The sequence below is a fragment of the Macaca mulatta genome, chromosome 5 (genome assembly GCF_049350105.2).
Source record: "Macaca mulatta isolate MMU2019108-1 chromosome 5, T2T-MMU8v2.0, whole genome shotgun sequence".
Classification (NCBI taxonomy): domain Eukaryota; kingdom Metazoa; phylum Chordata; class Mammalia; order Primates; family Cercopithecidae; genus Macaca; species Macaca mulatta.
In genome coordinates this window covers 12,340,845-12,629,202 of record NC_133410.1, presented here as the reverse complement: position 1 = coordinate 12,629,202, position 288,358 = coordinate 12,340,845, and the positions used below count along the sequence as shown (strand labels likewise).

The 288,358-nt window shown below is 39.5% G+C and overlaps 2 protein-coding genes, 2 long non-coding RNA genes and 1 pseudogene across 5 annotated transcripts; 4 read left to right on the top strand and 1 right to left on the bottom strand.

Annotated features, from left to right (window-relative positions):
* The first annotated feature begins 9,688 nt into the window (after positions 1-9,688).
* NKX3-2 (NK3 homeobox 2) lies at positions 9,689-13,498 on the top strand. The gene is given in 2 exon segments (NM_001194111.1): positions 9,689-10,375; positions 11,799-13,498. Coding segments are annotated over 2 exon segments (1,002 nt in total). The 5' UTR covers positions 9,689-9,909; the 3' UTR covers positions 12,335-13,498.
* A 9,533-nt stretch (positions 13,499-23,031) lies between these two features.
* On the top strand, positions 23,032-28,150 carry LOC106998253 (uncharacterized). Its single transcript, XR_013417438.1, has 4 exons — positions 23,032-23,298; positions 25,381-25,561; positions 26,223-26,316; positions 26,565-28,150. It is a non-coding gene; the product is annotated as an uncharacterized LOC106998253 (long non-coding RNA).
* A 42,887-nt stretch (positions 28,151-71,037) lies between these two features.
* RAB28 (RAB28, member RAS oncogene family) lies at positions 71,038-187,445 on the top strand. 2 transcript variants are annotated; one of them, NM_001265724.1, is made up of 8 exons: positions 71,121-71,327; positions 75,846-75,942; positions 80,976-81,064; positions 98,252-98,381; positions 173,571-173,674; positions 178,566-178,643; positions 185,183-185,277; positions 186,510-187,441. In NM_001265724.1, exons 1-7 carry the CDS (start codon positions 71,253-71,255, stop codon positions 185,270-185,272), a joined length of 663 nt encoding a protein of 220 aa, NP_001252653.1. In that variant the 5' UTR covers positions 71,121-71,252; the 3' UTR covers positions 185,273-185,277; positions 186,510-187,441.
* Positions 187,446-216,591: 29,146 nt separating this feature from the next.
* Positions 216,592-218,767, bottom strand: LOC713507 (heat shock protein HSP 90-beta pseudogene; annotated as a pseudogene).
* Positions 218,768-255,230: 36,463 nt separating this feature from the next.
* Positions 255,231-286,195, top strand: LOC144340966 (uncharacterized). The gene is made up of 3 exons (XR_013417501.1): positions 255,231-255,422; positions 259,967-260,074; positions 285,955-286,195. It is a non-coding gene; the product is annotated as an uncharacterized LOC144340966 (long non-coding RNA).
* The last annotated feature ends 2,163 nt before the right edge of the window (positions 286,196-288,358 follow it).

Below are 288,358 nucleotides of genomic sequence, written 5' to 3'. Positions count from 1 at the left end.
TGATCAAGCAATTGCATTTCTGGGTATATACACACACACAGATGAAAGCAGGGTCTCAAAGGGTATCTGTACACCTGTGTTCATTGCAGCATTATGTACACCAGCTGAAATGTGAAAGCCACACATGCCCATTGACAGATGACTGGGTAAACAAAATGTGGCATACATAGAGAATGGAATATTATTCAGCTCTAAAATGGAAGGAAATTCTGACACATGCTACAACATGGATGAACCTTGAAAACATCATGATAAATGAAATGAGCCAATCACAATAGGACAAATATTCTGTGATTCTATTCATATGAAGTACTTAGAGTAGTCAAATTCATAGAGACATAGTGGTTGCCAGGGTCTGGGGAGAGGGGGAAATGGGCAGTTAGTGTTTAATAGGGAAAGAATTTTGGTTTTGTAAGATGAAAACGTTATGCGGATGGATGGCAGTGATGGTTGCACAACAATGTACTTAATGTTTCTGATCTGCACACTTAAAAATGGTTAAAATGATAAATTTTTTATATGTGTTTTTTTTTTTTGTTTTTTGTTTTTTTGTTTTTACTTTCAGAGTATTTTAAAAAGAATACTGCCAAACTAGGTGGCAATTCTGGCCATTCCCTCCATCTCCAGTACTACTTAATCCAAGCCACCGTAATCTCTTGTTTGGACTCTTGTACTAGCTTCTAGTTTGTCTTCCTGATTTTCCTTTATTTCACCCCACAATCATCTTGTCATAGAAAAGCCAATGTAATTTTTAAAAATGTAAATCATAGTCTGGTTCCCTTTTGCGTACAATTTTCCATGGTCTCCCATATACTTAGAATAAAGTTCATGCCCTTCACCGAGGCTTAAAAACCCTGCTTGATCTTGGACTCCAACTCTCATCACTCTGCCTCTCTCCCACTGTCCTCTGGCCACAGGAGCAAGCTGTTATGTCTGTGAGCACACTATGACTGCATCTTAGTCAGCTAGGGTTGCTATAATAAGCACACCATAGACTGGAGTCTTAACATTTATTTCTCGCAGTTCTGGAGGCTGGGAAGTCCAAGATCAAGGTGCTGGTAGATCCAGTGTTTGGAGACAGACACTTTCTTATTGTATACTCACAAGGCAGAGAAAAGGAGAGAGACAGAGACAGAGAGAAACAGATAGATGGGGGAGAGAGGGAGGAAGCAAGATCTCTCTTGTCTCTTCTGGTGAGGGCACTAATCCCATTCATGAGAGCTTCACCTTTATGACCTGATTATATCCTGAAAGCCTTATATCCTAATCCCATCACACTGGGGATTAAGATCTCAATCTATCACTTTAAGGAGAACACTTTCAGCCCATAATGGAAATTCCTACCTAATGTTTATTGCACTATTTCTTCCTCTCTCTGAAAATCTTTCTCAGTCTTCACAAAGTATCTCTTTCAGATTTGAATCTCACCCATGAAAAGTAGCCTCAAGTCACCCTCTATCATATCACTCTGTTTTTTGTTTCTATTTTCATTTTTAACTTTTCTTTTACACACAGGGGTACATGTGCAGGTCTGTTATATAGGTAAATTCATGTCACAGGAGTTTGTACACAAATCCATCACCCACATATTAAGCCTAGTACCCCATAGGTATTCTTCCTGATCCTCTCTCTCCTCCCACCCTCCACCATCAAGTAGGCCACAGTATCTATTGTTCCCCTCTTTGTGCACATGTGTTCTCATCATTTAGCACTCACTTATAAGTAAGAACATGCAATATTTGGTTTTCTATTCCTGTATTAGTTTGCTAAGGATAATGGCCTCCAGCTCCATCTATGTTCCCACAAAGCACATAACCTTGTTCTTTTTCATGGCTGTGTAGTATTCCATGGTGTATATGTATTATTTTCTTGTCCATTCTATAATTGATGGGCATTTAGGTTGATTTCATGTCTATTCCTGCCTATATTCATGTCCATATTCATACTATTGTGAGTAGTGCAACAATGAACTAGTGTTTAATAGGGAAAGAATTAGTGTTTAATAAGGAAAGAACATATAGGTCCATGTGCCTTTATGTCAGAACAATTTCTATATTTCTTTGGGTATATACCCAGTAATGGGATTGCTGGGTCGAATGGTAAATCTCTTTTTAGCTCTTTGAAGAATCCCCACACTGCTTTCCACAGTGGTTGAACTAATTTACACTCCCACCAACAGCATATAAGTCTCCAGCTTCTGTTATTTTTTGACTAATAATAGCCATTATGACTGGCGTGAGATGTTATCTCATTGTGAGTTTGATTTGCATTTCTCTAATGATAAGTGATACTGAGCTTTTCTTCATACACTTGTTGGTTGCATGTATGTCTTCTTTTGAAAAGTGTCTGTTCATGTCCTTTGCCCACTTTTCAATGGAGTTGTTTGTTTTTTGCTTGTAAATTTGTCTAATTTCCTTATATATGCTGGATATTAGACTTTTGTCAGATGCATACTTTCCAAATATTCTCTCCCATTCTGTAGGATTTACTCTGTTGTTTCTTTACTCTGTTGTTTTATTTATTCTGTTGATGTTTCTTTTGCTGCACATAAGCTCTTAAGTTTAATTAGATCCCATTTGTTAATTTTTGCTTGTAATTGCTTTTGGCATCTTCATCATGAAATCTTTGACCATTCCTATGTCCAAAACTGTATTGCCTAGTTTTCTTCCAGGGCTTTTATATTTTGGGTTTTACATTTAAGTCTTTAATCCATATTGAGTTGATGTTTGTATGTGGTGTAAGGGAGGGGTCCAATTTTAATTCTCTGTATATGGCTAGCCAGTTATCCCAGCACTACTTATTGAATAGGGCGTTCTTTCCCCATTGCTCATTTTTATCTGCTTTATTGATGATCAGATGATTGTAGGTGTGTGGCCTTATTACTGGGCTCTCTATTCTGTTCCATTGGTCTATATGTCTTGTTTTTGTACCACCACCACACTGTTTTGGTTACTGTAGCCCTGTAGGATAGCTTCAAGTCAGTTAGTATGATGCCTCCAGTTTTGTTCTTTTTGCCTAGGATCGCCTTGGCTATTCAGGCTCTTTTTTGGTTCTATATGAATTTTAAAATAGTTTTTTCTAGTTCTGTGAAGAATCTCATGATAGTTTAATTGGAATAGCATTGAATCTAGAAATTGCTTTTGGCAGTATAACCATTTTAATGCTATTGATTCTTCCTATCCACGAGCATGGAATGTTTTTCCATTTGTTTGTGTCCTCTCTCATTTCTTTGAGCAGTGTTTTGTGGTTCTCATCATAGAGATCTTTCAGCTACCTAGTTAGCTGTATTCCTAGGTATTTTATTCTTTTGTGGCAACTGTGAGTGGGATTACATTCCTGATTTGGCTCTCGGCTTGGCTGTTGTTGGCGTATAGGAATGCTAGTGATTTTGGTACATTAATTTTGTATCCTGAGACTTTGCCAAAGTTGTTTATCAGCTGAAAGAATTTTGGGCAGAGATTACGGGGTTTTCTAAATATGGAATCATGTTGTCCGCAAACAGGGATAGTTTGACTTCCTCCCTTCCTATTTGGATGCCCTCTCTTTCTATTGCCTGATCACCCTGGCCAGGACTTCCAATACTATGTTAAATAGGAGAGGTGAGAGAGGGCATCCTTGTCTTATGCTGATTTTCAAGTAGAATGCTTCCAGCATTTGCCCATTCAGTATGATGTCAGCTGACATCACTCTTTTTAAATTTTCTTCACAGTATTTATTACTGCCTGATGTTTTTTTCATTGTTTTGTTTAGGCATTTGTCTATTTATAGGTGTTCTTCCAACAGAATGTAGCCTGTTGAGAGTAGGAGTTTACAAGACCTTGAACTACAGATCCTAGAATAATGCCTGACACAAAATAAGAACTAGCTGGAAATTTCCCAAGGAGAACTTGGCTTAGCACAGCAGGGGCTTTCAGAATAGTATCTTAGAGAAAAAAAATATATAATAAATCCAGAAGACTTTCGTTTTGTTTCACAAGCATCTGAAACTCAGCACAAGCAATTGACCATAGCATGTTTCTCTTTATCTACTGAAGCTGGCTCCTGCCCCTGCTCTCCTCCTCAAGCCTCCAAATACAACTGCCATCCACCCACTGTCAAACAGACAACCTAAATAAGAAAACAAAACCCTTCCAGGTGTGGTGGCTGTAATCCCAGCACTTTGGGAGGCTGAGGCGGGCAGATCACTTGAGGTCAGGAGTCCGAGACCAGTCTGGCCAACGTAGTAAAACCCCTTCTCTACTAAAAATACAAAAATTAGCCGGGCATAGTGGTGCATGCCGTGGTCCCAGATACTCAGGAGTCTGAGGCAGGAGAATCGCTTGAACCCAGGAGGCAGAGGTTGCAGTGAGTCGAGATTGTGCCACTTCACTCCAGCTTGGGCGAGAGAGTGAAACTGAGGTTTGTTTTCAGTGCCTGAAATTTCTGATCTTTAGGGTGAAATACCTCAGTTTGTATCATGAATAAGTTAGTTTCTAAAAAAACACTCCTAGCCGGGCGCAGGGGCTCATGCCTGTAATCTCAACATTTTGGGAGGCTGAGGTGGGCGGATCACCTGAGGTCAGGAGTTTGAGACTAGCCTGGCAAACATGGTGAAACCCCATCTCTGCTAAAAATACAAAAATTAGCCGAGCGTGGTGGCGGGCACCTGTAATCCCAGTTACTCGGGAGGCTGAGGCAGGAGAATCGCTTGCACCCAGGAGACGGAGGTTGCAGTGAGCCGAGATTGCGCCATTGCACTCCATCCTGGGTGACAAGAGCGAGACTCCATCTCAAAAACAAAAAACAAACAAAACAAACCAAAAAAATTTCTATGGCGCCAATAAAACACACAGGGATGCCTGTGCCCTAAATGATCATCCAGCGAGAGCTTTGGTTATACACTCACAGCAAGCAGCCTGCAGACCAGCAAGGTGGAATGCAGGATAGCGTAGGAGGTGGGCCAGGGCTTCCTGCAGCCTCCGTTCTAAAATTGATCCCAACACACCTGCGTCCTGCTCCAGTCCCTCCCCCTTGGCCCTGGAGCGAGGTGAGTCTTCAGTGGAGGTGCTGACCATGCCTGGGTGAGTTTTTAAAAATAAAACATCTCCGCTATTAGATCCCTGGCAGCGCAAGACTGTGTACACGAAACTAGAAGCAAGACAGTCCGTTTTGTATACTGCTTATTCCAGTACCTCCCTATAAAAGGTACGTACAACCCCAGAGGGATTCCCGCTAGGTGGCGCTCGTTCTCCATTGTACCCAGGCGGGTTCGAAGCTGGCACATGTCCTTTTAACACCCTGAGAGGTGATCTTCAACCCTGGTTTTTTAGGTAAGAAAACTAAGCCCCAAAGAGGGTCTTGCGTGAGGTCGCTTGGCTGTCTCTCAGAACCGCGTGCACAATCTGGTTTCTGAACCTAATGAGTTTCCATCACCTGGCTGTCTCTCTCTACACACGGTTTAGTTTGTTGATTATAATAAAATAGTGTGTTTCCTTCTTTCTACACAACGAGGTTTAAGATCCTCAGGCCTTGGTGTGATTTGTTTTCAAATGCGTGGAACAGAAAAAAAGTCATTAGATTTGGCTGACTGAATTTTTTCTTTGATTACCTTAAATCCGAACGAAGCTCCCTTTCCAATGAATAAGCAATTAAAAATGGGTAAGGTCTATGATGGGAAACGTTAAGTCTGAAGTTTAATGAGAAAAACCGATTAGAGTAGAAAATCCAACTGGATTTGATATCAGACAAAGCCTGATTTAAATTCTGACTTAGCCACTTACTGATAGTCAAGAGTCTCAGTTTCTCCATCTGTAAAACAGGAATAACAATGTTTTCTACTCATTCCAGTCCCAAGGGTGTGTACATTCAATGAAACAATAGGCTTTGGTTCCGGGCACACTGTCAGTGAGCAATATTTGTTAAATATAAAACTACCTTTTATATTATTATTTAGAGTATTATAAGCTGGCCAGTTACAATACAGCCTCTCTCTGCAGTCTGATATATTCGGACCATGTGCATGAAAAACGCTGCAGGGCGCTGGATGACTCAGGAACGCAGGCGCGGGTGCTCGACTCGGGATGCTTAGGCGGTTTGGATCGCCCTCGGGAGTCTGCGGATTGGGACCGACCGTCAGTGCTGGGCGCGACCTCTGCCTGGACCTGGCTCTGGAGAGCCTGCAACACCGCCCCTCCCTCCTCCCGCCCCCACCCCCCGCCCCCCCCACCCCCCACACACACCCCCCCTTCACTTGCTTACTCAGTGAAGCACCGGCTTCAGAAGGCACCGGGTCCAAACCCTCGTTTTAAAGGACTGGAAGCTAGAGAAGGCAGGTGACTTCAGTCAAGGTCACCGGCATCTGAGGGACGAGCCCCGCATGGCCTTTGGTTGCTGGGCAGCACCCAGCACGCGCGCCCACGGGCCGCTGGCGTCAGGGAAGGCGGCCCAGGGCACAGGTGGCGGGCGTTGGGGGCGAGGCGCGCGGTGGCGCCGCCAGGAAATCCCGAGCCCACTGGGCACCTCCCCCACAACCACGGGAGCACGGGCACGTGCGCAGCAGCTTACCGCGCCCGCGAGGGCGGGGGCTTCCCCTTCCCCGCCCCCTTGGCTTTCGCAGTCTAGTCCCGCTCTCCGCCCGCCGCCCGCGGAAGTCTCACCGCGCAGCAGCACCCCCAGCCCGGGCGGTTCCGGGGACCCAAGGGCGCGGCGCATAGGGGGCCCGTAGGATCCAAACTGCGACAGAGGAACAGGAGGCGGAAGAAGAGAAAGATGTGGAGGAGGAGGGGAGAGAGGGAAAAGGAAGAGAGGCAGAAGACTAGTAAAAAATGGGCTCGGGGGCGCAGAGGGGTTGCGGTGGGGTAGAGAGGCGCGGACGCCGAGCGAGTCCGGTGCCTCTCGAAAGCCTCGCCGGCCGCCCCGCCGGGCCGCGCAGCTCCGCCAACTCCCGGGCGGGCCCAGGCCGGAGCGTGGCGCCTGTCGGGAGGTTGCAGAGTTCCTGGAGCTCACAGCTGAGCCCGAAGGAAGTCGCCCTCAATGGGCACGAAGCGGGACGCAGGCACGCCCGCGCGGTCACGTCCAGATCTGCGGTCCTCCGACAGGCGCAGGCCTGCTGCGCCTTCGCCACACACCCCCACTTGTGGGCCTGGACTCCGACTCCGTAGTTAACGCCGGGATATCTCTGGGCATCCAACCACCTCCCCTCCCCCATGCTCTTTTCCTCTCCACCCGACCCCTTACTAGGAGCAGCTTCTAGTTGCAGCTCAACACTCGTGAGTTCACCCTCCGCGCCAAGCACCCAACTCCTGGCCTTGCCTACAGTCACCCACAGACCTAATGATCGACTGAGCGCCGCCGCAATGGCCCGAGATGACACCAGGAGACTCCCTTGCTTTGCGCCTCCGGAAGACGCAGAACGTAGCCCCTTCTCTCACACTTCTAGGACACAAAAATACCCGACAACTCAAAATCGCCGAATCACATCTTTTCATGCTTTGAAAACTTCTGCCCAAGCCTGTGGCAGGAGCATGTCCAACTGTGATTTGGGTTTCTTTTTAAACATCTAATCAAAGGGAAGAGGGGAGGGATTCGCAACTAAATGGTAGATGTTTTCAAGCAAGTCTTTACGTAGCCCCAAACCTACTATAGTATTCGGCCATTCAACCCCCAGACATCTCTGCCTGCCTTTATGTTCGGATCTCACTCCATTATTTGTCAGCACAAAGTCCTAAACCTGCAAAGCGATAGCTGTGAGGGACACCAAACCCATACCTGCCCGTCCCCTACCTTCCAGGCAACCGGTGTCAATCTCCTCACTATTTATAATTCCCAACATCCCTGCCTGAAGTGAGGAGAACGGTAATTTAAATAATACAGCGGGAGCAGAGAGGACACACTGTTTTTGAAAGACTGTAAGCATTCTGCTCTGTTCCACTCTGCGTCCTTACACTTGCTGAGCACTGACACCAAATTTAAACGGCGTTCCTTCAAAACTGATGTAATTATAAAGAGCTATAAAGGGCAATGACCTCAAGTGGATGTTTTTTCCCAGGTACCCTACAAGGTTTGCACAAAGCAAGAAAGCATCGTGTAACCGAAATGTTGGAAAGTATAGATGCTGCAAAACCTCGTTCTGAGGCTGAAAACTATGAATTGTGGGTGTATTTCCTTCTGCGGTGCAGAAAAAGAACAACCAAAAAGCAAGCAACAAGGGGAAATGTTATTTATTTTAATGACACCAAAACTACCAATCCTAGCAATGTATTAAATTAAAATCATAGTCCTTTAAGTGTATTTAATGGTTCAAGTTTGTGTATTTGGTGTTAACTCTCTGTGAAAAAGTTTATGGAAAACAGTGAAGTACGTTAATTGAGCAAATTTTATATTAAAAAAGGAATAACACATTTAAAAATATTCTTATATACCCACAACATCTGTGTTTCTTAGCTTGGTTCCTACTATTACATAATACAATGCATTTTTTATTTTTTAAAGAGCAAAAAGTGTTGTCACTTCTGGATCATTTTATGGTAATTCCCAGGTATAATTTTACAAACAAACATATCTATTTATAATTTCATTCAACTCACAAGAGATATTTTTTAAAAACTGAAAGTTTTTTTTTCTTCCTGATGCAAAACTTAACCAACTCCAGTTAAATTCAATATTGATCTGCCAGGGAAACGACCATAAAATTTACAGAAATTCTCCCAAAGATGCCTTTCAATTCTTCTCCTGACTTTAGTTCTAATTATACCATTTTTTTCTAATTCCTCTATAAAAATCGAATCAAATCAAAGACGACGAGGAAAGAAAAATATTTCTAGAGTGATCTTAATTAACTGATCATTTCAGCAAAGAACGTTAGCAGTGAGGAAGCGGCGAAACTGTAGGGAGAAAAAAAAGATGCATTTTGTTCTTCGTGTTTATAATCCTTCCTAGAGAACAGAAACTACGAGCATGATTTATGGAACTGCATTATCTTGGATTTTCTCCGCAGATTTGACTCAACTTAGTATCAGGGTTCTATTAAAGCGCTGGAATAGGTGGATACATCTGCAGAGGTAAGAAACGTGGTTTGGGGTGGATGAGCCTCCTTGTTGCTGGAGGGTGCTTCGAGGACCAGGCTTAGGAGAGAAGGGGTTAAGTTAGACCCTGTCTTTAGCGGCGCAACGTGCCCAGTTTTGTCTGTTAAAGTCAACGTCGCCCAAATGGAGCCAGCCAATGGACGGCCAGGAGCACCCGGGACAGCCCGGGGGGGGTGTGGCCTGAGGCTGTCACTCAGCAGTGAGGAATGACACCCGGGCGGGAGGGGGTGGTACAGTGGAACGCAAGGGAAGGAAAGAGAAAAGAAACAGATAAAACCAGGGCAGGGGGTAAAAAGGTGCCCCGCGCCTCTCGGAATCCAGCGGCCGCGGCCGCCGCCGCCGCCGCCGGGGGTGGGCTCCGGAAGAGCCTGCCCAGCAGGGAAGGGGAGGACGGGCCAGGAGCGAAATCCTGCAGGCGAGGAAGGGACAGACGCGCAAAGAAAAAGTGACTCGGGCTGTGCGCCCCGGCGGCGCTCGGGAGGGGACTGCTGCCACGGAGGGGCCCCCGCCAATCCTCCTTCACGTCCCCCGAGGGGGCAGACCCCGGCCCGCCCCTAAGGGCGAGAAGCGATGAGATAATCCAGCTGAGCTGCGAAAGGAGAGCGTCTGGCTCTGGATTCGGGGGGAGGGGGTCTCCGGGCGGGGTGGGCCTCTAAGGTGGGGGTGAGGGTCGGCGCAGATCCTGGGACGGAGTGGGGCGGGGGCTGCTGGGCCGCGCAGGAGTGGGCGGCGGCGGCCTCGTACACCCGGCTCACTCGCGCTGCGGCCGCCGGCTCTCTCTGTCCCGCTCGGAGCTGCTCGGCGCCCCAGCTGCCCGCCCCGGCGGCCGCTCCGGCCCGCGGCGCAGATGGCTGTGCGCGGCGCCAACACCTTGACGCCCTTCTCCATCCAGGCGATCCTCAACAAAAAAGAGGAGCGCGGCGGGCTGGTCGCGCCAGAGGGGCGCCCGGCGTCCGGGGGCACAACGGTGTCGGTGGCCCCGGCGCCCGCTGTCTGCTGTTGGCGGCTCTTTGGGGAGAGGGACGCGGGCGCGCTGGGGGGCGCCGAGGACTCTCTGCTGGCGTCTCCTGCCGGTACCAGAACAGCTGCGGGGCGGACTGCGGAGAGCCCGGAAGGCTGGGACTCGGACTCCGCGCTCAGCGAGGAGAACGAGAGCAGGCGGCGCTGCGCTGACGCGCCAGGGGCCAGCGGGGCCGGCCTCGCGGGGGGATCCTTGAGCCTCGGCCAGCCGGTCTGTGAGCTGGCCGCTTCCAAAGACCTAGAGGAGGAAGCCGCGGGCCGGAGCGACAGCGAGATGTCCGCCAGCGTCTCAGGTCTGCTGCGGCTTCGCGGGGATGGGGGCCGGGCTGAGGGGATGGACGCGGAGGGCAACCACGCCGAGTGGGGTGGTCGGCTGTGAGCACCCTGCGCCCTGGGGCTCGGAGGCTGGCCAAGTCCTGAAGTTCTGCACTCTGGCGCGAGCTGCTCTGCCACTTCGGGAACTGAGCCCGCGAGAGACCGGAGTAGCTCCTCAGAACCCGGCGTCCTGGGGCGAGGCCTGAGACGTCCTGGGTCAATGTGCATTAGACTGGGTTGGGAGAACCGCTGCCTCTTGCGGTCGGGAGTCTTTGAGTTCATCGCCAGTGCTTTCTGCCATGTCTGTCCCCAAATGCCCAAAATCAGGGAAGCGGAGAAGTGAGGGCTGCAGAGACCTCAAGTAGCCAGTGCCCTAGCTCTGGACAAGAGACCTTTGCTAGTTCGAGGTCCCGGGGCCGGGCCCCACAGTAGGTGGATAGGTGGTGAAGAATACCTCCGAGTGGGCCAGAGCTGAGAATCTGCAGAACTAGAGCTTTGGGGAAACGGCTGGTTTGGCTTTCTCAGACCCCAGGTCTGGGAGAGCAGCCCTAGGCCGAGGATCCCGGAGTGGGACTATAGTTCATCACGGAGGCAGGAGAGAGGCCTCCTCAGCCGTGGCCTGGCCTGTCCTGTGGTCTGGAAGACCTGGGTGCCCGCCCTAGTTGGGTACAAGTTTCTGTAGGCCTCCAGCACAGGGGAGAGCTGGACCTTTCTGCTGGAGTTCTTCGGAGGGGCGGGTACGAGACCGAGAAGCTGGTGTGGGATCAGGGTCCAAAAACTCTAGGCAGTGGCAATCCTCTCTCTTTACTCTCCAGTCCATCCTCTCATCTAAGGCCTTGGCTCAGCCTGTTTCCATGTCCCTCACAGCAATTCCAGGCGGCTGAGGGTGAAAGATTCTAAATACCTTTGGCCCCAGTATCCGCCTCCACCTTCCCTTACCTGCACTAGACAATTGTGTGCTGCGATGATGTGCGCGTGTGTGCGTGTGAACTGAGTGTGGAGAGGCTCGTGAACCCAAGCAGAGAGACGGAAATGCAGTCTAGAACCCCAATGCTCAGCACTGAGAGCCGGGAGGGCTTTCGCGGATGCTCGGGTCTAGTGCCCCAAGTTACTGCGGGGAGCCTAGGACCCAGAGAGGGTGGGGAGCAGGTCTCGACAACACAGCATTGACACAGCGACTGAGTCCGCCGCCCTCCCCAGAAGAGGCCTAGATGGGATACCCAGTGGGGCAAGATTCTAAGACTGGTCTCCCGGGCGCAGGGCCTCCCAGACCTCGGCTCCGCTTGAGTGGGATCAAAGTGTATTTCCGCCCCACCCCCGTGACCCCTGCAGTTCAGGCCTGGCCTCGCCTCGTCTGTGGCGCTGACAGTTTCTTGTTTCTGTTCCCACCGGGGTCCGCAGGCGACCGCAGCCCAAGGACCGAGGACGACGGTGTTGGCCCCAGAGGTGCACACATGTCCGCGCTGTGCAGCGGGGCCGGCGGCAGGGGCGGCAGCGGGCCGGCAGGCGTCGCGGAGGAGGAGGAGGAGCCGGCGGCGCCCAAGCCACGCAAGAAGCGGTCGCGGGCCGCCTTCTCCCACGCGCAGGTCTTCGAGCTGGAGCGCCGCTTTAACCACCAGCGCTACCTCTCCGGGCCGGAGCGCGCCGACCTGGCCGCGTCGCTGAAGCTCACCGAGACGCAGGTGAAAATCTGGTTCCAGAACCGTCGCTACAAGACCAAGCGCCGGCAGATGGCCGCCGACCTGCTGGCCTCGGCGCCCGCCGCCAAGAAGGTGGCGGTAAAGGTGCTGGTGCGCGACGACCAGAGACAATACCTGCCCGGCGAAGTTCTGCGGCCACCCTCGCTTCTGCCACTGCAGCCCTCCTACTATTACCCCTACTACTGCCTCCCAGGCTGGGCGCTCTCCACCTGCGCGGCCGCCGCAGGCACCCAGTGAACCGGCCTGGGCTGAGGCAGCGAGTGATTCCCGCGCCCCGGCTCCGGACCGCCGCTGACAGCTGTAGGCTGTAGCCTGCACGGGGCGCCCCGCCAAGGAGGCACCTGGAGGTGAAACTCAGCTCCAGCTCCCGTTAGCCAGGACTTGTCCCCTGGCAGCTGGGCTGAGTCTGCCCCGAGGGGGCGCCTTTTACTAATTTGAACAGAGGCACCCTATGGCCTAGGGGCCCTGATAGCCCACCTGCCTGGAAGCCCCTGGGCTCTATTTATTATCACGACAATGTTGGAGTTGAATTTGGATTCGAATTATGTCTGCCTGGGGGTGGGGTTTTCCCTAAGCGGGAACTCCTGGAGACCACATAGCCTGAATCCTCAGAATTTCCGGCCTGCTGGGAGCTTTCTGCACTAGGCCACACTAGTTCATGGTATCCATGCTACCAATCTATGTGTATCTACATATCTTTTATTTTTGGAAATTGCATTTGTAACCAAGGGGTGCGAAACCCTGGCAGTCCCAGGCAGCACCAGGCCAGGGGTTGATTTGAAAAGTGAAGGACTGGGTTTTCAGGCCCTCTACTCCACCCCTCCCTTGTGTCAGAGCTAGGGTGGGGGCGCCCGATTGGGGTGCTGAATGTAATGAAGGGGGCCTCCGAGTGTGGTGCAAGCCGTGGGTCTCCACATCTTCCCTCTCTGAAGTCCAGGTACCTGCACAAGCAGGAAACGCCTAGGAGCCCCGGAAGGAGGAGAGGGCACACCCGGGCAGCCCTCTGCGGAAACTTTCCTTCATTTCTTTTTATTTGTTTAAAGGAGGTTAAGACGTGTAGCACTTTTCAGTTGTTTGTATTCAAATGACGATTATTTTTGTACTCAATGTGAATATCCCTGGCCAGCCTTTCCAGGGCGCCCACCGCAGTGCCGCTGCCTGGCCCTCAGTCTCTACCTTCCGCCCTCTGCGACTCCTGCGCTCTGGCCCGGGACTCCCCTATCCGCCCCTCACTTACCCTTAAACAGGAGATCCCACCTGTCTTGTCAACCTCGCCGCTTTTCGCCTCCTTAATGGCACTGTGCACTCAACTAGAGTATTAACTGTAAAAAGATTTGTGAAGTTTGGAAGCTCTATTCGCTGTATTTTTTCTTTAATTTATAAACTTTTAGTTTAACATGCCCTCCTGGACGCCGTGTTTTCTCTGAAACTGTCTCTTTCCGACTTTGGGGGAACCAGTATTACGGCAGGCTGGAAATAGCTGGGGCTTTTCCAACCTCTTTTCGGTCTTGGACAAGGATGCTTAGTCCCTCCTGGGAGCAGCCCTGCTGCCCACCCACTCCTCAGGCAGGGTATAAACCTGGGCAGCTCAGAGAAATCATGGCTTCGGGGACTTTGTAGGAGTGATGGAGGAATCCCACTGAAACCGGGAACAAATTCCTAGGATTTCTCCCCAACCGCCCCGTGACCATTGGTTTCAGAGCCTAGTAAGAGTCCGTGGTTGAACCCCCAGCCAATGTCCATCCCCCATCCCAATGTACCAACCCTTTCACCTCTCCTCAGCCCACCCCACCCTGTTGTTCTCTCTCTGCTTTCGATTTTAGGAGCGTTTCTCTACGTTATCTAGTCTTTAGTTTCAAGAGTGGTTTAGTGAAAAATCCTGCTAAAATTCTGAAGCCATTAGTTGCAAACCAGGCGTGAATAACCTGTCTCTCGGAGAAGGGTCACCTGAGTGTTTTCCTCGGACGGGTGCAATTGGGGCTCTACAAGGTTTCAGAGCGCATCCCCGCACTAAACAAAAGGGCGTCATTTGATCCGCACCAAGCCTACCCTGGGAGCAGAGAATGGGCAGGGCACCATTATATATTACCCCGTTTTACAGATGATAATACGCAGCTGGCGCTCCCAGACTCCCCGGAATGCTACGGATTCACTGGAGCTAAATGCTCACCTTCACTAGCAGCTCAAGCCGAGTTCCCGGCGAGCAAGGAAGAGTTAATGCCACACTGCCGGCGTTGAGGCCTCCAGTCCGCGGGACCCGAGCCGGGAAACACCAAAACCCAGGCCGAGGCTTCTTTCAATTTCACCTGAAGCCGAAAGGTCCATTCGCTCTCCAGGGCAGCTGCGACTTTTCCCAGCCCTCGGGCCTCCAAGCTCTGATACCCTAAAGACCTTGGCCTGGGGTCCCGCAAGCCCTCGATCCGGCCCGGGCGCAGCTTGGTGACAAGCGTTGTACAAAATTATCCCCGCTTCCGGAAACAGCCAAATGTAAAGGAAGAGGCAAAGGCCCTTGTGATATGCACACTCCCACCCGGTCCCGCACTCGAGTCCAACTACCTTCCATATGGTTCTTGCAATCATCTCGTTTCTTTAATACTTTACAATTCTATTTTAATTGTACAATTCATCATGACTGTGTTTTTCTTGTAGAGAGTTGGAACATTTCCGATAATGCTAGAATCTCCTCCATTCTTGTCCCCAGGGATCACTACTTACTGAGGGGTTTTTTTAGGAGGAGGGATTTTCTCCCTTTCCGAAAAGGCAGTTGCTTGTTGCTGCGTCTTAACAGGGTAGTTTGTTCTCCATCTTTGCCGATTGGGCGGTGAAAGAACCAGGGAGTTTATTTCGAGTAGGAAAAGGCACTGAGGTCCGGGTCGCACCCCTGGGGGCTCCATCTTCCACCGCAGACTCCACCTACCCTGCGGACCTGGGCGCCCCTTCCCTTTCTCTCCCACTCTCCGGCCCCCTGCCTGGGCCAGCTCCGCGGGCTGCCTCCGGCTGCCCGGGGAAAATGACTCAAATGAATTCAGTTTGATCCTGATTATGGCAGTTTCCCTTCAAGCTGTCCCGCGGTTTGCCTTGGCGAGAATGCCCTGAGGTCTGATTCTGGGAGCTGGAGGCGGCCTCTGGGTCCAGCCTGTCCTCCAAGGAGTTCTCGCCGCATTTTGCGACCCGGACCAATGCTTTACTTGGGTCTTCTGCCGCAGACGCGGCTCACGTTGAAAATTTGCAGTATTACTTTCTTCCTTTTCCTCTATGCTCTCTCCGCCTTTCTCTCTTTTTTCTTTTTCTTTTCTTTTCTTCTTCTTCTTTTTTTTTTTTTTTTTTTTTTTTTTTTTTTTTTTTTTTTTTTTTGTTGGAAAGATGAAGAACAGTCCCGCTCCCTACTCGAGGGTATCTCTGTTCACCCACTGCCTGCATCCCTGCGCTGCGCTGAACCCTCTCTGCCTTCTCTGGGCCTGGTTACCGGAGCAGTAGCAACTGCCGCCTGGGCCCAATGAACTTTCGGCCTCTTCATCACTCTCAGTCCCTTTGGCGCTTAGCGAATCTTAAAACTGGCCTTGGGGATTTTCGAATTAGATCCACCCACTCTACGGATGGGTAAACCACGGTGAGGGGAATGGCTGGTAAGGGGGCAGAACACCATGTGACTTGCACTGAAATTGGTCCCAAGGATTCGGGCCGAGCCCACAAATCTTACTGTCAGCAGCAAATTTGGGATCAACCAGCTACTAAATGTGGCTGGTGGGTCTGAGTGTGTGTATGTGTGTGCGCGTACGTGTGTGAGAGATAAGAAAGAAAGAAAGAAAGGAAGAAAGAAAGAAAGAAAGAAAGAAAGAAAGAAAGAAAGAAAGAAAGAAAGAGAGAGAGAAAAAGAAAGAAAGAAAGAAAGAAAGAAAGAAAGAAAGAAAGAAAGAAAGAAAGAAAGAAAGAAAGAAAGAAAGAAAGAAAGAAAGGAAGGAAGGAAGGAAGGAAGGAAGGAAGGAAGGAAGGAAGGAAGGAAGGAAGGAAGGAAGGGAGAGAGAGAGACCTGGCTGGTCCCAAACCGCGTCTCATTTCAAGAGATTAGGTGTGAGAGGAGCTTGGATCCCCAGAGAGGATCTTAGATGAGCAGGGTGAGTTGAGACTGGATTCCATTTTAGAAAATAAATGGCTTCCAGGCTGCTCCGAATCCCAGCACCCTCACTGCTCCCCCACACTAGGAAAGGGGACAGGGGGACAGTGAAACATCATTCAAGAAGGTTGTAATCGGGCTCAAACACGAGTACCTGCTCTCTGAACTGGGGCTCAGCCATGTCAGTACCCAGAAACCTGAGACACTGGGACCGTGGAAGGGTGACATCTGGGGGCTTTTGAGGAGTGGGGAGTGTTCTGAATGCAGGCTCCTGGTTTCCTCTCAGGGAAGCGCTCTGGAGCAGACCCTGGCAATGGCACACTGAGCATCCTATGGAGGCAGAACCTCATTCCGGGTCTTCAGAAGTCCTGCCAAGCGGCGGTTCTGGCGCTCTGACTCCCTAACCGGCAGCTGGAGCTCAGCACCAGCCAGGCCAACAATCCACTCTTCTCTAGAAACATTTCAGTACTTGTTTGGGAAGAAAATGTGGAATCTGGCTTTCTCAACGCAAAGTTCACGAAGTTTAACTCGCTTTACAGAAAGGCTCCTGCGCTGCAGAGGGAACATGAACAATAGAGAGAATCAGACAGTTCTCCTAAACCAGGGAACTGTCGAAGGAGCTCCTGGACCCAAGGGAGGAACAAGGGGCGTTTGGGCAGCACTCTTTCTCAGAAGTGAGGCAGATCCACGCAAGGGCCCAGACAGCTGCCCGGTTACTGCAGGGCTTCAACCTTGCAGGCCACCCACTTCAGCATGCCAGCCCCCTTACTTGGCAACCGCACAGACCTTCATGGGGACTCCAAGAGACTCCAAATGCTTGATGGCACTTTGTAAGTGGGAAAACGCTCAAGGCGGGTAGCTGCGAGGCTGGTTGTACCCGTTCTGGGCCCACAGCTGCTGCAGAAGCCACCGCGATGGGTGAAGCCCGGACCATAGCCTCGAAGGAAGCAGCAGCAGAGGCTTCTAATCCGAGGCAGGGCCGAAGGAGCAACCAAACAATATTTAACAGTAAGAAGAACAACAAAAACAACTCCATTCGTTTGTCTGAAATGTTACAGGTGATGCGTTTCCCAATCCTGTTCAGATCCGGTTCTCAGAGGCTCCCTATAGCCTGGTACACATGACATCCATTTTACAAATAGGGAAACGGAGGCTTAACGAGGTGATGTAACTTATCCATTGCCACAGGTCATTTTGAAGCCAAGTCATGGTCGTCCAAAGCCCAGAAGCATATTTTAGGATTTCAGGTGGCAGGGTAGATTGTCCTTTCGTGCTGGCATCTGCCAGCTTTGGTTCTGTAGTGGCCAGATCACAAAAGCATGCAAACGTTTTGAAAACCGTCAAACACCGTACATTGCGCTCATTGTTATTATTGCCGTTATTATTATTGTGAACTTCTGGGCAGTGCTGGATTGGCTGACCTAAAGCAATCTGCCTCGAACTCCTGCGTCCTTCAGGGGATTGCAAGTGTCCTGTAGGTTGCTATGCTTAGGGTCTCTCAATGGTCTAGAGACTCTAGCCTCTACCAGTTTTTGCTCTCTCGATACGTTTTAGGAATGAAGAAATGCCAAAGTAGGGTTGCAGAAAAATTGTGTTGTGTTATAAATGTTTACATCACCTAATAAATTGGGGGTTTTGTAGTCACATACAGGAGTTATTCAACACAAATTGGGTCGTTCAAATTATTAAAGCATTTATAAAAGATTGATTCCCAGGACCCTGCAGGCAGGGGTGGTCTAGTGTAGGGTATAGGTTGAACCATACATTTCTTTTCAACATGTTGAGTGTATATCTGAGGTTGTGCCTCCTATGAAGAAAACGTCAAAAGTCTGAATGTGGGGCAATTTGGGAATGTAAGAACTGGGCCAAGGGTCCTGCAGCCCCGCGCTCCACCCCGAGTCCTGCCGTTTCTGCTTTTTGCTTGGAGGCGGGCGGGGAAAGTAGGAGCGTGGCTTCTGGCCCACCCAGGGCCGACCCGGAATCCGTGGCCACTGCGAATGGCACCACTGTGTTCCTGTCGGAATGGACGGTTTAAAGGGAACACATGGTAGCTGTGGGGGTGAGAGTGTCACCCTCCCTCGAACCTCCCGCGAGGTAAGCTCGCTCCTGAGCTCACATGTTTCCTCCAAGCTTGCGTGAACGTGCGTGACGAGTTCTCCAGGCTCAAAGCCCGCTCTCATCAGCTTTCCCTCCCACTCCATGCCCCTGCTCGCAGTCCCCGATGCCGCCATCCGTCGCGGTTTGTGCGCCCGCGGAGCCGAGAGCACCTAGTCTCTGCAGCCCTCTTGGTCCCATGGGAGCGCCTGCATTAATCCGCACTGCTTTTGCAATCGCAGCTTTAAACTCTCGGCATGAGGATCCGGCGCTGGGTCCTGTGCTGCGGACCTGGGGGGCTTTTTGGTGAGTTCTTTCCGTCTCTGTCCCGGTCCCCTTCTGTGGCTACACTCAGCCTCTCTCCTTAGGACCTTGATGTGTGCCCTTGCGCCTAGGGGAGGATGCACAATGTGAAAGCTTCTCCGCTGCCTGCACAAATCGAGGGTGGGAGGTGATCGAATAGGGCTCAAAGACCCCATAGGTACTTAGAGTAAGGCCGCTGGAGGACCTGAGTGGGCTCCTCAGGCCTGAGGCAACTGTACCACTGACTTGGTGAATTTTAGGCAATTAACTTCTCTGGGCCTCCATTAAAAAAAAAAAAAAAGGATGTAAGACTCCTGAGTAACGCTTGGAGTTCAGACTTACCACTGGCTTGTAGTGGAGTAAAGGACAAAAGCTTTCTACTTTAAATATTGAGTCGTGTCTTTCCTGAGCACAATTTTTGTTTGCGCGTGGGGTTCGGGAGGTGGTTATTTTAAAGATTTGAGTCGCCCCAAGTTGCTACCATGCAGGCCTCCCCAGGAAGGTCACTGTGTTTTGGCCTCCGCCATCAGCCTTCCTGGGCCTGAGAGGTCAGCTGTTTTGGAAAGTACAGGTTTTCCTCAGGGAGGACTTCTTCAAACTCACTGTGCTCGGTAGGGAGAAGGCCTGAGGCTAGTTCTCTCCTCTGTGGCCGCACTAGTCTCCGGAGAGCCGGAGAGCCCCCTGTCCTTAGATGAAAAACGCCCTAAGACGAAAAAAAAAAATTCCAAGTGCTTTCTCGCCAGTGGTCCACCAGAAAGAGAGGGTGGGCAGCTGGCTGTAAAAGGAGAGCCAGTAAAGCCGCTCATTTTAATAAGCTCATTAACATTTTTGAATGGCTTTCCTTGTGCGCACCAAGGCCTCCCAGGCAGGCGCGGGAGAACTGGGCAGCGGGGTTATTGCGCACCAACACCCACAAGCACATGCGCGCTGGGGTGCCACTGCTTTCGGCACAGGGGACCTGGCCGGGCAGGGGTGGCTGGGCAATGCCCACAATGCCAACTCGGAACTTCGGCGTCCCCCAGTGGTCCAGCCTCATTGTGCGCCGCACGCTGGACTGTGGCCATCGGATATTACCAGGCTGCGTGGGTTCAGAAGTTGCTAAGGAGCTTGGGTGACCATATAAATGGGCCTGAATTGTCCCCGAAGTTTTGAGGGATCGGCAGGCCCGGGGTTTGTCCCGGTCTACTTCCTTTTGGCTTGTGTTTTTGGAAAGGGCCAATGGATTTGATGCTCTTGAGAATTCAAAAACCAAGTAGTAAACCTGCTCACACCCACGGGTCGAGTGTATTTCTGCCAATGTCAGGCTGCAGCAGGATGTCCTCCGTGCACATCCTGGACGGGGTGCAGAGCTGTCACCAGGGTGACTGGCTTCCAGGAATCCTTCTTTGCGGAGGAGGCCAGGGGCACTGCCCCTCCTCTTTTCCGGGAAGTTGAGCAATGCATTCTTGGACCCTCGGACTGCAAGAAAGGAAGCTAGAGACACACCCACACAGAGGTGGTGAGAAAGAAAAAGATGTCCCGGGGGCAGAGCAGATAAGAGAGAGAGAGCGGGCTGCAGGGAGGACCTCGCTTGGCCAAGTTCTCCACATCCCTTCAGGTCCTGATTTGCAGGTCTTAGGTCTTCACTGAGTCACCCACTCCCCAGGTTTGAACTAAGAGTCCCTCTTGAGTAGGTCCCAAGGTCCTAGCCCTTATCACCTGGGCTCAGTGGGCTCTGGTGCTATCTGGCCTGGGGACCTCTAAGAATACAGAGATGGGACCTCATGCACTTACTACTGCGCCTAGCATGGGGTTTGTTGCTCTTTGGCATCCAAACCATACTGGAAGAACACATAAATAAGGCCGGGATCCTTCAGCTTCATCTATGTCTGTTTCCACCATACCTTTTCCTACCTACCCCTCTAAGGGCCTGGAGACCCTTGCAAAGTTGGTGGGGGGGCGGCAGGACCAGCTGGCAGTCTCCAAGCCTGGCCAAGTTCTCATTCTTGTTCTTCTGGGCTGCTGGAGGCAGGTCCTGGGGGGCAAAGGATCAGCGCAAGAGCCAGACTTATTTCTGGGTCAAATTCTCGGGCCTCAGCCCTCAGAATTTTTCCTGGCACCTAGGCAGTGAGCAAACCCCACATGCCATCATTTCATACTTGACCGCATTAAAATGCACATTAACTTCCCCTGACCAGCTAAGGGCTGAAAAACAAGGTCCCTGAAAACACACTCCCCGTTTCAGGTTCATACTGGAAAATGGTTTTAAAACTAGAAAGACACTGTGGTGCAGTGTCGCAGCTGGGGTGTGTGAAGACACCCTGGGAGAGGTTGTGGCTGGCAGTGGAGTGTGGGGACTGCGCTGGGGTAGAGGACGGGGAGGAGAGGTGGTGCGGGAAGGTATTAGACCTCTTGGGGTCCTGGCAGAGCAGCTTCTCCCAGATGCCTTGTTGAGGTGAGCAGGGCTTAGATCGCCATACCCATTGGGATCATGAGCTTAAGGCAGTGCTGCTTGTTGGGATAGATGTTTTACAGCAATTGCCCTTGCTCTTTGGATTTCCAGCACCGGGTTTGATATGTAGTAAGAACTGAAATGTTTTCAGAGGAAATATTCCTACCTGGAGCATTTTATGTTTCATGAATGGATTCTCCAGGCGGGCACAGTGGCTCATGCCTGTAATGCCAGCACTTTGGGAAGCCTAGGTGGGAGAATCACGAGGTCAAGAAATCGAGACCACCCTGGCCAACATGGTGAAATTGCGTCTCTACTAAAAATACAAAAATTAGCTGGGTGTGGAGGTGTGCGCCTATAGTCCCAGCTACTTCAGGAAGCTGAGACAGGAGAATCACTTGAACCTGGGAGGCAGTGAGGTTGCCGTGAGCTGAGATCGCGCCACTGCACTCTAGCCTGGTGACAGAGCAAGACTCCGGACTCCGTATGAAAAAAACAAAAAACAAAAAAACCTAAAACAAAAACAAAAACAAACAAACACAAAACGGGTTCTCCATTGCCACTTCTTTTGAATCTGAAGGCAGGTAGTATTGATTCCCTGAGAGTCAGAGAAGCAAAAGAAGCTGATGACTCATCCAGGAGCAATCATCTGGAAAAGCTGAACCCAGTGACTCAGCCCTGACATCTTTTTGATACTCCAAAAGGGAAGGCAATGAAAGCTTCCTCCTGAAAAATTCCCATTGAAACAGACGTGGATTTGGAGCCAGGCTTTCCTGAAGACCTAGCTCACAGTACTTTGCTGAAAAATGAATACCCCCATTTAAAAATACAAAGATGGGCTAGTGAAAGAATTACATGCTCCTTGAGTAGTTGGCACCACTAAATACTTGTAGCCTACCTGATAACAAGTTTTGCAAAGTTAAACAAGGACATATACCATTTAAAAAATTTATTTACGAAGATTGTAAGAGGTGGACAGAAAGTGTGGAGTGACTGTAACAACAACCCAAACAGTGAGAAGTCAGCATCCACTGGAAACCTTCTTTGAAGTAATAGGTTATGTGTATCCCATCCGCAACTGCAATTGTGGTTTTAAAATAAATTCAATATATAGGCTTTTAAGGTTTAGAAAAGAAATACATTGAGGGAGAGCTTCATTTTCCAGGGCATTCCCTCTGTCCAAAAGAATCTGCTGAAGAATTTTTAAAAATAATTCTTTCCTAATATGTCTAATATTTGATTTATATTATTAATTGTTTTCCATGAAATACTGCCTGCAGTGAGGCACTTCCTAAATACACTTGTCTCATTAATAAGAGGCTTGAGCCCTGCTGTCAGGGCTCAGGCCTGAGGAGAATTCAAGCCAAGCGCACGTAGGGAAGGTGGCCACAGGATGCAGGAAGGAGAAATGGAGTCCTGTCCTTTCAAAGGTGGCCAGCCAGGGGAAAATCGCAACAATGAGCTCCTAGGAAATGCCTAAACAGAGATTTCTTTAAAGAGAAAAATCTTTGTTGTGAAATCCTTGTCTGTTCTTTCTTTCTTTCTTTGCTCGTTCATTTATTTAGTTGCTCAGATATTCAGCAAAAGTAGCTGAAAGCCTATTCTGTGCCAAGGATGCAGAGAAGAAAGATCGCTGGCTTGGTGGAGTTTACAGTCTAGTGGGATACAAGAAATGGCAGTGCAAAAAGAAAAATAAAATATGCTGCGGATTAGCGCCTGTGAGGCGCAGTATTATTTTGGGAGTTAGTGAAGGAAGGTCACTGGAATATCAAATGTTTGTAAGGGCGCTTTTAGTGGGTGCGGATCCTGAGACCGTGTCACTATCTCTCTGTCTGCCTGACTGATCGTTGCTATTCTGGACTTAGTCTCTGTCCCTCTGTGTCCCTATGTTTCAGTCCTGATTCACTAGTTGCCAAAGGCAGGGCGGTGGGGGCAGAGGCCAGGCCACAGATCTGGGTGCTAGCAGTTCCTCCTTCCCCCACCCCCTTTCTTAACGACCCAGCCTCTTCCGGAGGCCTGGGGGAGGATCGCCTAAGCATTGAATGGACCTAACCCTAGGACCCTGGTGCCCTCGGAAACGGGATCTGAGGTCCGGATCACTAACGCTCAGAGATGTGAGGGAAGCCGAGAAGTTGCCGAAAGGGGCTGAGAGCTGCTACTCCTTTTCCCTGGGCAGCAAACCTCAAGCTTGTGCGGGCCAATCATTGCATTCTGGTAACCAGCGCTTTATTTAGCGCCTAATCGCTTTCCTGCCCTGCAGTAAGTGCTTTCCATGAATTATTTCATTCATTCCTTCCAGCAGCTCAACTTCCATTGCCCCACTTTGGGGATCAACACTACCCTGGCCACAGCTATTTCCGGTGGAGCTAGGGTTCGAACCTAGTCTGTCTGGCTCCAAACTACTCAGCGCTGGCCACACGTGCGTTGGTTTCCCCAGGCAGAGATGAAGGTACCATGTAATTACAGAGGAGAAAAATGAGGCCCGGAGAGAGTAAGTGACTAAATGGGCATCAATATTATGTCAGGCACAGAGCTAAATGTTTTACGTTTAGCGCATTTCATTTTCCCGAGCTCTTTGAGAGGTGGAATTTGAGGTCCTGTAGGAACCACGAAAAAGCCAGATAGAAGAGTTGGTGGGTTGAAGCTTTGCAGCTCCAAATGGCAGAGTGGCGAACAGGCTTTGGAGACAGGGCCAGGCTTATCTTCCACTTTTGCTTCTTCCCAGCTTCCAGGCTCTTGGGCGAGTTCCCTAAATTCGGGCCCTCATTCTCCCCAGGGAATAAGGAGACTCATAGGTTGGCTTGGAGATAAAAGGAGATAACGTAGTTAAAGCCCTCTGGAGTGGGTGCATGGCACAGAGCAAGCTCTCAAAAGATGATCGGGCACACAAGCCTGGATGGAACCTACCTTTCTAGACCCTGCTCAGCCTTTCCTTCCTTTCCTTCCCGTCTGCAAAAGAGGGAGATGATCTTTCCAAAACTACCTGCTGTGAATAGTAAATGGCTTTTTTTTTTTTTCTTTTTTTTTGTCTCCAGTGGAGACCGGGGCAGCAGTCTCAGAGGGAAGGCTTTTAATCCCGGCTTCATTTACCATGTGCCACTCCTTGGTGACAGTGCAGATCTTAGGGTGCAGGTAGCTCTGGTGGGCCTCACAGGCAGGGCAGAGAACTCAGTGCCGTTCTTCCTACGTGGGGTGACAGGAAGGAGGGTACCAAGCCCAGCAAGGCACATCAGTTGCTCTGTGTTCACCCTCCTCAGTTTCAGAGATTCTGGCCTCCTTGCTCAGTGCCTGATTGGCAAGTTTCCCAGTTCTGGGCACTCAACCCCAATGCCTCAGCCCCAGCACACACACACACACACATACGTACACCACACACACACACACACACACACACACACACACACACACACACACTGCAGTCCCCATCACTTCGTCATTGTGAGTCAGAGACTGGAGCTCCAGGAAAGGAAAGAAGGTCGAACAGATTCTGCGGTTTTCACGTGCTTGCACTGACCATACCTTTCAGTGAATCCTGGGGCGAACCCGTGAAGTGTGTGGGATTACACCTTTTTTACAGAGTAGCAAGCAAAGTTCAGGAGGGTCAAGTGACTTGGCCAGGGTCATACAGCTTGGAAGTGGTGAGGCGGGAACTGGCCTGGGGGACATGTGAAACTTCAAAGCCTCCAGTTAATGTTTGCGATGCCTCCGCGCCGCCTCCCACTCCTAGGGTGGGGACTAGGTTGTGGGAAGAGGAGGTTAGAATCCCACAGGGGTGCGGGGAAGGGAGTATTAATTCTCTGGGCAGTTTCCTATTAAGAAAACACTGACTCCAGCCGCCTCCTCCCGAGTGCCGCCGCTTGGCCTCCTGAAGGCGAGGCCTGTATATTTGTAGTTTGATTCTGCCCGTCAAGGCTAATTTCTCCCTACAACTTAATGGACTCGGCTTGACGTGCGTAATGATTCCTAATCACGAACATTATTTTTGCTAGCGCGGAGACATGTTCCAGTTGTTGTGACAGATCGCATTTCAGCCATAATGACGGAAAATTACCATTTCTAATTCTCCGGTTTTTGACACCTAAATCCACAGACCATATGTGGCGGCGGGAACTCTGGGTCCGGCGGTCCTCCCTACCCGCCGCAGCGAAGCTGTGCTGTCGCCAGGGCTTCCACCCTAGAGCCGCGCCCAAACGGGTGGAGTGGGAGGGGCCCAAGGGAAGGACCCGACTTTAGCCTTTGGACCCCTTCCTCCGACCTGAGGGCCCCCTACACCAAGGAGCAAAAACCAGAGCTTGGACGGGGCCTCAGAAACTGTTGTATCTTCCGTGACTCGTTTTATAGATGGAAACTGAGGGGCAAAGGAGAGTGCAGCTTATCCAAGATCTCAGGGCTAGTAACTGGCGAGAAAATTCTGCTCAGAACCATTCCCAGAGGTGAGACTGTTTTGTCCTTCAGTCCGAGAAAGGGAGACCTGGCTCCCTCCTTTTATTTGCAAGCCTCAAAACCATCAAGCCAGGCAAAGGTTTTTTTTTTGTTTGTTTGTTTGTTTGTTTTTGGGGGGGAGGGGGTGGCGGCGGAACATTGACAACGTGCCAGGAAATTTAGGCACAGAGAGGGTAAGTAATTTGCTCAAGATCACAGCGCTAATACGAGATGGTGCAATTCACCTTCCTCTCACTTTCGGCATTCACACAAACCAGGTGTGAATAGTTATGGCCACTTCTGGTGTGGGGAAACTGAGGCTAGTAGACGGAAAGCCGAAACTAAGACTCCCACATCCGTGTCCCTGAGTGTTACCCAATATGGTAGGTCCAGGGGATACAGCGAACCCTACTACATGCCAACATTTTGTAGGTTGTTTTGGGGGTCACTTCCTCTGCTCCCTTCCCCACCCTCTACCCACTTGAAGCTAGACTCTGGGCGAAGCTCTTGAGATACTGAAGTAGAGACGTAACCCGGTCTACCAGGGCCTCACAGTTTAGCTCGAAGTCCTAATATAGATCTATGCAATTTTTTTTCTTGGGGAGTAGGGAGTTCCACGCGGGGGCCAGTGGAGTTAGGTCAGAATTTACTAACCCTGCTTTTAGGAATACATCACAGAACCTTAGATACCTCCTCTGTACAAGGGGTTAAAAATGCCCCACTCCAAAAATGGTTGCATGCTCGATATGGCTCCTTTCCAGGCACTCGAAGGGCGCGGACCTTCGCTGAGACGCCACCCGTGCAAGTGGAAGAAGCCCTTGCGCCACTGCTGAGCGGTTGGAGGGGACACTGCAGGTGCGCCCCAGTCAGGCAAGGAGGCAGGACCAAAGTCCCCAGCTCTCCGGAGGCTGGTGGAGAATTCCCGGAGGTTATCTGTAGTCCCGGCTGACCCCTGAGCGGGTGGGGGTGGGGGCGGGATGCGGGGGGGAGCATTAAGCGTTGAGAGGCTGTTGTGGGCAAGCCGCAGGACCTCCCTACGTAGCCCACCCTGAGTTTGCTGGCACAGCTCGGGTCTGAGAGCGCTTCTCCTTGTGCAAAAGCAGCGATGACCTCCGAGGGTCAACGAGACCAGGTGCCCATTAGGGAAACAGAGATGGAGGAGAAATCATGCGTCAAGGTCTGAAATTCGACGTGGCTCTAACTCGATATCTCCTCATTGTCGCCACACATGCACCCGCCTGCAGCGGCGCACCGGACTCGGTGCTGCATCTTCCTCCTGGCGCCTGCGCCACTGCCCCCGCGCAGGTCCCACCGCGCAGGACGCCCCTTCCCGCTTCCGACGTCTACTGTGGATCACAAGCGGTCACCGCCAAAGCCTCCATTTCGGTTCTGACCCAATGACTTTGGGGACGCCCTGGGAGGAGATGTGGAGAGGATGTGGCCAAGGTGAACCAGCCAGTGTAAGTGCGAATGCTTCTGGCTTCTCGGTAACACCTACCCTGCCCCACCACCCAAATCGGGCCTTGATAAAAAAAAAGAAGCATCTTGACAATATATTTTTAGACGTAAGTAAGTTGAATGTGCCCACGGAGGGAGGTTGAAGACATTTGATTATTAGGACAGAGTAGAAGCCTGTCTGGCTCATCCCCTTGGCCAGCTCTGAAGCAGCAGTGGACACATCTCTGCGATTTTGCAAGGATGTTTGTGAATGCGCTTTGTAACTCCTAGAAAACAGGCAAAAAACCGTGAGTGGATGTAGCTGCACCACTGGCACCTGTAAGAACGTGCCCTAAAGCTGTGGAAAGTCTGGTCTTCCTGTTATTCAGGTTCCAGACACAGTCTCAAGCCTCAAACCTCCAAGAGTTGTCTTGGCTGCTCATTTCACCAATATGAAGAGGGAGGTCAAGCCTGAAGATAGCGGCTCTGCTGTTTTCTTTAGGCTGCTTGAAACTTTGGATAAGCAGGGAAATTCCAAGAAAGAAATCCCTGTATGTAAATTGGGAGAAAAAGATATGATGAATATTAATGCAGAGGCCTCTGAACAAATGGAACCTCCATTTTCACATCCAGCACAGGATCATCTGCAGCCAGGCAACCTGAGAGTTAACCCCAACTCTGCCTTTTACTGATTGCTTGATATTGGGCCTTAGTTTACTCATCTGTAAATTGGGGGCAGTGATAGAATCTATCCCACAGGGTTTTGTTGAATATTAAATGACTTTAAACTTGTAAATGGCTTAGAATAATGCCTGGCATATAACAAGTACTCAATTACTGGTGCCTGGTGTATAGTAAGTACTCGATATACATTAGTTATTTTTCAAAGACACCACAGATCACCTGGGAAGCCCTCTCAGGTATTTGCCTGAGATTCAAGCAAACAAATATGGAAGCTACCAAAGGCCCATGGAGGCTGAAGGATCCTTGCAGAGAGATGTTCTAAATGTTGCCTAGAATGGCAGTTTGGAGGGAGGCCTCTCCAGTCAGAGGTCTGGATGCTAAGTTTAACTCTGCCACATATTAGCAGGTAATTTTGAAGTAATAAACAATCTTTTTGTGCCTCCATTTCTTCTTGTGTAAAATGAGAGGCTGTTGTGAAGATTAAATAAATACAAGTAAAGCTTTTAAAGCCAGATCCAGAAGAAAGGATGCTTTATGTTTGCTTTAAAAATATATATGTAAGACATTTTTCTCTATGCCTGACATTCAGTAAGAGCTCACTATTGTCAGCTCTTATTCCTTCTTGGTAGGTAAGCTGCCTTTACAGACGTTACCAGTTTAGGGAAAGATGAGATAGTTAGTAAATATTCTGGTAATTGTGTGTGATTGCTCAGAGACAAGGACTTTAGGGATACAATCTGAGTTCAAGACTGACAAAACCACTCACTAACTGGGTGGCCTTGCATCAGTCACAGCCTCTGGGAGCTGGCTGCCACCTGTTCAAGGAAGATAACAATTTCCACTTAGCAGAGGAGGCTCGGGAATTTCCCTATAGGAAGCAATCTGGGGTCTGGGGGGTGGTTGGAAGCTTGTCTTCAAGCTCTTCTGGCAGAGAAAACAGGCTCTTGACTTAGATTGATTGTACGCTTGTGAACTACTGGAAAGATTTTGGGCCGTGGAGTAGAGCTTTAGCTGCCCTTTGCTGCCCGGCCTATTCCTAAAGGGCTAATTGCTATGCTAACATTCCTATTGTAATTACTGTAATTCCCTAGATCTCTGGGTGGGGCAGAAAGACTGCCTTAAAGTCAGATTGAGAAATTGAGTGGGACATTTGGTTCTTAGTCCTTCATAAGATGCCAGCGGAAGGGCAGAATTCATTTGGAGTTCACAAATGTCTCTTCTGGGAAGGCAATCCTGATCAGAAATTCTGATTGCTTATTCCATCTTATCAACGACTTACTGTGTGCCTGCCAGGTATTGAAAGATCCACAGGCTTAGTACCTACTTTGTAGACTGAGATTAAAATCAGGTAAAATGGTTGGCAATGTGCTTGGTGCACAGTGCTGGAAAAATGGGAGTTCCTATATTAAGTCAGATCATAAATGCCTGAAAACAGGGCGAGGCGGTCAACAGGACCTTCTGAGACATATTCACAAGAAGACTCAGGTGTATTTTTAAGCCATCCCGGAAAAGCTTTCAAAGCACTTGTGAGGCAGCTTTTGTCCATTTTACTGAATGACGTCCTGAGGCAGAAGGGGCTTTTCTACTGGAATTTCCCTCCCTCTCTGAGGCTACTCTGGAAATTTAAATTTAAAAGCTCCTCTTGGCGCTTGCTCCCCGGCTCCCCAGTGCTCAGCGCCGGTGTCCGGGAAAGCTGGGAAGAGCCATGCGGTTGGAGGCCCCTGCAGCCCCTCCTGGCTCTGTTGCGTTTGCGGAGGTGGTTAGTTCTGGAGCACCTCATGTGCCGAGTGCGGACCTCGCTGACTAATCGCCTCCGCGCGTAGAGGCGACCCAGTGTCTTGGGAGAGCAAAGGGGATCACTGTGCTTTCAGCTTTCCCGGCCTGTTCCGGAGAGCCCAAGGTTGGCTTCCGCGAGAGTACCCAGCGTGCCGACTCGTCCTTCGGTTCTTCACGTCTGCATCTCCTCCCTTTGGTCCTAAGGAAAAGCTGTCAGCAAGACTGGTGAACACATGCGCGGTCTGAAGCCAGGTAACACGACGGCAATTGTTGAGCTTTCCATAGGGCCAGCCCACCATGACAGCTATCTATGCCCATTAGATAATTGGTCCCGTCCATTCTATGGGGATCGTTATATTACCACTCCTATTTAATAGTTGAGCAGCCCAGGGTACCAGGGACTGGATTTCTCCGTGGTCCTACAGCTAACCAAGTGATGGACCCTGAATTTGAACCTCGTGTCTGGCTTGAGAGTTCGCGTCCCTATCCAGGCCTGTCTGCTATCTTCTTCTGTGTTTCAGGGCCCAGGATGGTGCCTGATATCTGGTAGGCTTCTCTGAATATTTGTGGAAAGAGAAGGTATTGTTATCCTACTGTTACAGATGGTGAAGCAACTTGCAAAGAGAACATTTCTTTCTACAGGGCATGAAGCTAGTGAGCGGAATTGCTGAGCTAATCCTGGCCTCTCCAAAGGGAGGAGGCCAGGAAGAGGCCCAAGTCCGCGTTGGTGTGCGTCTTCCCCTCTGCGTCTCGAACGGGAAACGGTGATCATAGTGGCTCAGAGCCTCTAGCCGGACACACCCTGCCTTCAACTCCCGGGTCCTTCTGTCCCAAGCAGAGCACTGCATCTGTGACATCCGCATAGAGACAGGGCTGATTGCGCTAGAGACCCGGCTCCTCGACGCTGAGAGTTCTCGGCCTGGAGGTAGGAACGTGCGGATTTAGTTTTATTTCTATCATGCTCCGATTACTCACCACTGACTTCACACTTTCCATTCCCTAAACGCGGGATGTCCAAGCTGCCGAAGGCCGAGAGCACTAGCCAGGAGTGTAGGATTGCCTGGCGGCGGCAGCACAATGCCATTGATGATTCCAGCAGAAAGGACAAGGCCAGGAATCTGGACGCCCGGGTAGAGATTGCAGTAGCCAGGATCGGTGGAGTGGGTGGGTGAGGGGCATAGCCCCGGCACCCGTGGAGTGGAACCCAGCGGCGGCGAGGGACGGGGGCGCAGTGGGATAAAATGGGCTAGTGGCCGCAGGCGCGGCGTGGTTTGGATGGGATGGGATTGAGAGGCGCGGCGAAGGATCCTGAGACGGCCACTTGGCAGTACCGCGCAGCCAGGCCAGTGTCCCGCGCCCCTCCATCCCGTAGCCCCCACCCCACTTCCCTCTTGGCAGGAGCAGTCCCAGGCGAAGCTGGCTGTAACCAGCTTCTGCTCTCGACACTGGCGCTCCCTTTCCGCCCCGCAACAATCACTCCATTCCCCCGAACGCTGGCAATTAATGGGGGTGGGGACAAGTGCAAGATAAGTTGGTTCAAATACGCGGGAGAGGGGACCATGAATTTCCCAAACCCTAGCAGCGCTTGACCGTGCCAGACGCTGCGTTTGCTGAGAAGCCACCTTCTGCGTGGGCCTTTGAAAAACCCCCAACTTTCTTTCTGCCGCAAGTTCTTCTGTGAAGACTGAGCTGGTAATGTCTACCTCTTGGTGAAGCTAAAGAGGGACGAGGGCGCTTCCAAAATGAAAAAGCCCAGAGCAGTGTTAGGGCCTTGCAAGCCTCAAACTTCAGCGCACGAGAAAATACAGTGGAAAGATTGCTTGGTTTCAGCAGATGAGGGTGAGGCCCAGAGATCTGCACTTTTACTTTTCGGGTGGTCCTGGTGCAGGTGGTTCGGGACTTCACAGCAAAGCCTATCGCTGCAGGGCGAGTAGGGAAGCGAGTGGATGGTGTCTGACCTCTGCTCGATCAGCGTGTCCTGGGAGCCACTATGCCAGGGGCGCTGGGAAAACGGCATATCCAAGGCCTCCTCTCAGGGAGGTGATCGTTTATTTAGCTGGGAGTCAAGCCTGGAGTCAGGACTCTTCATTTAAGCCACTTCCTCCTGCGAGGCCACCGCGGCCGCGAAGTCCGTAGCCTCTAGGTGCCTCCTCGCGCCCCTGCTCCCGGGACCTCTCTCGGCCTCCCAGTAGTTTTCGCATCCTTAAGTCTCATGGCGCACGCTGTGCTAGGCCCCGGCAGCCCTGGCACCCCAGATCTCCCAGAGGAGAGGGAGCTGCCAGGCGCCACCCTTCCCTGGGGCTCTGAGCGCTTTGGCGAGCGTCTTTACAGCTACCCTATCCGGGTGCGGTCTTAGAGGAGGGACAAGGCATCTGCCAGCTTGGGGCGGGGGCGAAACGGGGGTGTGGATGGGTGGACGGCAGGCTGCTGAGTGTGGGGGGTCGAGTTCTGCCTCACTAGGACTTTGTAGAGGTTTGCCCCGGAGCACAGGAGCTTGGCTGCGGCCGACACGCGGAGGCGGCCTTCTTGCAGAGAACCCCGGCGTCGCTTCCTGCCAGCCTTGGCGGGCGGGGGTCAAGTCAGGCTTCCCAAGTCGGCGGGTTTGCGCCTGGCCTCGCTGCCAAGGAGAGCCACCTGCAGAGGCCTGTGGGGAGCGCCGAGCTGAACCCACACCTGGAACGTGCTTCTCCCCAGTTCCCTTCTCAAAGCCCTTTCCTTGCAGGTCTGAAATGGAGCGAGAGGCTCTGCCTCTCCCTCGGGAGGAAGGTAAGGAAGTTGTCAGGGATTCACAAGCAGACAGTGTTTGCCTGCCTTTACCTATCCAGGTGAATTATTTGCGGTGACTTCTCATTTCCTTCCCCAAAGAAAACCATGTCCTCCCATCTTTCCATCCCTTTTCCCTCCTTTAGCTTAAATGCTTATGAAAAATTAATGGAAAAACATCTTCAGTGGCCTTTGGCTTGTCCTAGAAAAACAACCTAAACCCAGACCTCACTAGTAATAACGAAAACTTTAAAATTCAACTCTTTATCCCAGGCTTCCCTAGTTTTCAAACTGACAAAATATCAAACTCGATATCTGGCTGTGGTACAGAGATAACCTGGGTGAGGAATGACAAAATGTGAAATGTTAGTGCCCATAGATTTGGAAAATTCCACAGGGCTTTTTCCTTTTGCTAAGCTATAGACTTGCTGAATGATCATGCTAGAACTGAAAGTTTTGTGTTAATGTATTGGCAGTTTATAGGGGAAAAAAAATGGAATATCGAGCTCATGAAATTCAGTAAGAATACCATTAGAATTTTGCCGTATTTGTCGTTCCCCCTTGGTTTCTTTTACATGAAATTCCATATAAAATATAAACTATTTATGTAAGTTTGCAGTGTTACACTAACCAAAAATATAGGGAATGAAACAATTATGGAGCAAATATAGGTATATTAATTAGCCCACCTTGTACATGCAGCTATATGTTCTACATGGCATTTTTCATTACTACATGAGCTGTTAAATATATAAAGTAGGTACATTTGTGGGCACATTAACACACTATGAGAACTTGAACTTGTTCATTTCCTGACTTTTATGGGCCTGGTTGGGCTGTGTGGGCATGCTTTACACATGCTATGTGCCCTGAACTCCCATTGACTTCTAGAGTCCCACCTCCATGGATGGAGGGAGGCAAATAGAAAATGGCAGCATTGAGTGTAAGCTGACCAAATCTATGTTACCTGCATAGGCATAATAATAACTGCATCCCACAGTGGCCCAGGCCCCAAGACAGAAGGAAGCTCTAGACTCCTCATGAAACTGGGCCAGTGTCCCTTCCTTCACTGAGTGGTCATTTCAGGGACCACATGGCAAGTCCATCATTATACTGGAAAGGTTCTTTTGTTGTTGTTTGTTTGCCATTAGCTCACCTGAGCTATACTCAAAGCTTTGTTATAAATATGAAAACTAAATTGAGGCTGCCCTGCTCCCTTAATGCAAATGAGTTTGAAATAATTTTCACCCCCTCCTCACACAAAGGGCCATTTGTACCTTTTATATTGGATTTCTATACTCCTTTATTCTCAATCATAAAATTGGAAATAACTTTAATAAAATAATTATATCCCTAGAAATGGATTTCTTGGTAAAGAACAGGCCTGACATAGAAATAAATACTCTTGGTTAATGATAGGTGTTGCAATGTACAATAATTTATATTACCTGTATTTTAAAAAATTGCTTATGTGTTCAAGAGAACTGAAAAAAACCATACATACTGTTATCTTCCATACATATTTTTTCACAGATTTTTGTTTTATTTTGTTTTTAGTAAATAGGAATTTAGCAAAAGAGTAGTTTGAATCTGGAATTAAAATAAAAAATAAGCCTTTAGAATTCTACTTAACTGTGGACTATGTAAGAAAAAAATTAAAGTCAGCTTCAAGACGAATCTTGAAATAAATGTTAAAATACCATTTGGTTTACATGCAAGTGGTATAAAAAGAAAAACATTCTTGTTTTTAAGATGGCAAAAGGCTTGGAGAAAACTGAAAAATGCCATTTTTCACTTTTATGTCCTGCTACAGGAACAGATAACCAAATATTTTGGAGGGAAAAAATATTTTTTTGTAGAAGAGTATTTTCTTGCATGATTCGGGTTTCCACATTTTATCTGGTATGTATAGGCAGTGTATGATTAATCAATTAACATCCGAATTAAATATTGATAAGTGAAGTTTAAAAACATGTAAATGGTCATTTAGCTCTAATTATACTATTTAATTTAAAAAAAAAGTCCACTTGAATATGGAGGTAACGCCTGCCATTAACTAGTGCTTGTTTCATGCTAGGTACCATGCTTGGTGTCTTCCACGTATTGTTTCATTTCCTCCTTAAGAAAGTTGTTGCTATCATTCCCACTTAACAGATTAGGAAATTGAGCCTTAGAGAGTGTAAGTGACTTACTTAAGGTCATATAGATAGTAAATAGTAAAACTAGGATCAATTGACTTTATGACCTAAATTTTAGCCACTACTCTAAACTGCATCCTTCCATTGATATGAATAGCCATGTTTCACTGAGCAGGCAAATGAATTCATAGAATCTTGATATTTTATTAAAAATGCTTACTAAATTAAAATGGTTCAAGTTGAAATGGTAGAATTGACTATGAACTTAGACTTTGAGAAAAATGACCTGGCTTTCAAGAAGGTGGTCTTATTTGCTAGGCCTAAAATGTTTTACTTTACAATTCTGTTTTGAAATGTTATTTTTTGGAACAAAACCAGTGGTAAGGTTTAGAAATGGAAATGCCAATATAAAGGACAAAATGCTGGAACTTTTTCAAGCTGTAAACCAGAGGGAGCTCAGCTGGGAAAATTAATATGCATATCAATTTCATGTCAGACAATTCATGAGACTGATAGATTTTGTGTAGTCTCTCTATTGAAAAAATATATTCTAAAAGCATCTGTTTGCTAAGAAGTGTAACTCTAAGGTCCACATTCCCTGGCTTGTGTACTGAAGATATTCAGCATTTGAGTGTTAAGAAGAGCTGCGAAGTAATCCCTGAGAAAAATTCCTTCCATTTCCAAGTCTGCCAATACAGGATTTTCAGAAAGGAGAGCTGACCAAGGAAATTAAACTCCCTTTTACTATGCAGATGTCAAGAAAGAGCATATTCTTCAAAGCGAAGCTATGAAACAGAAGAATTTTTTCTTCGTGTTGAAATATATTTTCCTCTTGACGTTCTTTCAAAGTTTTAGTTTCTTTATTCTTTGTTACTCTGCAATACTGATTATTTATATCTGAAGAACCTAATGTAAAGGCAATTTAAAAATTTGGCGACAATCTCTAATGCTCTACAATTGAAAAAAAAAGTGATTAGAATTAACATATATGTCATTAAAGGGTAAATTTTAAATTTGGTCCTAGCAGTCCCAATATTTAGAAATGGCAGAATTATTTTGCCATTGAAGATTCTTTATTGAATAGTATTTATTGAATGTGATGAATGCCTGTTGAGCAGGTTAGTGTGCTGCCTTTTTAATAGGGAGCTATTTCTACTGGCTTACCTTCCATAGGCATGCACTGGAGTTATTTTTCAGTGCCATGAGAGCTAATGAAAGCCAATTTAGAGCAATTTTCTTGAAGATTGCTGCTCAGCCCTGTCTGACTTGTAATTCCAACACTTATGCCAGGCTGGAAGGAGTAGCAGGAGGTTAGTATATACAATTATATTAATATCGATGTTATTTTAGTTACTTAAAATTCAGTTATCTTGAATGCAACCAGTCAGATTAATAGAGACCATATATACCCAATGCATACATTACACCAATAAACCTAGCATTTAGACAGACATTGAAATCAAGTGTTTGAGAAAAGGTTTCAAAATAACGTTTAGCCTGAGCTCACCCGGAGCTAATGAATGAGGGCAAAAGATCCTCCTCTATTATATGTTTTACTCTAAACTGAATTTTTTACATTTATTAGTCAATGAGTCATTGGTATTTGTTATCTTAGATATGTCACTGCTGTGTTTACCATACTTTTTGAAAAGGTGAAATTATCTTATTCTGTTATAGATATTATTTGTATCCACATTTTCTGAGCAGTGTATACTGTTTCAGAATGGACTTATTAACAGGAAAATCAAGTAACTCAAGTTGTAGAGAATGAACATACATAATTCAAATAGAGGCCAGTTATGTGATGTTGACACCATGAAAACTCAGTAGGGTTCCTTTAGCTCAGTGACTTCATTATTTAGGGGGAAAAAAGAGAGAAAAGATGACTTACGCATTCTTCTGTTATTTTGTAGCCTCTCAGACATTTTCAGATTTCACCTTTCATTTTAAAAACAAAAATTTTCTAGGCCTCTTTCCAAACTATTTAATTCACCTCTGGTAACTACAAATAAAAAATGAGGCATAAATTGCTTTTAAAAACTTAGAAAGGTATTACTAAACATATTATTGCATCGGACTTAATTGGCTATAATATATTTTATGCCTTCAGTTCTTTAGAGACAAAAATGAAAAAAAAATTGTCCTAGAAGCAAAAGATACAAAAGTGATTTCAAAGGCAATGACTACAAGGTAATTTTACAAAATAGGGGTGTTTTTTGGTTGTTGTTCTTCCTTATTTTAAATAATGCCACCTTGTCTAAAAGAGGATAAAAAGTTCCAGGGCAGAAAGTTTAAGGATATCTAATTTGCAATCAAAACTAGTGCTTAGTATTTGTAAATTCCTTTGTAATTTTTGAGCTGTAAAATGGAGATTATTCAGTTTATCAAAGATGTTTTGTGGGACTTAACATATGGAAAAGAAAAAGGACTATGAGTGCCACATAAATTTTGACATGTGAAGAGAATTACTTAACCTGTTTTTCCTCCAAGTTGCAGTTTATATCAGCACATTATAATTTGTCCTTTTATATGAATGCCTCAAGTATAGAGATAATTTAAATAATATTTCAAATGAATCAATTCGAATTTTCAAAGTCACTAATTGGTATTTGGTACAACAATTTAATTTTTCATATTTGAATAATGGCAAGGTAAATCAGCACGAATTTTCTACTTTGGAACTCTTTCCCAGTTTGTATTTTGACTTGAATACAAAACAAATGCATTCTAAAAATTAAAACTTTGAGTCTGGCATTCAAAATTTCTTTGAATATTAAGAAAAAATTAGATATTCTTAAGTGTAGTGAGCATTTTTTTCTGATAACTCATTTGGAAAGAATATTGGATTAAAATTGACAGGAGTTTGAAGACATTTTATTAAAGGTGGTTCTTATAAAGCAGTGAGAACACATCCTGTCAGAGTTTCTCCTTGTCTTTGCATTTACATGGAAAATAAGGAAGCGTGTATAATTTATTACTATTAAGGAACTTTATGAATGGTCCTTCTCATATTTCCCCCTTGGAAGCCATTAGATAATCTGTTTTTGTAATACTGAGTCAAACATTTAGTTTAATATTCTTTTTCAGAACAGACCACATAATCATAGGATTATTAGACATCTCATAATTTTTAGAGGTGTCTAAAACCCATGCAGGTTTATTCCTGTGCTGAGAGTTTCCTAAAGTTACAATCTTTAATTCTTGTTCTCAAAAGCAAACAAACAAAAAAAAATGTTACCCAAGATGCACATAAAACATGCATTAAAGGGGTTTCCTACTCTATGTTTTTTTATTATCCCTCTACCTTACCACCCACCAGTGTTGTGGATTTAAGAGAGTCGACATAATTGAGTAAGTAAATTACCAAAAAACTAGGCAGCTGCTGCAGACACCTAGCAATAGACTGTACCTTGGTTCTAATGTTCTCGTATTAGCACATTACAACAAGCAGAAAGGGGCTCTTAATTATGTCTTGCTTTATAGGAGCACAATAAATTCCTTTTGTTGATCTTACTGCAAACTCAATGGTGTTTTTGTGCAGTGTTGAATTAAGAGATATCAAAAGTCATAGATTGAAGGATTATTCTGAGTATTTAAGGAACGTGTAAGTAGGTAGTAATGAACCCCCTACACAACCAAATCTGCTCTTCTGAATGCAAAAGTACCAGTTATTCAACATTTCAAACTGACAGCTTGTAAATGTAAATTTTATTAAATGCACAGCAATAAAAATTTGTAGGTTTCTGTCACTTTGAATTTTAGTGGCTTAAAATGAGGCCTCTAGCCTTTTAAATCACAGCAGGTAAAAGCAGAGCTCTCTAGCATTCAGCATTTAAAAACTGGAACCTTTTTAGGTTTCATTATGTGCATTTGCTCACATAATATCCTTTGCAGGATTCAAGAATGGATGTGTTATGTCACTAACAGGCCTGCATTTTCCATCACCTTTATATCACAGTTCACAAAATGTTTCTCTTACAATTCTGGGAGAGAGAGAGAGAGGGAGTGAGAGAGAGAGAGAGAAAGAGAAAGAGAGAGAGAGGTGAAGTGGGGGGATATTTCAAATTTAATTATTTAAAATAAATAAGTGAAGAGATAAAAAGAAAAATAAATTTTAAAAGAAATAAGAAACAGTATAGTATTTCACAGCATGGTTCAATTTGTACATTTTTAAAAGCTAGTCAAGCTCATTCTTGTGCAGATTCTGGAAAATATAAAACTGATCGAAGCCATATAAAATAAGCATACAGTAAGAAAATATTGAGGAGGGCAAAATCTTGGTTAAAATTTTATAAAGATTTCTAAAACTTAGAAAGACAATTTAAAATATGTGTATATCAAGGCTCAGTTTAATGGCCAAAATGATAATTGATTTTTTCATTTAAGGAAAGTCCAATGCTAGATTTAAATTACGATTGTTTTCTATGTTCTAAATTTGGTTAATAACAGGAGCATTTCATTTCTATATTTTTTTGTCCTACAGAGAGTCAGTTAAAAAAAAAATTTTTTTAAATGTAAAGACTGGGTCTCGCTATGTTGCCCAGAGAGAAGCAGTTTCAATTGATACCTGACAAATGTCAGAGTTTAAACATAGTAATTGAATATGCAGTTTGTCAAGTGATATTACTTTACCTTGGTGAATACTATTGCTATAAATGACTTTTCTGATGAGACTTATGAGAAAGCATTTGGCCACCTGCAGTTGTTAAATATCCCCCTGGCACTTTTTCTAAGAGTTGAAGTATTACCCTGAGTTTTGGCCACATTCCAGTTTGGGCTAATGGCATTCGTCCTCTCGAAGTTTCCTTTGCAATTTTAATTGGATTTGACCCTTTTCTTCACTGTAAGGAGCCTTCCCCTGAAACAGTCCCATTCTGGCAGAAAGAGAGCAGACAATCATCCTTTCTTTGGCTAAATTTTTGGAGGGTATTATAATGCATTATCAAAGTGAATTTCAACATTGTAAATGAGTATTAGAGGGCTTTAGTAACTAAAGTATGTGTATTATGTGATGTATGCATAGATTCTTCTTTCAAAATATTTACTTTTAGGGTACCTTAAAGGATGATGTAAAGCAACTATTTTAACTTCAGACTCAATGGCTTGTTTTTAAAATGGTCGAAACCAAAAATCACTCATAATAATTTACACATATTTTAAAAATATGATTACCAAGATCGTAATCACGTTTTAGAAGACTAATTCTCTTTTCCATATTAAAAGTTAAAATCCTTTCTCAGAGACCTGTGTGGATCAGCTAACATCTATTTGAAACTATTACAAGTTTAGCACTTCTTGCTGCTACATCTACTGAATCAAAACTAGAGTTCAGTATAAAGGACATATTGAATACGTTCTTAAGGTTTCCTTAGCTAACATGTTTAAATTTGAGGGACAGTCATTCCTGAGAATTTTTTTTTTTTTTTTGAGACAAGGTCTCACTCTGTCACCCAGGGTGGTGAGTGCAGTGGCATGATCACAGCTCACTGCAGCCTTCTAGGGCTCAAACAATCCTTATTCCTCAGCCTCCTGAGTAGCTGGGACTACAGGCATGCACCACCACTGCCAGCTAATTTTTTATCTTCTGCAGAGACAGGGTTTCACTGGTCTTGACTGGTGAGTCTTGACCAGTTGCTCAGACTGGTCTTGAACTCCTAAGCACAAGCAATTGGCCTGACTTAGCCTCCCAAAGTGCTGGGATTACAGGTGTAAGCCACTTCACCTGGCCACATTTGAGAATATTTCTATTTCTGGTTTCTCACCTTCTTCTATCACTTTGGGTTCAATTGGCTGCCAAGGTCAACCCCTCTTCTTGTAAGGGTTACCAATAGTTTGGCGGACCATTGTGGAAGAGAGAGAGGTGGAGTTAAAATAGAGGAATGGTCCTTACAATCATGGAATTTCAGAGCTGAACTTTTGGATTTCACATTTAGTAACCTTACATTAATCTACTTTATATTTATTATTTTTCTCTCAAATTACATAAGTAATATGTGGCGATTAAAAACACATAAGCTATATAAGGTAAAGTAATTCACTTTCTTCTCCCCTGCCCTGCTTTCTTTCCCAATCTTGGATAGGTTTCTTTGTTTTTCGTACGTCCAGACACAAATACATTTTCATACATAGTTTCATGTGATTTACTTTACACATAAATGGAATCATACCATACCTTTTATGTAAGTTGCTTTTTTGTGTGTGTTGCAGTATTGCTTAAAGAGCTTTCTATAATTAATACATAGAGATACATCTAATCCTTTTAAATTGGGGTGTCCATACTATTAAGCACCCAACCCTCAAATTGCTGAATATTTCACTATTGTAACCATGTCTCTCAGATGCCCCTTTTTATGTATATGTGGTATTACTTCTCTGGAATAAATACCTGTAGACCGTGCTGCAGTTATCTTGTGTTGTGACTCAGGCAAACAGTGTCCGTAAAGATAAAGTGGTCTATCTAAGGATACACAGTTTTGGCAAAGCCAGGACCAAAGCCCAGGTCTCTCAACATATAGTTTACTGAACTTTCTGTTTGATATCCCGTATAGTGGCCACTCTGGTTCTTTGTCCATATTCTTCCTCTATTGTAAATATCCTCATCCTCAGAGGTTGGGGCATCAGCTTTCAATAGCTCACAGGTGCACCCCTCACTGAGAATTGTTCATGGCTGCTGGGCACTGTTTCGGCTAAGGTTATGCTTCCTTCCAGAGGTTCTCCCGTGATAAATGATTCACTGCTGCAGGAATAGAAAGACCTGGCTCCCTTGGTTCTATTTGGAACAACTTTGAAGAGCCGCTCCAGCTCAGAGCACTTTGTAGAAGGGCTGAGACCTCAGCTACAACTGTATTTAGGAACAGCTTCTTACTCTGCCCATTTGGAACTTTCTTACAAGAACGCCTCACAGGAGCGCTTGCCAATAAAACTTCTGCAAATGATTCTCTGGCACAGAGTCTATTTCCAGTGTAGAGGAGGAAAAAACTTATTTTTCTACCTTTCTATGTTCTTGGCTGGGCCCTCTATAACAAAAGACAGAGTAACGAGAGAAAAACAAGCAGAAGTATATTAACATGTATATTTCAAATACACATGGGAGAAACTCAGGGATGAGTAACTGAAAGAGGTAGCTAAAATTTGAGCTTATATACTACTATCTTCAGCTAAAACAAAGGAAGAAGGTTTGGGGCGGCAAGTTACGGGAAGGTGACCAGGAAAACTAGAATGTGGTTTGTAATGCCGGTTTAAATCGGTGCCCGAGACTCTTATCCATAAAGAAGGCACCAATTTAAACCTGCATTACAGATTTAACAGAGGAGTACAGAGAGGGAGACACCCTCACAAATCGTAATTTCCTTTACAAAAAGGTAACTTACACTTTGTTTTCAGAGCTTTTCCTGTCTTTGTTCTTGTCAAAATAATCAACTCAAAATAATTATGCTAAAGATGTATGTTTGCGGTGCCATATTTTGGTCTCTTACAGTAGAGAACACAAATCAAGAAACCAGATGGTTTCCCATAGGCCTTTCTCAATGTGAATTGGAAGTGGAGAGACAGAAAAAGAAATGATTTTTAGCACTGGTGATATCAATGGAATGAGTAATTCCTGTAGAGTTTAGAGCCACCATTAAGGCTAAGCATCGACTTAGCCAATACTGGGAGAAAAGGTGCAGAAAGGTAAGAAAGAATGAAAACGATATGTAAAGATGAGGTATGCTGCTTCAAATCACTTTTAAGAAGAGAGAGGATAAACACCAAATATTAATAAGGGAATAGATGAGAAACTTTGTTCACCAGCATACCTTTTAGGTATAGTACTATATTTAGGAATTATATAATAGTAAGTGTGATGCTTTCCCATTCCCCCACCCCCACCCCATACACACATACTCCACCCTAACATGTAGATGTAAGTTGACACCAAAAACACAGAGAGGGAGGATGTTTAGGATACAGACAGAGGAAACTAAAGTTCTAGCAGAAATGAGAAAGAAAGAAAAGGAAGACAGAGTAGTTGGCTGCTACACAGAAGAATAAGACCAAATGGAGAGATCCAGGTTAGGAGGGAAGCTCAAACAACTTTTGAAGGATGGGATACTGTAAAAGAAGATTTGTGGCCGGGTGTGATGGCTCACACCTGTAATCTCAGCACTTTGGGAGGCTGAGGCAGGGGATCACCTGAAGTCAGGAGTTCAAAACCAGCCAGGCCAACGTAGTGAAAGCCCATCCCTACTAAAAATACAAAAATTAGCCAGGTGCAGTGGCGAGTTCCTCTAGTCGCAGCTATTTGGGGGGCTGAGGTAGGAGAATCGCTTGAATCTAAGAGGCGGAGGTTGTAGTGAGCTGAGATCATGCCACTGTACTCTAGCCTGAGTGTCAGAGAGAGACTCTCTCTCTCTCAAAAAAAAAAAAAAAAAAAAAAAAAGATTTGTTCCCAATGGAACGAGCAATTTAAACCATGTTGCCATCACTTCTTCTCAGACTATTGTTCTTCCCTACACAGGACCCTATCTAATAATCCTGCCCCCAGCTCAAGTTGATTTGACCTGGAATGAACCCCTGAGCCAAACTGAGCCAGTCGGATTCTTTCCATCAATACTTTGGAATTGGGATTCACTCAGAGATTCATTCATTGGGATTCATTAAAGCAGCAATTCGAGTTACAGTATTGTAAGTCTGAGAGCTGAGGCATGGCTGTCTTCCAGGATGGGACAAGGAAACAGAGAATACCAGGCTGAATAGAGACAATGGAATAAATTACATGAATGAAGAAAAATTAACATGAGAGGTAAAATACTCTCGGGCTTCCTTTTGGATATCTGGGTCCTGCTTAAAGTCTCTTGTGAGGCTTAGCTGTATGCTTGTCCTTTGGTTTTGTAGGACATTCCTGTAGCCTGGTGACGAATTACTAAGTGTATTTTTTTTTTTTTTTTTTTTTTTTTTACAGACAGGGTATCACTCTGTTGCCCAGGCTATAGTGCAGTTACGTGATAATGACTCACTGTAACCTCAAACTCCTGGGGTCAAGTGATCCTTCCACCTTGGCCTCCTGAGTAGCTGGGACTACAGGTGTGTACTACCATGCATAATTTTTAAATTTTTTGTGGAGATGGGGTGTTGCTATATGCTGGTCTCAAACTCCTGGCCTCAAGTGATCCTCCCACCTTGGTCTCTCCAAAGTGCTGGGATTATAGGTGTAAGCCACTGAGCTGAGCATATACTACTACTTTAAGAAAGATTTCAAACTAAGGGTATTGGTACTAGGGATTGGGTTGCAAACATTAGCCCTTTAAAGAAAATGTAGAATTGGCTTAGTTGAAATGATATGACATAGGAGTGAAAAATGAGGATTTATCCTGAGTGGGCCAGGGAAATAGCTTGATTTTGTTTCACAGATTTCACTAATGATGATCAGAATAGGAAAGAGAAAAATGCCAAGAGAAAACCATTCAGCATACTCCTATAGAGACCAATAGAGAAAATAACTAGATATGGAAACAAAAATCCAGTGTATTTCAGGTCACAAGTGTTCAGAAAATGAGTTGATAGACATATCAATGTCTTCAGATGGAGAAAGTGTAAGAAGTAAAACATGCATTCACTGCAGTGTCTAAAAAAAGAATAAAAAGAAGTAAAGCAAAATTCACATTTTAGTGTAATTAAATATGAGCACATAAAAGTGAAAAAATAAAGTGTAGACCAGTTTCATCATCAACAATATTTATGTTAAAAAGTGAAGGGATGGTGTATTAGTTTCCTTGGGTTGCTGTAACAAAGTACCACAGATTAAGTGACTTAAAACAATGGAAATTTGTTGTCTCACGGGTCTGGAGGTGAAAAATGCAAAATCAAGTTGTTAATAGAGCCATAATCCTTCTGAAGACTGTAGGAGAGAATCTTGCCTTGCCTCTTCCAGGTTCTGATAGCTCCCGGCATTCCTTGGCATGTGGTAGCATAACTCCAAACTCTGTCTATGATTCTAATGACTGTCTTCTTCCTGTGTGCCTGTGTTTTCTTTCACATGGCATTTTTCTCTCTCCTCTTCCTATAAGGACACTGCTTATCTAGAATTAAGGGCCCACCCTCATAACTTCATCTTAACTCCATCATCAGCAACGATCTCATTTCCAAACAGTCACAGGTACTAAAGATTAGGGCATCAACATATCTTTGTGGAGGATGCAATTCAATCTATCAGGAACTGCATGTAAATATATATTTCATTATTAAGTAGACAAATGTTTGTCTTTTTTGTTATTTATTTATTTTAGAGACAGGGTCTTGCTCTGTCTCCCAGGCTGGAATGTAGTGGCCTGATCAGAGCTCACTGCAGCCCCAAATTCCTGGGTTCAAGCAGTCCTCCCACTTTATCCTCCTGCATCAGCCTCTCAAGTAGCTGGGCCTACAGGTATGCACTGGCTAACTTTATTAAATTATTTTTTTAGAGATAGGGGTCTCACTATGTTGTCCAGGCTGGTCTCAAACTCCTGGAGCTGGAGTTGGAGCAGCCAGGATGTAGGGAACAGTGTCTCAAGCCAGAACAGGGCAGGGGGTCCCTAGGCCTGGCCCAGGAAATCATTCAGTCCTCATATGCCTCAGGGCCTGTGATGAGAGGGGCCACTGAGAAGATCGCTGAAATGCTTTCGAGGCCTTTTGCCCATTGTCTTGGCTATTAGCACTTGGCTCCTTTTTAGTCAGGCAAATATTTCTAGCAAATGGTTTCTCCACATCCTGCTTGAATTTCTCTCCCAAGGAAGCTTTTACTTTCTTTGCCACATGGGTAGGCTGCAAGTTCTGCAAACTATTATGCTCTGCTTCCCATTGCATAAGTTCCAACTTTAAGTCATTTCTTTGCTCTTGTATCTGAGCATAGGTTGTTAGAAAGAGCCAGGACATCTTGAATGCTTTTCTACTTTGATTTTTTTTTTTTTTCTGTCAGATACCCTAAATTACCACTCTGACGTTCAAACTTCCACAGAACCTTAGGGGCAGGGCACAATGCAGCCAAGTTCTTTGCTAAGGCATAACATGAGTGACCTTTGCTCCAGTTCCCAATAAGTTTCACATTTCCATTTGAGGCCTCATCAGCCTGTCCTTTACTGTTCATATCACTATCAGCATTTTGGTCACAACCACTTAACCAGTCTCTAAGAAGTTTCAAACTTTCCCTCATCTTCCTGTCTTCTTCTGTGCCCTCCAAGCTCTTCTAGCCTCTACCCATTACTCAGTTTCAAAGCTGCTTCCACATTTTCAGGTATCTTTATAGCAATGCCCCACTCCTGGTACTAATTTCCTGTATTAGGATGTTCTTGTATTGCTATAAAGGAATATGTGCTACTAGGTAATTTATAAGAAAAGTGGTTTAATTGGCTCACAGTTCTGCAGGGTGTACAGGAAGCACAGTCCTGGAATCTGCTTCGGGGGAGGCCTCAGGGAGCTTTTACTCATGGCAGAAGGTGAACAGGAGCTTGCAAATTACATGGCAAGAGCAGGAACAAGAGAGAGTTGTACGGGAGTTACCGCACTTTTTTAAATGACCAGATCTTGTGTGAACTGATTGAGAGCTCACTTATCACCAAGGAGATGGCCCAAGTCATTCATGAGGGATTCACCCCCATTATCCAAACTCCTCCCACCAGGCCCCACTTCCAACATTGGGTATTACAATTCAACATGAGATTTGGATGGGGACAAATATCCAAACTATATCAGGCATTAATCCTTTCATGGGAGTACAGCCCTCATGACCTAAACACTTCCTGTTAAGCTTCACCTCCCAACATTGTTGCATTGGGGATTAACCTTCCTACACATGCTTTTTGGGGACACATTAAAACCCTAGCATTTATATTTTGGGATTTGACATAAAAATATGAATAATGCCAATTTGCTATTTAAAATGATCACACTTAGTCACTGCAATTTAGAAGGCTGTGATTCAGAGATGTAATTGTTTAAATAAAATGGTCAGTAGGAGAGATGTCAAGAGAAGTCTATAAACTTAAGGACAAATGCAAAAAGCGGAATTTTGACAATGAAAGAAAGAGAGAGAAAAATAAGTATTTGTTGTAAGAGCAGATTCCAGTTTGCAAAGCCAGCTGAAAGCTAAGAGAATTTGTTCTTGATAGACTACATACAGGAAAACTGGCCAGAGAGAGTTTAGCAGGGTTGTTAAGGAGGACTCGGAATATAGATAGGACTTGGTTTGAATCTTTGCTCTGCCATTTTTGTCAGGGTAACCTTAGACAAGTCTCATCATCAACCTAAAATTCACCATTCTCATCTATAAAATGGGGATAGTACCTATTTCATAGAGTTGTTAAGACATTAAATAAGCTAATATGCATCACCTAGCAAAGTGTCTAGTCCATAAAATAAGGCCAAATATACATAAATAAACAGTAGAAAACTCAAAACTCCATTTTAATTCTAAACAATTGGGAAAATTAGTGTGAAATTAATTTTTTTTTTTTTTTTTTTTTGAGATGGAGTCTCGCTCTGTCGCCCAGGCTGGAGTGCAGTGGCACAATCTCGGCTCACTGCAAGCTCCGTCTCCCGGGTTCACGCCATTCTCCTAACTCAGCCTCCCGAGTAGCTGGGACTACAGGCGCCCGCCACCATGCCCGGCTAATATTTTTTGTATTTTAGTAGAGACGGGGTTTCACCGTGTTAGCCAGGATGGTCTCGATCTCCTGACATCGTGATCCGCCCATCTTGGCCTCCCAAAGTGCTGGGATTACAGGTGTGAGCCACTGCGCCCGGCCGAAATTAAAATTTTAAGATGGCTCTGGATATCCCCGCACCCTAGTTTACACGCCTTGCATATGACTATGATGAGATAGTCATTCCCAGGATTAGACTCTGTTCTAAGGTACAATTGACTTAAAGAACAGATTATTCTGAACGGACCTAACTTCATCAGCTGAATCCTTAAAAGGGACTGTGCTTTTCCTAGTGAAAGATATTAGAAACATGGGAGGGATTCAACACAAAAAGAGATTTTCTTGTTGCTTTTAAAGATGGAGGGAGCCATAGGGTAAAGGAAGCAGATGGGAAAGTTGCCCCTAGCTGCCAGCCAGCAAGAGAATGAAGATTTCAGTTCTACATCTGCAAGGAACTGAACCTTGCCACAGCCACAGGAACTTGAAAAAGGACACTGGGCTCCAGATGGGAAGGTAGCCTAGCCATCACCTTGATTTTAGCCTTGTGAAACCCTGAATAGAGAACCCAGTTATATCGTGCAAAGACTTCTGGCCAAGAGAACGGTGAGCATAAAAATTGGTGTTATAAGTCACAAAGTTTGTGGTCACATGTTACGCATTGAAAGAAAACCAATACAGTTGTGTTTTATAACTGATAGGATCTTTGGAAAAGAGTGACCATGTTCCTTGGAATTTGTAATTTGGAGATGAATATAACTGTATTTTTAACATTACTATAAAATGCTGAACTATCATCTAAGTTAGTTAAATCAGTTCGCATTTCCATCAGTAGTGTATGATAGTTCCTGTTACTCTACATCCTCTTCATGATTTGGTATTGTTAGACTTCTAAATTTTTTCCCATCTGCTAGTTACAAAGTGATAGCTGCTGTTTTAAATTACATTGTCTTGATTTCTAAGAAGATTAATAAATTTTTATATGTTTATTGACGATTCGAATTTCTCCCGTTTCAAAGTACCCATTCCAAATCTACTGCTCATTTGCTTATGGATATATGTCATATATTCTGGGCACGAGTGAGTCTTTTTTTAGTGTCTTATTTAGATGTAAAAATTCTATCTGCATTATAAATATTCTTCCCCACTCTGGCTTGTCTTTTCACTCTCCTTGTGGTATCTTCTGATAGACAGAAGTTCGTGGTTTAATGTAGCTTTATTTATCACATTTTTATTTATACACAATGCTTATTATCTTTGATTTATAAACTATTTCTTTCTTCTGAGGTAATAAAGAGATTTTTCCTATATTAGCTCCTACAGTTTTATAGTTTTGCTATTTATGTTGAAGTCTTTTACTTGTTATGTGTAGGGTGTTAGGTAAGGGGTTCAGTTTTATTTTTCTTTTATTTGATTAGCCAATTGAACCTCCTCTTAAAAAAGCCTATATTATTTAAACTTTTTGTTATGAAAATTTTCAAGTATATATAAAAGTAGTCTTGTATATCTTTTCTTAGATATATTCTTAAGTGCATGATACTACAGTATTGTGAACGTTATCTTTCCTTTTTATTTAATTTTCTACTTAGTAGCTGGTATATAGCAACTAACTGCATTGATTTTTGAGTATTGATTTTTGTATCCAAGACATTTGCTAAACCCACTTTTTAAAGTTAATAATTCATCTATAATTCTTTTGGATTTTCAGTGCACATAATTGTATCAGCTTTGGATAATGAAAGTTTTATTTCTTCATTATAATTACTTATTTTTCCAAAGTTATGTTACTAGCTAGGATTGCCAGTACATCATCTTAATCTCAATGGGAATACTTCCGACATTTTATCACTAAGTATAATATTTGTTGTAGACTTTTTGTAAATTCTTTTTATCAGATTAGGGGCGTTTCTATTTCTAGTTTGCTAAAAGAATGTTTTAAAAATTATGAATAGATGTTGAATTGTACTGAATTATAACTATTTCGTCCATCTATTGAGATAGTCATAATTTTTATTTTTTAATACATTATTTACTTTTTTAAAATTTTGAGATGGGGTCTCACTCTGTCACCTAGGCCAGAGAACAGTGGCATGATCATAACTCGCTGTAGCCTCTACCTCATGGTCTCAAGTTATTTTCTCACCTCAGCCTCTCTAGTAGTTGGGATTGTAGGCGCCTGTCATTATGCCCAACTAATTTTTAAAATTTTATTTTTATTTTATTTTATTTTTTGAGACTGAGTCTGGCTCTGTCGCCCAGGCTGGAGTGCAGTGGCTGGATGTCAGCTCACTGCAAGCTCCGCCTCCCCGGTTTACGCCATTCTCCTGCCTCAGCCTCCCGAGTAGCTGGGACTACAGGCGCCCGCCGCCTCGCCTGGCTAGTTTTTTGTATTTTTTAGTAGAGACGGGGTTTCACTGTGTTCGCCAGGATGGTCTCGATCTCCTGACCTCGTGATCCGCCCGTCTCGGCCTCCCAAAGTGCTGGGATTACAGGCTTGAGCCACCGCACCTGGCCCCTAAAATTTTATTTTTTATTTTTTACAGATATGAGGTCTTCCTATGTTTCCCAGGGTGGTCTCAGACTCCTAGACTCAAGCAGTTCTTTCACTTTGGGCTCCCAAATCTTTGGGACTATAGTCATGAGCTACCATGCCCGACCACAATATTTAATTTTATAATGTAAATGTAAGCCAATCTTACATTCCTTTCCTTTGTCATGGTCTCACTATGTTGCCCAGGCTGGTTTGGAATTCCTGGGCTCAAGTCGTCCTCCCACCTCAGCCTTCTAAATAGCTAGGACTCCAGGTGCCCACCACTGTGCCCAGCTATGACTTTAAACCACTTTCACTTCACTTACGCCTTTCTTTCTTGAGCTTATATGTTATTATTTTCATGTATTTTAATCCTACCCTTACAAACACCACAGGATATTATTTTATATACTCAATGTTCACTTATTTACCCACATAATTATCACTTTCTTTGTTCTTCACGTGGGATTGGTTTTTCCATCTAAAATCTATCTTGTAAAATTTCCTTTCGAATGAGTCTAATGGTGGTAAATAATTTTTTAGTAGACTGAAAATACCTTTATCTCCACTCTTGCATAACATTTTCTCTGTTTATAGAAATCTAGAATATTCTAGATCCTTTTTCTGAGTCTGAATTTCACTGTGGCTGTTGAGAAGTCAAGGGTTAGTATGCTACATCTATAATGATAATCCAACTTTAAGGCCCTCTCTGACTTTGAGGTTTTGCATTTTCATAGAATGTGCCTGGGTGTGGATTTCTTAATTTTTTTTTTTTTTTAAATTCAGAGACGGGGTCACCCAGTCTGGTGTGCAGTGGTGCAATCATGGCTAACTTCAGCCTCGACCTCCAGGTCTCAAGTGATCATCCTACCCCCTGACTTCAAGGGATCCTCCTGCTTCAGCTTCCCAAAGCGTTTGGTTTACTGACGTGAGCCATGGCGCCATACTCAGATTTTTTAAAATTTCGCTTGTTTGAGATTCATTGTAATTATTGAATAAGTAAATGAATATCTTTCATCAATTTTTGAAAAATTCTCATCCCTTATCACTACAAATGTTGCATCACCTCTATTTTTTCTTTCATTGTATTCTGTAACTAAGAGTGAAATTTGTTAGTCACTTCATTCTACATGTCTTTCAACATTTATTTCATGTTTTTCTTCTCTTTTATTTTTGTGCTCCATTCTGGATACTGTCATAGAGACCATCTTCTAATTCACAAATTCTTTTTACATATGTGTTAATTCTGTTGTGTGTGTGTGTGTTTGCTTTTTTACTTTTTTACTTTTTAATTTTTTTTTAAGAGAAGGTCTCACTCTGTAACCCAGGCTGAAGTGCATTAGTGTGATCATGGTTTACTGTAACTTCAAACTCCTGGGCTTGAGTGATCCTCCCATTTATGCCTCCCGAGTAGCTAAGACTACAGGTGTGTACCACCTCACCTGGATAATTTTCAAATTTTTTGTAGAGATGGTGTCTTGTTTTGTTGCCTAGACTTGCGTTTTTAATCTCAATTATTTTAATTTTCATGTTAAGAAATACTATTTGATTTTTTAAATCTGCTATTTGCTTTTTAATAAATTCTTCCTCATAACTATATTCAAGCTTGTCTTTTATTTCTAAACATAATAAGCATGATTTCTTCATTGCCTGTGTTAATAATTTCATTATATTAGTCATTTTAGATGTTTATGCTGTTTGTGGTTTCAGCTAATTGTCATTTATAGTGATTTATTTCCATGTGTTCAGAGATATCTGTATCTGTGAACTGCCCATTTTTCTTAGAAAATTAACTGTGGATTCTCTGTGGCATAGACTAAAGGTGCCTTCCTCCAGAAATGATTGCTTTTATTTCTTCCGTGTGTCTAGGGGCATTAAGATTGGAGACCCACTTTAAGCTAATTGCCAGCTTGAATTTCATCAGTGATAACGTGTCGCATGTCTCCCCTCCTAGTTTGCCTTTTAACTTTCTTTACAGTGTTTTTAAAAATTGATCTAAAGTGTTTTTTTTTTAATTTTAACATAGGCATTAGCATTTTCTTCATAGTTTGGTTCGTATGTCTTAAGACCTTCTTCTCTACTCCAAGTTATACATTCTTTATTGTCATCTAAAATATTATAAAGTTTTGATTTTTGCATTTGTAAAATATTTTTATTTACACTGTGAGATGGAAAATTTATTGATTTTTCCCTATAGATTTCCATTAGTCCAAGCACCATTTACTAAATACTTAATCCTTTCCTCACTGAATTGAAATACTAAATTATCATGTATGTCTGAGTCTTTCTGGGTTTCTACTCTGCTCTACTGGTGCCTTTACCTCTATGCTGTCTGCAGGCCTTCTTCTTTTTCAAAATTATTTAACAATCAAAATTTAGGATCATCTTTTCAGTACCACATTAAAACAAGATTACAATGTTAATTGCAATTGAATTTATGTGATTTTATATAGAATTGGGACTATTTTACCATAATAATTTTTTTCTTTTTCTTTTTTTTTTTTTGGTGATGAGGTCTTGCCCTGTTGCTCAGGCTGGAGTGCAGTGGTGCAATCATAGTTCACTTCAATCTCTAACTCTTGGGTTCAAATGATCCTCCTGCCTCAGACTCCCAAGTAGCTGGGACTACAGGCATGTGCCACCATGCCCAGCTATGTCCACATGTTTTTGAACATCTTTTGTTTCTCGTTACCTTACAGTTTTTGTGTTTGTGAATGATACCTTTTTTCTTTATACTTTCTTGTTGATTTCGCTGATGTAGCTGGTGTTTAGAAATATCACTAAGTTTTGTATGTTGATCTTGTTGTATCTAGCAAGCTTAATGAACTCTTTTTAGGTCTATGACTTTATTAGGAGATTTGCTTGTCTTTTCTATCTTGGTGATCATATCATCATAGAGATAGTTTTGTCTTTTCCTTTGCAACATTTCTTCCCCATATGGTGGTGAATACAGAAGATAATAGCAAGCAAACTTGCTTATTTATTCCCAATTTAGAAATGCTTCAGAAGTTTTCCCACTTAGTGTGATGTTTACAGAGGCTTCTGCGAGTTCTTTTTAAAAATCAGATTAAGGAAGTTTCCTTCTATTCTTCATTTTCAAGAAGTTACTATTTTTTAAAATCATGAGTGAATACAGACTTTTGTTAATGCACTTTAGGTCTCTGTAATTTTTTTAATGGATAGAATTTATTTCAGAAATTATTAACTCAATGTACTAAACAACATTAATAGGAAAAATCCTCAGTAAAAAAGTTTGATAATATTTAGCATTTATTTAGAACTAGGATTAGAAAGAAAATTTTTTAATGTTGAAAACTTTCCCTCTGATAGTGAGATGATACAAGGATGCCCACCATTTAGACTGCACTGTTCTGTAGTTATTATTGGTCCTGTAATATTGAGTTAAATTCATTTGTCTTTTCAAGAAGACCTCAAGTCATTTACACCCATAGTTTCAGTTTTATTTATTGCTTTTTTTTTTTTTTTTTTCTTGAGACTGAGTCTTGCTCTGTCGCCCAGGCTGGAGTGCAGTGGCGTGATCTCGGCTCACTGCAACCTCCATCTCCCAGGTTCAAGCAATTCTCCTGCCTCAGCTTCCAGAGTAGCTGGGATTACAGGCGCCCACTACCACGCCCGGCTAATTTTTGTGAACTTAGTAGGGACAGGGTTTCACCATGCCGGCCAGACTGGTCTTGAACTCTTCACCTCAGGTAATCCACCCACCTCGGCCTCCCAAAGTGCTGGGATTACAGGCGCGAGCCACCGCGCCCAGCTATTTACTGCTTTAATCTTCTGATTCACTATGATTTGCATCTTGAATTCTTTTTATACTTTCTCTATTTAATCTTATATGTTCATAGTAGAGGAGATTGCCTCAAATCAAAGCTTCTATAAGCTTTTAACTAAAAATCTGGCAGGCGTATCGTGTTGAATTAGGACCCAACCCCACAAAGATATATTCATGTTCTAACCTCTGGAAACTATGAATGTAATCTTATTTGAAAACGCATCTTTGCAGAAGTGATTCAGTTAAGAATCTCAAGATGAGATCATCCTATATTATCTGAGTGGGCTGTAAATGGACAGCAAGTGTGGACAACAAGTGTCCTCCCAAGAGACACACAAAGGCAGAACATATGGGCAGATGGAGGAGAAGGTCAAGGGAAGATGGAGACAGAGATTGGAATTATGTAGACACAAGCCAAGGAGCGCTTTCCCCTAGAGGCTTCAGAGGGAGTGTGGCTCTACTGACAGCTTAATTTTGGACTTACTACTTCCAGAACTGTAAGAGAATTCATTTCTGTTATTTTAAGCCACTCAATTTGTGGTAATTTGTTGTGGCGGCCTTAGGAAAGCCTAGTGAAGTAGGCATTCCTTATTCTGATTATTGATTCTTTTTCTATTTTGTGTGTTGTAAACCTCTTCTACAGTCTCTCATCCTTTTACTTTGCATAGGGTGACTGTCATCTCTTTTCATACAGTAAGAGTCTCATTGCCTTCTAAAACATCTCATTTTTTTTTTTCTGGAACGATTTGAATTATTTTTCTGAAATTAAGGTAAAGGAGGATGCATAGTGATCTCATGGAAGAGTATGTTTAGTTAGAAATACTTAAAGTAGAGAAGTTAACATTGTCTCCGCATAAACACAAATCAACTTCATATTTGACCTAACATTATTGACAGTATTAAATGAGGAAGGACTGAGCCTTCATGTGGAACACGAACAGAACATTTTTTTTATCCTAGCAGAATCAGGGAGGGAAAATAAGTCTGTAAGAATTATGGAAAGGTACCTGAAAATCTATACGATCAGGTAGTGCTCAGGTGAAAAATTCTGTATATGTTCCTCTGTGTGTGTGTGTGTGTGGGTGTGGGTGTGTGTGTGTGTTTGAAAGAGCCGTTTCATTTCTAGTATTTAAGATGTGGCTTTCCTAACTCTTAGTATGATATATAACTTTGTATTTATGAATATTTTCCTTTATACCTTTTGCCTGTGAAATCTCAAATAACGTGACTCCACTGTTAATAGATAACTAGTAACTGAAAAATTAAGTGTATTATTGAATAAATAGAAAATCATTTTCAAGGTTTCTAGGATGGGTTTTAAATTGCCAGTACACTCTGAAGGCATGAATCTCTTCTGCCTGGGTCACCAGTCAAGGACCTGCACGTGCATTCACATCATTAAGTATTTTTCTCATTAACTAACAAGAATATTGATCTTTGGGTGAGGGCTTTGGCGAGGAGAAGCAGGAGTCTTGTAGCTTACTGTGTCATACAGTGGAGCTCTGAGATAGGTATTTTTCCCTTCAGTACTTCAGCTGTGACCTGAACTACTGGAGTTCAGCTTCAACATAATTGCAGCACAGCAAGGAGTCCCTTCTGGAAACCAGCTGCTTGATCAGGGATTCATTTATCAGGGGGATTATGACTCCAAACATTTTTCTAGACTGTTGTGGCCATTTAAAGGGGGAAAAAAAGAGGAGTCTGGGGAACTAATTAGGAAGGAGTGGCTCCCCTCAGAGTCTTGACCTTAACCCTACTGAGAAAGTATGGGATTTACTTTACCTAAGTAAGGAAAGAACATAAATAGTTGGCAAAAATGCTTTGTGGTATGACTTCCAGCAAGTAATGAATCGGCCTGATACAGAGAGAAACATACACACACACACACACACAGACGTGCATGCATGTTCGCACCTACAAGAAAAACAACAAATGCTTTAAAATTGAAATTAAATGTATCATTATGACACATTATTTTGTATTTTCCTGGTTACAAGAAACATAGATTAATTTGTGATTAGCATATAAAGGATTTAATCTGTGATTAGCATATACAGGATATAACCTAAAAAACTTTTTTTTTCACATTTTGGTAGGTTATGGAATGTTAATACAATGAATTCAGGTGTCACTTTCTAATATTCTGCTTAGCACATTGTGTTTTGTTTATGTGCATTTTAATGTCTTTCATTAGTTCTAGAAAATCTTCAGTCTTTACCTTTCAGCATATTACCTCTTCCATATCCTTTCTCTCTTCTCTTTCTTCAACTCTAGTTGTATGTTACACCTCCCCATGTTGTTCTTCGTATTTTTCCATCTCTTTCCCATTTTTAAAAAATATCCTGATACATCTGTGGTACATTCTGGGTAATTTCATCATATTTATCTTCCAGTTACTGAGCTGTTTCAAATGTACTACTTAATCCAGTCACTAATATTTTAATTTCAGTGATTGTAATTTTCATTTCTAAAAGTTTCCTTTAAAAAAACAACCAAGGTTTAATTTAAAAAAGTTTTGGTTTAGTGTTGAGAAGAATTTAGAGTTTGTATACAGTTTGCATAATTGCAAAAACTTCAGAAACTTAGCTTTTTTTTTTTTTTTTTTTTTTTTTTTTTTGAGACGGAGTCTCGCTCTGTCACCCAGGCTGGAGTGCAGTGGCCGGATCTCAGCTCACTGCAAGCTCCGCCTCCCGGGTTTACGCCATTCTCCGGCCTCAGCCTCCCGAGTAGCTGGGACTACAGGCGCCCGCCACCTTGCCCGGCTAGTTTTTTGTATTTCTTAATAGAGACGGGGTTTCACCGTGTTAGCCAGGATGGTCTCGATCTCCTGACCTCGTGATCCGCCCGTCTCGGCCTCCCAAAGTGCTGGGATTACAGGCTTGAGCCACCGCGCCCCGCCCAGAAACTTAGCTTTTATTGACAGCATTGTGCTGTCCTCTCCCTTGCATTTCTTTAAAATACTAGTATTTTGATCTTCATAATACCCTTGTGAGGTGTTTATTCTTATTTCCATTTTATGAGTAACAAAACTGAGGCTAAGAAGCCTAGCCAAGGCATATAAGTTAGTAATAAGTAGAGCTGAAATTAAATTCATGTTTTATTTCTCTCCTTATAGCCATATTTTTTCTTATTTAAGTATACATTGTTAAATAGTTGTTATGAATATACTATGGAGTAGTGGAGGGTCGAGTAATTAGGGAAAGATGTGCTAAATCCATTATAAGAAATTAAGCTTTCTTTTTGGAAAAAGCTAAGTAGGCTTAGTCCAGGATAACTCAAAATATTTCTTGAGTAAATGACAATGAAATTTCAAAGTAATTTCTTTTTCCTACTTATTTTGTTCATGTCTATGAATTTCCTCACTTCCTGCTTTATTTTTTCTATATTTGTATCCCTTCTTTTGGGGTCTTACATTCTGTAAAGTAATTCACAAATTGCAGTTTCTAATATTTTAAGATTTACTTCTTACTTTTGTTGGATCATTATAAAGATGAAGTTAGATAATGCATGTGTAAGTTCCTCATGAGGTGTCTGGTTCATAATGGGTCCTCAAAAAAAAAGAAAAAAGAGGAATTGAAAAATTCTTTTATTTGCAAAGGCAATATAAATACTAATCAAATAAAGTCATAATTCACCTTGGTATCCCTCACAGCATGTATCAATCAGGGTTCTCTAGAGAAACAGAACCACTGTGTGTGTGTGTGTGTGTGTGTGTGTGTGTGTGTGTGTGTGTGTGTGTGTGTATAGTGAGAGAGAGAGAAGAATTTTAAAGAATTGGTTCATAAGATTGTGGGTGCTGGCAAGTCTGAAATTTGCAGGGCAAGCCGCTGGCTGGAAATTCAGGCAGGATTTCTAGACTGTTGCAGTTTTAAGGTAGAATTCCTTCTTCTTCAGGAAACTTGTTTTTCAAAATTAACTATCACACAGCATGTAGTATTAATCTATGGCTTTGTGTGTACAGGGGCTATATCTAGTGTTTTTTATTGAATTCAGTTAAATTTCTTTAGGAAAATGATTCTCCTGTATCACATCAAACTTTATCCATATTTAGTCAGAACACTTACTCTTCCTCCCTTTACTCACGTCGCAAAAAAGATATTTGAAAAAATTAGCATCACAGGCTTAACTGGATAGGCTGCCATCACGAATGCTTTATAGACAAAATTCATTTGAATATTTATGCACTAATGTGCTTACTTAATATGAAAATGAGACACTTTAATAAAAGGTTCTAATATAGATTGTGTTATACTAAGCACTGTATATATATTGATAAGCTTTTTAATAATCCTATGAAGCACTATTACTACAATCTCTATTTTATAGGTGAGAAAACTGAAACTCACAAAATTTAGATTACTTGTCCAATGTCATAAACATGACTACAAATGGATATCAGATCTATTCAAATCTATGCTACTGCTAACCACCACACTTGAGCTTCTCTTCATGTTCTTACGATACTAATTTTAGTAATAATGACTAAAATACTGAGAAAGTTTTAAACACATTCTGAATCAAAACATTTGTATATCATAATACTGAGCTCCCCATCTATTTAAGGAGAAATTGAAACCTTTTGCATATGAGCCCTTCTATAATGGGGATTTCAGTATTAGAACTAAGTTTCTTAACTATGCATACAATTTATTTTTTTTCTGGAGTTTTTAAAAGTACGCTTTCTAAAATAATATTTTATGCAATATTAGTTATATTAGTTCTATATGATATTAGTAAATATTACTTGGAAAATGGGTTCTTTGGTCAAATAAGTTCAGGGAATTTCCAGAAATTTATTTGACTAGATAACCCTTTATCAAGTAATGTTGGGTTTTAAAAGGTCGACAGAGATTATTTATTGCAGTATTTCTCACAATATAGTCTGTTCAAGTGCATTGTCACCTTCCAAAAGTAAAGTAGCTATAGCTGTTTTCAAACTACTTAACAGCAATTCACTGGACTAATGTCCCAAAGAACTCACTTTTGGGAAATGCCCTCTCAAGATTAAGATAAAACTTAATAGCAGTATCTCCCTTGTCTGAATGTCTTAAACTTAAATTTTACAACGTAGATAAACTGCAAACCCAGATGACACAGCTAAGGACCATCATAGATAAAGCAGTTATGCAATGGAGGAGGGCTGTTTAAAAAAGGTTTCAGAAGAGATCAAAGTAAAGGATATTAGGAGTTAGAGAACATTTGCAGCGCTGCATCCCATGGACTCTGGAAATGCCATTTCCCTAGTATCACTGGAATCTTTATGCTGGCTTTTGATGGTGAGGGAAATTCACACCTTCAAAGCTCCCACAATCAAGCTTCCAATAATGGTTTGTGTTTGTACCACAACTCCTATTTTTCAGAACACTTCTACACATATTACCTTATCTAACCATGCCAGCCTTGCTGGTGAGTTGTGATAGGTCTGGTTTTCACAGCTGTAGAGGTGATTTGAGAACTCTTCTGCTCTACAGATTTTTGGTTTTGTCTGGAGCTATGCTTTAGGAATCAATGAAGCACATCCCCATGCAATGAGGCAGAACTGTGGACAGCTGGAAAACAGCAGCTCACAAACCAGTTTGGGGTTCTGTTACAAGCAAGAGTTATTTCTTTTCAAACAAAGGCTTTTAGATGATTATTAAACTAGCAGGTTTTGTATGTATTAGCAGAATATACTAATCACATGACAAAGTTCTCATCTGCCTACTGTGAAAAGGACTGTTGTTTATTATTCGTCTTTTGTTACTGTTGAACTATTTTTATCCTTTCTTTTCCATTTTAAAATCAAATTTATGTTCACTGTAACAAATTTCATACAATATCAAAATGTTTAAATGGAAAGGGATAGTTCTCTATAATCTTTCTACTAATAATAGCTATTCATAGCTTGGTTTGTATTATTCTAGATATTTTATAGGCATTTGCTATCAATTATATATGTATATATTTATAATTATATAAGCAAAACATACAGAAGATTGTACACATCAAGTTCATAGCCAAGTGAATTATAAGAAAGAACACACATCCATGTGACCACCATTCAAGTCAAGAAATAGAATATTATCAGTAATTCAAAAGTACTGGTACCTCACTCATAGGTAACCAGTACTTTACTTCTAATACCATTATATATATATTTTTTGTTTTTACCTTATGAAAACAGAATAACAGAAGATGTTCTCACTTGTGTCTGGCTTCTTTCACTTAACATTATATTGATGATTTTTTTTTCATATTGCAATATATAGCAATTCATTCATTTTCATTGCTGTATAATATTCCACTGTGTGAATATACAACATCCCAATTGTTGATGGACACTTAGACTGGTTCCAGTTTTGGGGTATTATGCATAATACTGCCATGAACATTCTTGTACATACCTTTGGTTGCATTTTGTTTGGGTAGATACTAAGAAATCAAAGTGCCGAACTATAGGTTGTGTATATTCAGCTTTACTAGATGATGATGCCAAACAGGTTTACGAAGTGGTTACAGAAATATATACTCCTATCAGCAGTGCATAGAAAATTTAATGGTTTCACATCTTCTCCAATACTTGGCAATATCAGCCTTTGTAATTTAACCATTCTGGTGTATGTGTAGTGGTAACTTTTAATAGTTTGCATTTGCATTTAACTGATTACTAATGAAGTTAAGAACCTTTTCATGTTATTGGCCATTTCATGCAGTGCCTATTCAAGCTTCATGTCGAACATTCTATTGGATTATTTGTGTCAATTTCTTATGGCTGCAGGTAAATGTTCCAATTCCAGATACAAGCGTCTGAATTATATGTACTGAAAACATTTTCTTCTGTTCTGTGGTTTTCATTTTAATTTGCTTAAATGTATCTTTTGATGAGAAGAATTTTAAAATTTTAATGTAATTCATTTACTCAATGTCTCCTTTAAAGGTTGGTTTCTTCATTTCTTCTTTAAAAAATTTTCACCCACTGCAAGATCGCAAAAATATTTCCCTATGTAATCTTTTACAAAGTTTCTCACCTTCAGACTTAGCTTTATAAAATGGCCAGAACTGATTTTTTAATACGGTACAATTCAAGATTCATTTTTGTTCTGAATGACTATCCAATTGGCTCAAGACAATTTATTGAAAAGAGGGCCCTTATGCTGGGTACGGTGGCTCACACCTATAATCCCAGCACTTTGGAAGGCTGAGGCAGATGGATCACGAGGTCAGGAGTTCGAGACCAGCCTGATCAATATGGTAAAACCCCGTCCCTACTAAAAATACAAAAATTAGCAGGGTGTGGTCGTGCGTGCCTGTAATCCTAGCTACTCGGGAGGCTGAGGCAGGACAATCACTTAAACCCGGGAGGTGGAGGCTGTGGTGAGCTGAGATCGTGCCAGTGCACCCTAGCCTGGATGACAGAGTAAGACTCCACCTCAAACAAACAAACAAACAAAAAACAAAAAAAAGAAAGAAAAGAGGGCCCTTTTTCATTGCTCTGAAATGCCAACTTTGTGATGAATCAAGAAAACAATACATCTCTTGGAACTCCAATTATACAATTTGACCATACTCCATATGTTTCTTATTGCATATTCTGTATTTTCTATTCCATTGTCTTTATGTCTTTTAGTCTGAATATTTTATTGACTTACTTCTACTTTATTATTTCTCTCTTTGGCTATGTGTAACTAGGCATAACATTTATTTATTGGGTTAATTTCAGTTATTATATTTGTATTGCTAATTTCCATTTTTTTTTATAATTTCAACTTCCCAGACCAAATTCTCAATCTTGTCATTTAATCCCATAAATATATTAGTGTTTAAAGTTCATGGTTTATATCTCCATTATTTGGATGCCTGTGCTGTACTTCTTTTATTCACAATTTCTTTTGATTTTCAGTCAGAAAGTCTTGTTCTTTAATGCAAAGTTTTTGATTGAGTGCCAGATATTAATTATGGAAAATTATAGAGATATTTTGATATTATCTTCTTCCAGAAAGAATACACTTTTACTTCTTGCATGTGATTCACTTACGAAAACTAGCAACCCGAGATTATCTTAATGAAAAATTGAGATAACCAAAAATTTGGCTTCACTTCCTATGGAGACTGCCTATTTCTGGTTCACTCACTCTTTCTCCTAAAATGTAGCTTTTCAGGGTCCCAACCCAAAGAATGTGGGCTGGCTTACTAAGGCTCTTTCCTCCTTGACACGGCCTGAACTCCGATGTTTACCCCTTCTCCTCCCAGTTTTATGAGGCTGCTAAAAATGCTACTTCTCCTATGTCTCAATTCTATTTCCTGAATCAGCAGATACTATCTGGGGAGAGTTGCCCCTAAAGCTGGCTCCTGCTCTTTGGGCTTTATTCTTCACCTAAATCTTAGCCCCATAAATTCTCATGCCATAATTTGGTAACTCTTTGATAATTTCAAGCAGATTAAAAAATATTGTGCCTAGATTTTCTAGGTTTCCTCAGCAAGAAGACTGGCACAAATCCTGTCTTTGCTGGAAGTTTATATGATCCTAATAGTGCTTTTGGCCACATGAATATTTAAAATTTTACGTACACACATTATCAGTCTTTAATTCAGTGACTTGACCTCCATGCTATGCTTAGAGGAGTTATTTCCACTTCAGATTATAGAAATCTATGTACTTTTTTCCTAGTTTGCTATGACTTCATTTAAGAAATATGATTTAACTTCATGTGGAATTCATTTTGAAGAAATGAGAAAATACGGTTTTACATATTACCCCCATGTTTTCCCCACTGATTAGAAACATCACCTTTACTAACTGGTTAATTTCTTCGTATATTGAGACGTTTCTAATCTTTTCTGTTGAAAAAAACCCATCTATCTATTTCAATGCCTACTCTACACAGTTTTAGTGGTAGTTTAATAATACTCTAAAAAATATCTGGAAGCTCTCATTTTTTTTTTCAATACTTGAAAACTTTGGGAAGCTTCACTTATTTTTCTTTTAGATATATAGCAAATAATTTAATAAAGTTATGAGTAAGTTACATGGCATAATAATATAATGAATACTTGGGAAATCACCATCTGCTATGGTTTGACTGTGCCCTCCAAAACTTCTTCAAACTTAATCCCCGAGGCAGTATTGAAAGGTGGGGCCTTTAAGAGGTGATTGGATCATGAAGGCTCTGCCTTCATAAATGGACTTATCCATTCATGGATTAATGTGTTAATGGATTAATGGGTTATCATGGGAGAGAACTGGTGGCTTTATAAGAAGAGGAACAGAGCCCTGACCTCACACGTGAGCACACGGACACATGAACACACTCAGCACTTTCTCCATGTGATACTCTGTGCTTCAAGAAGGCTCTTATCAAATTCAGCCCTTTGACCTTGGACTTCCCAGCCTCCATAGCTGTAATAATTATTTTTTTTCTTTATATATTATCCAGTTTCAGGTATTCTGTTATGAGCAACAGAAAATGAACTAAGACAAAACACAACCTAAAAAAAAATTACAAACTGTATCTCTTTTTCTGTTTCTTTCTTCTTTTCCATCTTCTTTTACCTTCCTCTTTATGGACAGTTTTATTAGTCTTACATGTACATGTATAAATGTATATACATTTACTTTTGTGCTCTTGTTTTAGAGTTTGATAAATATGGTATCATACATTAGGTAGTCTTTTTCCCCCCCACTCAATATTGTATTTCTAAGATAAATCTCCATAGCTGGAGTTTATTCATTTTACTCTGCTATATAGTATTTCCTTGTGTGAATATGCCAAAATCTACCCACTTTGTTGTTGAATGGCCTTTGGATTATTTCTTTAATGAAAATGAGCCTATGACAATTTTTGCACGTTTCGCCTGCTGCATTTTCACATGAGATTTCCAGGGTACATACCTAGGAGTGGAATTGCTGGGTCACCAGGCTAGCACATATTTAACTTTACAAAGTTATGACAAATTGCTTTCTTTGTTTGTTTTTTTTGGGAGGAAGTCTTACTCTGTTGTCCAGGCTGGAGTGCAGTGGCACGATCTTGGCTCACTGCAACCTCTGCCTTCCAGGTTCAAGCAATTCTCCCACCTCAGGCTCTGGAGTAGCTGGGATTACAGGCACCCACCATCATGCTTGGCTAATTTTTTGTATTTTTAGTAGAGATGGGGTTTCACCATGTTGGCCAGGCTGCTCTTGAACTCCTGACCTTGAGTGATCCACCCACCTCAGCCTCCCAAAGTGCTGGGATTACAGGCTTGAGCCATGAGCCACCAAGCCTGGCCCAAGACAAATTGTTTTCTAAAGTGGTTTTTCATGTGTTCCCTTTTTTTTTTTTTTTTTGAGATAGTGTCTGGCTCTGGCGCCCAGGTTGGAGTGCAGTGGCATGATCTCGGCTCTCTTCAACCTCCACTTCCCCGGGTTCAAGTGATTCTCCTGCCTCAGCCTCCCCAGTAGCTGGGATTACAGGCATGCGCCACCATGGCCAGCTTATTTTTGCATTTTTATTAGAGACAGGGTTTGCCCATGTTGGCCAGACTGTTCTCGAACTCCTGACTTCAGGGTGATCCGCCCACCTCGGCCTCCCAAAGTGGTGGGATTACAGGTGTGAGCCACCATGCCCAGCTGGTTTCATGTATTCTCTACAAGGAATGTGTCAGAGTTCCCACTGATCCACATTCTCTGCAACAACTGGTATCATGCAGATTGTAAAGGTATGTACTGACTTATTGGTGGAGCTAGTATGCTCAAAACTAAAGTTTTTGTTTGTTTGTTGGTTTGCCAGCTTGCTTCCTTTTGGTTTCTGCTAAGGTTGGGTACATGAGGGAGTTTGGAAAGTAGGAGGAGGCATAAGGGACTTTCTTTTTTGTTTGTTTGGCATTCTTGTCAATGTAATTCCAAATATGGGATCTCACCTTAGCAGCAGCAGTTGGTTATAGCTGTGGTTTTCTAGTTTTCACCTTCCTTCTAACCTCATGGGTCAGCATCATTATCGTGCCCACTTGGAGGCATGAGAAGCAGCTGAGCAATATCCTCTCCTCAGAGGAGAGTTCCAGCTCCGTGTGAACCCTCCTCTGATGTTCTAAAGTATGGCCAGTAGCACCCAATGAAACACCCTCCTCAGAATTCTGCGTCTTGCTCCTTGGGTCCTTCCTCTGTACTCCTGAAAAACAGCAGCAGTAAGGCAAAAGTCTGGGTCCTAACTCTCTAGTTTGTCTCTTTCAGCTTCGAAGTTACGATAACCCCTACCACTTTCTTTTGTTCCTTTAGTCTAAGAGGTAAGAGGTAGTAACTGCTTCCTGCAGTGACTTTGTGCTACCCCCCTGTATTTCCTTTTTGTTTTTTTTGTACTTCAACACCATGTAACAAATTCCCCATATTAATTCTCTCTGTTAACATAACTTTATGTTTTTCATTTTTTTGACTGATATTGTGACTTCTTAGTTTTTGCCAATCTACAGGTATGAAATGGTATCTCATTAAACCCTTTTTGTGCTTTTCTGATTACATTAAGAAGGGTTGAATATTTTTGTATATGTTTATTGACCATACGGTTTCTTCTTCTGTAAAATGTCTTTTCATTTTATTTGCTCATTTTTCTATTTTTTTTTTCTTACTTGTTTGTAGTTCTTTGGAGGTTCTGGATACCAATTGTTAATAAGTTTTATGTGTTGAATGTATTTCCTCCTAGTCTGTGGTTTATACTTTCACTTTATTGTATATTTTGATGAACAGTAGTTTTAAATTTTAATAAAATGTTCTTGATATTCTTTTGTGAAGAACTCTTTGTGTCTTCATTATGAAAGTCTTCTCCATCTAAGAAAAGAAAGGCAATCTTCTCATGGTATTTGAGATTTCTTTCACGTTTAGATTCTTATTCAGCTGGAATTTATTTTTTTGTGTGTATGATGAAATGTAGAGTTCCAATTTCATTTCTTTTCCTATGGGTTTCCAACTGTCACCCCTTTCCTCTTTGATACACTATTCGATACACTTTCTCATATAGAAAGTTTCATGTGTCTGGCAGCCTATTTCTTGGCTCTCCAATGTTATTGTGGTGAATTTGTTTATCTTTCCACCAATAATACACTATATCTTAATTATTATAATTTCATACAAAGTCTTGATATATGGTAAGGAAAGTTCTAGGAACTTCTTCTTCTAGAATATCTTGCCTGTCCTTGGATCTCTACCTTCCATATGTGCCATTTCAAATTCTATGAAAAATCTTATTAGAACTGCATTAACTTTGTAGATCATTTGGTAGAACTGATATATTTTATGGTTTTTCTATCCATGGATATGTCTCTCCATTTATCTAGTTTTTAATGTATTTTATTGTTTTGTAGTTTTTTCCCTCATAAAATACAATATTTGCTTTGAGATTAATTCCAGATATTGCACAATACTGTTGCAATTATAAATAGTTTTAAAAAAATAGTAATGACCCCTTCATTTCTTGCCCCTCCTCTCACTTCTCCTGGTTGTCATGTGTTTATTCTTACATATGAAGTTCAGCATCATTCTGTCAACCAAAAAAAAAAAAAAAAAAAAAAAGTCAGGAAGGTTTTGATAGAAAGTAGGTGCTCTCTCGCTATGTGTGTGTGTGTGTGTGTGTGTGTGTGTGTGTGTATAAATATATTTAGATGGAGTCTTGCTCTGTTGCCCAGGCTGGAGTGCAGTGGCGCAATTGGCTCACTGCAACCTTTGCCTCCCGGGTTCAAGTGATTCTCCTGCCTCAGCCTCCCAAGTAGCTGGAACTATAGGCATGCACCTCCACACCCAGCTAATTTTTGTATTTTTTGTAGAGATGGGGTTTCACCATGTTGGCCCCGATGGTCTCGAACTCCTCACCTCGTGATTCGCCCATCTCAGCCTCCCAAAGTGCTGGGATTACAGGCCTGAGCCACGGCACCTGGCCGGGCTTAATATATTTTTGTGCATGGAAGTCACATTTTTATAATGGTGACAAAAATATGTGAAAATTGAAGTTTGAAGTTTTGAGTAGAGACCATGATATAGTAGATGAGCTACTCCTAGATTAAATCATCAAATGCAGATGTCAAAACTCATATCCAAGAACCAGTTCCATGACTGTTGCATGCCTCACCCATCTCAAGAGTATAAAATGTAGATGGAGGATTTTTTTTTTTTTTTTGAGAGGAGAGTGCTAATTGTGGACAGAGATTTCCTTTGGAAGAGTGGTAGGCTATACTGAGGAGCACTCATCATAGTATTCCCAAATTGTAAACAACCTATATGTCCAACAACAGGAGAGTGGATAAATCGTGATGGATTCATACAATGGAATAGTATGTGGCAATAGAAAATATACACTTCTGATGCACATAACAACATGGATGACTTTATAGAATACTATTGAGTGAAAATAGCTAGATGCCAAAGAGAACATACTACCTGTAATCTATTTGTATGAAGTTCACAAGCTGGTAAAACTAATTTACAGGGCTAGAGATCATAACAGTAATCTTTGAAGAGGTAATAACCAAGAGGTGGCATGAGGGAGTGTGCTGAGATTCTGAATTGTTCTATGTCTTGATTTAGATGGTGGTTACACATACAACATGCACATGTATATCTCTGTAGATGTGCATACAACCCATGGGAGAAGAGAATTTTAGGAAGAAAGCCTTATTTTTTAAAAATTTTGTCCACAAGGAGTTTAACAAACCAATTAATTCTAGGGATCAGTTCTATATTTTTCTTAGTTTTTCAGCAGGCGTATAGAAATACAGAAATACCAAGTGTACAACCTGGGAGCATGGCCACTATTTAGCCTTACTCAGACATTAGTCCTAGGATCTACATCTTCAAAATTGTGAAGTAGTGCAAAAAGATGAAGACAACTCATGGATGACACTGGATTTGTTAAGAAGATGTCAGAGACTGGTAGTTTCTGAAATTAGTTTCTTCCCTGATTCATTTACCATTTTCCCACCTTCATTAGTGATGAATAATAATGTTAAGATATTTTTACTCTATTTCATCTGTCACCTGTTTTACTCTCTTTTTAATGTACCAGAATCTGAAACTGTCTTGATGATTTACTAAATATCTGTGTCATCCTTATATTAGTTATCTATGGCTATTGTAAAAAATTACCATAAACTTGGTAACTTAAAACAACCTAAATTTATTCTCTCACAGATCTTAAGGCCGTAAGTCCAAATCAGTGTCACTGCACTGAAATAAAAGTGTCAGCAGGGCTGGGCTACCTCCAGAAGCTCGAGGATAATTTGTTTTTTTGCCTCCTCTAGCTACTAGTGGCTGCCAGCACTCCTTGGCTAGTGGCTGCATCATTCCAGTCTCTGTCTCTGTGGTTATATTGCCTTCTCCTTTTATGTCTGGGTCAAATCTTTCACTTCTCTCTTATAAGGATACCTGTGATTGCACTGAGGGCCCACCACATAACCCTGGATAATCTTCCCATCTCAAGATCCTTAACTTAATCACATCTGAAAGATGCTTTTCCAAATAAGGTTAACATTTACAGTTTCCAAGGATTAGGATCTGATATCTTTACGTGGCTATTATTCAGTCTACACATCCCTCTACCAGAATGTAAATTCCATGGGAACAGAGCCTTTGTATGTTTTTTTTTTTACTTCTGTGTCTTCAGTGTTTAGAGGAATTGTGAACAAGAATGCCTGGTACATAGTAGGCAGTCACTAAATATTTGTAAATTTAATTACTTTTTTTTTTGAGACAGGGTCTCATTGTGTCATCCATGCTGGAGTGTGGTGACACAATCACTGCTCACTGCAGCCTTGACCTTCCCTGCTCAAGTGATCTTCCTACCTCCGCCTCCGAGTAGCTGGGACCACAGGCACCCACCACTATGCCTGGCTGGGTAATTTTTGTTTTTTAAAGTTTTTTTTAGAGACAGGATCTTCCTATGTTGCCCAGGCAGGTAATGAACTCCTGGGCTCAAATAACCCTCCTGCCTCGGCCTCTCAAAGTGCTGGGATCACAGGTATGAGCCACCATGTCTAGCAGTCACTGAATATTAATGAATCACTTTGATCATCTTCCTGTGGAATGGGGAGTTTTTGTTTTATTGAGAAAGACATACCTATTACCATTAGCTGTAATTTATAGTGATAAGTCTTGGCTTATCATCAGAGATAATATTTTAATAACCAGGCCTATTCACCTACAGGCCAGGTTATTTCATAAAGGAAGAAACTCCTTGAATGTGGATGTATTCAAATAACATTTGAATAATTATCCGTTAGAGATGCTATAAAAGATATTTTATACAATGTCTAGAATTCTTATAAACCTTTTGTCTATTAGTTTTAAAAACATTGAAGACCATTCCTCTAATTTTTGACCCCGTTAAGAGCATTGTACATGACAATCCACAAAGATATATTCTTTTTGGTGGATCAGCTCTATTTTTCTTTAGTATGTCAGAGTATCATACTGGAAGCTCTCAATGCTAACATGGTCCTCCTCACATAGAAAGTTTTTTTTTCTTTTTCTTTACAGAAATGGCTCTAAGTCTTTAAATTATAACTTTTAACCCAGAAACTTTCCATATGTGTAAAATATGATCACTAAAATAATGCAACTTTGTTTTGTATAACATTATCCTATTGATGTACCCATATCCAAATGAATGTCTCTTAATCAAAGCAGTCATCTCAGAAATTGATGAGTGAAAAATGAGAAATTTTCTTCTAGACTTCCCTTCATATAAAACCACATATGAAAACTAGGCCTATGAGTTTAGCTAAATCTAGTTTTTGGCCAAAGTAGTTATGTCGGTTGGAATTTTTTTGTTTGTAAGTAACAAAATACACTACCAAGGTACCTTATTATTATTTTCCATAACAAGAAACCTAGAAGATAGGCTGAAAAAGTGTAGTAGTTCCAAAAATCCTGTTCTTACCCAATAATAACAGCAAAGGAAGGGAGGAGGAGGACTCTTCTGTATCTCTCCTTTTTTCTTTTCCTTTTTTTTTTAAATAGTGGGGGGAGGGTTTTTTTTACAAATGTCTTCCGAAGGACACTGTCTTCTGTCTCATTAGTCAGGTGGATCACATAGCCATCTAAGGAAGACTGGAAAAGAAATTTTCTTGCATTTTAACTGCCCTTATGTACAAGAAGGGGTTAAGTCTGTCCCCAATGGAAGTAGATTCTTCACACTAACAAGTACATATCCTTTCTTCGAATTCTTATGAACAAATCTGGTGAATCGAAAATGGGTGATGGCAATGGTGGTGGGGGACTGGGGAAAGAATTGGGTACTAATACTTAACTGGGTACCTATAATTGTGGGCTAGCCCTACCTGCAGATGAAGAGACTGAGGTTCTACATACAAAACTTGTATAAGGTAAATTGGGTAGAAAGTAGTGACGCTTCCAGCACGGATCGTCATCTAATGATGATGGTGACGATGACGGTGATAATTACACTGGTTAATATTGAGCGCTTACTACACACCAGGCATTGTACTATCTACTTTATGCTGATTATTTCATTTAATTTTCAACCCTACAAAGGCAGTAGTCTGTTTTATAGATGAACAAACTGAGGCTCAACGACACGTATCTAGTAAACCTGTGATTAAACTCCAGTGTTGCCTCCAGGTCTGGGCATTTCTTTACACTGTTCTGCTTCCCTGTTCTAATGCCCATGTGGTCTCCAAGACTACTGCCTCTGGGCTAATCATTTTGTTAACTTAAGATACTTCATCTGCAAAATGGGGATAATTACACTTTATAATTCCTAAGAGTAGTAAAGGTAATAATAAATTTAAAGTGATTAACAATGAAACAAACATAGCAGGACAGCATTATTACCTTTGAATTTATCTCACTATATTATAATTTTCATTTATTGCCGTTTACCTACGCTCCTGGACTGAGATTATCCAGGGCAGCAGTTCTTAAATGTTTTGGACTCAGGGCCTCTCTATAATGTTAAAGAATTACTGTGACCTCCAAAGAGCTTATGTTTATGTGGGTTACACCTATGACTACTGCATTGAAATGAAAACTGAGAAATGTTTAAAAACAACAAACACAAGCTCCCTTAGCTGCCAGTGATGACGTCGTACACAAAGCATATCCTCCAGGAAACGGTATACTTGTCTGTATTATCATGAAAATTGTTCTGAGGTCATCGGGATTTCCTGGGGTCCCTAGACCATACTTTATGAGAACTGCTGCCTTAGGGTAAAGATGGGGTGCCCGGAGGTTGGCGCTCAGTAGCGTTTGATGAACGAACCATGGGAGCCTGGGGTTATTCAGATGAGGAAACCGAGAGTTAAAGGGGCCGAAATAAGCAGCGCCAGAGCTCCACTGTATTCACGGCCGCTACTGCGGCATCCCGGCAGCCTCGGCCCTTAGCAGATGTCCCCTCATCCGCCCCGAGGCACCCTCTTCCCTAGTCTGGTTTTTCAGGGGCCATCTCTGGCGCGCCCCGCCGGGCTGCCGGCGTCCCTGGTGCCCGGAGACAGGCCCCGCCCCGCCGCCGGTCCTCGAACTCCTGGCTGCCAGGCAACCCTGGCGCATAGCCCGGGCGTCACTGCTCCACCCCGTCAGGCTGAACCATTCCCTTCAGAGACTTTCTCAAGAGGGAAGGAGAAAAAGGAACTTGATGGAACGCCTGAAAGCTGTTCTGCTGCCGTTTTCTCTCCTTAATTTGAACGAACACTTCTTTTCTTCTTCTAGCCAACTACCTCCTGAAGGGCAACGCGGCAATTCGCCTCTCCCGCCAGCATGTCCCCCCCACCAGTCCAGGGCCGCGAGTGGTTCGGCTCGTCAGGGAGGCCGGCGGTCGGCGCGGGTTGGCTCTGAAGCGGGGGCGCGCGCCCGACGTGCGCGTAGGGGGCGGGGCCGCGCGCAGAGGGCGGGGAGGTGGGCAAGATGGCGCCTGCGGAGTGATTCTCCTCGGATCCCTCCTGCCGGCGCGGAGACACCGGGGCGGGGGTCCTGCAGCCGCTACCTCCCTTCCTCCTCTCCCCGCCCCCGGAGCCTTCCTCCTTCCCTTCCCCCCTCCACCTCGGGGGGCGGGCCTGGTTCCCGGGACACCATGTCGGACTCTGAGGAGGAGAGCCAGGACCGGCAACTGAAAATCGTCGTGCTGGGGGACGGCGCCTCCGGGAAGGTCAGTCCTCGAGCAGGCCCGCCGTCCCTGGCCTGCAGGAACCCCGGCGCTCCCCGGCCTCCTCCCCGCCGCCCGGCGTCGCCTAGTTACCCCGAGCTCTCGGGCTTCTAGGCCCGGGCCCGTCTGGTTGTGTGGCCTGAGGCCAGACACGAAATGGGCGCTTGGTGAAGGCCGACGCTGTCCAGCTCCCCCTTACAAAAAAGTCACTTCCTAACTCGCCGTCTGGATCGCGAACTCCTGCAAGACTCAGGCCAGCCTTTCAGCTTCCCGCCTCTCAGGACTGGCAGGGATTTGCCAAGGCATCTTAGCTCCTCTTACTTGCAGTCCAGGTCACACTTGCTCCTCCCCTCCCACCCCCTTTACCGTTTCTGATGCTTCCACTGCACCGTGAGCCCCCAGGAGCATGACTCTGGGATCAGTATTTCCCGGATGAGAATAGGGGGCTCCGCCACTTAGTCGTCGAGTCATTGGAGGGCAAATTGCTAATCAGTTTGAGCTTTATCTGTAAGATGGGTATTGAAAAGGGCCGCCGCAAAGGGAGAAATGTGAAAATACATATTAAATGTGAAAACACACATAAAACCTTTAGAGCACAGTGTCCACTCTATACACGTTAGTTGCTGTTTTAATATCATACCTGTTCATCACCTCTGTTTCCAGCTCAGCACTCGGTACAAGCAGTCAGTCAACAAGTGTTTCTGGAGCTCCTGTTATGGGCAGGATGCTGAGGCTAGAGCTGCTTGCGTGACAGAAGGGATCCCTGGTCGAATGAATGAGAGTATCAGGCAGCATCAGTCTTATTATCTCCTAGGCAGCGGCTCCTACCCCAAGGTTGTGAAACTCTTGAAATGGACTGAAAACTGCCCGGTGCTTGCTCTGGGGAGACGGTCCATAAGATCTCAGAGAGGTCTATGATCCCTCCACCAACAAAGTGAAGAGCCTCTACCCGGATGCCTTCTTAGCCATGCTTCTGTCAAAGGCGCCAACACTTTCTGGGATTATTGCTAAAGTTTATCTCCCCTCTACTCCCCTCCCTTATCCCAACCATAGTCTAAAGAAACCCAGGCTCTGTTTCCTGTTTAAGGCTTCACATTTCCCTGTTGCTGGTCGCAGTGTGGACCCTGGTTTCTCTGGTGACGACTTCTCTTTGCATCCTCCCTGGCATAGCTGCTTCTGCCTTTGGTTCTGACATTTGAGTTTCGAGGTCCCCTGGGAAAGATGGAATATTTCATATGCAAAATTTGGAGTATTTTGTTGGTTTTTTTTCTTGTCTTCTTGGATCCTTTGTTACAGATTTTTAAAGCTGAGGAAAACAATATGCTATGATTACATTTAAACTTTGGGGGAAGAAAGGAACTTGGGGTAACTTTTCTTTATAAAGTATATTAATTTTTGTATACTCAGTAAACTTTTCGAATGAATGAATTGCTATAAATAAATCATCATTGTTTCTAACACCTTTATTCAATAAAAAGTTTGTTAGATTTTTATAGTTTCCTCATCATTTAGATTTTCTTTTGAAGGCCGTCTACAGTTTTGGCTCTTAAATTTTACTGTATTCAATTCATAACTGTTCTTATTTCCCTTTTAAAATGATAATGACAACGCATAACATAATACATTTGTAAAAAGACACAAAAATTGCTGGTTATCCTATATGCTATCATAATTCTTTAAACTTTTGTTCATTTTTCTAACAGTATTTATTGTACATATATTACTCAGTGAAATTTGTTCATAATTTTGGGTCTGAGTTTTTTATTTAACCTATCATACACGTTTTCCCTTTGTTGCTAATTTAGTGTGAATAATTACAGTATTTATTTCTGTTTAAAATTTTTTCTGGTATAGGACAGCATAATTTTTTTCACTTCCATGTTTTAGAGTTAGTATTATCATTCTGCTTCAAAGGATAACAGTAATATTTTTTATGGTGCTCTGACTTAATCTTCATCATCTTGCCTAAATAACTTATTTTAAAACTGTAACAGTTTTTTCTAATAGGAACTTCCGGACGCAGACATCTGACACCTAACCTTCTTTCATTATTCTTAAATCAAGAATTTTTTTCTCCATACCCTATTAAGTTCTCAAATACTTGGCAGCCACCAACATTCCCATTCTTTTTCCTTTATTGTTGTTTTCTTTGTGAACTCAGCCTCTCTTTCATTCTTATTTGTATCCTGATTTAACTCTTGGCTCTTTTTTCCTAGCATTTGTTTTTCCTGCTCAATCTAACTCTGAGCATTTTTCAACACACTGACAGATGCAGTAGAGCATTGAGATGATGACTTAACAGTTTCTCCAAGAGAAATTTAGCTCCTCCCTCCAGTATCACGTGTTTCTATTTCTTTCCTTTTCTGATTCATATTTTTTCTTTTATTACATAATCTCTTAAGAGCTTTTTGAGGCAAAATATTCATTTTTTCTGTCTTTCCAGTGTTTGTAAATGTAGTATGGTTAAAAAATGTTCGTAGAAATTTACCAAATCAAAAATGTTAGTAGAAATTTTCCAAATCAAAAAATATAAAGATTCAGATAAAAATATTTCTGATATGGAAGCTAGTTGTTCACTTAATACCTGTAATTAAGAAGGATATTTATAGAGTGACTTGAGAAATTATTGAATGTGTAAGATTGCATGCAGTCTATATAATTGAAGAGAAAGTGACCAACACTGGTTCAGTTGATTCTCTGTTCAATTTTTATCTCAAGATATTAGGAGATGATATAGTAAGAACTTGCTTTAATACTCTGTATGTTCCCAGTAACCTGTATTTTTGACAGTTTATACTCGATTCCAGTTGAAAATCCCAACTTTATATTTGCCTCAAAAGTGTGAAAGCAGGGCTTTCAAAATCTAGAAGTCACTTTTTCAGGAAAAGAAACTTCCTTAGAAGTTTTCTGAATACTCCTTAATATGAAAATATTGAACTCTGCGGTTCTTTAAAATGAAAAATTATCTCAAATGATATTATGTGGATGTTACACATGCCTTCCGTTTCTCTTTGACCTTTAACTATCAGTCTATTAAATATTTTGAATTACCTGTAATAATATAAGTAGTGATAGTTATTTTTTTCTAGAATTCTGAACCTCATCAAAGATGATTTTGTGGTGTAAGTTAGATAAGGTCAGTAGAATAATATAGTGTAAATGAGAAACAAAAGTCTGTAAAAAGAAATACCTATCTTTTCAATTCTGATCTCTCAGTTTTGATATTGTTACATGTGTCAAAAATACAACAACTGTGTTTGTTGCTAGATGTCTAGCAGAATATCCTTCACATGGTAGTGCTCAACAAATACTTGGCCAATTATCTTAGAAATTTATTACAAATGCTGGGTGTTTAAACACAAAAATATTTGGAATTACGGTGTCCAAATTGCCATTTGTGTGAAAAATATTGTTCTGTGTAAAAGGAAATTTAGATGAACTTGCTAAAAGGAATTGAAGTTTGGCCAAATTTTCTTTTGCACTGTTGTACTACTTATGTCATAATGAACTGTAATCAGCTGTCTTAGAAATTTTATCTTAGTTTTCATTATTTTAAGAGTTGACATGTAATTTTAACTTTTAAAATAGAAAACAGCTATTTTCTCTTAACATAGAGAGTCTGTCTTGAAGAGCATAAAAGCTAAGTGAAGTTGCCTTTCTCTTTTTTGGAGGAAGTTTATAAATAAAAATAGTGCATTTAAAACGTTTAAGAATTTGTTAAGTTATTGTTATTTATTTGTTACTAGAAAATTCTTCTTTTGCTTTGATAAGAAATGATACTTTAAAAAGAAAACTCCAGAGTTTTTGACTAAAACTTTGAGTTTCTATTTAAAAAAATGTATATCTGTTCTGGTTATAATAGCTTGTGACTTCTTGGCATTATGGTTCTTGGATGGAAAATATTCATTTTGTCTGCTTTGTATTAATTTTCAAAATACCAACTTCTTTATTTAAAAGATACATATTGTCACAGTCATTCTTTAGGGTCATTTTCAATTAACATCTTTAAAAATAAAGAAAAATTACACATGATACTTTTCCTGTGGGGAAAAGAAAAATTCTGTAAGCAGGTTTCTCCCTCCTTAATTAATGCTTCTTATTATTAGCTGAGGGCTCAGCTACCCTTAGAATATTTAGCCTCAGAAACTGATCTAAGTTAGATAAGATCTTTAATTATGTTTTAAAATAATTCAGATCTTTATTATTATTATTATTATTTTTTTTTTCTGTTGATAACTCTCAAATTCTGATTTTCAGCAAGGAAAAGGATCTTGACAAGCAGGGGATTTAAAGAGATCTAACCCATTAGTTTATTGTCCCTACCGATAGCTGCTGGCAAGTGAAATTTACCTGGTGGTGTTAAGTCTCTCCCGGCCTTGTAACTGATTAGAACTACTTAAAGTTGCTTGTTGGATTAATTGGAGTATACATGTTAAGATTGCTTAATAAGATTTAGTAGTGGTCTTACGATTACATTTCTTTAATGAATTAATTTTGACATTCTGTGCGTCAATTTTTTAGACCTCCTTAGCTACGTGTTTTGCTCAAGAAACTTTTGGGAAACGGTACAAACAAACTATAGGACTGGATTTCTTTTTGAGAAGGATAACATTGCCAGGTAAGAGACTAAAAAGTCTTAACGTAGAAGATTATAAAAAAAATCTTACAATAAATGCCATAAGAAAGAAATGTGTAAAATTTTGGGGCTGCTTCTACATGAAGATGTATAGAATCAGTATATTTATCTTAGGGAGGTTAACTTTCATCACAATCTATCATGAAGGCATATTGTCCACGGGTGTGAGAAAAAGTTTATATACTCTCCCACTCCTTCCCTGTTTTTGGCTACTATACGTTTTTTGAGGATAAACAATGGTTGCTTATAAAATTCTGAAAAGCTTTTAAAAAATTAAGTGCTATACATTTGTCAACAGATATTGTATTAACAGAATGTGAAAAGATTGGGAAGGATTATTTTTTAAAATATTATTTTGATTTGCCTCTACTTTAGTTTTTTTGTTTAAAGTTGGAACAGAAGTATAATGTAGCTATGGAACTTCTGTGCTCTAATATGTGAATGCTGTTTTATGCAAGGCAGCATGAAATTGCTGGCATTTAATAGACCACTAAAATTTAGGGTCCCTAGGCACTCATAAAAATACAGTTTGAGCATTCAAGATGTTTCACTTCACCATGCAAAGAAACTATTTAGATGCCAGTTGCAGCACATTTTGTGGGAAATACGGGGAAATAATAACAAAGAAAGAGTGGTTTATGTTTTAAGTTAGTTTCTGAACAATTGGGGCTTTAAAATGCTGTCCTTTCAATTTCAATGGTTAAATTATATGTTTAAAGTATTTTATTAAAAGCAGTTTATCTTGATTGACTTTATAAACCATCCGTCCCTCTCCTCTGTGAGGAAGCACATTTGGAGAAAACAGTTGCAAGTGTAATGTCAGATTCATGTACTGAAATGTGAGTGATATAGTGGGAAGGGGTTTAATACATTCCAATTATTATTGAAATATGTTAACCTCTCAGACACCCCATCTATCAGACAACTCCCCATGAAAGTTTTAGAGTAGCTAATGAAAACTCTTGGTAATGGAGGTATTCTTCTTATCTCCTTAGTAATATACTTTGTTATATTTTGTGATGGTTTGTATTTGGCTACCAGTGAAAAATAGATTAGGAGATATCCCATGAGAAAAAAAATAATTTCAATTTTTCCATTACTGGGTTATTGTTCAGCAAGAGGTTTAAGGAGAAACATATGCGTACTTTGTTTCATTTGTATTTTCTTTTAATGTATCCAAAACTGAAAACGTCATTTTAATTTTATTATTCTTCGTCTTACCGATAATCTATGCTGCATTCAGAATTCTTAATAGCAGTCACTAGCTGAATACATACACAAATCACATAATAAAGAGGCTGGAAGCTTATTTTTGCAGCAGTTTTTTTCACAGATGCCAGTTGTACGCAGAGAGTCTCAATATAATATTTTGCTATTAGCTATTTTGTTTTGATGCTTAATTTGAAAAACCACCACACCAACTTTTTGTCTCATTACTTTTAATATTTCTCATTTTTTAGTTGAAAAGCTTAAATAAAGAAACAAGTACCTACTCAAATATTAAAAACAAAGACTGGTTTTTAGACGTTTCATACAGGCGATATATGTGATGATTTCTGACCTGTAGCACAGCACTACCAATTTAAAAATTTTGATTACTTTGTAAAAAATATTTGATATTCTTGAAATCTAGATTAATAGTATAATATTTTAGACTTACACAGTACTTAGGTTAAAAAATGAAATTAGGGCATGTATACTCTTAATGAATGTATATTTTAATTTTCCTAGTTAAGTTTTTATTTTGATGGTAAAGTTCCAGAAGAAAAGTTCTATTTTTTTTTAAGGCAGTTGGTTTTATGCTACTTAACAGACTCAAACTTATGGTAGAAATTTCAGTAAGAAAAAAATATTTTAATGTATTTTGTTTTTATATAATTAATAAGTATATTAAGAAATGAGGTGAATAAATTACAAGGTTTATAATTATTCTTTAAATACTTTAAATTCATTATAACTGTCAAATGTAGGATCATTAATATATCATTAGCTGAATAAAACATTACAGGTAGCTTTATTGAATTTATAGCATAGTCAGTGAATCTAATATTTGTTAGTAGTCTAGTAAGTCCTCTGACCAGTTAGATTGTTAGGGGTGTAAACCTCCTGTCCATCTATTTACATTCTCTTCATGCAAGTTTTCAAGATCATTACTTAGCAAATACTCATCCATTTTAGTATATTTCATGATCCGGTATGCTGTATAGTCTGGATGCAACCACTGTGCAGATTTTACTGCTTAAAATAGTGTATCTGTTAGTCAGAGATTCTGCTGATAGAGCTTCTTAAGAGTCTTAGTCAAAATACTTTCAGGAAGCTTGTGGGTACAGTCCAGTAAACAGCGTTCTACTGTGAAAAAGATTTCTAAGTCTTTAGTACAAGAAGTGGGCAGACTTGTGTTTTTAGTTCCATCTTGACTATGCAGCACTTTAAGTAAGGTTAACCAAGGCACCAAGTGTACTTTTACAAGGTCACTGTTGAATCCTCTTGGTGGCTTTAATTCATACCAAAAGCAACTTACCTGTGTTTTGTCACCTCATTTATTTTATTTTTTCTTCTAGTTACATGTCATTTCTTACAGAGGAGCAGGAATTTTGTAGCATTCTGGGTTTGGGATTAGATTTCTGACAATTTCCTTAATGTTCTGTATTGGTTAGAAATTTGTATTAGATAGATTCTTGATTTAAACAAAATTATAATATTATTTGAATATTCTTATATAGCTTTATAGGTGTGTCATCTTGAAAATATACTAGGAGAATTCATATGTTTATGCCTGCAGAAACAAAAATGAATATTGATTTGAATCATATCCTCATGCGATTTTGCTCCTCAAATAAGGAATCTACATTTTATTTTTAGTTTTATGTGTTAATAATCCTAAAATTAAAATGTGGAGTTAAAAATATATTTCTAGATATAAGAAGTAATATGAAGTTAATATCATTTGTTGAAACTGTAAAGATAGTAATTTTTTGTTAGCATTCTATATTAGTGGACTATCAGTAATTCGTAGCTATTTTTATTTCTGAGTCACTGTAATTTATATGTTTAAAAAAACAGGCAAACACTGACAACAGAGTTTATTTGGAAAGGCATGCATTTAAAAAGTATCCTCAACACATGAATATGGGAGACAATTGGATAGATAGATGATTTAGGGTCTTGATATGATTGTAGTCAGAATTTGAAAACATGTAATGAAGATCATGTTCCTGAAATTGTAGTCAAAGTGTTCACAACACCTCATTCAGATAGGATCTGAATATCAGAACTTAAAGAAGAAAGCTTTATATTTTTTGTTGTGAGGTTAAGCAATAAGGACTATTGACTCTGAAAAAATGGGATTAAACACCTTTTAGTGCTTATTTAGTATTGCCTAAAATCTTCCTCTGTAAAAGTTAGTATTGTTAAGCACTGTCTTTTGAAGTAATCAAATAACTCTAAAGAGTTGTGCAAGTAAAATGAATAGCCTACTGCCTGCTTAGGGGTTTCTGAAACTATTATATATACTTCTTAGTGATGGCTAGCCCTTTCTTATCTGCTTAATTTGAGACAGCATTATAGAAGAATTATTTCAGCCTTGAATCTCAAAAAATTTAGATTTTTAAGAAATTCGATTTGTATAAGTTTTTGGACACATCTTAGTCTGTGACGTTTTGGTTTTTGTATTCATAGGGCTTTAAGAACATTTTGGTTATTAGTGTAAGTGTAGAAAGTATGTGTCTGTAGGAATAATGGTGGTGATAAAACATTAGCGCTCATTAATGCTAATGGAAGTTCCTCGTGGAAATCCTCTGCACGGTGGCAGATGGAACAACCTATGTTTAAATAATGGAAAGATTGTAATACAAACTCACCAAAATTTAGAAAACTGTGCTGGTTAATCAAATGTCTTTTTCTTTTCAGTTGCATAGTTAAATGGTATGACTAACTGTCTCAGATTTTAGTGTTTTATGTTGGCGTATAAATTTATATCTTTATAATCTTTTTTTGAAATGAGATCATTTTTCAGTTTCTAACCTTTTATTTTATTTTCTTTTGATTTGCAAATCATTCAGAAAGTGCTAATTGAGACTCTGGAGAAAACTCCATAATCTTATGAGTGATATAGTTTAAAACGTTCAACTAAATAGCATAGTTTGGCTTTTGTAAGCATACTCATCAGTTGCATTGAGAAGAGAGAACAGCTTATCTCATAAATTTTTGTATCAACCAAATATTTTACAAAATGCATGAAAGGATTTTAAAGATTCCCTTTTAGAATGCTTTTATAATGCTCATAGGGGAAGATGATTAGTTACACTATTTTATGAAGGCTTGGAAGTATACATAGTTTGTTTAAATGGAAATGCTTTGAACAAGTTTGAATACGTTGTAATATTTAGTGATATACATGGTATGTATCCTACATTTGTTCTGAATAGGGCTATCAAATGTGTTTCTATTTTATGGGTTAAATTTGAAAACATAATTTTTTGGTTATGTTTGCCATATCCTAGAGTAGCTGACAATCACATTATAAAAAGATTCATTAATTTGAGCTGAAATTATGGGTGCATTTTTATAGTTTGCTATTATTCCATGAGTTTTAGAACCCATAGAGTTTAGAACCTACAACAAAATTCATATATATGATTGGATGGTTGAGTATTCAAAGCTTCAGTTTTTATTTCTAAAGTACATTTCTTGCTCCATGGACGTGTGTTTCATTCTATTCTCTAAGAAAAACGTTTTTCTGAGGCTTAAGTTTATAAATTAAAGCTTACTTTGTTTTGTTTTGAAAGTGGTTGTAAATATGGTTCAATGGAAATGGAGTAAAAGGATAAAACTAGATTCTCCACTATGATTTCTTTTGACATTGTTTTCACAATTCCAAATATCATGTGAGCCTGTACATAAAGGCAAATTGGGCTCAGTTTCTTATTGTGACTTAGTATTCTGTGATACTGTGTCAGCTGTTGTATTGTTACTTAATTTTTTTGATATTTTTATATTCATTTTTTATATTCTAGGAAACTTGAATGTTACCCTTCAAATTTGGGATATAGGAGGGCAGACAATAGGAGGCAAAATGTTGGATAAATATATCTATGGAGCACAGGTATGATATGAATTCTGATTATTCCAGTATTGAAAGTATAGCATTTACAAGCACATATGCAAATCTACACCCAAATGCACATACACACACACATACTTTCTTTCTAACTTTTTATCTGATATGTAGAGAGAATAATTTTATGTTTGTGCTAGTCCTTTGGTTTCATTCTCTCCAAATTATGTTTGGAATGATTTGGGTGAGGGAATAGGAAAACTCTTTAACAGCTTTCGTATGGTATTTATATTACTAGGTGTTATTGTTAGCAGTTCGATAAATGCAGTGATAAATGATATTTTGATATTTATTAGCTGGTTTGGTTATAGTGACTACTTTCAAATAAACTGAATGAAAAATACAGGGATGAAAATTTAACTTCATTTTAAGTTACAAGGACTAAAAGCATATCTATATGTCTATATTTTTGTGTAATGAATATTGATAGCTTTTCAGATTTAATAGACATGTCAATATTTTCTATCAGATAACTAAATATGACAGTGTATATGTGAAACACGTACAATAATTTATGATAATGCTGTATTTTCAGAAGAAAATCCATGTAGAGCAAGAAAAATGAAAGTGAAAAATGAAAAATGACCTGAATAATTACATAAATTTGGCCACATGAGCTTATATTCTCCATGAGCTTATATTGATATAATTTATAAGATTTTAAATAAAGTTATTATACAAATAGAAAATATACAGGGTGGTAATATACTTTAAAAAGTTAATCATTTCTCTCTGAGCATGTTCACTGAAGAATTGTCTTTTTAATATTTGGCAGATTGCTTTTGATTAAATGACACACTTTAGAAATGCAGTAATACTATTGAAAGTAATCATCTGATGAAGTAGAGAATATGGTATATAGCCAAATATTAAGTACGTTGTGCTTACTGAGCTCTGTATGTAATACTTGATGTGCTATTTCTTTATTTTTGCTTTTTTTAATTAGTGTGTATCTTCTACATCATCTGGAGACATAGGGGTAGTAGTAAAAATTTTTAGTTCTTTATTAGAGTTTGGTATTTTAAGTGGGACAAATATAACTTGGTTATGTGGAACCATGTTGCTCATAATAAATGATTCTATAGGGTGGAGATATAGTAGGTTAAGCACTGCTGTACAAAGTTTGGTTCATGTCAAGTACCATTGCCTTGATTGTGGATGAAAAATAGATTCTGATTTATTTTATAAAATATTCAGAGAAGGACAGTATGGTTATAGAGGCTAATATGGTTCTGAATCACATATAAAGGCCCTAGAGTTTTGATTTTTTGCATTGCTGATACAGAGATTTGGCTCTTAATGCTCTTATCTTTTATACATGGTTCTTTGTCTCCTGCAAAATTTTTCTGTTCACATTTATAGCATTTTCATCTGTGGTTAAGTGACTTGATATTTTATGCATGTTCATTTTTCTCTTAAAAAGTACATCTCAGAATTTTGTGTATGGCTTTTTTGTTTTATTTATTTATTTTTCTGTTTTAAACTGATTAAAGTGGATACTAAGCTAGATAAAACTTGCTGGACAGAGATTTGTGGGAAGCCACAGTTCTTGTTTCATTCATGTGGTTGATAACATGGGAAAATAACACTCTTATCTTTGTTCCATAAAATCTGTCTATAAGGCCGGGCGCGGTGGCTCAAGCCTGTAATCCCAGCACTTTGGGAGGCCGAGACGGGCGGATCACGAGGTCAGGAGATCGAGACCATCCTGGCTAACACAGTGAAACCCCGTCTCTACTAAAAAATACAAAAAACTAGCCGGGCGAGGTGGCGGGCGCCTGTAGTCCCAGCTACTCGGGAGGCTGAGGCAGGAGAATGGCGTGAACCCGGGAGACGAGCTGGCAGTGAGCCGAGATCCGGCCACTGCACTCCAGCCTGGGCGACAGAGCGAGACTCCGTCTCCAGGAAAAAAAAAAAAAAAATCTGTCTATAAGGCCACATATAGGATTTTTAAGAAAATGAAGATTCGATCTAACTTCTAATGAAATTTGACTCTTGGTGTCAAATGGAATAGTCTTTTATGATTTATAGGTGCAACCAGAGTTAGTGGAGAACAGGAGGACTTTATGCATTTCAGGGTAAATAATAATATATAATTCAATTAATACATTTTTCTTTCCTTAAAAATTAGGGGAATATTATGCCCATGTGTTGAATTCTATCAATTCTATCTTCAAATCATTTAAAAATTTATTATCTAATTTATTTAAATTATTTAAAATTTATTACTATTATATAAAAATTAATATTGATGTGAAATTTGTGTATTATAAAGTTAACCATTCTGAAGTGTATAATCAGCTATACGCAGTGGCTCATGCCTGTAATCCCAGCTAATTGAGAGGCACAGGTGGGAGGATCACTTGAGCCCAGGATTTTGAGGTTTCAGTGAGCTGTGATCACACTACTGCACTTCAGTCTGGGTGACAAGTGACACTCCATCTTTAAAAAACAAAATAAATAAAAAATAAATTATATAATCAGTATCATTTAGTGTACTCACAGTATTTTGTGACCATTTCCTTAAGTCAGTTTTTGACAGTATATATTTTATGTTATTACAAAGCTGCCTACAATCAGCAGACATTAATGAGAACATTGGTAGACATTTCAAGAATTTCCATCTTTTTTGAAAGTCCATAAATTTAGTAAAATGTCTTCATTATTTTTTAAGGTACTTTATTTCTTGGGAGAAAGTGAATGTTATATTTCTTAGAACTTGTTGTATAAGGTTTCTATCTTGAAGGTACATACTGACTTTTTTCTCTTTTGGTAGTGCGTTTTATTGTTTATACTTTACGGTTGCTGTGACACTTATATTCATGTACTGTGTTTTTATTAAACAACAATGTCCAGTATTTCTGAGAAATTCATGAATCTTTCTATGAAATTGCCTGACAAAACTGGGAATTCTGAGATGATGAAATGAATTGTTAAAAATAGATGATAGGGCATGGGGGCAGGCACTTATAGTCCTTGCTACTTGAGAGACTGATATGGGAGGATCACGTGAGCCCAGGAGTTTGGGGACTGGAGTGAGCTATGATCATGCCATTCTACTCCAGCCTGGGTGAAAGAGCGAGACTCAGTTTATAAAGAAAAAAAAAAAAGGATGATAATATAATAATTTTTTCTGCTTTCCAGAGATTCCAAATAAATGCTGTGTTAAGTACATAAAGTCATTGACCAGTGGTCTATTTTGTTAAACTGTTTTTAAATTCTATATCCAGGCTAGAGAGGCTGTGACTCATTATTTACTACTATAAATTGGAGAAAATGTTACTTTTCAAAACCAGTGATTTCAAAAACATCCTGATAGCATTTTAATAAACTCAATAATTTTATATAATAATATAATTATTCTTCAAAGTAGATCTATATTGCTTCTGGAGTTATAGATACTTTATATTACCTATCTCATGAGTACTTTAGATTTTGGTATACTACAGGACAGAAATCTTCCACAGAAATGTTGAGACAAGCTTTTTCAGGATATCAGTTTAATGTGTTATTTAGGGTTTATTTTAGGTTCTCTAACTTCTGTAACTTCTGTATTGTATATAGAAAGAATTATACATGTCTGGGTCATTAAACTAATCAATCTGTTTCTTTAAAGCATTTCTTAACATCTGCATAGAAGCTTATTTGTAGGCTGGGAGTTAACTTGGACCCAAATAAAACCGATTATTTTACCCTCTTCACTCCCCTTACCCCCAGCAACATTTAAACGTTAGCAGTAGCCTGTTGAAAGTGTTGGTGAAAACTAAATTGAATTGACACCCCAAAAAGAATTAGTGAGGTATTTTGACAAGAACTAGTTCTAAGAATTGAAATATGTCCCAGTTAAATTCCCAGATTTTAAATTAACTTAAAAATTTCTAGGAGTCTTTAGAAAGATGTTATAGGCGATTTTTCATAGTGGTTAAGAGCAAACACACAGTACATAGTGTTTAGTGCCCTGTAACCTGTGGCTAACAGAGGCTAATAACAAACCTCAGAGAAGGACTGGATGTTTCATTTTTGTAGCTCTTTCTGTCCTGGAATCTAAGTGGTTTGCAAACACTGACCCACTGAGCATAAACTCAATGAAAGTGTAGTCACTTGTGAGGTAGAACATAACCACTATTATGTACCAGTGGCCCCACACAGATGAGCCTGCTTTTTAAGTACCAACAAAAGGATTTGGTGCCTACATGACAGCTAGGGAGAGGGTGCATCTTAAAACTGGACTCTGCAAGACCTTCTGCTCTCTTTTGCTGTAAGTTTTTTAGTTGGATATTTGCCAACTTATAACATGTTTGTGCACTTTCTTTGCGTGTTTCTTACAGGTTATACTTATAAAGCAAGATATATGTTGTTAATGGCTATTATATAATCTGTATGATTTAATTCATTTCTATATATAACTAAAAAACTAAAGCAGATTATTTGTCTTGCATATAAGGGAGAAAACAAATAACCTGCATTTTGGGACTGGGAAACCTTTCATTTTTTGAGAATGTTAAACAGTAACAGTGTGTGTACTGTGTTTAGCACATGTTACACTGAAGAACTATATCTATGCAATGCTTTACAAGACTGTTACTTGGTAGGCATCAGTGTTTGTTCTTTCAAAACTTCTATCAAGGCCAGGTCAGTGGGTCATAATCCCAGTGCTTTAGAGGGCCAAGGCAGGATAATTGTTTGAAGTCAGGAGCATGAGACCAGCCTAAGCAACATAGTGAGACCCTTTCTCTACAAAAAATTTAAAAAATTAGCTGGGCACTGTAGTATACGCCTGTAGTCCTAGCTACTAGAGAGGCTGAGATGGGAGGATTATTTGAGCCCAGGAGTTCGAGGCTGCAGTGAGCTATGACTGCATTCCAGCCTGGGGAACAGAGCAAGACCCCATCTCTTAAAAAAAAAAAAATGCTGTCAATTATTACCTTGAAAATGGTATCCATTTGATTTACTCTCTCATCATGCTTATTAGATATGGTGGTGAGTGCAATAGATGAAAACAAACTACCATATAAACTAACATTATATAATATTTACTAAAAATCTTGATGTTTACAAAATACTATGGATGGTAGTATTTTCTTGGAATCGAAGTTGGAGGAAGGCAGTTAAGGCATAAAATGAAGGAAACTGTTGCTGAAGAGGGATTTCTTAAACTTGAAATCTGATTTCCAAAGGGTCATGTAGAAGATTTGGGAAGAAGAGCAGCAGCTGAAAGGTAAATTGGGAAGTGGAAGGAAAGGATGGTATGGGGTTGAAGACATAGGAGAGGGATAAATGTCAGATATGTGGTTGATAACAAAAGTTATCTGGGACATGAGACATGGCGATGGATTTAGATGATCATAAGATTGCCAAGAAAATTAGATCCAGAAGTTCCCAGGTAGGTTGCAAGATGTATTCCATGTTTGAGGGAGTTGTACTTTCTTGTGGCTGAGAAGATTCCGATAGTTTTCTGGAAGGGATCAGAAGAGTTCTGGATTGTTGATGTGGTCAGAGACTTAGGGATTTGAGGGTGCTGGTATTTGAAGGATTTGAGGCTCCTGAAGAGGTGAGTACTTAGAGGTCTGGCTTTGAGGCTGGTGAGTAGAGGCCCTGAGAGTCAATAGTTTTGATAATGTGTGTCTTTTAAAGATTTGGTCCATTATATTTATATTGTCAAATTCGTGGTCACAAAGTTGTTTATATTATTTTTTTAATGTCTGTGGAATAGGTAGTGAAGACCCTTATTAATTAATGTTGTTAATATGTGTCTTCTCTCTCCCTCCCTTTGTTTTTGGTTAGCCTGACTAGGGGTTTGTCAGTTTTACTGATCTTTTTTTAAAAACACAGCTTTTGGCTTTGTTGATTTTTCTCTGTTGTTTTCTTCTTTAATTTCAATTATTTCTTCCCTAATTTTTAATTACTTTCTTCTGCTCGCTTTAGACTGAAATTACTCTTCTTCCTCTAGTTTCCTACAGTGGAAGCTTAGATTATTGATTTTTCTGCTTTTCTAATATATGCATTCAATGCTAAACACTTTCCCTAAGCACTGCTTTTTCTGTATTCCACAAGTTTTGGTAGGTTGCATATATTTTGTTTTTGCTTCAAACTATTTTAAAATTATTTTTGAGACTTCTTTGATGCTTGTGTTATTTAGAATATATTGTTTAATCTTCACATACTTTGAGTTTTTAAAGCTATTTTACTGTTACTGATTTCTAGTTATAGTTTGAGAACATGGTTTTTTTGATTTCTGTTTTTACAAACATGTTAAGGTATATTTTATGGCCCAGAATGTAGTTTGTCTTGGTGAATGTTCCATGAGAGCTAGGGAATAGTGCATATTCTAATGAATACAGTAGTCTATAAATGTCAATTAGATGAAGTTGATTGTTAGTGTTGTTCAGATCAACTATACCCTTACTGATTTTCTGTTTGCTTAATGAAAAAAGTCTTCAACTCTAGGGGGATCTGCAGATTTGGAACTCCTTGCAGTTTTATCAGTTTTGGCCTCATATATTTTGATGCCCTGTTATTAGGTGCATATATAGAGAGGACTGTTATGTCTTCTTGGAGGACTGACTTATCATTATGCCAGTCTTGTCTTTAAACTTGATAATTTTCCTTATTCTGAAGTCTGCTTTGTCTCAAATTATATAGCTACTCCAGCTTTCTTTTTGTTAATGTTTTCATGGTGCTTTTCTATCCCTTTACTGCTAACCTGTCTGTGTCTTTATATGTAAGGTCAATTTTCCGTAGGCAATGTATAGTCGACTCTTCTTTTCTCATCTCCTTTGACAATCTGTCTTTTAACTTGTGTATTAAATTCACATACAAAGTGGTTATTGGGATAGCTGGGTTAACATCTTTCGTGTTCTTTTTCTATTCTTTGTACGTTTTCTTTGTTTATCCCCTCTTTTTTACTTTCTCTGGTTTTATTTGAGTATTTTCTCTCCTGTTTTAGCATATCAATCATACTTCAAAATTTTTTTTAGTGATCATTCTAGAGTTTGCAATATATATTTTAAACTAAGTTTAGTGCTTCATGTGTAGTGCAGGTCCCTCAGAATATTCTCAGTTCATCCTTTTTGTCCCTTATGGCATGGCTGTCATTCATCTCACTTATCTATATGCTGTAATCATCCAGTACATTATTATTACTTTAAACAGTTGTATTTTATACCAATTAACAGTAAGAAAAATAATTGATACTATGTTATCTTCATTTTTTCCTTTTCTGATATTCACTCTTTTTTTTACATTCTGTATAATTTTATTTAAAAAATGTTAACTTTTATTGTGAAGTGGCAGTTTATAATTGGTTATATTTATGGAGTACAGAGTGATGTTATGATTTATGAATACAATGTGGAATAATTAATTCAAGCCAATTAGCATATTCATTATCTCAAGTCCTTATAACTTTTTTATGTTGAGAACATTTGAAATTTACTCTTTTACCAATTTTGAAATGTATGATATGTAATTATTAACTGTTTTAACCACACTGTGCAATAATTCTCAAAAAAACCTTTATATCTCCTGAGATTTTGTACCCTTTGACTATTTCCCCATTTCCCCCAACCCCTAGCCTCTGCAACCACAAGTCTACTCCCTACTTCTGAGTTTGATTACTTCAGATTTCACATAAGTGAGAACATGCAACATTTGTCTTTTTGTGCCTGGCTCATTTCACTTAGCTTAATGTTTTCCAGTTCCATCCATGCTGTTGCAAGTGAGAGACTTTTCTTTTTTTGAGGCTTATAGTATTCCATTATGCATATATACTTCATTTTCTTTATCCATTCATTTGTTAATGGACACTTAGGTTGATTACATGGCTTGGCTATTGTGGCAGTGCTGCAACAAACATGGGAGTGCAAAAACCTCTTTGACAAACTGATTTCAAATCTTTGGGTAAATACACAGAAGTAGGATTGCTGGATCATATTCTTAGTTTTTTTTGAGGAACCTCCACACAGTTTCCCATAATGGCTATTCTTCTTTACATTTTCACTGAGAGTGTACAGAGGTCCCTTTTCTCTATATCCTCGCTGATACTTGTTATCTTTCATCTTTTTGATAATAGCCAATAGCCATTCTGACAGGTGTAAGAGGGTAATTTTTTTGCTTTTAATTTGCATTTCTCTGGTGATGTTCAGTATTTAAAAAAATGTATCTGTTAGTTATTTGTCTTCTGAGTAATGTCTTTACAGGTCTCTTGCCAATTTTTAAATTTAGTTTTTTGTTTTCTTGCTATGGAGTTGTTTGAGTTCCTGGTATATTTTGGATGTTAACCCCTTCTTGGATGTATGACTTGAAAATATTTTAATTTGTAGGTTGTCTCTGCACACTGTTAATTTTTTCCTCCTTTGCTGCACAGAAGCTTTTTAGTTTTCCCGTATTGGCTATTGCTTTTGTTGCCTGTGGTTTTGGAGTGAAATTCAAAAAATTATTGCCCAGACCAATATTTTGTAGTTTTCCCCCCTAAATTTTCTTGTAGTAATTTTGTAGTTTCTGGTCTTTGAAATCTTTACTCAATTTCGAGTTGATTTTTGTATATGTTGTGAGATATTGTTCTGCATGTGGATATCTAGTTTTCTGAAAACCATTTATTGAAGAGGCTGTCCTTTTTCTATTGTGTGTTTCTAGCTCTGTTGTTGAAAATCAATTGACTGTACATGTATGGCTCATTTCTGGACTCTCATGTTATGTTGGTCAGTGTGTCTATTTTTTGCCAGTACCGTGCTGCTATAATTAATATAGCTTTGTAATATAGTTTCAAATCAAGTAGTGGGATGCCTGCAGCTTTGTTTTTCTTATGTGTTTGTGCTCATGATTGCCTTGGTTATTTGAGTTTTTTCCATGCTACTCATTTTTTCCTATGTAGAGTTTAATTTCTGACCCATGTCATTTTCCCTCTCCCTGAAGAACCTCTTTTAATGTTTCCTTCAGAGCAGGTTTGCTGACAATGAATGGTCTATTTTTGTTTTTCTGAGAAGATCTTTATTTCTCCTTTACTTATGATAATTTTGAGGGGTATAGAATTCTAGGCAGTTTTTTTTTTTAATTTTAATTTTCTGCCAGTATTTTTTTTAAAATTATTATGCTTTAAGTTCTAGGGTACATGTGCACAATGTGCAGGTTTGTTACATATGTATACATGTGTGATGTTGGTATGCTGCACCCATTAACTCGTCATTTACATTAGGTATATCTCCTGATGCTATCCCTCCCCACTCCTCCCACCTGACAACAGGCCTCGGTGTGTGATGTTCCTCTTCATGTGTCCAAGCATTCTCATTGTTCAATTCCCACTTATGGGTGAGAACATGCGGTGTTTGGTTTTCTGTCCTTGTGATAGTTTGCTGAGAATGATGGTTTTGAGCTTCATCCATGTCCCTACAAAGAACATGAACTCATCCATTTTATGGCTGCATGGTATTCCATGGTGTATATGTGCCACATTTTCTTAATCCAGTCTATAATTGATGGGCATTTGGGTTGGTTCCAAATCTTTGCTATTGTGAATAGTGCCGCAATAAACGTATGTGTGCATGTGTCTTTATGGCAGGATGATTTATAATACTTTGGGTATATACCCAGTAATGGAATGGCTGGGTCAAATGGTATTTCTAGTTCTAGATCCTTGAGGAATCGCCACACTGTCTTCCACAGTGGTTGAACTAGTTTGCAGTCCACCAACAGTGTAAAAGTGTTCCTGTTTCTCCACATCCTCTCCAGCACCTGTTGTTTCCTGACTTTTTAGTGATCACCATTCTAACTGCTGTGAGATGGTATCTAATTGTGGTTTTGATTTGCATTTCTCTGATGGCTAGTGATGATGAGCATTTTTCCATGTGTCTGTTGGCTGCATAAATGTTTTCTTTTGAGAAGTGTCTGTTCATATCCTTTGCCCACTTTTTGATGGGGTTGTTTGATTTTTTTTTCTTGTAGATTTATTTAAGTTCTTTGTAGATTCTGGATATTAGCCCTTTGTCACATGGGTAGATTGCAAAAGTCTTCTCCCATTCTGTAGGTTGCCTGTTCACTCTGACGGTAGTTTCTTTTGCTGTGCAGAAGCTCTTTAGTTTAATTAGATCCCATTTGTCAATTCTGGCTTTTGTTGCCATTGCTTTTGGCGTTTTAGACATGAAGTCCTTGCCCATGCCTATGTCCTGAATGGTATTGGCTAGGTCTTCTTCTAGGGTTTTTATGGTTTTAGGTCTAACATTTAAGTCTTTAATCCATCTTGAATTAATTTTTGTATAAGGTGTAAGGAAGGGATCCAGTTTCAACTTTCTACATATGTCTAGCCAGTTTCCCCAGCACCATTTATTAAATAGGGAATCCTTTCCCCATTTCTTGTTTTTGTCAGGTATGTCAAAGATCATATGGTTGGTAGATGCATGGTATTATTTCTGAGGGCTCTGTTCTGTTCCATTGGTCTATAACTCTGTTTTGGTACCAGTATCCTGCTGTTTTGGTTACTGTGGCCTTGTAGTATAGTTTGAAGTCAGGTAGTGTGATGCCTCCAGCTTTGTTCTTTTGGCTTGGGATTGTCTTGGCAATGCGGGCTCTTTTTTGGTTCCATATAAACTTTAAAGTAGTGTTTTCCAATTCTGTGAAGAAAGTCCTTGGTAGCTTGATGGGGATTTCATTGAATCTGTAAATTACCTTGGGCAGTATGGCCATTTTCACGATACTGATTCTTCCTATCCATGAGCATGGAATGTTCTTCCATTTGTTTGTGTTCTCTTTTATTTCATTAAGCAGTGGTTTGTAGTTCTCCTTGAAGAATTCCTTCACATCCTTTGTAAGTTGTATTCCTGGGTATTTTATTCTCTTTGAAGCAGTTGTGAATGGGAGTTCACTGATGATTTGGCTCTCTGTTTGTCTGTTGTTAGTGTGTAGGAATGCTTGTGATTTTTGCACATTGATTTTGTCCCCTGAGACTTTGCTGAAGTTGCTTATCAGCTTAAGGAGATTTTGGGCTGAGACAATGGAGTTTTCTAAATATACAATCATGTCATTTGCAAACAGGGACAATTTGACTTCCTCTTCTCCTAATTGAATACCCTTTATTTCTTTCTCCTGTCTGATTTCCCTGGCCAGAACTTCCAACACTATGTTGAATAGAAGTGGTGAGAGAGGGCATCCCTGTCTTGTGCCAGTTTTCAAGGGGAATTTTTCCAGTTTTTGCCCATTCAGTATGATATTGGCTGTGGGTTTGTCAAAAATAGCTCTAATTATTTTGAGATACGTCCCATCAATACCTGATTTATTGTGAGTTTTTAGCATGAAGGGCTGTTGAATTTTGTCAAAGGCCTTTTCTGCATCTATTGAGATAATCATGTGGTTTTTGTCTTTGGTTCTGTTTATATGCTGGATTACGTTTATTGATTTGTGTATGTTGAACCAGCCTTGCATCCCAGAGATGAAGCCCACTTGATCATGGGTCGATAAGCTATTTGATGTGCTGCTGGATTCGGTTTACTAGTATTTTATTTAGGATTTTTGCATCGATGTTCATCAGGGATATTGGTCTAAAATTCTCTTTTTTTGTTGTGTCTCTGCGAAGCTTTGGTGTCAGGATGATGCTGGCCTCATAAAATGAGTTAGGGAGGATTCCCTCTTTTTTATCAATTGGAATAGTTTCAGAAGGAATGGTACCAGCTCCTCCTTGTACCTCTGGTAGAATTCATCTGTGAATCCATCTGGTCCTGAACATTTTTTGTTGGTAGGCTATTTATTATTGCCTCAATTTCAGAGCCTGCTATTGGTCTATTCAGGGATTCAGCTTCTTCCTGGTTTAGTCTTGGGAGGGTGTATGTGTCCAGGAAATTATCCATTTCTTCTAGATTTTCCAGTTTATTTGCGTAGAGGTGTTTATAGTATTCTCTGATGGTAGTTTGTATTTCTGTGGGGTCGGTGGTGATATCCCCTTTATCATTTTTAATTGCGTCGATTTGATTCTTCTCTCTTTTCTTCTTTATTAGTCTTGCTAGTGGTCTGTCAATTTTGTTGATCTTTTCAAAAAACCAGCTCCTGGATTCACTGATGTTTTGAAGGGTTTTTTGTGTCTCTATCTCCTTTAGTTCTGCTCTAATCTTAGTTATTTCTTGGCTTCTGCTAGTTTTTGAATGTGTTTGCTCTTGCTTCTCTAGGTCTTTTAATTGTGATGTTAGGGTGTCAATTTTACATCTTTCCTGCTTTCTCTTGTGGGCATTTAGTGCTATAAATTTCCCTCTGTACACTGCTTTAAATGTGTCCCAGAGATTCTGTTATGTTGTGTCTTTGTTCTCATTGGTTTCAAAGAACGTCTTTATTTCTGCCTTCATTTCGTTACATACCCAATAGTCATTCAGGAGCAGGTTGTTCAGTTTCCATGTAGTTGAGCGGTTTTGAGTGAGTTTCTTAATCCCAAGTTCTAATTTGATTGCACTGTGGTTTGAGAGACAGTTTGTTATAATTTCTGTTCTTTTACATTTGCTGATTTCACTTCGTTCTCTTCTTATTTGCATGGTTTCTGATGAGGTGTTCTCTGTAATTTTTCTGCTTTTTCATTTATGGATATTTTCCCTATTCTTCTAGCTTCTTTCAAGATTTCTCATTTTTTTTTTCTTTTGAGCAATTTGAATATATGCCTAGATATAGAGTTTTTGGTATTTATGCAAATTGGTGTTCTCTGAGATTCTTAAATATGTGGTTTGGTGTCTAATTAATTTTGGCAATTTCTTGGTGACTGTTACTTCAAATACTCCCTAAACTTGATTCTGTCTTCTTCTGATACTTCAGCTGTGTGTGTGATGCACCACTTCGGACTGTCCCACTGTTCTTTGGTGTTCTGTTTTATACATTGTTTTGTTCTTTTTGCATTTCAGTTGTAGAAGTTTCTATTATCCTGTCTTTAAGTTCACTGATTTTTTTTCCTATGCTGTGTCCAACAATGTACCCAACAATGGCATTCTTTATTTCTGTTACAGTGTTTTTGATATCTAGCATTTTGTTTTTATTATCCCTTGTTTTATTATCCCTATCTGTGCTTGCATAATGTTTTCTTTTTCCTTTAGAACCCTCAACACATTAGTCATAGTTACTTAAAATCGCCTGTCTAGTAATTACAAAATCTGTTTCATATCATAGTTTGGTTTTGATGCTTGGTTTCTGTCTTCAAATTACCTTTTGAAATTCCTTGTAATTTTATATTGAAAGCTGGACATGGTATACTGAGTAATAAGATTCAGGTAAATAGACTTGGTGTGAGGTTTTATGTTGTGCTGTATTTCATATTTACTTTAGCTGTGGGTGCCAGAGGCATTGATTCCTCTAGTATCCTTGTTTTTGCCTCACAGTCTTTTTTGGTATCTCCAGAAACTCTTTAGGTGAAATCTGTCTTGCAGCTCTTTCAGATGTTGGTGCCCTGGTGGTGGTGTGGTAAAGTATGAGGGAGGAGAAGCATGCTATATTTTTATGATAAACTTTTAGTCTTTACTGAGCTTGTATTTCGGTACTGTGACCTTCACTCGTGTTTCTTTCTCCTCCGGGTTAGATGAGACAGACTGGCTACGGGAGGCTGGAGTTGGGAACTTCTCTTTCCAGATGGAATACAATGTTCTGATTAAGCCATTTCTTCCGGAGAGTTTGCCTTTTTTGTGGATAATGCTCTGGGCATATTTCACAATGGTTACTTTTCTCCCCTCTTCATGCCAGAGCCTTGAGAGGGTCTTTCTTGTTTCTTTACTGATAATCTGGTGGGATATCTGGAATCTGGTCGTATATCCATGCAAGTGTGGAGGTAGCCCCTAAGACTGAGGGGCCCTCTAGGAGTTGCTCACTCCTAAGCTAGACCTCAGTCAGCCTCCAGCAGTTTGTCAAAATTATCACTACTATTTCTAGAGGCTGCTACTCCAGGTAGGCAGATCTTGGCTGTAACTTTTTGGATTTGTTTGTCTTTCCAGATTTCAGGGTGATGATTTGCCTTGTAATATCAGTTTTCTGATGAATCCAAGAAAAGTCACTGATTTTTTCTGTTTGTTCTGCCTTTTTCTTATTGTAAGGACAGGAGTGATGACTTCCAAGTTTTTTTTTTACATGTCAGAGTTGAAATTGAAGGTCCTATAATTCCTTTTATATTTTAACATTTTTAGTTTTCTCATTTTTTCATTTCAGAATTTCACCACAGTGGTACTAGTTATGATGGCAAGAACAAGGAAAAATAATACTTTTTACATTATAAATGGTACTGAGAATATGAACAAGGAGATGTTTGTGTTGCTAGATAGCTAGGTGAGTGAACAGGAGTTTATCCTTCTATATTTTTTGTGAATCCTGAAAGATTTCTAGGAATCACCAACTGAAAAATGTTGGGACACATTTGTCTAGATCAGAGATTGGCAGATTTTTCCTGAAAAGAGCTAGATAGTAAATATTTTATGCTTTGCAGGCCATGTTGTCTCTGTTGTAGCCACTCAGCTCTGCAGTTGTAGCACAAAAGCAGCCACTGATAATACTTAAACAAATGATTGTGACCATATTTCAGTAAAAGTTTATCTACAGATACACAGTGTGGGCCAGATTTGACCCATGGCCATATTTACCAATTTGTGGTCTAGAAGAACAGTTTTTAATGTTTTTGTTCCATAGCTCTCATCCTGTACTGAATATCAGTAGATGGTGGCCATGTTTTATTTGCATATATTTTACCATATTCAGGTATTGTCCCATGTTTGGATAAAGGTTTTCGTATATTAATCAAAAGGGTTTAAAAGGTCTTAAGAGGCAGAGGTCCAGGCTTTATTTGTGAGTTTAAAACCTACCTCAAAGTTGCCATAAAAATGTGATTCTTCTTCACTTAGTTGATAACAAAAAAAAAATCTGCAATTGCATGTGGTATGTTAATTTTAAAACAAGTACTTTTATCATTTCGCTTTATAATGTAGGCATATCAGGTGTTTTAAAAGTGAGGTAACAAGTGTTGCCCAAGATCAATAGATGGGACCAGGACTGGAATCCAACAGCAACCTGAGTTCCAGTGTAGAGCTCTTTTCAACAAATAATGTATGATATCACCCATGGCAGTTGGAGCCATGTCATGGAGCCAGTAGATTGAAGATTAATCTTCAGATATTAGTTCTGGGGCTTTATTCTTAATAAGAAAAGTGAGATACTGTTTGTTTTAGATAATTCTATGTTGGGCATTATTTCAAACCATCTTGGAAGACAGACAGAAATAGATGTTCAAGTGACCAAAATGAACCCGATGAGTGATTTTGCATATTATAGAATATTTAAAGCGAAAGGGATCTTAGAGACCATCTAACTCAAATATCGAATTTTAGAGATAAGAAACCTGAGACATGGAGAAGCTAGGTAACTTGGGGGCCAATATGGTTTAATAAAAGAGAATAATAATCCTGGAAGGTCATAACAGAAGTATGCTAGGGCTGGCTTGCTCTAGCTTCAGAGAGTTAATTGTTAAATTTTTAGCAGTTTTTGTGAGCCAGTTATTAAAAACTTTTACAATGAAAAATTACATATAAAGTCACACATTGTATTAAAACAAAGGTATTTATATGCCTAATCTCTATCACTAATTATTTTGCTATGTATTTCTGTTATCTGTGTTCTCGAGGTTGTTTACATCTGCTATATCTATATGGTGGAAATGTTTTATATTGGTGACCTCCCCAACTCTGTTCAGTGGGTGTCATATTGATAGCTTAAAAATGACCACAGGCTAGCATTTACACCATGAAAATTGGCAAACATTATGGCAAACTCACCCCTGCTGGGCCCTGAACCCCAAGCCAATTGGTTAATATTTACCAGTGTCTCACTAGTTATGACTTCTGTGTTCTGTACTTATTTATGTGTTTAGTTTTGCTGCCAGACTGTGAGTTCCTTATGGTTTGGAACTTACATCTGTAGAATCCAGCACAATACTTGGAGTTTAGTTGACAGACAAATGTTTTTAATTATTTAGTCTTTGGTTCAAATCCTGGCTCCATCACTTACCTATCAGTATGACGTTGGTTATTTTAACCTCTGTTTATTATTTAAAATGGAAATCATAATACCAGCCTTTCATGATTGGTGTGAGTATTAATGAGAAGACCTTGACGTGTGTCTGGTATACAGTAGGTGCACAGAAGTAGTTGATTACTACTGTTATAACCTAAGAAGTCGACATAAATGCCATTAGGGTTCAGGCTTATACTGTATGTAGAGCTTTGTATTAAGTGTTTGACCACAAACTGGATGAGAATCAGGAATGTGGTACTGTTATTTTTGTGTGCATATATACTTCTCCTTCCCACACAAAATAATGAGATAAATTAAAAGGAATATGATATATAAGAGGCAGGAAGCAATCCTTCTGTTATATTTGGCATTGCTCAGACTCTTATTACAGTATTATGTCAGGTTTTACATTGCTCATTTTAAAGAGGATGTCAAAAAACTATATGTAGTGTGTCCTGGGAAGAATCAGCAGCTATGATTAAAGGGATAGAAAAATAGGCCCTTTGAGGCAAGTTTAAGGAACTGAGTTTGTTTACTCTGGAAAGGAGATGGTAGAGGAGTTACTTAACTATCTTCAAGTATATGAATGGTTAGTTTAAGAAAGATGCTCTCAGGTTCTCCAAATGCACAGTGGACTAAAAGAGGAAATCGACATTTCATTTAAAGAAAATTGTATTAAACACTGAAATTGTCTATCAAGGGATATCATGGAATCTTTGTTTTTGAAAATGTTTAAAAAGAGTAGCAGCAGATGAATATTTATTGAAAAGTTTTAATGTTTGACCTCATGAAAGTGAGAGGTAGGATTGTAGATGTTGTAGCCTTTTCTACTTCTTTGATATGATTTTCTTATATTTACTGTAACTTACCAAGCATATTCCAGATATCTTATTGGAAGACTGCTTACAATTTTGATAAAATTATGTTTTAGCTTGCATTGCATCTTAGTTGCTGGATTTGTCTTGAATGAAAACAGTCACTATTATCAATCTGCTAGTAAGCAATTTAAATGGAAGTTTATATATAAAACACATTTTATATAAGTTTATATATATACACATTTGTATTTTTACATCCATTTTGACATATCTGAAGCATTACTCAAGTATTCATTAAGATTTTTTTCACCAAATAGTACTTTACAGATATTTTGTAACTCTTTTGTGACAGGGAGTCCTCTTGGTATATGATATTACAAATTATCAAAGCTTTGAGAATTTAGAAGATTGGTATACTGTGGTGAAGAAAGTGAGCGAGGAGTCAGAAACTCAGCCACTGGTTGCCTTGGTAGGCAATAAAAGTAAGTTATTACTGCTTATTTATGTATGGTACGGTTTACTTGCTGTTGTGGACAGAATGTTTGTGTCACCCCTCACCCCCAATATATTTGTCGAAGACCTAATCCCCAAAATGATGGTGTCTAAAAGTGGCGTTTTTGGGAGATAATTAGGTCATGAGAGTGGAGCCCTTAAGAATGACATCTGGCAGGGCGCAGTGGCTAATGCTTGTAGTCCCAGCACTTTGGGAGGCCAAGGCAGGGGGATTGCTTGAGGCCAAGAGTTTGGGACAAACCTGGCCAACATGGTGAGACCCTTGTCTCTATTTAATTAAAAAAGAGAATGGGATTAATGCCTTCATAAGAGACACAAGAGAGAGAATAATTCTTTCTGCCATGTGAAGATAGGCAAGAAGCTGACTGCGTACCAGGAAGAATGCCCTCACTGAATCCTGCATCTGTCAGTACCTTGATCTTGGACTTTAGTTACCAGAAGTTTGAGAAATAATGTTTGTGGTTTAGGCCATAGTCTATGTCATTTGTTATGGCAGCCCAAACAGAGGACTTATTGAGACATTTGCCTATCCTGTAGTTTTAATTCCTACAAAGAAAGATTTGATATTTGGAAACAGCTTTTCTAGAGTGAGCAAATTATTTGAGTAGAAAATTCCTAAGAGTGTGTACAATCTTTTCAATAACTGTTTTGCTGCATGGTCTATCATAACGGCTCCACTGCTTTGGTCAATTCCTGTGAAGGTAAGTTTAGGTCTGACAGTGTGTGTTTTGGCTTCCTGTGGTCTAAGAAAGCAACATGGACTATTAAGAACAGCAACACAGCTGCAGATTTTATGATATTGCATTGCAGTTTCAGCTCTGTCCCAGAGGTTTTGAGCAATATATTTCATTAAATGATCCCCTATTTTAGGTAAGAAAGAAGTGTCTACATTGGAATTTTATATGCATTGTTTCTTGCTCCTGTCTCTTATAAACTTCCTCTTCTACATTTTCGGGTTTGTTCTGAAATATAATTTTTTTTTTTTTTTTTGAGGAAGAGTGTATTAGGGAGAAAAGAAGTTCTTGGTAAAAACTACGGGTTTGCTAGTAATTTTGAGACCAGTCTCTTGGGCTATGATAGATAGCAGAGAAAAGTTATAAAACTGAACTCAATACATGACTGTTTTTTGGTTCCTAGTTCTGCAATGCAGTGACTTAGAAAAAGAGACATTAATAAAGGTTTTCAAATATAGTCATGTGTTGTTTAACAACAGGATATGTTCTAAGAAATGTATTGTTAGACAGTTTCATTGTGTGAACATTATAGAGTATATATTAGGGTTCTCTAGAGGGACGGAACTAATAGGATAGATGTATATATGAAAGGGAGTTTATTAAGGAGAATTGACTCACATGATCACAAGGTAAAGTCCCACGATAGGCCATCTGCAAGTTGAAGTGCAAGGAAAGCAGTAGTGGATCAGTCCGAGTCCCAAAACCTCAAAAGTAGGGAAGCCGACAGTGCAGCCTTCAGTCTGGCTGAAGGCTGAGAGCCTCTGGCAAACCACCAGTGTAAGTCCAAAAGTCCAAAAGCCAAAGAACTTGGAGTTTCATGTTCAAGGGCAGGAAGCATCCAGCACAGGAGAAAGATGGAGGCTGGAAGACTCAGCAAATTTGCTTTATTCTAGCCATGCTGGCAGTTGATTAGAGCGCCCACCTAGATTGAGGGTGCGTCTGCCTCTCCCAGTCCACTGACTCGAATGTTAATCTCCTTTGGCAACACCCTTAGTGACAGACCCAGGAACAATACTTTGCATCCTTCACGCCAATCAAGTTGACACTGAATATTTACCATCACATAGAGTGTATTTACACAAACCTATATGGTATGGCCAACTACACACCTAAGCTATATGGCACAGCCTATTGCTCCTAGGCTACAAACTTGTATAGCATGTTACCATACTGTAGGCAGTTATAACACAATAGTGAGTATTTATGTGTGTAAGCATAGAAAAGGTACAGTAAAAATATGGTATAAAAGCTCCATTACAATCTTATGGGACCACCATCATATATGTGGCCCATTGTTGATAGAAACATTGTTATGCAACACATGAATGTATGTGAAATATTGTATGACTCGATGTTTCCCAACTTATTTGAGGTCAGAAAAAGAGAAAATTACTTCAAATTTTACCATGGAGAATTTAGGTTAGGTATTATTTCCTGACTACAAGGGTTGTTAAATCAATACCTACATACATTACCAAGAGAATTATCTTTTCCAAAGGTCTTAAAAAATGTAGTACATTTTTTTTTCTCTGTAATTGTTTAGGAAGCAGTGCTTCCTGAAAGACCAAACCAAGATTTCTGCATTATGTGGCTTTGCACACTGGATGAGCATTTAATAAGTTCAAGCTTAATTTAAAACCATGATGACACAGGTGTGAATGTCATTTCTCTGAGGAGTTAAAAATACAGGCATTATCATATGCTCTGGAAAATAGTGTTACATATCATGAAATGTTATGGCTTGGGTAGAAATTGTAGTTTGCTTTTAAAAACCTTTAGTTAAATTTTGCTCATCTGTTTTGCAAATGATTCTTTTTAATTGAGCGAATCAGATGCTTTTCATTTCATTGAAAATCCCCCTTTGGCAAATCATGTTTTGATGAGCTTAAGTTCTATTTCTGGGTTCAGCTTCTCATTTTAGTTGTCATACAAAGCGTTGGCTTATATTATGGTTAAGTATGTGCTTTATAAAGGAGGCTTCACATTACCTTATGAGAAATTATAGAGTGTCTGTGGGAGAGGGGTTATAATTTGTTTTAATTTTTTTCAGGATATAATCTAACTACCACTTGGGATAATGGTGTAGTGATGCATAATTATATACATTATGTTATGTGTATGCTGTCCTGTGAGGCGTCCACTGTTGGTCACTGTCAAAGACAGGCCGTTAGAGTAGATGGGCTATTGGACTGGACTGGTGGTGGCATGCCCAGGTTTTAAAAACAAATATTTGTACAAGTTATTTGAATTTATGCAAGAAATTGATGCAATGTTATGTTGGAGATTTAATAGCATAAAAGACAAGACTTTTTTTTTTTTTTTTTTTTTTTTTACTTTTGGCATAGCTATAACCCCTTTTTTGTATGTATTTATAATATACTCTTTCAGAATGAGATTATATATCAGTATATGCAGTCACACAGAATGTTATATATGTAAGATAAAGAGATTATAGATAAATATTTTCCTGAATATTATTTACTACATAATCTGTCACTGACCCAATTTCATGTGATCATGTAATGAAAGATCCTTCTGCAGTTAAACCTATTAGGGCTTTAACCCTAAGTCTCCTGAATATATTATGATTTCTATTTCCAAATTAATGTTATGTTGGTATGGTATAGTAGTATGTACTTATTTTCTTTTGTGGGGGATATAATTATATTAAAAAGCAATACAATTAACAAAGATTTTTCACACTGGTTAAAAGCAAAGCAAGAGATGTGATGGGAAGACATGTGAAGCTGGATTATTATCCTCATTACATAAACATAGTCATCTTCTTCCTAAATGTGGTTTTAAAATTTATCATTGTGTACCTTTCTTTACAACTTAGATAGAATGCCTATGTTGAAAAGAAATGTGTAGGCTGTGGAGATACTGGTAGCAGTAGCCAGCTTTTAGTTAGTAGAAGGAGGGAGAGAAAAAGAGAGGGTGAATACACATCTCCATACACGTTACAAGATTATTTGCTTTTTATTAAAATATATTAAACCTTCAGAAATTTGGGCTGAGGATAGAGGATATTCTGATACAAAGATGAATTATGGACTCATTTTTATGAAAAGTTAAATTTTATGGTTAAATATCCAGAGTAACTAGAGTAGGTTAATGAAATGGCAAATAGAGGATGAGGCTTCTTTTAATGAAGTGAAAGAACGATTGGCAACTAGTACATTATGTCAATATATAATTCTTAAAAATTAACATTTATTAAAATGAAGTTTTCTGTGTTCCGTTTTTAAAGGCTATCAGATGCTAATTAGTGTTATTTTGTTTTACTGTTTAAGTATTAAATGAAATATTGAGGTCATAGAGCTTTGGATTTAGACAGACTTTGCTTACAAGCCCATGTTCTTCACAGAAGAGCAGTGTGACATCATACAAGTTACTTTACGTCTTTATGCCTCAGTTTCCCGCATCTGGAAATCAGGGTAATAGTTTATGTTGGATAAAGTTGATTTAAAGATTAAATGAGATAATGTGTGAAAAGCACTGCGCTTGTGGTCTTTTGCATAGTAAGTGCCCAGTAACTATGAATTAGTTTATTAATCATAATGGCCTTTTAAAAGTACTGAGCATAGATAGCTTCAACTTGATTTATCACAAATTGCAAATTAGTAGAGCTAAAATTCATGTTCTGTGAAACTTTCCTGGAGAAAATGTTTATTAGAGAATTTCCTTATTACCATCTTATTTCTGTTCTCCCCTACCCCACCCCACCAGAGATTGATAGTTCTTATATTATGTGTTGGGTAGGGCCATTCTTTCATTGAACATTTTTGAGGGTCTGCTATGTGTATTAAGCTAGCCGTTGTTAATTTGCTGAAAGGTTGAGACAAAGAAAGTCTTTAAGGAGTGATGGGAACCTGCCAACTAGATCTTAATCTTATTCTCTGCCATCTTCAAATTAAAAAAAAATGTCTTTGTTTTGCTCTATCTGGTTGTTGAGATTAATAAATACACTTATGGACTTTAGCAAGAGAGCTTTAGCAAGATGACTGAATAGAGAACCTGGCACTTGGTGAATGGAAGCCCAGAAGGGCAGTGTGGAGACACCCAGCCTCTGCAGCTCCGTCTCCCCTTTCCAGGTCAGATTGGTCCACAAACAGGAGAGACTTCCCCTTGTGGGGAAAAGGTAAGCAGAAGATTCCTACTAGTCCCCGTTGCTACCACAAACATCTACATTCCTTACTACAGGAGAATCCCACAGTTCTTGCAAACCCTGACTCTAATTTGGAGAGCTCCTAGGAATTCACACAACTGCCTTGCTCCAGATTAGGAGTACAAGGTGTGCATTCCTCACTCCCCACCCACCCCTTGTGAGTCAAGCTGCTGCAGCATGGTGCCATCTTGAGACCAGAGCCATCTCTGGAGTGTGCACTCTTCTGGGTATCATTAGCCTTTGGACCTCTCCAGCACTGGGACTCCATCTTCATTCCACCAAGTCCAGATGGGTGGCTGAACACCACAGCTTCAGCTGCTCAGAGCCTGGGCCCATGATTGGCTGTGACTCTGGTCCTGCGCAGCAGGGAAACCAATCTCTACTGCCCACACTCAAACAAGAGGAAAAGTCCGACAGTCCTCCCAGGGCAAACCTGCCCTTGAGCCAGACAAACTGCTGTGTACCCTCCCCTGAGCAGGAGAGATCCTTGAACCACTGAGGGGCTTACACACCCTCAGGCTGGTAGAGTGGCTGTGTGTCTGTGCCCAGGGCCTGAGAAACAGCCCATTGGGTGACTTCTGGCAGACACAGTCCCAGGCTGACCGAACATTTGTGTGTCTGCATCCCCTGTCTGAGAAACAGCCCCATAGGCTGCCCATGGCAAATATATCCCCAGGCTGACCTAGCAGCTGTGCATCCTTGTCTTAGGTCTGAGAAACAGCCCCATAGGCTGCCCCTACCAAATACCCTCCCAGGCTGGCCATCGATATTCTGGGTCTGAGAAACAACCCTGCAGACCACCTCTGGCAGAAATGCCCCTAGGCCAGCCAAGCAGCTGTGTGCACCTGTTCCAGGCCTGAGAAATAGCCCTGTGGGCTGCCTCCAGCAGACACACGCCCAGGCCAGCTGAGAAGCTGTGTAGCCATGTACTAGACGTTAGAAACAGCCCTTGGCAGGCACTCCCCCAGGCTGGCCTAGCAGCTGTGCACCTGTGCCCCCAGCCAGAATAACAGGCTGCAAACCAGACCCTAAATTGGACAAGTTACCATATGCATGCATGCACCCTGACCTGAGAAACAGCCCAGCAAGCCCACCCATGGCAAAGTTGTACCGTCACTGCCACATACTCTCTCAGCCTTGACCACTGAGCCACTCATAAATGTCATGAGTGTGGATTACAACTGAAGAAACTGCATAGACAAACACTACTGTGTCCAACCAGAAACACACCCAGTGCACCTTCACTGAACTGACACCCAGGGCCCATCTTTATAAGTCTCTTATCATACTCCCTAGAATTAGAAGAGGTGATTCTTCTACCAGATGCCTAGAAATCAGCATAGGGACACATTAAACTTGAAAAAGCAAGGAAATGACACCTTTAAAGGAATATAATGATACTCTAGTAACAGACTTTAATCATAAGAAAATATACAAAACACCAGAAGTGGAATTCAGAATAATAATATTAAGGAAAGTCAGTGAGATACAAGAGAATATAGATAGAAAATTCAACAAAATCAGGAAAATAATTCATTAAATGAATGAGGAATTCAACAGAGAGATGGATATAACCAAGAACCAATCAGAAATCTTAGAGCTGAAGAATTTAATTAATGAAATAAAAAATACTATCAGAAGGTCCAACAACAGATTCAGACCAAGGAGAAAAAAGAATTCTGCAACTTGAAGACAAGCTTTTTGAAATAACACAGACAAAAATAAATAAATAAAAAAGGAAAAAAAAATGAGGAAAACCTATAGGGGCAAAATAATATAGGATTATTAAGTGAACAAATAATTATATTATGGAAGTTCCAGAAGGAAAGAGAAGGGAAAAGTTGTAGGAAACTTATTTATTGAAAGAATAGCTGAAATCTTCTTAATCTTGAAAGACAGATGAACATCCACATCTAGGAAACTCAAAGAACCCAAAGTAGATTTAACCCAAAGAGGTCCTCTTCAAGGCGCATTATAGCCAAATTGTCAGAAGTCAAAGAGAATTCTAAAAACAGCAAAGAATAGTGTCAAGTCACATATAAGGGAATTGCTAGTGGACTAACTGTGGATTTTTCAGCAGAAACCTTACAGACCAGGAGAGAATAGAGTTACCTATTGAAAGTTCTGAAAGAAAAAAAAAAAGCCTGTCAGCCAAGAATATTAGAATATTATACCCAGCAAAACTATCCTTTTTAGACAAGCAATAACTGAGAGAATTCATCATCACTGGACTGGCCTTACAAAAAATGTTCAAGGTACTCTTACATCTGAAAGTTCAAAGACAGTAACCACCATCATGAGAATATGTGAAACTATAAAACTTGCTGCTAGAGCCAATACACAGAGGAAAAAGAGAAAGAAAGAAATTTTATTACAACAGAAAATCATTCAACTATAAGAATAAGCCACAAGGAAGTAAGGAACAAAGGGTATACAGAACAACCAGAAAGCAGTCAATAAAATGACAGGTATAAGTCTTCACCTGTAAATAATAACTTTGAATTTAAACTCATTATGTTTCTCATTTAAAAGATAGACTTATTTAATATGTTAAGACAAATAAACAAAACAAGACCCAACTATATGCTGCCTACCAGAAACTTAAAGATACACATAGACTGAAAGTGAAAGGATGGAAAAAGATACTCCATGCAAACAGAAACCAAAAGCAATCAGGAGTAGCTATACATAAATCAGACAAAACAGACTTCAAGTCAAAAGCCGCACAAACAGGCAAAGGAGGACATCATATAGTAATAAAAGGATCAATTCAGCAAGAGAACATAGCAATTGTAAATATATACATACTTGATATCGGAACACTCAAATATATAAAGCAAATATTATTAAATCTAAAGGTAGAGATAGACTCCAATACAGTAATAGTTGTTGACTTCAGCACCCTACTCTCAGCATTGGAAAGATCACCTAAACAGAAAACCAACAAAGAAACATTGGATTTAAACTGCATGATAGACCAAACTGCACCTAACAGACATTTACAGAACATTTCACCTACCCAACAACTACATAATAAACCTTTTCATCAGCACTGGGAACTTTCTCAAGGATTGAGCCATGTATTAGGGTATAAAATAAGTGTCCAAAAATTTAAAAACTTTGAAATCATATCAAGTATCTTATCTGACTATATGGAATAAAACTAGAAATCAATAGTAGATGAACATTCAAAACTATACAAATAACTGGAAATTGAACAGTATTCTGAATGACCAGTGGGTGAAGGAATAAATTAAAAAGGAAATTTAAAAAATTCTTGAAAGAAATGAAAGTAGAAACACAACATACAAAAAGTTATGGGACACAGCAAAAGCAATACTAAGAGGCAAGTGTATATTAATAAATGCCTACATCAAAAAGCTGGAAGGATTTCAAATAAACTGCAGTGAATCTCAAGGAAATAGAATGCAAGGACAAACCAAACCCAAAACTAGTAGAAGGAAAGAAATAATAAAGATCAAAGCAGATGTAAATGAAACTGATACTAAAAAAACAAGAAGTTCAACAAAAGAAAAAGTTTTTTTTTTTAAAGATATAATCAACAAACCATTAGATAGACTAAGATGAAAGGGAAGTCTCAAATAAATAAAATCAGAAATGAAAAAGGAGATGTCACAATAGATACCATAGGACTAAAAAGGATCATTAAAGACTCCAGTGAACAACTATACACAGTTTTGAGCTTAATAAAGAAATCAAGCAAGTAAGCTGAAGATCTGCTGCTAGAGTCGAAAACATACTACAAAGCAGTAGTAAGCAAAGTGGCACAGTACTGGCATTAAAACAGACATATAGACCAACGAAATGGAATAGAGAATACAGAAATAGATTCACATATTCACAGCGAATTGACTTTTAACAAATGTTCAAGAACACTCAGTGGGGAAAGGACACTCTCTTCAATAAATGGTGCTGGGAAAATTGGATATCCATATGTGAAATAACAAGACTAGACCTTCACCCCTCACCCTATACAAACACAATAAATATAAAATCAACTAAAAATGTATCAAAAACCTAAATGCAAGATGTGAAACTAAAACTACTAGAGGAAACAAAGAGAAAACACTTCAGGATATTTGTATGGGAAAAGATTTTATGAGTAAGATCCCACCAGCATAGGCAACAAAAGCAAAAGTAAGCAAGTGGGATTATTGCAAATTTAAAAACTTCTGAATGACAAAGGAAACAACCGAGTGAAAAAGTAATCTACAAATTGGGAAAAAAATTTGTGAACTACTCATCCAACAGGGGATTAATAACCAAATTATACAAGGAATGCAGACATCTCAACAACAAAAAACAAAAACAAAACAAAGACAAACAAAAAAACCACCCCGAAAACCTAATCCAATTTAAAAAAATGGGCAAATGATCTGAACAGACATTTCTTAAAAGAAGACATAGAAATGATCAACAAATACATGAAAAAAAATGTTCCTACATCACTAATCATCAGGGAAATACAAATCAAAACCACAATCAGGTATCATCTAACCCCAGTTAGGATGGCTCTTACCAAAAATACAAAAGAAATAACAAATGCTGATGAGAATGTAAAGGAAAAGAACTCTTTATACGCTGTTAGTGGGAATGTAAGCAGTATGGATGTTCTTCCAAAAACTACAAATAGAACTACTGTATGGTTCCGCAATCCCACTGCTGATTATTTATCCAAAGGAAAGGAAATCAGTGTATCGAAGAGACATCTGTACCCCCATTTTTATTGCAGCACTATTAATAATATGGAATCAACCTAGATTTTCAACAGCAGATGAATGGATAAAGAAATGTGGTATATTTGCAAAATGGAATACTTTTCAGCCATAAAAAAGAATGCAGGCCGGGCGCCGTGGCTCACGCCTGTAATCCCAGCACTTTGGGAGGCCGAGGCGGGCGGATCACAAGGTCAGGAGATCGAGACCACGGTGAAACCCCGTGGTTTTAGTCTCTACTAAAAATACAAAAAATTAGCCGGGCGCGGTAGCGGGCACCTGTAGTCCCAGCTACTCAGGAGGCTGAGGCAGGAGAATGGCGTGAACCCGGGAGGCAGAGCTTGCAGTGAGCCGAGATTGCGCCACTGCCCTCCAGCCTGGGCGACAGAGCTAGACTCTGCCTCAAAAAAAAAAAAAAAAAAAAAAAGAATGCAATCCTGTCATTTGTGGCAACAGGAATGGAGCTGGAGGACATTATGTTAGGTGAAGTAAGTCAGGCACAGAGTGTTAAACACCACATGTTCTCACTTACATATGGAAGCTAAAAATAGTTGATCTTATAGAAGTCACAAATATATCATACTAGAGGCTGGGGAGGGTAGGGGAAAATAAGGGTTAGGAAGAGATTTGTTAAAGGATACAAAATTATAGCTAGATAAGAGTAATAAGCTCTAGTGTTCTAGACCACTGTAGGAAGACTATACTTAACAATAATATATTGTATGATTTCAAGTAGTTAGAAGGAGGATATTGTGGGAGGCCAAGGTGGGCGGATCACAAGGTCAGGAGATCGAGACCATCCTGGCTAACACAGTGAAAGCCCATCTCTACTAAAAAGAAATACAAAAAATTAGCTGGCGTGGTGGCAGGCACCTATAGCCCCAGCTACTCAGGAGGCTGAGGCAGGAGAATGGCGTGAACCTGGGAGGCGGAGCTTGCGGTGAGCTGAGATCGCGCCACTGCACACTCCAGCCTGGGCGACAGAGGGAGACTCTGTCTCAAAAAAAAAAAAAAAGGAAGGGGGATATTGATTGTTTCTAACACAAAGAAATGATAAATGTTTGAGATGATGGATATGCTAATTACACTGATCTGATCAGTATACATTATATATAGAGAGCTACATCACCATTAATATGTACAATTATTATTCCTCAAGTTAAAATATTGGAAAAAAATAAATACTGTTATGTTCAAATCTCCATCGAAGGCCATGATTTTATTTTAGTGAGGTAAAAAGTAAATTTCTGGTAGGTAAATTTCACAATGGGTAAGAGGGTTAGTTATTGATTTATTCTGTGCATATCACAGAAGTTTGGCTGAAATTTAACAATCTCTTGAACTCTATGTGGTGTGAGATGTCTGAAAAGCTACAGATCCAGCCACATAAGCACCCAAAAACAGTTATATTTTCATATTAGACAACTTCTGCAAGGCAGGGAGCCAGATCTACCAGGCCTAATACCAGGCTTGCTGGCTTTGGCCTTCTTGCTCTTCCAGCATTGGGGCACTCTCACTTGATAAGAGCCTACACTGTAGAGCCTAGAGATTTTTTTAATTTATGTCCACCTAAGGGCTTATCGTAGGTAAACCTGGCCATGGCCTAATGTACACTATTACCTCTCATATAAACCACAGTACTAGCTTCCTAAGTGGTCTTCCTGCTCCTAGGTTTGCTTTCCTACAGTTCTGTTCCCAAATTGCAGTTCAAATTATAAGACTTTTCTGCTTAAGACTCTTTGGTTGGATTACATCAAATGAAATCCAAACTCCTTACCCAAATTTACCAATGTTAGGGGATTGAGCCCTTACCTACTACTCAGACTTCATCTTCCACATGCTTCTTTGTCCACTATAAGTGCAAGGCATGTTTATTTCTTTTTTTTCTGTTCCCAAAACATTCCAAGTTCATTTGTATCATACTTAGAATTTCTTATGCTTGAAATGATTTTCCCTGTTGTCTTTGCTTTTGGCTAGCTCAATTTTGTCATTCACATCTCACCTTCAGTATCATTTTTTTAAAGTTTCCTTTTCAAGGAGCCATCCAGTCTTCCTGTTTGTCAAGCCATAAAGTTTCAGTTATCTGCATATTCTTATTGTCATCCGATATATTGCTTCTTGTCTGTATTTCACCACTAAAATCTAAACTCAGAAAGCTAAGGACCTCATCACTTACAACAGTGCTTGAACTAATACCGAATGAATGAATAAAAGCCTTTTCATGAATACTGTTGGAATTATAAGTGTTTATGGCCCTGGATGTGTTATTCAGGGAAAATGATTTTTTTTTTTTAATGAGGAAAAATACATATGTAGATATAGGGAATCCATTAGATGGCCTTCAGGGCCAAGTGGCCTATTGAATTCCACCCTGATGAGTAATGTCAGAGGCAGTGTCTTGGGAAATACGTCATAGTTTTATACTAGATCATCTTTGAAATAAAATTTCACAGATTTTATGTTATAATTTCAGGTTAAATAAATATGAAAGATTTAGGAAGTTTGCTTCTTAAATCCTAACTTGTGGCTTTTACATATATGTTAGGAATCTAAGCTTTTGACTTTTTATTTACAATTTTTTTGTGTTTAATTAAAAAAATCATAATCTGTAATGAATTACAGTTTTAATTTTTCTTTCAGTGTTTCAGGCAAGGGTATAATTGTAATGAAATGGAAATTCAGGAATATTAACTTTTTAAAAAGATTAATTTTAAGTTCAATGTTTTATAACCACATGGCATTTTAATTTGTCATTTTGTTATTTTCTATCTTTAATCCATTATGCCTTTATACTATCTGATCCATCAGCTAGTTTCTCCCCTGACCAGCTAACATTCTCAGTTGGATAGATTATAAACAGAATTAACAGGGGTTGCATAGAAGCTGCCCTCTTCCTGATTTATAGCTTTTTAGTTAGTGGAGGGGTGGTGGTTATCGGTAACTTGTATTAGGGGTGGGAATTATCATGCTCCAGTATAGAGTGGATGGATGAATGATTTCTGCTCTTAAAGATGTTAACCAGATCCTTTTGCAAATAAAGACTAATAACTCAGAATTTTAAACAATCTTCATGACAGATGAGGGCATAGAGAAGAGTGCATCAACACTAATTAAGAATGTTGAGTGTATATTCTTCTTAACAGTGATTGATAGTTCTTGGAGTACTATCTCTGTCTAGGAAGTGATGTTTTACATTGGAAAGTTTAAAGGTTACATTTTAATGTACCCTATAAGTTGTGTTCCCTGAACTCAATGAAAATGTATTAGTAAAATAAGTAAACTTCAAGTTGAAAATTTTACTTATGGTCTCAATACAATTATCAGTAGGCTTTTAAAACAGACTTTTTTCCTCAGTAATAGGGAAGTATAAGAAATGGTTATATGTCCAGTTTGAACACCACTGAAATTTATATAAAATTACTTGCCTATACTGTGACTCTTTTGAGTCTTCAAAAATTCTTTATCTGTAAAACAGACATGTGAAACTATTAAATTGGTAATATTTAATTTATTTTGAAGGATTCATATCAACTTATGTAAAATTTATCACCTACAGTATTCTACCAAAGTGAACAAGTCATTGTTACCAATTTGTTTAAGAGAGCTTCTAATTTATGAAGCATAAACAAAAACTCTTTTGGGGATTTGAGAAGTTCATTCTCTTTACACATTTTAAGCTAAAACATTCTGCCTTTTCACCATTTCTTTTACTACTTTGCTTCTTTTTTGTTCCAGATAATACTAATTCCGAAGTATCAGAACCAAGTGTCTTTTTCAGATGGAGCCAATATTTCTGTCTCTATTGCTGCTGCTACTGCAACTTTTTTTTTTTAACTTGTCTTCACATGAAAATTTTTCAAATAGAACTGTGATCATTTACTTCCTGGAACATACTGAGATCATTCTATGTATTGAAAGAGAAAGTATTTTGTTGTATTTACTTAAAGCTGTTCCCTTACATGATACTTCACACTCCTGTTGTATTTTAAGGACATGTTGATAGCATTTCAAGTTTAATTGGCTGAGTAGTATCTCCAAATCAAATGCATAAGCTTGCCTTCAGACTGTTGTTGTTACTGACAACTATTGGGGAATAAAATATCAAATGAGTGCTGTTTCATAATATCAATCAAAAACTGTTTTTCATCTGACAGTTGTTGTAGTGATTTTATTTTGTTATTTCATAGTTACTTTTTTGGATAGCCTACCCCAAACCATTTGACAGTACTATAATTTACTTTGCCTGAGCAGTATTATGGTTTTTGTGGTTATGTTTTCATTGGTTTTGGAGGAGTTGTATAAGCATTTTGATCATAACAATTTGTTTATATGCTATCACTCCACCTTTTTGTCACAATAGAGAAGATTTATTAAATGCTAATGAAAGCATAATTCATCTTATTTGTTTTCTTTTAGGATGAATCTTTGATTTTAAATTTTAGAAGAAATTATTAAATGTTAATATCAAATAAAGAACACAGAGCTATAGAAACATTTCTTTGTGAAAAAGGAATTTGGAAAATTTTATTAATATAATTTAAACTCCTTTAATAATGTATTTTAGTCTGTATTTGCAGTGGTTGTGGAAAAAAGCCAAAATAGTTTAAAGGAACACTAGACTGGGTATCAGAAAACTTTAGATATTTTTCTAGGTGCTGTAATTTTATCTAGTTACAGGAGCTTGAACAATTTCCTTAACCACTTACGGTCATCCTCTTACATAAAATGAGAGGATAGTACTGAGTAATACCTAAGCATCTTTGACCCCTAAAATTTGATGACCCAAGCTATGTTTAGTTTTAAGGTTGCTTAATTGAACATGGTTATTGCCAGACAGTTTTAAGAGCATTTGATTTTAACTTCATTTGTAGTTTAAACCTTGTCTTCTTAGTTTTTGCATCGCTTCATGTGGGAAGTGCACGGAGCCGGGATCCTCTTCCCCCAGCCTAGGGAAGCGGTGAGGTCCTGTGCTACCTACCCTGGGTGCTACGCTTTTCCCATGGATTTTTACAATCCACAGATCAGGAGATTATCTTGTGAGCCTACACCACCAGGGCCCCGGGTTTTAAGCACAAAACTGGGTGGCTGTTTGGACAGGCACTGAGCTGCAGGAGTTTTTTCATACTCCTGTGGCATCTGGAACTCCAGTGAGACAGGAAAACTGTCCACTCCTCTGGAAAGGGGGTTGAAGCCAGGGAGCCAAGCGATCTTGCTCAGTGGGTCCCACTCCCACAGAGCCCCGCAAACTAAGAACCACTGACTTGAAATTCCCACTGCCAGCACAGCAGTCTGGAGTCTGCCTGGGAGGACCAAGTTTGGTTGAGGGAGGGGCTGTCGCCATTACTGTGGCTTTAGTAGGCGGTTTTCCCGTCAGTGCTAAGGAGACTCGAAGGTTTGGACTGGACAGAATTCACCACAGCCAGCAAAGTGACTGTGGCCAGACTGCTTCTCTTAATTCCTCCTTACTGGGCAAGGCATCACTGCAGGAAATCCAGCAGCTCCATTCAGGGGCTTTCAGATAGAACTCTCATCTCCCTTGGATAGAGCATCTGGGGGGAGGGGCGGCTGCAGACTCAGGTTCAGGGGACTTAATCTTTCCTGCCTGCTGGCCCTGAAGAGAGTGGCTGATCCTGACAAGGGAGATTCTCCCAGCACAGCGCACCAGCTCTGCTAAGGAACAGACTGCTCCCTCAGGCAGGTCCCTGACCCTGTGCCTCCTGACTGGGAGAGACCTCCAAACAGGGGTTGACAAACATACAGGAGCGCTCCAGCTGGAATCAGGTCGGTGTCCCTTTGGGATGAAGCTTCTAGAAGAAGGAATAGGTAGCAACCTGCTGTTCTGCAGCCTCCACTGGTGATACCCAGGCGAACAGGGCCTTGAGTAGACCCTCAGCAAACTGCAGAAGACCTGCAGAAGAGGGGCCTGTTAGAAGAAAAACAAGTGGAAAGCAACAATAACAACAATATCAACAAAAAGCCCCCACAAAAACCTCATCCACGGGTCAACAGCCTCAAAGAGCAAAGGTAGATAAATCCAGGAAGATGAGGCAAAACCAATGCAGAAATGCTGAAATTCCAGAAGCCAGAATGCCTCTTTTCCTCCAAATGATCGCAGTACTTCTCCAGGGCACAGAATGGAACTAAAGCTGAGATGGATGAACTGACAGAAGTAGGGTTCAGAAAATGGGTAATAATGAACTTCGCTGAGCTATAATCCAATGCAAAGAAGCTAAGAACATTGATAAAAGGTTACGGGAGCTGCTGACTAGAATAACCAGTTTAGATAGGAATATAAATGACCTGATAGAGCTGAAAAACACAGCATGAGAACTTCCTGAAGCATACACAAGTATCAATAGCTGAATCGATCAGGCAGAAGAAAGGATATCAGAGTTTGAAGACCATCTTGCAGAAATAAGGCATGCAGACAAGATTACAGAAAAAAGAATGAAAAGGAATGCACAAAACCTGCAAGAAATATGGTACTATGTATAAAGACTGAACCAACGATTGATAGGATTACCTGAAAGAGATGGGGAGAATGGAACCAAATTGGAAAACACACTTCAGGATATTATCCAGGAGACCTTCCCCACCTGGCAAGACAGGCCGACATTCGAATTCAGGAAATACAGAGAACACCACTAAGATACTCCACAAGAAGATCAACCCTAAGACACATAAGTTGTGGTCTAGAGATAAAAGTTGGGAAATCAACAGCAGGTTGATGATATTTAGAGCCAGTGCGACTGGATGACCTTTACCAAAGGAGTGAGTTTAAAAAGAGATGAGGTCTAAAGATTAAGCTTTGAGTTACACCCATGTCTTGTTAAAACCACAATTAAATATCACCACACACTTCTTAGATGGCTGTTATCAAAAAGACAAAAGGTAAGTATTGGCAAGAATGTGAAGGAAAAGGAACCCTTGTATACTGTTGGAAATGTAAGTTAGCACAACCATTATGGGAAATAGTGTGGAGGTTCCTCAAAAAATATGGTCCAGCAATTCTAGTTCTAGTTATATATTTGAAGGAAATGAAATCAGCATGTTGAAGAGAATCTTTACTCCCAAGCTCATTGCCGCGTTATTCACTATAGCCAAGATGTGGAGTCTACCTGTGTGTCCATCATTGGAAAAATAAAGAAAGTGTGGCATATATATATATGTGTACACACATGCACACAAATACTATTCAGCCTTAAAAAAGAAGGAAATCGTGTCATTTTTGACAACTCAGATGAACGTGGAGAACATTATCTAAGTAAAATAAGCCAGGCACAGAAAGACAAACACTGCACGATATGACTTTTATGTGGAATCTAAAAAAGTTGAACTCTTAGAAGCAAAGAATAGAATGGTGGTTGTCAGGGGCTATGCCAGCTGAAGACTGTGGGTAGATGTTGATCAAAGGGTACATACAAAGTATCACTTAGGATGAATAAGTTCTGGGGATCTGTTGTACAGAATGGTAACTATAGTTAATAAAAACATAGACATGAACATTGAGAAGAGAGTAGTTCTTTGTAGATCTTAAGTGTTCTCACCACGAAAAGTAAGTATGATAAGTGAGGTTATAGGTATGTTAATTAGGTTGATTTAATTGTTTACAAGTATACACATGCCAAATATCACATTGTCCAAGGTAAATATATACAATTTTTATGTCGATTATACCATAACAAAGCTGAGGGGAAAATAAGCACCTCACTTAGTGTTTATGATTTAGTAGCACATAAGATTATGTAAAAAGCATTTTGGCCAGGTGCAGTGGCTCACACCTGTAATCCCAGCACTTTGGAAAGCTGAGGCGGGCAGATCATGAGGTTAAGAGATGGAGACCATCCTAGCCAACATGGTGAAATCCTGTCTCTACTAAAAATACAAAAATTAGCTGGGCATGGTGCCGTGCTCCTGTAGTCCTAGTTACTCAGGAGGCTGAGGCAGGAGAATTGCTTGAATCCAGGAGGTGGAGGTTGCAGTGAGCTGAGATCGTGTGACTGCACTCTAGCCTGGTGATAGAAGGAGACTCTGTCTCAAAAAAAAAAAAAAAAAAAAAAAAAAAAATTTAAGAATTTTTTAAATTTAAACTATATAAAGCTTCTAGAACCATATCTGTTATATAATAGTGCTATATGTGTTAGTTGTTATTGTCTTTCCCATTCTTGCTTCAAATCCTGTCTTCTACTTATGGGTAATGGGAGGAGGTCCTGCTAAATATGTATTTTTTTCTAATATAAAGATTTAAAAATCAAAAACTTGATATTGTGAAATATCTATGAAATACATAAACAATGATTAAAATTTTGGTTATAATTAATATTTAGAAGCCAAGCCTTCATTTAAGTTATAGTTTAGAAGTTTTTTTTTGGAAATTTGGTTAAATTCTGCTGATGGAGGTGATATAATTTGATATCTAATCTGAATGGTGAAAGCTCTTGTGCTATTGCCATGAATTTTTATCTCAAGTTTATTTTGCTATGTAGAGATGTGTATAATAAAAAAAAGATGCTGCATAAACCATCATTTGAGTTTGAATGTGCTTCTGTTTTTGGTTGAGGTATAAATGTTATTTCTGGCTGTGTCCTTCATACTTAGCTCTTCTTACAACAAATGGAAAGTCCTTAATTGTACCTGAGGGAATAGTTAATCCATAGTGGACATATGGTGGACAAAAGCTGAGTCTACTAAATGAAATAAAATTATAAATGGTAAATGTGAATGCCTACAAAGCCTGGCAGCCATGTAGGATTGACTATTTGAGAGTACCCTGTTTTGTGTATAACAGTTCTTTTTTGGTGAGTTTGTGTGGTATATGTAGTATAAATTTGATTTTAAAATGTGCTCTCAAGTTATGTATAAAGCATATTTATCTTTTACTGTTCATTGAGTTCATGATGTGACTTTGATGCCAACAATAGAGGACGATGAGCTCACATTTTTGGAAAGTTACTGCTCTTTTGATTGGGGGCAGTTAATTAGCATTAACCCAGAACAGCTCTTGGGCTTTATGGATTTGGGTGTTATGTGGTTGGACTGCTCCAGCTAAAGGTTAAGTATTAATGGAAAATGGTCACAGCCCTTTTACTTAAAGAAAACATGTTACTTGTAAGTTTTCTTTTGATTTTACTTTTACAGTTACATTGAATGTCTTCATTCATTTAGCCATCCATAAAGCAAATATTGTTGCACATGCAATGGATAATAAGTCTTTTTAGGATTACTTGTGTGGTATGTCACAGATCATTAACTGCAAGTAACCACCTGACTTGGGGGAAGCCTGGAAGCATCATTATAGTGAAATAAGCTTTTATTTAGGTATCACTGTAGCACATTGATTTATAGAATTGTCACCAATGGCTACTTTGAAAATATATTGTCATTATCATTTAAGGAATGGTAGAGATTAATTGCTGTAGACTGTAACAAAGTTATGTTGATTACAGTGGAAAATATAAGAAATATTGTGATCTGTATTTAATTACTTTTTAAAGGATTTTTAGGTAATTAGGCTAAATCGAGTGATTCTTTAGGATGCTTTCAACTTTGTGTATGATTGAATATATGTATTAAAGGCATGTTTTCAGTTTTCCCTACTTTGAAATGCCTTTAAATTAAGAAGCATAGCAAGGCAGTAGCAAACTTTATGTAATTATTTAACACAGTTAATGCATATTAACTTTCCTTTGTGAGTACATGGCATTGTGTCCATCTTACTTCCACAACAAGACTTTAAGTCTACAAAAGAAAGACAATATCTAATTTAGTACTTTTGTTTCACAGGGAGGGAAAACATTAAGGATTTTTTTCATTCCTTCCCATTTATGTATTCAGACCCTACCAATTTTGCAAAGCTCCAGTTTGAGTTTCACATTCCTAACCTTAATCCTTATTCCACATTCCTAATTGATTTGTTTCATTCTAAGGCCTTTCTCAGTGGCATGTATGTGGCTGTCTTCTCCTTTTGTCTTCTCATGGTTTTTTTTTTTTTTTTTTCTGTGCATGTCTGTGTCCTTATCTCTTCTTATAACACTAGTCATAGTGAATTAGGGTCCATGCATATGGCCTCATTTTACCTTAATTACCTCTTTAAAGGCCCTGTCTCCAAATGGATTCACATTCTGAGGTACTAGGTATTAGGTTGTCAACATTTAATTCTGGGGTGATACAATTCAGTCCACATCAGAGCCATTGTGATCTGATGTTATAAGTAAATCTCACGTAATCATAGAATGTTGAAGCTAGAAGCATGTAGAAAGGTAATAATTTCTAATCTTGTAATTCTATTTTATTTGCCAATGAGGAAACCAAAAACAGAGCCCTTTGGTTTAAAAAGGGATTTAAATTTTTAGACAGTTTTTACATGTATAAAATATTGATTATTGTGATTAATTACTTAAATTATTTAAATAACTTTTTTGATAACAGTAAAATCAAATACAGATGCTATGCAAATTAAAGAAGAAAACGTAAATGTGAAAGTAAATGGTGCCTCCCCACTTTTTTTTCTATCCTGATACTTCTAATGGATGCCAAAAGAAGAGTGAAAGTGAGTTGATTTCAAAAGCTTGGTTATTTCTCTTCTTTTTGAACTATTGCTTTCTAATGACTTGTGTCAAGCCTAATAAATATGAAGCATATGAAATATCATCTTTAAGTTATTTTTGGAATATGAGGTATAAATTAAGAATCCATTGGACACAATAAATTCATATTGTTGCAATCTTTTACTCTCTATATAAACAAAGATTTTGATGTAGATAGCTTTTTTTCCAAGTGGATTGTCCTGGAGAAAAATTTTAGGTGCAGCAAGATAGTCATGACACATTTAATATGTTATGATTAGTTGTGTTCTGAATTATGAATTATGAATTATAATTTATGAATATATATAAATTATGAATTATAAATTATGAATAATTTACTAATAAGGTAGATGGAAATATATAAATAATACTACTTTGTATTCTGATATAATGTCTAAAGAGAGACATGGATGGAGATAACAGCTAGTGCTTTGGGAATCTTACATATATAATTGTGTTTGAGGGCTTTATAGTACTAGGCTCACTCTTTGGGTGATGTGTTCAACAGAAGCCCAAACCCTAGCATTATGCAATATGCTCATGTAACAAACTTGCATATGTATTCTCTGAATCTAAAGAAGATAAGAACAACAAAAAATGGATCAAAGGCCTAAACGTAAGAGCTAACTCCATAAAAATCTTAGAAGAAAACATAGGTATAAGTAAACATAACCTTGGGCCAAGTGCTCATGCCTGTAATCTCAGCACTTTGGGAGGCCAAGGCAGGTGGATTGCTAGGGGCCAGGAGTTTGAGACCAGCCTGGCCAACATGGTGAAACCCCATCTCTACTAAAGATACAACAATTAGCTGGGCATGGTGGCATATTCCCAGCTACCCATGAGGCGGAGGCATGAGAGTTTTTTGAGCCTGGGAGTTGGAGGTTGCGTTGAGCCGAGATTGTGCCTCTGCACTCCAGCCTGGATGACAGGGCGAGACTTTTTCTCAAAAACAAAAACAAAAATAAAACCAATATGACCTTGGATTAAAGCAACAAGTGCAACAAGTGTCTTGAATACTTAAATATAAAACCCAAAGCAAAGCAACCAAAGAAAAAAACAAATAATATTACATCAAAATTAAAAATTTGTGTGCATCAAAGGACATTAGCGAGAAGATAAAAAGACAGTCTGTAGAGAAAATATTTACAAATCATGTCTGATGAGTATAATATCCTATAGAAAATACTTGAACCTCAACAATATAAAGACAAATAGCTCAATTTAAAAATGGGCAGCAGATTTGAACATACGTTTCGCCAAAGAAGATATACAAATAGCCATGAAGTACATGAAAAGATGCTCATCATTAATCATTGGGAAAATGTCAGTGAAAACCACAATAAGACACCATGTCACACCCAGTAGGATGGCTATAATAAAAAAGAGAATAGAATAACAAGTGCTGGTGAGGCTGTGAATAACTTGGAACCCTCATATATTGTCCAGTGGAAATGTAAAATGGTGCAGCTGCTGTGAGAAACAACTTGGCAGCTCCTGAAGAAATTGCAGTTATGCAGTTCCTCAAAAAGTCAGAGTTACCTTATGACCTAACAGTTCTACTCCTAGGTATCTTCCCAAGAGAAATGAAAATGTATGCCCACACAGAAATTTGTATACAAATATTCAAAACAGCATTATTCATAATAGCCTAAAAGTAATAACAGTCCACATTTCTGTTAACTGAAGAATGGGTAAATTGGAAACAAAAAGTAATATTGTTCAGCCAAAAAAGGAATGACATACTGATACATGCTATAACATGTATGAATCTTGGAAAGATTATTATAAATAAAAGAAGCCAGATAGAAAAGGCCACCCATGTATTTCATGATTCCATTTATAAGAAGTGTTCAAAATAAGTAAATCCATAAAGACAGAAAAAGTAGATTAGGGGCTGGGGAGAAAGCAAGAAGGGGAGGGAAAGGTAATGACTACTAATAACTATAGGGTTTACTTTTGGTGTGATGAAAATGTTCTGGAATTAGATAGTGGTGATGGTTGCACAACCTAGTGAATATGCTAAAAACTATACACTTTAAAATGTTCAATTTTATGATATGTGAATTATGTCTCAATTTTGAAAGATTCTGTAACTATAATCTTAAAACAGTTTTTAAAATAATATGGTTTATAGTCTTATAGGGTGATATAAATTGTTTTGATTTATATTTTACCAATCTGGATTAATACATGGACAACAAAACTTTGAATCATGCATACAAAACTCCAAGATCCTCTCTTAATCTTCAAATTTTTCTCCAATACATTTGACTTAGGGTAATGGCCTCCAGGTGCATCAGTGTTGCTGCAATGACATGACTTTATTCTTTTTTATGGCTGTGTAGTATTCTATGGTGATTATTTACCACATTTTGTTTATCCAGTCCACTTTTGATGGGCACCTAGGTTGATTCCATGACTTCACTATTGTGAATAGTATTGTGATAAACGTAAGAATGCAGGTATCTTTTATCGATGAATTATTTTCCTTTGTGTAGATAGTCAGTAGTGGGATTCCTGTGTTGAATGGTAGTTTTATTTCTAGTTCTTTGAGAAATCTCTGTACAGTTTTCTGTAGAGGTTGAACTAATTTTCATTCCCACAACAGTGGATAAGTATTTCCTTTTTTCTGTAGCCTCTCCAATGTCTGTTATTTTTTTGATTTTAAAATAGCCATTCTGATTGGTGTGAGATGGTATCTCATTGTGGTTTTAATTTGTATTTCTCCAAAGATTAGTGATGTTGAGCATTTTTTCATGTTTGTTGGTTGCTTGCGTGTCCTCTTTTGAGAAGTGTTGTGTGTCATTAGTCCACTTTTTGGTGTGGTTATTTTTTTTTCCTTGATTTAAATTCATTACAGATTCTGGATATTAGTTCTTTGGCAATGCATAGTTTGCAGATATTTTCTCTCATTCTGTAGGTTGCCTGTTTACTCTGTTGATAGTTTATTTACCCTTGCAGAAGCTCTTTAGTTTAATTAAGTCCCATTTGTCAGTTTTTGTTGCATTTGCTTTTTGAGGTCTTAGTTATAAATTTTTTGCCTATGCCAATGTTCAGGAGGGTTTTACCTATAGTTTCTTCTAGGATTTTTATAGTTTGAGGTCTTACATTTCAGTCTTTAATCCATCTTGAGTTGATTTTTGTATGTGGCGAGAGGTAAGGAAGGTTTCAGTTTCATTCTTCTGTATATGGCTAGCTAGCTTTCCCAGCACCATTTATTGAATAGGATATCATTTCCCCATTGTTTATCTGTCTCAATTTGTCGAAGATTAGTTGGTTGTAGGTGTGTGGCTTTAATTCTGGGTTCTGTATTCTGTTCCATTGGTCGGTGTGTCTATTTGTATACCAGTACCATGCTGTTTTGGTTAGCATAGCCTTATACTGTAGTTTGAAGTTGGGTAATGTGATGATTTCGGTGTTCTTTTTGCTTATGATTATTTTGGCTATCCAGGCTGTTTTTTTGGTTCCATATGAATTTTAGAATTGTTTATCTAATTCTATGAAAAATGGCCTTGGTAATTTGATAGGAATTGCTTTGAACTGGTAGACTGCTTTGGGCAGTATGGTCGTGTGGTCATTTTAACAATATTGATTCTTCCAATCTTTGAGCATAGGATGTTTTCCATTTGTGTCGTCTGTGATTTATTTTAGCAGTGTTTTATAATTCTCCTCATAGAGATCTTTCACCTACTTTGTCACATGTATGCCCAGGTATATTATTTTATTTTTTGTTACTATGGCAAATCTGATTTTGTTCTTGATTTCATTCTAAGCTTGAACATTATTGGTGTATAGAAATGCTACTGATTTGTGTACATTGATTTTGTATCCTGAAATTTTACTGAAGTCACTTATTGGGTCCAGGAGTCTTTTGGAGGCATCTTTAGGGTTTTCTAGGTATAGGATTATGTCATTGGTGAACAGTGACAGTTTGACTTCCTCTTTACTGATTTGGATGCCCTTTATTTTTTTCTCTTGTCTGATTGCTCTGGCTAGGAATTCCAGTATTATGTTGAATAGGAGTAATGAGAGTGACTTTCCTTCTCTTGTTCCAGTTCTTATGGGGATTGCTTCCAGTTTAGCCCGTTGAGTGTGATGTTGATTTGGGTTTGTCATAGATGGTTCTTATTATTTTGAGGCATGTTTCTTTGATGTCTAGTTTGTTGAGGGTTTTTATCATTAAGAGATGTTGCATTTTATTGAATTTTCTGCATCTATTGAGATGATCATATGGTTTTTATTTTTAATTCTTTTTATGTGGTGAATCACATTTATTGATTTGTGTATGCTGAGCCATCCTTGAATGCAGGAATAAAGCCCTTTTATTTTAGTGAATTATGTTTTTGATGTGCTGCTTGATTTGCTACTGTTTTTGTAGAGGAATTTTGCTTCTATGTTCATGTTGGCCTGTAATTTTCTTTTTATGTTGTTCTTGCTACCTTTTGTTATCAAGAAGATACTGATTTCATGGGATGAGTTAGGGAGGGTATCCCTCCTTGACTTTTTGGAATAGCTTCAGTAAGATTGGTACCAGCTCTTCTTTGTATGTCTAGTAGGTTTTGGCTGTGAAATCCGTCTGGTCCACTGCAGTATTTGTTTGATATATTTTTTATTGCTGATTGAATTTTGTAACTCGTTTTTTGTCTGTTCAGGATTTTAATTTATTTCTGGTTTAATATTGAAGGTTGTGTGTTTCCAGGAATTTATTCAGTTCCTCTAGGCTTTCTAGTTTGTGCACATGGACGTGTTCATAGTAGTCTTTGGGGAATCTTTTGTATTTCTGTGCTGTCAGTTGTAATGTTCCCTTTGTCATTTCTGATTGTGCTTATTTGGATCTTTTTTCTTCTTGGTTAATTTAGCTGGCAGTCTATCAGTCTTGTTTATTTTTTCAAAGAACCAACTTTCAGTTTCATTTATCCTTTGTATTTTTTTCTTTGTCTCAATTCCATTGAGTTATGCTCTGATCTTAGTTATTTCTTTTCTTCTGCTGCCTTTGTGTTTAGTTTGTTCTTGTTTTTCTGGTTCCTTTAGGTGTGACATTAATTGGTTAATTTGAGAGATATCTGTCTTCTTGATGTAGGCATTTAGTACCATAACTTTACTCTTCACACTACTTTTGCTGTATCCCAGAGGTTTGGGTATATTGTCTGTTTTCATTTATTTTAACTAATTTTTGAAATTTTTTTGCCTTAATTTTGTTTTTTACCCAAAAGTCATTTAGAAGCAAGTTGTTTAGTTTCCATGTATTTGTTTGGTTTTGAGAGTTCCTCTTTGTATTGCTTTCTTTTCTTTTTCTTCTTCTTCTTCTTCTTCTTTTTTTTTTTTTTTGAAATGAAATCTTGCTCTTTGCCAAGGCTGGACTACAGTGGCGTGATCTCGGCTCACTGCAACCTCCACCTCCTGGGTTCAAGTGATTTTCCTGCCTCAGCCTCCTGAGTAGCTGGGATTACAGGCACCCGCCACCATGCCCAGCTAATTTTTGTATTTTTAGTAGAGACAGGGTTTCACCATGTATGCCAGGCTGGTCTCAAACTCCTGACCTCAAATGATCCAGCCAGCTCGTCCTCCCAAAGTGCTGGAATTACAGGAGTGAGCCACTGTACCCGGCCTGTGTTGTTTTCTAATTTTATTCCATTGTATTCTGAGATTTTTCTGAATTTTTTGAGACTTTATGACCAAGCACATGGCAGTCCTAGAGGATGTTCCATGCATAGATGATAACAATGTATATTCTGTGGTGGTTGGGTGAACTGTCTATAAGACTACGCCAAGAGTCCAATTTAATTCCTTTGTTAGTTTCTGCCTTGATCTGTTTAATGCTGTCAGTGGGGTGTTGAAGTTCTTCACTACCATTGTATGGTTTTCCATTACTTCACTTAGTTATGGTAGTATTTGTTTTATAAATCTGTGTGCTTCTGTGTTGGGTAAATATATATTTAGCATAGTTAAATCTTGCAAATTTAACCCTTTATCATGATATAATGCCCTTTTGTTGTCCCAATTTTTATTTTAGATTTGGCGGGGGCACATCTGCAGGTTTCTTAAATGGGCATATTGCATGATGCTTAGGTTTGGGATATGATTGATTCCATCACCCTGGTACTGATTGTGGTACCCAGTAGGTAGTCTTTCAGCCTTTACCCCACCTCCATCTGTCTCCTCTTTAGTAGTCTCTAGTGTCTTTTTCTCCCTTCTTTATGTCCATGTGTACCCAATGTTTGACTCCCACTTATAAGTGAGAACATGTGGCATTTGGTTTTCTGTTTCTATGTTAATTTAGGATAGTGTCTTCCAGTTGTATCCAAGTTGCTGCTAAGGACATGATTTAGTTCTTTTTTATGGCTGCATAGGAGTCCATGGTGTATATGTACACATTTTCTTTATACAGTCCACCATTGATGGGCATCTAGGTTGATTCCATGTTTTTGTTATTGTGAACAGGGCTGCAATGTGCATATGAGCATATATATATATATTTTTTTGTAAAAGGGTTTATTTTCCAGTAGTTATATACCTTCATAATGGGATTGCTGGGTCTAATGGTAGTTCTATTTTTATGTCTTTGAAAAATCTCTAAACTGCTTTTCATAGTGGCTGAATTACTTTCCATTCCCACCAACAGTGTATAAATGTTTCCTTTTGTCTGCAGCCTCTCCAGCATCTATTATTTTTTAACTTTTCAATAATAGCTGACTGGTGTGAGATTATATTTCATTATGGTTTTGATTTGTATTTCTCTGATGATTAGTGATGTTGGGCATTTTTTCATATGTTTGTTGGCTACTCGTCTGTCTTTTGAAGTGTCTGTTCATGTCCTTTGCCTACTTTTTAGTAGTTCTCTTAATTCCTTTCTCTGGGTGTTGACCTCTTTTGCAAGATTAGGGAAATTTTCCTGAATGTTTTCCTTAAGTATGTTTTCTAAGTTTCTTACTTTTTCTTTTTCTCTCTCAGGAATGCCAGTTTGTCATAGGTTTGGCCACTTTATATAATCCCATAGTTCTTGAAGGCTTTGTTTCTTAAAGTTCTTTTTTGTTTATTTTTGTGTGACTGGGTTAATTTGAAAGACTAGTATTCAAGCTCTGAAATTCCTTCTTCTGCTTGGTCTAGTCTATTGTTAAAGCTTCCCATTGTGTTTTGAAAATCCTGTACTTAATTTTTCAATTCCAGAAGTTCCACTTGGTTTTTTCTTAATATAGCTATCTCATCTTTCATATCCTAAATTGTTTTTCTGGTTTCTTTGTATTAGATTTCAGCTTTCTCTGGATCTCAGTGAGTTTCCTTGCAATCCATATTTTGAATTTTTCATCTGTTATTTGAGACATTTCAGTCTGGTTAGGGTCCATTGCTAGAGGGGTAGTACTATCCTTTGGAGGTGTCAAAACACTCTGCCTTTTTGTACTGCTTGAATTCTTCTGCTGATTCCTTCTCATCTGAGGTATTGTCACTTCTTATTTTTGGATTTGCTATTGTTTTGTCGGGGCTTTTTGCTTTTTTAATTCTTTTTTTCCTTGAGGGTATTACTGTGGTGTATATGGTGTATGATTGTTTGGCTTCGTTTCTGGGTGCTTTCGGGGGACCAAGGCTGTTTGGGCTCCTTGGTTGTGGGTAGTTTCTGTGTGGTGGCTTTCTCAGATGCTGCTTGTTGTAGCGATATATTGGATATAAGGGCTGACACACTATCTTCTGTGGGCCTGATGGTGTGGAGGTCTCTGGAATCTTATCTCGTGGACTAACACCAAGCTCTTTTGGTAGTAGGTTTTTAATTTCATGGTGCAGTTCTGGGTATAATCCAGTAGATGGCACTTAAAAATAAGAGCCGGCAGGTAGGCTTTGTGCCATGTGGATGTGCCCACCCTGATGGGGTTGGTGAGAAAATCGTGAGGGGGTGCACTAAGGTCTTGGGAGAAGGGGCAGGGGGTGCATCAGCTCTTCATCTTGAGCCCTTAGGAATGTGATTTGCTTCTTTATCATGCCCTTGTTGCAGGGCTCATAACCTTCAGTTGTCCCTGGATTCAGTGTGGCTGTGGGCCACAGATAAGCCTTTCTGACTACTACTACTAAAATGGGGCTGAGGAGGCAGAGCCTTTATTCCCAGTCCAGGGCAGTCAACTCTGTGTTCTGTCCTCTGTTGCCGGGGTGCTGCCACTTTTTGTAAGAAGGTGGTGGTCAGCTTGCCCTTTGTGAAAGCCTGAGTGGTCTTGGACTGACTTTCTTTGCAATGGAGCTACCATGACAAGCACAAAAGACACTTTCTTTGAGGCATGCCCACTAGCCTGTGGCAGGAAGAACACTGCTGCTTCCACAACAGTGTACTAGGGGAGGCCGGGAGATGACCCTCTCTCCGCGTCTGTTCCTGGGTGTCAGTGCTGGCCCATTCAGTGGTTGGTGCTGCACTCGTTTCCTTTGTCCCAAGTTGGGCTTTGGTGAGTTGTACTTCCCTCCACCTTTAGTGGTGGGACAGGCTTAGGGTTAGATCTTTGGGGTACCACAGCTCCCTGGGGAGCTTCTGGTCCCCTGTGCTTGCCAAAGTCAGAGTGGGTTATGGGTGTATTTGTGGTGCATCTGGTGAGACAGTGGCTCAAGGTTGGAGATACCATTGGCACCATGGGTGGAGATTCCTAGGCAAGGTTGTGGCACCATGGGTACACAACCATCATGGCACCCACTGTCTCAGTTCAGGTTTGAAGGGAATGTAGGCACATCTGTGCAAGCTGGTCACCTGGTTCTCTATTCCTGGTAAGTACTCAAATCGCCACCAATAGTGTTGCCCTGAGTCATGAGGACAAAGAGTCTTCTAAACAGTTTGGTGGTCGGCAGACTGTCACAGAGGTGAGGGGAGTGGAGAAGCACCCCCACCTACCCTTTCCATGGGACTCTGAGTTTCTTGGGTGTCAATTTCTATTATCCTCATTCTGCTTTCCTTTTTTTGCACCCCAGCTTCTTCCTTTAGGCATTCCAACAGATCCTGCTCCCTTCCTTTAGTTTTCCTTTTGGAATGTGTCTATTCACTGATACCTTTGGTCTTGTCTCTGAGGAGAACTGGCATCCAATATCCCTAGACAGCTATTTTCTGCTCTTTGTTCTCTTTGATCCATTTTGAGTAATTTTTTTTTTTTTAAATATGATGCGAGTAGGAGTTCAGTTTTTTTGCGTGCAGATGTCTTGTTGTCTCAGCATTATTTCTGGAAATGACTATGCTTTTCCCACTGAAGTGGTCTTCAGATTCTTGTCAAAAATCAATTGACTACAGATGTTTGGGTTTATTGCTGGACTCTCACTTCTGTTTCATTGATCTATATGTCTATCCGTATACCAGTATAACACTGTCTTGATTACTGTAACTTACTGTAGATTACTGTATCAGTTTTACAGTTTATTAGATTTGTATTGAATAAATTAGATTACTGTAGTAAGTTTGAAATCAGGAAGTATGGTTCTCTCTACTTTTCTTTTTGAGATTGTTTCGACTATTCAGTGTCCCTTACATTTCCATGTGAATTTTAGGATCAGCTTGTTATTTTTCTGTGAATAAGTCAGCTGAGAATTTTATTGGTACTGTGTTGAAACTGTAGATCAAGTGGGGAATATTGCCATCTTTACAATATTTTCTTCCAATCCATTAATGTGGGAAGTCTTTCTGTTCATTTAGTTTTAAAAAAATTTATTTCAATAATGTTTTTTCACTTTTGAAGTATAAAATTGCACTTGTTTTATTTAATTTATTCCTGTGTAATTTATCATTTTTAATGCTGTTGTAAAATTGTTAATGGAAATGCTTTCTTAATTTCATATTTGAATTTTTCATTGATAGTGTATAGAAGCAAACTGACATTTGTATGTGGAACTTGTATTTTACAGTCTTGCTGAACTAGTTTACTTCCCCTAATAGTTTTTTTGTGGATTCTTCAAGATTTTCAATATATAAGACCATCATCTGCAAATAGAGAAAATTTTACTTCTTCCTTTTCAATATGGATGCCTTTTGATTTGTTTCTTGTTTAATTGCCCCAGCTAGAACTTCATTAAATAAAGAGTGAAATTGGCCAGGCGCAGTGGCTCATGCCTGTAATCCCAGCACTTTGGGAGACTGAGGCGAGTGGATCACTTGAGATCAGGAGTTCAAGACCAGCCTGGCCAACATGGTGAAACGCCTGCCTTTGCTAAAAATAAAAAAAATTAGCTGGGCACGGTGGTGGGCGCCTGTAATCCCAGCTACTCGAGAGGCTGAGGCGGGAGAATCACTGAATCTGGGAGGCAGAAGTTGCAGTGACCTGAGACTGTGCCACTGCACTCCAGCCTGGGTAACAGAGCAAGGCTCTGTCTCCAAAAAAAAAAAAAAAAAAAAGTGAAATTACAATATTAGAATTTTTGTCAAATGCTCCTTCAGCACTTATTTAGATGATCATTTACTTTTTCCCACCCTTATTTCAGTGTTATTGTGATATGTATAGGTATAAATCTCTTTGAGTTTATCCTGCTTGGAATTTGCTGAACTTTCTGATGTGTGGATTAATGTTTTTCACTAAATTCGGGAAGTTTTTGGCTGTTATTTCCTCAAATAACCTTTCTGCTTTTTTCTTTCCTCTACTGGAGAGGAATACTTGGTGCTCTCCCTGTTTTTTGAGGCTTTGACAATTTTTGTTCACTTTTTTTCCTTCCGTTCCTTACACCATAATCTCTTTTTTTCTTTTTTTTTTTTTTTAATTTATTTATTATTATTATACTTTAAGTTGTAGGGTACATGTGCATAACGTGCAGGTTTGTTACATATGTATACATGTGCCATGTTGGTGTGCTGCACCCATCAACTCGTCATTTACATCAGGTATATTATCCAGGAAATTATCCATTTCTTCTAGATTTTCCAGTTTATTTGCGTAGAGGTGTTTATAGTATTCTCTGATGGTAGTTTGTATTTCTGTGGGGTCGGTGGTGATATCCCCTTTATCATTTTTAATTGCGTCGATTTGATTCTTCTCTCTTTTCTTCTTTATTAGTCTTGCTAGTGGTCTGTCAATTTTGTTGATCTTTTCAAAAAACCAACTCCTGGATTCATTGATTTTTTGGAGAGTTTTTTGTGTCTCTATCTCCTTCAGTTCTGCTCTGATCTTAGTTATTTCTTGGCTTCTGCTAGCTTTCAAATGTGTTTGCTCTTGCTTCTCTAGTTCTTTTAATTGCGATGTTAGAGTGTCAATTTTAGATCTTTCCTGCTTTCTCTTGTGGGCATTTAGTGCTATAAATTTCCCTCTACACACTGCTTTAAATGTGTCCCAGAGATTCTGGTATGTTGTATCTTTGTTCTCATTGGTTTCAAAGAACATCTTTATTTCTGCCTTCATTTCGTTATGTACCCAGTAGTCATTCAGGAGCAGGTTGTTCAGTTTCCATGTAGTTGAGCGGTTTTGATTGAGTTTCTTAGTCCTGAGTTCTAGTTTGATTGCACTGTGGTCTGAGAGACAGTTTGTTATACTTTCTGTTCTTGTACATTTGCTGAGGAGTGCTTTACTTCCAATTACGTGGTCGATTTTGGAGTAAGTACGATGTGGTGCTGAGAAGAATGTATATTCTGTTGATTTGGGGTGGAGAGTTCTATAGATGTCTATTAGGTCTGCTTGCTGCAGAGATGAGTTCAATTCCTGGATATCCTTGTTAACTTTCTGTCTCGTTGATCTGTCTAATGTTGACAGTGGAGTGTTGAAGTCTCCCATTATTATTGTATGGGAGTCTAAGTCTCTTTGTAAGTCTCTAAGGACTTGCTTTATGAATCTGGGTGCTCCTGTATTGGGTGCATATATATTTAGGATAGTTAGCTCTTCCTGTTGAATTGATCCCTTTACCATTATGTAATGGCCTTCTTTGTCTCTTTTGATCTTTGATGGTTTAAAGTCTGTTTTATCAGAGACTAGTATTGCAACCCCCGCTTTTTTTTGTTCTCCATTTGCTTGGTAAATCTTCCTCCATCCCTTTATTTTGAGCCTATGTATGTCTCTGCGTGTGAGATGGGTCTCCTGAATACAGCAGACTGATGGGTCTTGACTCTTTATCCAGTTTGCCAGTCTGTGTCTTTTAATTGGAGCATTTAGTCCATTTACATTTAAGGTTAAGATTGTTATGTGTGAACTTGATCCTGCCATTATGATATTAACTGGTTATTTTGCTCGTTAGTTGATGCAGTTTCTTCCTAGCCTCGATGGTCTTTACATTTTGGCATGTTTTTGCAATGGCTGGTACCTGTTGTTCCTTTCCATGTTTAGTGCTTCCTTCAGGGTCTCTTGTAAGGCAGGCCTAGTGGTGACAAAATCTCTAAGCATTTGCTTATCTGTAAAGGATTTTATTTCTCCTTCACTTATGAAACTTAGTTTGGCTGGATATGAAATTCTGGGTTTAAAATTCTTTTCTTTAAGAATGTTGAATATTGGCCCCCACTCTCTTCTGGCTTGGAGAGTTTCTGCCGAGAGATCTGCTGTTAGTCTGATGGGCTTCCCTTTGTGGGTAACCAGACCTTTCTCTCTGGCTGCCCTTAAGATTTTTTCCTTCATTTCAACTTTGGTGAATCTGGCAATTATGTGTCTTGGAGTTGCTCTTCTCGAGGAGTATCTTTGTGGCATTCTCTGTATTTCCTGGATTTGAATGTTGGCCTGCCCTGCTAGGTTGGGGAAGTTCTCCTGGATGATATCCTGAAGAGTGTTTTCCAACTTGGTTCCATTTTCCCCCTCACTTTCAGGCACCCCAATCAGACGTAGATTTGGTCTTTTTACATAATCCCATACTTCTTGCAGGCTTTGTTCATTTCTTTTTCTTCTTTTTTCTTTGGTTTCTCTTCTCGCTTCATTTCATTCATTTGATCCTCAATCGCAGATACTCTTTCTTCCAGTTGATCGAGTCGGTTACTGAAGCTTGTGCATTTGTCACGTATTTCTCGTGTCATGGTTTTCATCTCTTTCATTTCGTTTATGACCTTCTCTGCATTAATTACTCTAGCCATCAATTCTTCCACTTTTTTTTCAAGATTTTTAGTTTCTTTGCGCTGGGTACGTAATTCCTCCTTTAGCTCTGAGAAATTTGATGGACTGAAGCCTTCTTCTCTCATCTCGTCAAAGTCATTCTCCGTCCAGCTTTGATCCGTTGCTGGCGATGAGCTGCGCTCCTTTGCCGGGGGAGATGCGCTCTTATTTTTTGAATTTCCAGCTTTTCTGCCCTGCTTTTTCCCCATCTTTGTGGTTTTATCTGCCTCTGGTCTTTGATGATGGTGATGTACTGATGGGGTTTTGGTGTAGGTGTCCTTCCTGTTTGATAGTTTTCCTTCTAACAGTCAGGACCCTCAGCTGTAGGTCTGTTGGAGATTGCTTGAGGTCCACTCCAGACCCTGTTTGCCTGAGTATCAGCAGCAGAGGCTGCAGAAGATAGAATATTTCTGAACAGCGAGTGTACCTGTCTGATTCTTTCTTTGGAAGCTTCCTCTCAGGGGTGTACTCCACCCTGTGAGGTGTGGGGTGTCAGACTGCCCCTAGTGGGGGATGTCTCCCAGTTAGGCTACTCAGGGGTCAGGGACCCACTTGAGCAGGGAGTCTGTCCCTTCTCAGATCTCAGCCTTCGTGTTGGGAGATCCACTGCTCTCTTCAAAGCTGTCAGACAGAGTCGTTTGCGTCTGCAGAGGTTTCGGCTGCGTTTGTTATTGCCCTGTCCCCAGAGGTGGAGTCTACAGAGACAGGCAGGTTTCCTTGAGCTGCTGTGAGCTCCACCCAGTTCGAGCTTCCCAGTAGCTTTGTTTACCTACTTAAGCCTCAGCAATGGCAGGCGCCCCTCCCCCAGCCTCGCTGCTGCCTTGCTGGTAGATCACAGACTGCTGTGCTAGCAATGAGGGAGGCTCCATGGGTGTGGGACCCTCCCGGCCAGGTGTGGGATATGATCTCCTGGTGTGCCTGTTTGCTTAAAGCGCAGTATTGGGGTGGGAGTTACCTGATTTTCCAGGTGTTGTGTGTCTCAGTTCCCCTGGCTAGGAAAACGGATTCCCTTCCCCCTTGCGCTTCTCAGGTGAGGCAATGCCTCGCCCTGCTTCAGCTCTCGCTGGTCGGGCTGCAGCAGCTGACCAGCACCGATCGTCTGGCACTCCCCAGTGAGATAAACCCAGTACCTCAGTTGAAAATGCAGAAATCACTGGTCTTCTGTGTCGCTCGCGCTGGGAGTTGGAGACTGGAGCTGTTCCTATTCGGCCATCTTGCTCCGCCCCCCCAAGACTTGTTTTTTTTTTTTTTTATTTTATTTTTTTATTTTTTTAATTTATTTATTATTATTATACTTTAAGTTGTAGGGTACATGTGCATAACGTGCAGGTTTGTTACATATGTATACTTGTGCCATGTTGGTGTGCTGCACCCATCAACTCGTCATGCTTTGTTAGGGTGCTTATGAGGGAGGAGACCACCCTCATACTGTCTTATGCCCAATTTCTGCCTCCAAAGAAAGAAGAAGTAAAAACTAAAAGACAGAAATGAAATCCATAGGCAGACAGCCCGGTGCCGTGCCCTGGACCTGGTTAAAGAAGATTCCAGACATTGTGTGGAAAAGCATTGTGAAAAATCCCTGTTCTGTTCCGTTCTGATTACCGATGCATCCAGCCCCCAGTCACGTACGCCCTGCTTGCTCAGTCGGTCAGATCGATTGATCATGACCCTCTCACGTGGACCCCTTTAGAGTTGTAAGCCCTGAAAAGGGACAGGAATTGCTTACTTTGGGAGCTCGGTTTTTGGAGACATGAGTCTTGCTGAAGCTCCCAGCCGAATAAAGCCCTTCCTTCTTTAACTCCGTGTCTGAGGGGTTTTGTCTGCAGCTTGTCCTGCTCCACTTACAATCTAGGGTTACTTTAGCCCTATTCCAAAGGTGTTACTCTTCTCTGTTCTCCACTGAATGCCCTGAGCATTCAGTGAGTTTCTTCCTCTCTCCCAGGTCTGTTTGCATTCTGGGAATTTTTCTGATTGCAGCTTCCTGGTTCTTATTTGCTCAGTCTCATGGAGTTCTGCTGTATTCATGTGAATAGTTAGTAGTCAAAAAGATACTGAAGGAAACCCATACAGATTTCTGGACCTTTTTTCTCTGTAGATCTCTCATTTTTGGTAATTTGCGCGGCACAATCCCATGTGTTTCTGCTAATTTTTAATTGTTATCTATTTGCAAGCTCATACTCTCCTTGTTTTCTCCTCTTTAGTAGATCTAGAAAGTACCTATAGGTAGAAGGAGTGACTATAAAGCTCACCTTGTTTGTTTCTTGAGTAAGGGATCACATGTTTGTCTTGTCTGATGTTGATTATGTGAAATCAATTGCATTATATATTTTGTCCAATTTGCCATTTGTTTATTGCAAGAGGAAAATCTTGTCCTAGTTATTGTGTCAAAGCTGGAAGCAGTGGTATTTTAAGAAGGCCCTTAAGTCTTCAAATATTTTATATCTTCAGAATGTTCATATCAAGTACAATATAGATTTCACCTACCCACCTTTTGGGGTAGCTGTTTTAATGAAGAGAGTTTCAGAAATTAGAAACAATGAGAAAAACCTCAATAATGGATAAGTTCACTTTAAAATATCAGGTCTATGGGGAATTCAGATCATTTGGATCATGAAACTGAGCCATTTTCTTACACTATACACGTCCTGATTTCAGGCAAAATAAGGAGGTAGAGGAGGATGTTAATGATGATTAATAACCTACGCAAACCAAAGTTTTATTAGGCAGTTGCCTTGAAAACTCAAACCTCTAAAGTACATGTTATATCCTCGGAATCAAGTTAAGCTAGCTGTACGGGTGAAAATATTCTCATTAGTCATAATCTTGAGAGTAAAGATTACCAACAATAAAACTAATAGTAAAATATTTTGAAGGCCAGCCAAATGTTTTGATTAACCCTGTTGAATAATGTGACTGTAATCTCATCAATATAATAAGGTAATGTATTTATTTAGCAAATACCTGTTGAGGACCTGTTATATCTAGGAATCATGCTAAATACTAGGAATTAAAAATGAATAAGGCATAGCTTCTATTCTTAAGGACCTGATAGTTTTCAAGGTATAGCCATAAAAATATGAGGAAGGTTGGATTTGTAGTATTAAAAATGGACAGTTGCCAGTTTATGGACATGCAAGGGAAGGTGGGATATTAAATATGAATCAAAATAAAGGATCAGTACCATGTAAGTATTTTGGAGCAAAAGTCAAAGCTGTAGACATGGATATAGCATGCTTTGAGGTCTTTTGAAAGCATCTATTTTTTTCCCTCATAATTTTCATTGTTTCAAGTTATTCCTTCATGGTCCCCTCCTCGGAGATTCGTTTCTGATGTTGCATCCTCATTAGTATGTGAATCTTATAAAATTGAATGAGATGAGGTGGTAACCTGAGACTAACAAGAGGATGAATTCCTTTTTGCCCGGCCTTCCTCAGTAAGGCTTTTGCATTGAATCTTTATGAAAATCTCATGAGAATTTTGTCAAAAAGATGAAAATGTCAGAGATGATCTCTAGTTTTAAGTTAAGCAATTAGGTAAAATCTTCATTTTAGAACATTATCTCATGTTTAAATCTCCAGAGATAAATTTGATGGTCATATAGTCATAAAACTTAAAGTTATCAATATGACATTTAAAATCTTATCTTCCTTTTAACTTAACCTTTAATTTATTTTTCTTTTATATTTCACTGCTATAAAACAAGCAGGTGTTGAGCAGGAATGGTTGCAGGAAGTAGTACCTCATAGTGCTAATCCTATGAGGACAATCACATGTATATTGTTTAGAATTGATGCAGTTCCAAACTGTGATTACTGTACTGTCATATTTTTGTTGCCACAGAACTTTGTATACATGTGTTACAACCAAACCAAAACAAACAAACAATACAACTAAAGCAAATACAAGCAGCTAAAACAATAGTACAACTAAAGCAAAACAAAACAAGACTACCAGGGCTTAGAAAAGCCAAGAACTTTACCAGAGGTTAAATTAATCCCCCTATAATGACAGTATCTTCAAGATCTCGAAGAAATGCATATGGACCAAATTTGCCATTTGCTAAGAATTTCTCCTTTTCAGTTGCATGTGTACATATGTATGTGCATGCGTGCACACACCTAGCCACAACTTTAATGTAGGATCTTGAGTCTTTTTCATGATGCTAGAGATTGAATATGCCAGTGTTGGGGTTTCTGAAGCAGAAATATTGTGTTAAATTATTGTGAAGGACTTCTAGGAAATAGTGTTTGTTGAAATAGTTTTACATGAAATTCAGTCCTTAATTTAAGTATTAGTTTAAGGGAACTTCTTTGATCAGAATCAATTGCCTGCTTGCCGATCTTCTTGATAAAATTCATATTGTAACATCAAATAATTTCTTAAAAGTACCATATTTGGTGCACTTCTAAAACATCAAAAAATGTTTCTTGTCTAGTTTTGATACCAGGAGTGTTGGTATCAAAAAACTTTGATACCAAGAGTGTATAACTCTGGAATCCAGATGAAGAAAATATTCCAAGGAGGGAGGAATCAATATGTCAAATGCTGCTGATAGGTACATAAAAGAAGATCAATAATTTACTGTCGGAGTTAGCAACAACTCATTTCTTATCTGTATAAGAGCAATTTTGGTAAAGTGGTGAAAATAAAAGCCAGATTAGAAGCAGTAAGTGTAGGTGATTCTTCTGAGGAGTTTGCTTTAAAGAATTCAGATAAATTGAAGCAGAGGTGGGGGTCAAAAGTTTTTAAATTGTTTTGCTTTCAGTGTTAAGATAGGAGAAATATGTTTGCATGCTGATAGGAAATAGTAGAGAGAGAAATTGATGATGTAGGAGAGAAAGGTTAAAATTGCTGGAGTGATGTCATTAAGTAATTGAGAATAAGGTAGGATCTAGTATACAAAAAGAGGGTTTAACTTTAAGAACATGGATCACTTACTGGTTCATAACATAAGTATAGGCAGTTGCCTGTGTACTGTGTTTGATGTGTAGATCTGGTGACATTTGGAAAGTCTCTTGACTCCAGGTTCTCAGTGAAATAGGAAGCCTAGTCTTTTTGTGTGGGTCGAATTGTCTCCTTCCAAAAGAGATACTGAAGTCCTAGCCAGTAGTACCTGTGGGTGTGATCTTATTTAGAATTAGGGTCTCTGCAGATGTAATCAAGTTAAGATGAGGTAATATTTGATTAGGGTGGACCCTGAATCCAATGACGTATGAGAAGAGAGAAATTTTGACTGAGATCCAGACACACAGGAAGAAAGTTATGTGAAGATGTAGGCAGAGATTGGAGTGATGCAGCTACAAGCCAAGGAATGCCAAAGTTTGTGGGTAACCGCAAATAACTAGGAAGAGGCAAGGAAAAATTCTTCCTTAGAGCCTTCAGACGGCACTTGGCCCTGTCAACATCTTGATTTGAAGTATGAGAAAATAAATTTCTGTTGTTTTAAGCCACCTAATTTGTAGTACTTTCTTATGGTAGCTTTACGAAATGCAATATTCAACTGAAAATGAGGAAAGGATTGATACTTGATTTCTCATAGATACTTAAAAAACTTTTCGTTTTCTCATCCAACACTTTACATAATAGTAAGCTTCCTTGACATTTTTATTGGCCGATGAATAGAATGTTTTTAGCCCATTTTTAATGGACAGAGCATTTGTTATACCTTCCTAGCTTTTTACTAGTCTTTACAGTTGTTTTTTTTTTTTAACCTTTTATACCTCCAAGCTTATGACTTTGTCCAAACAGGTTTTCAAAAAGCTGGTTGCAGCACTTAGAACTGATAGAACTCCCCTTCCCTCCCCAGTAATCCACTGTAGACTCAGCTTATAATTATTGCTTTGATATTTTTCAATATCCTATTAAAAAATATCAAACCTACAGAAATGTTGGAAGACTTTTACAGTGAACACTTACTTGTATTCTCACTATCTAGAGCAGGGGTAGGCAAACTTTATCTGAAAAGGGCCAGAAAACAGATATTTTAGGCTTCAAGGGCCCTATAGTGCCTGTTGGAATTAATCAGCTGTCCCACTGTAGTGTAGAAGCAGCTATGAATACCTAAATGAATATGACTGTGTTCCAACAAAACTTTATTTATTGACACTGACATTTGAATTTTATATTTCACATCATGAATTATTGTTTTAACTTATTCTCACCTTTTTTTTTTTTTCCCCCAAGACGGAGTTTCACTGTTGTTGCCCAGGCTGGAGTGAAATGGCATGATCTCAGCTCACTGCAACCTCCGCCTCCTGGGTTCAAGTGATTCTGCTGCCTCAGCCTCCTGAGTAGCTGGGATTACAGGCACCCGCCACCATGCCAAGCTAATTTTTTGTATTTTTAGTAGAGACGGAGTTTCACTCTGTTGGTCAGGCTGGTCTTGAAGTCCTCATCTCAGGCGATCCACCCACCTTGACCTCCCAAAGTGCTGGAATTACAGGCGTGAGCCATTGCACCTGGCCTCTCACCCTTTTTAAAGGTTAAAACTGTTCTTAGCTCATGGGCCATAACAAAAAGTGGCGGATTTGGCCCACAGACTACGGTTTGCTGCCCCTGACCTAGAGTCCACAATTAAAAGCCTGCTTTGTTTGGTTTTTCATATATGTATCCATCTAAACATCCTTCTGTCAGTCTAGTGGTTCACCCTCTCTTTGGTGCATTTCAAAATAAGTTGCAGACACTATACTTTAAATACTTCCTCGAATGTATCATTACGTAGAGTTTAATTTATTTTGAGGTAAAATTTACATTGAAATGAAATAAAGTTTGTGTACATTTTTTTGATAGGCATTTTTTTTTTCATTTTTAAAAATTATATTTTAAGTCCTAGGGTACATGTGCACAACGTGCAGGTTTGTTACATAGGTATACATGTGCCATGTTGGTTTGCTGAACCCATTAACTCGTAATTTACATTAGGTATTTCTCCTAATGCTATCCCTCCCCCTTCCCCCATCCCATGACAGGCCCCCGTGTATAATGTTCCCTGCCCTATGTCCAAGTGTTGTCATTGTTCACTTCCCACCTATGAGTGAGAACGTGCAGTGTTTGGTTTTCTGTCCTTATGATAGTTTGCTGAGAATGATGGTTTCCAGCTTCATCCATGTCCCTGCAAAGGACATGAACTCATCCTTTTTCGTGATTGCATAGTATTCCACGTTGTATATTTGCCACATTTTCTTAATCTGGTCTATCATTGATGGAGATTTGGGTTGGTTCCAAGTCTTTGCTATTGTGAATAGTGCCACAGTAAACATACGTGTGCACATGTCTTTATAGTAGCATGATTTATAATCCTTTGGGTATATATCCTGTAATGGGATTGCTGGGTCAAATGGTAATTGTAGTTCTAGATCCTTGAGGAATCGCCACACTGTCTTCCACAATGGTTGAACTAGTTTACAGTCCCACCAACAGTATAAAAGCATTTCTATTTCTCCACTTCCTCGCCAGCATCTGTTGTTTCCTGACTTTTTAATGATTGCCATTCTAACTGGCATGAGGTGGTATCTCATTGTGGTTTTGGTTTGCATTTCTCTGATGAACAGTGATGATGAGCCTTTTTTCATGTGTCTGTTGGCTGCATAAATGTCTTCTTTTGAGAAGTGTCTGTTCATATCCTTTGCCCACTTTTTGATGGGGTTGTTTGTTTTTTTCTTGTAAATTTGTTTAAGTTCTTTGTAGATTCTGGATATTAGCCCTTTATCAGATGAGTAGATTGCAAAAATTTTCTCCCATTCTGTAGATTGCCTGTTCACTCTGATGGTAGTTTCTTTTGCTCTGCGGAAGTTCTTTAGTTTAATTATATCCCATTTGTCTATTTTGGCTCTTGTTGCCATTGCTTTTGGTGTTTTAGTCATGAAGTCCTTGCCCATGCCTGTGTCCTGAATGGTATTGCAAAGGTTTTCTTCTAGGGTTTTTATGGTTTTAGGTCTAACATTTAAGTCTTTAATCCATCTTGAGTTAATTTTTGTATAAGGTGTAAGGAAGGGATCCAGTTTCAGCTTTCTACATATGGCTAGCTAGTTTTCCTAGCACCACTTATTAAATAGGGAATCCTTTCCCCATTTCTTGTTTTTGTCAGGTTTGTCAAAGATCAGATGATTGTAGATGTGTGGTGTTATTTCTGAGGGCTCTGTTCTGTTCCATTGGTCTATAACTGTTTTGGTACCAGTACCATGCTGTTTTGGTTACTGTCGTCTTGTAATATAGTTTGAAGTCAGGTGGTGTGATGCCTCCAGCTTTGTTCTTTTGGCTTAGGATTGTCTTGGCAATGCGGGCTCTTTTTTGGTTCCATATGAACTTTAAAGTAGTGTTTTCCAATTCTGTGAAGAAAGTCCTTGGTAGCTTGATGGGGATGGCATTGAATCTGTGAATTATCTTGGGCAGTATGGCCATTTTCACGATACCGATTCTTCCTATCCATGAGCATGGAATGTTCTTCCATTTGTGTTCTCTTTTATTTCGTTGAGCAGTGGTTTTAGTTCTCCTTGAAGAATTCCTTCACATCCCTTGTAAGTTGGATTCCTAGGCATTTTATTCTCTTTGTATCAATTGTGAATGGGAGTTCACTCATGATTTGGCACTCTATTTGTCTGTTATTGGTGTATAGGAATGCTTGTGATTTTTGCATGTTGATTTTGCATCCTGAGACTTTGCTGAAGTTGCTTATCAGCTTAAGTATATTTTGGGCTGATATAATGGGGTTTTGTAAATATACAATCATGTCATCTGCAAACAGGGACAATTTGACTTCCTCTTTTCCTAACTGGATACCCTTTATTTCTTTCTCTTGCCTGATTGCCCTGGCCAGAACTTCCAACACTATGTTGAGTAGGAGTGGTGAGAGAGGGCATTCCTGTCTTGTGGAAGTTTTCAAAGGGAATGCTTCCAGTTTTTGCCCATTCAGTATGATGTTGGCTGTGGGTTTGTCGTAAATAGTTCTTATTATTTTGAAATATGTTCCATCAATACCTAGTTTCTTGAGTTTTTGACATGAAGGGCTGTTGAATTTTGTCGAAGGCTTTTCTGCATCTATTGAGATAATCATGTGGTTTTTGTTATTGGTTCTGTTTATGTGATGGATTATGTTTATTGATTTGCATTTGTTGAACCAGCCTTGCATCCCAGGGATGAAGCGGACTTGATCTTGGTAGATAAGCTTTTTGATGTGCTGCTGGATTCGGTTTGCCAGTATTTTATTGAGGATTTTCACATGGATGTTCATCAGGGATATTGGTGTAAAATTCTCTTTTTTGTGTGTGTCTCTGCCAGGCTTTGGTATCGGGATGATACTGGCCTCATAAAATGAGTTAAGGAGCATTCCCTCTTTTTCTGTTGATTGGAATATTTTCAGAAGGGTTGGTATCAGCTCCTCTTTGTACCTCTGGTAGAATTTGGCTGTGAATCCGACTGGTCCTGGACTTTTTTTGGTTGGTAGGCTATTAATTATTGCCTCAGTTTCAGAGCCTGTTATTGGTCTATGCAGAGATTCAACTTCTTCCTGGTTTAGTCTTGGGAGGGTGTATATTTCCAGGAGTTTATCCATTTCTTGTAGATTTTCTAGTTTATTTGTGTAGAGGTGTTTATAGTATTCTCTGATGGTAATTTGTATTTCTGTGGGATTGGTGGTGATATCCCCTTTATCATTTTTTATTGCATCTATTTGACTCTTCTCTGTTTTCTTGTTTGTTAGTCTTGCTAGCGGTCTATTCATTTTGTGGATCTTTTGTAAAAACCAGCTCCTAGGTTCATTGCTTTTTTTGAAGGGTTTTTTGTGTCTCCATCTCCTTCAGTTCTGCTTTGATCTTAGTTATTTCTTGCCTTCTGCTTGCTTTTGAATTTGTTTGCTCTTACATCTCTCATTCTTTTAATTGTGATGTTAGGGTGTTGATTTTAGATCTTTTCTGCTTTCTCTTGTGCACGTTTAGTGCTATAAATTCCCCTCTACACACTGGTTTAAATGTGTCCCAGAGATTCTGGTACGTTGCATCTTTGTTCTCATTGGTTTCAAAGAACATCTTTATTTCTGCCTTCATTTCATTATTTATCCAGTAGTCATTTAGGAACAGGTTGTTCAGTTTCCATGTAGTTGTGTGGTTTTAGTAAGTTTCTTAATCCTGAGTTCTAATTCGATTGCATTGTGGTCTGAGAGACTGTTTGTTGTGATTTCTGTTCTTTTATATTTGCTGAGGAGTGCTTTACTTCCAACTATGTGATAAGTTTTGTAATAAGAGCGATGTGGTGCTGAGAAGAATGTATATTCTGTTGATTTGGGGTGGAGAGTTCTGTAGATGTCTATTAGGTCTGCTTGGTGCAGGGCTGAGTTCAACTTTTGGATATCCTTGTTAGCCTTCTGTCTTGTTGATCTGTCTCATATTGGCAGTGGGGTGTGAAAGTCTCCCATTATTATTGTGCGGCAGTCGATAAGTCTCTTTGTAAGTCTCTAGGGACTTGCTTTATGAATCTGGGTGTTCCTGTATTGGGTGCGTATATATTTAGGATAGTTAGCTCTTCTTGTTGAATTGATCCCTTTACCATTATGTAATGGCCTTCTTTCTCCCTTTTGATCTTTGTTGTTTTAAAGTCTGTTTAATCAGAGGCTAGGATTGCAGCCCCTGCTTTTTTTTTTTTTACTTTCATTTGCTTGGTAGATCTTCCTCTATCCCTTTATTTTGAGCCTATGTGTGTGTCTGCACGTGAGATGGGTCTCCTGAATACAGCACACTGATGCGTCTTGACTCTATCCAATTTGCCAGTCTGTGTCTTTTGATTGGGGCATTTATCCCATTTACATTTAAGGTTAATATTGTTATATGTGAATTTGATCCTGTCATTATGATGTTAGCTGGTTATTTTGCCCGTTAGTTGATGCAGTTTCTTCCTAGCATTGATGGTCTTTACAATTTGGCATGTTTTTGCAGTGGCTGGTACCAGTTGTTCCTTTCCATGTTTAGTGCTTCTTTCAGGAGCTCTTGTAAGGCAGGCCTGGTGGTGCCAAAATCTCTCAGCATTTGCTTGTCTGTAAAGGATTTTATTTCTCCTTCACTTATGAAGCTTAGTTTGGCTGGATATGAAATTCTGGGTTGAAAATTCTGTCTTTAAGAATGTTTAATATTGGCCCCTAGTCTCTTCTGGCTTGCAGAGTTTTTGCTGAGAGATGCGCTGTTAGTCTGTTGGGCTTCCCTTTGTGGGTAACCCTACCTTTCTCTCTGGCTGCCCTTAACATTTTTTCCTTCATTTCAACTTTGGTGAATCTGACAATTGTGTGTCTTGGGATTGTTCTTCTCGAGAAGTGTCTTTGTGGTGTTCTCTGTATTTCCTGAATTTGAATGTTGGCCTTCCTTGCTGGATTGGGGAAGTTCTCCTGTATAATATCCTGCAGAGTGTTTTCCAACTTGTTTCCATTCTCCCCATCATTTTCAGGTACACCAATCAGACGTAGATTTGGTCTTTTCACATAGTCTCATATTTCTTGGCGCTTTGTTCATTTGTTTTTACTCTTTTTTCTCTAAATTTCCCCTCTTTCTTTATTTCATTAATTTGATCTTCAATCACTGATACCCTTTCTTCCACTTGATCGAGTTGACTATTGAAGCTTGTTCATGCCTCATGTAGTTCTCATGCCCTGGTTTTCAGCTCCATCAGGTCATTTACGATCTTCTCTACACTGTTTCTTCTAGTTAGCCATTCATCTAATCTTTTTTCAAGGTGTTTAGCTTCCTTGCGAGAGGTTCGAACATCCTCCTTAAGTTCAGAGAAGTTTGTTATTACTGACCTTCTGAAGCCTGCTTCTGTCAGCTCATCAAAGTCATTCTCTGTCGAGCTTTGTTCCATTGCTGGCAAGGAGCTGCAATCCTTTGAAGGATAAGAGGTGCTCTAGTCTTTAGAATTTTCAGCTTTTCTCCTCTGGTTTCTCCCCATCTTTGTGGTTTTATCTACCTTTGGCCTTTGATGCTTGTGACCTACAGATGGGGTTTTGGTGTGGATGTCCTTTTTGTTGATGTTGATGCTATTCCTTTCTGTTTGTTAGTTTTCCTTCTAAGAGTCAGGTCCCTCAGCTGTAGGTCGGTTGGAGTTTGCTGGAGGTCCACTCCAGATCCTTTTTGCTTGGGTATCACCAGCATAGGCTGCAGAACAGCAAATATTGCAGAACAGCAAATATTGCTGCCTTATCCTTCCTCTTGTAAGCTTTGTCCCAGAGGGACACCTGTATGAGGTGTCATATGGCACCTACTGGGAGGTGTCTCCCAGTTAGGCTACACAGGTGTCAGGGACCCACTTGAGGATGCAGTCTGTCCATTTTCAGAGTTCAAACACTGTGCTGGGAGGACCACTGCTCTCTTCAGAGCTGTCAGACGGGCGTTTAAGTGTGCAAAAGTTTCCACTGCCTTTTGTTCAGCTATGCCCTGCCCCCAGAGGTGGGGTTTACAGAGGCAGAAGGCCTTGCAGAGCTGCGGTGGGCTTCACCCAGTTCGAGCTTCCCGGCTGCTTTGTTTACCAACTCAAGCCTCAGCAATGGCGGATGCCCCTCCCCTTGCCAGGTGGCTGCCTTGCAAGTCGATCTCAGACTGCTGCACTAGTGAGCAAGGCTCCGTAGGCATGGGACCCACCAAGCCAGGCGCAGGATGTAATCTCCTGGTGTGCCGTTTGCTAAGACCATTGGAAAAGTGCGTATTTCGGTGGGAGTGTCCCGATTTTCCAGGTATAGTCTGTCATGGCTTTGTTGGCTAGGAAAGGGAAATCTCCTGACCCCTTGCATTTCCTGGGTGAGGCAACACCCCGCCCTGCTTCAGCTCGCCATCTGTGGGCTGCATCCATTGTCCAACCAGTCCCAGTGAGATGAACCACGTACCTCAGTTGGAAATGCAGAAATCACTGTCTTCTGCGTCAATCACGCTGGGAGCTACAAACCGGAGGTGTTTCTATTTGGCCATCTTGGAACGGAATCTTTGTTTGTGTACATTTAATGAGTTTTGACAGATCATATACTTATGTAATCTAAGTCCTTATCAAGATATAGAATATTACCATTACTTCAGAAAGTTTGTATTCAATCTTTATCCCCACCCCCATTCTTAATTATTTACTCCATGGATTGGTTTTGCCTGTTCTAGAATTTCATATAAATAGAATCATACATTATATTGTTCTGGCTTTAATTTTTCTCTGTATTTCTATTCTCTTAGAATTTGTCTTTTAAACTTGGCTGTGTTGTTAAACATACTACCTACATATTTTTCAGCATTTATATGTGATTGTGAACTGAGTTGGCATATTTAAAAAAGTCAGTCTCTGGTAGCCTCTGTTGATGATATGATTATATCTGCAATTAATGATGAGTCTTCTTCCTTACCTATAGCTTACCTCTTATTTTTATTTTACTGAATTGTCTAAAATTCTTGAACAGTTTTGAATAACTACCATGATACCAAGCACCTTTAATACTGACTTTATAAGAATTGCCTTTAGTTGGTATTTTATCATGAAGTAGGAATTTTGTTTTTGGCCTCTAATCGATATTCTCTATCAAATTAAGGAAGTTGGTTTTCATCCTGTGCTATTCATCTTCATATTAAGAACGAGTTAAGTTTTATTTAATGAAGGCATATATGATGTTTTCCTCATTTTGCTTATTCATAATGGATTACATAGAAAGATTGAATTTTAAACCAGCCTTGTAATTCCTAAATTAAACTTCTTTTTGGTCACAGCGTATTCTCTTTTATATACTGCTAGATTCAATTTAATGTTTTATGTACAATCTTTGCTTTTAAATGAGATTGGCCTGAAGTTTGTACCAGCCTTGTCTGGTTTTAGTACCGAGATTATGTCAGCTTCATAAATGAATTGGGAAATACCCCATATGTTTCTGTTTACTGTAGTTGGTTGAAATGACATAGGAACTATATTTTTGGAAGGTAGGTCTAACTTATTTGTAAAATCATCAGGATTTTGGTTCCTTTTTTAGAGTTAGATCTTTTACTACCTGTTATAGTTCCTCTTTGATATTAGAATTTGGTGTTTCTTCTTTTATTCCTAGTCAGTTTTGATTATTTATATTTTCATGGATGATTTGATCTAGATTTTTGAATTATGGGTGCATGGCCAAACGACTTTCCCTTACAGCTTAAGTGTCTGATCTTCAATTAAACAATGTAGCTCTGTTCCCATGGTAACCGGATAAGGTAGTATGTGTCAATAACATTATTGCAAAACATTTTTATGATAAAAATGAAACCTGATTAGTAAATAACAGCTGGACTGGGAGGGACCAGAGATGAACTATAAATAGTGATAGAAACCATAGTTTTGGGGCTTTTCTGATTGTGGAGGCTCGTGCATGGCTTGTCACTTGGAGGGGCTCTGGAATCTTTGCTTATGGAATGTTACAAGAGAAATTGGCTCTTGTGGGACAGGGAACTTTTGAGCTAACCCTATACCCATGTGTCAGTCTCATATGCTCATATTTTTGCTGTCACTTGAGGAGAAAATAGCTCCTAGACTGCTGTGTAATCTGTAGTTTCCCTCTGAGAAAGACTAGATGCTGGCCAGCTGGCAAGCTATAGTTCTTGTCTTCTATCTTTTGGAATAGACTTATGCCAAATGTGGCCTGTGGTCATTTTTGTGGGTCTGAACATTTTAGCACAAGTTTATTGGAATAAAGTTATACTTGGCGTTCTCTCTCTTTAAAAATCCCTTCCTCATCTGGGATTATATCCCCTTTTTTCCATTCCTAATTTATAAAAAACTATCTCTTGTTTTCTTATTTATTACTATCTTTTGTTTTTATTCATCATGCATAATTTTTAAAACATTCATTTTCTCTTTTAAAACTTTATGCTTTTTTCTCTACTGGTTCATTAATTTTGGGGGGTACTATTAAAGTGTGACAAGAGCACAGTAAAGAGTAGTCTTCTTTTTACAAAGAAGGGCTGCTAGGATCTTTATTCCTTGAGTTACTGCATGTACAGAAATATTCTTGGTTTTAAGTTGAAATAGCATACTGGCTGGACAGCAAATTAGTTTGCCACACTTTATTTTCTTGAGAAGTGTGTATCACCATGCCGTTTTTCAGTATTGAATGTCAAAAAGTCTAAGGAAAGTTTCATTCCCCAGATCTTCCCTACTTCTCTCTCCTTTTTTGCCCGTGTTTTTTAAGAGGCTCTTAGAATAGAGAGGTCAAGTCCATGTTCTAGGCTAAGAATAATTTTTCTTAAGACACGGGGTTGTTTGTGTGAAAATAAATATTTTAATTGTTTTTCCCCCCAGCCACAGATTGACATTAGATAGTTGCTTGCAGTGTATAGATCCCCACTTCTACTCCCACCCCCAGCTCTCCTGAATATATGAACAGATTGCTTACTAGCAATCTGAGCAATGATGTTTTGGTCTGTTGTGATCTAGGGAAACTTGCTGCCACCTGGATCTCAGAAGTTCTAGATGTTCTGAAGGACAGTTTTCTGTGTTGTGCAGTCTGGATAGCTCTCCTCTGTTAGCTTTTGTGCTCTTAACCATAGGCATCCTTTCTTGATTTTACATGTGTAAACCCTTTTTGTTTACCTTGACTGAATTTACTCCTTTCTTCAACAAATTATGGTATAGGGACTGTAGATGTTTCATAGGTTCAGCAAAGGAGAAATTTTCATTTATCTTTTTTTTTTTTTTTTGACTTTTGAATGGAAAACTAAACTTTCTGACCCTGACACAGTAAAACCCTAAAAACATTTTAGAATCATTTTGTCTCTCATAATTTATACAGATAAAAGCCTTGTCTTTTGTCTTTGCCTGTTAAGTGGGTTATTGAATCATTTCATTAATTAGATCATGGTATATTTGATCTTATTTTTCAGTCTGTTATTTGTCTAATATATTTTTCTTTTTTCTCCTCCCTTGTTTTCATAATCAATTAACATTTTAAAAACTTATTTTTCCCCCTAGAGATTTGGAAATTTTTCTTTTAAATTATATTCTTTATTTTCTAATTATAATTAATCTGATTTTATTTTTAAAATATGTTTTAACAGTAAATTACTCTTAGTTAAATAACATTTAACATTTGTGTTAAATTATTACATTTAACATATAATTTGGAATTTCCCTAGCAACATAAACAATCAGTGTCTATAGACTTCAGCCAAAATAACACAAATATGCTTGTACTTTTGATTTTTACCTTCCTCTTCATATTTAGATTTTTGTTAATCTTAATTTTTCTTGTCAGATTGTTATTAAGTTTACATTAGTTTTACAATATGCTTCATATCATATCATATCATATCATATCATATCATATCATATATCACTGGGTTTCCTTGACTTCTTTTTTCATCAACTTTGCTTGCATTCAATGAACTTTTTGTTTTGCCTGAGTCCATCAGCTATTTATTCACAAAAGTTATATTAATTAATGTTTCTTGTATCTTTGTTGTCTGAAAATTTATTATTTTGCCAACATTTGAACAATAGTTTGGGCCGTTTCTTTTGTTCAAAATCTTTTTCTCCTTATAACCTATAGTCATTATTCTGTTGTGTTTTGATATTTAATATTGAAAATGAAAAGAAATCCGATACTAGTCTTGATTCTTCTGTATTTTTCCCTCTCATTGAGTTTGTAGGATTTTTTTCTCTGTTTCTTTGGAGTATTGGGAAATTTATCATGTTGTTTAGATCTTTTTTAACTTAATGCCTGTGGTACCTGAATGGCTCTTATCAGTCTTTAAAACCTGTGCCTTATATCAGCTCAGGAGAATTTAGGTGCGTTTGTTTTATTATTTCTCCCTTTCTGTTTTTTTTTTTTTCTATTAGACAGGCATTTGATCTGCCACAGACATTCTTTATGGCTCTAATTAACCAGAACAATGCAGAGACCTTTAAGTTCTAAAGACTTTACTCATTCCTATTTAAATATGAAGATAGAACCTTCTTTTCCTTACCTTAGCCTGTTCTTGCCTTATATTTACAATGTTGATTGTAATGCTACCATACACACAGTTTTGTTTTTCTGTTTTTTCTTTTGCATTGTTCTTTATTTTCTTTTTTTTTTTTTAATCTTTTTTTTTATTATTATACTTTAAGTTCCAGGGTACATGTGCATAACGTGCAGGTTTGTTACATATGTATACTTGTGCCATGTTGGTGTGCTGCACCCATCAACTCGTCAGCACCATCAACTCGTAATTTACATCAGGTATAACTCCCAATGCAATCCCTCCCCCCTCCCCCCTCCCCATGATAGGCCCGGGTGTGTGATGTTCCCCTTCCCAAGTATTTTATTGACTGTTTGCTTGAGGGTTAACAGCGCTGTGGCCTCACGTTCGTATTTTTTATTCTTTAAGATCTGATAGGAGCTGATAAGGGTTTTAAAATTTATTACCAAGGTCCCTGTTGAATTTTATTTATTTATTTATTTATTTATTTATTTATTTATTTATTTATTTCTAGTTTTTATCTTGGAAGCAAACTTTCTAAGTTCTTACCTTAGAAGTTTTTTCCTGAATGCTAACTTGTGGGGTTTGCAGTATATTTCTCCCTGATTATAGAGTATTGGTAACATACCGGCAATCAGGCTTCTAATGGATATGTAGGTAGGCAGTAGTAGATTGGCAAACTAAGACCCTTATCCATTGTAGGAGTGAGGAAGGAATTTCCTTGGACTGATTTAGGGGATTTTACTGCTCTGTCCAGCTGTTCTTTCTTTATACCTTTTTATCAGCTTATTGTTTCATGGGGATACTGTATTAGTCCGTTCTTACACTGCTATAAAGAACTACCTGAGACTGGGTAATTTATGAAGAAAAGAGGTTTAATTGACTCAAAGTCCCATAGGCTGTACAGGAAGCATGGCTGGGGAAGTCTCAGGAAACTTAAACAATCATGGTGGAAAGCAAAGGGGAAGCAAGCATGTCTTCACCTGGCAGTGGAGGTAGGGAGAGGTGCTATACACTTTTAAAACAAGCAGATCTCATGAGGATTCCATCACGAGATAGCACTAGGGGGATGGTGCTAAACTGTTAGAAACCACCCCCATGATCCAGTCACCTCCTACCAGGCCCCACCTCCAGCACTCAGGATCACAATTCAGCATGAGATTTGGGTGGGGACACAAAGCCAAATTATAGCAGGCAGGGACCTGTTTCTTTCTGTGGTGGCATTATATTTGGTTAATTTGACTAAAGTGGAAATATGTTTCCAAAATTTCTTCATCTGTATTGTTCTGGTTAGCGTTGGCCACAAGAGACATTTTGCATGATTTATAAGGAGGAAGTGAAGTATTAGGCATACTTTTTGACCCTTTGCGGGTCAGCCCTAAGTAACAGGTATGGTAGTAACTCTCACTCGTAACTGATTTGCTAGCTGACCTTGTAGGTGTGAGAAATCGTGTGGACCAGCAGTTCCTCCAGTTCCTCCAGCTCTTACCAGATCTCTCCCATCAACTTCTCTGAGTACTTGCACTGCTTGTGCAGCTCTCCAGTGATTGGTGCAAGCTTCTCCCATAGGTCACCCTTGGTATCAGCATTAAAGTTGGTGAGATCCAGGTGTGAGTTCTATTGCTAGTTCTTGTTAACTAACATTCAGATGTATTTTTACATTATGCTATAGACATATAATGTATTATGATGTAATCAATTGTAATGTACTGCCTAAGTCTTATCTTTTTGGCAAGTGTAAAGTTTGAGCACCTGTTTCAGTGACAAGTGATTCTTCACTGGAATTGATTTCAATGTCTTGTTTTTTTATGATTATTTACTATCAGAGATAATGTATTTTGCTTTTTGAGGGTGACTTGGATTTGTTGGAAATAGGCAGAATTGTTTGTAGCCATACTGGTTAATTAATGTCACTTTTGACCCCACATGAGATTTTATTATAATGCTTTATTTTCCTCTGATGTGCTTTTGTCTAAAAGACAGTATAATAAAGCAAATGGACAGGTCCAAAAATATTAAATTTTAATTAGAATTACTATTAAATATTTGTGGAATAACTTCATAACTTCTTAGCATGCAAGATATCATTGATATGCTTTTTAATAAACTTATCAACATTTATGTCATTGAAATGTTAGCATGGCAAATTATTCAAAATATATCATTTGTGTAATGTGTTCTAAAACATTGATAGAGTGGGGATTATTCTTCAATTATTTCGTAATATCTTTTTTAGGATTTTAAAGTAGAGAATGATCAGTATATAGTCAATTTAGAAAATTTAGAAAATTCAGAAACTTGTGAAGAAAAAAAATCACTCATACTTGTATCTCATACAACCAATCACTTGTTAATACTTGTATTTTTTTCATTTTTTTGCACATGTAATTTTTTTCCCTCAAGGATTTTAGCCCACATTGTTTTTCTTGTTATACAGAGTTTTAAAAAGCTCTGTTTTGCTATTCCAAACAATAGAAGAAGTGGACTCCTCCCTAACTCATTTTATGAGGCCAGCATCATCCTGATACCAAAACCTGGCAGAGACACAACCAAAAAAAGAAAATTTCAGGACAGTATCCCTGATGAACATCAATGTGAAAATCCTCAGTGAGATACTGGCAAAGCAAATCCAGCAGCACATTAAAGAGCTTATCCACCACAATCAAGTTGGCTTCATCCCTGGGATGCAAGGGTGGTTCAACATACGCAAATCAATAAATATATTCCATCACATAAACAGAACCAATGACAAAAACCACATGATTATCTCAATAGATGCAGAAAAGGCCTTCGATAAAATTCAACACCCCTTCATGCTAAATACTTTCAATAAACAAGGTATTGATGGAATGTATCTCAAAATAATAAGAGCTCTTTGTGACAAACCCACAGCCAATATAAAACTGAATGGGCAAAAGCTAGAAGCATTCCCTTTGAAATCCGGCACAAGACAAGGATGCCTCTCTCATCAGTCCTATTCAACATAGTATTGGAAGTTCTGGCCAGGGCAGCAGGCAAGAGAAATAAATAAAGGGTATTTCAATAGGAAGAGAAGAAGTCAAATTGTCTCCCTTTGCAGAAGACATGATTGTATATTTAGAAAACCCCATCATCTCAGCCCCAAATCTCCTTAAGCTCAGAAGCAACTTCAGCAAAGTTTCAGGACACAAAATCAATGTGCAAAAATTACAAGCATTCCTGTACACCAATAATAGACAAACAGAGAGGCAAATCATGAGTGAACTCCCATTCACAATTGAACTCCCATTCAAAAAGAGAATAAAATGCCTAGGAATACAACTTACAAAGAATGTGAAGGACCTCTTCAAGGAGAACTACAAACCACTGCTTAAGGGAATAAGAGAGGACACAAACAAATGGAAAAACGTTCCATGCTCATTCATAGGAAGAATCAATATCGTGAAAATGGCCATACTGCCCAAAGTGATTTATAGATTCAATGCTATCCCCATCAAGCTACCATTTACTTTCTTCACAGAATTGGAAAAAACTACTTTAAGGTTCATATGGAACTAAAAAAAAGTCCGTATAGGCAAGACAATCCTAAGCAAACAGAACAAAGCTGGAGGCATCACGCTACCTGACTTCAAATCCTGCTACAAGGATGCAGTAACCAAAACAGCATGATACTGGTAGCAAAACAGATATATAGACCAATGGAACAGAACAGAGGCCTCAGAAACAACCCCACACATCTACAACCATCTGATCGTTGACAAACCTGTCAAAAACAAGCAATGGGAAAAGGATTCTCTGTTTAATAAATGGCGTTGGGAAAACTGGCTAGCCATATGCAGAAAACTGAAACTGGGCCCCTTCCCTACACCTTGTACAAAAATTAACTCACGATGGATTAAAGATTTAAACGTAAGACCTAAAACCATAAAAACCCTAGAAGAAAACCTAGGCAGTATCTTTCAGGAAATAGACATGGGCAAAGATTTCATTGCTTCATGACTAAAACACCAAAAGCAATGGCAACAAAAGCCAAAATTGACAAATGTGATCTAATTAAAGAGCTTCTGCACAGCAAAAGAAACTATCATCAGAGTGAACAGGCAACCTATAGAATGGGAGAAAATTTTTGTAAATCTATCCATTTGACAAAGGGCTAATATCCAGAATCTACAAGGAACTTAACCAAGTTTACAAGAAAAAAACAACCCTATCAAAAAGTGGGAAAAGGATATAAACAGACGCTTCTCAAAAGAAGACATTTATGCGGCCAACAAATATATGAAAAAAAGCTCATCATCACTGGTCGTTAGAGAAATGCATATCAAAACCACAATGAGATACCATCTCACGCCAGTTAGAATGGTGATCATTAAAATGTTAGGAAACAACAGATGCTAGAGAGGATGTGGAAAAATAGGAATGCTTTTACATTGTTTGTGGGGGTGTAAATTAGTTCAACCATTGTCGAACTAATTGTGGAACCATTATGGAAGACAGTGTGGATATTTCTCAATGGTCTAGAACCAGAAATACCATTTGACCCAGCAATCCCATTACTGGGTATATATCCAAAGGATTATAAATCATTCTACTGTGAAGACACATGCACACATATGTTTATTGCAGCACTATTCACAATAGTAAAGACTTGGAACCAACCCAAATGCCTATCAGTGATAGACTGGATAAAGAAAATATGTCGAATATATACCATGGAATACTATGCAGCCATGAAAAAGGATGAGCTCATCTCCTTTGCAGGGACATGGATGAAGCTGGAAACCATCATTGTCAGCAAACTAACACAGTAACAGTAAACCAAACATCATGTGTTCTCACTCATAAGTGGGAGTTGAACAATAAGAACACATGGACACAGGACAGGGAACATCACACACTGGGGCCTGTAGTGAGGTGGTGGGCTAGGAAAGGGATAGCATTAGGAGAAATACCTAATGTAGATGATGAGTTGACGGGTGCAGCAAACCACCATGGCACATGTATACCTGTGTAACCTGCATGTTCTGCATGTGTATCCCAAAACTTAAAGTATAATAATAATTTTTTAAAAAGCTGTGTTTTGTAGAGCTACCTAGAATTTCCATTGATTGGATTTCCCATAGTTTTCTCATTTTTCTATTTGTAATTATTTTTGAATTCAAAAAATAACTTTTATAATATATTATAAAGGTGAAAATGAATCAGAAGGCAAACTTAAATGAATAATAGATCTCAGTAAACAAAGAAAGTGAGAGAATTGGCTGCTGAGGAATAGAAAACTCTTGTTAGTGCATTAACCTGAAAAGCTGTAATGTTTATTTGTTCTAAATTCTCACAGTATAATCTTCCTCTGTTCTTCAAATAGTGAATATTCTGAAAAATGGAAATCAGAGTTCAATAGTTCCTCTTCTATTGCTCTCCCATGATTATAATATTTATTAAGAAATTTATGAATTTTATCCATAAATGTTGGTTGTATTTCTGACAAATATTGGAAAGGATGCTTGTCAAGTTATCTGATTTAAAGTTTTTATCTTGTAGTAGTCAGTGAAAGGTGTGTATGTTATGAGTTTCAGTTAGGACCAGATGGTTCATTAACATAAGAACAGTTGCCTATCCAAAGAACTGTAGTTTTCAAGTGTATTATCTTTACTTTCTTTAATTTACTATATATTTCTCAGAGGCTGACAGCTTTCTTTTACTGCTTTTCAGTATAAACTCGTATGTTTATTGTTTCAGCTTCATAGAACATATTGCAACCATGAGATATACTTCTGGGGTTTAATTTTAAATAAGCACAATGTGCTATATGTATTTCAAAGTTAAAGTGTATCATTTAGTAATATACCCCAGTAAAAGAAAGAAAGACTGCTAGTTTTAAATCAGATATTCTTAGATTGGGATTTTGGCTATGTTTTTCTCCTCCCAATTTAGAAAATTTTCAGTTGATCTTCCAGCACAAACCATTTACTTCTCAAGTATGGGTTTAAATTCTCATTAGGAGACAGAGATATTCTACACAAAATGTTGGATCTTTTAAAAATAAATATCTGAATGTGGGGTTTAAAAATCTTTAGGAGTGATTATTAAATTCTATTTTAGAATTTTATGTAATTTGGGAATAACCAAAAAAAAAAAAAAAAAGGTACAGAGTGACCTTTCTTAAAAACAAAGCAAAATGGTGAGTATCTGAAAACCAACAAAAAAGCTGGTTAGTATTGTTAAAACGTATTAACTGAATTTGTCCATTTTAGTTTCTGTAAAAAAAGTATTATTTGGTTTAGAAATGGACATCAAAGTTAATTGGTATAATTTTATTTCCTTCCATATTCCAGCTTCCTCCCTACCACTGCCATTTATATATCCATAAATTATAATTTGATATGCTAATATATTGAGACAATGAACTGAATTCTTTGCAATGGAGATGTTTGAAGCCTAGAATATTTCTAGGTGTGAAATGTGAAATTAAGCTCCTTCTTTCTTCAGGATTTTTTTCCTTTTTATGCAGTATAGTTTACTGATCATTATTCTATATTTTGATAAGAATTTGTGAAAATTGATTAAATTTTGTATTTAATTTTAGATTGAGAAATGGATTGTTCCTCTTTCAAAACTGGTTTTCTGTTAGGATCATCTTTACTTGTAACTTTTCCTTAAGTAGATCCATTTTTTTATTGTCTTGTCTTGTCTTTGCTGTGCTGTGCTGTGCTGTGCTGTGCTATATTGTATTTATTTTCTGAGATAGAGTTTCGCTCTTGTAGCCCATGCTGGAGTGGAATGGCATGATCTCGGCTCACAGCAACCTCTGCCTCCCAGGTTCAAGTGATTCTCCTGCCTCAGCCTCCCAAATAGCTGGGATTACAGGCATGTGCCACCCCACCTGGCTAATTGTGTATTTTTAGTAGAGACGGGGTTTCTCCATGTTGGTCAGGTTGGTCTCAAACTGCTGATCTCAGGTGATCCTCCCGCCTTGGCCTCCCAAAGTGCTGGGATTACAGGCGTGAGGTACTGCGCCCGGCCAAGAAGAGCCATTATTTTTTTAGAGAAAGCATTTTCTTGAACAGTTGTCTTATTATTTATTTATTGGCTTATTGTCATATTGAACTAGCACCATCTTCTGAGAGTTTGTTACATTACAGTTTAATATTAAAATCTAAGGAATGTTTTATAATTGAGACAATGGTTTCATTTTTATGGGAAGTTAAAAACTTTTCTAAAATTAATTTGGCTAAATGCATTTTGATGATTATACATGTATAACTATATGTTGGAATTTGACTTAGTTCTTATGTATTACAAACATTTGCACACATTCAATTTTCTTAGATTTTAAAGTATTCATTCATTTATTTACTCATTTGTGATTGCCTTTTATGTACCAAGCACAATAGTAGGAGAGACAGTATGATAGCATTATCTTAAAATAATGTACTTAGTACGCCGGGGCAGTTTACAGGAAGAAGTGGGCAAGGAAGATTTTACAGCATAGATAATACTGAAACAGAATCTTAAGCAATATGCAGGAATATGTCATAAAGAGAAGGGTGAGAAAGGACAGTCTAAGAAGAAGTAAAAAAAGAATGAATAAAACTACAGAAGTTAGCAAATGGTCTGGAATATAAGGGGACTTTGCAATATTTTGTGACAACTGGAACAGAGTGCAAGGCAGGAAGAGTTGGGAAATAGACCGAATCGTTTAAGGAGTTTGGATTTTCTCACGAGAGCTATAGAAAGCCACTAAAGGTTTTTGAGCCAGAGGTATAGACACAAGTCAGCAAACTATGGCCCACGACCTGTTTTTCTGTGACCTACTATCTAAGAATGCTTTTTACATCTTTTAATCATAGGAAAAATGTAAACAAAAACTGTAATTTATGACACCTGAAAATTATATGAATATCAAAATTAAATGTTCATAAATAGTTTTCTAGGAATAGAGCCACACTTATCTGTTTCTATCTTTCCTAGTACTGCTTTTTCACTACAAAAGCAGAATTCAGTAGTTACTTCAAAGAATATATGAGCCAGAGGCCAGACGCAGTGGCTCACGCCTGTAATCCCAGCACTTTGGCAGGCCGAGGTGGGTGGATCATCAGAGCTCAGGAGTTCGAGACCAGCCAGGGCCACATGCCAAAACCCCTTTTCTACTAAAAAATACAGAAATTATTTGGGTGCAGTGGCATGTGCCTGTGTTCCCAGCTACTTGAGAGGTGAGGCGGGAGGATCACCTGAGACTGGGAGGCAAGGGCTGCAGTGAGCCGTGATCACGCCATTGTACTTCAACCTGGGAGACAGTGTGACGCCCTGTTTCAAACTAATAATAATAATAATAATAATAATAACAATAATAATAATAATATATGATTCAGAAAGCCTAAAATATTTGCTGTCTGGCCCCTTACAGAAAATGTTTGCTGATATCTGGTCTAAATAATCAATTAAAATATAGAAATCATATTGGATGGAAAAGCAAGAGCCAACTACTGTATACAGTCTATAAAAGTCCACTTTAAATATGAAGATTCAGGTAGCTTAGAAGTAGAAGGATGGGAAAAGGTATATTTTGTAAAGACTAATCAAAAGAAAGTTGAAGTAACTCTATTAACGTGAGAAACAAGGAATTTAGTAGAGATAAGGGAGGACATTACATATTGATCAAAGGGTCAATTCACAAAAAGGTAAAGCAATTCTCAATGTATATAAATGCAGCAGAACTTGTACAAAGCAAAAACTGACAGAACAGAAAGGTTAAATAGACAAATCTACCATTGAAGCTGAGATTTCAACAATCCTTAATATCTACATGTTTTGTCAATAACTGGTGGAACATGTAGACTGAGAATCAGTAGGGATATAGAAAGGCATGAACAACATCGGTCAGCTAGACTTAATAGACATTTATAGAACGTTGCATCTGACAACAGAAGAATATGTGCTTTCAAGTGCAAATGAAGTATTTATCATGAGAGACCATATTCTTGCCTATAAAAATATCATTAACAAATTTAAAAGAATTTAATGTGTTCTCTGACAGTAATGGAATTAAACTAGAAATCAGTAACAGAAAAAAAATATTTGTAATATTCCCAAATATTAAGAATTTGAAAAACTCCTAAATAGCCTGTGGGTCAAAGAGGAAATACATTGAATTGCACAAAAATAAAAAGACTACATTTAAAACTTTATGGCATGCTGCCAATGCAGTGTTTAGAGAAATATGTTTAGCATTATTAAATGCTTATACTTGAAAAACAAAGTTTTCACAATCAATGATCTAAGTTTCCACCTTAAGAACGTAGAAAATGAAAGGCAAGTGAGCAGAAAATGAAAAAAGTAAAGGTAAGGGTAGAAATTTAAAAAATAGAGAAATCAATGAAATCAAAAGCTGATTCTTTGAAAAGATTAATAAAACTGATAAACCTTTAGCCAAAATGACAATAAAAAAAGAGAGAAGATACAAATCACACTGTCAGGAATGAAAGAGAAGAAATCACTATAAATTCTCAGGCATTAAAGGGAATATAAGTGAATATTATGAAAATATTTACTTCTGTTAATTGACAATTTAGAATAAATGAACAAATTCCTTAATTTTTAAAAAAATTATTATACTTTTAAGTTCTGGGGTACCTGTGCAGAATGTGCAGTTTTGTTACATAGTTATTATACACATGCCATAGTGGTTTGCTGCACCCATCAACCCGTCACCTACATTAGGTATTTCTCCTAATGCTTTCCCTCCCCTAGCCCCCGCCCCCCAACAGGTCCTGATATGTGATTTTCCCCTCCCTGTGTCAATGTGTTCTCATTAAATGAACAAATTCCTTTAAAGACACAAACTGTGTTCACTCTAGAAATAGATAATCTGAATACTTCTGCATTTATGAAAAAAATTGAATTCATAATTTGGAATGTTTCCACAAAGAATACTACAAAGAATACTATGGATCCAGATGATTTTACTGGTGAATTTTACCAAATATGTATGGAATAAATAATACTAATTGTATGTAAACTTTTCCAGAAAACCAAAGGTATTGGAATACCTCCCAACTTATTTTATGACACCAATATAATAATCTATTAAAATCAGATAAAGACACTATAAGAAAACTACAAACCAATATTCCTCATGAACATAGATACAAAAAATTCCTTTACAAAATATTAACAAATTGAATCAAGCAATACAAAGCGTACTATATTATGACCAAGTGGAGTTTATCCTGGAAATGCAGTGCTGGTGTAATATCTGAAATTATTTTATGTAGCTTACCATATCAGTAGGCTAAATAAGCCATATGGTGATCTCAACAGAAACATAAAAAGCATTTGATACAATTCAGCATCCATTTATAGTTAATAAAAGTCTCAGCAAACTAGGAATGAGAAAATGAGAAGAAACTTCTTCAATTTCATAAATGACATCTGTGAAAACCCTACGATTAATGTCATACTTAATGATGAAATAGTGAATTTGCTTTCCACCTAAGATTAGGTACAAGGTAAGGAAATTCACTTCCACCTCTCCTATTCAACACTATTTTTAAGGTCCTAGCTATTATAAAACTGCAAGAAAAAGGTGTATAAAACATACAAATTGAAGAGGAAGAAATAAAACTACAAAATTCTCGAATGATAAAACAAGACCTAAATAAAAGACAGCAAATACCATTTTCAAGGATACAAAGACTCTCAATATTATAAAGATGTCACTTGTCTTCAGATTGATTTATCCATTCAGCATAATTTCACAAAACTCCAAATGGTATTTGTGTGTGGTATTTAAGCAAACTGTATCTAAAATGTGTAGGGAAGATTAAAAATCCAAGAATAAGAATATGCTTCTGAGAAGCATTTGCCATGCCAGTTATCAAGACTTACTAGCAACAGCTTTTATAAAGACAATAGGGAATTCATCCAAGTAAACAGTATTGAGACACTGGAAACAAATCCTCTCATAAATGGAACTTGGATGTTATAGTGGAGGTGATATAGAAGATCTTTGAGAAAGAAGAGAATGCTTAATAAGTAGTCCTAGGATAGCTGTTATTTTTATAGAGAAAAAGAAAATGCATATTACCATGCACAAAAATCAGTTCCAAATAGATTAAGGGCTACAATGTTAATGGCACAACTATACAGAATAAAAAAAAAAAAAAAAAAAAGAGGATCTTTCCTACTTAGAGTGTGGAAGGGTTTCTTAAACAAGACATAATTGCTAAATTTAAATATTGGCTATATTAACTACAGAAGATAAACATTTGTTTCTATGAAATGATACAGTAAAGAATTAAAGACAAGCCACAAACTGGGAGAAGGTGTGTGTAACACAAAATAACTGAAAAAGACTGGTATATTTTTTCAAATCTACAAGAAAAAGGCCATTCATTAAAAAAAGGACATACAACATAAATAGAAATTTCATGGAAGAAGAAAGACATATAAATATAAGTGCAGTCTCATCACTAATCAAGGAATGCAAAATAAGAACATGAGATTCTTAGGCTTTCTGGATTGGCACAAATCCAGAAGCCTAAGAATAGTAAGTGACAGATAATGTCAGTCTACAGGAACTCATATTCACTACTAGATGGATTATGAATTGGTACAGCTACTTTGAAAACAATTTAACATTCTGCAAAGTTGAACTTTCATAGAGTATGATTCAGCAGTTCTTCTCAGCTGTGTATCTTAGACAGCTAGGCATATTATCAGGTGACATGAACTGAGTAAGAATATTCATGGCTTTGTTGTTAGTATCTAACAGTTGGGAACAACTTGTGTTCATCAGTCGGAGAAAAGATCTATAGATTGTGGTAGATTTATAAAAAGGTATGTTATATGGCAGTAAAAATGAATGAACTATATGTACTTCATTGGGATGACATGGATGAAACAATATGCATGAAAAATGCCAGACACAGATGACTACATATATGAAGAGAAAGCAGTGTGATAGCTAAGAATAGACTCTGGAGCTAAACTGCCTTGGGGGTGAGTTGTGGCTCCACCACTTACTAGCTGTGTACCCATATATAAAGTCTTTTATCCCTTTCTCTGCACCTCAGTTTCTCATTTGTCAAATGATGTTTGTAGTGAGGATTAAATGATTTAATATGTGTAAAGTGCCTACAGAATAGTGTGATGCTGTATAAGTGCAATTCTTACTACTCTGAATTCTGTTGTGATTGGGCAGTTTTCTGTTTACTCTTTACTTCGTTGTTACTTTAAATAATGTTCTATCACTCCCCATCTTCCAATAGGGCTAATAATAATATATGGTCATTGTTGGTAATGGGAAAATATAAAGAAGAATTAAATAACCATAATATAGTTGCCTTATTGAGGCAGTCTTTTGTTTTGTTTTGTTTTGTTTTGAAATGGAGTCTTGCTCTGTCACCCAGGCTGGAGTGCAGTGGCACGATCTCGGCTCACTGCAAACTCCAGCTCCCAGGTTCATGCCATTCTCCTGCCTCAGCCTCCCGAGTAGCTGGGACTACAGGCGCCCACCACCACACCCAGCTAATTTTTTGTATTTTAAGTAGAGATGGGGTTTCACCGTGTTAGCCAGGATGGTCTCGATTTCCTGACCTCATGATCTGCCCACCTCAGCCTCCCAAAGTGCTGGGATTACAGGCATCAGCCACCATGCCTGGCCGGCAGTCTTACTATGGCTGGTGTACTTTGTGAGATGCCAGGGTATGCTAGTGTCTAGGTAAGACAGATACACTTCTTTTTTTTATGCAATTCTATGTATAAATGGTATAAGTGAATTTGGGCCTCATTGTATCTACCTAGTATGTAGAAGTTTGCAAATGAACCTGTATAGCACTGTGCTAGTATGAAATTGTCTAATAGGAATTCCTGTGGTAAATGCCTAAAACATGAATAAAATAAAAAGACAGTTTATTAATTTTTCCAGTGCCTTTAGGCTTTTGATGATATATGCACAAATGTTATATAAGCAACAAAAGTTGTAGATAGCCACAAATATAAAAAGATTTACTAACTAAATAGTGCTTTTAGACCTATTATTTCCTCTAACCTGAGGCAAGAAGAGAAATGGTTATGCATTAGCCATTACTAAAAGGGATTTAGGTAACCTAATTAATGAAATTGAGGAAATAATGTGAATTCTTACTCCCTCCTCTGTCTGCTTGATACTGGCTGCTGCTGATGGTGGTGTTTTGGTGGCTATTTGGAGTTAGGAAGATTCATTATTATCCCCTTAGAATCCTTATAGGTTCGTTTGTGGATATGTATGTGATTGTAGAGTATAAACACAATGCAATTTCAGTAGGAAAATCTTGCAGCAATATGCAAAATCTATAGAAGTGCTGGAGAATTGCTAGAATCAAAGAAATTAACAAATGAAGGTCTGGCAGAGTCAGGTGGTAATAATTGAAGAGAAAATCCACAAGTTTCATGACATGTTTAGATAGGTCACAGGAATATGATTTGAGGATTTAAAGAATTAATCATGGTCCTTGTGAAAAATAATAAAAACCATGTATAAATACTACAACAGTGACCTTTCTTTATGATCATATAAGAAACTAGGTTTGAAGAGAAGAATTTCATATTGTTATAATTTTAGTAAGACTTTTATAATAATTAGTGGTAGGAATATATATTAGTAGATTTAAATTTAAATTTTAATGGAAACTTTTATATATGTTCTTTTGTATTACATATCTTTTTCTTTCTTTTCTGTTTTCATAATATGTGTGTCATCAAATAATGTTGTTTTGCCCTTTAAAATTTTTATATAAATGCAGTTATTTATTCCTTTGTATGTTGCCCTCACCACCTATGTGAGATTCATTCTTATTGTGGTGTGAAACTCTAGTTCATTAATTTTTAGCCCTGTGTAGTATTCCTGTAAAATGCAGGTATACATATTATTTTAGACACCATTGATCATTTGTATTTATTTTAAGAGCCTAAAAATATTTCTCTTCACTCAACACTTTGTGAGTGGTTGTTTTATGATGTACTTTGTTAAATTTGTTTGTTTTTGTTTTTAGCTGCATGTTACAAAACAACAAAACAAGTGTAGGCCAAAAGTAGCAACCTTATTATCTCAGAATATTTGACTTCATAAAGTCTTAATTTCTGTGTATCAAAACCCTCATGAAATGTTTAGAAGGAGAATCCCAACCTAAGGGGAATGTTTGGAATGAATATGGCAGATGTCCTTAATATACAAAGTGCTTACCCAAATTGATAAGGTAAACACTTAAAACCCAATTTAGAAAGTGGGAAAAAAGAGGCATCTTCTAAAGAAATATAACAACTGGTATACAGGAAAATTGTTAAACTGCACTGAGGTCTTTAAATTTATACTAGAAACAAAAGTAGTTTCTTTGATGACACCTTTTTTCTTCATCTGTTTGTGGAACACGTGGATTTTCCAGGCAGTTATATTTGTAAGAAGGTTGGTTTAAGAATCTACACAGTCAAAGTCAAATTCTGCTAATTTTTTATTTTCTTGCATTAGCAGTTCTTCTAATACGGCATGATTTACTATGTCATCATAGAAAGACAGCATTAGAGAGTGTACATGGCAGGGTAAAATTAAACACATGCTCACAATCAAATTAATGTATTTCATCTGTCTTCAACTAATAACAATCTGTCATGTTATCTATCTGAGTAGGGGCATAAACAGTTTATTTTGTGTTTGGAGTAACTTCCTGGAGGTAGTTAATGTGACAAGTAGTTTGTTTGAATTGAGTATAACCAGATCAACACTCAAGATGTTTCCTTGATAACCTAAAAATTACTGTGAAATCTGTACAAGTGCTATATTTATATTTTGCTTTTACTTCTTTTAAGTTAGACAGTGACATTTTTTACAATAATTTCACTGAGAATACTCTGTTCCTGCCATTATGTGTGGACTGAAGAGCAAAAATAGTTTATAATTTTAATGTTTTTTCCATTGACAGCAAGTAGACATTAATAATATAATTAATTGATAATATATTCCCTCTTTAAAATACATGGAATAACATTCTGGTTTGAATGAAAAAGTCTTGTTCATTATAGAATATGTTCTTACAACATGTTGAAAAATAAATACTTGGGAAACTAGGAACATTGTAAAGCCTCAGGCCAGTGTAATATAGATACTCTTATAAAGTGCTTCAGAATTTTAAAATTGTACTTAAAACTTTACAACATTTAGTCTGATCAGTAGCTCTGATCTGTGAAATGTACAGAGCTGATACAAATCTATCAGTAGCTCTGATACATTTGATATGTCTAGTTTAAAAATATTTATTACATTTAATACTGTATCTTTTAAGACTGTCCTCTCCCTTGTTATCAGTAATCATATAGGTGGATGCAGTGGAGATCCTGAGTAAGGAATCTTGAATGCCAGTAAACAAATAGTACCTAAAAAGAAAAGTAATTGTATACTTGGCTATTTGTATTAGCGTGTGTGTTTTAGAAGTCAAAGTGTATACATAATTTTAACCACATGTGAATCAAATTGAATACATTATTAAGGGAATTTTGCTTGTTATGTTTGAGCTACTCATGGGTCATTTTTAAACTTTATGTAATTTCACGTAAAGTTTCAGAACCTGTATGCACAGCTGCAAGTTCTTTGTAAATAACTGTATAATCAAGTGATAAGGCAAAGCATATCTTATGTTCTGTGATGCTTAAGGGATGGTTTTTATGATTTGTTACTAATTAATACTTTTAATGTATTAACAAATATAAAACTAGCTATATCGTAGTGCATATTTTTAAAGAAGTGATTAGTTGAAGTTTGTCTTTATTATTTTAATTAAAAATCTAAATAAAATGTAGACTGTTAAGTGACTGTTAATTCATCCCTAAAGTTGATGTTCAAGAAGAACCTTTGAGAACCTCCAGCCGGATTTGAATTAGATAGCATAGTTGTAGTTCTGGTGCTACTGATGACTAGACTTGAGACTTTGGCTCAGTCATTCTGAACCTCAGTTTTTGTGTCTGTGTGAAATTAGAATAATGCTTACCTGTTCCCCAAGGTTGTTATGAGGCCCCAAAGGGTTTTGTAAATTTTTAAACAGGGTTAGGTTGTTTCTGAAGTCTCTTAAAGTGGTTTCTCTGCTTGTTTTTTTGTCCTCAGGCAGTCTTTCTCCTCATGGTAGCTAGAGTAATTTTTTCAAAATCCAAAATCCTATTGTGCTGTTGGTTACAATCTTACAATGGTTTTCTGTTACTGTATTTGAGTAATATCCTCATTATGCTGTAGGTACCACTCTTGCTTATTATGCTTCTTTGTTTTCCTCAATTGTACTCCATCTTTTTCCTCTTTTAGGTTTTCATCCCTGTCCCAATGACTAAAACAGTGTTTTCCTCCAACTACCTTTTAATTTGTTTGGTTTATTCTTACCATTTAGATCAGGGGTTCCCAAACCTTAGGCCATGGACTGCTACTGTTCCATGGCCTGTTAGGAACCCAGCCACACAGCAGGAGGTGAGCAGTGGGCGGTGAGCATTACTGCCTGACCTCCGCCTCCTGTCAGATCAGCAGCAGCATTAGATTCTCATAGGAGCATGAACCCTATTATGAAGAGCACATGCGAGGGATCTAGGTTGTGTGTTCCTTATGAGAATCTAATGCCTGATGATCTGAGATGAAACAGTTTTATCCCAAAATTATGCCCTCCTACTACTCCCATCTGTGGAAAAATTGTCTTCCATGAAACTAGTCCCTTGTGCCAAAAAGGTGGGGTCCACTGCTTTAGATCTCAAAGAGATCTTCCATGGCTATCCTATGTAAAATTGTCATTGCTGTCCTGATTCCTACTCCTGTCTTTGACTCTCTTATTCTCTTATCTGGTCACCTCCTCCACTTTCAGATTATGATAATTGTAGTAATTGACTCATTTATTTACATGCTTCCTCACTTATTATTCTTTCTACCTCATTAGTGTTAGGATAAAGATAATGTCTATATTGCTCGCTAATTTATCCCTTGTGCTTACTAGCATAGTACTTGACATGTAACAGGTGGTCATATTTATTTAATACATTTGAAGTATTGTTTTACCTCTTTTAAAGAAGTGCATGTACTGTTTTTTTTTTTTTTTTTTTGTAGCCTGTGATTTTATAGCTGTACAGTTAATCGGAATAAACTTTAGGTCGATTAATGTGCAGAACTGAAAAATAATCAGCTACATGTATATAATATTATAAAACTTGCCATCTTCTATTTTTAAAGTTATGATATAGTTAATTATACATACAAGATAGGTAAACAGAAGAAAATGTCTAATCAGAAAACCTATAGGAGGGTAACATTTTTTGTCATTTAAAATTTTCTTTTGAATAGATTCTAAATTTAGAACAAGGAGTTTTCAGTCCATGTAGTCAATGAAAGTAATTTAAATCCAACAAGGGAAAATGTAAGGTTTGCTGATACATGTCACCTGCAAGAATTCCCTTTTTGTGCTTATATATATATTTTTCTCGGGTAGGCTGGAATATGTGAGTAACTGTGTAGATGATCACCTATTCACACATAAACTTCTTAACACATACAAAACCCTTAGGCCTAGGCCCTGGCTGATTTCACTAGCTCTTGGAAGCCAGGTTCTTTCAGACGCTTTTGTACATATTCCTTTTGAAAAGGAGATTTTGGGCTGGGATGATGGGGTTTTCTAAATATATAGTCATGTTATCTACAAACAGGGACAATTTGACTTCCTCTTTTCCAAATTGAATACCCTTTATTTCTTTCTCCTGCTCTGGGTATATACCCAATGGATTATAAATCATGCTGCTATAAAGACACATGCACACGGATGTTTATTGCGGCACTATTCACAATAGCAAAGACTTGGAACCAACCCAAATCTCCATCAATGATAGACTGGATTAAGAAAATGTGGCACATATATACCATGGAATACTATGCAGCCATAAAAAAGGATGAGTTCATGTCCTTTGTAGGGACATGGATGCAGCTGGAAACCAACATTCTCAGCAAACTATCTCAAGAACAGAAAAGCAAACACTGCATGTTCTCACTCATAGGTGGGAATTGAACAATGAGAACACTTTGACACAGGAAGGGGAACATCACATACCAGGGCCTGTCGTGGGGTGGGGGGAGGGGGAGGGACAGCATTAGGAGACATACCTAATGTAAATGATGAGTTAATGGGTGCAGCACACCAACATGGCACATGTATACAGATGTAACAAACCTGCACATGGTGCACATGTACCCTAGAACTTAAAGTATAATAATAAAAATAAATAAATAAATAAATAAAGTAAAAAAAAAAAAAAAAAGGAAAGAATGTACATCCTCTCTATCCTTAAGGCTATCTGACTACTTTTTTCTCCTCCTTCAGTATGTAACTGAAGCATCACTTTCTCTGTGACATGGCTCCTGTCATCCCTAAGCAGTTGTAGAAGTTTCCTGTCTCTGTATTCCTGTTATAGATTGTCTTATACAGATCTTTGTTACTCTCATGATTCAGAATTTCATTATATAGCATCTTGTTATTTGTGTCCCTCTTAGCCTTCCCAGCATTTAGCACTACATAAGTAGTTGGTGAGTAAATGAATGCCTGGAAAAACCACAGTGACACTAGCTAATACTTATTGAGTACATGCCAGTCACATACAAAATGTCTTGCTATATGCTAGTCATTGCTTTTGTGTATTTATTCATCTTATCCATTATAGCAACCTTAGGAGATAGGTACTATTATTGTTCTCATTTTATAGATGAGGAAACTTACTATATTTATTGTTTACAGCATTATGTTTTTAAATATGTATACATTGTGTAATGGCTAAATCAAGCTAATTAACATAGGTATTACCTCACATACTTACCATTTTTTTGTGGTGAGAACACTTAAAATCTATTCTTTTAGCAATGTTCAAGAAAATACTTATCATTTTTTTGTGGTGAGAACACTTAAAATCTATTCTCTTAGCAACTTTCGAGAATACAATACCTTATTATTAACAAGAGATGGCAAATGCTGGCCAGGATGTGGAGGAAAGGGAACCCTTGCACACTGTTGGAGAGTGCGTTCTTTATCACTGTGCACTACTGTCTTTCCAGATGAATCTGTAAATAACTGAAGAACTATAACTGTATTCAGCCCAGATTTCTTCTGTATTTACCTTAATGCAAAGTTGAGAAAAGTTATTTCTTGTATGGGACAAGTTCTTGTATATAATCTATCATCTCTGGATAACAGAGATCATCTCTTGGGATATGAAAATATTTTACTGTTAGGACATTTTCTTTATAAAGATATTTGATATAATTTTAATCAGAATTGTTTACTATTTAATATAATAAACTTTCTGTTACTCATCAAAATCTGTCTCTATATCCTAATATACAGGCCACTTTATCCTGGAAATTCTCCAAGTGAATAAATTCTGAACCTTTAGAGAGTTAGTGTTCCACTAGAATCAGCAGGGACAAATGAAGGATAAAAGTGATAGCTTTAGATTCAGAATTTTTTAAAAAATTATACTTTGAGTTCTAGGGTACATGTGTACAAAGTGTAGGTTTGTTACATAGGTATACATGTGCCAGGTTGGTTTGCTGAACTCATTTCATCGTTTACGTTAGGAATTTCTCCTAATGCTGTCCCTCCCCCAGGCTCCCACCCCCTGACAGGCCCCAGTGTGTGATGTTCTCCACCCTGTGTCCAAGTGTTCTCATTGTTCAGTTCCCACCTATGAGTGAGAACATGCGCTGTTTTGTTTTCTGTCCTTGTGATACTTTGCTGAGAATGATGGTGTCCGTGTCCCTGCAAAGGACAAGAACTCATCCTTTTATATGGCTGCATAGTGTTCCACGTTGTATATGTGCCACATTTTCTTAATCTGATCTATCATTGATGAACATGTTCCCACAAAGGACATGATCTCCTTCTTTTTTATGGCTGTATAGTATTCTATGGTGGATATCTACTGCGTTTTCTTTATACAGTCTATCAATGACAGGCATTTAGGTTGACTCCATGTCTTTGCTATTTTGAATAGTGCTGCAAGGAACATATACTTACAAGTGTCTTTAAGATAGAATGATTTATATTCCTTTGGGCATATACCCAGTAATGGGGTTGCTGTGTTGAATGGTAGTTCTGTTTTAAGTATTTGAGGAATCACCACACTGTTTTCAACAATGGTTGAACTAACTTATACTTCCGCCAACAGTATGTAAGCATTCCCTTTTGTCTGCAATCTTGCCAGCACCTGTTATTTTTTGGATTTTTCCATTCTGACTAGTGTGTGATGTTATCTCATCGTGGTTTTGATTTGCATTTCTCTAATGATCAGTGATGTTGAGCTTTTTTTCATGTTAGTTGGGTGCATGTATGTCTCCTTTTGAGAAGTGTCTGTTCAGGTCCTTTACCCACTTTTTAATTGGGTTAGTTTTTTTTCTTGTAAATTTATTTAAATACCTTACAGATGTTTGATATTAGATGTTTGTCAGATGCATCGTTTGCAAACTTTTCTCCCATTTTGTAGGTTGTCTGTTTACTCTGTTGATAGTTTCTTTTGCTGTGGTGAAGTTCTTTAGTTTAATTAGATCCCATTTGTAAGTTTTTGCTTTGTTGCAGTTGCTTTTGGCATCCTGAAATATCTGTCTATTCCTATGTCCAGAATGGTTTTGCCTAGGTTGTCTTGCAGGGTTTTTTGAGTTCCTTGTGTATTCTTGATATTAATATTTTGTCATAGTTTGTAAATATTTTCTCCCATTCTGCAGGTTATTTCTTTACTCTGTTGATTGTTTCTTTTGCTGTGTAGAAGGTTTTTGTTTGATATAATTCTATTTGTCTACTTTTTGGTTTTGTTGTCTGTGCTTTTGAGGCCTCATCCATAAAAATCTTTGCCCAGACCAATGTCTGTAAGCATTTCTCCTGTTTTCTTCTAGGAGTTTCACAGTTTCTGGTCTTAAATTTAAGCCTTTACTCCATTTTGAGTTGATTTTTGCTTATGGTGAAAGATAAGAGTCTGTTTTTATTCTTTCGCATGTGGATGTCATCATGAGGTTAGCTGGTTATTATGCAGACTTTTTTGTGTGGTTGCTTTATAGTATCACTGGTCTGTGTACTTAAGTGTGTTTTTGTAGTGGTTGGTAGTGGTCTTTCCTTTCCATATTCACTGCTTCCTTTAAGAGCTTTTATAAGCCAGGTCTGCTAAGAATTCCCTGAGCATTTGCTTGTCTGAAAAGGGTCTTATTTCTTTTTTGCTTAGTTTGGCCAGATATGAAATTCTGGATTGGAATTTCTTTTCTTTAAGAACATTGAATATTAACCCCCAATCTCTTCTGGCCTTTAGGGTTTCTGGTAAGAGGTCTGTTAGTCTTATGGGCTTGCCTTTGTATGTGACCTGACCTTCCTCTCTAGCTGCCTTTAACATTTTTCCTTTTATTTCAACCTTGGAGGATCTGATGATTATGTGTCTTGGGGATGATCTTCTTGTGAAGTATCTTACTGGGGTTCTCTGCATTTCCTGAATTTGAATGTTGGCCTCTCTTGCTAGGTTGGGGAGATTCTCGTAGATGATACCTTGAAATATGTGTTCCAGGTTACTTCCAGTCTCCCCATCTGTTTCAGGGACACCAATGAGTAATGGATTTGTTCTCTTTACTTAATCTCATATTTCTCAGAGATTTTGTTCATTCTTTTTCATTCTTTTTCCTTTATTCTTGTCTGACTTACTTCAGGAAGCCAGTTTCCAAGCTCTGGGATTCTTTCCTAAGCTTGATCTATTCTGCTATTAATAGTTGCAGTTGCATTATGAAATTGTTGTAGTGTGTTTTCAGCTCTGTCAGGTCGGCTGCATTCTTTTCTGTACTGGCTATTTTGTCTTTCAGCTCCTGTATCATTTGGATCTTCCTTGGATTGGGTTTCAACATATTCCTGCATCTCAATAACCTTTGTTTCTATCCATATTCTGAATTCTATTTCTGTAATTTCAGCCATCTCAGTCCAGTTCAGAACCCTTGCAGGAGAAGTAGTGCCGTCATTTTGAGGGAAGAAGGTACTCTGGCTTTTTGAGTTGTTAGAGTTCTTGTGCTTATTCTTTCTCATCTTTGTGGGCTTATGTTCCTTCAATCTTTGATATTGCTGATCTTTGGATTTTTTTTTTCTTTTATCCTATTTGTTGACCTTGAGAGTTTAATTGTGGTATAAGGTGGGTTCAGTCAACTGGCTTCATTTCTGGAAGATTTTAGGGGGCCAAACCTCAGCTCCCAACTTCTGGACTTCATGCTCTAAATCTGGGGGACTTGTATCCAGCCCCAACATTGTTCTCTGACTCGTCGAGGGTAGGAACCCACTGTGCTGGTGGGACCTACGTATTCCTGGACCACTGGTCATTACACTTCAGTGGGTGGTACTAGCCAAAGTGTTTCGTAAGGCAGCAGCAGTGGGATTTGTCCTTGTTTGCATGTATTAGCAGCACAGCAGCAGCAGCAGCACGGTGGGGTACGCACTCATCAACTGCAGCAGGGTGCTAGCAGGTGCCTGCATCCCTGCAGGCATTCACAGCGGCAGCAGAGGCATTATTGCTTTGAGGGACACAGGGCCCCTGTTGCTGGCGACTGTGTCCACGGTGATGCTGGTGGTGGTGTTAGCATGGGGGTCTGGTGCTGGCAGGTGCAGGTCTGTGTCTGCCCTCTGTGCATGATCACTCAGGTGGGGGTGGCTGCTCAGGGTAGGGGAGGTTCATTGTTCTCCCTTCCTAGTTTTACTCTTGCAGCAGTGTTGGTGCAGGGATAGGGCTCTGGAGCTGGTGGGGCTGGCAGGGTTCAGTGGGGCGAGGGAGCAGACAGGCTGGTGCTTGGCTGTGAGCACTACTTTCCAACCTGAAATCTCATGAGAACTTATTTACTATCATGAGAACAGCACAGAAAAAGCCGTCCCCATGAGTCAGTTACCTCCCACCAGATCTCTCCCAAGACCTGTGAGGATTATGGGAGCTACATTTCCAGATGAGATTTGGATGGGGACACAGCCACCCAAGATGAGATTTGGGTGGGGACACAGCCAAACCATATCACTACCTACCACAATACCTGGCATATGATAGATGCTCAATAAATGTTTGTTGAATAAATCATTTTTTAAAAAAATTGACCAATGGTAGTGCTAGTCTTTCCATGGTTATATTTGTTAGGAAAAAAAACTTTCGTTTGATTAGTAAGTGATACATGGAGATTTGGAAGGAAGGAGAGAGAAAGAGAAAGAAAAAACAATAAACCATTAGAAAAAACAAATGTACACACACATTAAGTGACACAACTTTTATATTTATTTATTTATTTATTTAATGGATGGTGATTTAAATGGGTGGTGACTTCAATGGGAATTTTTCCTGGCGACAAGATTTGTTCTTACTCTTGTTGAATTAGAAAATTTTTTTAGCTTCAATATTATGATAAATTGGATATGTAAATGTCATTGCTTATAGCTTAGTATTTTAGTCTTACACAAATTGATGCCTGTGGTATCTGGACATTCCTTGGCCTGTTCTTGTAAATAAGGAGATAGTGATGTTTACGGAATAGCACTGTAGCCAGAAAAGCAAAAAACAAACAAACAAACAAACAAAAAAACCAAAAAGACCAGGCGTGGTGTCTTACGCCTGTAATTCTAGTGCTTTGGGAAGCCGAGGTGTGCGGATCATTTGAGGTCAGGAATTCAAGACCAGCCTGGCCAACATAGTGAAACCCCATCTCTACTAAAAATACAAAAAATTAGCTGGGCGTGGTGGCAGGCGCCTGTAATCCCAGCTACTCGGGAGGCCAAGGCAGGAGAATTGCTTGAACCTGGGAGGCGGAGGTTGCAGTGAGCCGAGATCACGCCATTGCACTCCAGCCCGGATGACAGTGCAAGACTCCGTCTCAAAAAAAAAAAAAAATTCTGTATTTTCCAAGGTAAACAATATAAATGGGGCTCAGGAATACCCCATTAGATTAAAAAAAAAATCTCCTAGAGAGAGAACCCTTGAGCCTACAAACTAAAGACTTTCAATATAATTTTAAATAAAGTCTTTTATGTAGTATGAGTGCGTTTTTTAGTTGATAATCAATTGGCACTATTATGTAGGCTTACTAGATTTGCAAATTTACAAGTTTTTACAAGTCAGTTGGGTCCCTTCCTCAGGAAATCAGTTTAAGGTTTTTTTTTCCTATATTGACTCAAAGAGCCTAGTTGTCCTTAAATCCTGTGAATATATTTGCCTTATAATTTGACGGCATTGAATAAACACCCTTATAGGGTCTGTAGTGTTGTAAAAAGAGAAACTGTTAAATAAAGGATCACATTTGGAAAAATAGACTGTGCTGGATAAAACCAGTATTGCATGTGAGTACTGTGGTTTGCTTTAAAGCACCTACAACTATTCAAGGAAATATATCCTTGCCCCTTACTCTCAAAATGGATACTCTAGATGGAAAACAACTGAACTACGTCTTTGTGAAATTAAACTATGGCTATAAATTAATATAAACACCCAATGTAATATTGATCTCTTAAGCAGAAAGTTATGTATTTGTGCTAACATTCAAACTTATAGAGATTACAGAGCTAACTATTAATTATTAAAGTAATTAAACTGTTTCAAGCCAAATATGCTTGGGTAAGTACAACTTGCCTTCAATTAATCACCATGTTTAAATGTACTATATTAAGTAGATCTTTTTTGCGCATCATCAGTGTGCCTGAACTTATACAGATGATAATAATAATGATAGCTCACATTTTTTTTTAGCACTTATTTGCTGGTCATTGTGCATTATACATAGATTAATTATCAAATAACTCTATACAAAATAGGTATATTTATTATTCCCAGTTTATAGATGTGGAAACTCAGTCATAAAGAGGTTTAATAAATTGTCCAAGCTTGCACAGCTAGTGTCTAAACTGGAATATAATATTGGAAAGCAAGTCAAGCATGTTAAAAATGTATTGATAGACTCTAATATTGAATTGTTTTCTCTCTTTAACACCTTTCTAGTTGATTTGGAGCATATGAGAACAATAAAACCTGAAAAACACTTACGGTTTTGCCAGGAAAATGGTTTTAGTAGCCACTTTGTCTCAGCCAAGACAGGAGACTCTGTAAGTAAAATAATGAATACTGCATATTATAGGTGATGTTTTACTTTTATTTACTAACATTCCTAGGAAGTATGCTTCCATTATTTAACCTTTGGAACAAATTAATTCCTATTGAAAACATGAAATTCCTTAGATTAGTTATAACATGTTTATTCTGGTTATATTACTTTTATAATTTATTTAACATAATTTTATGGTTATTTTTAAAAAGGGAATTAAAATGAATATAAACCACCCATAATGTCAGTATCTAGAGGTAACCACTCATAACCTCGTATGATTCCATCTAGTCTCTTTTCCTGATGCTCATACTAGTACTGTTGCCTGTGGCTAGGAGGTGGCATTCATTGAGTGCTTACTTTGTTATAGACATTGTACTACTCTGATTATCTCCGTTTTATAGAGGAGTCTTAGAGAAATTATGTAATGGGGTCCAGATTACACAGCTAATAAGTGGAGGAGAGAGGATTTGTAAAGGCAAATAGTGACACTCTGGGACTCACAGTCTTAACCACAAGCCTGTATTTATTTTTAAAAATTACGATTATAATATAGAAATAATTTTATATTTTACTTTTTACTTCATATTTTTATTGTTTCCATGTCATTTAATAATAGATTGAATAATTCATTTAATAAATGTTCAAAAATTTATTCAGTCTTATTCTTATTGTGGAACATACAGGTTGTTAAGTTTTGAACATAATGTTCTAATATAAAATTTTGTCCGTAAGTTTTTGATGTTTTGGTTATTTTCTTCAGGTAGAAAGATTCCTTGAAAGGGGATTGAAACATTGCCAAATCACCAGCAGAAAGACTAAATTCATACTATCACCAGCATTGTATGATTGCCATAACTACATCCTTTTAACATTCAGGATTTATTTATGTATTTATTTTAAAATCTTTGTCAAATTGGTAGGCCCCCCCAAAAGAAAAAAGATACTTCACTATTTAAATTTGAATTTCTTTGATTATAATTGAGGTTGAAATTTTTAAAGTTTTATTAGTTATTCACTTTGTGCTTTTTACTTGTTATAATTTTCTATTGCATTAGAAATTTTCTATGACCATCTTTATGTTAGTGCTAATAGTCATGTGTCACAGTTTTTTCAAATAATCCTCACCGACCCCCATTTGACTATTTTTCCAGTTGACATTTTTCAACTAAAAGAAGTTTGAAATTTTTCTGTGGTTTAATATTTTTGATGTTTTTCTCTGTAATATCCTTTATAGTTTTATACCTAAAATAAATATTAAATAATATGACTGGGGTTTGATCTTTCTTTTGGTAAGACTCATTAAAAAATTTGGACTCTTGGAATCCTTTCGCCTCAGACAATGTGAATATGGGCACATATACACCTATCTATGCCTTTGAAAAAAATGTAATGTCAATAATTGTAGATAAATTCATCCATGGATTCACTGGGCTTCTGCCCTCACTTAATCTTCCCAGGGGTCTTTTTGCTATTTCAGAATTATTTTAACTTGTAGTATTTTCACTTGTTTTTAACCACTTAGTATTTTTTTTGCCACTTAGTGTTTTTTGTGTGCTTATATTGAACCACTATTAAAAAACTTCATTTTTTTTTAAGTGATACTTTGAAATGGTTTGTTCTTATGAAATTACTTTAAGACTTGTAATCATCTCTAGCTCCAGGTAACTTCCTCTCATTGTTTGAGGAGTTGAGCTCCTGGCTTACTGTTCTTTCTCTGATATTACCTATGTCATAATTCTTAGTGATTTCAGTATCCTTGTTTCTTCCTGACTCCACCTTAGTCACTCTTGCATACCACAGATCACGTCATTACAAATTACTGTGGCTCTTCTATTACCTCAGTATCAGGCATCTTAATCACTAACCACCAACCATCTTCTGTTTCACATCCTTGAATGTCCTAACACAACCATTCTCAACCCTAGCAAGACCTACAAGACATTGATCCTAACACCTTTGCAAAATCTTAACCTCCTTTCATGTCTTCATTTTTCTCTCTTCTGAACTTAAATCTCATGGCCAGTCCAAATCATGCCATGCACATACTCTCAATTCCCTTTTTCCTCTTTCACTTTCTCAGACCTGCTTGGCTAAATCTTAATTCTGGTTTAAACCAAGCCTCTGCTTTTTCATGGGTATGCTCATGAACATGACCAGAGAAAAGCACAGAGGTATGCTGGAGGTTTCACTTGAAGTTCACAATCCCTAATCTCAAGTGGGCCCTTAATACTGCTCAGTAATTATGCCCTATATCCCTAGTCTACCACCTCTTCCCTCAGCTAGGTGACTTTTTTTTTTTTTTTTTTTTTTTTTTTTTTTTTGAGACAGAGTATCACTTTGTCGTCTGGGCTGGAGTGCAGTGGCGTGATCTCAGCTAACTGCAGCCTCCGCCTCCTGGACTCAACCAATTCTCTGCCTCAGCCTTCCAAGTAGCTGGGATTACAGGTGCCCACCACCACGCCCGGCTAATTTTTTGTATTTTTAGTAGAGATGGGGTTTCACCATCCTGGCCAGGCTGATCTTGAACTCCTGACCTCGTGATCCACCTGCCTCAGCCTCCCAAAGTGTTGGGATTACAGGCGTGAGCCACTGTGCCCAGTCAATGACTATTTCATAGCTTCTCTTCTCTCTTCAGAAGTGTTCAAACTATCCTCCTCTATTCTATCAGCTGATGACCTTGTTTCCTATTTTATAAGAAATTTGAAACAAACAGAAGACAACTTCTACATACTGATGCTACCAGGTCTAACCTCATCCTGCTTACTCTATCTGTTCTCATATCTTCTGTCTTCTCTGTGGTTACTATGGGATCTATTCTAGCTAGGGCCAACTTCTCCATTGTGTGCTAGTCCCATTTATCTTTGCTGAATCAAGGATATTGCTTTAGCAGTTCTGTTTCATATGTTTTATTTTTTTTCCATCTACTGGATTATTCTTTCAGCATACAACATATTATGACTTCTTTTATCTTAAAAACAAGAAAGCTCTTGATGCCACATTTTTTCTCTAGCTGTTGCCTCATTTCCTTCCTTCACTTTCCAGTATATGTTTTGAAAGAGTTGTCTCTAGTTCTTCTTTTCCCAATTTCTCTTCTAGTTCCAGCAGACTTTTGCCCTCAGTATTTTACCCAAACTGCTATTATCCAGGTCATCAATGGCCTCCTTTTTGCTGAATCCAATGATCAGTACTCAGCCCTCATCTTACTTGACTAAGTAGCAACATAAATAATTGCTGATCACTCTCTCCTCTTTGAAATACTCTCTGCACTTAGCTTCCAGGATACAATGCCTCCTGTTTTTTTTTTTTTTCTACTTCACTAACTACTCTGTCAGTCCCTTTGACTAATTTTCTTACCTCTCCAACCAACTAAGGTTCAGTCCTTTGATATCTCTTTTTCTACATGTATTCCCATAATGGCTTTATTTAGTCTTCTGGCTTTGCTCAGACTTTTCCCCTGAACTCTAGACTCTTATATCCAACTGCTTGTGCAGCATCTCCACTTAGATGTCTAATAGGCTGCCCAATTTAACATGTTTAGAACTGAGCTCTTGATATTCCCTCCTAAAATCTCTCACAGTCTTCCCCACTTTAATAAATAGCAGATCTACCAGTTGCTCAGGCCAAAAAAATTTTGGAGCCTTTCTTGACTCCTCTTTTTCTCTCATACCCCACATCTGTCACCAGATCCCATTGGCTGTACTTTGAAAATATATCCAGAACCTGGTGACTATTTCTTACTGTGTCCACTCCTACCACTTTGGTTCAGCCTCCATAATCTTTTACATTAGTGTCTTTGCTGATTCTCTTTTTGTACACTTGGTCTCCTATAGTGAATGTTAATACAAACAACCAGACTAATGCTGTTAAAATAAAAGTCACATTGGGCCACCCTCCCATGCTTTCCATTCATTTGGAATAAACATCAAAGGCCTTCCAGTAGCCTACCAGATTCTACATGCTTTGCAGTCCTCATCTCTTTGCTCGTCTTCTTTTAGAACCACTCTTTCTCTCCACTCCACCACAGTACTTTTCCTATTGTTCCTTGAACATTGACCATCAATGAACTAAAATATATTATGCTTCTTAGGGTACAAACGGCATAAGGCTATCAGAAATATGTATCCATTTTTTGTTAGAAATAAAAATTAACAAAGTTTTGATAAATATTCTGTAAGCATGTGATAAGTAGGGATAAGAATATGGTAGGACATTTATGAAGAAAAGATAGTTATACTACACTAAATGTCAGGATTGGAACTCTAGTAATTATAGTAGACCTGACATAAGCTAGCTATGTGTGGAAAGGCTATTTATAGAAAAATATGTGTCTGTTTTTGTTTAATCGTAATGGCATATATTTTTCCTTTGAACTGATAAAATATAGTAAATAGTACCAAGTTGCTTTACTCGAGATACATGGAGAATTTGTCGGAATGATGTGAAAGTCACAGAAAGTATTAAAGTGTTAGAAAGCAAGACCTTTTAAGATAGGCCACAGGCGGCTAAAAGGACCAAGATAAAATTGGCAATGAAAAGTAGGGTGGTAAAGTATAGATTATTTTTATTTTCTTCAGTAAGTATGGGAGTTTTTATACTAGTAAGTAAGATTGTTTTGTTGTTTTTTAAAGCGGTAGCTGTAATCATCATGTTAAATCTTTAATGTGTGTGTTTAGAGAAAATTCATTGAATTGGATGGAGTTTTGAATTATGGCTTAATAATTTAAAAAGTATTATATTTAAAATGTTGCTACATTTGACAAAGGTATTTTTGGAATCACCTGCTATATCATATTTTTGCAATTATTGCTGTTTATCATTTTTAAAAAAATTCTGTTTATTTAAAGATAAGCATGACTCTTATATCATTTAAACCCATTTTTGTTATGTAGGTCTTCCTGTGCTTTCAGAAAGTTGCTGCTGAAATCCTTGGGATCAAATTAAACAAAGCGGAAATAGAACAGTCACAGGTGATTACCTTGAACTTTATGTTTAAAAAATTAATGAATTTCTTACAAGGCATTAATTTTCACCCATAAATTCTTACCCATTTATGCCTTCTGTGTACGTGTCTCTAAAAGCTTTGGGAATAGATTGTATGTATGACTCAGTGTTTATTGCAGAAGATGGAGAATGTTAACTTTTTATGTTAACTTTTTGCCAAATTATGATACCCTTGAAACCTCATTTTGTCTCTTTTGTTGGGAAAAAGATACTGGTATAAAAAAATTATTAGTGGTTAACTAATGAGTTTAGGTGCTGACCACATTGTTTGGTACTTCTTTATTTAAATCCTTATGGAGCGTCTATTCAATTTTAAAACATCCTTGACTGTAATGATATTAGTTTTTGATGTTGTTTTGTTGTCAGTTTAGTTGTGTTATTAATTAGTAAGGATTTCTAAGTTTTTTCACTATTCCTAGATAGTTCTGTTAGACTAAGAAAAAAACATGCATATCAGTAGCCAAGAACTTTAAAGTACCACTATAATTTCCCACTAATTCATATGTCTGATAGAATGAAAAATCAGAGCAAGCGCCTAAAAAGTTATGCTTCAGAAGTGGTTTGGTTAGAAGTAACAAACTAATTACATTTTTCCTCAATTTCTTCCACCCCATTCGCACCTAAAAAAGTCTGTGCAACTAAAAAAGTCTGATTATCTTTTCCCATCCTTAAATTTTTCTTTAATTCTTTTAGAGTTAGTTCTGTATCTTTTTCTCATGGTCCCTCTGTGTGTGTGTGTGTGTGTGTGTGTGTGTGTGTGTGTGTGTTTGTGTGTGTTTTAAAATGATTGAAGCAAATATTTGAAATTGTTATACTGATGTGGATGTTTCTAGGACTTGATTAAAATATTTGAAATGCTAAACGTTTGCTAATTTTAATTCCCATCATTCAAAGACATTTGTTTTATTTAGCACTTGGTATGGCCAGATACAGTGCTAAGATACTTTGTGATGTTTAAATAGCTCCCAGACACATAAAAAGTGGTTACTTGGTTTGGATCTAGGAGAATATAAGAAAGAGAAGTCACCATGATTTGCTTGATCACACAGACCTTGGATCCCAGAGGTCAAGTAATTCCTTTGCTTTTTAGCTTCTCTGTCTAAATAATGTTTGTCTCTGCTTAATTAGACAGTCTGTGATTATCATAAGTGATTTATTCGTCTTATGTTTTATACTCAGTATAGTGGTGGGTCTAAAAAAGAATTAAAAGACTTTAAAATGTCCCTGCTTTCAGTAAAGAAAATTAATAGGTTATGTGCCAGGGGGACTGTGTTATCTCAGTTAATCCTCATAACTCCCTGGATCAGGTAAAATTTTATCATTTTATGATCAGGAAGCTGAGACTGTGGAGAGATTCAGTAACTTGATCACTAACCCTTAGTTGGGCACTGGTGGAGCCAGAATTTGCACCCAGGTCTCTCTGACACCAGTGCCCTTGGTGTTTCCACTCTACTATACTGGGGAAAAGTGTACTGGGCAGTTTGGAGTGGGAAGGGAGAAAATGGCTGAAAGAGGAGCTGATATCAACAATATACCTGGGTAGAAAAGCTTAGGTTGTATTTTAGAAACAGAAGAGCAGTTTGGTTAAAATAAATGACCATTTGTGTCAGAGTATAAAGAGTTTGAGAACAGATTTTGGGGATTTATGAATGCCAAGTTGATTAATTTTATTTGACCTATAATCATTTTGAGGTAGGGCAATAGATGAAAGCAGTTTTTAGATAGAATTAATCAAATGGGATATTTTTGTATGTCATTGGATAGGAGGGAGATTGAAGTAAGGAGACTGAGTTACTGCTACCATGTGAAAATGGCCAAAGTCAAGGTGGAAGGGAAAGAGGGAACTGATAGGACTTGTGGAATTACTGGATAAGAGAGAATAGAAGTCCAAGATAATAACCCTGAGGTTTCTTGCTTGGAGGAATGAAGACAGGGGAAACCAATGATTGTGGTTTTTCTGAAAGAGGGAATGGTGGACTGGTGCTTCACAGGTGAGAGGGCCACACTGAGGAAGAATTCCTTGTACTGCCTGAGCTGTGCAGCGGTGATCAGATACAAGGAGACCTCTGGAGAGATGAAACAACTGGAGGCAAAATTTGGGGAAAGCTTTATTAACATTAGCTCCCTCGTGTTGCAAGATCAACAGAGTTACTATTTTGACTTTGGATATGGGCTTAATATCCTGGCGTATTTTAAATAAAGAGATATTAGATGTGTTAATTACATAATTCTCTACCCTCCCTGCACATCCACCTTGCTTATTATGCTTTGAGATTTAATTCTATCTTCAGTTTGTTGGTGGCATTTACTCTTAATGCATTCATTTGAAAGGGAATTCAAGTTACTGCAGCACTCTTCTATATGTTTGTCAAAATTCTTTGTATATAGCAAGAAGCCTCATTAGTCTTTCTTGATCCTGATGAATTTGGTGTTTTTGCCAATTAAATTATTGATTTTACAATTCATATTTCTTAGTGGAAACATTTTTGCAAGTTCATCTAAAAGACTAGGAAGTGCAGATTATATATACACACACACACACATATATATACACACATATATATACACACACATATATATACACACAGACATACATACATATACACACACACACACACACTGCATGTGGCTTTTGCGACATTTGAAAGATTACTGGGGGGATTCAAGGGAATCTTTGAAAGTACTTTATATTATTCTATAGAGAAGGAGTTAAATGGCAGACTCACCAGTCACATTGATGTTGATGCTCTACTATAATAATTTACTTTGCGACATAAGTGTTTACAATGAGGTTTTAGTCCTAGTTCCATTCACTGATTATTTAAAGAGATTCTGCTAGTTTATTTCTAACCTAGATTGCTCTTATTTGGGAGTTATATAAAATGAGTTATCAACACACTTTGTAAGCTTTGCAAGGAAAAGGAAGAGAGAGAAAAGAAAGTGAATGCAATTTATTAACACAGTAAACATATTTTGAGGGTCTGTGTAATGCCAGGGACCACAGTAGAATCTGGGGATACAGAAATGAATAAGAGAAAGTCCCTATCCTCAAGGAGCTCCCGGAATAAGTGCGGCAGCCAAACATTTAAACAGTGAACACTATAGGTCCTTTTTCCACAATTCCCAATTTGGTTAATAGTTTCATTTGCATCATTTATGTAGTCTTCCCCTTTCTCCCCGACCAACCATTATCCTCTAAGATATTGTAAGAATTGATACTGTTGTTAACAAGTGTTATAGTTTCCCAGATTGTCCAGATTTTTTATTTGCAAAGTGCCTAGACTTTTGGGAGAAAAAATAAATTTACAATTGCTGTTGTTTAGGAAATCCAGCCATCAGCTCTTTAAGAATGCATTAGATAATTGATAAAGAAAAAGCATAGTCCTTTTAGTCCTGTCTTGTGTCCTTCAGACTGAATTGCGAGGAAGTTTTGCCGTATCTACTTGGTGTTAAGAGTTCTTAATACATTTTTAAGCCTCAACATTTTTACTTGCCAATTAATAAACTATGAATATCTACTTGATTTGAATTAGGAATGTATTAGTTTTTAAAATACCAAAAAAAATTTCTATCATGTCTGAGATATTCATTAAACTTGCTAAAAATATATATTCCTTATTGTCCCCTCAAACTATTTTCAGACTGTATCTGAAAGTATCTCACGTAGGGCTTGGCGTGTAATAGACATACTCAAGATTTTAATTATCTTAATTGGCATATTATTGTACAGTACCCTTTTAACCATTAAGAGTCCTTTCTGCTTTTTAGCTTTACCTGAATATTGATCTTCCTCAGATTCTTCTTACCCATGTGTTAATTTTTTATGATTATTTTCTCCAGTATGTTTATGAAAACTGTCCTGGGATTTCTTTCTTATCCTAAAGACCACTTGTTTTCTTGAGGAGCATATTTTCTCATTTTGTGCATACTACTCTAACTCTCAGATATTGAACGTTGCTTAATGGATTTTCATATCACATACTATTTTTTCTCTTTCCTATTCACCTTTTAAATTAATTTTTTAAGTAAAATTTCAAAACCAGATGGGACTTTAGAGATCATGTAGGTTTACTTTTTAACAGGTTGTATCCTGTATCCATGCTTTAAATTGTATTCTGTAATCTTGTTGCACTTTGAATGTATACCAGTCAGAATATTCTGTAATAGTTTAAAATCTGTTTTGTATGCTAGACTCTTATTATCTCAAGAAACAGAGATTGTGCATTATTTACCTAAATGTCTGCAATATCTGGGACAGTGGTTGGCTTTGAATGAATGATAGTGACAAATGTTTTAGCCTTCAGGGTGTGTTTACTCCATATCCTGGGCATGACAAACTATGGCCTTTGCAGTGGTAAATATGTTCCTTATTATCTGGAGTAAGGTGCAATTGCACAGTTGACCAAATTTATCTTTAGTTTAATCTCTCCGAGAGTCCATCTATACTCCTTACACCTTGTGCCCCAACCCATAGGTTGCTTTCTTGCTTATGCCGTCCATTGCTACCGCTTCCATTTCCAGTATCCACTTGGCAAATGCTCTTTGAAAATATCAGGGTTAAGCTTGTGTTCACTTTTCCTCTTAGGGCCACTTCATTATTTTCATTTCATCAACTAATAGCAGAGAATAATTGAGTGTACTTTGTGGCTCTAAAAATAAAGGTTGGTATTTTGTAGGTAACATTTTCTCTAAAAACATCAATAAATGACTTTTAAATAAGCTGACTACAGTGAAACCACCTACCGTGAAGTTTATGACATGGAAATTATGTTTTTCTAATCATAGAAAGTGAAATTTGGAATCTGCAGAGCCTTGGTTATGGGTTACAGTTCGGAAACACTTTACAAAGCTTTATGTCAAAGAGTCAAAGCCCCTGAGAGTGATGCTGCCTTGTTAATTCTTGATTAATTTGATGAAAATTAATAATGAAATCCAAGTCATTTACGTTAGTCAGTTCTTGGACCAAATTGTCTAGAGCACAGGACAGTAATCCGGTTGTGTTTCTAGGATAAGACTTAAACCAACATTTTGTTGGATTAACGAGTTGCTTACTGATTATGAAAATCCCATCTCTTCATTGTAACCCATAGTTTGGCATGAAACAGTTAGGTTTGGGGAGGTTAGATAATGGTATACAATATTTCACTGATGTACCCCCCACTCATACCTCATTTGGCAGTTGGTAATGCTTGTGTTGATAGCATCAGGCTGAGTGCCTAGTAAATCATGAGTCTTGTCCAAAAGTTAATGCTGCTTGTTGCTAGAGAACTTAAGCAGAAGCCACCCAAGGCTAATATGTTCGTATGCCTCAGCATCCTATTCATTTACTCTCAATTGTTTATAGAATCTTTATTTATAAATGTAATCACAGATAGAAGCTCATATTAAGATGCCTTTCTGTCTATCTTAGTAAATTAATAGATGCTATTATGAAGGATGAGTGTCCTGAAATAAGATATTTGCAATCACATGGATAGCGAGGATAGTTTTAAATCTAAAATATTTGGGTAGCATGTTATATCTGTCATGCATATTTGTCACATGTGGTCTTTTTATCCTAAGGTAATAGCAATTACGAATATAACAAGGTAAAAACAAATCGTTTCTTATTTAGTAAAACTCTTAGATATTTGAAAGCAGCAGTTGTTGTACTTAAATATTGTACCTCGTGAATTTTTTTTACATGACCTACAACTGCATTTTGAATTTGTTTGTTTCTGTGTGGAATTTGGAAGTATGGAGGTTAGGATTGGGAGGAATGGGGGAGTGAGCATCACAAGGAAGTCTAGGACAAGTAATAAATAGTATTAAATATAAAAATTGTAAATGGCATATGGCTTCCTCTGATGTCTTCATTCCTCTCCCCACATTCAAAGAAATTAATTACTCCTTCCTCTGTGTTCCCACAGCATATTATAAGTCCACTAGTTAAGTGTTTAACTTGTATGGCAATTAGTTGTATATGTGTTTCTCTTTCCATTGGGTCCTCAGCAACTTGTGAATAGATTCTGTGTAAGTCGCCCATACATTCACAGTATAGAGTGACTGGCACGTAGTATATCTTCAGTAAATCTTGTTAATGGAAATTGAATTAATCCTTTTATTGCACTTTAACATAGAAAAACCTCATAATTCTTCATAGTCTTCTGAAATTCTGGGCATTATATGTGTTATATATGATTGTGTTATCAAAAATGGAACTCACAATTTGGGAAGTTTAGTGGTCATATCTATTTCAGTAATTAAATAGAATTACAAAGAATAATGTTTCTTGGGCCTTTGTTCCTTTCCTTTTCTTTTCTTTTGTATGTGTACATTCTGCTGTTTGTGTGTGTGTGTGTGTGTGTGTGTGTGTGTGTGAGAGAGAGATGTTTACATTTATATGTTAATTTTATGTTTCTGCTTTGGTGTTTCTATATTCAGTCATTGAACATACTTTCCATTTTGTCTTTTTTTTTTTTAATTCTTTATTCTTTGTCTCATTTATGTTGTATGGAATTGACAGCATATTGTCAGGGCAGAAATAGTGAAGTACCCGGAAGAAGATAATCAACATACCAGCTCTGCTCAGAGTAGAATCTGTTCAGTACAGTAGTGCAGGTATTAAGGGATAAATTATTACAGTTTGGGGAGGTGGGAAGGGAAAAACAGTGAATGCTATCTTGTTCTTTATTCCTTATGAATAGGGAAGTTCAGATGATTATTGTACATTATTGGAAATTAATATCGCGTCTAAGTCTTGATTTAGAACTAAAAAATTGGTCCTCTGCCAGGAGACATGAATTAAGAAATTGGGAACAAATTAAAATAACATTGCAGTTACTTTTAAACATATTTGTCTTTATGGTTGTGTTTATTACATGTGCAGTGAAGTGGAGAATTGAGGCAGTTATTTCATTATTCATTCCTTACCATTTTTCCTGAAATAGCTTGGTAATTGAAAGAGTATTTTTAAAATTTGCCTTGAATTGCCCTTCTTTGTCTGCTTGTGTGTGCAGACTTTGTAGAGTTGAAAACAGTAAAGGATTTGTTTTAAAGTATTACTTAGAGATGAATATTAAGCATATTGCTAAATGTATCATTTTAGATATTCCTTGAAGTGTGTGTTAGAGGGAAGGAAGGAAGAGTTAAAAGTATCTTTTGGTTTAAATTATTTTACAAATGAATATGAAGTAATTTTCTAAATTTTTCATTATACTGTATTTTGTTACAGTTGTATTCATAACCAATAATGAGCCATTTGGAAATAAGTTAGGGATTTTGGAGGAAAGTTTTAGAAATTGGAAAAGATTTAAAAATGGGTTGCTCAGAATGTTTCTGCTTTATATGTGAATCCTCTTTAACATTTAAATGTCTTCTTACAAACTCAAACTGCTGTAAACATTCAATGAAAAGGTATCGCTAAATATAATGGCTTATGGAAATATTAATCAATAATGTTATTTTTTACTTTGAAATGATGAGTTCTTTTCTATGATTTAAAATACATGTGAATGATTCATTTAAATTATTTTGCTCTAAATTATTATCAGGGTTTAATTTTTCCTTATTGATTTGTCAGTTTTTCGTTAGACTTATGATAACCTCAAGTTAAATGTCATAAAACCAGGGACAACTCCATAGCTGAGTTGCCATTCTCTTCTTGAAAACAAAAAAACAAAAAGCACGCTTCATTTGTTTGTCTGGCTTATTCTTTTAATATCAACTCCTGCTTCATTTGTGGTGTCCATCATCAGAAGCTCAGCAGAGTTCAGAAAATAAAAATATACTTTAAGGAGCTCTTTCTAAATGTTCTGATGTCCTGATAATAACTCTGTTTTCTTTTATGACAGAGGGTGGTGAAGGCAGATATTGTAAACTACAACCAGGAACCTATGTCAAGAACTGTTAACCCTCCTAGAAGCTCTATGTGTGCAGTTCAGTGAGCGCATTTTTCTTTTGTGTTGATAGTTCTGGCTGCCCTTCACCTCTGGGTGGGCCTGAGGACTTCTAGGAACTTGTTTTATCAGTGACCATCTCTGTAGTTCAGTTAACACTTTCCTCCCAACTTGCTTCATCATTGCTGTTGCCTCACAGTGGCAGGCCGCTCCTTGGATTTGAAAGAATTCAACTTTGGGACCACACACTTTGAATTCAAAATGGAAAACCCATTCCCTGGACTTAGACTGCTTCGTTGCAAAAGAATGATGATGCTTCTTTATATGTCCTTGCTTCTTTTTTCAGTGATGTAAATTTTTTTAACTTAATATGAAAACTATCCAAGTCTTGATCATCAGCCAGGATTTTGCCACAGCAATTTCATTCTCTTATCGGAACCTGTATGTGTCAAAGTATACTTCAGAGTGCAAACATTAAGCAAGTAATATATTTTACCTACAGATACTTATGAAGACATTCTTTAGCTATCTATTGTGACTAAAAGTATATAAGGCTGTATCTAACTGAAAATGCTTGAAATAAGGCTGTAATAGAAATATTTTTTCATTTTTTAAAAAAGGGCCTAAATTGTTTATATTGTAGTTTGTAACTCACAAAGTAGTGAGTATTTGATATTGTATTTTTATTACTGTATCATTGTCATTATGTATTGTGTAATACTCAGGTTTGAAGGCTTTCTGAATTTTGATAAATGTTCAGCTGATGCTCCACATGGAATTTCTCTTGCAAACTGCATAAGAGTACTCCCGCAAATGAGTTACGACATTGTGGATCAGACTGTACCTGATGTTCAGATGTTTTTCTTTCATGAATAAATTTATTTAAATTACTTCTTTTGGCAATTTTCTTTCAAACGTCTTCCTTTTTGTTACAGAAAGGCAGTGTGTATTTGGATACAAAATTAGTGATTCTGGGAAGTTTAATGTATAGTCAGTCACTTAGAATTGTTAGGTTATTTTGTTGGACCAATTAAAATCCATACTCCATAGCTTGGCATTTCAGGGACTTCACATCAGCTGCCTCCTACTTTTCTACCTTTTCTCATGCCACTCCACTGTACCATCATCACTCCTCTGCAAACACAGCTATGGACTCATTCCTATTTGCTTTGTGATGCTCTGCTTTCCTGTTTTTGCTCCACAGGTCCCTCTGCTGGGAATTCCTCCTCCTTCTCCAAATGTCTGCCTCCTGCCAGCCAACCTTTAGGCACTGTGAGAGCAGGACTCTGTTTGTCTTGGTCATAGTTGTGTGGTTTTTGTGTGTGTGTGGTTTTTTTGTGTATGTGTGCTAAGATACAATGCCTGGCATGACTGGTGCTCCATATTTGCTACATTGAAGCATGAACAAAAGCCACCCCTCCACAAAGCCAGTCCTTGTCTCCACAGCTCACAGTTCCACATCACTACCTCTCTGATAGCCACTGCCCCTTTCTGCCTTGAATTGCTGCTATTTGTGCCCCTGTTTTTTATTGTTTAATAATCCATGAGCTCATTGAAGGGTAGCTCTGGTCTCTTCTCTCTCATGTCTCTTACAGTGCCTGGCAGCATGCCTTTGTCATGGATTTGCCACAAGTGTTTGTAGAAATGTGGATACCTAATTTTAGAGGTGTAAAGGATTTTGGAAAACTTTGTTCACTTCCTTATGTGGCTAAGGAAACTGAAGTGTGGACAGAAAAAGTAACTTGCCAGAAATCATGAAATCATAGAGCTAGACTTGATAGATCTGTCTCTAGGCCGAGAAATTAAAAAAAAAATTAATTAAAAAAAGATTTTGAAAACTCTACTTCTTAGTGGGTCCAGCCTCTTTCTACTTTGATTTTTATATTTTTCATTTTATAATTGGGCAGACTTTTAGACCCTTCAAGTGATAAACCCTTCAAGCCACTGCAGCTTATCTTCCTGATATGTGCGGGCCAGTTGACTAGGGATGTTAATAGAATATAAAGTTGAACAAATGAGCTCTCAACCCTCAGGACTTTACAGTCTAGTGGGAGGGATGTTTGTTGTTGCTGCTGCTATTTTAAAAGCTGTGATTGATTGAAGCCTTCTATTAAACTAAACTTGCCCAAGGCTTTACATTTAGTAAAAGGTGAGGCCATGATCTGTTTGGTCATTTTGTGTTGATTTCACTTCCATCTATGTGAAAACCGAAGGATTTAAAAAAAATTTTTTTCCTCCCAATACAATTACTGCAGTACGATAAAGTATGACTTAACACATATGTATGAAGGTCTACGAGACCAAATTTTTTTAGTGGTGTGTTTATAAACTTAGAGCACTGCGTGGGACTGAGCAGGGGCCAGGGAAGAAAATGATGTTAGTAGGCGTTCTTTGGCCTGGACATTTCTAGGCATTTGTTACATGGACTGTTTTATTTTCACATCTATCTGTGAGAGGGGAATTATTGCCTCCTCTCATAGAGGAAACCTAAGCTGAGACTAAGTGATTATACGAAAGGCCTTCCTTCAATAAGGGGTAGAGCCGGGGGCTACACAAAATGTTTCTGTGACAGAATGGACTATGCTGGTACTGGTTTTAGGCTGCCTTCCATTTGTGAAGGTCACATAACTCATGCCCTTCCTGAGAGTTAAATAGGTCTTAGTTTAAGTTGTTCTTTTGAGAAGTGGCGATGGGCCTGTGTGGTCCATCTGCCTGACTACCTTGACCAGTAGCATGTGTCCATAGGGGCTGGTGGTGGGAAGTTTGCCCTCTGATCACTCAGATGAAACAGCAGTTTCCCCTCTGTACCCTCTTGCCCGCCTTCAGTCTCATTGGCGTTATGTCTCTCCCAGCTGAGCATGACTGGTCCTTGAGAGCCTTTTGCCTCAAGGAAAGCAGATGCAGTACAGCATATGGCCAAAGCGGATTTCTGAATTCCATATTACAATTTTCCACATACCTCGGGTTTTATTTTTGAAACAGAAATGTAGGATTCATGCTTATTTTACTTTGTTACCTCTCCTGTCTATAGTTTTTAATTTAAAAAATTACAAGTCTTTCCATCTAGTTTTAGGTACTTTGTCTCCTGAAGACACATGCTATAGAGTTTCAAACACATTGTGGTCACTTCTGCTGCTTATTGGGCTTTTGAAAAACACAAAAGTCTTCAACCAGAACTGGTCATTGGATGCTGCCTTTCAAGTGCACCCTCTATTATGTGTGGCGAACCACTCTGGAGTGGTTTTTGGAGTGGCCCACAGCACTCCTGTGACTCCTCTATTATTCCAGGAGGAGGTAAGCCAGGGCCCTTTAAAGTTGATCACTGAAACAATGTGATGGCGCAGAAGAGTTTGTGTGTCGTTTAAAAATAGAAGAGTTTTCTGGCCATAACCTGTGCTAGTGGTTGCTGTAATCTTGGATATCCTGAACAACAGTTGCAAGATTTAAAAGAAACTGAAATGCAGACCTGTTTAACATTATGGTAGAATCCATGGGTCACCTCCCCAGCACACATGTCGCCTCTCCAAACAGTTTCCTAATTTCCTGATAGAGCCCTCCCATCAATTTTCAACTGCTTCTAGCTCCTCATGAGTGGGTCCTCACTGAAATAAACCCATTAGGATATTAAACCCCCTCGCCCCAGTAGTCGGCTCTGAAATGAACTGATAACTCCATCATGGCTAATGAAATTGGGGGAGACATTTGCTAAGGTTTCTGAAAAAGGAAAGAATAAAGAAATATTTACCCCCGTAAGTTTTCAGAAGACTCTTTGCCAGCTGGACTAGAATGAGAAAGGGTGTGGCTCTGAGTGACACTGGCAGCCATCTTGAGGCCACAAGGGAGAGCTGGACCAAGGATGGTGCTGATGCCAAGAAAGCAGAGGTGGAAAGCGGCGATGATCCAAGTCCCTGTCACCATCTTTGAGCCCTGGATCCAGCCATGCCTTGAACTGTTCAGCAGAGAGTTATTATTATTTAATCATTTAGACCAGTGTTATTTTATTTTTTGGTTACTTCTTATATTGGCACCTATTATGTACTAGGGCCTTTGCTTGGTACCCAAAATAGAGATGAATATGATCTGTGTTTTGCCCATAAATTCATAGTCTAAGCATGTGGGTAACTCATCAAAATGTAATCTGATTGTCACATACTGCAATCAAACTAATACAAGACGTAACTTAGCAGTGAGTGTGGGAAAAAAACAGGAATTTCAAATAACAGGAAACAGGGATGACAGTGTAACACAGTTGCTCTCACAAGCTAGCATAATCTTAGCCTGCATTAATTAGATGTGTGCATATGAATCCCCTGTGGATCTTGATTCAGTAGGTGTGGGGTGGGTTTGAGGTTGTGCATTTGTAACAGGCTCCCAAGTGATGCAAATGCTACTGGCTTTTGGATTACACTCTGAATTGCAAGGGATTAGACCATGCCTGTATGGATGCCCCTCTTTAAAAAGGGGATAATAAGTCACATTCGGATTACAGTGAAGGAATTCAATGTGAGGAAATAGTTGAAGGAAGACAGTATGTTTAATATGGAAAAGAGAAGGCCTCACACAGACTCTGCTGATAGTCTTCAAATAAGTAAGAGAGTGTGCTTTAGAAAAACATGTTTGTACTATAGGACCTAGAGTACCCCAGAAATAAGAGGGATAGACAGAGGCTTTGGGAAGATTTCCATTCAGCCTAATAAAGAACCTTGAAAACATTTGCTTCCCAAAGATGGAAGAGATTGCTTTATGAGATTTCATATCATGTTGCAGGGTTGCAAACTTATAAGCCTTCTGGGGCTAGGTGGTAAATAAATATAACAGAGGTTAAGAGTATAAGACCATAGGGAGTGGTGGGGATTGACAAGGTGGAGAGCATGTCCCTGCCTAAAGTCATTTTGATTCAATTTTTAAAGTTATATTGACCAGCTAAAAACTGTATATGGATAGGGCCATGACTAGCCTATACAGAGCTTTTGTGCCAGTTAGAAAAAATGTGTTTCTTTCTCATTTTATTTCCTTCTTTTAGAAAATCGTCTTACTATTTCTTTTTAAAAACAAGGCATTTTACTGTCCTGGAAATGGGTGATAAATCTACAACACTGGTGGCCCTATGGTTGGCAGGGTCCCATGATTTGTAGGACCCTATGGATGGACTGGATTCACAGCCCTATGGTAGTAGCCCTATGGATGGACTGGATTCAGCCCTCTGGAGCCCAGGTTACAACCCTTGTGACTGTAAACCTGTTTCTGAATGTAAAGCTGATGAAATTAGGAGAGAAAAGTATTTGTCTAACATTTTCAGAGAGCAAAATCATAGTGTTCAGGCTAGGAAGACCCTAGGAACATGGGAGGCACAGCGTCTACCCTCAGGGAGGTTTGGGGCTGGAGGAGGAAGCAGGTGAGTTCGCAGGGCATCATGGCACTCGAGGTGTCAGGAGAGAATTCATCTGTGGTATATGTATTCAGGGCAGACAGCAGGTCAGTTCTACCTAAAGAGGAGTGGGGGGACAGATTTAATAGAGGAGGTGAGGCTTGGAGAGAAAACCTTGAGTGTGTCAACCTTTACATCGTGGCATCCTCTCTCCTGGGAAGTGAGACTTTCAGTGGAGGAGGGCCCTTTGGGCTGAGCTCAGAACCACACACATTCCATTTTGCCTAGCCCTTTGTAGCATCAGTTTTTCATGCTGGAGAGCTGGAAACAAGAGGAAAGGCAGACTATTTGTTTTAAAGCCCGTCTTCCAAGTCATATTGAATGTTCTTAGGCCTCCCACATGGTAGATTGAGGCTGACTCAGGGCCATAGACTGGGCAGAGATCACTGGCACAGCCTGTACAGCAGCTCTTTAGCTGCCCTCACCCAAACCTCTTGACTTGGTCCCTTAATCCTTAATTAATCTGGAATCCACAGGTTGCACAGGGATATGATTCCTAGATACTGTGACTCTCGAGTCCCTTCTCCTTTCCCACTACTGTGGCCTGTGTCCCCAGATGCCTGGACTTCTCCAACAGCCTTTCTCTTTAGAGACGTCCACAATCTGCTGAATACACAGCTGTGTTTAGGTCACTTTTGCATTCAAAAACCCCTCAATGGCTCCCTATTGCCTTTCCCATCAAAGGAAGACAAATTCCTCAGCCTGAAATTCAGAATCCTCTTAACAGCTTCCCTACCCTCCTTTCTAAAACATCTATTCATCTTCAACTCTGGTGAGCACTTTGTTCTAGCAAGTGGTTCCTCAGTCTGCATCTTTGCAGAGATTTTCTCTAGGGGAAGAAAGACCTTGGATAGGGCAAGGTAGAAAACCTGCTTTTTTTCCTAGCTCCAAAACCAACTTCATATATGACTAGTCAAACCACTTACCCTCTCTGGGCTCAGTTTCCTCATCTGAAGAAAACAGGACTTTGGACAAGAGCAGGGATCTGGGACCTATTTGTTGAATGCAGTTATATGCACTCTTTCTCATCACTATGGCTTATTTATTATGGGTGCACTACAGGTGCACTGAGCTCTTTGTAAGCATTTTCTCATTTCACATAGGTGGTAGTCAGCCTTCAAGATGGTTCCAATGATCCTTGCCTCCTGGTATTCACCTTTGTGAATCCCCTCTCACATTAAATCAGAGCTAACCTGCCATCCGTAGAATACATACAGAGGTGGTGTGTGATTTTCGAGGCGAGGTCATAAAAGGCATTGTCAACTTCCTCCTTGGCCCCTTGAATTGCCCCTTCTGGGGGAAGCCAGACACTGTGCTGTGAGGACACTCAAGCAGCAATGTGGAGATGGCTATGGAGAGAAGACCTCCCACCAACAGCCACCCCCAACTTGCCAGTCCTTTGTTAACAGCCAGCTTGGAAGCAGATCTTCCAGCCCCAGTTAGGCCTTCATGTGACTGCAGCCTTGCCAAAGACCCAGAGCTAGAAACATCTAGCTGAACTGCCCCCAAATTTCTGATCCAAAGAAACTATGAGATAATAAATGATCATTGTTCTTGTAAGCCCCTAAGTCTTTGAGTAATTTGCTTCACAGCAATAGATCACTAATACTATTTGTATTATCTCTGACAGATGAGGAAAATGAGATTCAGAGCAGTTTAATAGCCCATCTGAGGTTGTGAACTGGTGAGTGACAGGACAGGGATGCAAATCCAGGTCTGCCTGACTTCTCACCCATCACATTATACGCCTCATGCCTCAGTGTCCCTCTGCCACGTTCAGAGTAGGTGCTTATTACATAGTTCCAAGTGAACAAACAAACTGTTTTTATGACTGAGTATATAAATCAACTGCACAAGTATATATTTAGAAAAGGAGCCCATAAAAATTAAGAATGAAAATTTTCAATCTCATTAAATCAGGTTGGATTTTCCTATTGCTTAGGAGTAATTTCTTCAAAAATTTTAGTATCCTAAAATGAAAACTTTATGCTCAAGAATAAAATAAAGAACAAAAGAATTTTAGTCTCCAATGAAAGTAATCCTATTATTTGTTCTGATTATATAAATATTGTAAAATAATACACAGAAAAATAAATTAGAATCACCCCCTCTCCTGCTGAACATTATTGACGTTCTGGTTAAAAGCCATCTTCCAGGTTTCTCTCTAGATATAAATACACATATCTGGAAGCTATACTTACACATGAGTTGCATTATATTAAATAACTAATTTGAAATTTGCTTTTTTCACTGAGTGATACAAGCATTTTTCTACATCTCTAAGTATACATATCCATCATTATTATTGACAATGGTTTTCAAGTATATAGTTTTATGATAATTTAGTTCATCATTCTCCTCTATGTGGACGTTTCCCTTTTCCCCAAGTTTTTACTATTATTAGAAACTGTTTTGTTGAACACCCTATGTATATCTTTCTATATTTTCTTTTATATAATTACCCTCAGGATAAATTCCTAGAAGTAGAATGGCTGGTTCAAAGAGTATTTTGAAAGTATTGTATATCTTCATAAATTTTGCCAAACTGTCCTTCAGAAATACTGTCCTAACTTATATTGCTAATTGCACATGAAAGTGTCCACTTCCCTGTGACCTTGGCAACAGTAGAAACAGTAAATTCCGCATGTTAAGTTTAGTGGGTGTGCTGACCTGTCTGGTCTCCTACATGGCACTGAGGAGAACTGACTTTTGTCAATAATCGTGAGCAGAGGCAGATATGATCTCTGCACGGTAGTGAAGATCCATGCCTAGAGGGACGTCTTCCTGGTGCCTCTATTTTGGTCTGAACATATTTTAGTAATGTCAGATTGTTTCTTTTACACCCAGTAAATATCCTTAGAAACCTTTCATTCAAAATCGTTTATTCTAACTTGAGTTGTATAAAGTCACAGCACACCAGTGGCTTATTAAAACAAAGGTAACCAACCTTCCATATGAGGAGCCTTTGTCTTCCTGATGTTTTTCTCCCTTCCTCTGAAGCCTGCTGGTCAGAAGTTACCCCTCTTACACCCCCTCGCTTGTATATCATACCTCCTTCTCTGGTAGTACCGCTATGCCATCCTGCAGCCATGAGGCTACTTGTCCCATTTTCTTTTAGACCATGAACTCTCTAAGGCCAAGAATCTGGCACCTGGCACCAAAGATGTCCCCAGTAAAAGTTTATTGAATAAATACAATCTATATTGTAGGTTGTCATGAGTAACTAAACAGCCCATGGAATGAGCTGGCAAGAGCTGTCATGGAGACAGTAAGCTGAAGGATTAAACTTGTCTCAGCCACTCATTTGGGTGACCTTAGGCAGATTTCCTCCACCTCTGTCCGGCTCTGTTTCTTTCTGCAGTGAGTTTGTTGAGTGATATCAATGGTCCCCAAACCTGGTTGATCATCAGAATCACCTGGAATCCTCACCAGAAACAGGGCTCTGGGTTCTTTTAAAAACCACTGGACAAACTCATCTTTATATCTACCTTCCCATTATTTGACCAAGAACATATTGCCAGCAATGAGCTTCAGTTTGCAAATCTATAAAATGGGGATGATAACCATGGTGGCTGCCCTAAGAACTTCATGGGGCTGAGGAGAAATTCTAATTATGAGGGGAAGGAACTCAAAACACAACAGTTCTAAACAAGTATGTGAACTGCTGGTCTTTTCTGTCTGCTTTTTTCAGTGGAACTTGGAGTATAGTTTTGACTAACCAACCCTAATTGAGAACTTGTGGCTCCCCTTTGATTATGAATAGGAAATCCTTTGCTGAGGCCCTGTCTTTTGCTTCTCTCACTAGCAATCCAAATTCCCTTGAAATATTTCCTCCCTTATGGAAATCTGATCTAACCTGGGTGTGGAAGATTATCTCTCTCCAGCTTCCCAGAGACGCTTAGCTCTTGAGCCAACTTAACCATTTCTTCTCACTCCACTCTACCCCTTCTTCTGTCCCTTACTCTGATCCTCTGACTTTTTCTCAAATTTGTCTTCCAATTGGCAGGTGGCCCACTAGCAGACTGGCTAGCTTCCCTATGTTGGGTCAGGGTGTAGGGATGATGCTGTAGTAAGCTGCCAGAATGCAGAGCAAACCAAGATGTGGACGCTGTCTCATTACTCCTTTCACAACCAAGTACAGAAGGACCTCATCCTGTTTGGTTTTGCTTCTGTCTTTGGAGGCCCACCCCTGAAGACAGTTGAAGATGAGGAACAGAAAAGGGAATATAGAGGGAAGGGCTGAAAGATTTATCAAGTAGCTGCTACGCACCAGGTTCCATGCTGGACCCTTTGTATATATTTTAAGAACAGCCAGCCTTGATAGCACTCCTGGTTTGCCAGGCAACTTACACAGAGTGTCTGATTTAATCCCCATCCCAGGCCTGAAGTGAGAGTTGTCATTCTCATCTTACAGATCAGGAAGCTGAGACTTGGAGGAGTGAAATGTCATGTCCAAGGTCACACGGTCAGCAAGAGCCAGAACCAGATTTTGAACCCTGACCTTACTGATTTGAGTCTGTCCTGCCTGACAGAAATGGCATTTTTTCAGGCTCCATATTTAGCATTCGAATTTCCAGAGAAAGACCTGAACCTAGAATGAGATTTCTTTTCAGTTTTTGGAGCCAAAATTATTTTAATTTTATGGCTAGGAAAATGTAAACTTACATTTTCAGCAGACCAGAGATGATAAAGTATGCATTTGTCAAATAAAATTCTTTGCTGTGATAAAGTAAATCATTCCTTGGCATGTAAAAAATTAGGCCTCACTTGAACTGTTTTCACTTCGGCCTTTGCTAATATTTCTGTTATCTCCATTAAGGATTACAATGATGAATGCCTTTTATTCGCATAGTTAAGCACTTCGGTGAATGTGTGAACACACAGAGCTTCATAAGTCATAGGGAAATGAAACAACATGGTCACCACAAGAAATATCTTGAGAGTCTGACAGATTGGGGTTGGCATCCTGTCTCTGCCACTCATGCGCTATACGACCTTGGCCAAATTCCTTAGCTTTTCTGGTTCTCAGTTTCCTAATGTGTAAAATGTGAATAATAATACATATCTCCCTGGGTAATTTTAAGGATGGAATGAGATGACTTACTTATAGCACTTTGCATTGTACAATACCTGGCATGAAGTGAATGCATAATAAATGTCACAGTTATTATTGGAATAATTCTCAAGGCAACAGGTTAGTGGCAGTACCCAGGGCTCACTGAACTTAAAGTTTTTTGGCCATCAAGACTGAGTCTTGGTCGTCTTGTTCTGTGGGCCCCAGCTGCTGATGTACTTATGCCGCTCTTAGAAATAGTGCAGGCAGTAAGCAGGTGAAATTCATTAGTAGCTGTATCTGTTGAGATTATTTTGGCTGCAAATAATAATATCCAACTTAACATGTCTTAAGAATATTAATCGGCTGGGCACGGTGGCTCATGCCTATAATCCCAGCACTTTGGGAGGCTGAGGCTGGTGGATCATTTGAGGTCAGGAGTTCGAGACCAGCCTGTCCAACACGGTGAAACCCCATCTCTACTAAAAATACAAAGATGAGGGGGCATAGTGGTGCACACCTGTAATCCCAGCTACTTGGGAGGCTGAGGCAGGAGAATTGCTTGAACCTGGGAGATGGAAGTTGCAATGAGCCAAAAAAAAAAAAAAAAAAAAAAAAATATATATATATATATATATATATGTATATGTATATGTATATTAATCACTTCTCATAAAACATACGCTCAGGGTAAGGTGATTGCAGAGTAGTTTAATTAACTTGCCCCAAGTTGCCACCAAGTTCCCATTTCTTTCTTTGCTGCCATCCTTAGCCTGTGGCTATTAGGTTGGCTCCTTCATGATCCCAAGACGGCTGCAATAACTCCAGGCCTCACACCTTTACATCACAAAATGCAAAGTCAGAAAGAGGAAAGATGGCACATTCTATCCTCACATCTCTTTCAAAGACAGGAAATGAATTTCCCTAAAGCACCACCTCCCAGAAGACCTCTCATCAGTTTTTTGGGTCAGAATTTTATCAAATGTTTATCCCAGACCAGTGGTAAGGGAAATAGGCAGGGCCAGTGATTCTCAACTCTAGCTGGGAACAAGTTGGGCATCTTTTAAAATAATTACAGATGTCTAGGTTCTGCCCTTAGAGGTTGATTTAATTGGGTTTATGGGGGGTCTTGTACACACGTGTGTGTGTGTGTGTGTGTGTGTGAACATGTGTACACTTCAGGGAGCTCTGATGTGCCTCTAAGATTGAGAACCATTGGTTTAGACCACCCAAGTTTCACCTTCTGGGAGAGAGAGCATTTAAGCCTTCATTGAAGCACATGGCCACAGGACATCTGAACCAGATTGCAGTTCTAGAAAGAGGACCATGACTACTGGGTGAACATCCAAAAGAATCTGAAAGAAGCAATGGGATAGGAATGGATAACCCCTCCCACTGAGACCCTGCAGTCCTGGAGTGAATGATACCCACTAAAGGTGTGAAATGCTTTCCAGTCAACCAGCACTAGAATCAGTGAAGCTGCTCATTGTTGAAAATGCAGATCCCTGGGCTAAACTACAAATCCACAGTCTCTAAATCTCTGGGAGTGTGCACTTTCCACAAGATCCCTAGTTGATTCTTATGCTCACTGATGATTAAAAATAGTTGCCTAGTGGATTTCACTGCCAGCCCAATCACCACAAGGGTTCTGGAAACAACAAACATCTCCTTCTCCTAGAAAATTTAGGATATCTGGATTAGGCCATGTGGTATTGTGAAAAGAACACGTGTTCAAATCTGACTGATCATCTGACTGATCTCAGTCTGAATTCCTGTTCTGCTACCTGTACTGGTATCTGCATCATTTTGGTAAATTTCATCTCTTTGAGCCTCCATTTTCTTATCCACACAATCAAGAGAGTAATACCTACTTTTTAGAGTAACGTTGAGATTAAATGAGATCAAGGAAATGAGAGCAGCTGACACCGATTAGGGCACAATGGATGTCAGTTAGAATTTGGGTCTTCTAACTTTCAGGCCCACACTGCCTCCCAAAATAGTTTACTGAGGTTCTTCCAAAAGTAATAGAAAGGGAGCGCTATGCTCTAGGTTGCAAAGAGCCAAAGCACTGAAGTTGAGACACTTCCCCAAAGTGAAATTGCTTGGTGTTTCAGCCTTAAGGAAAAAGTCTTCCTGGGAAAGCAAAGCTAACAAACTAAAGCTTCCTGGAGGGCTGATTGTTTTAGTCCAGATCAGAAAATATAATGGGCCTGCCCTGGAGTCTCTGGCTTGTCTGACATGATTGTGACCTGAATACATGATGAAAGCAACAACAGTAATGTTCCTCTGGGTTGTTAGGCAGGAACCTTGGCATGGATTGTTCAGAAAGGGTCATAGGCAAGGTTGGGTGGAAGGTTTTCTATCACTATTTAGGCAAGAGTGAAGTGTGAGGTCTGGCTGTATTCAAGGCTATGCCAGACTCCAAAGAGCCCATGCTTAACTGCTTAATGGAAGCTCTAGGCTTGGCCAGCCTCCTCCCTGTCAACCCGGTGGCCTCTCTATCTGCCTACTGTACAGGGAAAGAGTCAAGTGTAAACTAACACTTTCATGTAAATGGGCTGTCAGGTCACTGAACCAATATGTTACAGTTAATCTGTTAAAAACAGCAAGGTCCCCCATTTGTAAACATCCCCTTGATAAGCTCTTCATAGCATATACAACCTAGGAAAGTGAATGGCATCCCACCAGCTGCCCTGGAGTCAATATTCCTCTGTGCTCGTCCGGATGACCTCTCAATTCAGCTCAGCCCAGACTGTCCCAGCCCAATTCATGTGGACCCACCTGAGCTGAGCTCTGTACTACTCCTGGAGGGGGGGTCAGGGGTTCCCAAGGAAGAGCCCGAGAGAACCTCCAGCTTTAAATGACTTAGATAATGGGGGATATGGTAACTTTGGAATACTGCCTGGTGTAAAGGCTGGAATTGTGGACTGAAAAGTTATGCACCCCTGGCCTTGGATCCTAGTTCCCAAGCTCAATGCTGCATGGCTTTGCCAAGTTAATGAGTCACATCTCATATACTTTTAACTCCTGTGGATTTAACTCCATGCACATAGTAAAAGAGAGTGAGGAGAGAGACTGCTATAAATAGTGTGGATGATTTTGACTTCCAGTCTATTCAGTGAAGAATATAACCTGGAATGAGAGGTGGGAGATGTGGAACTCAGTTGTCTGAGTCAATTTTGGTCCTTGCTTGTCACTCATGCCATGAATATCTTGTGTTGGGTGTGATTCAAGTATTTTGGGCATACATAGTTGGCTGTAGGACTCCTTTTGCCTGGCTTGCTAACTTCAGAATCCAAGCCCTGTGTAAGATTGGTTTTCATGCTATCTACCCAACGTAGTGGTGGCACTTGTCAGGCCATACTATGTCATTTTCCCTTTTAAAGTGGGAGACCCTTTGAGGGAAGAATCTGGTTCTTCAATTTTTTGGTTCTCTTGCTTCCCTTCTCTCCCAGAACCTAGCACAGAGCCCTGTACTTAATAAATAGTAAAATTAGCACTTGGTGCCTACAGTGGTCCTCTCTGCCCCTACCTCATCCTTAAATGGAAGCAAAAGCAGGAGTACTCCAGTGTGACTTACCGTCTCTAGCCAAGGTGGTCAGCTCAGGGCTGAATCCATCTCTAGGGTTACAGAACTTAAGAATAACACAGTGGCTTAGAAATGAATATGGAGGTAGAGCTTTTGATGGCATTCAAATCCCTGGTTCCATTGTGTCCTGGAGTTCAAACATATATCTATGCTTAAGTTCTGTGAGACCCAGCATCCATGTGAAAAGCTCATAGGCTTACCTAAGCTAGTTCAGGGCAGGTTTCCATCACTGCAACTAAAATTGTCCTAAGCAACCAACAATTTAGATTATTAAATGGTCCTGTGTCACTTGGATCAAGAGTTCAAGATAGACTCCTTAGCAGGGATTCTCACAAGCAGTCCTGCCTTAAGAATAAACCCTGTATTCTTAAGTGGCCACAGAGCTGAAAGAATTAGTTGATATTCATAGGCCCAGGCCATCACTTGTTTGAACTAAACCTTATGCAAGTATACTCTAGAAATGAAAATTCCTCAGGGCAACCATTGCGATGCACTGGTTACCTGTCCTCAAACATAACTAAAGGATGAAGTGTAGAGACTGTTAGCTTTGCTTTCCCAGGAAGACTTTTTCCTTAAGGCTGAGACACCAAGCAATTGCACTTTGGGGAAATGGCTCAACTTCAGTGTTTTGGTTCATTACAACCTAGGGCATGGCACTCCCATTCTATTGCTTTTGGAAAAACTTCAACAAACTATTTTGGGAGACAGTGTGGGCCTGAAAGTTAGAAGACCCAAATTCTAGTTTGCTATATGATTATGAACAATTTGCGTCGTCTCTCAGGCCCTCCATTTACTGGTTTGTAAAATAAGGACATTTGATTAGGAATGAAATATAAGTTTTGTCTGGCCATCTGCCTCCACACTTGCCAGCCAACTCCACTTCTACCTTCCCACCCAAATTACCATGTAATGTTCAGTGCACAGACTCACAAACTAAGGAATGAAAGAAATATTCTTTTATTTTTCTACAATAAACTTAATTTTTGTCTGAAGCCCTTCTTGTACCTGTGTGGTCTGTCTCATTTATTTTCCCAGGGTCACGAACAAGTTCTGGAAGCTTTATAAAGAGGCAGGTCCATTTGGTCTTCACAGGTATCCATCTTCACCAGCATCCACAGAGACACCCCCATTATACTGTTTCGTCTTCAGTCACTGGTCTGAACAGGTTGCCTTGGAGATGTCTCATTGGCCTGAGTAAGGTTCCTTCAAGCCAGCAGTTCTGTCCTCTACCCCTGGGCCACTCTTGGACACATGTGTATCATTCTGATGCTACCAAGGCAGTCGGACTTGAAAACATCAGTGAGTTGTCTCGGTCTGATTGCTGAGACATCTCCACAACCATGTCTATATTCAGACCTTGCTGCTGCCCTGGTTCTGATCCAGGTGAAGAGGAATAAATCTCCCTTTCTTTCAGATCCAGCAAAGTGTCTTTGGGACTCATTCCAAGAATCAAACCCAGAGCCTTTTTCAGAGACACTGCACTTCTCTGCACTCCTCACTTTCCTTCTGACTCACTACAATTTCTTAAATTGGAGTATCTTTATCATGCAGGTGTGCACCTCTGTGTAGTTCCTTTTGCCCATTTTGCTTTCTCCTCAGTCTATTATCTGTGCTGCATCTTACCAATTTCTCTCACAACCTAGGATCTTAACACTGAAAACCTAAAAAGACACTTTTTTGGCCTTTTTTTTCATATGATTTCTCTAAAATAATGGACACTGACTGATGCTACTTTTGACGGAATATGAAGAAGGAAGGCACACATGTAACTAAGAGTATGAGAATAAAAACCCAGTTCATTTTTCTAAATATTATCCCACAACACAACACAGTGAAGTGTGAGCTGTGCTCCAATGGAAGCACTCTCTCTTTTTGCATCAGTTGGCATCTCAGTTGCAAACAACAGAATCTACTGTGTTTTAAACAGAGAAGGCATTAATTGGTTGCCTTCAGAGTCTTTGGGAGGGCCAGAGAGCCGTGCTCAGGGATAATGCAAGCAGGAACACTCACGTCACACCCCTCCATTGTTCACAGCTGCAATCTCATGGTAGTGGGGCCCAGATACCACAATTGGCACCACACATGAATGCGGGGCACTATTTCTAAGATCTCTGCCCCTCTGCTGAACTGCCTCTGCCACATGCTGCTATTCTCACCCTGAAGTTGATTCTGCATGGTACCTCCTTACTCACATCGTTCCCTCCGGATAGAAGGAATATGTCTGATGGATAGAGCTGAGGTCATGTGCTGACCTCCTAACTGCAAGGAAGCCTGGGAAGAGAAGCTTTCTGGCTTAGAACTTGAAGAGGTGGGACTCGTAACGTAGGAAATTACCATAAAGTAGGAAAGATATTCAAAAGATGATGAGTGCCATTGATAACAAGTGTCACAATGCTCTTCTTTGCAGCCAAACTCAAATATTTGACCTGCTCTAGGGAGATTTCCCTGCATAAGTCTCTATCATATGCTTCCTCTCTCCAATTTGTCATAGCCTTTATAGTCTGACACTATAGGGTTTTATTCTCACTGCTGGCTGTTAAGGTCTCTAACACTTCCACAAGCTGTCATAGTCAGTTTAGTTTAGTCAGTGTTAGTCAGTGTTCTGACTCTAAAATAGAAGACAACTTGAGAACAACTTTGTAATGCCTGCTAACTCTGGAGACTAAATCTATGTTCCTGATTGTAATTGTACTGCTTTTGTAAAAAGACATAGTATTACCCTTTTTTTTTTTTTTTGCTTCTTCCATGTGCTAGACACTTTTATAATAATAAAAGCCATTTAGGCTGGGTGCAGTGGCTCACACCTGTAATCCCAGCACTTTGGGAGGTGGAGGCAGGCAGATCACCTGAGGCCGGTAGTTCAAGACCAGCCTGGCCAACATGGTGAAACCCTGTCTCTACTAAAAATTTAAAAATTAGCCAGGCATGGCGACATGTACCTGTAATCCCAGCTACTTGGGAGGCTGAGGCAGGAGAAACACTTGAACCCAGGAGGTGGAGGTTGTGATGAGCACTCCAGCCTGGAGTGTTGCCTGGGTGACAGAGCAAGACTTCATCTCAAAAAATAAAATAAAATAAAAGCCATTTATTAAACAAAGTGTCAAATGGAACATAGGCTAACTTCAGGGCTGACTGGCACCTGGGCCACCTGCCCTGTGGTGAGAACAGGTTTCCTGTGGGTTGGCCACAGGTCTCTGGACGCACCGACTAAAAGCTTGTATTCATGCCAGGGCAGCCTTCACATTCTCCAGGGGAAGGACTGTGAAGGAAAAGGTGAGGAGAAACTTACGAGGCAGAAGAGATTTCATCATGTGTTAACTTGAAGAATGGGAGAAAGATTTCCAGAGAAATCTTTAGAGGGAAGTGCTGCCTGAAGCTCTGATTCTTGGATAAATTCATGTAAAAGAATGAGAACTATTGCCGATGGAAAATTTGACTATCGAGTCAGTCCAATTTTAACTGGTTTTTAGAATTTTCAGAATAAATTTAAGAAAATTGTAGAAAATAAAAATGCACTAGAAGCACCCACAAAACCACTATACCTTAACAGTTATACCTCACAGTTGCTGTTAATATTTTTATTCTAGAACTTGTATTTATAATCTTCCGTCCTTTTCACTTCATATCAGTTTATAATGCCTTTTTAAGTAGGGCCAAATAGTTTCATAATTATTATTTTTAATGAGTTAAAATGTTTCTTTGAGTAAATATGTCATAATTATACAACTTTTCTCCTATTTTTGGAGATAGAAGGTTTCCTCAACTTTTTAGATATAGTAAATGATACAGCTTCCATCCTCTACACTCAAATGAGTCTTCATGCCCAGCCTGTATTTGCTTAGTCTCAGGCAAAGCTGCATCACTCATTCTGTCTCAGGCCATTACCTCCACGTGTGTTGCCAGTCTCCTGCCTGTATGAGGTCTTATAGAGTATTTAACCCCTTTTCTTTCCTGTATTTTCAACTCTTAAACACTTACAGTCAGGTGTGAGGCTTTCCTGTCTTAAAACATTACCCCCTTGGCCTTGACTCTCCCTCTTACCCCCAGAACTCCCCCACTCACCCCTGGGTTGCATCTCAGGGTCTCCTGGCTCCTGTCCCCTTCAGCCAATGGAAACTACCCTTGCAAATGCCCCCAGAGGGCTTATACTGACCTTTCTCAGGCTATATCCTAAGACTTGGCTTCTTCATCTTCTGATATCCCTGCATCCTTGCCTTCTGTTCCTTTCCAATGGCTCTGTGTCTTTAGTCTCTATCTCCTTGCACATGTCTGCCTTTACTTACACATTGTTTCTCCCAAGAATCCCGTTCTTGGTTTACTTCTCACCCAAGAGATGTTCTCTCTTTCTCTGGAGTTTTATTCATTCTCAGTTTCAACCACTCTCAGTGTCTTAGTCAGGAGTCTCCAGAGATACAGAGCCAATTAGATAGACAGATAGATAGATGACAGACAATCTAGGAGATTTATTATGGGAACTGGCTCATGTGATAACGGAGGCTGAGACATACCAAGGTACTACTGTCTTCAAGTAGGAGAATCAGGAAAGTCAGTGGTGTAATTTGGTCTAAGGCTTGAGAAACTGGGAGGTGGCTGATATAAGTCCTGGAGTCCAAAGTCTTGAGAACCAGTATCTCCAAGGGCAGGAGAAGATGGATGACCCAGCTCAAGGAGAGAGAGTAAATTCACTCTTCTCTGCCTCTGTGTTCTATCTGGGCCCTCAGTGGATTGTGTGATACCCGCCCACATTGGCAAGGGCAGATGTTCTTTACTCAGTTTACTTACTTAAATGCTGCTCTCTCTGGAAGCATTCTCACAGACACACCCCCATAATGTCTACCAGCTATCTAGGTGTCTTTATCTCTCTCAAGTTGACATATACAATTAACCAGCAACTCAGTGAGTTGCTAACTCTAAATACCTCTATTTCTAACTCTAACCCTTCTCCTACCTCATCCTTCTCCTATAATCGGGCTTCCATCCTTCCATTTTACAAATATTTGTCAAGAGCCTTTTGGGTACCAATGTTTTTTTCTAGATTGCATTCAAAGACAAATCAAGAAGAATCCTCCATGAAAACTCATACATCTATTTGCAGTTGGACATCTCCAATTGAATGACATACACACAACTTACATTGAACTCATCCTATAACTCCTCTCCCACACAGATCAGCTCCTCCACCTGTGCTTAATTAATGGCACCACCATCCAGCTAGTTGCCCAATCCAGAAACACAGGAGTTATTCTGGGCTAACTCTAACCTCAATCCCTATGTCTTCATGATTCAGTCAACAAATATTCCTGAATCTCTATGCTAGCCCTCTCCCCTTCCACCACAGCTATGTCCTTTGTCTGCATCCATTGCTTATTGTTTTGCAATGACCTCTTAATGGATCTCAAGGCCTCTAGGATGATTCCTAAACACCAACATGGCTATGCCACTCCCTAATTAAAATTCCCAGTGGCTTCCCATTGCATGTGGGATAAAGTCCAGTTATCCTAGTATGATGTCCAGGTTCTCTCCTGGCTTACTCCTCTAGCCATCTTTCTGCCTTCTGTGTCTTACACTTTACGGGTTTTGACACTGAACTACTTGTAGTTTAACCAGTTTATTGCTTACTAGATGCATTTCCTCTTTTTCTATAATCACCTTTTCTACTTTCTCACCATCCAGCTCCATTTTTTTTTTTCTATAAGCCCAACCTCTGGCATCTTCTGCAGAAAGCTTTTCCTGATCTCTCCTTTCTCACCTCCCTGGGCTTAGTCAGCTCCAGGTTCTGTGTGGTCCTAGTAGCCTGTACATCTCTTTGTAACTACATACATCATGTTGTGTATCTGTTTATGTGTCTGTCTTCTTTAGGAATTCAAATAAATGTTGAATAAATTCATTTTAAAATCCTATGTGTGTGCCTAGCAATTCTATGTTAGTTACTCAACACTCTTGTTCAGAATAATTTGGTGGGTTTCTCATCATAAAACCAGGGGAGAAACATGTCTGCAGGATTGTCAGAGATTTCCCAAATGGACAGAGAATTGCTACTTCACCTTTGACCTCTCGACCTCTCATCCCAGTCACTGACTTTGAGACCACAGCAAAGCTCCCAGAATTTCAAGCACTGGACAGAGTCTCTGACCAACAGATTAATTTTAGAGTCATTGAAATTCCGCCAACTCTAGGGGGAATGATTGGGAGCCAGGCTGACAACCAGCAAAGGAGGAAATTACTCTCTGTCTCTTTCAAGATGAGAGAGTTGTAACCACGGTGCCTCCCCCAGTGATGCTGTTCAAAAAACATAAATTTAATACTTTTATGAAACTCAATCTTCTAACCATAAGCGTTTCAGGGATCTCTTTGATGTTCAGGAAAAGCAGCCTGGTGCCAATGTCTTTTGCACATATGGTGAGGACCCCGCCTTGCACATGAGCCGAGCATTTTGGGTTCCTCAACACTCTGGAAGAGTTATCTTTTGTTTAAATGACTCAGCAAACATTTATTTAGCCCCTACCATGTTTAAAACACATTTTTTTTCTTTCCCCTAGAGAATGAGCACAGATTTCTGAATCAGTCAAAAGCAAGTTCAAATCCTCTCTTGGCCCCTAACTGGCCGCAGATCATTAGCATACCCCTGAATGACTCAGTACTGGTTTCCTCATCTGTGAAATGTGGTTATAATATTTACCTTTCAGGAAAATATCAAGGATTATGTGAGGCAGAATAAGAAAGAGGCTGCCTTGCCCTGTGCCTGGTACCTAAATGTTTATTTAAAAGAGAAACTAGGAGAATCCAACTTTGTGTAAATATTATTTGCATTAACAAACTGTGGCTATGTTACTATAAGAAGCACGTTTAGTAAGACTTTAAAAACCATTATGGATGCATCAGTTAGGAATGTAGTTGGCTGCAGAAACAATAAGCCAGTGGTAGGCCAGTAAATGTTTAATAATGGACTCTCTGGGGGAAAAATAAAGCTCTGATTTGTAGTGTTCACTGATTTCTGTAAAGTAAATACTCCCACCAAGGCTGATTTCAAGCTATCAATGTGGTGTCACTGAATGCAGAGTTGGGAAGATACATAGTATCTAGTATATGGTGTATAGCAATGAAGACATATGATATCTCCACCATTCATACACAATAGATGTGCATAAACCCAAGAGCAGAGATAACAGACTAGAGCACAGTTATAGATAATAGTACATTTTGTGAAACATTTAGGAAGCAATGAGTTTTGAGTATTTACAACCCTCATTTTAAATATAATTTAATTGTAAGATTCCACAACTTAATTTTTAATAATGTCTGTGTTTAACAATTGACTATAAAGTTCTGAAAAATTTAACAATTACCTTTCACAAGTTGATGAGAGTCAGCTCTGACACACCACTACATAAAATCCTACTATAGTGACTTAAACACAACACATTTCCTTTGTTTTGTGTAACAGGAAGTTCAAGGATGAGCATCTGAGGGCTGGTGGCTCATCAGGAACCAAGACTCTTTTTTTTCTGCTCTGATGTCCCAAGCACAAAGGCTTCATCCTCGTTCAAATGGCTTCAAGATTGCGAGGTGGCTTCCATCCACTCCATGTCTGCATGCCATGGAGCAACAAGGGAGAAGGAAAAGCGCGAAGTGTGTTTATTTGGTAAAAGACATTGTATTCATTTCCTATTGCTGCTGTAATGAATTATCATAAAACTTAACGCAAAACAACAGTGGCTAAAAACTGCACATTTGTTAACTTATTGTTCTGGATGCAGGAGGTCCTTTGTTAGGAGGGCTGGCCTGCTTCTGGAGGCCTTAGGGGAGAATCTAGTTCCTTGCCTTTCCCAGCTCTAGAAGCCACCCTCATTTGTTGGCTTGTGGGACTTTTTTGTCTTGAAAGCCATCAATGGATGGTTGAGTCTTTCTCATATCACAGCACTCTGACTCTGCTTTTGTTGTCACTTCTCTTCCTCTGACTCTTCTGCCTCCCTTTTCCACATGAAGAGCACTGTGATTACACTGGACCCACCTGGATAATCCAGGAGAATCCCCCTGTATTAGTCCATTTGCATTGCTAAAAAGGATTCCCTGAGGCTGGGTAATTTATAAAGAAAAGAGGTTTATTTGGCTCATGGTTCTGCAGGATGTACAAGTATGGCACCAGCATCTACTTGGCTTCTGGTGAGGCCTCAGGAAGTTTCCAATCATGGCAGAAGGCAAAGGGGGTGCTACTGTGTCACATGGTGACAGAGGGTGCAAGAGAGAAAGGGAGGAGGTGCCAGACTCTTTTAAACAACCAGATCCCATGTGAACTCATAGAAAACTCACTCATTACTGCAAGGACAGCACCAAGCTATTCATGAGGGATCCATTCCCATGACCCAGACACCTCCTTCTGGGCCCCACCTCCAACATTGGAGGTTGCATTTCAAGATAAGATTTGAAGGAAACAAAACATCCAAACCATATCACTCACCGTTGAAAGATCCTTACCTTAATTCCAGCTGCAAAGTCCCTTTTGCCAAGGAAGGTAACATATTCACACGTTCTAGGGATTAGAATGTGAATAACATTGCGAGTCATTATTTTGCCTACCACAGACACTCTCCCCAGGGACTATTTTCCATATCTCACTGTCTGGAGGTGTGCTGTCACAAGGCCACCCCTAGTTGCATGGCAGGCTGGGAGATCAAGTCTTAGCTTTTAGAGCAATTTTGAAAATACACGTAAGACATTTAGGGCTGGAAATAACATTTGGGTCACCCAACCAATATTGGCTGCCACAGTAGGAAATAATACATAGCCAAATGGGTCTACACCTCACAGCCTGCTGCTGGACTTAGTGAAATTATGTTTTAAAAATAGACTATTATCCCAAAGTAATAATTGTTGGGTTGACTATACCAAAGGTCATTGCTCACACATGCTTCCTTTCTTCCCCTCCACCTCTTACCTCTCTTCCCTTTCCTTCCCCTCCTTTCTCCTCTCTTCTGCCTCTGTGGGCCTGCAAGTTTCACAGCCTGTCTTTTGGCTTGTAGTAGACCAAGGAGATGGGTTTCTACGTTCACTTTTGTGTCTGACACACTGTGGTAGGATGTTGTTCACTATCCCTTCAAATCATGGAACAGGGAATCAAATGCTGCATTTTGACCAGTTTTCCTCATCAATCCACAATTACTCATGTTGGAAAACTTATACTACATAACTCTTCTGCCTGTTTTTCAATTGTTAGACATTGTAATGGGAGAGGGCATTGGGTAAAGGATTAGGCAGCCACAGACATCTGATGGTCAGGCATGTTGACTTAAATAGTAGAGTTACCTACAGGGAGGAAGAACTTTATGGTTCAGGCTGATAAAATAGCTCCTCACTGACTTTGCTATGGTACCTGAATTTTTCAATATGATAGGAAGTATGGCATGTTGTTTCTACATGACAGGAAATATGATACATTATTATTATTGAAAGATCTTTTGATTTCCAACTTGGCCACTGTAAAGAGGATAGAATCTAAAAGAAAATGGTCTGGTGGTGTCACTAAGGTATGTCTCCAATAGGAAAGCAGTGGATATTGGAAAAGAACCAGATAAAATTTTTTGTATTCCATAGAAGTGTGGACAATATCGACTATGCCATTGAATATTCCTTTTATAAAAAGGTGAGACATCTTAGAATTTACTACCCATAAAAGCTTTGCTTCACCTCCAGAAACATAAGTTTATGTATTGAAAACAGGAGGTGTTTCGGTTACATGCTTGGCATCTCTACATAGTGCTAAGGTTGGAGGAGGCCTGGAAAGAATTTTCAAGGAAGACATATTATAGACTTCCTTCCCTTTCGAGCCTCTCTAAACAAGAGCTTCATAAACATATGGAGTGATGTGAGGAGTTTTTGCTGTTGCTTCTCTTTCTTGTAAACCACATGTGCTGCATATATGAAGCCAGCATCTATGAGAGAGAACTGAACAGGATAAGAAGTTTGTTGACAAAATACCTGGCTCTTGGAGTAGGCTCCAAGCCTCTAATGGTGCCTCCAGCCACTCAGGACAGCAGGGGCTTAACATTTTGACATTGTTGTCTAATTTTTCTTTGTCTCTTCCTGTTCTCTGCCACTTGGTGGTAGCCTAGGTTGCACAGGATCATGTGAATCCACTTAGTCACATCTGCAAATGAGAGCCTTCGAAGTGTAAACTTTATTCATCAGTGTGATTTAAGCCACATCTTGGTGACAGGGCATCCATCTCAACAAATGGCGTAGGGCCAGCAAAAGTCAAAGACTCAACCAACATGCATGATCATTGTTCAAAGACATGTCAAAAGGAAGAGAAGTACATTTTAAACATTTTGGTATATATATAACATAAAATTTACTATTTTAACCATTTTTAATTATGCAGTTCAGTGGCATTAAGTATATTCACATCCACTGTTGTTCAACCATCACCACCATTTATCTGCAGAACTTTTCCATTTTCCCAAACTGAAACTCTGTCCCCATTATACACTAGGTTTCCATTGCCTTCCCTTCAGCTTCTGACAACCACCATTCGGCAACATCCTTTGTGTCTCTATGAATTTGACTCCTCTAGGTACCTCAAAGTAAGTAGAATTTTATAAGATTCGTCCTTTTGGGTCTGGTGTATTTCACTTAGCATAATGTTTTCAAGGTTCTTCCACATTGCAACACATGTCAGACTTCCATTCCTTTTTATGGCCAAACAATATTCTATTGTATGTACATACTGTATGTTGCTGATCTATTCATCTGTTGTGAGATATAATCTCATTGTGGTTTTGTTTTGTGTTTACCTAATGATTAGTGATGCTGAACATCTTTTCTTTTGCTTATTGGCCATTTGTATGTCTTCTCTGGTGAAATGTCCATTCTGTTCTTTGCCTATTTTTCAGCTGTTTTGTTTGTTTGTTTGTTTTTTGTTGTTGTTGTTGAGTTGTATAAAGTACAGATTCTCAAATTACAGATCACATAACAATGATAACCATGACTTGGAGAGTGTTAATTAACCAGCAAACTGACCTACCCACCCTTCCCTCATTTCAAGCCCAAGGGTATAAAGTATCATTTACATCGATGTGTGTCTGCAATCTCATTTCAACACCTTGACAGTCACCAGGTGTTTCTGTAAAAAGGCATCTGTACAAACTATAGCATCTGTTTAGAAGTAGCGAATCCAGAGAGGGGGGAGATTTAGAAATCTAGCAGCTGGTCTCAGTTTGAATATTTAATGTCAATTTGGACAGCGGGCCTGAAATGCTAGAACCCAAACAAAGATTTCCATGTTCTAATTATCTTCCGACCACTGTTGTGCTAATCTCTACTTGGTTTCCCTTACTGGTACTTCAGCTCTCCAGGCTGTACCATTTTGAGGGAAAACAGGGTGACTCTCTGCATAAAATGCCATGGAATATGAAAAGCAAAGCAGCTTTTTCTGCTTTACCAGGGGAAAACTCCAGACTTTCTCAAGTACCCTTCCAAGTTTTCCAAATCGTTCTGAGAATACTGAGAAGCAGATACATCTTGTATGTTCTAGAACCTGTCCTATTGGAATTGTTGCCTTCAGCTTGTTCCTCAATCACTCTTGATTTCTGAAGCAGCATGTCTTCGACCCAAGCTTTCACAACAGCTGCTAATACCACCAGTGCCTGCATCAAAGCTGCAGAGACTGGTCACAAACACATCATGTCCAACTGTTGCCTAGGCCTTTGGCTTCAAGACAAAGACACCTTGCCCTTAACTTGTCTTATTCTTTTGACTTGTATTGCTCTTTTACAGCATCTGCCTTACCACAAATCAGGCCTGAGCCCTGTGTACAGGACCTAGGGGCTGTCTGATAACATGAGTGGCACTTAGACCCACCCTACTGATGTGAACACATTGCTGTCTGGCCAAAGCTGTAGAAAGGAGTGCACAGTCCCTAGGGTGAATGTTCCCCTACCAGGATACTCTTATTTTCTCCCATATTAAAAGACATCCTGTTGAGTCCACACTCTTCCTCCATCATTGCCAGCTATGAATAAATCTCAGGGTGGGCATACAGACTGGGATCCTACTCCATGATTTTGACAATAAAAGTACTATATTTCAGCTACAGTTATTCATTCACTAATTTTTCTCTTGAGACGAATCTAGCACAAAGGTACTTACATGTTTTAAATAGCAAAATCTAAATTTTATTTTTCCAATGAGAATATTCCAACATATTCTGGCATTTCATCTTAAAATTCTTTGCTTTGCTTTTTAATAGGTTGACATATACATCTTAACACATTCATTTCCAAACGCTCCTAGGGAGATTGCTGAACTAGAAGATTGAATTGAGATTGGAGTCTTCCTGGAATAAATAAAAGAACAGCCACTAAAGGGTAATGGGATCCATTTATTATTCTGCCAGGCTCCTCTGCATACTATTCTAACAAACTCCTTGGGTGAATAAGAAACCAAAGCTGGTCTTTATAACACTGGGACTCACAGATGGAGGATGGGAAAAGTGCCGTGCTCATGGAAAAAATATTTCATTTGTTGACTTGGCTTTAAATTGTATTACAGTTGAAAATGGGAGAAGCACTTGTGGTTAATTTAACAGATCCATTAGTGAAAGGACCCTTAGAAATCTGTCAAAACTTTTTATTATATAAATAGGAAAATTTCTCAGATGGGAAAAATAACTTGCTCGAACTCAAATCATAAGAGCCACATGTCACTTTTTCATCATCTTGTGGCCAAACAACTCTATGCAGGTTGTTCTGAATCATAGTTATTATCCTTGGACTGTTTGTTAATGGTTGTTACTGACTGTTAATGGTCTGTGTTGTTTACCTTCCAAGGGTCTAACATTTTAACATGTAAAAGAACCTTGTAGCATAGGAAGAAGGTTTCGATGGTAAAATCAACCCTAAGGCCACCTAGTAAACTCAATGAGCAGGGGCTCTTAACCTGAGGTCCTTAGAAGGGCTTTAACCTGCTGGGTGCGGTGGCTCTCGCCTGTAATCCCAGCACTTTGGGAGGCCGAGGCAGGCGGATCACTTGAGGTCAGGAGTTTGAGACCAGCCCGGCCAATGTGGTGCAACCCCGTCTCTACTAAAAATACAAAAAAAATGACCCGGGTGTGGTGTCAGGCGCCTGTAATCCCAGCTACTCAGGAGGCTGAGGCAGGAGATTCACTTGAACCCGGGAGGTGGACGTTGCAGTGAGTCCAGATTGCACCATTTGCACTCCAGCCTGGCCAACAAGAGCGAAACTCCATCTCAACAACAACAACAACAACACAAAAGGGTTTTTAGCTTTGACATTGTATGCATTAAGCTCTTGGAATTATATGAATTATTTTATGCATGGGTAGTTACATGCATTTTCTTTAGGGAGGGGATCTGTTGAATTCTGGACTTTCTTGACTGGCTGGATAAGACAAACCTTGAACATAAAAGTATTTTATTGGCTTATTTTCCTGGAGCTCATACCCCACTCCCTAACAACTTCCAGAGTGGCTGAATCTAATTGCGCTGTTTCTGTTTTTGTATGCCTTGCGACTCAGCTTGCCCCTGACTTCATTCTGATTTGGGGTTCTTTTTACTTTGTGGACAAAAAAGACACAAGGATGACTCCACACATTCATACCTCCCAGCTTAGTACCACCTAGTGGTAAGAAAATGACTCTCAGTCCCTACATGGGTCATATAGATGGCCATCACCACTCACTGGGCCTAGGGTGTTGAGCCATTCTGGTTGATCAGCCTGAGTCATCTTTGCACCCTGCCCCTAAACATTGATATTGACATTCTTACAGAAACATAGAGTTGGAGAAGAGTTCTCTAAAGGCACCAGGAGAAGGGCGTTGGGAAGTACATGGAGCAGATGAAGCTCTAGCAAACAGATTTTTTGGGGATCCACCATTCCCCAGATTCTCAAGGGAACTGTTTCAGAAAGGTCAACAAAAGTTTTCTTAGGAGCAAAGGCTATGTTATAGATCTCCTAGTAGATTGCATGAAACACTCTCCTGGCCTAACTCAAGAAGGCAAAGTACTTGGTTTTCACACAGTAACATATTTTTTCATCAGTGTGCTTTGAATACTCCCTCTGCAATATAAATGTGTTTGGCCTTTGGGCTCACTTCATCTGCATAGCCTACTGATAGGAAAGTTGTCAATTTACTTGGAACAAATAAAGACAATTCTGTTTTCTGTAAAATATAATTTGCACATGATATGATTTGATCACGGCTGCCCTTCTGTGAATGTGCGTTCCTGAATGACTGTCACGAATTTTATCAATCAGAACTCAGGAGAGTACTAATCCAGAGAGATGTCCAATCCACAGTTGTTTGTTCTTGGCCTCAATCTCAGTGCCTGGGAATTCTTCAGTAGCAGCACATGCACCATGGCTTAATATCTTTACAGAATTACATGAACACACAACTTTTTTTGTCTTTCTTTTTAGAATTAAAATAAGTAATATTTTAGGCCATTCTAAAGTGGAGACTAATATTTCCCAGGACTGATAGAAAACTTCTCACCAGGAAAATAGAAATGAGATGATAATTTGTGCAGAGGGGGCCTTCAAAGAAAAAAGAGTAGGCTTCCATTGCTTTTAATTAGGGAGTCTATTTTAATGCCCCATTGAGGATCTTTTTGATGGCACATTAGGGTCCATTGGGAAGGATATTAATTAAGCTCCAGGGTATTCTGTGTTGGAGGTCAAATGGGATGAGCTGGCATTATCGAGCAGCAAGGAAGAGAGGAAAAGTGGGAAAAGATCCTGAAAGCCAGGTGTATTGGTTCCAGTGCTGGCCAACCACTTTGTCTGAGGGGAGCAATGTTGTATCAATAGCTCACCAGCTGTCCAGTCCTTCAGAGAATAGAATTCTACAACTGGGAGAATTCTACCTGCTATTTCCTCAGGACAACTGTAACATTCAGGGGACCTGTGCATACCTAGGTGATAAAAGCTATATTTCTCACCTATGGGTGGAAACTTGGCTTTTGGGCTTACCCTGAACTGTGATAATAGGGAAGGAACTTTACTTTCTATATGCAACATTTTCAATTGAAAATTGCTGGGATGGTACAATTGACTGTGAAGGAGAGTCGAATACCAATGTCAGCACCATTCCCACTCATCTGGGATAGACTCTATGCCCTTCCCTAAATCACAGGGGCTGAAGCCTGCGAATGGTATTTTCCAGAATTTCTTGCAGCAAGGTTTCAGATTAGATTTAATCCATGATGGGCACTAAGGTGTGGTTAGAAAGTGGGCAGATGAGATCAGATGGGTTCAGGGTGATGGGGAGAGATCTGTGAAAGGATACAATGTACAGCTAGATAGGAGGAATAAGTCCTAGTGTTCTATACCACTGTAGGATGACTATAGTAACAAAAATATATAGTTTCAAATAGCTGCAAGGAAGATTTGAGACAATGAATGTGCTAATGACCCTGATTTGGTTGCTGTACGTTATACATATGGAAACATTACTGTGTACCCCATGAATATGTTCAATTAAAAGTAGTTTTACAAAATAGTCCAAAAAAAGAAGAAGAGTGGAAGCAAAATCAATATTATTGCTCCTCTGGCAGTTGTGGGCAGATGCATGGGTTTTGGCCTTTGCTTGTGAGCCTCTGCAGTGGCCTGCAAGTGTTAACCTTGAATGATCTGTCTCTTGCTGCTGGCAGTTGTTCTATCAGTGATTGTTCTGAGACTTCTTTTTGTATAAAAATGGCATATTCTTTATTTTGCATACTTTAATTTCAGAACAAAATGAACAAAATAAACAAAAAACCCCAGAATATATAACACCCAATTCTGCTGTCAGAGTAGGGAGGGAATGGGAACTTGACACCCTTGTTTCCTGCCTTCAACACAAGGACAGGAGAAAAAAAAAAAAAACAATAGACATCAGCAGGAGGAACCAAGTGGGGCTGCCATGGGATCCGTGGGGACACTACGCAATGGTGAATTTTCCAACTATGAATTCCTAATCTACTTCTTCCATGTGAGACACATCCTTGTCACCCTCAAGAGGGGCGATCTCATCAGGAACCACAGCACTGTGTTCCTCTGCTGCCACTTAATCTTCATTGATACCTAGACCTAGCTTGATCATGCAGTAGATGCGGTTGGAGTGGGTCTGGGGATCCTCAAGGGAAAAGCCAGAAGAGAGCAAGGCAGTTTCTAACAGCAGCACCACCAGGTCCTTGACTGCCTTGTCATTCTTGTCTGCCTCAGCCTTTTGCTGCAGCGTCTCCACAATGGGGTGGTCAGGGTTGATCTCCAGGTGCTTTTTGGCCATCATATAGCTCATGGTGGAGTTGACCCGAAGTGCCTGGGCTTTCATGATCTGCTCCATATTGGCTGTCCAGCTGTAGGTGCTGGTCACAATGCAGCAGGGTGAAGACACAAGCCTACTGGAGATTGTCACCTTCTCAATCTTCTTATCTAAGATTTCTTTCATGAGCTTGCAGAGGTTCTCAAACTTTGCCTTCCTCTCTTCCATTCTCTTCTTCTCTTCATCCTCAGGTAGTTCCAGACCCTCCTTGGTAACTAAGTCCAGGCTCTTCCCATCAAACTCCTTGAGTTGCTGCACACATAGCCATCAATGGGCTCAGTCATATATACCACCTCGAAGCCCTGCTTCCACACTCCCTCCACAAAAGCTGAGTTGGCAACCTGCTCTTTGCTCTCACCAGTGATGTAATAGATGGACTTCTGTATCTTCTTCATGCGAGAAACATACTTGACAAAGAAGTCATCTCATCTCCAGACCAGGAGCTGTGATAGCACAGCAGCTCAGACAGGCGGCATAGGTTAGTGGAATCCTTGTGGATCCTAAGCTTGAGATTTTTAGAGAATTTCTCATAGAATTTCTTGTAATTGTCCTTGCCTTCCACCAGCTCAGCAAAGAGCTCAAGGCACTTCTTAACAATGTTTCTGTGAATGACTTTCAAGATTTTGTTCTGCTGGAGCATTTCTTGGGAGATGTTCAGGGGCAAATTCTCAGAGTCAACCACACCACGGATAAAGTTGAGACACTCTGGTATCAACTCATCACAGCTGTTCCTGATGAACACACGATGGACATAGAGTTTGATGTTGTTCTTTTTCTTCTTGTTCTCAAAAAGATCAAAGGGAGCCCCGTGAGGAATGAATAACAATGCCCTGAATTCCAACTGACCTTCTACAGAAAAGTGCCTGACTGCCAAGTGGTATTCTCAGTCATTGGTGAGGCTCTTGTAGAATTCTCCATACTCCTCTTGGGTGATGTCTTCAGGGTTTCTGGTCTAAACAGGCTTGGTCTTGTTTAGTTCTTCTTGATCAATGTATTTCTCTTTGATCTTAGTTTTCTTCTTCTTACGCTTACCACTGTCATCCTCCTCATCTGAACCCACATCTTTGATCTTGGGCTTTTCTTCATCATCTTTATTTTCCTCTTCTTTCTCACCTTTCTCTTCCTCTGCCTTATAATCACTAATTTCTTTCTCTCGTTCCTTCTCCAGATAAAGGGTGATGTATCCCAGCCTAGCAACTGAGAGTGCTTCTTCACTACTTCTTTGACCCGCCTCTCTTCTAAGTGCTCTGTCTGATCTTCTTTAAGGTGGAGAGTCACTTTGGTACCCCTGCCAATGGGTTCACTATGGTCAACATGCACAGTGAAGGAACCTCCAGCAGAAGACTCCCAGGCATACCATCATCATTGGGCTTTGTGATCACAACCACTTTCTCTGCTACCAGGTAAGCAGAATAAAAGCCAACACCAAATTGCCCAATCATGGAGATGTCTGCACCAGCCTAAACAGCCTCCATGAATGCTTTGGTACGAGACTTGGCAATGGTTCCCAAATTATTTGTGAGATCAGCTTTGGTCATGCCAATGCCTGTGTCTACCAAAGTCAGGGTACGTTCCTGAGTGTTGGCGATGATGTCAATTTTCAGCTCTTTCCCACTGTCCAACTTGGAAGGGTCTGTCAGGCTCTCATAGTGAATCTTGTCCAAGGCATCAGAAGCATTAGAGATCAACTCCTGAAGGAAAATCTCCTTGTTGGAATAGAAGGTATTGATGATGAGAGACATGAGTTGGGCAATTTCTGCCTGAAAGGCAAAAGTCTCCACTTCCTTCTCTCCATGGTGCACTTCCTCAGGCATATTGAAAAGAAAAGGCTTGCACATATTAGAGAGTAAGGTGGGCTGGTTGTCCAACACACAGGCAGCACAAACGCTGTGCCAGAGTGACTCGAGAGCCATTCTGTGACTTTTTCAACTTCCGAGTCCTCCAAGAGCTGGGGAGAATCTGAGAGCTGGAGGGAGCTTTCTCTAGTTCTTTCCTCCTCGTCTCTTCTAAGGATTTTGTTAGCATCTCTTTCCCTTTTTATGTGAAATACCTGGAGTATATTTTTCTGACTGATGCTGACTGCCCCTAATAAGATTTTACATAAGTAAATGTGTCTATGAGTGAGACAGAATGTAAAACATTAGATGTTTCAGACAGAAGCCTGAGGAGGGCTTTGGAAAAATATAAACTGCCATAAATATTGCTTTTGATTAGGCAGCTATTTGGGGGACAGAGAGCCTATCAGCATTTCTAGGCAGTCACTGTTTCATGTGAAAGAATGTACCCAATATTAGAACGTAATTCTATATTTGGAGTGCTACAAAAACAAACAAAACAACTCAGGATACTATTTTGTTAATGGAAATTCCTGAAAACAAAGCTCAACAAAATCGTGGGAGGTGGTGACACTTGAAAAACAGAAATGATTCTAGAGGATTTTGAGAAGAGAGGGCCAAGAAGGAACTTTACAATCTCCGCTGGTCTCGGGATGCTCCCCTTTTCAGGCCCATGTGCAATTGCTATCTTGTCAGCAGGGTCCTTGCTGAATGTTGTTTGCGATAGTACTCACCTTTCCCCTATCTTCACATCTGGCCCCAGCTTCCATCTCAGCTTCATGTCTCTCCATGTTATTGGTGAGTGTCTTGACTATAAGTTGTCCAAGTTCTTGATGTTTTGAACAAAGAATTGGACAAAACACACAGGAAAGCAAGGAGAGAATGAAGCAATGAAAGCAGAGATTTATTGAAAATGAAAGTAAACTCCACAGGGTAGGAGTGGGCTGATCGACAGCTCAAGGACCCTGGTTACAGGATCTTCTGAGGTCCAAATATTCTCTAGAGGTTGTCCATTGGCCACTTGATGTACACCCCATGCAAATGAAGTCGTGGCCCGAGATCAGTCTGATTGATTGTAGAAAGCAACCAGTCAGAAGCTGAAGTGAAGTTACAAACTTATACCCATGCAAATGTCTAATTGCCAATTAGAGGCTAAATTGAAGTTACAAAGTTATATGCCTATGCAAATGAAGACTTGGCACACAATTAGTCTGACTGGTTGTGGAAAGCAACCAATCAGAGGGACTTTCAATTTTCCATCTGCCACACAGCAAAAGGGGAGGGAGGGAGTTGCAAAGGGAGTAGCCTCTGGTCCTTTTGTTACTTAGGCATCAAAAGTTGGTGTTTTCCTTTCAATTTATTTCTAGGAAGTCAGTGTGAATCGGCCTTAGGTTCCCTGCCTCCAGACCCTATTCTCCTGCCTCAACCATGGTATATGGAACAATCTGATACCTTAACTATGTATTTTACTGTTTGTCTCTCCCCACTGAATTCCATAAAGTTAGACATGTTGGTCTGTTATGTTCACTGCCATATCCTCAATAACTTAAATTGTACTTGGCACCTAGAAGGCACTCAATAAATACTTGTCGAAAAATTGAACCCCACTACCCAAGATACAACCACAGCTAATTTGTTTTCTTTCCTTCTTATATAAATGTATATTTAACAGTTCTATATGGAGGGAATCTTAGATTCTTAGTTTGTTTCTATTTATATTTTTCCCCCACTCAGCCTGAAGGAGTGCCCCTCAATGGAAAAGAAAATGAAAATGCTCATTATTTTTCAAGGTCTTTAGGTGTGGAGTGGACGGGTGAGTGTAGCATGGTACTTAGCACTTGTTTAGTCTTCTCGCCCTATTTCTTGCTGGGCTGTTACGCTGGTGTCTGAAAAGAGAAAGATACAACAATTAAAACTAAAGTAAAATTATGCGTCGCTGAAATGCCTGAAAGATATTGCTTACTGAGACAAAGCCGTACAGATAGTAGATATTTCTTCTACCTTAGGAGGCAGCAATCTGTCTTCTCCAGGCTGGGGTTAGGCACAGGGGCCTGAGTGTGAGCCAGGGGATCCATCGCCTGGAGCAGGAAGTGGCAGAGGGTGTCACCTGAGCGGGTCCAGCAGGGGAAGACAGCATGACAGGCTCTGTCCCACAGCCAAGAGGACTTGGTTTCCAAACAACAGCCTGTATGTTTTCAGGCACACAGGAGACACTCCGTGGAGACTTTCAGAAGGGGTTGAGAGGAATTTAGGAGGCAGGGGCTCCCACAGAGCCTGACAGTCCTGTTTTCTCACTATTACTGTAGACTCTATTTTGCTGTCAGGCTCGGGTGGCTTGAGAAGCCACAGATGATACCTTTGCTGCTGCTGCTGCTCCTACTGCAGTGGTTGCAGATACTGTTACCATGTCCCTTCCCCCACCTGGTGTCACCCCTGTTCTCCCACAAATATGGTACTATGGCACCTTTTAATATGGCTGCCGAAGGGAATGTATTATGCTAATTAGATACTTGGTTCTCTTTCAGGTCTTTGTCAAAGTGGTATTATTGGGCTCTAATTTGTCAGTGAACACGAATCCTAATTGGAGGTCTGAAATCTTATGGTAACACGTGTTGTCCAAACAATCCAGATGACTGAGAACAGCCCTGTCTGATAGGACTTTGTGCACTGAGGGGTGCAGCAGCCACCAGCCACATGTGGCTATTGAGCCCTTGAATTGTGGCCAATGGGATAGAACTGGAATTTAAACTTTATTTATTAAGAATTTTAAATAATATGAATTTAAAATGGTAGTATCCACATGTGGTAGTGCAAATCTAGAATATATATTTATGTTTTAAAGACTATAATCTAAATGAAAACACAAAATTTAAATGCAATTGTAATTCTTGGAGGACAGTAGTCTAGGCGACATCTGGCTTAAGACCTTCTGTACGTTTGTTCTCATGACCATTGATGATTTTGATGGCTGATCCTTGATATTTAGGAAAGGGATGCTTTTGTCTCATCCCAGTAAAAGGATACGTTTGTTTGCAAATTAAGAAAATGACCACAAGGTAATCCCAGCACTTTGGGAGGCCAAAGTGGGCGGGTCACTTGAGGCCAGGAGTTCAAGCCCAGCCTGGGCAACATGGAGAAACCCTGTCTCTACAAAAAATACAAAAATTAGCCAGGCATGGTGTTTTGCTCCTATGGTCCCAGCTACTTGAGAGGCTGAAGCGGGAGGATTACTTGAGCCGGGGTGGTGGAGGTTGCAGTGAGCTGTGATTGTGCCACTGCACTCTAGCCTGGGCAACAGAGAAAGACCCTGTCTCAAAAAAAAAGAGAAAGTGACCACAGGATAAAGACATTGTTATTAGTCGAGGTCCTCCAGAGAAACAACCAATGGGACACACACACACACACACACACACACACACACACACACACAGATTTATTATGAGGTTGGCTCACATGATTAGGGAGACTGAGAAGTGCCATATCTGCTGTCTGCATGCCTGGGTCCAAAGGCCTGAAAACCAGAGAAGTCAATAGTGTAGGTTTTAGTCCAAGGGCAGGAGAAGACCCACGTCTAAACTTAGACACACAGGAAGCAAAAGGGGCAAATTCCTCTTTCTTCTGCCTTTTTGTTATTAACACATTGGATGATACTGGCCCACATTGGGGAGGGCAATCTACTTTATTGATCCACCAATTTAAATGCCAGCCTCATTCAGAAACCCCCTCACAGGCACACCCAGAAGTAAAGTTTAATCTTGGCACCCCATGAAGCAGTCAAGTTGACAGGGAATTAACTTTCATACCATTCATCCAGTGTATCAGCAAGAGATGGATTCTCTGGATGTGCCTGGGTCCAAAGGACTGAAAACCAGAGAAGTCAATAGTGTAGGTTTTAGTCCAAGGGCAGGAGAAGACCCACGTCTAAACTTAGACACACAGGAAGCAAAAGGGGCAAATTCCTCTTTCTTCTGCCTTTTTGTTATTAACACATTGGATGATACTGGCCCACATTGGGGAGGGCAATCTACTTTATTGATCCACCAATTTAAATGCCAGCCTCATTCAGAAACCCCCTCACAGGCACACCCAGAAGTAAAGTTTAATCTTGGCACCCCATGATGCAGTCAAGTTGACAGGGAATTAACTTTCATACCATTCATCCAGTGTATCAGCAAGAGATGGATTCTCTGGATGTGCTGAACCAGTTTCTAAACCTCAAAGACTGATGACCAGAGCCAGGATCATGATGCATTCCGGAAGGAGATGCCCCATGAGGGCCCGCAACTGGCTGGTCACCCTCTGAAGTCACCTTGACTTCACTGCCTATAATGTTTTTAAAAAATCAGGCTGGGCGCGGTGGCTCATGCCTGTAATCCCAGCACTTTGGGAGGCCGAGGCGGTGGATCACGATGACAGGAGATCGAGACCATCCTGGCTAACACAGTTAAACCCTGTCTCTACTAAAAATACAAAAAATTAGCCGGGCATGGTGGCAGGTGCCTATAGTCCCAGCTACTCAGGAGGCTGAGGCAGGAGAATGGTGTGAACCCGGGAGGCGGAGCTGCAGTGAGCCGAGATTGCACCACTGCACTCCAACCTGGGCGACAGAGCGAGACTCTGTCTCAAAAAAAAAAAAAAAAATCAGTGATAATCACTGTACCTAAGAAGACAATTACTGCATATTGAATTGTCACTATAGACCAGGTGTTTCACTATGTGTCATTTTATTTTTCATTTAATTCAAGTTTGCAGTGAGCAGTAATTTTACCCTTATTTTATACATGGATCAACTGAACCATTTTGCTCTGGTCTCATAGCTAGAGTGAAGCACTTGGCCTTGAACTTGGGACTTTGGTTCCTAAAGACAGGATTCTTCTTCTGTGCCACCTAGCCACCAAAGATACACTTAAGGTAGCATGAGGAAGTCAGGAGATGTAGTTTTATGCACTTGCATTGAGATGAACCAACTCTTCTAAAGCAACAAAGTATAAACTACCATAGTTCCCCTAAAGCATACACTCACTTAGGTTTTTGGCTTCCATTTTATAGAGCATATGTTTAAAATGAGATCTTCTGCAGAGTCCTCTTGTGAGTACTTTCATTGTCTTTGAGAGATTTATCAAAAGTTATTCATTTCTACCAGGCTCTTGTCTACAAAGAAACTATTTGTTGTTCACAGAGGCCCTCCAGTTGCAGGACTGGGGAACAACCACAGCATTTTCTGGATAGTCTGAGTGAGCAGAAGTGAGTCCTCTGGACACGCAGGTTACCTTTGGTCTTGGACTTTGCTCAAGCGTCAGAATGCCAGAGCAATGATGCTGCCTTTTGCAGCTGCACAATAAAAGAGACACAAACCAGAAATTTTATATGACTAGAGGTAAGGGAACAGAGTGGTTGACGTTTTCCCAGCAGTCCTGGTCCCAGGAATTGTGGGTGGGTTATTGACAATAAGCAGAGAATGCTGCTGAGAGGAGCCATTCCCAGAGCATCTGACGTGATGTTTTCGTTCTGAAGACATGGTCAAGTCACCTTAGTGTTCAGTCTGGGGAGAAGCCTGATATGGTTTGGCTGTGTCCCCACCCAAATCTCATCTTGAATTATAGCTCCCATAATTCCCATGTGTTATGGGAGGGACTTGGTGGGAGATAATTGAATCATGGAGGCAGTTTCCCCCATATTGTTCTCATGGTAGTGAATAAGTTCCACGAGATCCGATGGTTTTGTAAGGGGTTTCCCCTTTCGCTTGGCTCTCATTTCTCTCTTTGCTGGCTGCCATGTAAGACTTGCCTTTGCTCTTCCTTCCTCTTCTGCCATGTGGAACTGTGAGTAAATTAAACCTCTTTCCTTTATAAATTCCCAAGTTTCAGGTATGTCTTTGTCAGCAGTGTGAAAAAGGACTAGAATAATACAAAGCCCTTCTGTGCTGTGCCGTGTGTGATCACGTTCCTTTGAGCTTCCTCTGAACAGATTCTGGATAGTGCTCTCAGAAGTGCTTCTGACTCAGATTTTACTCAGCAACCATTTGGATCTGAGAGGAGCTTTCTTTATTTTCAAAAGAGTCCTTTCTGGCAGAGTGGGTTGTGGTGGAGAGAGTGTGGATTTTGGAGTTGGGCAAACCTGGTGTCCATCCTGTCAATATCCTTGCTTAGCCCTGTGACTTTGGGGAAGTCATTCCCCCCCCAGCTTTATTGAGGTGTAACTGACATAAAAATTGTATATATTTAAGGTGTACAATGTAGTGACTTCATATATGTATACATTGTAAAATAATTATCAGGGTCAAGCTAATTAACACATATATCACCATTTTTTGTGTATGTTATGATAATGCTTAAGATCTACTCTCCTAGCAAATTATAAGTGTACAATACAACATTATTAAGTAGAGTCATGCTGTACATTATAGTTATGCTGTACATTAGATCCTCAGAACTTACTCATCTTCTTTCTGCAAGTAGGAAAGTCATTTCTGAATGGACAACTGTAGCAGAGCCTTCTGGTGTTATCCATATCTAGGTATTAGACTATGGGGGGGAAACAAAAACTGAGAAGCCATGTGGTTCCTGGGAAACTCCACTGTACCCTTGTGAGAAGATGAGAATGAAAAAGGCAAATAACGTGTCAGAAAGAGTTTTGACCTTGCAGACTCCGAAAGGATCTTCAGCACCCTGAGGAGTCCCCAGATCACACTGAGAACCACTGTTGTAATATTTCAAATCTGTATTTTAAACACAAATCTGTATTTAATTTAAATAATTTAATTTAAATACAAATCTGTATTTTAAATACAGATGTTCTCTCTGTCTGCAACACTCTTCCTCAGACATTTTCATCTCTCACTCCCTTAGCACCTTTGCATAAGAAAGGGTCTTTGCTACCTTTCTTAATAAAGCTTATCCTGACCACCCCATTCAAGTTGCAATCACTGCCCCCCTACCATCACTACTCAAATTGTTCCTTATTCTGCTCTATTTTTTCCACAGCACTTATCACCTTCTAATAGTATATTGTTTATTTATTTATTTACTGTAATATTATATAATTTACTTATTTACTGTCTATTCCCATTAGAACATGAGTTTCATGATGGATTATTTTGTTCATAGATCTATTCCCAGCAACTGTAACCATATCTGGCATGTAGTAGGTGCCCAACAAATATTTCTGGGAAGGAAAGAAGGAAGGAAGAGAAAAAATTCCATGAGATTTGATATTTTTGAAAAATATTTTACTTTTATTGATGAATAATTATATATATTTATTAAGTACAATGTGACATTGTGATATATGCATACATTGTAAAATGTTTAAATCAAGCTAATCTACATACCTATCGCTTTACCTACTTACCATCTTTTTATAGTGAGAACATTTAAAATCTACTCTTTTAGTAACTTTTAAGTGTGAATACATTATTATTAATTATAGTTGACATGCTGTGCAGTAGATCATGAAAACTTATTCCTCTAGGCACTTTTATTTTATTTTACTTTAAGTTCTGGGATACATGTACAGAACGTGCAGGTTTGTTACATAGGTATACATGTGCCATGGTGGTTTGCTGCACCTTTCAACACATCATCTAGGTTTTAAGCCCCGCATGCATTAGGTATTTGCCCTAATGCTCTCCCTCCCCTTGGACCCCACTCTCTGACAGGCCCCGGTGTGAGATGTCCCCTCCCTGTGTCCATGTGTTCTCATTGTTTAACTCCCACTATGAGTGAGAACAAGCAGTGTTTGGTTTTCTGTTCCTGTGTTAGTTTGCTGAGAATGATCGTTTCCAGCTTCATTCTTGTCCCTCCAAAGGACACAAACTCACTTTTTTTATGGCTGCATACTATTCCATGGTGTATATGAGGCACTTTGTTTTATTTGGTGCTGTTATCTCCATTGGCTAGAACAATTCTGTGAACATATTGGTGAATGAATGAACAAAGTGAAAATCCAGTCTTTTTAGGTTGCCAGATCCCATACTTAAAACCTCTAGACCTTAGAGATGTTCAGAAAGTTTTTACTGGGCCATGTTTTACTAGTGGTGAGATGAAAAACAAGAGTTTCTGCATGCTTTTAAGTCTCATTTTACTTACTCATTTATTATCAAAGGAAGCATAAATTGAATGAGGATGAAAAACCAACAGATGCACCTGGCCTGTAGGTAGCCTGGAACCCAGCAATGTTAGTTCCCTTTCTTTTTCTTAATTTTAAAAAATTATTCATTTTTAATTTTTATATTTTCTATTTTTTTGAGACAGAGTCTTGCTCTGTCACCCAGGCTGGAGTGCAGTGGCGTGATCTCGGCTCACTGCAACCTCCGCCTCCCAGGTTCAAGCGATTCTCTTTCAACCTCCCAAATAGCTGGGACTTCAGGTGAGTACCACCATGCCCGACTAATTTTTGTATTTTTAGTAGAGACAGAGTTTCACCGTGTTGGCCAGACTGGTCTTGAACTCCTGGCCTCAAGTGATCTGCCCGCCTTGGAACTTCAGGTGAGTACCACCACACCCAGCTAATTTTGGTATTTTTAGTAGAGACAGAGTTTCACCATGTTGGCCAGGCTGATCTTGAACTCCTGGCCTCAAGTGATCTGCCTGCCTTGGGCTCCCAAAGTGCTGGGATTACATCTGTGAGCCACCGCACCTGGCCCAGTTCCCTTTCTTTTTCTTCTCATTTTCCTCTTTGTTTTTTGTGATCTTAGTGCTAAGAGGGCCTGCATTCCAAGGTGTTCAGGCTTTCTTAGAAGCGAATGCCTTTGAAAGCTGATCAGCAGGGGAAGTTGAGTCTTGAGTATAAATCCTGTTGCTAAAAGCCCATTAAAGTTGGCCTGAGAACTGTGGCATGAGGTGCCTTAAAAGAGCAAAAGGCTTGCCACTTCCAATCAAACCTGATTTTCCCTTTGACCTTTCTCACAGTTCACTTCTTGGCACTTCCCTAGGGCATGTGTGTCAGAAGCCAGTGGCAGCCAAGCAGTGAGTGTTAGGAGTGAAGTCTTATCAGTTGTTAGCAATTGCCACGCAAATATACAAGGTTGGCATTGTCATTTCCACATATGTTAGGTGCTAGAAACAAGGGCTCTTTGAAAAAGAGCTCTTTAAATGCCAATGTCTAAATTAGACACTAACTTTAATGGTCCTTAGACTTTTTTATGTTTATCATAATTATTTTGGTACATTCTTCCTCTGGAGTCATTCTTTTATTTCTATTGTAACTCCACATTAGACTTGCATCGTTCATTCAGGGAAGGGAGAATGTAGAACAAAGAGTAGGCGAGACTCGTACCTAAATGATGAAAGATCTGTGCTGTCACTGCTGCTCACAGGGACCACTCCATGGGAGCTTACTTTGTGTCAGACTCTGGTCTAAGCCTTTACACACATTAATACTGTACATATATATATATATGAATAACTTTAATGCTTATAACAAGGCAACTGGAAAAATATTATTATCATTTCTCTTTTACAGATGAAGAGAGTGAGCACAGACAGGTTAAGTAAATTGTTCAAGGCCACACAGCATGTGAGTAGGGAAGAGGTTTCCAGCCAGGATTCGGAGCCTGGATGCTTAACCAGAAGAGACAAAGAAATGAAAGATTCTGGAATTCTATTATATCGAGGGCTTTCATGTGGAAAGAATGAGGCAGTTAAGATGGTGACCTGAAAGGACAAGAAGTATTGGACAGGTAGAGATGGGAGAAGAAAGGGCACTTTAGAGAAGTGTTGTCCAGTAGCACATTCTGCAGTGCTGAAATTGTTCAATATCTGTGTCATCCCATATGATAGCCACATATGCTGCTTGAACACTTGAAATATGGCTGGTGTGACTTAAGAACGAACTTCTAATTTTGTTTAATTTTAATTAATTTAAATGTAAACAGCCACATGTGAATAGTGGTAGTCATATTGGTCAGTGTAGCCATAGGAAACACCAGCATAATGATCATATCACAGGACACCAAGAGTCCTTCGTTTGTAGGTGTGAGTAGGCCGAGTGAAGGATAGTAAAAGAGCTGCGGGAGAAAGGCTGATGGTTGTCTGATGGCAAATGTCACAAGAGGAATCAGATTTATTTTGAAGACAATGAGGGACTGGTCAAAATTTCAGATGTGGAAAATAACTTGATAAACCTTGTGCTTAGGGAAGAAACAGAGGGCAGGATACATTGACAGATGAACAGGTGGGAACCTGGGTGGCCAATTTTGACAGTATTGCAATCAGAATTCTTTATGAAGAATTTTAGTATGATTTTTAGATTTATTATACAAACCAGGGAAAAAAATTGGTAAATAGGTAGCATCTTACTTTTCATTCTTTTGGGTAGTGTAGCCTTATTTGCTCAACTGTAACTATAATGTTTAATTCTTAGCACAAACTGTTTATTGTAAGTAACCAGCATGAGTGGGCTTAAGCAAAAATGCGTCATCATTAAAAAGGCTGTTACGTAGTTCCTGGAACCCAGCAGCAGTGGGGCTCTCAAGGGACTGGAATTAAGAATTGGAAAGTGAGCAGGAACCTAGGCAGTCCTTATTCTCCTCTCGTTTTTGCCTCTTTGTACATCTGTTTTTATTCTCTCTCTGCCAATTGCTTGCCTTGCTTCTCTCTACTCCAGTGGGAATATGATGACTATTTTCAAGGTCTTGAGTTTACATCTCCTCGGTTGCAACCACATGCAAAGACTGTCTCAGAATCCTAGTTCAAATACAAGGAGCTTGGGTCAGGCATCCATTTTGGTTCCAGCAACCACAGAGAGAGATATAGAGTCAGAAACACAAACATGTTTGCCAGGGCAGCAGGTGAGGAGATGAATTCTCAGAAATGGAAGGTCTTTGTGACTTGGGCAGTAGCATAAATGGTGATTATTACAGTTCACTATTGCTATGAAAATGTTGACTGAGCTTGGATCCCAGTTGAGAAACACAGAACTAATAGGCATTTGGGCCTACAATAATTATAGACAGGAGTTCAAACCACGATGAGAGCTGGCAGTCAGAATTTAAACAGAACCCTGACTGATCAGCTTTGCTAATTTTTCTTTCCTGCTGAGTCCATTAGCTTATCTTTGGTCTAATTTTTGTAACATGTGCTCCAGTCTTAGAAAAGCATTTTCCCCTGGTTAGGATAAAGACTACTTCTGCTGTTTCACAAGTTACACAGGAAGTTTCTGAGCACTTAATAGTACAAGAAATAAGATCTGAGAGATTGGTCCTTATTTTGCAACATAATGGAATAAGTATAGAAATGACTGCCACACATTGATAATCACCTCTCATATTTGAAACACCTTTTTTAAAAGGTACTGAAAATTATTATATATTAATAGTAGTAAATGCAAGTAGAACTGTTTAAATAGAATTTTGGAAAGAGTAGAGACCATGGTGGTGCCGTAATATATCAAAACCTCATGTTATTTTGAGAGGGACAATGACTCTGCCATTTTGGGCATCCTTTAATCCTTTAAGAAACCAGGTGACAAAAGTGCTACATTTACCACTTGTAGAGTAACAAGGTACTTTTTAAATATAAAACAATGTAGATTTTTAGAGTGTGGGATCTGTAAGCATTAGGTCAAGATTGGAAGGAACAGGATCATCAAGATGGCTGACTAAAGATGCCAACACTCACCTACTCCATAAAGAAGAACCAAAACAACACATAAATAACTGCACCTTGAGTAGAGTGTCTAAGGGAGAACACTGGAACTCAGCAAGGAAGAGATGAAAACACTCTGAAGCACAGAAACTCAAGATGTCAGCATAGAAAGAGAAGCAAAAACACCCAGCTGAAACTGGCTTGGAACCAAGGAAGACTTTCCGTTGTGGGAAAAAGGTATTCTGGGGAAAAGGTCTCCAGAATTACCCCATTACCAGTGTGAATACTTGCAATTCCAGCTACAGCAGAGCCCCATAATCTTGGCACGCCTTGAGCCCAGTGCAGGAAGCTGTCTGGAGTTCATATGGGTGCATTACTCCAGAGAAGGAACTCATGCTAGGTCCTTCTCACACTCCACCACAACACACTCCCTGGAATGCAAGTTTTTATGGTTTGGTGCCATTTTAAAAACAGAACCACTGCTGGAATCCATTCTATTCTGGAGCCAAATACCATCTGCATCTCCACATTCTTGGGGCTGTGCTATCATTTCAACACACCCTCACAAAAAACCGAAATGCCATGGACCCAGCTAGACCCAGCAGTACAGCTGCAACATTGGTACCTGAATACACACAGCACCCTATGCTCCAAGTAATGGGCAGCTCAGCACAGTGAAGAGGATGCCCCTAAGACTAAGAGAGCTGACACATACTTTCCACAAGGCCTGAGAACTGGCACAAGAACTTGTCCAATGCCTACTACTGCCAGCATTCTCACTGTCTGAATTGCCTGAGCCACTGTGCATTGTTTGCACTCTTCAGTGACTTGGATACAAGCCCACCTGGTGCATGCTACCACCAATAACCCTGCGCCCACAACCAGTGTAGCCACTGTGCCTGGCACACCCCAAACCCACCAGGGCTTGAGGTAGCCTGCTTGGGAGCCCCCAGCCCCAGCAAAGCCACACCATTGCTTCTGCAAACACCCACAGTCTAAGCCACTGAGGCATTTGCAGATACTGCTGACATTGATTACAGCCAAGAAATCACAGGGAGACTATGCTACTGCACCCACCCAGAACCAAAGCCAAAGTGCCTTACCCAATCAACAGTATAGGACACATCTATAGGAAAAAGTCTTTCCATTGAAAGCTACTCCATAAAATTGGAAGAGGCAACTTCCAACAAATGTGCAGATATTGAGAGATATAAAAAACTATGAAAAAGCAAGGAAATGTAATACATCTAAAGGAACACAATAATTCTGTAGTACCAGACCCCAAAGAAAAGAAAATACATAAAATGCCTGAAAAGGAATTCAAATAGTGATTTTAAGGAAACTCAGAGACATACAGAGAATACAAATAGACAATTCAATGAAATCAGGAAAGCAATTTATGATCTGAATGAAAAATTCAACAAAGAGAAAGACATCATTTAAGAAACCAAACAGAAATCTTGTGGCTAAAGAATTCAATGAATAAAATAGAAATACAAGTAAGAGCTTAAACAATGACTAGATCACACAGAAAAACAGAATTTCTGAACTTTAAGACAGGTCTTTTTTATAGCTACATAGTATTCCATGGTGTATATGTGCCACACTTTCTTTTTCCAGGCTATCATTGATGGGCATTTGGGTTGGCTCCAAGTCTTTGCTATTGTGAACACTGCTGCAATAAACATACATGTGCATATGACATGGATGAAGCTGGAAACCATCATTCTCAGCAAAATAACACAAGAACAGAAAACCAAACACTGCATGTTCTCACTCACAAGTGGGAGTTGAACACTGAGAACACATGGACACAGGGAGGGGAACATCACACACTGGGGCCTGTCGGGGGGTGGGAGGCTAGGGAAGGGATAGCATTAGGAGAAATACCTAATATAGATGACGGGTTGATGGGTGCAGCAAACCACTATGGCACGTGTATACCTGTGTAACAAACCTGCACATTCTGTACATGTATCCCAGAATTTGAAGTGTGTGTGTGTGTGTGTGTGTGTGTGTGTATATATATATATATACACACACACATATATATATATATATATATATATATATATATATATAGAGAGAGAGAGAGAGAGAGAGAGAGAGAGAGAGAGAGGTCTTTTGAAATAACCCAGTGAGACAAAAACAAACAAACAAAAATATTGAAAGCCTATGGGGTTTATGGGACACCATCAAGTGGTAAATGTTCACATTATGTAGTTAAAGAAGAAAAGGAAATGGGAGAAGACATAGAAAACATATTTAATGAAGTAATAACTGAAAAATTCCCAGTCTTTGGAGAAATATGGATATCCAGATTCAAAAAGGAAATCTGTGACTCAACCCAAAAAGACCCTCTCTGAGGGTCATAGTCAAATTCTAAAAAGTCAAAGAGAGAATTATAAAAACAACAAAGAAAAGCATCAAGTCACATTCAAGGAAATATCCATTCGACTAACAACAGCTTTCTCAGCACAAACCTTACAGGTCAGTAGAAAATGGGATGATATAGATGATTTATTTAAAGTGCTGAAAGAAAAAAATATTCAGCCAAGAATACTATGCCCAGCAAAGCTATCATTCATATACAGAGGAGAATTAAAGTTTTTCAGACAAGCAAAAACTTCATCACCACTAGACCAGCCCTGCAGAAAGAAACCCTACATTCAGAGATGAAAGGGTGATAACTACTATTATGAAAATACACACAAGTATAAAACTTACTAGTAGGGAAAATATATAAATGAGAGAGAAGAAGGAAGAAAATCTTATTGCCATAGATAACCACCTAACCACAAAGATAAAATATAAAAGACCAAGAAAGAAACAAGAGATATACAAAACAACCAGAAGACAACTAACTAACTGAAAGGAGTAAGTCCTCACCAATTAATAATAACCTTGAAAATAAATGGATTAAATTCCTTAATTAAAAGTTAAAGACTAGATGAATAGATTAAAAATACCCAACTATATACTGCCTACAAGAAACTCACTTCACCTGTAAAGACACTGAAAGAACATACTGAAAGAGAAGGGATGATAAAAGATATTTCATGAAAATGAATACCAAAAATGAGCAGAAGTAGTTATACTTAGATGAAATATACTTTAAGACAAAAATTGTAAAAACATACAAAAAGGTCATTATATAATGGTAAGGGGGTCAATTAAATAGGAAGACATAACAATTGTAAATATATATGCACCCAACATAGGAGCACCTTGATGTGTAAAGCAAATGTTATCAGATCTAAAGGGAGAGATAAGACTCTAATACGATAATAGTTGGGGATTTCAACACCCTACTCTCAGAATTGAGCAAATTATCTAAACAGAAATCCAACAAAGAAACATCAGGTTTAAATTGCACAGTAGACCAAATAAACCTAACAGACATCTACAGAACATTTCATCCTCTGGTTGCAGAATACATATTCTTCTTATCAGCACATGGGACATTCTCCAGAATAGACTGTAAGTCAGCTTACAAAACAAGTCTCAACAAATTGTTTAAAAATTGAAGTCATATCAAGTGTTTTTTCTGACAAATATGAAATAAAGCTAGAAATCTATAACAAGCAGAACTTTGGAAATTGTACCAAAACATGCAAATTAATGGCCAGTGGGTGAGGGAAGAAATTCACAGAAAGGAATTAAAAAATTTCTTGAAATAAATGAAAATAGAAACACAACATGTCAGAACTTATAGGATAGAGCAAAAATAGTATTAAGAGGGAAGTATATAGCAATACATGCCTACATTAATTAAGAAAGCTTTCAAATAAAAAACCTAATAATGGATCTCAAGGAATGAGAAATGGAAGAATAATCCAAACCCTGAATTAGTAAAGAAACAGCAATGACCAGAGCAAAAGTAAAGAAAATAGAGACTAAAACTACAGAAGATCAAGAAAATAAAAGGTTTGTTTTCTGAAAAGATTAAAACATTGACAATACATTTTCTAGATTAATTAAAAAGACAGACAATCCAAGTAAATAAAATCAGAAACAAAGACATTACAACTGATATCACATAAATACAAAGAATAATTAGAGATTATTATGAGCAATTATATACCAACGACTTGTGAAACTAGAGAAAACTGATACATTCCTGGACACATACAAACTACCAGCATAGAACCAGGAACAAATAAAAAATTTGAACAGATCAATAATGAGTAACAAGATTGAATCTGAAATAAAAAGTCTCCTAAAAAAGAAAAGCCCAGGACAGAAGGGCTTCATTGCTGAATTCTACCAAACTTAAAAAACAAAACAAAACAACAACAACAAAAAACTTTTCTCAAACTTAAAAAAAAAATGAATGAAGGAAGTTATTCCTAATTTGTTCTACAAGGCCAGCATTACCTTGATACCAAAACCAGGCTAAGACACAATGTAAAAATAAAACTACAGGCTGATATGTATGATAAACATAGATGCAAAAATCCTCAAGAAAATGCTAGCAAACCAAATCTAACAGCATGTCAGAAAGATTATATGCCATGATCAAATGGGATTTTTCCCAGAAATGCAAGGAGATTTCAACATACGCAAATCAATAAACATGATACATCACATCAATAGAATAAAAACCAAAAACCATATGATCATCTCAATAGACATGGAAGAAACATTTGATAAAATTTGACATTTATTTGTGATAAAAATCCTCCAAATTTAGGTATAGGGGAAATGTAGCACAACACAATAAAGGCCATATATGACAAACCTACAGCCAACATCATGCTGAACAGGGAAAAGTTGGAAGCTTTCCCTCTAACAACTGGAACAAGGCAAGGATGCCCACATCAACACTTTTATTCAAGATAGTATTGGAAGTGTTAGCCAGAGCAATAGGACATGGAAAGAAATAAAGGGCATCCAAGTTGAAAAAGAAGTTAAATTGTTCTTGTTTGCAGACGACATCATCTTATATTTAGAAAAACCTAAGACTTCAACAAAAAACTTGTTCAACTGATAAAAAATTCAATAAAGTTGCAAAGGATATGAAATCAACATAAAATAATAATCAGTAGCATATCTATACACCAATAATGATCTAGCTGAAAAAGCAATTAAGAAAGCAATCCCATTTACAATACTACAAAAAAGTCTAGTAATAAATTTAACCAAGGAGGTAAAATATTTCTATAATGAAAACTAAAAAACACTGGTGAAAGAAATTGAAGAGGGCACACCCACAAACAAATGGAAAGATATCCCATGGTTATGAATTGGAAGAATTAATAATGTGAAAATGAGCACTATACAGATTCAATGTAATCCTATTAAAATATTGATAACATTCTTCACAGATACAGAAAAGAAATCTTAAAATTTATATGGAAACACAAAAGGCTTTGTATAGCCAAAGTAATCCTGAGCAACAAGAACAAGGCTGGAGGCATCACATTACCTGACTTAAAAATATGCTATTCTACAAAGCTATAGTAACCAAAACAGCATAGTACTGGCATTCAAAAAGATACATAGACCAACGGAACAGAATAGAGAACACAGAAATAAGTCCGTATGTTTACAGCCACTTGAGTTTTGACAAATTCACCAAGAACATACATTAGGGATCGGCCAGTCTCTTCAATAAATGGTACTGGGAGAACTGGACATCACAGAAGAATAAAAATAGACTCTTATCTTTCACCATAAGCAAAAATCAACTCAAAATGGATTAAAGGCTTAAACTGAAGACCTGAAACTGTGAAACTACTAGAAGAAAACATAGGAGAAATGCTTCAAGACATTGGTCTGGGCAAAGATTTTTATGGATGAGACATCAAAAGTGCAGACAACAAAAGTAAAAAATAGACAAATGGAATTATATCAAATGAAAAACTGCACAGCAAAAGAAACAAGCAACAGAGTGAAGAAATAACCTACAGAATGGGAGAAAATACTCACAAACTATGACAAAATATTAATATCAAGAATACATAAGGAACTCAACTCCACAACAAAAAATCAAAAATCTGATTAAAAAGGCAAATGAACTGAATAGATATTTATCAAAAGAAGATATACAAATGGCCAATGGGTTTATATAAATGGTCAGCATCACTCATTATCAAGAAAATGTAAATCAAAACCACGATGAGATATCATCTCATCCCAGTTGGCATAGCTATTATTAAAAAGACAAAAAATATCAAATGCTGACAAAGATGTGACAAAAAGGAAACTCATATACATGGTGGGAATGGAAATTCATGCAGCCACTGTGAAAAACAGTATGGAGATTCCTCAAAAAACTGCAAATACCTTACCATATGATCCAGCAATGTCATTAGGGGTATGTGTCTAAAGGAAAGGAAATCAGTGTGGCAACAAAATATCTGCAATCCCATATTTATTGTAGTCCCTTTGCGGGACTATGAAACTACTAGAAGAAAACATAAGAGAAATACTTCAGGACATTGGTATGGGCAAAAAGTTTTATAAATAAAATCTTGAAAGTACAGATAACAAAAGCAAAAAATAGACAAATTGTATTACATCAAACAAACACCTCTGCACAACGGAAGATACAATCAACAGAGTGAATAAATAACCTGCAGAATGGGAGAAGATATTTACTAACTATGCAAAGTTTGTGCATGTGCATTGTAGCATGTGGATTGTGCATGTGGATTGTAGCACAATAGCCAAGATATAGATTCAGCCAAGTGTCCATCAACAGTTGAGTAGGTAAAGAAAATGTGACACATACACACACACACGCACACACACACATACACACAATGAAATACTTTTCAGCCATAAAAATAATGAAATAATGTAATTCACAGCAATATAAGAAAGTCTGGAGGACATTAGGTTAAGTGAAATAAGCAAGGCACAGAACAGCAAGTACCACACAATCTCACTTATATATGGAAGTTAAAACAAACTGATCTTATAGAGAGTAGCATAGTGGTTACCAGATCCTGGGAAGGGTAGAGGAGCAAGCAGGATGGCAAGAGTTTCATTAATGAATACAAAATTACAGCTAAATGGGAGGGATAGTTCTAGTGTTCTAAGCACCTTGGAGTGACTATAGTTAACAATAATTTATTGTGTATTTTTATATAGGTAGAAGAGTGTATTTTTAATATTCCCAACGCAGAGAAATGATAAATGTTTGAGGTGATGGATATGCCAATTATTCTGATTTGACCATTACCCATTGTATACATGTGTCAAAATATCACACTGTACCCCATAAATATGTATAATAACTATGCGTAAATTAAAAATAATTTTTAAAACATGAGAAGGAACAGAAACAAGGAGTGAATGCCAAGGGTAAAGGACCAGCATTTTTAACTCTACCATATTTATATGAAGGTTACATATACTTTGCTCCAATTTGATGATCTTCACAACCTTTATCTATGGTTCATTTACTTATTCAGCAAATATTTCTTGAGCATCTACTATGTGTCAGGTGCTACTGTAAGCAGGTGAGAAATATCAGTGAGTAAAACAACATTCTTACCTCCTGTATGCTTTCATTCTAGTATGTGTTGACACCGTGGGGGAATACATACAACAAACAATAAGCATAAAGAATAGGTAAATTATGTCATACATATTTCAAGGTAATGCTGTGGGAAAAAGGTAGGGTGGGTTAAGGGGATCAGGAGTCCTTTTGGTAGAAAGGGGAGTGGGTTGCATTTTAACATAGTCATCAGGCCAGGTGTGGTGGCCCATGCCTGTAATCCCAGCACTTTGGGAGGCCGAGGTGGGTGGGTCACTTGAGGTCAGGAGTTTGAGACCAGCCTGACCAACATGGTGAAACCCTGTCTCTACTAAAAGTACAAAAATTAGCTGGGCATGGTGGCGGGTGCCTGTAATCCCAGCTACTCGGGAGGCTGAGGCATGAGAATTGCTTAAACCTGGGAGGCCGATGGATTTTGCAGTGAGCCGAGATCACGCCACTGCACTCTAGCCTGAGTGACAGAGCGAGACTCCGCCTCAAAAAATAATAAATAAATAATAAATAAAAATAAACATGGTCATCAATGTAGAACTTATAGAGAAGATGACTTTTAGCAACGATTTATAAGAGATAAAGGAGGAAATGATTTGAGTACCTGAGTAAAGACCGTTCCAGGCAGAGGGAACAGCCAGGCCAATGCCCGGAAGAGGGAGAGTGACTGTAATCTTCAAGCAACATCAAGGAGACTGATGTCGTTGGAGTGCAGTGAACAAGAGGGAGTGTCTAAGATGTATTCAGATAAATGAAAGGGTGGGCGGACAGCACTGAAGTGGGGCAGATCATTTAGGGATTTTGAGGCCACTAGAAAGTCTTTTTTACTTGACGTGAAATTGAGAGCCATTGAAAAGTTATGAGCAGAAGAGTGACGTGATCTGACCCATGAAATTTTGGAGGCATATTTTAGCTATAGTAAAACGCACAGGTCTTCAGAGTATCATTTGACATATTTTGAAAAATGTGAAATCTATGAGACCATTATGTAAGTCAAGATATAGAGCATTTCCCTCACTCTAAATTTCTCTCATTACCCTTCCTATGGTCTGAATATTTGTGTCACCCTAAAATTCATATGTGGAGGCCTAATCACCCAATTAGATAGGAATAATAGGTTTGGTCTTTAGGAGGTGATTAGGTCATGGGGGCAAAGTTCTGTTGTAAAGGATTAGTACTTTGAAGAAGAGGCTAGCGAGAGCTTATTCACCCTTTCTGCCTTTTGAGGATGCAGGAATTGCCGTTTATGAAGAATGGACCCTCACCAGACACTCACTCTGCTGGTACCTTAATCTCCCCAGTCTCTAGAACTGTAAGCAATAAATTTTTGTTATTTATAAATACCCAGTCTAAGATATTTTCTTATACCAGCAGGAATGGACTAAGACAATCCTTTATTGTTTTGATTATTTCATTATGTGTGTTATTTCCTTCTATTTTCTTTGTGTTGAATTTGCTCTTCTTTTCCAGCTTCTAGAAGTAGTGGTTTAGATTAGGGTTGACAAACGTTTTTTATAAAGGTCTAGATGGTAAATATTTTAGGCTTTTGGGGTCATACACTCTGTTGCAACTGCTCAACTCTGCCATTGTAGTGCAAAGCTGTCATAGACACTGTGTAATCAACTGAGTATGGCAGTGTGCCAATAAAACCATTAACAAAAATAGGCAGCAGACTGAATTTGATTTGGAGGCCATGGTTTGCTGACCTCTGGATTAGATCATTGGTTTCTGAATCTTCCTTCTTTTTTATTTTGGCCATTGCATTTTTTTAGTTCTAAATTTCCATGTAGTTTTTCTATTTCCTTATTTATCTGCTGAGATTCTCATTTTTTTTCAGGAAAGTTTGTAATTGTTCATTGAAGCACATTCACAATGGCTGATTTAAAATCTTGGTCACATAATTTTATCATCGGTATTCATTTTGATGTGAGTATCTGTTGTTTGTCTTTGCTCATTCAAGTTGAGATGTTCCTGGTTCTTGAAACAGGGATTTCCTAGTGAAAAGTTGGACATCTTAAGTGTTATATCACGACAGTCTGGATCTTAATTAAATCAGTTATAGTTAAACTCTTCTGACACCACTCTGGTGGGAGAGGCGGCAATCGACCTTCTTCTCTCCACCATTCAGAGTTTTCTCATTTTTTTTTAAATTTATATAATATCCAGGGGTTTGGCTATATTTAGTGGGAGAAATAGGGAAGAATACACATGCTGCATCTTAAGAGAATGCATTTAACATATCCATTTGTTTATTTATTTTGAATTAAAATTTTAAATCTTTTTTAAGTTCAGGGGTACATGTGCAAGTTTGTTATACAGGCAAACTTGTGTCATGGGGGTTTGTTGTACAGATTACTTCGTCACCCAGGTATTATGCCTAGTACCCATTAGTTACTTTTCCTGATCCTCTCCCTCCTCCCACCTTCCACACTCTGAAAGGCCCCAGCGTGTGTTGCTCCCCTCTGTGTCCATGTGTTCTCATCATTTTACTCCCGCTTAAAAGTAAGAACATGCAGTATTTGGTTTTCTCTTCCTCCAAGAGTTTTTTTTTTTTTTTTTTTTAAATTATACTTTAAGTTCTAGGGTACATGTGTACAACGTGCAGATTTGTTACATATGTATACATGTGCCATGTTGGTGTGCTGCACCCGTTAACTCGTCATTTACATCAGGTATATCTCCTAATGCTGTCCACGCCCTCCCCAACAATAGGAGCTGATGTGTGATGATCCCCTTCCTGTGTCCAAGTGATCTCATTGTTCAATTCCCACCTATGAATGAGAGCATTTGGTTTTCTGTTCTTGCAATAGTTTGCTGAGAATGATGGTTTCCAGCTGCATCCATGTCCCAACAAAGGACATGAACTCATCCTTTTTTATGGCTGCATAGTATTCCTTGGTGTATATGTGCCACATTTTCTTTATCCAGTCTGTCACTGATGGACATTTGGGTTGATTCCAAGTCTTTACTATTGTGAATAGTGTCGATAATGGCTTCCAGCTCCATCCATGTCCCTGCAAAGGACATGATTTCATTCTCTTTTATAGCTGCATAGTACTCCATGGTATATATGTACCACATTTTCTTTATCCAATCTGTCACTGATGGACATTTAGGATGATTCCATGCCTTTGCTATTGTGAATAGTGCTGCAGTAAACATACATGTGTGTGTATCGTTATAATAGAACAATTTATATTCCTTTGGGTATACACCCCGTAATGGGATTGCTGGGTGGAATAGCATTTCTCTTTTTAGGTCTTTGAGGAATTGTCACACTGTCTTCCACAATGGTTGAACTAATTTCCACTCCCACCAACAGTGTATAAGTGATTCTTTTTTCTGCAACCTCACTAGCATCTGTTTTTTTTTTTTTTTTTTTTTTTTTTTTTTTTTTTTACTTTTTAATAATAGCCATTCTAACTGGTGTGAGATGGTATTTCATTGCAGTTTTGATTTGCATTTCTAATAATCAGTGATATTGAGCTTTTCTTCATATGCTTGTTAGCCGTATGTGTCTTCTTTTGAAAAATATGTGTTCATGTCCTTTGCCCCTTTTTAATGGAGTTGTTTGTTTGTTTTTTCTTGTAAATTTAAGTTCCTTATAGATCCTGGATATTAGACCTTTGTCAGAGGCATAGTTTGCAAACATTCTCTCTCCCATTCTGTAGGTGGCCTGCTCACTCTGTTGATAGTTTCCTTTGCTATGCAGAAGCTCTTTAATTAGATCCCCTTTGTCAATTTTTGCTTTTGTTGCAATTGCTTTTGGCATCTTTGTCATGAAATCTTTGCCAGTTCCTATGCCCTGAATGGTATTGCCTAGATTGACTTTCAGGATTTTTATAGTTTTGGGTTTTACACTTAAGTCTTTAATCCATCTTGAGTTAATTTTTGTATATGGTGTAAGGAAGGGGTCCAGTTTCAATCTTCTGCATATCACTAGTCCATTATCCCAGCATCATTTATTGAATAGGAAATTCTTTCCTCATTACTTATTTTTGACAGATTTGTTGAAGATCAGATAGTTGTAGGTGTGTGGCCTTATTTCTGAGTTCTCTATTCTGTTCCATTGGTCTAAGTGTCTGTTTTTGTACCAGTACCATGCTGTTTTTTGTTACTATAGCCCTGTAGTATAGTTTGAAGTCAGCTAGCATGATGCCTTCAGCTTTGTTCTTTTTGCTTGGGATTGCCTTGGCTATTTGGGCTCTATTTTGGATCCATATTAATTTTAAAATAGTTTTTTTCTAGTTCTGTGAAGACTTTCAATGGCAGTTTAATAGGAATAGAATTGAATCTATAAATTACTTTGGGTAGTATGGCCATTTTTATTATATTGATTCTTCTTATCCGTGGACATGGGGTGTTTTTCTATTTGTTTGTGTCATCTGTGATTTCTTTGAGCAACATTTGTAGTTCTCCTTGTAGAGGTCTGTCACCTCCCTAGTCAGCTGTATTCCTAGGTATTTTATTATATATATATTTTTTTTGTGGCAATTGTGAATAGGATTGTGTGCTTGATTTGGCTCTTGGCTTGACTGTTGGTGTATAGGAATGCTAGTGATTTTTTCACATTGATTTTTGCATCCTGAGACTTTTTAAAAGTTGTTTATCAACTTAAGAAGATTTTGGGCTGAGACTATGGGATTTTCTAGATATAGGATCACGTCATCTGAAAACAGGGATAATTTGTCTTCCTCTCTTCCTATTTGGATATCCTTTATTTCTTTCTCTTGTCCAATTTTCCTGTTTAGGACTTCCAATTCTATTTTGAATAGAAGTGGTGAAAGAGGGCATCATTGTTTTCAAGAGGAGTGCTTCCAGCTTTTGCCCATTAAGTATGATGTTGGCTGTGGGTTTGTCATAGATGGCTCTTATTATTTTGAGGTATGTTCCTTTAATACCTAGTTTATTGAGTTTTTTTTTTTTTTTTTTTTTTTTTTTTAACACGAAGGGGTGTTGAATTTTATTGAAAGGCTTTTCTGGATCTATTGAGATGAAAATGTGGTTTCTGTCTTTAGTTATGTGTATGTGATGAATCACATTTATTGAGTTGGGTATGTTGAACCAACCTTGCATCCTAGGGATAAAGCTGAGTTGGTTTTGGTGCATCAGCTTTATTATGTGCTGCTGAATTTGGTTCACCAATATTTTGTGGAGGATTTTTGCATCAATACTCATTGAGAACACATGTTCATTTAATGTCATAAATTTCCCTCTAAGGACTGTTTTAGTGGAATCCTATAAATTTTGATAAATTATGTTTTCTTATCATTTAAATGAAAATGTTTTTCCATTTTTTTGATTTCTTGTTAAACCTCTGGATTATCTAGCAATAATTTACAAATATTTAGGGATTTTCTAGATGTCTTTTGTTACTTATCTCTAATTTAATTCCAGTGTGGTTTGAGAATGCACTCTAAATTCATTATTTCTTTTGAATTCATTGAGACTTGTTTTATGATGCAGCATATAATCTATTTTAGTCAGTGTTCCATGTGTTCCCGAAAAGCAAGTATATTCTGATGTTACTGGACATGGTAAATGCCAATTAGGTCAAGTCAGTTAACAGTGTTGTTCAGCAAATGAAACATTCAAATTTAAACTCAGAGCATAGGGATGGTGACATGTTTGTTGTTTACCCAGGAGAATTGCTATATGTTGACTTTGAAGCAGTTTTCACAGTGGTTGAGGGGGTTTCAGGTCTCTAATGCATCACCCCTCAGTTGCCAGGAAACTATCTCCACTTAGCGCCCCACTGCTTAACACTCCCTATGCCTGGTCAATAGATGAAGTTCAAGTCCCCTTAGCTCACCTCCAGGTTGCTATGTGACCAACTTACCTGGATATCTTTAGCCCTCATCATCCCCACCCACCTCCCCTGCACAGAGACCACTGTCCTGATCTTTTAAATGACTCATAGGTCTCTACATGCCTTTGTTTCTGTCTCCTCTAGGTCTTTGCATAGGCTTTTTGTCTTCCTGGACGGACTTTCTCATAAGAGTACACCTCATCTTTCAAAAGCCTGCTTAGTAGAGCCTTCTATGATGCTCCCTATAAAGAATGAATCTTTTCACTCTTTCCCGGGAGTGCTTAGTAAATATCCCATTGCAGAACTTCAGCAGATAAGCCAAGGGAATCTCCACTATGTGCAGGGCACTGTGCCAGGGGCTAGGACTCACAGGTGAGTAATATTTGGTTTCTGCTCTCAAGAAGTTTGTGGCCTGGTCTTCTTACTATGCCATAATGGAATTTTTAGCATATATGGCTAACTCTTGCTAAATTGCTTCCTGCTACACCTAATGGGGACAGACCTCTGCCTTCTAATATTTTTCTTCTGAGCACCTAGCATCAGACATGACACATATTAGGGGCTTACACACAAGACCAATCAAGTTATGCTAAGAATAAGACCTTCACTCTTAAGGCTTGTTACCATCAGTGGTGGATCTGGTGACTAAATTTATACCCTCACAAATTAGAACTAGTTCCTCTACATTCTGGAATTATACTTAGAGTCATGTGCTTATAGGAACTTCTTTCAGAGATCAGTTAATTAATCCAATATTTCTAAAAATGTGCTTATGTTAGACTGATGGAATACAAAATAACTTTTGGTAGAAGATGGATTAATTTTTTAATATTTATTTTGAATGTACATTAGAAAAATATACATGGCATACTTATGATTTCACAGACATTTTTTAACAAGTGTGTAAGCATAAAGACAAACATTAGATAATTATGTTTTTAAAAATAGAATGGGTAATAGGAAGGAATGGTAGAAATCATGAAGGCAGTACATGAATGAGAACAGTTTACTTATTTTATAGATGCCTACTAAGGCAAGAAAGAGTTTTACTCAGGGTCCCAGAGCTTGAGAGTGGCCAAGCGGGAATTAAGTCTCTGACCACATCACCCTGGTTTCCAGTTGGAGAACTTTCTGGGACACGGTCCTAGCTCCGGGTGGCTGCAGAGAGAAGGACAGACTGGAGCATAGGAATTTGGGTGTAGGCACCAGGTGTCCCATTTGGAGCTGTGGAAGAGTGTGGGAAAGAAAGAGGAAACCAAAGGGAACAGAGAGGACTGGGGTGTGATAATAAGCCTTCAGTTTCAGCTGGACAGCTAACACCAGTGGGTGGCCTCTCCCCTGGTTAATGCTCCTCTCTGCGGGGCTGGGGTAGAAGCTTTGCTTCAAGAGAGGCTGCTGCCCTTACCTGCATATTAATGTCAGTAGACCCCAGTACCAGAAAAGGGCCAAATGAAGGATTTTTTTTTCATTCGTATCCAGACAGTGTCTCTTTTTAATTTTGTTTCACGATGTAGTACTCTTTGGTGTCTTTGGAATAGAGGTATGTTTTCATCCTGCTGGGGAAACTTTTCTTTGGGGACTGGATTGGAAGGGATACAAGAAAAGAATCCCACTGTCCTTCTGTGTGCTGCACCCCATCCCACCCCTGCCAAAGCCTGCAGTGAAGAGCAAACTTGGCCCTACCCAGAACTCGTTTTTGAGAGGCATCTGACCTCATCTGTGGGGATCTGTGAGCTATCTTTGTGCTAGAGTTGGCTAGCTCTTCTTGGAGTGAATGTTGTTTTTGGGTTCCTTGATTTCCTTGGAAGGGTCTCTTCTTGAAGTTAGATCTTTTAAGCCAAGATTTAATGCCAAAAAACCTGCCCTCCAGGCTCTCACTGGAGAGCACTGCATTTTTCATTTGTTCAATAAATCTGTATTAAGTACTTGTACATCAGGTGCTATACTGGGCCCTAGGGATATGATGGAGAAAAAGCAGGTAAGATCCTTATCCTCTTCCATTCTGGTGGGGAGACACCAATACATGGATAAATGCATAAATAGTGTGCAGATTGTCATTGGCCATGACAGGTGAGCTGGAGAGACCTGTTTTAGAGGGGTTGGCTGACTCTTTGGAGGAAGTGATAGTGAATTGTGACCTGCAGAGTAAGGCGGCAGCGACCACATGAAAAGATCAGGATGGAACCCTCTCAGAGAGTGAGCAAGTACAAGGGGTGGGAGGTGGGGAAGAGTTTGGCACCTTTTCCAAAGGCCAGTGTGGCTGGAGTGTGGTGGGAAGAAGACCCTGGAGAGGTGAGCAGGAATTAGACTGTGCTGATCCCTGCAGGCCATGGTAGGGAGACTGGACTTCTGTGAAAAGAGCAGCAGGAAGCCTCCAAAAAAAATCAACACCAGTGCTTATGGAGGAGGAAGTGGGCAATGCAGCTCCACTGGGGCTGACTTAATCCCAAACACCAGGAAGACGGACGTGAGGCTATGTCATCTTGTCCTCTCTGTCCTGCTGGATTTTGAGTAATATTTGCATCTTTTATAGAGAAACTCTCCAATATTAGCCTTATAGACCTCATTCTATATAATGAATCATGTTGAAGATTTAAAGCTTTGAAATAAGTCCAATGAGAAATTTCCTTTACAGTCCAATACTAGGAAAAATTATTCCATCTTCTGAAAAACAGTATGTGTTTTTACTTCTCTTTGACATAAAAACACTATAGAACTGCCTTTAGTTTCCTTTCTCCTTTGGTTGCCTGGATGCTCAGGGTAAAATCCACAACCACTGTCCCCCAAACAACTGTAATATAGCCTTCATGATGTGCATATTTGGATTTTCCTATTTTAGTCTTGACTTCCATTTGGAAAAAAAAAATTCTTCCAGTCCTGATTTTTTTTTTTCAAACCCCTTCTGTATTGAATCAGGCATACATTTCTTTTCTTCTTTCTTTCTTCTTCTTCTTCTTCTTTTTTTTTTTTTTAAAGCTCACTTTCCCAAATGGTCCTCTTAATGAATCATGCCGTCCTGCTGTGGCCCAGGCCAGAATCCTTTCCATTCTCTGGCTTCCTAAATTCCCACTTTGAGGGCCAAGGAAGTCCCATGTCCTCCACGAGCCCTTCCGAATTGCTGCTGCCCTCCAAACTCCTGCAGCTCCTCTAGTGAGCACCATTCTGCTTAGTCCTGGGCCAAGCCCTGACTTGCATTTTTCTTAAATGGTTTCCTGTATGTTAGTCTTCTCTCTCTAATTAGATTATATTTTTAAAGTCAGGGACCAGAATGTAATAAAACTTCCATTTACTGAGTGCCTATTCAGTGCTAGTCTTTATAAAAATTTGCTTCCTAATGCTCTCAATCTATGAGGGAGGGATTGTTTCTATTTATAGACAAGAAAACTGAAATTTGGAAGTTGACTGTAAATGTGACCAGAATACAAATGGGTAGAGCCGGAAGTCACACCCTGCCTGGCTCCAAAGTCCATATCCCTGGGGCCACAGGATTCTTTACATTTCTGAACTTACTGTGGGCTCCCAACAAAAGCTGCCTCTCTTGTCACCATGGGGCCAGAGACCACCTTCTTTCTGTGGCTTGAGGTTCTTCCAACAGACAGTAGATTTTCATTTAGGGTAAGAAATTATATTCTAATGCAAATAACCCTATAAAAAGTCACATTCAACACTTCAACACAGAGTTTTCAGGCACCTAATGGGGACTGGGTCCCATCTCAGATGTTTGGAAGGACACGGAGGTGAATACATGGTCTCTGTCCTCAAGGAGCCCACGGTCAAGGGCTCAGAGTAGGTTCTTTCCTGAGCATTTGCTTTAGGGGCAGTGAGAGGGTGCTGCCCTTGTTAAAGTGACAGAGAGACAGGGGCAGGCAGAGAGGCCACTGGTCAAGTCCTGGGTTATTCTTTAGTTTATTCATTCAAGAGATATTTACTGAGTAAGTGCCTGATGTCAGCCAGGTTGTTCCTGGCACTGGGGAGATGGTGGGGAACAGTACATTTCCACATCCTCTTGGAGCTGATGGCCTGGAATGGATAGAAAGATCAGGAACAAAACAATTAAACAGACCATATTCTACATGAGGGGTTGATATGTAGTGGAGGAAAATAAAGAGGGAAAGGGCATATATATGTGCATGAATGTGTAAGTGTGTAGGGGGATGGGGAGCAGCAATTTTCAGTTCAGGAAGTCCTCACTAAGATGGCATTTGAGTAAAGAACTGAAGGAGGTGAGAAAGCAAGCCACAGGGATCTCTGGAGGAAAAACATTCCAGGCAGAGGGGAGTGATGGTAGGACAGGCCTGTGGCAAGATTGTGGCTGGCATGTTGGAGGAACAGGTAGGCAAGTGTGCCTGGACTGGAGGACATAAAGACAGAACAGTGGGAGATGAGGGCAGGGATGAGGGCCGGATGGCTCCATGCCTGGTAGTCCCTTTGAGGAGTTTGGTTTTCACTCAGAGAGTGATTGAGAGTCACTGGAGGCTTTGAGTGGAGGAGGAACATGATATAACTGACTCACTATGGCCGCTGGGTTAAGAATGGACATAAGTGGTGCTATGCAATGAGTTATGTCCCCTCAAAAGTCATGTGTTGAAGCCCTAACCTCCAATGTGATAGTTATTGGAAATGGGGCCTTTGGGAGGGAATTAGATTTAGATGAAATAATGGAGATGGGGTGCCAATGATGGGATTAGTGTCCTTATAAACAAGGGAAGAAAACCAGAGCTCTCTGCCTCAGCCCGGTGAGACAGACAGAAGACGGCTGTCCGCAGGCTAAGAAGAAAGCCCACACCAGGAACCGAGGCTGCTGGCACCTTGAGCTTTGACTTCCCAACCTCGAGAATAGTGAGAAACATATGTCTGTTGCTGAAGCCACCCATTCCATGGCATTTTGTTATGGCAGCCAGAGCTGACTAGGACAGTGGGGCAGAACTGAAAGCAGGGAAACCCACGAGGAGATAAATGATGGTGGAATAGAGTGTAGCTGGGAGGTAGGTGGTGAGAAGTTTCATTCTGGATATATTGGAAGGGAGTGATATGGGTTGTAAAACAGCAGATGAAGGATGACTTTGAGGATTTGGGTTGATACCATGGAAGGATGGAGTTGCCATTAATGAGATGAAGATACCAGGATGAACACATCTGGGGAAAAGAACAGAGGCTTATTTGTGAGTATGTTAAGATTGGACACCTATTAGCTATTTCAAGCAGAGATGTTGAGCAGGTTGGGTGTATATTTATGTAGAGTTCAGAGGAGAGGCTCCAGATTGGAGACGGGAACCTGTGCTCGGATTCTAGTACCAGCATTTGGGAGATTCACATACTCTGAGCCTTGTTTTCCTCATCTGTAAAATAAACATAATAGTACCTTTAATAGTAGAGAGAAAGAGAGAGGATAGAAAGGACAGATGGCTGTGATGTTTAAAAAGGTTTTGCTTTGTACAAATGCAAAAGATTGTCATTATTTCCCCATCTGCCCACTTACCAGTGCAGGCAAGTGAGGTCAATTTAAGGCTCTTCTTTTCTTTTCTTTTTTCTTTTCTTTTCTTTCTTCTTTCCTTCTTTCTTCAGGGTCTTGCTGTCATACAGGCTAGAGTGCAGTGGCTCAATATTGGCTCACTGCAAACTCTGCCTCCCGGGTTCAAGTGATTCTTGTGCCTCAGCCTCTTGAGTAGCTTGGATTAAAAGTGTATGCCACCACTCCTGGCTAATTTTTGTATTTTTAGTAGAGATAGGGTTTCACCATGTTGACTAGACTAGTCTCAAACTCCTGGCCTCAAGTGATCCACCTGTGTTGGCATCCCAAAGTGCTGGGATTACAGGCATGAGCCACCACGCACAGTCGAAGCTGTGCTTTTCAAAGTACACCCCAGGTTCTGCCTACATTGGAAATGTAGATTTTTAAATATTTCTCCACAAGAAATGCAGATGCTTGGCCCATTTTGACCTACAGAATCAGAATTTCTGAAGATAGTATTCAGGAATTCATTTTTCTGCCTCTCCCTGGCTGATTTTCATGCACCCAAAAGCTTAAGAATTATAGGTATATAGAGAAAAACACTTCCACCAACATGGGACATCTTAGATTATAAAAAGTTTAAGTTGCTTCAGAGTCTAAGGAAATCTTCTTTAAGAAGTGAATATGCTTAGAGGATAATCAGTGTCTTCTACCATGCAAAGGTAACAGGCTAAGTTAGGAATGGGTGGAAGACTTGGGCAGGCTGACCTCTGGGTGGGGGCATAGGAGTGGGTATTAGTCAGGCAAGGGTCAACCTGAGCAAATCAGGGGTGGTAGAACCTGTTAGTGGTACAAAGCATGACCATGGCCAAGTCAAGTAATGCAAATTAAATTTTTAAAAGTGAGCATGAAGCTAGAAACTGAATGGGCTGTTATTAGGATACAGCAAGAAAGCAAAGTCAGGAACAAAGCAAGAAAGTCCAAGAGGGGCTAGAAGGTGGACCTAGAAGGAAGGCAACTGGTGGTGTTTGCACTGACTTCCATTGACAAGATGCACACAAGTGGGGTGGGCTGGTTTCATGATTAGAATGAAAGCTCTCTGAGGGCCAAGTTCTCTCTGCAGTAGATTAGCCCAGGGTGATCATGCTAGAGGTGGAATCTGATCCATCTCATTCTTGTCCAGCCCCAGTGGCTAGGCCTTCTTGCAAGATCAGCCTTTCTTTGTTCTCCTCAGTTCCTGTCCTCTCCTTGCTGAGTACCCTTCACCACCACGTAGGTGGCAATTGATCCATAATAGACATGTTTTTATTATAGTAATAGTACCACTTTCTGCAAAAAAGAGCAATGCAATTTTGTTAATGAAAGTCATGTGTTGAGACAGGGTTGGATGGGAACTTCTGGGTCTGGCTTGGCTCTGGCTCAAAACCTTCCGGGAAAACACAAACTTTCAGGGACACACCCAGAAAGCCCCATTTACCTCTGTCAGGCCCATCTGCTTTGCATTAGAAAAATAGTAACAGCCCTCTCCCAGTGCCCTTTCATAAATATAAAATGTGTAATAAAATAGTTATTAGAAGGTAATCAATGGTACTTATGTTTTCTTTTGTGAGGACATTGATGGTGAATTCCCACTAATCCCATCAGCAGCTGGGTCTGCAGGGAATCTTTTCTGTGTGACTGGCCAAAGCCCACTGTGCTCTGTGGCTCTTGGTAGGTCAGAGGACAGGACCCCTGACATTTCCCTCTTATTTCCAATTCTGTAGATCTTTATTCACATTGGTGAGGAGTGAGAAGATTGACTTCAGGGGTCCCCCAGGGGAAAACCATACCTACTTAATAGCTTTAAGATTGGGATGAAATGAACTAATATTGATAAAGGGTTTAAGCCCTAAATATGAATCGCATTGCCAGGGCATAGTTCCCCTTTCCTCACATCCCCATCTTGCCTTGTTTACATTGTTGGGATAGTTCAGGGCAACTGGAAGAATATCAAATAAATGAAGGGCACTTTTCAAGAAAGTCCAAACCTTCCCTATTGAGGAAGCCCACATGACTTTCCCTTTCTCTCTCAAAGCACTAATTGAAGGTTCCTCACAATTCAAAACTTGATCAAATAAGATAACCTATGAAGGCTTGTAGAGCTTGATCCATGGTATGTGCTCAGTATGTGTTACTTTAAAAGGCTTTATTAGATTTTGTTTTTTGATTTATTAATTTAAAAAATAATGATATTTGTCTTTATCACCAGATTGCAAAATCTTTGGAAATAAAAAACTGTGTATTTTTTTTTCACTTCTTTTTTTTTTTTTTTTTCGGTATCCAGTGAGGTATTGGGTGCATACTACAGATTAATACATGTTTCTTGATTGGTCAGTGATGGCAACAACCATATTTAATTGTTTATATATGTATATTTATTTTAAGTTCAGTAAACCTTTATTGACAGGCACTTTGCCAAGTACGGAAGAAACTTATATAATAATATGAGCTTTGAGAACTTACTCCATGCTAGAACTTTATGGGTATCAACCCTTTAATCCTCACAATAGTCTTACAAGTGTCTGACTCACAGACTAAGGAATGAAGATAATATGATTATGGCACCATGCTCTTCACCATTGCAACACAGCTGTTTGATGAGTACCTGAGGTCTGGTCCTGTCTCTCAAAGGGCTTCCCATCAAATGTGAGTCAGGGCTGGGAGTGGAAGAGATATGTAAGTAGACATACGCCAGTATCATGATGTTTAGTGGGATGGAAGGCTGAAGAGACTGGCAGGGACCATATTCTCAGGGCCTCAAATGCTCAGGGAAAAGTTGGGTCAGCTGGCCTGGAAATTCCATAGAATGAGTTCCACAACCTTCAGAGCTCTCTTCTTTGTTTGCTAATGATGGGCTTCATTTTTCCCTTGTGAAGTCAACTGGCAAAGTTGAGGGAGTTGTCTGGGTGTCATGTTGGAATCACAGACTCTCAGAGCTACATTTCTTAGAAGCTGTGGTCGGGCTCCCATTCAATGCACTCATCCTGGGAGAATGACACCTATCTTTGCTTATAAAATGGTTTGGCTGTGTCCCCACCCAAAATCTCATCTTGAATTGTAATCCCCATGTGTTGGGGGAGGGGCATCATGGGAGGTGATTAGATCGTGGGGGCAGTTCCCCCATACTGTTCTTGTGATAGTGAGTGAGTTCTTATGAGATCTGATAGTTTTACAAGGGGCTTTTCCACACTTTGCTCCACACTTCTTCCTGCCTCCATGTGAAGAAGGATATGTTTGCTTCCCCTTCTGCCATGAGTGTAAGTTTCCTGAAGCCTCTCCAGCCATGCTAAACTGTGAGTCAATTAAACCTCTATCCTTTATAAATTACCCAGTCTTGGGTACGTCTTGGGTACGTCTTTGGGTAGCAGTGTGAGAATGGACTAATACAGCTTACATGCTCTCAGTATTGAAGACCTCACTACTTCACCAGATGGCCTATTCCATCACTGGACAGCTCCAATCCTGAGCTAAAATAATTTTCTTTCATCAATAACATGATGATGCTCTGCCTTTTCCCATATGTCAGCTCTTTCTGGGTTCCCTGAAGCAAGTCTTCCGCAAGACAACATTTACAGATCCTTTTATTGTTTCTCACAGGATGTGGTTTCTAGACTTTATTCATCCCTTTATTCATTCAACAAAAAAACACTGGGTTAGATTCTGGGAATGCAAAGATGGTTTAAACCTTGGCCTGCCATCAAAGATTTTATAATAGTTAGAGGGAGAAAGGCATCAAAACAACGATTCCCTGGGCAGTTTGATAGGAGTGATACAATTGCTGCTCAAGCGAGGCCCTGCAGGAGCACAGAGGAGAAAGTTCTTCTCCTAGGAATGTTATCTTCTGGGCCTTTCTAATGAGAGTGCTCCTCCTGGCTCCTTACTTACAGTGCCTCCATTCTTCTCTTTACATCCTCTTGCCCCTAGATGTCATCACAAAAAACAATGGCTTCAAGGAGCCCATACATGCAAATCAACTCCAAAATCCCTCTCTCTGGTTCAAACACCTCTGCTGAACTCCAGATCTGGTTGTTTATCTGCCTTCTGGATCCCATCATTGATGATCCTAGAGCCACTTCCAGCTCAACACATCACCAACAAAATTCACGTCCTTTCCCCCAAAACATTCTCAGAGAGGTTAAGGCAACTTGGACTGTCAAAATCCTCAGTTTTTCTGCCACTTGCCACAGACTTTGGGATAGGAAACGAGATGGGAGATACCCAGTCTTTCTCTCTTGTTTTGCGTATTTTCTCTGTGGTGCCCTCTTCAACCAAACTGCATTCAATATTTCAGTGCACCTATCTGGGAGCCTCTTGTGTCAGTAAGAAACCAAAGCTGGTGACGTCTCCTTCCCTGAGGCTTTGGACTTGAAGCCTCAGCTTCTGCATGTGAACCATGACAGCAGAAAGATATATTCTCTGGGCACAGAGGCCCATTCAACCCTCACTAGATATGCAGTTCTGTTATTCTTTTATAATAGTTTTCCACCAGAGACTGAAACTGTTTTAGTCTCCAATGTATCCCCTGCTTTGGAGCAGCACTTGGCTTATACTTGACACTCAACATCTGCTTAGTGGTTGAACAAATTCTGTCTCTATACCAGGCCATAATGTTCTTTGAAAGTGCATATATTTAAAAGTGAGCCCTAGAATGCTGAGTTTGAGAGTCAGGCCAATTTTTGAGAATGCAATTCAATTCCACATCCATTTATTGAGCAATTACAATGTCCCAGACACTGTGCTGTATCTCACATGTCCGTGTGAAGAGATCACCAAACAGGCTTTGTGTGAGCAACATGGCTGTTTATTTCACCTGGGTGCAGGTAGGCTGAGTTCGAAAAAGGAGTCAGCAAAGGGTGGTGGGATTATCCTTAGTTCGTATAGGTTTTGGGATAGGCGATGGAGTTAAGAGCAATGTTTTGGGGTCAGGGGGTGGATCTCACAAAGTACATTCTCAAGGGTGGGGAGAATCACAAAGAACCTTCTTAAGGGTGAGGGAGATTACAAAGTACATTGATCAGTTAGGGTGGGGCAGAAACAAATCACCGTGGTGGGATGTCATCAGTTAAGGCTATTTTCACTTCTGTGGATCTTCAGTTGCTTCAGGCCATCTGGATGTATGCGTGTAGGTCACTGGGGATATGATGGCTTAGCTTGGGCTCAGAGGCCTGACATGCTGGATATGGGGGTTTCATCTAGGAATAAGACACAGCCAGGGGTTTCAGGCAGCTCATAGAGGATGAAGGTAGGAAGTGGCAGGAAAGGTGGGACAGTGCAACACAGTAGCTGTGTAGCAGTGTTATTGGTGCAAGGCATGAAGTGCTGACACAGGGGAGAGGAGGGGGCAACTAACTGTGGGTTTTCCGGGGAGGTCAGTGGGCTGGCAGGGTTCAGCTGCACAGACCCCGAGTTCCTCAGTGGACTTTTGGAGCACTGAGGATGCCTTCTTCATCTCTCTTGGGTGGAGATGAAACTTCTTTTAGTTTCATCTTTCACCTTAAAGACAAGTAGAATCTTGAATTAGAATACTTGAGAGAGAAAGAGCTGTGAGAAACATTCAGTCTCCTGGATTTCCATCTTCCTTTTCGTAGCGGAAACTTCAACCTAAATCTTACCAGGACACCCATTTTGTAACATGGATCCAACCAGAGTCTCTCTGACAGCTTGAAATCCCTGATCTAGGCCAACTCTCATTTTTCAGCTGAGAATAACGACCCCTAAATTCCCAGAGCACACGAGTGGCAACTTTGCAGTGGCCGCGGGTCTGAGTCCAGGGCCCTCGCCCTGCGCCCGGGTGTGGGCGGCTCAGGTTGAGAGCCTGTGGGACAGCCCGTCCCGCCTGAGATTAACCATCAGATGGGAAAAACAATTACATTTTGCACAGGCCAGATCTGCTCGTCCCATTCTCCCTCCCTGCAGGCGATGTCAAAACACGAGGGCAGGATCCTGCTTCTTCTCACGTTTTAAAAACATACAGTGGACTTGTGTTTACAATACTGCCAAGGGATATGACGCGGAACGGCAGAGCGCACCGCCCCCTTGAAGGAGGCACCCTCTCCTCGCCGGGGCTCTCTCCTTCCACCACCACAGCGCTCTCCTTTGGGCTCCAGTTCAGAGATTCTTGCCAGGGGATGTCGCTGAGCTTCAGGACTTAAACAATACTATATGTTGTGCAGACAAGCAGCACCAATAACGATCTGCCCCTCGGATCAGAGCCACGGCTGTCTGGTCACCCAGCCTGGGATTCTTCCGGTGGGGAAAGCAGGTTAGGCCTCAGAATTCCAGTTCCAGACCCCGTTTTGTGCTTCTGTGGGACTTACACATGGGCTTTTTAGTTTTCTTGGCCTCGGCTTCCCCATTGGAGAAATGGCAGAGCTATGAAGCTTTGAGCTCATCCACTGGTTTTCATATTTGTGTGTGTTGCAGTGAGATTTCTTTTTGAAATGGAGTCATGCAGGCAAATTTAAAATATAAAATTGATGAAAGCCAAACTTTCTGGGGAAGGCAGGAGGAGAGGTCTGGGTTACCATCCCTTCTACTCTGGGGGCTCTTCACATTCTCTGTGGATTTATTGGGTCCTCAGAACATGGTTGAATAGATGAGCTTTCAGATCCTTCTGGCTCAAACATTCTGTGATCCCATAAACATGCTATAAATGCTAAGTCACAGTTGTGATTGTAAAAATATGTGTGTGTGTGTGTGTGTGTGTGAGAGAGAGAGAGAGATTACAGATTACAATTGGGCATTTTATTTTGATCAAGACATTGTATTTTTAACTTACTTTTTTTAATTATAAAGGTAAGGCATATTGATTCTTAGAAATCAGATTTCAATTGCTCTTCTGAATTGAAATTATGTTGAAATGTGCCTCTGCCACTTACAGGACTTTCCAGGTTAAATGAGTGCAGCTTAAAAGACAAATGGGTGAGTCCACTTGGCTTTGCTGTTTGGGAGATGATCATTTTTTCTTTCATCTGTGCATTCCTTAACAGTAAACAAATCATGTCTGTGTACTGTGACCCAGTTGATTCTTAAAACCAAAGGGAAAAGAAAAGAGATAAAGGAAGTGTGTTTCAGAGAGAGAGAGAGAGAGTGAGAGAAACAGAGAGAGAGAGAGAGAGTGAGAGAAACAGAGAGAGAGAGAGAGAGAGAGAGAGAGAATGCCAGAGATCACACAGTGAGGAAGGGAGGAGTCCAGATGAAACCCCTCAGGTGGCTTCCATCTGAGACAACGAATCCTTCCCTCACTGCTGCTTGGATTCCTTTTCTTTCTCTTCAATTTTCTTTTGTTTTGCTGCAATGCTGGGCAGGAGCTTTGTGTTTTCATCTTGACCTGGATTGCCACCTCTACCCCAAATTTATTCCTACACCAATTCCCTGTCCTCAGTTCTCCAGTTCACGTCTCAGACTTTTAGAGTCCAGGAGTAGAGCAGCTTTGAAAGCAAATTCACTGTAGGATAAATGATGAATGTGGTCATTGGCACTCAACACCAATACCACCCTTCTTATGTGTGCCATCCTGCACTACAGGGATATAAAGAATTACACTTCCCAGACTCCCTTGCAGCTAGAGTGTGAGCTATGTTTCAGTTAGTAGATACACTCGTTTGACATTTGGAAGGTGGAAGTGAAGCAGCAGCTCCATGTAATTGATGGCAAATCAAACACAAGTCAAGAAAGCTTTCTACTTCCCCTTTAAAGTTTATGAATGGACCCTTTGAAGTCAATTCCTTGAACAACCATCCTCTGCCATACACATGATCTCACTGACTTTCCTGAGTTTCAATTACTTGCCAAGCTGTAAAGTGGAAGTAAGAAGAATACCTACTTCTAGGGACTTTGAATGTCAAATGAGATTATGCCAGGGAAGTAGTCACATGTGGTTGACAGTATAGAAGCTGAGATATTTAGTTCCTTTTTCACTTCTTTGCTCCAGGCCTTGGCACACCTTACCCAGGGATCCAGTCCCTGCCTGAAGTAAACTTAAAGCCAATACTGGAACAGTGTTTCCCAAACTGTTCCACAGAAAACATGTTACCATCTCCTCAGATACTAGGGTTCTAAGCACACAGTTTGGGAAACATTATCCAAGAATATTATTCCCAGAGAGAACCTTAGAGATCTTTTAATTTACAATCCCTTATTATAGGGAGACTGAGGCCCCAGCAAGGAAAATGACCTTTGTAAGGTAACCTAACACGCAACTTGTAGGAGCATCCTGGTCTTCTAATTTTTGAGTCAAACGTCAGGTGCAGTGGCTCACTCCTATAATCCCAGCACTTTGGGAGGCTGAGGGCGGAGAATCACTTGAGGCCAGGAGTTTGAGACCAGCCTTTACAACAGAGTGAGACCTTGTCTCTAGAAAAAAAAAAAAAAATCAAATAATTAGCCAGGCATGGTAATGTGTACCTGTAGTCCCAACTACTCAGTAGGTTGAGGTTGGGAGGATCTCTTAAGCCCAGGAGGTTGAGGCTGCAGTGAGCTATGAACATGCCACTATCCTGTAGCCTGGGCAACAGAACAAGATCCTGTTTCAAAAAAAAAAAAAAAAAAAGAAATTAAGGTCGAGAGGAAAAGTTACCAAATTTCTCTGAGGCTTAAATTTCCTATCTGTAAGATGGTTATAATAATGCCTGTTCTTCCTACCTCATGTGGGATAAGTGACAATAAAATGTTATTGTGAAAGTGCTTTAGAATATATAAATATATGGGGGGAGAGAGAAGAGCCATCCCCCCACACACAAGCACATTTCAAAAGGCTTTATGCAAAAGTACGGCTTTGTTAATGATCTGCATTTCATTTTGATTCATTAATTAATTAACCACAGTTTTACTGAGCACCAGGCAGTTGCTATTTCAGTGCTGGCCATAAGTGGAGAACAAGAGAGACATGTGGCCACCTTCATGAGCTGATAATCTGAATGAGGTGGAGCTGGATGGCAGAGGAAGAGACAAAGAGGACAAATATACAACAGATAAACAAGAGAATGTTGGAAAGTGCTGAGTGCTCTGAAGAAGTGAAGTAGGGTGTTGCAATCAAGAGAGATGTGGCGATTTCAGACCAGGTGGTCAGGACGGCCTCTCTGAGTGGGACCTTACATTGGTCTTAGAAGCAGATGGGAGGGTCTAGGAGCAGAGCAGTTCAGGCAGATGGAGAGCTGGAACAGAGGCTCCAGGTGAGGCAGCAGTGGTGTCAGTTGAGATCCTATAGGGAAAAGAACCCCACATCGCCAAAGGCCATGTAGCCCAGGGCAAGTGGCGCGGAGAAAAGGAAATAGGTAGCAGCTTGGAGATCTACGTTCTAATCCTAGCTTTGCCACAAAGTAGCTGGGTTGCCTTGGACATGCCATAATATAGCCCTGGCCTCAGTTTCCTTGTCTGTCAAATGGGAATACAAATCCTGTCCTTTCCCAGAGGTATGCTATGAGGGGGCATGGAGTAGGTGTGACCTGCCTGAAACACCACCCAGCTCCCATGTGTAGTGATAAAAGCCAATCTGTCTCAGTCCCCTCCAGGAGTCTGTGCTGGAGGGATGAGGGGCCTCCAGGCCATCCACTGACATGCACAATGCAAGCCCTGTGCTGGCCCCATGGACAACAGGCGCATGAGAGAGGGTCTGCTTTTTCTTTTCATGGACTTGAGACTTCAAGCCTTTGGACTGAGTGCCAACAATAATTCATCAGGAACGCTTTACAACTCAGCATTACAAAACCTGTTAGGAGACAGATCGCCCACAGGACAGCCTTTGAGAAGGAAATGTGTTCAGGGCTGGTGACCTCAAGATGATTAATGATTTTTAACAGAGTGAACTCTATCCTCCCCCTCCCATGTACTGTGTTCGCACTCCCTGCCTCCTCTGACTTGTTTGCAGGAGAAAGGGGAGGGGGAGAGGGAGGAGGGGAGGGGAAGGAATGGGTGGGAACAGGGGATGCTTGAAGGCAAAGCCCACCAATCATAAGGAAAATGCAGGAACAAGAGAACTCTGTCAGAAATGCAGAAATGTCTTATTGTTATTGTTTTACTTTTTAAAAATTTATTTATTTTTTGCAAACACAGCAATGGAGGCTTTATATCTTGAGATCTGTGTAATGTGTCACAACTCCAGTAAGCTTTTTTTGTGTTAGGCTTTTTGCACAGTGCCTTGTGCTTTCAGCCATTGTTATTATTATTATCACCTCTCCATCCCCACGGACACAAACCTTGATGTTATTGAATATGGGATGTGTTGGAAAAGGTAATCATGATTTTACTTTTTGATTTTTAAAGTCATGGTAACTTGATTTTTATGTTATTAGATTTAAAAAATTACAACAGTGATATATGCAGTTTTAACAAACCAAAAATACAGAATTATTGGAAGAAAATTTCTAATCTTTCCCTATACCCTTGTTTAGTCCTAAACCCCTGAGATCATCAATATCAAATCAGGGCAATCCTTTGTAGTACTGTATACATATTAATCCAGAGTGATGTCCTCATACATGATCCTATAGAACATGGATGTTAAAACCAAGAATAATGGCAGGCCTATACAACTTTGAGGGAAAAGCAAATTTATGATGATAAGAAGATGATAGCTAATATTTATTGACTATTTATATTAAAGATACTCTTACATTAACAGTATTTTTTAGAGTACCTTTATATTACAGGTACTCTGTTCTAGTGCATTACATGTGTTATTTAGATAATAATTACTGTTTATTGGTTACTTACATTAAGGGTACTCTGTTCTATTGCATTACATGTGTTACTTAATCCTCATAATAGCTATTGAAGGTATTTAGAAATATTCTTCCCACTTCACAGATGAGGAAACTGAGCTATGCAGTCAGCTTGGAAGTTGGAGAACCAGGATTGGAGTTCAGGAGGTCTCACTCTCAGCCCTGTGCTCTGCTGGACGAGCTTTTCTTAGTTGTAAGTCTTTCTTATATAATCTTTCCTAAAACTCTGTTTACCTCCCTGAATGTCTGCTTGCAAGTCTTTACAGACAGCAAAGTAAATGAGAGGGTAGCAAGTGAGTGATTAAGGATGAAGGTTCCGCTCCCCCATACCCTCTGTGATGGCTACTTCCTCTGTGGGTTCTCATTCTGGGTGAGACTCAGTTTCATGAACACGTATATTTTTCTCCTCCTAGAACTGTTTGTAAAGTCTCATTAACTGTAAAACCACTTCTTGATATTTTGCCTGACTTTCAGGTGCTTCAGCAACATCCAAACAAGTTTGAGAACCACTCAACTTGACCCTGAGATTTTGTATGAGGTGTGTCAAACTCACTTGTCAGCATGCATCTTGTGATTGTGTTATAAAAGCAGCCAAAAGATCAATATACAGCAAAATTTTTAAGAGCGCGTTATTTTTTTTAACCATTTATACTTTCAGTTTTTTTTTTAATTTTTTATTTTTTTCTTCCAACATTTATTTTAGGTTCAGGGGGTACATGTGCAGGTTTGTTACATGGGTAAATTACATATCATGGGGGTTTGGTGTACAGACTACTTCATCATACAGGTACCTGAGCATAGTACCCTATAGGTAGCTTTTTGATCCTCACCCCCCTTTTACTCTTCACTCTCAAAGAGGCTCCAGCTCATGACTGTAATCCCAGCACTTTGGGAGGCTGAGGCGGGTGGATCACGAGGTCAGGAGATTGAGACCATCCTGGCTAACACAGTGAAACCCCCTCTCTACTAAAAATAAAAAAAAATTAGCCAGGTGTGGTGGCGGGTACCTGTAGTCCCAGCTACTCGGGAGGCTGAGGCAGGAGAATGGCGTGAACCCAGGAGGCGGAGTTTGCAGTGAGCCGAAATCACGCCACTGCACTCCAACCTGGGCGACAGAGCGAGACTCCAACTCAAAAAAAAAAAAAAAAAAAAAAAAAAAAAAGGGATCCTATGTCTATTGTTCCTTTCTTTGTGTCCACGGTACTCAATATTTAGCACCCATTTATAAGTGAGCGTGTGGTATTTGGTTTTCTGTTCCTGTGTTAATTTTAGGATAATCCTGCTGCATCCATGTTGCTGCAAAGGACATGGTTTTGTTCTTTTTTATGGCTGCATGGTATTTCATGGTGTATATGTACCACAGTTTCTTTATCCAGTCCACGGTTGATGGGCATCTAGACTGATTTCATGTCTTTGCTATTGTGAATAGAAGAGCACATGATTTTGAGTTAGGATCTTGTTAAAATCATACCTCTTCCAGGTAGTAATTATGTGACATTGGGACTCAGTTTCCTCACCTGTAAATTGGAAATAATTGCACCATTTATTTTATAGGGTTGGAATCAGGATTATTGGAAAAAAATGTCTGTGAGTAAAACACTTAACACAGGGTGTGGCATGTAGCAAGGACTTAATGCATAGTAGCTGCTGTCAATGAAATCAATAATTTATGATACCTGCTCACATTCTTTCCCTCATCTTCACTAATCCATTTGGAAGAACCATCATCTGAAACTCATTGATAGTTTCACTTTAGACTGAGTTGATATTACATGACCTTTTACAAGTTTTACAGACCTCAATGCAACTTGGCAGACATTATGGAAAAGGAAAACTGGGCAACTTGTAAAGCACATCATTTGTATACTTTTTAATTGGGGAGCCAGAAGCTAGGAGAGAGGCATGGAGATGCTTTCTGACAGCCATCAGAAGGAGCCACTCAGACGACAGCTTGACGGGTTACTCTCACATTGGCCAGATCCTGTGAAATGGATCAGTTGAGGTGGGAGCCTTAGTTTAGTTGTTGGATGAGATGTGTTTGTTCTAAAATAAAATTACTAGGCTGGGCCACCCTTTGGAGGATACAAAAGTTCAACCTAAGTCTTAAACATGCACGTTCAGTCTCTGCAGAATAAAGGGCTGTGGGTGAATGAGAGTTTGAACTCAGTTTTCATGGTTTTCGGGGAGACCTATCCAGGTTACTCTGGTAATGGGAGGTTTATTTTAAGGAACTCACAGTGGACAGACTTTCACAGGAATGCTAGTTTAGCCAAATAAGCAAGATGTTCTTGATCGCACAGTCCTATCAGTAAAAATATTGAGACTGCATGCTAATATACATCTGTGTGTGTATGTGTACACTTAATTATAAATTATGTACTATTATAATGTACAATGTAGCTATTATCATTAATTAATATCTCAAAGCGCATTATCCAGGAGTGAGGTCCATCATTAATGATAGAGGGTCTAACTGTATGTTTCAAATAGTCTTTGTATCAGTTTTTTGGGGGGGCTGTCATAACAAAGTATCACAAATTGAATGGCTTAACCAACAGAAATTTATGAAGAAAGGCAGACCCTGCTGGTGGGCTGGAAAGGGATGAGTTGTAGCTGTTTGCCACAGGTATGGTTGCAACTGAGGTGAAGGGAGCAAATGCAGGCACCAGAGTTATCTCTTGGAGAGGTCCACCTTTAGTGCATCTTTTTCCTTCATTCCTACCTCTGCTGCTTTGGTAATGCATTCATCTTGTATCTCTTGGAGAGGTCCATCTTTAGTCCATCTTTTTCCTTCATTCCTACCTCTGCTGCTTTGGTAATGCATTCATCTTGTATCTCTTGGTCCCTTCCAGCTGGTGTCTCTATCTCTAGGATTCATGTCCCACTCAGCAGGTTGAGTGATTTTTTTTTTCTAAAACAGAGTCCACCACACTAGTCCCTTCTCTTTTGGTGTCCAGTTGTCTGTAGGAGTGGGGCAGCCACAGAGATGACAATCATATGGGCTACTGCTCAGATATGCCAAGCTGGGGATTAGCTTACTTTCCTGAGAGCTAAGAAAGAAAGCACATCAGAATGCAAGTGCAAACAATAACATTTTCTGAAGGATGGCCTCAAATATGCTCCCTTATAAAATAAAATAAAAGTAAGAGAAAAGCCAACATGGCTGACTAGATGTAACCAGGAAGTACCCCCTCCCACCAAGAGACAAGACCATGGAAAAGAACAGTACACTCTGAGCAGATCTTTGGAAGGAAGGCATTGAGAGTAGATGGAGGGAGGACACAGACCCTGGGCTGAAGGAAGAGGAAGCTGGAAACTGCACAAAGTTGCTGAGTACCAGAACTTGTTCCTGGCCCCAAGTGTCTCCTGGGGAAGAGGTGAATTAAGTAGGCATGGAGTGGCCCATTCTCACCACAGATCTCTGCAATTACAGCTGCAGAAGACTTCATAATCTCCATAGACATTTGAGTTGACAGGGAGAGCTTCTTGGAGAATAAGCAAGAACAGGACTCCAAGCCTGTGTGGAGCCCAGTGTTTGGAGTGGGCATGGCTGCAGTGGAGCATAGCCAGGGATGCCCATTCCTCAAGGTTTGCCATGCTATTCTAGGTGGCTTTGGCCTTTGTTGACTGTCAGACATGGACGAAACAGGGCTATCTTGCCTGTGGGTAAGACCAGTTTGATCTGAGCACCCTCTATCTGCTGGCCCCTCCCAGGGTCCCTGTGATTGACCACACCTGCATGCAGTACAGCCTCAGCTGCCCAACGGGGGTGCTTCCCAATGGCCATCTCCATAGCATCTTCACCAGCAAACTCTACCTAACCATCAGAGAGCTTTGACAGAGACACCCCTGCTGGCATGTGCTCACCTGCAGCTTCCCCCACTCCTTTGCCAGTGTGCGTAGATCTTGCCACCACTATCCTGCCCCTGCCTTCACAAACATGAATGCAGAGACCCCACAGTACTGTGGCCCTGTTGCTGTTGGTGTGTGCATCCAAGCATGGATCTTGCTGTCGCTAACTCCAACAAAGCACTTTTGCTGGCACTCCCCATCAGAGTGTTGTTGCCAGTGAACTGGAAATAACTTGGCCCCTCCTTGCTCAACTACAAGGGGCTAGAGAACAAAGCCTTGGGCCTGGTCCCAGTTCTCCAGAGTTAGAGCATGCAGTCCAGGAGTACTGAGCTGAGCCCTGGCCTCCTGAAATCATCCAGAAACAATGGCAGTTGACTGAACTTAAATTATACCACAGTCACACCCTCAAGGGCTTAAAAAATTATAAAAGGGAAAAGCCCCATCCAAAGGAAAGCAACTTCAAAGATTAAAGGAACATCAGCCCACACAGAGCAGAAAGAATCAGTGCAAGAACTCTGGCAACTCAAAAGGCCTGAGTGCCTTCTTTTCTCCAAATGAGTATACTAGCTCCCCAGCAATGGTTCTTAAACAGACTGAAATGGCTGGAAGGACAGATGTATAATTCAGAATTTGGATGACAATGAAGATCATTGAGATTCAGGAGAAAGTTGATATCCAATCCAAGGAATCTAAGGATTCCAGTAAAATTATAGAAGAGGTGAAAGATGAAGTAGCATTTTAAGAAAAAACCAAACTGATCTGATAGAGTTGAATTACTCACTGTAAGAATTTCATACTCTAACCATAATTAATAGCAGAATAGACCAAGCTCAAGAAATAATCTCAGAACTCAAAGACCAGTTCTGCAAATTAACTCAGTCAGAAAAAAAGGAAAAAAAAAAAGAATGAACAAAACATCAAAGAAATATGAGATTACATTAAGAGACCAAACCTGTGACTCACTGGTGTCCCTGAAAGAGAGGGAAAGAGGGCAAGCAACTTGGAAAACATATTTGAGGATATTGCTCATAAAAATTTCCCCAACCTCACTAGGGAGGTCAACATTCTAATTCAGGAAATTCAGAGAAACCCTGCAAGGTACTAGAAAAGATGACATCCCCAAGACACTTAGTCATCAGATTCTTCAAGGTCCATGCAACAGAAAAACTACTGAAGGCTGCTAGAAAGGCCTATATTCAGCATTCTTAAAGAAAAGACTCTAACCAAGAGTTTCACATCCAGCCAAGAACACTACATAAGAAACCTGAGTGTCTTTCTCCTTAGCTTCATAAGCTAAGGAGAAATAAAATCCTTTACAGACAATCAAGTACTAAGGGAATTCATTGCCACCAGACCTTTCTTACAAGAGATCCTTGAGGGTGTTCTAAACATGGAAATGAAAGACTATTGCCAGCCACAACAGAAACACACTTAAGTACATAGACCATTGACACTATAAAGCTACTACACAATGAAGTCTATGTAACAACCAGCTAACATGATGACAGGATCAAATTCACACATGTAAATATTAACCTTTAACAAACATTGGCTACCCTGCCTGCCCCCACACTTAAAAGACAGAAAAACTGGCAAATTGGATAAAGAAGCAAGACCTAACTGTATGCTGTCTTCAAGAGACCCATTTTACATGGGTGATGACACTCATAGGCTCAAAATAAAGGTATGAAGAAAAATCTATCAAGCAAACAGAAAACAGAAAAAAGCAGGAGTTGCTATTCTTATTTCAGACAAAACAGATTTTAAACCAACAGTAATAAAAAAAGGACAACGAATAGCATTACATAAAGATAAAGGGTCCAATTCAACAAGAAAACTTAGCTATTCTAAGTGTATATGCACCCAACATTTGAGCACTCAGATTACTCAGATTAATAAAACAAGTTTTTCGGGACCTGTGAAGAGACTTAGATAACCATACAATAATAGTGGGAGATATCCACACCACACAGACATTATTAGACAGATCACTGAGGCAGAAAACTAATAAAGACATTCTAGACCTAAGCTCAACACTTGACCAAATGGACCTAAGAGATATCTATAGAACTTTCCATCCAACAACAACAACAAAATAATACATTCTTCTCATTTATACATGGCATATACTCTAAAATCAATCACACATTTGGCCATAAAACAGTTCTCAACAAATTCATACCAACCACAATATCAGACCACAGTGCAGTAAAAATAGAACTCAATACTAAGAAGATCTCTCAAAACTATACAATTACATGGAAATTAAACAATCTGTTCCTAAATGACTTTTAGGTAAATAATAAAATTAAGGCAGAAATCTAGAAATTCTTTCAAACTAATGAAAAAAAAAAAAAAAAAAAACAACAAAGTAAACATTGCCAGAATCTCTGGGACACAGCTAAAGTAGTGTGAAGAGGAAAGTTTCTAGTGGTAAATATTAACATCAAGATCTCAAATTAATAATCTAACATCATATCTAGAGGAATTAGAGAAACAAGAGTAAAACAACCCCAAAGCAAGCAGAAGACAAGAAATAACCAAAACCAGAGCTGAATTGAATGAAATTGAGGTGTGATAAGTCACACAAAAGATCAGCCTGGTGTGGTGGCTTATACCTGTAATCCCAGCACTTTGGGAGGCTGAGGTGGGCAGATCATGAGGTCAGGAGATGGAGACCATACTGGCTAACATGGTGAAACCCTGTCTCTACTAAAAATACAAAAACTTAGCCGGGCATGGTGGCAGGCACCTGTAGTCCCAGCTACTCGGGAGGCTGAGGCAGGAGAATGGTGTGAACCCAGGAGACGGAGCTTGCAGTGAGCTGAGATCGTGCCATGGCACTCCAGGCTGGGAGACAGAGTGAGACTCCATCTCAAAAAACAAAAACAAAAAAGCATGCAAAAGATCAATGAAACCCAAAATCGGTTTTCTGAAGGAATAAATAAAATTGATAGACCACTAACTAGACTAATAAAGTAAAAAAGAGAGAAGATCCAAATAATCACAATCAGAAATGACAAGGGAGACATTACTACTGATCCCATAGAAATACAAAACCCCCTCAGGGACTATTACGAACTAGAAAACCTAAAAGAAATGGCTAAACTCCTGGAAACATAAAACCTCCTAAGATTGAACCAGGAAGAAATTGAAGCATTGAATAGATCAATAATGAGTTCAAAAATTGAATCAGTAATAAAAAACTTATCAACGAGAAAAATTCCTGAACCAGATAGATTCACAGCCAAATTCTACCACATGTATAAGGAAGAGCTGGTACCATTTCTATTGAAACTATTCCCAAAAGTTGAGGAGGAGGAAAGTCCTCCCTAACTCATTTTATGAGGTCACATCATTCTGATACCAAAACCTGGCAGAGACACAATGAAAAAAGAAAACCTCAGGCCAATATTCCAAATGAACGTAGATGAAAAACTTCAACAAATTACTAGCAAATCAAATATAGCAGCACATCAAGAAGCTAATCCACCATGATTCAAGTCGGCTTTATTCCTAGGATGCAAGGTTGGTTCAACATACACAAATCAAAAAAATATAATTCATCACATAAACAGAACCAAAACCAAAAACCATATGATCATCTTAAAATATACAGAAAAGGTTTTTGATAAAATTCAATATCCTTTCATGTTAAAAACCTTCAACAAACTAGGCATTGAAGGAACATACCTCAAAGTAATAAGAAACATACGTGAAAAACCTACAGCCAACATCATATAGAATGGGCAAAAGATGGAAACATTCCCCTTGAGTACAAGAACAAGACAAGAATGCCAACTCTCACTACTCATATTCAACACACTACTGGAAGTTCTAGTCAGAGCAATCAGGTAAGAGAAAGAAATAAAAGGCAGCCAAATAGGAAGAGAGAAAGTCAAACTATTTCTCTTCCCAGATGATATGATTCTATATCTAGAAAATCCCATTGTCTCTGCCCAAAGCCTCCTAGATCTGATACACAACTTCGGCAAAGTTTCAGAACACAAAATCAATGTACAAATATCAGTAGCATTTCCATACAACAATAATATCCAAGTTGAAAGCCAAATCAAGAATGCAATCCCATTTATGATAGCTGCGAAAAGAATAAAATACCCAAGAATACAACTGACCAGGGAAGTGAAACATCTCCATAATAAGAATTACAAAACATTGCTCAAAGGAATCAGAGATGACACAAATAAATGAAAAAATATTCCATGCTCATGTATAGGAAGAGTCAATATTTTTAAAATGGCCATAGTTTCCAAAGGAATTTACAGATTCAGTGTTATTCCTTTTAAACTACCGATGATATCCTTCACAGAATTAGAAAAAAAACTATTTAAAAATTCATATGGAATGAAAAAGGAGCCTGAATAGCCAAGGCAATCCTAACCAAAAAGAACAAAGCTTAAAGCATCACATTACCCAACTTAAAACTATACTAAAAGGCTACAGTAAGCAAAACAGCATGGTACAAAAACAGACACATAGGCCAGTGGAACAGGTTAGAGAACCCATAAATAAAATCACACACCTTCAGCTACTGATCTTTGACAAAGTTGACAATAATAAGCAATGGGGAAAGAACTCCCTATTCAATAAATGATGCCAGGGTAATTGGCTAGTTAAATGCAGAAGACTGAAACTAGATCCCTTCCTTTCACCATATACAAAAATTAATTAAGATTAATTACTTAAATGTAAAACCTAAAGCTAAAAACCCTAGAAAACTAGGAAATGCCATTCTGGACATAGGCTTTAACAAATATCTCATGACAAAGACTCCCAAAGCAATTACAAAACAAAAATTGACAAGTGAGACCTAAAGAGCTTCTGTACAGCAAAATAAACTATCAACACTGTAAAGAAACAACATAGAGAATAGAAGAAAATATTTGTAAACTATGTATCTGGCATAGGTCTAATATGCAGAATTTATAAGAAACTCAAACAAATTAATGAGTAAAAAACAGCCTCATTAAGAAGCAGACATGGGACATAAACAGACATTTCTCAAAAGAAGACATACACGAGGCCAACAAACATATGAAAAAATGCTTCAGCATTACTAATCACTGGGAAATGCAAATTGAAACCACAATGAGATGTCGTCTCACAACAGTCAGAATGGCTGTTATTAAAAAGGCAAAAAATAACAGTGGCAAGGTTGTGAAGAAAAGGGAACGCTCATTTTCCTCATATTGAGGCATAGGATCTGTGGAATCTTTCTCAGTTCAAGCATTCTGATTTATAACTGTTTTAAATTTAGTGAAATCTTTCTAATCTTAGATTCCACGTACTTAATGTTTCTTACCTCCCGTCAATTCATCAGAGAGCTTTTAGGAAAAGATCTGTAGCAGGGATCCTAAGTTGTCAAGGAGAATGTTTTATAACATTAAATAATGATGATACATTAACTATGATATTTTACAGAATCAGGAAATATTTAGCTTATGTAAATGAGTGGAAACATAGACAAAGATTTTTGTAGAAGCCACTTGATAGTGTTATTTATCATCTGGAAAAACCAAAAGTCCCCTACAAGTCCAACTTTAAGGAATGGTTGGGTAAGTTTCTAATATATGAATTAACTAAAACTGAGCATCTGCTCAGTGCTGGCCATGTCCTTGGTATGATTGCTTTTGGAATGTTTTATTTTGGAATTCATCTTCCATCAGTGGAGCAGCCCAAGCAGCCATGTGGAAATGACCAAGGGTATCATTTAGTACAGATACCCTTCCAGGGTCTCATGGTTTTGTGAGAGCAACATCAAGTGAACAGAGACAAGTTTCCCAAGTGGGGAAGCATGCAATATTATGGGGCATCTTTCCCAGATGTCAAGGTGGGAGAGGCAAAACTTGTGGGATCAGGGAAGATTTCCAGAGGAAATGCAGGCACTTGTATTTTAGACAGAGAGAAGAGCTTCTGCAAAGGCCCCCTGGGAAAGGTGAACTTAGGCATTTTGGAAACAGAAAGATCCTCATGTGGCTGTAGTGCAGACTATGGTGTTTTGGAATCATAATGGATGGTGCTATAATGGTAACCATGATAAAATATTTTGATTTCTCCTGTGAGAAATGGGGAAGCACTGAAAGTTTCTCGTTTTTTCCCCTCCCATGAGGAAAGAAAACCATATTTGTGAAAAACTTTCAAGGATAAAAGAAAATAAATATGGTAGGATATTAAAACAACAAAGAGATTACATAATTCTGTATCTACTGTGATCTGTTTTATGTAAGGATAAAAAATACGCATGAGAAAAAGCCTGAGGAAAATAATGGCAAATGACAGCAGTGGTCTCCTCTGAGTGGTGGGAAAATGAGTCACTTTTCTTTCTATGCTTTTGCTGTTTCTTACACTGTCTAACTTTTCTTTTTCTTTTTATTTTTTTTTTAGACATAGTTTTGCTCTTGTTGCCCAGGCTGGAGTGCAATGGTGTGATCTCAGCTCACTACAACCTCTGCCTCCCGGGTTCAAGTGATTCTCCTGCCTCAGCCTCCCAAGTAGTTGGGACTACAGGTGTCTACCGCCATGCCAGGCTAACTTTTGTATTTTTGGTAGAGACAGGGTTTCACCATGTTGGCCAGAATGGTCTCGAACTCCTCACCTCAAGTGATCTGTCTATCTTGGCCTCCCAAAGTGCTGGGATTATAGGCATAAGCCACCATGCCCAGCCTGTTATACTGTCTAAATTTTCTACTGTATGCACATATGATTTGGGGTGTCAGAAAAATATAGAAAAAATATCTTGAGGTTGATGAAAGATAAATGCTATCCACGAGTTTGTGGAGCCTCTGGGTGGCCTGGTTTTGGACCCATCCTGAACTGACTTTCTCTTGGGGCTTTTCCCCCAGGCAGAGTGGGGGCTGAAATGTGCCTTCCCTCTGTGTCTTGACCAGGGCTCTGCTATATGTCTGAACACAAGCCTCACTCCTGCCTAAAGAAAACGAGAGATTTAGACAGACCTGAGAGATCTAGTGAGGGATGGTTACGGAGTGTGGGGAATTCAGGGAGAGGTTGGCATGAACAGTTACACTGCTGAGGAGAGCTCAGTCTCTGTGGGCGCCACTGAATAAAGAAGAAAGAAAGAGAGGTGGGCCCTGACACAGAGTAATGGGCAGGAATGATCCAGAAACAAGATAAGGACACAGAGAGGAACAGAGGAAGGAGAGGGACAAGGAGAGAAAGAGGCAGAACTAAATAGAGAGGTAACACATCAAGATGTGTGCATTAAACGTGTGCATTTTTTTTTTTTGGTATACGGACTCTACCTCCATAAAGCTAAAAAAAAGGATCATAGATGAGAACATAACACGCAAAACTGTGAAACTTTTAACGAAAACACAGGAGAAAATTTTTATAACCTTGGGTTTGTGATTTGTTTTTAAATACAATACCAAAAGCAAAGTCAATGAAAGAAAAAAATAAATTGAATGTTACAAAAAATAAAAACTTCTGCTCTAAAAGAGGTGGTGCTTGAGGGTGGGAGGGCAAGAAAGAAAGACAGTGAAAGGATAGAAACATAAGAGAGACAGAGATGAACAGAGGAGGGAGTTATAAGGCCATGGAGAAAGAGAGGCAAAGATGGAAGCAAAAGAGGCAGCAAGACAGGTGCTGACTGGCAACAACAGGATTAGAAAGGCAAGAGCTTTGGACACAGAGACACTGTAACCAAGAGCAGAGGACGGAAGAGCTGGAGAGTAGGGTAGATGCTCAGAACCAGAGATGATCTGGAGACACAGAGAGATGGAGATAGAGATAGGGCTGGCAAGAGAGGCAAGGATGGGATGATGTTGAGCAAAGAACGTTTTTGCAAGACACATTAGAGCAGTGGTCCTCAACCTTTTTGGCACCCAGGACCTGTTTCATGGAAGACGATTTATTCATGGATGGTGCAGGTGGGGATGGTTTTGGGATGAAACTGTTCCACCTCAAATTATCAGGCATTAGTTAGATTCTCACAAGGAGCATGCAACCTAGATCCCTCACATGCACAGTTCACAGTGGGGTTCATGCTTCTATGAGAATCTAATGCCTTCTGTGATCTGAGGAGAGGTGGAGCTCAGGCAGTAATGCAGTAATGCTTGCTCACCTGCTGCTCGCCTCCTGCTGTGTAGCTCAGTTCCTAACAGGCCACAGACCGGTACCGGTCCACAGCCCAGGGGTTGGGGAACCCTGCATTAGAGGCCTTTGTTTTCTGTGTCTGCATGGTAGCTACGAGCAAGCATGTTTCAAAGACATGCAGACATGCAAAGGGCTTGTACTGAAACTCATTTCTTTCCTAGTGGCACCCTCAAAATGTTAGCAATATTATAATAAGATGAAGAAACTATTTGTATAGCCATTTATGATTTATGCATCTCTTTAATTTCATCATTGTTTTACTCAATCTTTTAATTAGATTTTTAATGCTCATTTTACTTATGGAAACTGAGGCTCAGAGAGGCTAAGCACTTTGTCCAGGTGGCATAACTAGCAAAGAACTGAGCAGCAATGAAAACCCCAGCTGTCTGTTCTCCTAATTAAGGGCGTTGGTGGCTATTTCATCTTCCTGTCTATTGTCAATACTTTAGTGAGCTGGGTGCATAGGGGCTTCTGAAAACAATTGAATGCATCAGTAGTCATTAAACACCAACTGTGTGCAAAGGTATTGGGGAGGTAGTAATTCAGTGCTAATCAAGATTTGATTTCTATCCTCAAAAAGCTTATGGGAAAACTAAATTAATGAAAATACACAAAAGTAACTCAGCTGTCCCTTGGGACTTCAGGTAGACTTAGTTTGAACATCCAGTCTTTTTGGTGGTGAGAATCCAGAGCGTTTTCTTGAAATTTCTGCAAATTCTTGATCATCTTTCTCATGGCCTCCTCTGTTTCTGTTCCTGCAACTCTGGGTACCATCTGGGATTGGATCTGGGCCAGTTGGGAAACAGACCTTGGCTCCTTTGCCATTTTATTTATTAAAAAATATCTACTCGTATGGGTACATTTTGTGGGTTTAGTAACTTTAAGAAATATTTGAGAGTAAAGGATAAGAATTCTGGTTTTTAGCACCCAGCTTTTCCCACCTTGTAGGCTTCCGACGTTAGGTCTGATGTTTTCTAAATCACCCACCCCAGACAGGTCTACACCCCATTGTACATGGCTCCTCTAGTGTAAAAGGTTCAAGCTCACTTCACTTGAACCTCAACCTCACCTGGCTGGCCTAACCTTCCCCAGATCTCCTGATATTGAGGGAAATGCATTTTCCCATATTTCATTACACATGAAACAGTCAGAGACCCACCAAGGTATCAGTGATGAGGTCACTGTGAGGCAAAAGGAAATGAGGATGATGGGAGCCAGTGGGGCAGGAACACTGGAGGAGGTGGCGCCAGAGATGAGTTTCTCGAGAGCTCCGGAGGTCTCAGAAGGGAGGCAGAATGTGCTTCTTAGGATGTGCGGGCTGCTGGGACAATACCCAACCCATGCTCTACTTTCTCTGTGTCATTAGATCCTGGCTGGAGGGTAAAAGCTGCAACTCTTACTCAGTCCTGGCCTAGAGACTTTTCTCTCCCTGAGCAGTTGGCTGGGAATGGTAGGAGGTGGCAAGGAAGCTTGCATTTGTCTATCTGGAGGGTCTGGGCTTTCTCTGGTTTTTTCTTTTTTTTTTTTTTGAGCCAAAGTCTCACTATGTCGCCTAGGCTGCAATGTAATGGTGCAATCTCAGCTCACTGCAACCTCCGTCTCCCGGGTTCAAGCAATTCTCCTGCCTCAGCCTCCTGAGTAGCTGGGATTACAGGCACCTGCCATCACACCCATCTAATTTTTGTACTTTTAGTAGAGACTAGGTTTCTCCGGGTTGGCCAGGCTGGTCTCGAACTCTTGACCTTGGATGATCTACCCGCCTTGGCCTCCCAAAGTGCTGGGATTACAGGCGTGAGCCACCGTGCCTGGCTGAGCTCTCTCTTACTTACTTACTTTCACTTTCAGAACTAAGAAATCAGTCTCTCCCCAGACTAAGACAGAAAGGCAAATGTGTTCGTGTCACATCTGTTTCCAGCTGCCTTTCAGCATAGCTCATCCTTTTACACAGTCGATGGCTTGATATTTACCAAATGCAACAATGCATGCAGCCCTGAATGGAAAACACAACAGCCTGATTCCCTGTCTCCAGGGCCTCCTTCCTGGGAGGGTATGATCTCACTCGGGGACCCTTGAAGTCCTTGGGCATGTCTGTCTTCTGTGTGCAGCCAAGTGAGTTTTTTGTTAACATGTGTGAAAAATGTTCCTGAAATATGTCCGGAGGCTTTCCACTGACTTCTGCTAACACAGGTGTTATGTCTTCTGGCCCGAGTCAAATCCACAAGTTTACATTTTAATTTTTCAGTCATTCATTTTGATATATGCTTAATATTCATCAGTCGTAAGTGAGTTTTAAAAATAGGACCCTTGAAAAGAGAGGGAGGAGAAAAACATACAGGCAAGAGTGCTGGGTTAGAGTCCAAAGACCTGGGCCCTGAGCTCCTCCCCAGCCTCATCCTACATGTAACAACTTGGGCACCTCGATTTTGCTGACCTCCATATCCACATCTGTGAACTGTGGATAACAATAATCTCCTGTTATTGCATTTACAGGCTACTTGCTGATGTACTTGAAAGTGCTTTGAAAACTTTAATATATGAGACAAATGATACTTGTTAAGCACTTTGTGCCAGGAAATATGGGAAGCATCTTGCAGAAACTATTTAATTGAATTCCACAATAACTGTATGTGGTAGGTACTATTAGTTCTATACAGGTGAGGAAACTGAGACTTTGGGAGATTCAGCAAATTATCCAGGATCATACATTTTACTAAGAAAATATTAATATAACCCTTCTAATCCTTTAGCGCATCAGTTTTTATCTTTCCTCCCTTTTTTCCTCTTGTTTTTCTTATTCTCTTCCTCTTTCTTCTCCTTTTTTTCTTCTCATTCTTTTTTTCTTCCACCACCATCTACTTCTTTTTCTTATTCCTCTGCTGCTGCCCTCCCCTTGTCTTCTTCCTCTGCTGCTGCCCTCCTTCCTTGTCTGTGTCCCTCTCCTCCCTCTACTCCTCCTTCTTTTTCTTCTTCCTCCGTTTTACTTCCTCCTCCCTCCTTTTAAAGTGTGTAGGGGGTCGGGTGCAGTGGCTCACGCCTGTAATCCCAGCCCTTTGGGAGGCCGAGGCGGGCAGATCACAAGGTCAGGAGTTTGAGATCAGCCTGGTCAACATGGTGAAACCTTGTCTCTACTAAAAATACAAAAATTAGCCAGGTGTGGTGGTGAGCACCTGTAATCCGAGCCACTTGGGAGGCAGAGGCAGAGGCAGAAGAATTGCTTGAACCCAGGAGGTGGAGGGTGCAGTGAGCTGAGATCATGCCACTGCACTCCAGCCTGGTCAACAAGTGCAAGACTCTATATATTAAAAAAAAAAAAAAAAAAAAAGGAGTGTATAGGGAAGTGTGATAATCTTTAGAGCTGTTTACCAAATGCTTCTCCTCATGGTAAATGTGTACTTCCTGGTCCTTTTTGAAATCAGCTATGGCCATGACTTGCTTTAGCCAATACAATTTGAACAGAAGTGGCCTGTGTCCCTTCTGGGCAGAAGTTTAAAAATTCAGTGCAGATTTTGCACATTCCCTTTTCACGTTTGCAAGCATGGATCTAGGTGAAGCATCCCTCAACTTAGATCGTTGAGTGATTAGGATGACAGAGCCCTCTTTCCATTTCCTCCCATATCTACCTGCACTGGAGGTGGGCATAAAGGCAAAATATTAATGTGTTTGTACCTCAGAGATTTTGTGGCTGTTTGTTACTGCAGCATAACTGAGGCCATCCTGACTGATAGGAGAAGCAAACCTGCTTGGACAAGCAATAACTGGGAAAAGGATGGATTGTAATAGGAATAGTACTGGTTGGAGTGGGAGTCCCAGATTTGTCAACTTATGTGGTGAACTTGGGCATCTCAATTTATTATATTGGAAATCAAGGAGGGATAGATCTCTATTTCTCAGTCATGCTCTGGAGACAGAGCTCTTGAAGGTCCTATTATTCCTAGCAGAATTCAGGAGTTATTGTGTTAAATGATAAATAACTGTTCATGATATTCTGCTAAGTCTCATTTATCTAAAATGAAATAAAGACAGGAGACAAACATTAAATATGGTAGAAAAATGCTTTTTAGGAAAACTTAAATTCAGTAATTATTAATATACTTATTTAATTCCCCCTAACTCAAACCACACTACCTACAGACTAGGAAGATTTTATGAATTTTTAGATTTCCTACTGGAACACCTTGCCTAGCACCAAGACAGAAGCATTTTGCGGGGCTGTGATTCAAGAATTTCCAGACTATATGAATGATTTCCTATTTCTTTTCGGCTATCATGCCCCAGAATTCTGAGTCTGTGAATCCCAAACCTTTCCTAACGTGTTTTTGGAGCTCCCTTTTAGCGAAAAATGCCACTTGTGACTAGTGAGGTGATAAATGACTAAAGTAATTGACTCTGAAGACTTACAAAAAATGATAAACAATCCACTTAAGCCGTCCCATTACTGGGTATATAACCAAAGGATTATAAATCATGCTGCTATAAAGACACATGCACACGGATGTTTATTGCAGCACTATTCACAATAGCAAAGACTTGGAACCAACCTAAATATCCGTCAATGACAGACTGGATTAAGAAAATGTGGCACATATACACCATGGAATACTATGCAGCCATAAAAAAGGATGAGTTCATGTCCTTTGTAGGGACATGGATGAAGCTGGAAACCATCATTCTCAGCAAACTATTGCAAGAACAGAAAATCAAACACCGCATGTTCTCACTCATAAATGGGAATTGAACAATGAGATCACTTGGACACAGGAAGGGGAACATCACACACCAGGGCCTGTTGTGGAGTGGGGGAAGTGGGGAGGGATAGCATTAGGAGATAGACCTAATGTAAATGATGAGTTAATGGGTGCAGCACACCAACATGGCATATGTATACATATGAACAAACCTGCACGTTGTGCACATGTACCCTAGAACATAAAGTATAATAATAAAAAAAGAAAAAAAAAAGACAGAAAGAAAGGCTAAGGTGCTTGTAGGCAGAGTGAGTGAGGAGGCAGGTGTAATGTGAACTGCAGAGGGAGCACTGGTAGTTCCAGGTCTCTCCATTTCTCCAGACTGGCCTACTTCTGTCTGTTACCTCGGGCACTGTCTCCTCTTATCTGATCTGTTTTCCTAATTTCCCCAACAGTATCCTTGCTGCCCAGGGTCAGGACAAGGGTGAGGCAAGGTAGGCAGCTGGGGCATTGCATTTAAATAAGTACTCATTCTAAGGTAGAGGGAACAGCACATGTAAAGACCCTAGGGCAGAAGTGGCCTTGCATGCTCAAGGAATGGAATAGAGGCCAGTGCATTTGGTGTGCTGTGGGAAAGATAGGAGATGGGAACAAAGTCCAGATTATGCAGTGCCTTGGAGACCACAGCAAGGGCTTCAGATTTTACTCAAAGCACAGTGAAAAGATGTTGAGGAAGCTTTTGCAGAGGAACGATATGGTTAGAATGGTTAGATAAATATTTTAAAAATATTATTCCATCAGCTATGTAGAACATAGTGTGGAAGGGGCATGAGTTGAACAAAGAAGACCAGTGAGAGGCCACAGTGATATTCAAAGTGAGAGATGCTGGTAGTCTGAACTTGCGTGAAAGCAGGAAGTAGAGGACAAATGCAATATGTATTGTGATGAAATAAAAATACATATTGATTTCATTGTTCAGACATTGTTGATTATTTGACTGTGAGTATGTATGTGTGTATGGTGGGGAGGGTTTGGTGGAGGGAATGGAAAGGATCATGAACTCCTTGCCTAAGTCAGAAGACAAGGATGCCACAGACTAAGGAGAGGAGAACTGGGGCAAGTGGGGGGGAAAAACAGGTTCAGACTTCAGGCAGTAAATCAACGAGACTCTTCTAGGCATTCTACGTTTGAGGTAATGATTAGGCATCTGAATGAAGCTGTCAGATACATAACTAGAGTGTGAGGAAGAGGCAAGGGCTGGAAGTATAAATTTGGGAGTGAACCATGTACAGACAGATTACATTTAGGAGCAATTTCTGCTTCTGGCCAAGGTGGAATAATAGGGACCAGATTTACCTTCACACATAAGAAAATGGAAAACTGTAGAGAATATAAGAAAATGTTTTTCACATACTAGACATTAGGCAATGCAGGGCAGTGGTCCCTAAGAGTAGGGAGGCATGTGAGGTGAGCTATGATTTTCTCTGCTTACTCCCTGGAGAGAGTTTCCAGAATGTGATGAAGGGATGGGTGAGCTGAGCAGAGTCTGTGGTTTCCCTAGTTGAGATAACAGAGCTGGGAGTTCTGGAAGGCCAAGGCGAATGGATGCTTGCATTGGAGAAGGGAGAACTGCATGGAGAGAATATACTGGTGATCTACAGTGGACCTAGCTGGCCTCAGGGCTGCCTCTGCTCCTGGCTGACCCAGACACCAGTTTGATATCTGCTACATAGCTTTCTTAGTCATCTTCTATGTGTGGCAGATTCCTGGTCAGCCCCAGGTTTCATGAGTTTGATGCTGGATCCCATCCCATCACACTCCATGGGCCTCTGCCCATCTCAGTTATGAAGTCTTGACTGCCCCTGCTGGCTTTTGACCCAGTGCTCTATAGACCTCATTTCTCTTACCACTTATTGCTAGGTGCTTCTCTTCCACATGTGGCCTACAGGGTTGCATACCTTGTTTAAAAATATGATAATTTTTTCAAGTCTTTCACCTCCTTGGTTAGATGCATTCCTAGGTATTTTTTTTGTAACTACTGTAAATGAGATTGTGTTCTTGATTTGGTTCTCATTGTGAACACTGTTGGTGTATAGAAATTCTTCCAATTTTCGTATGTTGGTTTTTTATTCTGAAACTTTACTAAAGTCTTTTATCAGATCTAGGAGTCTTTTGGAGGAATCTTTAGTGTTTTCTAGGTATAATCATATGGTCAGTGAACAGAGATAATTTGAATTCCTCTTTTCCTCTTTGGATGCCTTTTATTTCCTTTTCTTGCCTAATTGTTCTGTCAGGGACTTCCAATATTATGTTGAATGGGAGTGGTGAGAGTGGTCATTCTTTTCCTGTTCCAGTTTTTAGGGAAAATGCTTTTAGCTTCTGCCCATTTAGTATAATGTTGTCTGTGGGTTTGTCATAGATGGCTCTTATTAAGTTAAAATATGTTCCTTTGATGCCTAGTTTGTGAGAATTTTTATCAAGAAGGAACATTAGATTTTATAAAATCCTTTTTCTGCATATATTGAGATAATCATATGGTTTTCGTTTTGTTTTCAGTTTATGTAGTGAATTGCATTTATTGATTTTCATATGTTGAACCATCCTTGCATTCCAGGAATAAAGCCCACTTGATTTTGATGAATTATCTTTTTGAGGTATTGCTGAATTCAGTGTGCTATTTTGTTGACAATACTGATGAAAGAACTCAGTGATGACACCAACAAATAGAAATACATTTCATGATCATGTATTAGAAGAATCAATAATTTTAACATGTCTTTACAACCCAAAGCAACCTTCAGTTTTTTTTTTTTTTTTTTTTTTCTTTTTTTAATACTTTAAGTTCTGGGATACATGTGCAGAATGTGCAGGTTTGTTACATTGGTATACACATGCCATGGTGGTTTGTTGCACCCATCAACCTGTCATCTACATTGGGTATCCCTAATGCTATCTCTCCCCTAGTCTCCCACCCCCTGACAGGCCCCAGTGTGTGATGTTCTCTGCCCTGTGCCCATGTATTCTCATTGTTCAACTCCCATTTATTTTTTTTTTTTGAGACGGAGTCTGGCTCTGTTGCCCAGGCTGGAGTGCAGTGGCCGGATCTCAGCTCACTGCAAGCCCCGCCTCCCGGGTTCACGCCATTCTCCTGCCTCAGCCTCCCGAGTAGCTGGGAGTACAGGCGCCCGCCACCTCGCCCGGCTAATTTTTTTTGTATTTTAGTAGAGACGGGGTTTCACCGTGTTAGCCAGGATGGTCTCGATCTCCTGAACTCGTGATCCGCCCGTCTCGGCCTCCCAAAGTGCTGGGATTACAGGCTTGAGCCACCGCGCCCGGCCTCAACTCCCATTTATGAGTGAGAACACGCAGTGTTTGGTTTTCTGTTCTTGTGTTAGTTTGCTGAGAATGATGGTTTCCAGCTTCATCCATGTCCCTACAAAGGACAAGAACTCATTCTTTTTTATGGCTGCGTAGTATTCCTTGGTTTATATGTGCCACATTTTCTTTATCCATTCTATCATTGATGGGCATTCGGGTTGGTTCCAAGTCTTTGCTATTGTGAACAGTGCTGCAATAAACATATGTGTGCATGTGTCTTTATAGCAGCATGATTTATAATCCTTTGGGTATATACCCAGTAATAGGATTGCTGGGTCAAATGGTATTTCTGGTTCTAGATCCCTCAGGAATCATCACACTGCCTTCCACAATGATTGAACTAAGTTACACTCCCACCAACGGTGTAAAAGCATTCTAATTTGTCCACATCCTCTCCAGCATCTGTTGTTTCCTGACTCTTTAACAATCACTATTCTAACTGGCATAAGATGGTATCTCATTGTGGTTTTGATTTGCATTTCTCTAATGACCAGTGATGATGAGCTTTTTTTCATATGTTTGTTGGCCACATAAATGTCTTCTTTTGAGAAGTGTCTTTTCATGTCCTTTGCCCACTTTTTGATGGGGTTGTTTGTCTTTTTTCTTGTAAATTTGTTTATGTTCCTTGTAGATACTGGATATTAATCCTTTGTCAGATGGATAGATTACAAAAATTTTCTCCCATTCTGAAGGTTGCCTGTTTATTCTCATGATGGCTTCTTTTGCTGTGCAGAAGTTCTTTACTGTAATTAGATCCAATTTGTTAATTTTGGCTTTTGTTGCCATTGCTTTTGGTGTTTGAGTCATGAAGTCTTTGCCCATGCCTATTTGCTGAATGATATTGCCTAGGCTTTCTTCTAGGGTTTTTATGGCTTTAGGTCTTATGTTTAAATCTTTATTCCATCTTGAGTTAATTTTTGTATAAGGTGGAAGGAGGGGACACAGTTTCAGTTTTCTGCATATCACTAGCCAGTTTTCCCAACACGATTTATTAAATAGGGAATCCTTTCCCCATTGTTTGGTTTTGTCAGCTTTGTCAAAGATCAGATGGTTGTAGATGTGTGGCGTTACTTCTGAGGCCTCTGTTCTGTTCCATTGGCCTATATATCTGTTTTAGTACCAGTACCATGCTGTTTTGGTTACTGTAATCTTATAGTATAGTTTGAAGTCAGGTAGCATGATGCCTCCAGCTTTGTTCTTTTTGCTTAGAATTGTCTTGGCTAAATGGGCTCTTTTTTGGTTCCATATGAACTTTAAAATAGTTTTTTCTAATTCTGTGAAGAAAATCAATGATAGCTTGATGGGAATAGCATTGAATCTGTAAATTACTTTGGGCAGTATGGCCATTTTCACAATATTGATTCTTCCTATGAATGGGCATGGAATGTTTTTCCATTTGTCTGTGTCCTCTCTTATTTCGTCAAGCAGTGGTTTGTAGTTCTCCTTGAAGAGGCCCTTCACATCCCTTGTAAGTTGTATTCCTAGGTATTTTATTCTCTTTGTAGCAATTGTGAATGGGAGTTCACTCATGATTTGGCTCTCTGTTTATCTTGTATTGGTGTATAGGAATGCTTGTGATTTTTGCACATTGATTTTGTATCCTGAGACTTCACTGAGCAATCTTGAGTTTTAATGCAATTCCTATCCAATTACCAATGTAATTTTTCATAGAATTAAAAAAAGTAATTCTAAAATTTATGTAAAACCAAAGAGCCTGAATAGCCAAAGGAATCCTAAGCAAAACAAAAACAAAAACAAACAAAACAAAACAAAACAAAAAATACAAAAAAAAACCCAAAGCCACAGGTATCACATTACCCAACTTCAAACTATACTTCAAGGCTATAGTAACTGCTTATATATATATATATTTTTATCAATGGAATAGGTTAGAGAACCCAGAAACAAAGACACATCTGCAACCAACTGATGTTTGGCAAAGTTGACAAAAATAAACAATGAGGTAAGGACACTATTCAATGAATGGTGCTGGAATAACTAGTGAGTCATACGCAGAAGAAAAAAACTAGACCACTACCTCTCACAATACACAAGTATTAACTCAAAATGGATTAAAGACTCAAAGGTAAGACCTCAAACTATAAAAATCCTCAAAGAAAACTTAGGAATAATTCTTCTGAACACCAGGCTATGCAAATAATTTATAACCAAGACTTCAAAAATGAAATCAACAAAAACAAAAACAAAAAGACAGTTGGAGCCTAATTAAGTGAAAGAGCTTCTCCACAGCAAAGGAAGCCATCGAGAGAGTAAACAGACATCCTACATAATGGGAGAAATTATTTGCAAACTACACATCCAACAAATAACTAATATCTAGAATCTATAAGGAACATAAACAACTCAACAAGAGAAAAACAAATAGCCCCATTGAAAAATGGGCAAAGGGCATGAATAGACACTTCTCAAAAGAAGACATACAAGTGGCCCACAAACATATGAATAAATGCTCAGCATTACAAATGATGAGAGAAATGTAAATTAAGATCATAATGAGATATCATCTCACACTAGTCAGAATGGCTATCACTAAAATGTCACAAAACAATAAATGTTGGTGAGAATATGGAGAAAAGGGAATGCTTATACACTTTTGGTGGAAATGTAAATTAGTTCAAACCCTGTGGAAAATAATTTGGAGATTTTTCAAAGAACTTAAAGTATAACTACCATTTGACCCACCGTCTCATTACTGGTTATCTACTGAAAGGAAAATAAGCCATTCTATCAGAAAGGCATCTGCACGCATGTATTTATTGCAACATGATAGCAAAGTCATGTATTCAACCTAGGTGCCCCAAAATGGTGGATTGGATAAAGAAAACATGGTACCTATACTCCCTGGAATAGTATACAGTCATAAGAAAAATGAAATTGTGTTCTTTGCAGCAACATGGGTGCAGCTGGAGGCCATTATCCTGAGTGAACTAATGCAGAAACAGAAGATCAAATACTGTGTGTTCTCACTTGTAAGTGGGAGCTAAACAATGGGTTCACATGGTAATAAAGATGAAAACAATAGACACTGGGGAATCCAACAGAGGGGGAGGAGAAAAGGAGGCAAGGGTTGAAAAACCATCTATTGAGTACTATGTTCACTATTTGGGTGATAGGTTCGATAGCAGCCTCAACCCCAGTATTATGCAATATATCCATATAACAAACCCATAGAGGTACACCTTGAGTCTAAAATAAATTTTTAAAAATATCTTTTATATCTCCTATTGCTATTTTTATTTTTTAGATAAGAATGAGTGTTTAAATATTACTTCACTGTCATCTTGATTGGCAAGTATTGGAACAATCTCAGTCTTTGTCTTCCTGGATCCTACTGTGGTGTTTGATCCTCTTTCTTGACATGCAGTCTTCTTTTAGCTTTCATGATACCATTTCTCCCAGTTTTCTTCTACCTCCCTGGCCTTTCTCAGTCTCTGTTAAATGATCCAGAGATCCACCCTTGGCAACAATCTTTCACCCAATTCCACTGCTGCAGGTGCTTTATCATTGCTACTGACTCCAGCTCGGGCTACTCTACTTGCATGTTCGTTAGGCACGCCCACCTCAACAAGTTCAAGATCATTCCCTATAACATTCACCTCAAACCTGCTCCTCCACCTGTATAATCTAGTGTGGTAAATGGCACCCTATAAAATCATATATTTAAGATAGAAACCTGAGTGCTATAACAGATTCCTCCTTTAAAAAAGTTTGGCTCAGCTACTCAATCACTGTCTCATCAGTTTTGCATCTGTAACCCACTTATATCTTGGCCTGTTAGCTCTTGTCTCAAGGTGAGCCTTTAATTGTAAACATAGACAAATAAACAGCAGTCTGGAAACAAACAACAAAAAAAAGCAGAACAAATAAAAATGAAAACATTTTAAACTATTACTGAATCTTCTAAAGAATCCCCCCAAAATATTCCACGCATAATGCACAGCGAACTTTGAAATCTGCTTTTCTCATTTTTGCCTTTCTCTGTTTTTATTTTTATCTATAGCTACATGTCTTTCTTCCTCTATCCTATACCTGAAGAGTTCCTTTTTCCCCTTTCCCTGAAAAACTTCCTCTCTTCAAACCCAGCTTGCAACTATCCTCAAACCCAAGATCTTTTACTACCCCTTCTCATTTGTTGTTTCATGGTTTACTCTGGACTCTTTCTGATGTAAATCAATTCCATAACCTTATGTACCTCTCAGATTTCTCTCTCATTCCTACTTCTTTTAGCAATACAAAAGACTAAGAATTGAGTAGATTCACAGACATGTCCTTGGGAAGGAGGGAAGTATTAAAGAGGAAAAATGCATTTATTTCAAATTTAATATTTTTCTTTATTTACTGTCCAAACCCAGTTAAATTTCTTTCCTGTTCATTCCCTTCTCTCCATTCCTGGCTGTAGCAATTATAGCCCAGTGTCAAGGACTGTGAAGGGACTGAAATTTCCTCCTAATTGTAGGTGAACAAGACAAACCATCACAGTTTCATGGATGCTGGTAGAAGACTCAAGACCCAGGAGTCAAAGGCAAAGGACAATTTATTGTTCACAGTATAAGAAATCACCAGTGTCAGCATTATTGTGTCATTTTCCCAAGCACCGATTCCCACAGGATAATGCACAGAGAGCCAGAAGACACCTGCATACAGTGAGGTGCAGTGCAGGAGAGACACCCTGAGTTTGGGGAAGCGAAGTCTTTTATAATGGGTCGTAAACATGCCTACTCTTTGCTGGAGGGCAGGGTAGGAGTTAGATAATACCGCTATCCTCCACAGTTGTAAGCACACCTCCTCTTTTTTCTGGAGGAGACACGATCTATTATCTCCCAATGCTGTTCAATATACAAAAACCCTTGAAGAGATGGTCTGGAATAGAGAGCAATCAAAGCCTCATTTACAAGACTTGTAGACACTTAAGGAGACCCATGAAGGTTTCTCTCTCCTCACCTCCTCAGGACAATTGACATTTACTGTTGGAATTTTACAACATCTGCCCAAATGCCCAAGTTTTTCCTAGTCTTACCCTCTTCCAGCACATCCTCCCTCTGCTGCAAGGGTAATCTTTCATAATGCAAGTAGTGTCATGCAAGTAGCATTGCTTACAATTATTCAATGACTGCTTATTTTCTACAAGATAATTTCCGTAATGTGCCACATAAAACATTTTTTGATTTGACATTTGCCTGCCTTTTCAGTCTTCTTTTCCATCCTGTACTGAAAATATTTGGCATTTAAAACACGATTATAATCTTGCATTTAATATTACAAATAACTATTGCAGCTACTTCCACAAAGAAAGCAATTTACAAGTTATTGGACTTGAGATGGCCTTTATAAACGTATAAACTATTCTTAATAAAGTCCACTTCAAATTCCATTTGTACTGTTTGTGTGTAAATATGTGTATTGGTGTGTGTGTTAATGACAAAGGAATTTAGAAAGAAAATTATTCTGTAAGGCCAACAAATAGAAGTACTATATATTCTCTGTTTATTTACATTTTTTTTCTACAAGTATTCTAGGCCTTGCATAGATCAACTGTAGTCAAACTTGTCTCCTGTCTGATTCTAACAATGACCCCTTGCTCTGATTTGCCACTGGGGTTTAAAACCCCTCTCTCAAGTTCACACAACTGTCCCTTCAGGGGCTTTGCATTTTTTCTCAGTCTGAGCTCTTTTAGACAAATGTCAGTTTTTTTGCCATTAGCCTTGTGAGAATTCCTGAAAATAAATAAACAGCTTGGAGAAGGAAAGCCACTATGGGAGTGGAGAATATGAGTCAGTGCCATGGTTGGCCGGGGGAGAAATGAACTTTTAGTTTACATTGTAGGTTTCTTACTTTAAGACTTGAAGCTGGGAGTGGTCTTGGAGTCCTGCTTCCTGACATCTACCCCCAGACTAGAAATCCGTGCCAGGAAAGGGGTGATAAACCAGAGTTTATGGGGACCATTTATGATATATTGACACATCGAGGTGATCTTTATAATAATTTTAAGTTTATTGATTTTTAGGAAGGATTGAAGCATTTTATATCGATTGCATCAAGAGAAACCCAGGCCTCCTGTAAAATGGACCTAACTCCGCTGCCTCCTATTTCCCATTACAATCCATGAAGGATTTATTATTCTTGCACTCACTGGCTGAGTGACGTCGGGTGAGTCACTGTCTGAGCTTCAGCTTCCTATCCATAAAATGGGAATAGCAATACAATGGGATTGTTGTGAAGACTGAAATAAAACAAACACTGTTATATGGAAGAGTATTTTAAGCTATAAAATGCTATAAAAAACTAGGAATTTGTATTCTTTGGCTCCTAAAGTCCAGGCATTCTGTCTTATGCTACTCAGGTTTGTCTTCCCCCTCTAGCAGATTTACATTCACAGAGCAAACGTCATGAACATTTATGAAAATGGTTTTTTCTTTTTTTTCCCCTCAACTGTGGGGAGATGTTGGCCAAAGCGTAGGAAGTTTCAGTTAGACTGGAGATCTATTTTACAGCATGGTGACTATAGTTAATAATCATGTGTTATACAATTGAAAATTGCTAGGAGAGTGGATTTTAAATGTTTTCATCATAAAAACTGGTCAATACATGAGGTGATGGAAATGTTAATTCAACTGGTAAATCATTCCACATTATATACATATGTCAAAACATCAAGTTTTATACCATAAATATATCCAAGTTTTTATATGTTAATTAAAAATAAAAAAATAGTAAGAATACAGTTAAAAGAGGAGTTTTGCTATTTTTAAAAACTATAGACATGTAATTTAAAAAGATGGGTAGTATTAGTATTAATTTTTGTTCTTTCCCTGGTATAGGATAAACTTGATCAGGTTATTATCCAGCTTTGCCTCTTCACCCTTACTAGACTATGATGCCCTCAAGGGCAGCAATTATCTCTTCATTCCCCCAGTTCAACACAGCGTGTTTGTGAGTAGATTGTCAGTAAATGTTTGCTTTAAAAAAATGCACAAACTGCAACTTCTCCATCGTTAAAGAATGAGAGTAGGGGCTGGGCACGGTGGCTCACGCCTGTAATCCCAGCACTTTGGGAGGCCAAGGCGGGTGGATCACGAAGTCAGGATTTCAAGACCAGCCTGGCCAACATGGTGAAACCCCGTCTCTACTAAAAAATACAAAAATTACCCGGGTGTGGTGGTGGCCGCCTGTAGTCCCAGCTACTCGGGAGACTGAGGCGGGAGAATTGCTTGAACCCAGGAGGCAGAGGTTGCCGTGAGCTGAGATCACGCCACTGCACTCCAGCCTGGCAACAGAGTGAGACTCAGTCTCAGAAAAAAAAGGAATGAGAGTGGGACTTCTTCAGGTTTCTTCTAAGCAAGGCGTGTGACTCATTGGCCGGTTGTGAAATGAATTTTATAGGCCATAACTAGCATTTGAAATGCAACAGAAGGTAGTAGAGTAAAAAATTAAAGTCAACTACACATAGCAAGGTAGGGATTGCTTTGTGAGACCTGTTTCAGCTGTGAAAACTGTTTCATGCATGTATGTTTGTGTATAGTATGTACAAGTGGCAGAATAGATTTCTTATTGTTCATTGTGGTCAAAAATGTGTGAAAAACAGTGGACTGGTCCTTCTATTCCTAATATTACATTACAGCTACTACCACCATCATAATATTTTATTTATTTATTTATTTATTTATTTATTTATTTATTTATTTATTTTTGAGACGGATTCTCCCTCTGTCGCCCAGGCTGGAGTGCAGTGGCGCCATCTCGGCTCACCGCAAGCTCCGCCTCCTGGGTTCACGCCATTCTCCTGCCTCAGCCTTCCGAATACCTGGGACTACAGGCGCCCACCAACACGCCCGGCTAATTTTTGTATTTTTTGTAGAGACAGGGTTTCACCGTGTTAGCCAGGATGGTCTCAATCTCCTGACCTTGTGATCCGCCCGCCTCGGCCTCCCAAAGTGCTGGGATTACAGGCGTGAGCTGCCGCGTCTGGCCCATAATATTTTATATTTGATTACTACTTTACATTGTGCAAGAACTGTTTATACCCCCTCCCTCACATAGTCCTCTGTTATAACCTAGGATGGGGAGGAATATGTTATTACTCTTTCCGTTCTTCTTGTGGTAGAGGAAAGACTTGTATCCACAACTCCACCTTCTAGGATGGACTGTCTTTGTTCGGAGAAACATTTAAGTAAGTCCTGGGAAGGGTGGCTGGAGAAGACATGCTCTGAGGACAAATGGAACAGGTTACCATCTTCTCCAGGTAGAAGGTGTTGTGGGAGGCAGGTGCCTGGGTGTGGAGAGAGTCCACTGAAGCTGTATGGGGAGGAGGGAAAAAGCTGAGAGAGATAACCCTTAAAGGAACCCTTGGAGAGTATGGATTCTGTAGTGGAATGTTTGCATGATCTGACCTCCTTCCCAGGGCTCTACCA

Bases quoted from the DNA above. Each gene is read 5' to 3' on its own strand.
- RAB28 (NM_001265724.1), top strand. From the start codon at position 71,253: ATGTCGGACTCTGAGGAGGAGAGCCAGGACCGGCAACTGAAAATCGTC. The intron at 75,943-80,975 runs GTAAGAGACTAA...TTTATATTCTAG, and splicing joins GAGAAGGATAACATTGCCAG to GAAACTTGAATGTTACCCTT. The intron at 81,065-98,251 runs GTATGATATGAA...CTTTTGTGACAG, and splicing joins AATATATCTATGGAGCACAG to GGAGTCCTCTTGGTATATGA.